At 47.3% G+C, this 243793-nt stretch overlaps 5 protein-coding genes and 45 non-coding genes across 51 annotated transcripts; 6 read left to right on the top strand and 44 right to left on the bottom strand.

The window, feature by feature from the left end:
* Positions 1 to 10090: 10090 nt before the first annotated feature.
* On the top strand, positions 10091 to 78753 carry DNAJC5B (DnaJ heat shock protein family (Hsp40) member C5 beta). The gene is made up of 4 exons (XM_050892464.1): positions 10091 to 10197; positions 68286 to 68499; positions 72888 to 73062; positions 78659 to 78753. Exons 1-4 carry the CDS (start codon positions 10091 to 10093, stop codon positions 78751 to 78753), a joined length of 591 nt encoding a protein of 196 aa, XP_050748421.1.
* Positions 12543 to 12615, bottom strand: TRNAA-AGC (transfer RNA alanine (anticodon AGC)). Its single transcript has one exon. It is a non-coding gene; the product is annotated as a tRNA-Ala (tRNA).
* On the bottom strand, positions 12947 to 13035 carry TRNAY-GUA (transfer RNA tyrosine (anticodon GUA)). The gene is given in 2 exon segments: positions 12947 to 12982; positions 12999 to 13035. It is a non-coding gene; the product is annotated as a tRNA-Tyr (tRNA).
* Positions 13780 to 13852, bottom strand: TRNAA-AGC (transfer RNA alanine (anticodon AGC)). Its single transcript has one exon. It is a non-coding gene; the product is annotated as a tRNA-Ala (tRNA).
* TRNAA-AGC (transfer RNA alanine (anticodon AGC)) lies at positions 15638 to 15711 on the bottom strand. Its single transcript has one exon. It is a non-coding gene; the product is annotated as a tRNA-Ala (tRNA).
* On the bottom strand, positions 16133 to 16221 carry TRNAY-GUA (transfer RNA tyrosine (anticodon GUA)). The gene is given in 2 exon segments: positions 16133 to 16168; positions 16185 to 16221. It is a non-coding gene; the product is annotated as a tRNA-Tyr (tRNA).
* Positions 16965 to 17037, bottom strand: TRNAA-AGC (transfer RNA alanine (anticodon AGC)). Its single transcript has one exon. It is a non-coding gene; the product is annotated as a tRNA-Ala (tRNA).
* TRNAA-AGC (transfer RNA alanine (anticodon AGC)) lies at positions 20044 to 20116 on the bottom strand. The gene has a single exon. It is a non-coding gene; the product is annotated as a tRNA-Ala (tRNA).
* TRNAY-GUA (transfer RNA tyrosine (anticodon GUA)) lies at positions 20442 to 20530 on the bottom strand. Its single transcript is given in 2 exon segments — positions 20442 to 20477; positions 20494 to 20530. It is a non-coding gene; the product is annotated as a tRNA-Tyr (tRNA).
* TRNAA-AGC (transfer RNA alanine (anticodon AGC)) lies at positions 23126 to 23198 on the bottom strand. Its single transcript has one exon. It is a non-coding gene; the product is annotated as a tRNA-Ala (tRNA).
* On the bottom strand, positions 23528 to 23616 carry TRNAY-GUA (transfer RNA tyrosine (anticodon GUA)). The gene is given in 2 exon segments: positions 23528 to 23563; positions 23580 to 23616. It is a non-coding gene; the product is annotated as a tRNA-Tyr (tRNA).
* Positions 24363 to 24435, bottom strand: TRNAA-AGC (transfer RNA alanine (anticodon AGC)). Its single transcript has one exon. It is a non-coding gene; the product is annotated as a tRNA-Ala (tRNA).
* Positions 26217 to 26289, bottom strand: TRNAA-AGC (transfer RNA alanine (anticodon AGC)). Its single transcript has one exon. It is a non-coding gene; the product is annotated as a tRNA-Ala (tRNA).
* TRNAY-GUA (transfer RNA tyrosine (anticodon GUA)) lies at positions 26711 to 26799 on the bottom strand. Its single transcript is given in 2 exon segments — positions 26711 to 26746; positions 26763 to 26799. It is a non-coding gene; the product is annotated as a tRNA-Tyr (tRNA).
* Positions 27543 to 27615, bottom strand: TRNAA-AGC (transfer RNA alanine (anticodon AGC)). Its single transcript has one exon. It is a non-coding gene; the product is annotated as a tRNA-Ala (tRNA).
* Positions 29389 to 29461, bottom strand: TRNAA-AGC (transfer RNA alanine (anticodon AGC)). Its single transcript has one exon. It is a non-coding gene; the product is annotated as a tRNA-Ala (tRNA).
* On the bottom strand, positions 29791 to 29879 carry TRNAY-GUA (transfer RNA tyrosine (anticodon GUA)). Its single transcript is given in 2 exon segments — positions 29791 to 29826; positions 29843 to 29879. It is a non-coding gene; the product is annotated as a tRNA-Tyr (tRNA).
* Positions 31027 to 31115, bottom strand: TRNAY-GUA (transfer RNA tyrosine (anticodon GUA)). The gene is given in 2 exon segments: positions 31027 to 31062; positions 31079 to 31115. It is a non-coding gene; the product is annotated as a tRNA-Tyr (tRNA).
* Positions 33698 to 33770, bottom strand: TRNAA-AGC (transfer RNA alanine (anticodon AGC)). Its single transcript has one exon. It is a non-coding gene; the product is annotated as a tRNA-Ala (tRNA).
* Positions 34101 to 34188, bottom strand: TRNAY-GUA (transfer RNA tyrosine (anticodon GUA)). The gene is given in 2 exon segments: positions 34101 to 34136; positions 34152 to 34188. It is a non-coding gene; the product is annotated as a tRNA-Tyr (tRNA).
* On the bottom strand, positions 36779 to 36851 carry TRNAA-AGC (transfer RNA alanine (anticodon AGC)). The gene has a single exon. It is a non-coding gene; the product is annotated as a tRNA-Ala (tRNA).
* TRNAY-GUA (transfer RNA tyrosine (anticodon GUA)) lies at positions 37182 to 37270 on the bottom strand. Its single transcript is given in 2 exon segments — positions 37182 to 37217; positions 37234 to 37270. It is a non-coding gene; the product is annotated as a tRNA-Tyr (tRNA).
* On the bottom strand, positions 38419 to 38507 carry TRNAY-GUA (transfer RNA tyrosine (anticodon GUA)). The gene is given in 2 exon segments: positions 38419 to 38454; positions 38471 to 38507. It is a non-coding gene; the product is annotated as a tRNA-Tyr (tRNA).
* On the bottom strand, positions 41100 to 41172 carry TRNAA-AGC (transfer RNA alanine (anticodon AGC)). Its single transcript has one exon. It is a non-coding gene; the product is annotated as a tRNA-Ala (tRNA).
* TRNAY-GUA (transfer RNA tyrosine (anticodon GUA)) lies at positions 41503 to 41591 on the bottom strand. The gene is given in 2 exon segments: positions 41503 to 41538; positions 41555 to 41591. It is a non-coding gene; the product is annotated as a tRNA-Tyr (tRNA).
* Positions 42740 to 42828, bottom strand: TRNAY-GUA (transfer RNA tyrosine (anticodon GUA)). Its single transcript is given in 2 exon segments — positions 42740 to 42775; positions 42792 to 42828. It is a non-coding gene; the product is annotated as a tRNA-Tyr (tRNA).
* On the bottom strand, positions 43975 to 44063 carry TRNAY-GUA (transfer RNA tyrosine (anticodon GUA)). Its single transcript is given in 2 exon segments — positions 43975 to 44010; positions 44027 to 44063. It is a non-coding gene; the product is annotated as a tRNA-Tyr (tRNA).
* On the bottom strand, positions 45211 to 45299 carry TRNAY-GUA (transfer RNA tyrosine (anticodon GUA)). Its single transcript is given in 2 exon segments — positions 45211 to 45246; positions 45263 to 45299. It is a non-coding gene; the product is annotated as a tRNA-Tyr (tRNA).
* Positions 47891 to 47963, bottom strand: TRNAA-AGC (transfer RNA alanine (anticodon AGC)). Its single transcript has one exon. It is a non-coding gene; the product is annotated as a tRNA-Ala (tRNA).
* TRNAY-GUA (transfer RNA tyrosine (anticodon GUA)) lies at positions 48294 to 48382 on the bottom strand. Its single transcript is given in 2 exon segments — positions 48294 to 48329; positions 48346 to 48382. It is a non-coding gene; the product is annotated as a tRNA-Tyr (tRNA).
* TRNAY-GUA (transfer RNA tyrosine (anticodon GUA)) lies at positions 49531 to 49619 on the bottom strand. Its single transcript is given in 2 exon segments — positions 49531 to 49566; positions 49583 to 49619. It is a non-coding gene; the product is annotated as a tRNA-Tyr (tRNA).
* TRNAA-AGC (transfer RNA alanine (anticodon AGC)) lies at positions 52211 to 52283 on the bottom strand. The gene has a single exon. It is a non-coding gene; the product is annotated as a tRNA-Ala (tRNA).
* TRNAY-GUA (transfer RNA tyrosine (anticodon GUA)) lies at positions 52614 to 52702 on the bottom strand. The gene is given in 2 exon segments: positions 52614 to 52649; positions 52666 to 52702. It is a non-coding gene; the product is annotated as a tRNA-Tyr (tRNA).
* On the bottom strand, positions 55293 to 55365 carry TRNAA-AGC (transfer RNA alanine (anticodon AGC)). The gene has a single exon. It is a non-coding gene; the product is annotated as a tRNA-Ala (tRNA).
* TRNAY-GUA (transfer RNA tyrosine (anticodon GUA)) lies at positions 55695 to 55783 on the bottom strand. Its single transcript is given in 2 exon segments — positions 55695 to 55730; positions 55747 to 55783. It is a non-coding gene; the product is annotated as a tRNA-Tyr (tRNA).
* TRNAA-AGC (transfer RNA alanine (anticodon AGC)) lies at positions 58377 to 58449 on the bottom strand. Its single transcript has one exon. It is a non-coding gene; the product is annotated as a tRNA-Ala (tRNA).
* On the bottom strand, positions 58780 to 58868 carry TRNAY-GUA (transfer RNA tyrosine (anticodon GUA)). The gene is given in 2 exon segments: positions 58780 to 58815; positions 58832 to 58868. It is a non-coding gene; the product is annotated as a tRNA-Tyr (tRNA).
* TRNAA-AGC (transfer RNA alanine (anticodon AGC)) lies at positions 61462 to 61534 on the bottom strand. Its single transcript has one exon. It is a non-coding gene; the product is annotated as a tRNA-Ala (tRNA).
* TRNAY-GUA (transfer RNA tyrosine (anticodon GUA)) lies at positions 61865 to 61953 on the bottom strand. The gene is given in 2 exon segments: positions 61865 to 61900; positions 61917 to 61953. It is a non-coding gene; the product is annotated as a tRNA-Tyr (tRNA).
* TRNAA-AGC (transfer RNA alanine (anticodon AGC)) lies at positions 64545 to 64617 on the bottom strand. The gene has a single exon. It is a non-coding gene; the product is annotated as a tRNA-Ala (tRNA).
* TRNAY-GUA (transfer RNA tyrosine (anticodon GUA)) lies at positions 64948 to 65036 on the bottom strand. Its single transcript is given in 2 exon segments — positions 64948 to 64983; positions 65000 to 65036. It is a non-coding gene; the product is annotated as a tRNA-Tyr (tRNA).
* A 5108-nt stretch (positions 78754 to 83861) lies between the features above and the next one.
* On the bottom strand, positions 83862 to 83951 carry TRNAY-GUA (transfer RNA tyrosine (anticodon GUA)). The gene is given in 2 exon segments: positions 83862 to 83897; positions 83915 to 83951. It is a non-coding gene; the product is annotated as a tRNA-Tyr (tRNA).
* A 306-nt stretch (positions 83952 to 84257) lies between these two features.
* On the top strand, positions 84258 to 84330 carry TRNAR-ACG (transfer RNA arginine (anticodon ACG)). The gene has a single exon. It is a non-coding gene; the product is annotated as a tRNA-Arg (tRNA).
* A 1730-nt stretch (positions 84331 to 86060) lies between these two features.
* TRNAR-ACG (transfer RNA arginine (anticodon ACG)) lies at positions 86061 to 86133 on the bottom strand. Its single transcript has one exon. It is a non-coding gene; the product is annotated as a tRNA-Arg (tRNA).
* A 199-nt stretch (positions 86134 to 86332) lies between these two features.
* On the top strand, positions 86333 to 86423 carry TRNAY-GUA (transfer RNA tyrosine (anticodon GUA)). Its single transcript is given in 2 exon segments — positions 86333 to 86369; positions 86388 to 86423. It is a non-coding gene; the product is annotated as a tRNA-Tyr (tRNA).
* Positions 86424 to 87649: 1226 nt separating this feature from the next.
* On the bottom strand, positions 87650 to 87722 carry TRNAR-ACG (transfer RNA arginine (anticodon ACG)). The gene has a single exon. It is a non-coding gene; the product is annotated as a tRNA-Arg (tRNA).
* A 13876-nt stretch (positions 87723 to 101598) lies between these two features.
* Positions 101599 to 140466, top strand: TRIM55 (tripartite motif containing 55). 2 transcript variants are annotated; one of them, XM_050891363.1, is made up of 10 exons: positions 101599 to 101787; positions 102207 to 102379; positions 110221 to 110386; positions 112723 to 112818; positions 116766 to 116999; positions 118026 to 118048; positions 118146 to 118270; positions 120452 to 120672; positions 122562 to 122849; positions 139895 to 140466. In XM_050891363.1, exons 1-10 carry the CDS (start codon positions 101599 to 101601, stop codon positions 140012 to 140014), a joined length of 1635 nt encoding a protein of 544 aa, XP_050747320.1. In that variant the 3' UTR covers positions 140015 to 140466. The 2 variants fall into 2 exon arrangements, with proteins under 2 accessions (XP_050747320.1, XP_050747321.1); XM_050891364.1 differs by lacking the exon at positions 122562 to 122849 and having other exon boundaries at positions 101620 to 101787.
* Positions 140467 to 142351: 1885 nt separating this feature from the next.
* Positions 142352 to 143215, bottom strand: CRH (corticotropin releasing hormone). Its single transcript, XM_050892231.1, has one exon. The coding sequence runs from the start codon at positions 143213 to 143215 to the stop codon at positions 142688 to 142690; it is 528 nt and encodes a 175-aa protein (XP_050748188.1). The 3' UTR covers positions 142352 to 142687.
* Positions 143216 to 217198: 73983 nt separating this feature from the next.
* On the top strand, positions 217199 to 218427 carry RRS1 (ribosome biogenesis regulator 1 homolog). Its single transcript, XM_050891067.1, has one exon. It carries the CDS (start codon positions 217214 to 217216, stop codon positions 218294 to 218296), a length of 1083 nt encoding a protein of 360 aa, XP_050747024.1. The 5' UTR covers positions 217199 to 217213; the 3' UTR covers positions 218297 to 218427.
* A 1773-nt stretch (positions 218428 to 220200) lies between these two features.
* On the top strand, positions 220201 to 238204 carry ADHFE1 (alcohol dehydrogenase iron containing 1). The gene is made up of 14 exons (XM_050891066.1): positions 220201 to 220256; positions 220817 to 220854; positions 223139 to 223182; positions 223354 to 223407; positions 224638 to 224792; positions 224955 to 225151; positions 225555 to 225632; positions 226777 to 226882; positions 228140 to 228292; positions 229451 to 229549; positions 230498 to 230576; positions 230718 to 230814; positions 233948 to 234105; positions 237830 to 238204. Exons 1-14 carry the CDS (start codon positions 220201 to 220203, stop codon positions 237911 to 237913), a joined length of 1398 nt encoding a protein of 465 aa, XP_050747023.1. The 3' UTR covers positions 237914 to 238204.
* Positions 238205 to 243793: the final 5589 nt, after the last annotated feature.

The raw sequence follows: 243793 nt of genomic DNA, 5'->3' as shown, positions 1-243793 counted from the left end.
TTCGTGCTATTTTCCACAGAATTTGCTTCTGCTTTGTACTTGTATGGTATTCTGGCCCCTAATACTTTTTAAGGTGCAGTTTTGTGGTGAGCTGAAGACAATGTAAGACTTCACTGCTGCTGAAAAGGTGTGATGACACCACTTCCATTGCATCAGCTCAGGTAATGATGCCAGTCACAAAGTGAGTCAGACTAGCAAGTTGATATAACTGAAAACTAAGAAAAAAAATACTAAGAAGAAAAAAAATCAGTGAAAGTTTGGACTGCTCCTTTGCTGGCAGCCGTCAGATTAACTTGAGCCAACTGTAAGCCCACGGGTTCAGACTTTGAGTTTCAGCTCTGAGTATTTTGCAGCTGAAAGGTCTTGTCATAATAAGGGGGGAAAAAAACACTAAGAACAGTTGTGATAAATGGTTAACAATGAAGCTACTAATTTACTGAAATGTTAGTGTGCTGAATTATTGGGAAATATTTCCAGTGGCTTTTTCTACAGCTAGTATGCATTCATGTTTATGTTTTTGCTTCTTTACTTTATTGGTGAAATATTTATGCTAATTAAACACATTTTAAGGAATTTTTACTTTCTCCCAGTAAGTGATATTCAGAAAAAAAATATATCTGAGACTTCTGTCTGCTCATCCATTAATCTGTAATTCCTCTACTCCTGGGACTGCATATTGCTTTAATTCTTTGATTTTTAACTCAACCACTGAACAGACATTCCTTTCTGGATCTAGATAAGATAGTTACTCATCAGCACTTTAGAAAGAGTTTACCTTTCTCAGCCATCAATTAAATGAGCATTTCTAAGACAGGGTAATAAATCCTATGTGAGGATTAATGAAGCTTTAAAAAGAAATGGCTACTCCCCTGCTGCATCCCCTCCCTCCTGGGAACTATGTAGGTAAGGAGTCAGCCTGTAGGAATTTGGGAGAGAATACTTGGGGGTAGGTGCAGGATGAAACTGAGGACTAAGTTGGGGATTTCAGGAAAGAGCTTGCTTAGACAAAGACTGCAGGACATGTCAAAGGGTGGCTGGTTAAGAAAACTGTGTGAAGGAGGAACAAGTGGAGAGAACTGTTAGGTGCTGGAGAAAGGTTGTACCTAGTCGCGAGGACTGAAAGCGGGTGTTGATTCCCAAGGAACAGGTACCAAGAAGATGTGGTACTGCTGTTTCCTGATCTGTTTCTGGTAAAATAACCTGAGAAATAGGTCAAAGCACTTATGTATACTGTTCAAGATAATCTTCCTTATTCTTAGCTGTAGCTGATTAGGCTGTGCTAAAATGAATAACCCTGCTACCAGAACTCTGAGTTTAACTTACGATAAGAAGTGGTAGAATGCTGCCTTAAAGTGCTACAGCTGTTTGCAAAATAAATTACCAAGGCACTGCCTAAATAAGGAATTAGGGGACTCTCTTTCTTACTTCACTTTTACTTGAAGTCCTAGATAACTCACCTCTGAGTTGGCAAAGCTATATAGACCAGGGACTTCCTATCCTTTGCTTTTCAGAAAGAAATTTAAATTAAAGCCAGAGTCTTAGTTATGGCTACCTCCATGACCCACTTTAAATTAGGGAGGATAGATGGAACTTTCTCACAAACCACAGATGAAAATAAAATTCCCAGTGTTCCACTGAGTATCTTGCTTAAAAGTATGTTACTGTTACTTAAAACATCATTTTTAAGCCTCTAATTTGATTTCTAGGGAAAAAAATTTTATATCGTGTCACTTAGGTAGTCCACCAAGCCTTTGAACTGGATTTACTGGAATGAGCTAGGAAGTTACAGTTCTGGATTGCTTCTCTGTGTCAAACTGACCACATAGAGGCATGAGCAATTTGGATATGCAACTGACTGTTCATTTAAGGTTCATACTTCTTGAGTTTGCTACTTTTTTCCAATACTGCAGTTGTTGAAAGATATTAAAAACCCAACATATATTTAAATTGAGATATTCTATGTGAATAGTAACAGAAGGTCACAATATGTTCAGAGAATTCAAATATATGAATGTTCTCTTATGAATACTTACTTGTATAGATGGAGTTGCAGATGGATTACCAGATGGAATACCTTCCTTCCAATACAGTTATATGTATTTAAAAATGGATGCAATGCAATCATATTATTTAAATCAATTCTGTTATTACTTTTGAAGCCATAATGACAGTAACTATTCTGTAACAGAGAAATGTGGCAAGCGGAATGTAATTTCTTGCTGTAGAGTTGTTGGGCTTGTCTGAGATCTAAAAAGGCTCACTGTGAAGAAAGGACCTTAAACCAATTCTCTCTTCTTCAGGAGATTGTTTGAATGTCTAACAGGTAGCATGCAATACGGTTCAGACAGGGCACTAGATGTCCAGGAGCATGTGAAGCAGAACTGCCTAAAAAGAAATGACAGGAAGAACATTTTGGGACATAGCTGCCTCAGAAGTACTCTTTCCTTCTTAACAAAAATCAGTCCCTGTGCCTGAGCCAGAGGCCCAGCACATCTTGGCAGAAGCATCCTTTTCTACTTGCTCGGTCTTTTGCCCTTTGATTAGCTTGCTCAGCTGGGTGTTACTAATGTTGACATCACCATAGCACAATATTAAAAAATAAAACAAAAGATAGATCCTGCCCAAAGAGTGAAAAAACAGTACACGCTACCGCTGTATACACCCTTTCTCAGTGTATGTATTATCTCATCAGCCTACCACACTTTACTCAGATCCTCATGCTTTACTTGTGTTGGGTCTTCTTTTTCAGACTGCCATTCATTCACCTGTGAAAAGTCATCAACTAGCAAGAGCTCTTGTTTCAGTCTTCTCACCTGCCTTCTTTCTCTTGTCACTTCTGGTCAGTCACCAATATAAATTCCGACATTCCTTGCTAATGTTCTTACCACTTTTGGCAGAACAAGGCACAGAAATTAGTGATAATAGTAATCACATTAGGGAAGTTTTGGGGAAAGGAAGCAGGGCCACCTAGAGCCAGTTGCCCAGGACCATGTCCAGGTGGCTTTTGAAGATCTCCAAGGATGGCAAATCTACAACCTCTCTGGGCAACCTGTGCCAGTGCTCAGGCACCCTCACAGTGAAAAAGTTTTTCCTGATGCCCAGAGGGAACCTCCTGTGTTTCAGTGTGTGCCCATTGCCTCCGGTCCTGTCACTGGGCACCACTGAAAAGAGCCTGGCTCCGTCCTCTTTGCACCCTCCCTTCAGGTATTTATATACATCGATGAGATCCCCCTGAGCCTTCTCTTCTCCAGGCTCAACAGTCCCAGCTCTCTCAGCCTTTCCTCATAGGGGAGATGCTCCAGTCCCTTCATCATCCTTGTGGCCCTTTGCTGGACTCTCTCCAGTATGTCCATGTCTCTCTTGTACTGGGGGGCCCTGATCTGGACCCAGCACTCCAGGTGTGGCCTCACTAGTGCTGGGTAGAGGAGAAGGATCACCTCCCTTAACCTGCTGGCTTTACTAAAGCACATCAGCAAGTTAATTTATTTCAGTCTCCAAATTCCTCTGAGTAAAATCAGAGGTTTTCTTTCTCTGTCACTATTGGAAGAAAGAGTCAGAAGCTGTAGGTTCTCCATGAAGGTCAGGAGTACTCTATCCGACCACTTGTATCTCCTACATGCTTTGATGATGTCAATATTAACACTGCCAGATTCAACAAACTAGGAAAACAAATCCGCTTTTAAAAATTGTCTTTCCTTGCCTTGGAAGCTAAAAATTCACACCACTGTTGAGCAATGATGCCAGTTCTTTCATGCATGTATGTCTTTCAGCTCCAGGCTCTTAGTTCCTGAACTTGCTGTGAGCCAGGAAAAGGAGGGAGCGGTAGGAGGAAGGACCAGAGTGACTCAGAGTTCTTCAACCCTTAGCTCTGGTTGTGTGTAACTGGAGGCTTCTGAAGCAACCCCGGACCTCCTGCTCTGTCTGGGCCATGTTTCAAGTTTTTTATAGGCTGATATGCATTTCCAGACATGTTCTGATTTGTCTGGATGAATGAATGCAACATATTGAAATGCATGCAACATGTAAATGAAAGGTGTAAGTAAGGCTTTTTAGATGTAAGGTCCTTTGGGACTAGGACTGTCTTTTAGTTTTGCATTGCCTGCCACAGTGGTGTTGTGGTGCACTATTAGGTGCTGTCATGGTTTAACCCCAGCCAGGAGCTAAGCACCATGCAGCTGCTCCCTCACTCCCCCCACCTCCCACTCCCAGTGGGATGGGGAGGAGAATTGGGAAAGAAGGTAAAACTCCTGGGTTGAGATAAGAACGGTTTAATAACTAAAGTAAAATATAATACTAACAATAATAATAATGAAATATAATAATAATAATAATAATGAGAAGGAATATAACAAAAAAAAGCAGAGGGAAAAAAAAACCAGTGATGCACAATGCAGTTGCTCACCACCCGCTGACCGATGCCCCAGCAGCGATCCGCCCCTCCCGGCCAACTCCCCCCTGTTTATATACTGGGCATGACGTTCTAGGGTATGAAATACCCCTTTGGCTAGTTCGGGTCAGCTGCCCTGGCTCTGCTCCCTCCCAGCTTCTTGCACACCTGCTTGCTGGCAGAGCATGGGAAACTGAAAATCCTTAACTTAAGATAAACGCTACTTAGCAACAACTAAAACATCAGTGTGTTATCAACATTATTCTCACACTAAATCCAAAACACAGCACTCTACCAGCTACTAAGAAGAAAATTAACTCTGTCCCAGCCAAAACCAGGACAGGTGTTATGATACAAAAAATAAAAATTAATGAGAAGAGTGAACAGGTATTAAATTATATGTTTTATTCTTCTAAATTATATGGCTGATCTGACAAAAGACTTATGACAATTCATTAAAGTTTGAGTCTTTTAAAGATTCATTAGAATGTGCTTAGGATATAGAATCCCCAAAGGAAAAAACTAGATTTGCAGAGATTGTATTCATTTCCTTCAAGAGTGCTTATAAGAAAAGCAGCACAGGTTACAGAGCAGTGTTAGCTCAGCACACCAGAGGGAGCTGTATTCACACAGAATTGTAGGTCTAGGTATGTGACAGGATTGCAGAACAGTGATGTTTTTCTTGATAGTAGGATGTATGTAAGTACAGAGGATTTGGGTAACCTCAAAGTGATTTGATTTTCTTCCTTTTAAATTTTTCCCCTTAATTTCCTCTTACCATTAAAAAGTGTACTTTTTGTTTTGTTTTGTCTTGGTTTATTTTGTTTTGTTTTGCAAGAATGATAAAGTCATTTCAAAGACTGAGATCAAGCAAGCTGATTGAATAATCTGGTTTATTGTGTTCATACAACGTAATAGAATTAGCTGTACCTACTCTGTTGTTAATGTCCTGGAAAAGATATTTTGACTGTGCTATTTTGACTTATCATAACTATGAAAAACACTCACATTTTAGGTTGAAATGTGCCTTGCCTTGTCCCCATCCAAAGCTGAAATTTGAGGGAATGTTTGAAATTAAAGAGTATACCTAAGAACAAGAGAAATGTTGAAATCACATGCTTCACATTAAAAAGCATCCACTTTTAACAATTTTTTTTTATCAGCTGTCACACTATTGCTTCCTTTGTCATAAATAGTGTTTTTATATGATCATAATTAATTCTGGTTTGTTTTTTTTTTTAAAATACTGATTTATAGTTCCAGTCTTGCAGTAGAATCCAAGCACAAACTCACTGACTCTTGCCAAAGCAGACTTTACTAGGTTATGGGGCTCCGTGAATCCATTTGCAGGACTTTAGTCTACATAAAACGGTACTGGGTGTCCGTGACAAGATTTAGGTAGCGGGGTGCTGTAGGGAGGCCCCTGTGGGAAGAGGTCGGGAACTAGATACAACTGGCTCCACAACAGACCCACCGCAGGACACAGATAAGCCCATCAGCCAAGCTGGTGACACCTCTGGGAAAACACATTTAAGAAAGAGCAAAACACTGCACGGCAGTGAGGAGTGAGGAAAAAGTGTGAGAAACAGCCCTGTGAACACCAAGGTCGGAGAAGAAGAAGGAGGAGGAGGAGGTGCTCCAGGTGCCAGAGCAGAGATTCCCCTGCAGCCTGTGGAGAGGACCATGGTGGAGCAGGTATTTCCATTCAGCCTGTGGAGAGGACCATGGTGGAGCAGATATTTTGCTGCAGCCCATCCACCCCATGCCAGAGAAGGTAGATATTTCCTGAGGGATCAGTGGTCCATGGATAGGAGCCCACGCAGGAGCAGGTTCCCCTGACAGGAATCGTGGCCTATGGAGGACTCCCACTGGAGCAGTTCATGAGGGACTGCAGCCTGTGAGAAGGACCCATGCTGGAGCAGGAGAAAAGTGTGAGGAGGAAGGAGCAGCAGAGAGGAGCTGTTATGAACTCACCACAACCCACCGTTCCCCATCCACCCTGTGCCGCTCAGGGGTGGGGGGTAGAGGAGTTGGGAATGAAGGAGTGAATTTGAGCCTGGAAACAGAGTGGTGAGGGGAAGACGTTGTTTTGGTTTTTGTTTTTGTTTCTCACCATCCAAATCTATTTTAATTGGCAATAAATTAAATTAATTTTCTCCAAGTTGAGTCTGTGTTGCCCATGACAGTAGTTGGTAAGTGATCACTCTATCTTGATCTATAAGCTTTTCATTTTATTTTCTCCTCCTGTTCTGTTGAGGAGGAGAAGTGAGAGAGTGGCTGTCTGGTAGCCAGCCAAGGTCAACCCACTACAAAAACATATCATTTGGAATTGGGTGATCTGGGAAATTAACTTTTTGAGTTCAAAGGATGAACTATTTGGTTCCAAGGGTGACATACCAAGAGCAATTGTTTTTTTAAGTCTCTGGCATTTACAGTCTTCTCTATTCCAAATGGAAAGGAGTGGCTCTCCAGACTTTTGCATGTTACAAGTTAGAGGAGAAGCTCCATCAGAATAAGAGAAGACACTTTACATCTTCTGTTTTCATAGAAAAAATTACAAGAACTCAGGAGGAGTCCTAAAGGGACTTCTTCAGTTAATCCTGTTCTGAAAGAGACTACATAGTAAACCTAAGCCATGGCTGGTCTCAAAGAAGTGAACTTTAGAGCAAGACCATTGTGTCTTTAAACAAATTTAATACATTTGCATGGGAAAAAAGACAACTCAAGACCCCATCAAGAGTAAAGCACAGAAGAGCAACTAACTAAATACAGTGTCGTCCCATATTTTTTGGTGTCATTAACTCTCAGATATATCAGCCTTTAGGCTCATGAATGTTTTATTTGTTCTTTCATAGATCTTCCTGAGAGATAACCAATTGGATACTGGACAAACAAACAAAAGGAGTAATCAGACTCCACTGACCTGTTTAACCTTGATTGTGAAGGATGAAAAGCAGCAGCTGCTTTCTGTGGAACAGGGCTTCTGGTGGCACTTGCTTCTTTCCTTTTGGATTATATTGGCATAAAGACATCAAGATATTGAACTGATAATGTTGTGAGTTTATACATGCCAGACTCTGTTCCATCGCTTTTTGAAGCAGGTATGTTATTTGAATCACGTTGCCTTATTTTTCAGCACAAATCCAAATGAATTATGGGTATTGTAGACAAAAAGCATATTATTACAGTCCCCGTATAAGATAGTTAATCCTGGGTTGTATAAAATTTGTACAGAAACAGCTGAAGTTAACTGGGGTCCCATCCTCCTAGGAGATGTGGAATTGTTATCAGAATTTGGATTGTCTTTTAATAAATTTTATTGTCATTCAAGGAAGGAAACAATATTTTCTTGATTCTGTTCTACTGGAACAAAAATACATAGCTTGAAAATAGGATTCTAATGTAGTTTCAGCCATCAGGAATGTATCTAGTACTAAAATTGTAACTGTTATCTCTTCCTTAATACAGAGAGCATAACTTTTTCTAGAAACGTGTCATGTCATTGTACTTTTAGTATTTTATAGGACTGCTTTAAATAAGTAAGAAATAATTTTGAGTAGCTAGATCTTCAAGGTGATTAATCACTAGAAGACTGAATAGGCTAGTGAGTTTAAATTTCCATAGCTGACTAGGTTATTAAAATTATTTTATGAGAAAGTACAAATTACATGACTTTTTAGTTCTTCAGAATAAAATCCATCGTAACTTTAATTTTGTTTTATGCTTCAGGGTTGCCATGTAGCTAATCAGCATTGTGTAACAGAATTTTTAAATAATGCTGTATATCTGTGACTTCACAAGGTTGCCCACCATTATCTTGTGCATTAACAGGCTTGATGTGCCTTGCATGATTCCAGTATGATCAGGATAGATCCCAGGATTATGTTAAATATGCGCTAGACATACCATTATGAACAAGTAGCATTGTAACTACTACAGGTGGTAAAGTAATATCTAGATGCTCATATATAATTTCATTCTTAATTGTTAATTTTAAAACAAAAGTTCAGTCCATTTAGTTGATGGTTTGTGTATGACACTTAAAAGTAGAAAGGAATTTTTTTTCAGCAGATCACAAGACCCTAAATTGTGTGTTAGCTTATTAGAAAAAGAAAACATCAAAATAAATATGAATAAATGTAGGTCTTTTACTAAATCAGATACTATGTGCCAGAATTACTCACTGGATTATCTTTCTGTGTCTACTGACATGGTATTTGATGGTATTGAACAAAGCTGAAGAGCTTAAAAGTGTTACATGGCTGGTTCTGAACCAAAATGTGGCCTAGTAAATAATATATGAATAATGGCAAGACAGTGTTTCTAGCTCAGCAATGAGAATGGTGAAATAGCAGAGTGGCTAGTCTTATCTAACAAAACAGGTTCTCAGAAATTTTTTCTTATGACTGGGGTTATAGCTCACTTTTAGGCTTTTTCTGTGATCACTTCTCAACATTTGGAGAAGGGTGCAACATACAAAGAAGTAAAGAGGTGAGAGTTTTTTTATGGCAAGTCTGCCATCAAAAAGCTGCAGCTTTCTCTTATGAATGATAGATATCTATATCTGATGTTTTAAATTATGGTTTGTATGAGTTTCTTCATGTCATTGCCTAGCATTAGCTACATCTGGTTTAAAAATGTTTCGTTCTTCAGATCCAGAAGGATGAACTATGAACTGTAAGGAGATAGCAGAGCCACTCAGTGGAGAATCGCTTGTTTGTCTGCTTTGCTTCTGTGATGAAAGAAGGAATAAATGATAGATCTGAAGTGGACTAAATCTGTCAGTCTGTGCTTAGCCTTTATTTTGCACTATACTGTCAGGGCACCTTGTTAAATTTATCACAAGCTCATGAATTCAGCCCAAAGTCTTGTATCTCAAATAAGATAGGACCCCGATTGATGTCAGTATTTCCCATGCATAAGTTTGCAATAAACGGTTACATTTATAATACTGAGGTCAATTCTTGGTATCTAGTCTCATTGCCTGGGTCCAGATTCACTCCACCTGTCTTCAGGTACATGAGTTGGCAATGCAGTTATCGTGAGCACGCTGTAGAGGTAATAGGGAGAAAGTGCTTGGTCAGTTGTCCTCTGAGTATGTATCTCTGTCTGTTGACAATATAAGAAGTCTAGTTTGACTAAGCTTCAAACTTAATCACTCAACTTAGGCACCTAAAATTGGTTAGGCTGAATCTGAGTCCTTGTGTTGAGAAAGCAAAAATACACCACTATGTTGCATTGGGGTGTACTCAGAGGTATAAAGTTCTTACCCTGCTGCAAGAAGCCAATAGCCTTAACAAATAGTAGGATTATTCTTCTAAGACTTAGAAAACATAGATGTAAACAAACACAAATAAAATTAGGTGGAAATACTATGTGCAGGCATTAATGCTGTAGAAAATTTAGCCATTCATTTCAATGAGAGCAATATCAAGCTTTTAATATGAACAGTGATATGTAACACAAGAGCTTCTGTTCTTTGTTTTTTGCTTTTCCATTTTCTCAAATAATTGTAAAATATCTTAAGGGACAGAGGATAGTTTAGAGAAGTTATTCTAGTTTCACTTTCATGTATGTTTAATCTTTACTACCTGATTAAAATCTATTTAAATGAACAATAAGAAATACTATCCATATATACTTGCAATCCCTGCTATTTTAAATTCTGTTCTACATTAGCAGCTTTGGTAATGCACTGCTAACATGGCTGAACAAAGGCAACGTGCTTTGTCAACGTCAGGGGAAGCGTTATATGAAATCCTGGCCCTAGAGAAGGGAGCAACACGTGATGAGATTAAGAAGTCCTACAGGTATGTAAAATGTGCTTTGCAACATGTCTAAAAATGCTTGTGTGTCTGGCATGATTATGATGATAAAACCTTTTGAGTTACCTGCACTGTAGATATTCATTGTTACAATTTTTTTTTTTGCATCGTGAGCCTGAAAAGAATCAGAGATGAATCAATGTGAATCTATTGGTTTCATCCCACAAGCAATCTGTGTGCTTCATCTAAAATGTTTTAATCTGGCTGAATGAGAGGTCAGACTGTTAGGATAAAATAACGCAGACTATCCTTGTGAAGCGCAGTCTTTGAATACTGCACCCAGTTCTTGTGTTAACATCTTTTCCTGAAGTACGTTGAAAAGTAAAGCCAATGCAGAAAAGTGCTATAACAACAACTCAAGAACTAGAGTAAGAGACATAAGGAGTTTGATCAGTTTATCTTGTCATAAAGAAGACAACCGATAGATTGTTTGATTATAGTATGTAATATCTTTGAAGAGGAAGAATGCTAGGTGTGAGAGGGTTCTTCACTTTATGAAGGCAGGCATAACCAAAACCCGTGCTTGGAATCTAAAAGCAATTTGAGCTGAAAAAGAGGTACATGGTTTTAACAGTGAGCGTAACCAACCACTGAAACGTACTGGCACAGGAAATGGTAGGTTGTCTATTGAAAAAGAAGAGAGGACTTTAAGTTTTTCTCAAACACAAGCTATCAAAATGGTGAAAAGTATTTTATTGTTGAAATGTAACAAGACCTAGAAGTAAGACTAGAAGATTTTATGGATCATTTTGCTCTTGAATCTGTTCTGCTGCTATTGAAAGAGAAAGAACTTGAGGCGTCATGGGTGAAACAGATGTTCTTGACATCGAAATATGCCAGACATGTACTTGCAGGTTTAATAAATACAGTAAAACTTTTATTACAGCATCATTCTGGGTGTTGTTGGTTGCGCTGTATTACCAGTCAAACTTTAACACAGCTTGCTTTTCCTATCAAATGTAAGAATATATTTGAACTGAAAAGGGAGTTATGAAATAGATCTACTTGCATCATTGTTTAGCTTGAATTTTGCTGGGACTCTGTCCTCTGTGTTTTTGAACAAATTGCATCTCTGCCACTTTCTGTTCCTAAAGGCATATATTCAATGGAGGCAGGGGAAGTAGTGAATGTCCAAACTCTTCACACAATGGAAAGAAAACTGTTGACATCTCATGGTTTTGTTGTCTTGCATAACTATACCACGGGGGGATAAACTTACTACAGTATCAAATTCACTCATGACTTGCAACTTCTGTATCCCTGTAGTATAGTGTGGCTGCAGAAACCATCTTCTGTATCAAACCTCATGTTTTCCTGTTGCATTTATATTTAATTTTCTGGAAAGCAGGCCTTCTTTAATCCCCAAAGCAGAGAGTTGTCATGGAAGAATGTAGAATGGAATTAACTTTATTTAATGCTGAACATGAATACGGATTATTTACACAGAGATCTATGGTAAAACTGACAGTGGTGCTTTATCCATCTTTATTAGTAATTATAGCAAAAAAAAGGCTGCTTCTGACTAAAGTGGAAATGTCAGAGGGATTCACTTTTAATGGAGTAGCTGAAAATATTTGCAAGATAAAATGATGAGTCAGTCTCATAGATTTGCTTTAATTATCTTTTAATTTATGCTAATCCAAAAATCTGCTGCTGCACTGCTATTCTTTAGTACAAGGTATAAAACCAGCAATACCTGATTCTGAGTTTCCTGCCATTATTAATTAAGTCAGTATTAATCATACTACCACAGCCCAGGGCAAAATTTACTTTTTAATAAACATGACAGAGGTACCTCTCTGTGCATTTATTTGGAGTTTGGCACAATCTAATTTATCAAGGAGTAAAGCTAACAGGCTTCTAATCAGAAGAATTTCAAAGGAGATCTGTTTATCTTCAATACCCTACAAAAATAATCTTTAGAAACTTTTATTGGCATAATACCTTAAACTGTACTTTGAATTCTGCTTCCCAGTCTGACAGTGAAGCAACATGTAGAGATACCATATTTCTTATCTTTCCTTCAGAAGTGTGAAAATATCATATTTGATACACTATTTCCAAAAACATAACTACATCGACACATCTGTGAGAGGAAAACATTGGTGATTTAGAATTTTATTAGAAAATGTGTACACTATGAATGCCATTTAATGGCTAAGAAAGAGGAATAATCACTTACCTATGCCTATGCTAATGGCCAGTGCTACTCATGATACAACCCCTGGATGCTCTCATCCTGTAGGCACACAAAAGGCTCCACACAGACCCCAGGGGAACCGAACCCCAGCCAAAGGGCCCTGTGTCCAGGCAAGGGGAACGAAAAGCATTGGAGAATGCGGGCATCGATCCCGCTGCCTCTCGCATGCTAAGCGAGCGCTCTACCACTTGAGCTAATTCCCCAGCCCACAGCCTCTGCCTGAGGTCCTCTCCCCTCCCAGGCACCCACCCCTGACCCAGGCTGCCCTTGCACCCGAAGCCTGGGCCTCCCAGCGGCCTCGCTCTCACACCCCCACCAGCTCACCCACTCGCTTTCCTGCTGGAGCTGACCCCTGACAACCCCAGTGCTCAGGACCACCGTCCCCTGCCCAGGGTTCACCTGAAACCGCCTTGGCTGGTCGTCTCCGCCACCTGCGGCAAGAGGTCAAGGCCGGGCAGCCCCTGAAGAGGAGCCACCCGGGCAGGGCCAAAAGGCAAAGGTGCCGCAGGGTCTGGGCCAGAGCCAAAAGGGCACTCCTTCGAGCCGGAGTTGAACCAGCGACCTAAGGATGGCCGTGCAAGGGAGCCTACAGTCCTCCGCTCTACCAGCTGAGCTATCGAAGGAATCATGGGGCCCTGCCCAGTACCTCGCCCGTCACACACTCATCCAACCCTTCCCTATCCACAGCGCAGCCTGATGCCTCTATTCCAACATCCTGCTTCAAACAGACTCAGCTCCAACATCACACCGCCTTGCTCAACCCTTTAGCCCGGCAAATCCTGCAAACCCACAAAGAGAAAATCTCCACAACCTCCTTGGACGTCATCTTCTACAGCTGGACTCTCCTCAGGGCCAAAGAGAGCTTACCCACATCCTGCTGCCACTTCCCTTGATTCAATTTCACTGTCCTGTCTTTTGCCCTCTGGTCAAGCACCCGACAAATGGACGGCCTTTCCTCTACTCGGTAACCTACCCTACCAGCTGGAAGGTCATGCGTAAGCCCTCTGATGCTCTCTTTCTCCAAGCTCAACATGCCCACTGTCCTCAGCCCATCCTCAAAGAGAAAGCCCTCCGTTCCCTGAGCTTTTTGGTGGCCCTGCACTGGGGTTGCTCCGTTTCATCGATGCCTTTCCTCTACGGGGGAGCTCAAAGCTGGATGCAGTACTGGCGATGACATTTGATGGCTGTCAAGCAAAGAGGGAGAAAATCGATTTGTCTCTTGAAACTGCGCGTACTGCTCTTGGTACAGCCCCGGATGTCGGCCGCCTCTGTAAAGCCTGGGCACACCATGATCTCCCTGCGGCCCCCAGGAGACAGAGGGCCCCCGGCAAAGGGCCCTGTGTCCAGGCAAGGGGAACGAAAAGCGTTGGAGAATGCAGGCATCGATCCTGCTGCCTCTCGCATGCTAAGCGAGCGCTCTACCACTTGAGCTAATTCCCCAGCCCACAGCCTCTGCCTGAGGTCCTCTCCCCTCCCAGGCACCCACCCCTGACCCAGGCTGCCCTGCACCCGAAGCCTGGGCCTCCCAGCGGCCTCGCTCTCACACCCCCACCAGCTCACCCACTCGCTTTCCTGCTGGAGCTGACCCCTGACAACCCCAGTGCTCAGGACCACCGTCCCCTGCCCAGGGTTCACCCGAAACCGCCTTGGCTGGTCGTCTCCGCCACCTCCGGCAAGAGGTCAAGGCCGGGCGGCCCTTGAGGGGGAGCCACCCGGGCAGGGCCAAAAGGCAAAGGTGCCGCAGGGTCTGGGCCAGAGCCGAAGGGCACTCCTTCGAGCCGGAGTTGAACCAGCAACCTAAGGATGGCCGTGCAAGGGAGCCTACAGTCCTCCGCTCTGCCAGCTGAGCTATCGAAGCTATCGTGGGACCTTGACACCTCACGCCTTCATCCCACACTCATCCAACCATTCAGCTCTCACACCACTCCTGCATGCCCGCATGACTCTCCTCAGCAGGAAAAAAGAAAGCCTTGTCTTAGACCCACATTGTCCACAACCCCTCAGGCCCACAACCCCTGCCCAGGGCAGACCCAGCCATCGTGGCTCACTCCAAGCGAGCGTCCAGAACAGAAGGTGCTATCGTCACCGTGAGGCAGGCACAACTGCATGCCAGGAGGTCACTGCACAGGACCTCCTGTGCAGCGGGACGATCACGTCCAGTGAGCGCCAGGCAGGTCCAGACTGTCAAGCCAGGGATGAGGTCAAGACACAACATCTCTCTGCACGTCAGCGTCTGGATGGAGGGTCGCTGTGGCTGGACATCTCCATGGCCGGGGCCATGGCTGAGCTAGAGGCCAGGACTCCTACTGTATAGCTCAGAAAGAGAGTGAAGGCCCAGAGCTGAACGCAAATGGAGCTGCTGGAGCCATGGGTGGAGGTGGACGCCCCATGTGAGGCTGGTCAGGGCCGTTCAGGCCTGTTAGGGCACTCAGGGCCCGGATGAGACGTAATGGTAGCCGTGCGAGGGAGCCTGCAGTCCTCCGCTCCACCAGCAGAGGTATCGATGGACCGGCAGGGCCCTCTCCCAGCTCTGCCTCCGTGACAGAGCTGTCAAAGAAATCAGCTTGGATGAGACCTCAGCACGTGTCTGTTCCAGCATCCTCCTCCCAGCACCCCCAGCTCAGAGACCGCAGCAGCTTGCTCAAGGCTTCAGCCAGTCAGCTCATGCCAACCTCCAAGCATGGAGAGTGCAGAGCCCTCCGGGACACCCCGCTTCTCCTGCCTGGCTGTCCCGAGGGGAGAAGAAATTGAACCTGTCCTGCTTCAGCTGTGGCCTGTTGTTTCTCATTCCTCCGCCAGTCACCACAGTAAAAGGCCTAACTGTTGAATCAATAACCTCCTGATGATAGGCATTTGAAAGCTGCTGCTTATCTCCCCCAAAGCCCTCTCTTCTCCAGGCTCTGGACAAGCCCACATTCACTGGCACCGCCTCACAGGGCAAGTGCGCCTGCTCCCAACCGTCCTGGTGGCCTTGCTCTGGGGTCGCTGCACTTGGCCAACATTTGTCTTCTACACAGAGGCCCAAAGCTGGGCACATTACTCTAGATGCCATCGATGAGATGCCGAGCAAATGTGGAGAATGCCTTCCCTCGATCCAGAGCCCGTGCTGCTCTTGGTGCAGCCCTGGATGCTGTCCTCTACTGTGCAGCCCAGGTACATCCGTGAGCTCCCCACAGCCCCCAGGGGCAAAGGGCCCTGTGTCCAGGCAAGGGGAACGAAAAGCGTTGGAGAATGCGGGCATCGATCCCGCTGCCTCTCGCATGCTAAGCGAGCGCTCTAACCACTTGAGCTAATTCCCCAGCCCACAGCCTCTGCCTGAGGTCCTCTCCCCTCCCAGGCACCCACCCCTGACCCAGGCTGCCCTGCACCCGAAGCCTGGGCCTCCCAGCTAGCCCACAGCCTCTGCCTGAGGTCCTCTCCCCTCCCAGGCACCCACCCCTGACCCAGGCTGCCCTGCACCCGAAGCCTGGGCCTCCCAGCGGCCTCGCTCTCACACCCCCACCAGCTCACCCACTCGCTTTCCTGCTGGAGCTGACCCCTGACAACCCCAGTGCTCAGGACCACCGTCCCCTGCCCAGGGTTCACCTGAAACCGCCTTGGCTGGTCGTCTCCGCCACCTGCGGCAAGAGGTCAAGGCCGGGCAGCCCCTGAAGAGGAGCCACCCGGGCAGGGCCAAAAGGCAAAGGTGCCGCAGGGTCTGGGCCAGAGCCAAAAGGGCACTCCTTCGAGCCGGAGTTGAACCAGCGACCTAAGGATGGCCGTGCAAGGGAGCCTACAGTCCTCCGCTCTACCAGCTGAGCTATCGAAGGAATCATGGGGCCCTGCCCAGTACCTCGCCCGTCACACACTCATCCAACCCTTCCCTATCCACAGCGCAGCCTGATGCCTCTATTCCAACATCCTGCTTCAAACAGACTCAGCTCCAACATCACACCGCCTTGCTCAACCCTTTAGCCCGGCAAATCCTGCAAACCCACAAAGAGAAAATCTCCACAACCTCCTTGGACGTCATCTTCTACAGCTGGACTCTCCTCAGGGCCAAAGAGAGCTTACCCACATCCTGCTGCCACTTCCCTTGATTCAATTTCACTGTCCTGTCTTTTGCCCTCTGGTCAAGCACCCGACAAATGGACGGCCTTTCCTCTACTCGGTAACCTACCCCTACCAGCTGGAAGGTCATGCGTAAGCCTCTGATGCTCTCTTTCTCCAAGCTCAACATGCCCACTGTCCTCAGCCCATCCTCAAAGAGAAAGCCCTCCGTTCTCTGAGCTTTTTGGTGGCCCTGCACTGGGGTTGCTCCGTTTCATCGATGCCTTTCCTCTACGGGGGAGCTCAAAGCTGGATGCAGTACTGGCGATGACATTTGATGGCTGTCAAGCAAAGAGGGAGAAAATCGATTTGTCTCTTGAAACTGCGCGTTCTGCTCTTGGTACAGCCCTGGATGTCGGCCGCCTCTGTAAAGCCTGGGCACACCATGATCTCCCTGCGGCCCCAGGAGACAGAGGGCCCCCGGCAAAGGGCCCTGTGTCCAGGCAAGGGGAATGAAAAGCGTTGGAGAATGCAGGCATCGATCCTGCTGCCTCTCGCATGCTAAGCGAGCGCTCTACCACTTGAGCTAATTCCCCAGCCCACAGCCTCTGCCTGAGGTCCTCTCCCCTCCCAGGCACCCACCCCTGACCCAGGCTGCCCTGCACCCGAAGCCTGGGCCTCCCAGCGGCCTCGCTCTCACACCCCCACCAACTCACCCACTCGCTTTCCTGCTGGAGCTGACCCCTGACAACCCCAGTGCTCAGGACCACCGTCCCCTGCCCAGGGTTCACCCGAAACCGCCTTGGCTGGTCGTCTCCGCCACCTCCGGCAAGAGGTCAAGGCCGGGCGGCCCTTGAGGGGGAGCCACCCGGGCAGGGCCAAAAGGCAAAGGTGCCGCAGGGTCTGGGCCAGAGCCGAAGGGCACTCCTTCGAGCCGGAGTTGAACCAGCAACCTAAGGATGGCCGTGCAAGGGAGCCTACAGTCCTCCGCTCTGCCAGCTGAGCTATCGAAGCTATCGTGGGACCTTGACACCTCACGCCTTCATCCCACACTCATCCAACCATTCAGCTCTCACACCACTCCTGCATGCCCGCATGACTCTCCTCAGCAGGAAAAAAGAAAGCCTTGTCTTAGACCCACATTGTCCACAACCCCTCAGGCCCACAACCCCTGCCCAGGGCAGACCCAGCCATCGTGGCTCACTCCAAGCGAGCGTCCAGAACAGAAGGTGCTATCGTCACCGTGAGGCAGGCACAACTGCATGCCAGGAGGTCACTGCACAGGTCAGCGGGACGATCACGTCCAGTGAGCGCCAGGCAGGTCCAGACTGTCAAGCCAGGGATGAGGTCAAGACACAACATCTCTCTGCACGTCAGCGTCTGGATGGAGGGTCGCTGTGGCTGGACACCTCCATGGCCGGGGCCATGGCTGAGCTAGAGGCCAGGACTCCTACTGTATAGCTCAGAAAGAGAGTGAAGGCCCAGAGCTGAACGCAAATGGAGCTGCTGGAGCCATGGGTGGAGGTGGACGCCCCGTGTGAGGCTGGTCAGGGCCGTTCAGGCCTGTTAGGGCACTCAGGGCCCGGATGAGACGTAATGGTAGCCGTGCGAGGGAGCCTGCAGTCCTCCGCTCCACCAGCAGAGGTATCGATGGACCGGCAGGGCCCTCTCCCAGCTCTGCCTCCGTGACAGAGCTGTCAAAGAAATCAGCTTGGATGAGACCTCAGCACGTGTCTGTTCCAGCATCCTCCTCCCAGCACCCCCAGCTCAGAGACCGCAGCAGCTTGCTCAGGCTTCAGCCAGTCAGCTCATGCAACCTCCAAGCATGGAGAGTGCAGAGCCTCCGGGACACCCCGCTTCTCCTGCCTGGCTGTCCCGAGGGGAGAAGAATTGAACCTGTCCTGCTTCAGCTGTGGCCTGTTGTTTCTCATTCCTCCGCCAGTCACCACAGTAAAAGGCCTAACTGTTGAATCAATAACCTCCTGATGATAGGCATTTGAAAGCTGCTGCTTATCTCCCCCAAAGCCCTCTCTTCTCCAGGCTCTGGACAAGCCCACATTCACTGGCACCGCCTCACAGGGCAAGTGCGCCTGCTCCCAACCGTCCTGGTGGCCTTGCTCTGGGTCGCTGCACTTGGCCAACATCTGTCTTCTACACAGAGGCCCAAAGCTGGGCACATTACTCTAGATGCCATCGATGAGATGCCGAGCAAATGTGGAGAATGCCTTCCTCGATCCAGAGCCCGTGCTGCTCTTGGTGCAGCCCTGGATGCTGTCCTCTACTGTGCAGCCCAGGTACATCCCGTGAGCTCCCACAGCCCCCAGCGGCAAAGGGCCCTGTGTCCAGGCAAGGGGAACGAAAAGCGTTGGAGAATGCGGGCATCGATCCGCTGCTCTCGCATGCTAAGCGAAGCGCTCTACCACTTGAGCTAATTCCCCAGCCCACAGCCTCTGCCTGAGGTCCTCTCCCTCCCAGGCACCCACCCCTGACCCAGGCTGCCCTGCACCCGAAGCCTGGGCCTCCCAGCGGCCTCGCTCTCACACCCCCACCAGCTCACCCACTCGCTTTCCTGCTGGAGCTGACCCCTGACAACCCCAGTGCTCAGGACCACCGTCCCTGCCCAGGGTTCACCTGAAACCGCCTTGGCTGGTCGTCTCCGCCACCTGCGGCAAGAGGTCAAGGCCGGGCAGCCCCTGAAGAGGAGCCACCCGGGCAGGGCCAAAAGGCAAAGGTGCCGCAGGGTCTGGGCCAGAGCCAAAAGGGCACTCCTTCGAGCCGGAGTTGAACCAGCGACCTATAGGATGGCCGTGCAAGGGAGCCTACAGTCCTCCGCTCTAACCAGCTGAGCTATCGAAGGAATCATGGGGCCCTGCCCAGTACACTCGCCCGTCACACACTCATCCAACCCTTCCCTATCCACAGCGCAGCCTGATGCCTCTATTCCAACATCCTGCTTCAAACAGACTCAGCTCCAACATCACAACCAGCCCTTGCTCAACCCTTTAGCCGGCAAATCCTGCAAACCCACAAAGAGAAAATCTCCACAACCTCCTTGGACGTCATCTTCTACAGCTGGACTCTCCTCAGGGCCAAAGAGAGCTTACCCACATCCTGCTGCCACTTCCCTTGATTCAATTTCACTGTCCTGTCTTTTGCCCTCTGGTCAAGCACGCCGACAAATGGACGGCCTTTCCTCTACTCGGTAACCTACCCTACCAGCTGGAAGGTCATGCGTAAGCCCTCTGATGCTCTCTTTCTCCAAGCTCAACATGCCCACTGTCCTCAGCCCATCCTCAAAGAGAAAGCCCTCCGTTCCCTGAGCTTTTTGGTGGCCCTGCACTGGGGTTGCTCCGTTTCATCGATGCCTTTCCTCTACGGGGGAGCTCAAAGCTGGATGCAGTACTGGCGATGACATTTGATGGCTGTCAAGCAAAGAGGAGAAAATCGATTTGTCTCTTGAAACTGCGCGTTCTGCTCTTGGTACAGCCCCGGATGTCGGCCGCCTCTGTAAAGCCTGGGCACACCATGATCTCCCTGCGGCCCCCAGGAGACAGAGGGCCCCGGCAAAGGGCCCTGTGTCAGGCAAGGGGAACGAAAAGCGTTGGAGAATGCAGGCATCGATCCTGCTGCCTCTCGCATGCTAAGCGAGCGCTCTACCACTTGAGCTAATTCCCCAGCCACAGCCTCTGCCTGAGGTCCTCTCCCCTCCCAGGCACCCACCCCTGACCCAGGCTGCCCTGCACCCGAAGCCTGGGCCTCCCAGCGGCCTCGCTCTCACACCCCCACCAACTCACCACTCGCTTTCCTGCTGGAGCTGACCCCTGACAACCCAGTGCTCAGGACCACCGTCCCTGCCAGGGTTCACCCGAAACCGCCTTGGCTGGTCGTCTCCGCCACCTCCGGCAAGAGGTCAAGGCCGGGCAGCCCCTGAAGAGGAGCCACCCGGGCAGGGCCAAAAGGCAAAGGTGCCGCAGGGTCTGGGCCAGAGCCAAAAGGGCACTCCTTCGAGCCGGAGTTGAACCAGCGACCTAAGGATGGCCGTGCAAGGGAGCCTACAGTCCTCCGCTCTACCAGCTGAGCTATCAAAGGAATCATGGGGCCCTGCCCAGTACCCCTCGCCCGTCACACACTCATCCAACCCTTCCCTTATCCACAGCGCAGCTGATGCCTCTATTCCAACATCCTGCTTCAAACAGACTCAGCTCCAACATCACACCGCCTTGCTCAACCTTTAGCCCGGCAAATCCTGCAAACCCACAAAGAGAAAATCTCCACAACCTCCTTGGACGTCATCTTCTACAGCTGGACTCTCCTCAGGGCCAAAGAGAGCTTACCCACATCCTGGCTGCCACTTCCCTTGATTCAATTTCACTGTCCTGTCTTTTGCCCTCGGTCAAGCACCCGACAAATGGACGGCCTTTCCTCTACTCGGTAACCTACCCCTACCAGCTGGAAGGTCATGCGTAAGCCTCTGATGCTCTCTTTCTCCAAGCTCAAACATGCCCACTGTCCTCAGCCCATCCTCAAAGAGAAAGCCCTCCGTTCCCTGAGCTTTTTGGTGGCCCTGCACTGGGGTTGCTCCGTTTCATCGATGCCTTTCCTCTACGGGGGAGCTCAAAGCTGGATGCAGTACTGGCGATGACATTTGATGGCTGTCAAGCAAAGAGGGAGAAAATCGATTTGTCTCTTGAAACTGCGCGTACTGCTCTTGGTACAGCCCTGGATGTCGGCCGCCTCTGTAAAGCCTGGGCACACCATGATCTCCCTGCGGCCCCAGGAGACAGAGGGCCCCGGCAAAGGCCCTGTGTCCAGGCAAGGGAACGAAAAAGCGTTGGAGAATGCAGGCATCGATCCTGCTGCCTCTCGCATGCTAAGCGAGCGCGTCTAACCACTTGAGCTAATTCCCCAGCCACAGCCTCTGCCTGAGGTCCTCTCCCCTCCCAGGCACCCACCCTGACCAGGCTGCCCTGACCCCGAAGCCTGGGCCTCCCAGCGGCCTCGCTCTCACACCCCACCAACTCACCCACTCGCTTTCCTGCTGGAGCTGACCCTGACAACCCCAGTGCTCAGGACCACCGTCCCCTGCCAGGGTTCACCCGAAACCGCCTTGGCTGGTCGTCTCCGCCAGCCTCCGGCAAGAGGTCAAGGCCGGGCGGCCCTTGAGGGGAGCCACCCGGCAGGGCCAAAAGGCAAAGGTGCCGCAGGGTCTGGGCCAGAGCCGAAGGGCACTCCTTTCGAGCCGGAGTTGAACCAGCAACCTAAGGATTGGCCGTGCAAGGGAGCCTACAGTTCCTCCGCTCTGCCAGCTGAGCTATCGAAGCTATCGTGGGACCTTGACACCTCACGCCTTCATCCCACACTCATCCAACCATTCAGCTCTCACACCACTCCTGCATGCCCGCATGACTCTCCTCAGCAGGAAAAAAGAAAGCCTTGTCTTAGACCCACATTGTCCACAACCCCTCAGGCCCACAACCCCTGCCCAGGGCAGACCCAGCCATCGTGGCTCACTCCAAGCGAGCGTCCAGAACAGAAGGTGCTATCGTCACCGTGAGGCAGGCACAACTGCATGCCAGGAGGTCACTGCACAGGTCAGCGGGACGATCACGTCCAGTGAGCGCCAGGCAGGTCCAGACTGTCAAGCCAGGGATGAGGTCAAGACACAACATCTCTCTGCACGTCCAGCGTCTGGATGGAGGGTCGCTGTGGCTGGACACCTCCATGGCCGGGCCATGGCTGGAGCTAGAGGCCAGGACTCCTACTGTATAGCTCAGAAAGAGAGTGAAGGCCCAGAGCTGAACGCAAATGGAGCTGCTGGAGCCATGGGTGGAGGTGGACGCCCCCGTGTGAGGCTGGTCAGGGCCGTTCAGGCTGTTAGGGCACTCAGGGCCCGGATGAGACGTAATGGTAGCCGTGCGAGGGAGCTGCAGTCCTCCGCTCCCCAGCAGAGGTATCGATGGACCGGCAGGGCCCTCTCCCAGCTCTGCCTCCGTGACAGAGCTGTCAAAGAAATCAGCTTGGATGAGACCCTCAGCACGTGTCTGTTCCAGCATCCTCCTCCCAGCACCCAGCTCAGAGACCGCAGCAGCTTGCTCAAGGCTTCAGCCAGTCAGCTCATGCCAACTCCAAGCATGGAGAGTGCAGAGCCTCGGGACACCCCGCTTCTCCTGCCTGGCTGTCCCGAGGGGAGAAGAAATTGAACCTGTCCTGTTCAGCTGTGGCCTGTTGTTTCTCATTCCTCCGCCAGTCACCACAGTAAAAGGCCTAACTGTTGATTCAATAACCTCCTGATGATAGGCATTTGAAAGCTGCTGCTTATCTCCCCCAAAGCCCTCTCTTCTCCAGGCTCTGGACAAGCCCACATTCAACTGGCACCGCTCACAGGGCAAAGTGCGCCTGCTCCCAACCGTCCTGGTGGCCTTGCTCTGGGGTCGCTGCACTTGGCCAACATCTGTCTTCTACACAGAGGCCCAAAGCTGGGCACATTACTGCTATGATGCCATCGATGAGATGCCGAGGGCAAATGTGGAGAATGCCTTCCCTCGATCCAGGAGCCCGTGCTGCTCTTGGTGCAGCCCTGGATGCTGTCCTCATACTGTGCAGCCAGGTACAATGCCCGTGAAGCTCCGCCACGCCCCCAGCGGCAAAGGGCCCTGTGTCCAGGCAAGGGGAACGAAAAGCGATTGGAGAATGCGGGCATCGATCCCGCTGCCTCTCGCATGCTAAGCGAGCGCTCTACCACTTGAGCTAATTCCCCAGCCCACAGCCTCTGCCTGAGGGTCCTCTCCCCTCCCAGGCACCCACCCCTGACCCAGGCTGCCCTGCACCCGAAGCCTGGGCCTCCCAGCGGCCTCGCTCTCACACCCCCACCAGCTCACCCACTCGCTTTCCTGCTGGAGCTGACCCCTGACAACCCAGTGCTCAGGACCACCGTCCCCTGCCAGGGTTCACCTGAAACCGCCTTGGCTGGTCGTCTCCGCCACCTGCGGCAAGAGGTCAAGGCCGGGCAGCCCCTGAAGAGGAGCCACCCGGGCAGGGCCAAAAGGCAAAGGTGCCGCAGGGTCTGGGCCAGAGCCAAAAGGGCACTCCTTCGAGCCGGAGTTGAACCAGCGACCTAAGGATGGCCGTGCAAGGGAGCCTACAGTCCTCCGCTCTACCAGCTGAGCTATCGAAGGAATCATGGGGCCCTGCCCAGTACCTCGCCCGTCACACACTCATCCAACCCTTCCCTATCCACAGCGCAGCCTGATGCCTCTATTCCAACATCCTGCTTCAAACAGACTCAGCTCCAACATCACACCGCCTTGCTCAACCCTTTAGCCCGGCAAATCCTGCAAACCCACAAAGAGAAAATCTCCACAACCTCCTTGGACGTCATCTTCTACAGCTGGACTCTCCTCAGGGCCAAAGAGAGCTTACCCACATCCTGCTGCCACTTCCCTTGATTCAATTTCACTGTCCTGTCTTTTGCCCTCTGGTCAAGCACCCGACAAAATGGACGGCCTTTCCTCTACTCGGTAACCTACCCCTACCAGCTGGAAGGTCATGCGTAAGCCCTCTGATGCTCTCTTTCTCCAAGCTCAACATGCCCACTGTCCTCAGCCCATCCTCAAAGAGAAAGCCCTCCGTTCCCTGAGCTTTTTGGTGGCCCTGCACTGGGGTTGCTCCGTTTCATCGATGCCTTTCCTCTACGGGGAGCTCAAAGCTGGATGCAGTACTGGCGATGACATTTGATGGCTGTCAAGCAAAGAGGGAGAAAATCGATTTGTCTCTTGAAACTGCGCGTTACTGCTCTTGGTACAGCCCCGGATGTCGGCCGCCTCTGTAAAGCCTGGGCACACCATGATCTCCCTGCGGCCCCCAGGAGACAGAGGGCCCCCGGCAAAGGGCCCTGTGTCCAGGCAAGGGGAACGAAAAGCGTTGGAGAATGCAGGCATCGATCCTGCTGCCTCTCGCATGCTAAGCGAGCGCTCTACCACTTGAGCTAATTCCCCAGCCCACAGCCTCTGCCTGAGGTCCTCTCCCTCCCAGGCACCCACCCCTGACCCAGGCTGCCCTGCACCCGAAGCCTGGGCCTCCCAGCGGCCTCGCTCTCACACCCCCACCAGCTCACCCACTCGCTTTCCTGCTGGAGCTGACCCCTGACAACCCCAGTGCTCAGGACCACCGTCCCCTGCCCAGGGTTCACCCGAAACCGCCTTGGCTGGTCGTCTCCGCCACCTCCGGCAAGAGGTCAAGGCCGGGCGGCCCTTGAGGGGGAGCCACCCGGGCAGGGCCAAAAGGCAAAGGTGCCGCAGGGTCTGGGCCAGAGCCGAAGGGCACTCCTTCGAGCCGGAGTTGAACCAGCAACCTAAGGATGGCCGTGCAAGGGAGCCTACAGTCCTCCGCTCTGCCAGCTGAGCTATCGAAGCTATCGTGGGACCTTGACACCTCACGCCTTCATCCCACACTCATCCAACCATTCAGCTCTCACACCACTCCTGCATGCCCGCATGACTCTCCTCAGCAGGAAAAAAGAAAGCCTTGTCTTAGACCCACATTGTCCACAACCCCTCAGGCCCACAACCCCTGCCCAGGGCAGACCCAGCCATCGTGGCTCACTCCAAGCGAGCGTCCAGAACAGAAGGTGCTATCGTCACCGTGAGGCAGGCACAACTGCATGCCAGGAGGTCACTGCACAGGACCTCCTGTGCAGCGGGACGATCACGTCCAGTGAGCGCCAGGCAGGTCCAGACTGTCAAGCCAGGGATGAGGTCAAGACACAACATCTCTCTGCACGTCAGCGTCTGGATGGAGGGTCGCTGTGGCTGGACATCTCCATGGCCGGGGCCATGGCTGAGCTAGAGGCCAGGACTCCTACTGTATAGCTCAGAAAGAGAGTGAAGGCCCAGAGCTGAACGCAAATGGAGCTGCTGGAGCCATGGGTGGAGGTGGACGCCCCATGTGAGGCTGGTCAGGGCCGTTCAGGCCTGTTAGGGCACTCAGGGCCCGGATGAGACGTAATGGTAGCCGTGCGAGGGAGCCTGCAGTCCTCCGCTCCACCAGCAGAGGTATCGATGGACCGGCAGGGCCCTCTCCCAGCTCTGCCTCCGTGACAGAGCTGTCAAAGAAATCAGCTTGGATGAGACCTCAGCACGTGTCTGTTCCAGCATCCTCCTCCCAGCACCCCCAGCTCAGAGACCGCAGCAGCTTGCTCAAGGCTTCAGCCAGTCAGCTCATGCCAACCTCCAAGCATGGAGAGTGCAGAGCCCTCCGGGACACCCCGCTTCTCCTGCCTGGCTGTCCCGAGGGGAGAAGAAATTGAACCTGTCCTGCTTCAGCTGTGGCCTGTTGTTTCTCATTCCTCCGCCAGTCACCACAGTAAAAGGCCTAACTGTTGAATCAATAACCTCCTGATGATAGGCATTTGAAAGCTGCTGCTTATCTCCCCCAAAGCCCTCTCTTCTCCAGGCTCTGGACAAGCCCACATTCACTGGCACCGCCTCACAGGGCAAGTGCGCCTGCTCCCAACCGTCCTGGTGGCCTTGCTCTGGGGTCGCTGCACTTGGCCAACATTGTCTTCTACACAGAGGCCCAAAGCTGGGCACATTACTCTAGATGCCATCGATGAGATGCCGAGCAAATGTGGAGAATGCCTTCCCTCGATCCAGAGCCCGTGCTGCTCTTGGTGCAGCCCTGGATGCTGTCCTCTACTGTGCAGCCCAGGTACACCGTGAGCTCCCCACAGCCCCCAGGGCAAAGGGCCCTGTGTCCAGGCAAGGGGAACGAAAAGCGTTGGAGAATGCGGGCATCGATCCCGCTGCCTCTCGCATGCTAAGCGAGCGCTCTACCACTTGAGCTAATTCCCCAGCCCACAGCCTCTGCCTGAGGTCCTCTCCCCTCCCAGGCACCCACCCCTGACCCAGGCTGCCCTGCACCCGAAGCCTGGGCCTCCCAGCTAGCCCACAGCCTCTGCCTGAGGTCCTCTCCCCTCCCAGGCACCCACCCCTGACCCAGGCTGCCCTGCACCCGAAGCCTGGGCCTCCCAGCGGCCTCGCTCTCACACCCCCACCAGCTCACCCACTCGCTTTCCTGCTGGAGCTGACCCCTGACAACCCCAGTGCTCAGGACCACCGTCCCCTGCCCAGGGTTCACCTGAAACCGCCTTGGCTGGTCGTCTCCGCCACCTGCGGCAAGAGGTCAAGGCCGGGCAGCCCCTGAAGAGGAGCCACCCGGGCAGGGCCAAAAGGCAAAGGTGCCGCAGGGTCTGGGCCAGAGCCAAAAGGGCACTCCTTCGAGCCGGAGTTGAACCAGCGACCTAAGGATGGCCGTGCAAGGGAGCCTACAGTCCTCCGCTCTACCAGCTGAGCTATCGAAGGAATCATGGGGCCCTGCCCAGTACCTCGCCCGTCACACACTCATCCAACCCTTCCCTATCCACAGCGCAGCCTGATGCCTCTATTCCAACATCCTGCTTCAAACAGACTCAGCTCCAACATCACACCGCCTTGCTCAACCCTTTAGCCCGGCAAATCCTGCAAACCCACAAAGAGAAAATCTCCACAACCTCCTTGGACGTCATCTTCTACAGCTGGACTCTCCTCAGGGCCAAAGAGAGCTTACCCACATCCTGCTGCCACTTCCCTTGATTCAATTTCACTGTCCTGTCTTTTGCCCTCTGGTCAAGCACCCGACAAATGGACGGCCTTTCCTCTACTCGGTAACCTACCCCTACCAGCTGGAAGGTCATGCGTAAGCCCTCTGATGCTCTCTTTCTCCAAGCTCAACATGCCCACTGTCCTCAGCCCATCCTCAAAGAGAAAGCCCTCCGTTCTCTGAGCTTTTTGGTGGCCCTGCACTGGGTTGCTCGGTTTCATCGATGCCTTTCCTCTACGGGGGAGCTCAAAGCTGGATGCAGTACTGGCGATGACATTTGATGGCTGTCAAGCAAAGAGGGAGAAAATCGATTTGTCTCTTGAAACTGCGCGTTCTGCTCTTGGTACAGCCCTGGATGTCGGCCGCCTCTGTAAAGCCTGGGCACACCATGATCTCCCTGCGGCCCCCAGGAGACAGAGGGCCCCGGCAAAGGGCCCTGTGTCCAGGCAAGGGGAATGAAAAGCGTTGGAGAATGCAGGCATCGATCCTGCTGCCTCTCGCATGCTAAGCGAGCGCTCTACCACTTGAGCTAATTCCCCAGCCCACAGCCTCTGCCTGAGGTCCTCTCCCCTCCCAGGCACCCACCCTGACCCAGGCTGCCCTGCACCCGAAGCCTGGGCCTCCCAGCGGCCTCGCTCTCACACCCCACCAACTCACCCACTCGCTTTCCTGCTGGAGCTGACCCCTGACAACCCCAGTGCTCAGGACCACCGTCCCCTGCCCAGGGTTCACCCGAAACCGCCTTGGCTGGTCGTCTCCGCCACCTCCGGCAAGAGGTCAAGGCCGGGCGGCCCTTGAGGGGGAGCCACCCGGGCAGGGCCAAAAGGCAAAGGTGCCGCAGGGTCTGGGCCAGAGCCGAAGGGCACTCCTTCGAGCCGGAGTTGAACCAGCAACCTAAGGATGGCCGTGCAAGGGAGCCTACAGTCCTCCGCTCTGCCAGCTGAGCTATCGAAGCTATCGTGGGACCTTGACACCTCACGCCTTCATCCCACACTCATCCAACCATTCAGCTCTCACACCACTCCTGCATGCCCGCATGACTCTCCTCAGCAGGAAAAAAGAAAGCCTTGTCTTAGACCCACATTGTCCACAACCCCTCAGGCCCACAACCCCTGCCCAGGGCAGACCCAGCCATCGTGGCTCACTCCAAGCGAGCGTCCAGAACAGAAGGTGCTATCGTCACCGTGAGGCAGGCACAACTGCATGCCAGGAGGTCACTGCACAGGTCAGCGGGACGATCACGTCCAGTGAGCGCCAGGCAGGTCCAGACTGTCAAGCCAGGGATGAGGTCAAGACACAACATCTCTCTGCACGTCAGCGTCTGGATGGAGGGTCGCTGTGGCTGGACACCTCCATGGCCGGGGCCATGGCTGAGCTAGAGGCCAGGACTCCTACTGTATAGCTCAGAAAGAGAGTGAAGGCCCAGAGCTGAACGCAAATGGAGCTGCTGGAGCCATGGGTGGAGGTGGACGCCCCGTGTGAGGCTGGTCAGGGCCGTTCAGGCCTGTTAGGGCACTCAGGGCCCGGATGAGACGTAATGGTAGCCGTGCGAGGGAGCCTGCAGTCCTCCGCTCCACCAGCAGAGGTATCGATGGACCGGCAGGGCCCTCTCCCAGCTCTGCCTCCGTGACAGAGCTGTCAAAGAAATCAGCTTGGATGAGACCTCAGCACGTGTCTGTTCCAGCATCCTCCTCCCAGCACCCCCAGCTCAGAGACCGCAGCAGCTTGCTCAAGGCTTCAGCCAGTCAGCTCATGCCAACCTCCAAGCATGGAGAGTGCAGAGCCCTCCGGGACACCCCGCTTCTCCTGCCTGGCTGTCCCGAGGGGAGAAGAAATTGAACCTGTCCTGCTTCAGCTGTGGCCTGTTGTTTCTCATTCCTCCGCCAGTCACCACAGTAAAAGGCCTAACTGTTGAATCAATAACCTCCTGATGATAGGCATTTGAAAGCTGCTGCTTATCTCCCCCAAAGCCCTCTCTTCTCCAGGCTCTGGACAAGCCCACATTCACTGGCACCGCCTCACAGGGCAAGTGCGCCTGCTCCCAACCGTCCTGGTGGCCTTGCTCTGGGGTCGCTGCACTTGGCCAACATCTGTCTTCTACACAGAGGCCCAAAGCTGGGCACATTACTCTAGATGCCATCGATGAGATGCCGAGCAAATGTGGAGAATGCCTTCCCTCGATCCAGAGCCCGTGCTGCTCTTGGTGCAGCCCTGGATGCTGTCCTCTACTGTGCAGCCCAGGTACACCGTGAGCTCCCCACAGCCCCCAGCGGCAAAGGGCCCTGTGTCCAGGCAAGGGGAACGAAAAGCGTTGGAGAATGCGGGCATCGATCCCGCTGCCTCTCGCATGCTAAGCGAGCGCTCTACCACTTGAGCTAATTCCCCAGCCCACAGCCTCTGCCTGAGGTCCTCTCCCCTCCCAGGCACCCACCCCTGACCCAGGCTGCCCTGCACCCGAAGCCTGGGCCTCCCAGCGGCCTCGCTCTCACACCCCCACCAGCTCACCCACTCGCTTTCCTGCTGGAGCTGACCCCTGACAACCCAGTGCTCAGGACCACCGTCCCCTGCCCAGGGTTCACCTGAAACCGCCTTGGCTGGTCGTCTCCGCCACCTGCGGCAAGAGGTCAAGGCCGGGCAGCCCCTGAAGAGGAGCCACCCGGGCAGGGCCAAAAGGCAAAGGTGCCGCAGGGTCTGGGCCAGAGCCAAAAGGGCACTCCTTCGAGCCGGAGTTGAACCAGCGACCTAAGGATGGCCGTGCAAGGGAGCCTACAGTCCTCCGCTCTACCAGCTGAGCTATCGAAGGAATCATGGGGCCCTGCCCAGTACCTCGCCCGTCACACACTCATCCAACCCTTCCCTATCCACAGCGCAGCCTGATGCCTCTATTCCAACATCCTGCTTCAAACAGACTCAGCTCCAACATCACACCGCCTTGCTCAACCCTTTAGCCCGGCAAATCCTGCAAACCCACAAAGAGAAAATCTCCACAACCTCCTTGGACGTCATCTTCTACAGCTGGACTCTCCTCAGGGCCAAAGAGAGCTTACCCACATCCTGCTGCCACTTCCCTTGATTCAATTTCACTGTCCTGTCTTTTGCCCTCTGGTCAAGCACCCGACAAATGGACGGCCTTTCCTCTACTCGGTAACCTACCCCTACCAGCTGGAAGGTCATGCGTAAGCCCTCTGATGCTCTCTTTCTCCAAGCTCAACATGCCCACTGTCCTCAGCCCATCCTCAAAGAGAAAGCCCTCCGTTCCCTGAGCTTTTTGGTGGCCCTGCACTGGGGTTGCTCCGTTTCATCGATGCCTTTCCTCTACGGGGGAGCTCAAAGCTGGATGCAGTACTGGCGATGACATTTGATGGCTGTCAAGCAAAGAGGGAGAAAATCGATTTGTCTCTTGAAACTGCGCGTTCTGCTCTTGGTACAGCCCCGGATGTCGGCCGCCTCTGTAAAGCCTGGGCACACCATGATCTCCCTGCGGCCCCCAGGAGACAGAGGGCCCCGGCAAAGGGCCCTGTGTCCAGGCAAGGGGAACGAAAAGCGTTGGAGAATGCAGGCATCGATCCTGCTGCCTCTCGCATGCTAAGCGAGCGCTCTACCACTTGAGCTAATTCCCCAGCCCACAGCCTCTGCCTGAGGTCCTCTCCCCTCCCAGGCACCCACCCCTGACCCAGGCTGCCCTGCACCCGAAGCCTGGGCCTCCCAGCGGCCTCGCTCTCACACCCCCACCAACTCACCCACTCGCTTTCCTGCTGGAGCTGACCCCTGACAACCCCAGTGCTCAGGACCACCGTCCCCTGCCCAGGGTTCACCCGAAACCGCCTTGGCTGGTCGTCTCCGCCACCTCCGGCAAGAGGTCAAGGCCGGGCAGCCCCTGAAGAGGAGCCACCCGGGCAGGGCCAAAAGGCAAAGGTGCCGCAGGGTCTGGGCCAGAGCCAAAAGGGCACTCCTTCGAGCCGGAGTTGAACCAGCGACCTAAGGATGGCCGTGCAAGGGAGCCTACAGTCCTCCGCTCTACCAGCTGAGCTATCAAAGGAATCATGGGGCCCTGCCCAGTACCTCGCCCGTCACACACTCATCCAACCCTTCCCTATCCACAGCGCAGCCTGATGCCTCTATTCCAACATCCTGCTTCAAACAGACTCAGCTCCAACATCACACCGCCTTGCTCAACCCTTTAGCCCGGCAAATCCTGCAAACCCACAAAGAGAAAATCTCCACAACCTCCTTGGACGTCATCTTCTACAGCTGGACTCTCCTCAGGGCCAAAGAGAGCTTACCACATCCTGCTGCCACTTCCCTTGATTCAATTTCACTGTCCTGTCTTTTGCCCTCTGGTCAAGCACCCGACAAATGGACGGCCTTTCCTCTACTCGGTAACCTACCCCTACCAGCTGGAAGGTCATGCGTAAGCCCTCTGATGCTCTCTTTCTCCAAGCTCAACATGCCCACTGTCCTCAGCCCATCCTCAAAGAGAAAGCCCTCCGTTCCCTGAGCTTTTTGGTGGCCCTGCACTGGGGTTGCTCCGTTTCATCGATGCCTTTCCTCTACGGGGGAGCTCAAAGCTGGATGCAGTACTGGCGATGACATTTGATGGCTGTCAAGCAAAGAGGGAGAAAATCGATTTGTCTCTTGAAACTGCGCGTACTGCTCTTGGTACAGCCCTGGATGTCGGCCGCCTCTGTAAAGCCTGGGCACACCATGATCTCCCTGCGGCCCCCAGGAGACAGAGGGCCCCCGGAAAGGCCTGTGTCCAGGCAAGGGGAACGAAAAGCGTTGGAGAATGCAGGCATCGATCCTGCTGCCTCTCGCATGCTAAGCGAGCGCTCTACCACTTGAGCTAATTCCCCAGCCCACAGCCTCTGCCTGAGGTCCTCTCCCCTCCCAGGCACCCACCCCTGACCCAGGCTGCCCTGCACCCGAAGCCTGGGCCTCCCAGCGGCCTCGCTCTCACACCCCCACCAACTCACCCACTCGCTTTCCTGCTGGAGCTGACCCCTGACAACCCCAGTGCTCAGGACCACCGTCCCCTGCCCAGGGTTCACCCGAAACCGCCTTGGCTGGTCGTCTCCGCCACCTCCGGCAAGAGGTCAAGGCCGGGCGGCCCTTGAGGGGGAGCCACCCGGGCAGGGCCAAAAGGCAAAGGTGCCGCAGGGTCTGGGCCAGAGCCGAAGGGCACTCCTTCGAGCCGGAGTTGAACCAGCAACCTAAGGATGGCCGTGCAAGGAGCCTACAGTCCTCCGCTCTGCCAGCTGAGCTATCGAAGCTATCGTGGGACCTTGACACCTCACGCCTTCATCCCACACTCATCCAACCATTCAGCTCTCACACCACTCCTGCATGCCCGCATGACTCTCCTCAGCAGGAAAAAAGAAAGCCTTGTCTTAGACCCACATTGTCCACAACCCCTCAGGCCCACAACCCCTGCCCAGGGCAGACCCAGCCATCGTGGCTCACTCCAAGCGAGCGTCCAGAACAGAAGGTGCTATCGTCACCGTGAGGCAGGCACAACTGCATGCCAGGAGGTCACTGCACAGGTCAGCGGGACGATCACGTCCAGTGAGCGCCAGGCAGGTCCAGACTGTCAAGCCAGGGATGAGGTCAAGACACAACATCTCTCTGCACGTCAGCGTCTGGATGGAGGGTCGCTGTGGCTGGACACCTCCATGGCCGGGCCATGGCTGAGCTAGAGGCCAGGACTCCTACTGTATAGCTCAGAAAGAGAGTGAAGCCCAGAGCGAACGCAAATGGAGCTGCTGGAGCCATGGGTGGAGGTGGACGCCCCGTGTGAGGCTGGTCAGGGCCGTTCAGGCCTGTTAGGGCACTCAGGGCCCGGATGAGACGTAATGGTAGCCGTGCGAGGGAGCCTGCAGTCCTCCGCTCCACCAGCAGAGGTATCGATGACCGGCAGGGCCCTCTCCCAGCTCTGCCTCCGTGACAGAGCTGTCAAAGAAATCAGCTTGGATGAGACCTCAGCACGTGTCTGTTCCAGCATCCTCCTCCCAGCACCCCCAGCTCAGAGACCGCAGCAGCTTGCTCAAGGCTTCAGCCAGTCAGCTCATGCCAACCTCCAAGCATGGAGAGTGCAGAGCCCTCCGGGACACCCCGCTTCTCCTGCCTGGCTGTCCCGAGGGAGAAGAAATTGAACCTGTCCTGCTTCAGCTGTGGCCTGTTGTTTCTCATTCCTCCGCCAGTCACCACAGTAAAAGGCCTAACTGTTTGAATCAATAACCTCCTGATGATAGGCATTTGAAAGCTGCTGCTTATCTCCCCCAAAGCCCTCTCTCTCCAGGCTCTGGACAAGCCCACATTCACTGGCACCGCCTCACAGGGCAAGTGCGCCTGCTCCCAACCGTCCTGGTGGCCTTGCTCTGGGGTCGCTGCACTTGGCCAACATCTGTCTTCTACACAGAGCCCAAAGCTGGGCACATTACTCTAGATGCCATCGATGAGATGCCGAGCAAATGTGGAGAATGCCTTCCCTCGATCCAGAGCCCGTGCTGCTCTTGGTGCAGCCCTGGATGCTGTCCTCTACTGTGCAGCCCAGGTACACCGTGAGCTCCCCACAGCCCCCAGCGGCAAAGGGCCCTGTGTCCAGGCAAGGGGAACGAAAAGCGTTGGAGAATGCGGGCATCGATCCCGCTGCCTCTCGCATGCTAAGCGAGCGCTCTACCACTTGAGCTAATTCCCCAGCCCACAGCCTCTGCCTGAGGTCCTCTCCCCTCCCAGGCACCCACCCCTGACCCAGGCTGCCCTGCACCCGAAGCCTGGGCCTCCCAGCGGCCTCGCTCTCACACCCCCACCAGCTCACCCACTCGCTTTCCTGCTGGAGCTGACCCCTGACAACCCCAGTGCTCAGGACCACCGTCCCCTGCCCAGGGTTCACCTGAAACCGCCTTGGCTGGTCGTCTCCGCCACCTGCGGCAAGAGGTCAAGGCCGGGCAGCCCCTGAAGAGGAGCCACCCGGGCAGGGCCAAAAGGCAAAGGTGCCGCAGGGTCTGGGCCAGAGCCAAAAGGGCACTCCTTCGAGCCGGAGTTGAACCAGCGACCTAAGGATGGCCGTGCAAGGAGCCTACAGTCCTCCGCTCTACCAGCTGAGCTATCGAAGGAATCATGGGGCCCTGCCCAGTACCTCGCCCGTCACACACTCATCCAACCCTTCCCTATCCACAGCGCAGCCTGATGCCTCTATTCCAACATCCTGCTTCAAACAGACTCAGCTCCAACATCACACCGCCTTGCTCAACCCTTTAGCCCGGCAAATCCTGCAAACCCACAAAGAGAAAATCTCCACAACCTCCTTGGACGTCATCTTCTACAGCTGGACTCTCCTCAGGGCCAAAGAGAGCTTACCCACATCCTGCTGCCACTTCCCTTGATTCAATTTCACTGTCCTGTCTTTTGCCCTCTGGTCAAGCACCCGACAAATGGACGGCCTTTCCTCTACTCGGTAACCTACCCCTACCAGCTGGAAGGTCATGCGTAAGCCCTCTGATGCTCTCTTTCTCCAAGCTCAACATGCCCACTGTCCTCAGCCCATCCTCAAAGAGAAAGCCCTCCGTTCTCTGAGCTTTTTGGTGGCCCTGCACTGGGGTTGCTCGGTTTCATCGATGCCTTTCCTCTACGGGGGAGCTCAAAGCTGGATGCAGTACTGGCGATGACATTTGATGGCTGTCAAGCAAAGAGGGAGAAAATCGATTTGTCTCTTGAAACTGCGCGTTCTGCTCTTGGTACAGCCCTGGATGTCGGCCGCCTCTGTAAAGCCTGGGCACACCATGATCTCCCTGCGGCCCCCAGGAGACAGAGGGCCCCCGGCAAAGGGCCCTGTGTCCAGGCAAGGGGAATGAAAAGCGTTGGAGAATGCAGGCATCGATCCTGCTGCCTCTCGCATGCTAAGCGAGCGCTCTACCACTTGAGCTAATTCCCCAGCCCACAGCCTCTGCCTGAGGTCCTCTCCCCTCCCAGGCACCCACCCCTGACCCAGGCTGCCCTGCACCCGAAGCCTGGGCCTCCCAGCGGCCTCGCTCTCACACCCCCACCAACTCACCCACTCGCTTTCCTGCTGGAGCTGACCCCTGACAACCCCAGTGCTCAGGACCACCGTCCCCTGCCCAGGGTTCACCCGAAACCGCCTTGGCTGGTCGTCTCCGCCACCTCCGGCAAGAGGTCAAGGCCGGCGGCCCTTGAGGGGAGCCACCCGGGCAGGGCCAAAAGGCAAAGGTGCCGCAGGGTCTGGGCCAGAGCCGAAGGGCACTCCTTCGAGCCGGAGTTGAACCAGCAACCTAAGGATGGCCGTGCAAGGGAGCCTACAGTCCTCCGCTCTGCCAGCTGAGCTATCGAAGCTATCGTGGGACCTTGACACCTCACGCCTTCATCCCACACTCATCCAACCATTCAGCTCTCACACCACTCCTGCATGCCCGCATGACTCTCCTCAGCAGGAAAAAAGAAAGCCTTGTCTTAGACCCACATTGTCCACAACCCCTCAGGCCCACAACCCCTGCCCAGGGCAGACCCAGCCATCGTGGCTCACTCCAAGCGAGCGTCCAGAACAGAAGGTGCTATCGTCACCGTGAGGCAGGCACAACTGCATGCCAGGAGGTCACTGCACAGGTCAGCGGGACGATCACGTCCAGTGAGCGCCAGGCAGGTCCAGACTGTCAAGCCAGGGATGAGGTCAAGACACAACATCTCTCTGCACGTCAGCGTCTGGATGAGGGTCGCTGTGGCTGGACACCTCCATGGCCGGGGCCATGGCTGAGCTAGAGGCCAGGACTCCTACTGTATAGCTCAGAAAGAGAGTGAAGGCCCAGAGCTGAACGCAAATGGAGCTGCTGGAGCCATGGGTGGAGGTGGACGCCCCGTGTGAGGCTGGTCAGGGCCGTTCAGGCCTGTTAGGGCACTCAGGGCCCGGATGAGACGTAATGGTAGCCGTGCGAGGGAGCCTGCAGTCCTCCGCTCCACCAGCAGAGGTATCGATGGACCGGCAGGGCCCTCTCCCAGCTCTGCCTCCGTGACAGAGCTGTCAAAGAAATCAGCTTGGATGAGACCTCAGCACGTGTCTGTTCCAGCATCCTCCTCCCAGCACCCCCAGCTCAGAGACCGCAGCAGCTTGCTCAAGGCTTCAGCCAGTCAGCTCATGCCAACCTCCAAGCATGGAGAGTGCAGAGCCCTCCGGGACACCCCGCTTCTCCTGCCTGGCTGTCCCGAGGGGAGAAGAAATTGAACCTGTCCTGCTTCAGCTGTGGCCTGTTGTTTCTCATTCCTCCGCCAGTCACCACAGTAAAAGGCCTAACTGTTGAATCAATAACCTCCTGATGATAGGCATTTGAAAGCTGCTGCTTATCTCCCCCAAAGCCCTCTCTTCTCCAGGCTCTGGACAAGCCCACATTCACTGGCACCGCCTCACAGGGCAAGTGCGCCTGCTCCCAACCGTCCTGGTGGCCTTGCTCTGGGGTCGCTGCACTTGGCCAACATCTGTCTTCTACACAGAGGCCCAAAGCTGGGCACATTACTCTAGATGCCATCGATGAGATGCCGAGCAAATGTGGAGAATGCCTTCCCTCGATCCAGAGCCCGTGCTGCTCTTGGTGCAGCCCTGGATGCTGTCCTCTACTGTGCAGCCCAGGTACACCGTGAGCTCCCCACAGCCCCCAGCGGCAAAGGGCCCTGTGTCCAGGCAAGGGGAACGAAAAGCGTTGGAGAATGCGGGCATCGATCCCGCTGCCTCTCGCATGCTAAGCGAGCGCTCTACCACTTGAGCTAATTCCCCAGCCCACAGCCTCTGCCTGAGGTCCTCTCCCCTCCCAGGCACCCACCCCTGACCCAGGCTGCCCTGCACCCGAAGCCTGGGCCTCCCAGCGGCCTCGCTCTCACACCCCCACCAGCTCACCCACTCGCTTTCCTGCTGGAGCTGACCCCTGACAACCCCAGTGCTCAGGACCACCGTCCCCTGCCCAGGGTTCACCTGAAACCGCCTTGGCTGGTCGTCTCCGCCACCTGCGGCAAGAGGTCAAGGCCGGGCAGCCCCTGAAGAGGAGCCACCCGGGCAGGGCCAAAAGGCAAAGGTGCCGCAGGGTCTGGGCCAGAGCCAAAAGGGCACTCCTTCGAGCCGGAGTTGAACCAGCGACCTAAGGATGGCCGTGCAAGGGAGCCTACAGTCCTCCGCTCTACCAGCTGAGCTATCGAAGGAATCATGGGGCCCTGCCCAGTACCTCGCCCGTCACACACTCATCCAACCCTTCCCTATCCACAGCGCAGCCTGATGCCTCTATTCCAACATCCTGCTTCAAACAGACTCAGCTCCAACATCACACCGCCTTGCTCAACCCTTTAGCCCGGCAAATCCTGCAAACCCACAAAGAGAAAATCTCCACAACCTCCTTGGACGTCATCTTCTACAGCTGGACTCTCCTCAGGGCCAAAGAGAGCTTACCCACATCCTGCTGCCACTTCCCTTGATTCAATTTCACTGTCCTGTCTTTTGCCCTCTGGTCAAGCACCCGACAAATGGACGGCCTTTCCTCTACTCGGTAACCTACCCCTACCAGCTGGAAGGTCATGCGTAAGCCCTCTGATGCTCTCTTTCTCCAAGCTCAACATGCCCACTGTCCTCAGCCCATCCTCAAAGAGAAAGCCCTCCGTTCCCTGAGCTTTTTGGTGGCCCTGCACTGGGGTTGCTCCGTTTCATCGATGCCTTTCCTCTACGGGGGAGCTCAAAGCTGGATGCAGTACTGGCGATGACATTTGATGGCTGTCAAGCAAAGAGGGAGAAAATCGATTTGTCTCTTGAAACTGCGCGTTCTGCTCTTGGTACAGCCCCGGATGTCGGCCGCCTCTGTAAAGCCTGGGCACACCATGATCTCCCTGCGGCCCCCAGGAGACAGAGGGCCCCCGGCAAAGGGCCCTGTGTCCAGGCAAGGGGAACGAAAAGCGTTGGAGAATGCAGGCATCGATCCTGCTGCCTCTCGCATGCTAAGCGAGCGCTCTACCACTTGAGCTAATTCCCCAGCCCACAGCCTCTGCCTGAGGTCCTCTCCCCTCCCAGGCACCCACCCCTGACCCAGGCTGCCCTGCACCCGAAGCCTGGGCCTCCCAGCGGCCTCGCTCTCACACCCCCACCAACTCACCCACTCGCTTTCCTGCTGGAGCTGACCCCTGACAACCCCAGTGCTCAGGACCACCGTCCCCTGCCCAGGGTTCACCCGAAACCGCCTTGGCTGGTCGTCTCCGCCACCTCCGGCAAGAGGTCAAGGCCGGGCAGCCCCTGAAGAGGAGCCACCCGGGCAGGGCCAAAAGGCAAAGGTGCCGCAGGGTCTGGGCCAGAGCCAAAAGGGCACTCCTTCGAGCCGGAGTTGAACCAGCGACCTAAGGATGGCCGTGCAAGGGAGCCTACAGTCCTCCGCTCTACCAGCTGAGCTATCAAAGGAATCATGGGGCCCTGCCCAGTACCTCGCCCGTCACACACTCATCCAACCCTTCCCTATCCACAGCGCAGCCTGATGCCTCTATTCCAACATCCTGCTTCAAACAGACTCAGCTCCAACATCACACCGCCTTGCTCAACCCTTTAGCCCGGCAAATCCTGCAAACCCACAAAGAGAAAATCTCCACAACCTCCTTGGACGTCATCTTCTACAGCTGGACTCTCCTCAGGGCCAAAGAGAGCTTACCCACATCCTGCTGCCACTTCCCTTGATTCAATTTCACTGTCCTGTCTTTTGCCCTCTGGTCAAGCACCCGACAAATGGACGGCCTTTCCTCTACTCGGTAACCTACCCCTACCAGCTGGAAGGTCATGCGTAAGCCCTCTGATGCTCTCTTTCTCCAAGCTCAACATGCCCACTGTCCTCAGCCCATCCTCAAAGAGAAAGCCCTCCGTTCCCTGAGCTTTTTGGTGGCCCTGCACTGGGGTTGCTCCGTTTCATCGATGCCTTTCCTCTACGGGGGAGCTCAAAGCTGGATGCAGTACTGGCGATGACATTTGACAGCTGTCAAGCAAAGAGGGAGAAAATCGATTTGTCTCTTGAAACTGCGCGTACTGCTCTTGGTACAGCCCTGGATGTCGGCCGCCTCTGTAAAGCCTGGGCACACCATGATCTCCCTGCGGCCCCCAGGAGACAGAGGGCCCCCGGCAAAGGGCCCTGTGTCCAGGCAAGGGGAACGAAAAGCGTTGGAGAATGCAGGCATCGATCCCGCTGCCTCTCGCATGCTAAGCGAGCGCTCTACCACTTGAGCTAATTCCCCAGCCCACAGCCTCTGCCTGAGGTCCTCTCCCCTCCCAGGCACCCACCCCTGACCCAGGCTGCCCTGCACCCGAAGCCTGGGCCTCCCAGCGGCCTCGCTCTCACACCCCCACCAACTCACCCACTCGCTTTCCTGCTGGAGCTGACCCCTGACAACCCCAGTGCTCAGGACCACCGTCCCCTGCCCAGGGTTCACCCGAAACCGCCTTGGCTGGTCGTCTCCGCCACCTCCGGCAAGAGGTCAAGGCCGGGCGGCCCTTGAGGGGGAGCCACCCGGGCAGGGCCAAAAGGCAAAGGTGCCGCAGGGTCTGGGCCAGAGCCGAAGGGCACTCCTTCGAGCCGGAGTTGAACCAGCAACCTAAGGATGGCCGTGCAAGGGAGCCTACAGTCCTCCGCTCTGCCAGCTGAGCTATCGAAGCTATCGTGGGACCTTGACACCTCACGCCTTCATCCCACACTCATCCAACCATTCAGCTCTCACACCACTCCTGCATGCCCGCATGACTCTCCTCAGCAGGAAAAAAGAAAGCCTTGTCTTAGACCCACATTGTCCACAACCCCTCAGGCCCACAACCCCTGCCCAGGGCAGACCCAGCCATCGTGGCTCACTCCAAGCGAGCGTCCAGAACAGAAGGTGCTATCGTCACCGTGAGGCAGGCACAACTGCATGCCAGGAGGTCACTGCACAGGTCAGCGGGACGATCACGTCCAGTGAGCGCCAGGCAGGTCCAGACTGTCAAGCCAGGGATGAGGTCAAGACACAACATCTCTCTGCACGTCAGCGTCTGGATGGAGGGTCGCTGTGGCTGGACACCTCCATGGCCGGGGCCATGGCTGAGCTAGAGGCCAGGACTCCTACTGTATAGCTCAGAAAGAGAGTGAAGGCCCAGAGCTGAACGCAAATGGAGCTGCTGGAGCCATGGGTGGAGGTGGACGCCCCGTGTGAGGCTGGTCAGGGCCGTTCAGGCCTGTTAGGGCACTCAGGGCCCGGATGAGACGTAATGGTAGCCGTGCGAGGAGCCTGCAGTCCTCCGCTCCACCAGCAGAGGTATCGATGGACCGGCAGGGCCCTCTCCCAGCTCTGCCTCCGTGACAGAGCTGTCAAAGAAATCAGCTTGGATGAGACCTCAGCACGTGTCTGTTCCAGCATCCTCCTCCCAGCACCCCCAGCTCAGAGACCGCAGCAGCTTGCTCAAGGCTTCAGCCAGTCAGCTCATGCCAACCTCCAAGCATGGAGAGTGCAGAGCCCTCCGGGACACCCCGCTTCTCCTGCCTGGCTGTCCCGAGGGGAGAAGAAATTGAACCTGTCCTGCTTCAGCTGTGGCCTGTTGTTTCTCATTCCTCCGCCAGTCACCACAGTAAAAGGCCTAACTGTTGAATCAATAACCTCCTGATGATAGGCATTTGAAAGCTGCTGCTTATCTCCCCCAAAGCCCTCTCTTCTCCAGGCTCTGGACAAGCCCACATTCACTGGCACCGCCTCACAGGGCAAGTGCGCCTGCTCCCAACCGTCCTGGTGGCCTTGCTCTGGGGTCGCTGCACTTGGCCAACATCTGTCTTCTACACAGAGGCCCAAAGCTGGGCACATTACTCTAGATGCCATCGATGAGATGCCGAGCAAATGTGGAGAATGCCTTCCCTCGATCCAGAGCCCGTGCTGCTCTTGGTGCAGCCCTGGATGCTGTCCTCTACTGTGCAGCCCAGGTACACCGTGAGCTCCCCACAGCCCCCAGCGGCAAAGGGCCCTGTGTCCAGGCAAGGGGAACGAAAAGCGTTGGAGAATGCGGGCATCGATCCCGCTGCCTCTCGCATGCTAAGCGAGCGCTCTACCACTTGAGCTAATTCCCCAGCCCACAGCCTCTGCCTGAGGTCCTCTCCCCTCCCAGGCACCCACCCCTGACCCAGGCTGCCCTGCACCCGAAGCCTGGGCCTCCCAGCGGCCTCGCTCTCACACCCCCACCAGCTCACCCACTCGCTTTCCTGCTGGAGCTGACCCCTGACAACCCCAGTGCTCAGGACCACCGTCCCCTGCCCAGGGTTCACCTGAAACCGCCTTGGCTGGTCGTCTCCGCCACCTGCGGCAAGAGGTCAAGGCCGGGCAGCCCCTGAAGAGGAGCCACCCGGGCAGGGCCAAAAGGCAAAGGTGCCGCAGGGTCTGGGCCAGAGCCAAAAGGGCACTCCTTCGAGCCGGAGTTGAACCAGCGACCTAAGGATGGCCGTGCAAGGGAGCCTACAGTCCTCCGCTCTACCAGCTGAGCTATCGAAGGAATCATGGGGCCCTGCCCAGTACCTCGCCCGTCACACACTCATCCAACCCTTCCCTATCCACAGCGCAGCCTGATGCCTCTATTCCAACATCCTGCTTCAAACAGACTCAGCTCCAACATCACACCGCCTTGCTCAACCCTTTAGCCCGGCAAATCCTGCAAACCCACAAAGAGAAAATCTCCACAACCTCCTTGGACGTCATCTTCTACAGCTGGACTCTCCTCAGGGCCAAAGAGAGCTTACCCACATCCTGCTGCCACTTCCCTTGATTCAATTTCACTGTCCTGTCTTTTGCCCTCTGGTCAAGCACCCGACAAATGGACGGCCTTTCCTCTACTCGGTAACCTACCCCTACCAGCTGGAAGGTCATGCGTAAGCCCTCTGATGCTCTCTTTCTCCAAGCTCAACATGCCCACTGTCCTCAGCCCATCCTCAAAGAGAAAGCCCTCCGTTCCCTGAGCTTTTTGGTGGCCCTGCACTGGGGTTGCTCCGTTTCATCGATGCCTTTCCTCTACGGGGGAGCTCAAAGCTGGATGCAGTACTGGCGATGACATTTGATGGCTGTCAAGCAAAGAGGGAGAAAATCGATTTGTCTCTTGAAACTGCGCGTTCTGCTCTTGGTACAGCCCCGGATGTCGGCCGCCTCTGTAAAGCCTGGGCACACCATGATCTCCCTGCGGCCCCCAGGAGACAGAGGGCCCCCGGCAAAGGGCCCTGTGTCCAGGCAAGGGGAACGAAAAGCGTTGGAGAATGCAGGCATCGATCCTGCTGCCTCTCGCATGCTAAGCGAGCGCTCTACCACTTGAGCTAATTCCCCAGCCCACAGCCTCTGCCTGAGGTCCTCTCCCCTCCCAGGCACCCACCCCTGACCCAGGCTGCCCTGCACCCGAAGCCTGGGCCTCCCAGCGGCCTCGCTCTCACACCCCCACCAACTCACCCACTCGCTTTCCTGCTGGAGCTGACCCCTGACAACCCCAGTGCTCAGGACCACCGTCCCCTGCCCAGGGTTCACCCGAAACCGCCTTGGCTGGTCGTCTCCGCCACCTCCGGCAAGAGGTCAAGGCCGGGCAGCCCCTGAAGAGGAGCCACCCGGGCAGGGCCAAAAGGCAAAGGTGCCGCAGGGTCTGGGCCAGAGCCAAAAGGGCACTCCTTCGAGCCGGAGTTGAACCAGCGACCTAAGGATGGCCGTGCAAGGGAGCCTACAGTCCTCCGCTCTACCAGCTGAGCTATCAAAGGAATCATGGGCCCTGCCCAGTACCTCGCCCGTCACACACTCATCCAACCCTTCCCTATCCACAGCGCAGCCTGATGCCTCTATTCCAACATCCTGCTTCAAACAGACTCAGCTCCAACATCACACCGCCTTGCTCAACCCTTTAGCCCGGCAAATCCTGCAAACCCACAAAGAGAAAATCTCCACAACCTCCTTGGACGTCATCTTCTACAGCTGGACTCTCCTCAGGGCCAAAGAGAGCTTACCCACATCCTGCTGCCACTTCCCTTGATTCAATTTCACTGTCCTGTCTTTTGCCCTCTGGTCAAGCACCCGACAAATGGACGGCCTTTCCTCTACTCGGTAACCTACCCCTACCAGCTGGAAGGTCATGCGTAAGCCCTCTGATGCTCTCTTTCTCCAAGCTCAACATGCCCACTGTCCTCAGCCCATCCTCAAAGAGAAAGCCCTCCGTTCCCTGAGCTTTTTGGTGGCCCTGCACTGGGGTTGCTCCGTTTCATCGATGCCTTTCCTCTACGGGGAGCTCAAAGCTGGATGCAGTACTGGCGATGACATTTGACAGCTGTCAAGCAAAGAGGGAGAAAATCGATTTGTCTCTTGAAACTGCGCGTACTGCTCTTGGTACAGCCCTGGATGTCGGCCGCCTCTGTAAAGCCTGGGCACACCATGATCTCCCTGCGGCCCCCAGGAGACAGAGGGCCCCCGGCAAAGGGCCCTGTGTCCAGGCAAGGGGAACGAAAAGCGTTGGAGAATGCAGGCATCGATCCCGCTGCCTCTCGCATGCTAAGCGAGCGCTCTACCACTTGAGCTAATTCCCCAGCCCACAGCCTCTGCCTGAGGTCCTCTCCCCTCCCAGGCACCCACCCCTGACCCAGGCTGCCCTGCACCCGAAGCCTGGGCCTCCCAGCGGCCTCGCTCTCACACCCCCACCAGCTCACCCACTCGCTTTCCTGCTGGAGCTGACCCCTGACAACCCCAGTGCTCAGGACCACCGTCCCCTGCCCAGGGTTCACCTGAAACCGCCTTGGCTGGTCGTCTCCGCCACCTGCGGCAAGAGGTCAAGGCCGGGCAGCCCCTGAAGAGGAGCCACCCGGGCAGGGCCAAAAGGCAAAGGTGCCGCAGGGTCTGGGCCAGAGCCAAAAGGGCACTCCTTCGAGCCGGAGTTGAACCAGCGACCTAAGGATGGCCGTGCAAGGGAGCCTACAGTCCTCCACTCTACCAGCTGAGCTATCAAAGGAATCATGGGGCCCTGCCCAGTACCTCGCCCGTCACACACTCATCCAACCCTTCCCTATCCACAGCGCAGCCTGATGCCTCTATTCCAACATCCTGCTTCAAACAGACTCAGCTCCAACATCACACCGCCTTGCTCAACCCTTTAGCCCGGCAAATCCTGCAAACCCACAAAGAGAAAATCTCCACAACCTCCTTGGACGTCATCTTCTACAGCTGGACTCTCCTCAGGGCCAAAGAGAGCTTACCCACATCCTGCTGCCCCTTCCCTTGATTCAATTTCACTGTCCTGTCTTTTGCCCTCTGGTCAAGCACCCGACAAATGGACGGCCTTTCCTCTACTCGGTAACCTACCCCTACCAGCTGGAAGGTCATGCGTAAGCCCTCTGATGCTCTCTTTCTCCAAGCTCAACATGCCCACTGTCTTCAGCCCATCCTCAAAGAGAAAGCCCTCCGTTCCCTGAGCTTTTTGGTGGCCCTGCACTGGGGTTGCTCGGTTTCATCGATGCCTTTCCTCTACGGGGAGCTCAAAGCTGGATGCAGTACTGGCGATGACATTTGATGGCTGTCAAGCAAAGAGGGAGAAAATCGATTTGTCTCTTGAAACTGCGCGTACTGCTCTTGGTACAGCCCTGGATGTCGGCCGCCTCTGTAAAGCCTGGGCACACCATGATCTCCCTGCGGCCCCCAGGAGACAGAGGGCCCCCGGCAAAGGGCCCTGTGTCCAGGCAAGGGGAACGAAAAGCGTTGGAGAATGCAGGCATCGATCCTGCTGCCTCTCGCATGCTAAGCGAGCGCTCTACCACTTGAGCTAATTCCCCAGCCCACAGCCTCTGCCTGAGGTCCTCTCCCCTCCCAGGCACCCACCCCTGACCCAGGCTGCCCTGCACCCGAAGCCTGGGCCTCCCAGCGGCCTCGCTCTCACACCCCCACCAGCTCACCCACTCGCTTTCCTGCTGGAGCTGACCCCTGACAACCCCAGTGCTCAGGACCACCGTCCCCTGCCCAGGGTTCACCTGAAACCGCCTTGGCTGGTCGTCTCCGCCACCTGCGGCAAGAGGTCAAGGCCGGGCAGCCCCTGAAGAGGAGCCACCCGGGCAGGGCCAAAAGGCAAAGGTGCCGCAGGGTCTGGGCCAGAGCCAAAAGGGCACTCCTTCGAGCCGGAGTTGAACCAGCGACCTAAGGATGGCCGTGCAAGGGAGCCTACAGTCCTCCGCTCTACCAGCTGAGCTATCGAAGGAATCATGGGGCCCTGCCCAGTACCTCGCCCGTCACACACTCATCCAACCCTTCCCTATCCACAGCGCAGCCTGATGCCTCTATTCCAACATCCTGCTTCAAACAGACTCAGCTCCAACATCACACCGCCTTGCTCAACCCTTTAGCCCGGCAAATCCTGCAAACCCACAAAGAGAAAATCTCCACAACCTCCTTGGACGTCATCTTCTACAGCTGGACTCTCCTCAGGGCCAAAGAGAGCTTACCCACATCCTGCTGCCACTTCCCTTGATTCAATTTCACTGTCCTGTCTTTTGCCCTCTGGTCAAGCACCCGACAAATGGACGGCCTTTCCTCTACTCGGTAACCTACCCCTACCAGCTGGAAGGTCATGCGTAAGCCCTCTGATGCTCTCTTTCTCCAAGCTCAACATGCCCACTGTCCTCAGCCCATCCTCAAAGAGAAAGCCCTCCGTTCCCTGAGCTTTTTGGTGGCCCTGCACTGGGGTTGCTCCGTTTCATCGATGCCTTTCCTCTACGGGGAGCTCAAAGCTGGATGCAGTACTGGCGATGACATTTGACGGCTGTCAAGCAAAGAGGGAGAAAATCGATTTGTCTCTTGAAACTGCGCGTACTGCTCTTGGTACAGCCCCGGATGTCGGCCGCCTCTGTAAAGCCTGGGCACACCATGATCTCCCTGCGGCCCCCAGGAGACAGAGGGCCCCCGGCAAAGGGCCCTGTGTCCAGGCAAGGGGAACGAAAAGCGTTGGAGAATGCAGGCATCGATCCTGCTGCCTCTCGCATGCTAAGCGAGCGCTCTACCACTTGAGCTAATTCCCCAGCCCACAGCCTCTGCCTGAGGTCCTCTCCCCTCCCAGGCACCCACCCCTGACCCAGGCTGCCCTGCACCCGAAGCCTGGGCCTCCCAGCGGCCTCGCTCTCACACCCCCACCAACTCACCCACTCGCTTTCCTGCTGGAGCTGACCCCTGACAACCCCAGTGCTCAGGACCACCGTCCCCTGCCCAGGGTTCACCCGAAACCGCCTTGGCTGGTCGTCTCCGCCACCTCCGGCAAGAGGTCAAGGCCGGGCGGCCCTTGAGGGGGAGCCACCCGGGCAGGGCCAAAAGGCAAAGGTGCCGCAGGGTCTGGGCCAGAGCCGAAGGGCACTCCTTCGAGCCGGAGTTGAACCAGCAACCTAAGGATGGCCGTGCAAGGGAGCCTACAGTCCTCCGCTCTGCCAGCTGAGCTATCGAAGCTATCGTGGGACCTTGACACCTCACGCCTTCATCCCACACTCATCCAACCATTCAGCTCTCACACCACTCCTGCATGCCCGCATGACTCTCCTCAGCAGGAAAAAAGAAAGCCTTGTCTTAGACCCACATTGTCCACAACCCCTCAGGCCCACAACCCCTGCCCAGGGCAGACCCAGCCATCGTGGCTCACTCCAAGCGAGCGTCCAGAACAGAAGGTGCTATCGTCACCGTGAGGCAGGCACAACTGCATGCCAGGAGGTCACTGCACAGGTCAGCAGGACGATCACGTCCAGTGAGCGCCAGGCAGGTCCAGACTGTCAAGCCAGGGATGAGGTCAAGACACAACATCTCTCTGCACGTCAGCGTCTGGATGGAGGGTCGCTGTGGCTGGACACCTCCATGGCCGGGGCCATGGCTGAGCTAGAGGCCAGGACTCCTACTGTATAGCTCAGAAAGAGAGTGAAGGCCCAGAGCTGAACGCAAATGGAGCTGCTGGAGCCATGGGTGGAGGTGGACGCCCCGTGTGAGGCTGGTCAGGGCCGTTCAGGCCTGTTAGGGCACTCAGGGCCCGGATGAGACGTAATGGTAGCCGTGCGAGGGAGCCTGCAGTCCTCCGCTCCACCAGCAGAGGTATCGATGGACCGGCAGGGCCCTCTCCCAGCTCTGCCTCCGTGACAGAGCTGTCAAAGAAATCAGCTTGGATGAGACCTCAGCACGTGTCTGTTCCAGCATCCTCCTCCCAGCACCCCCAGCTCAGAGACCGCAGCAGCTTGCTCAAGGCTTCAGCCAGTCAGCTCATGCCAACCTCCAAGCATGGAGAGTGCAGAGCCCTCCGGGACACCCCGCTTCTCCTGCCTGGCTGTCCCGAGGGGAGAAGAAATTGAACCTGTCCTGCTTCAGCTGTGGCCTGTTGTTTCTCATTCCTCCGCCAGTCACCACAGTAAAAGGCCTAACTGTTGAATCAATAACCTCCTGATGATAGGCATTTGAAAGCTGCTGCTTATCTCCCCCAAAGCCCTCTCTTCTCCAGGCTCTGGACAAGCCCACATTCACTGGCACCGCCTCACAGGGCAAGTGCGCCTGCTCCCAACCGTCCTGGTGGCCTTGCTCTGGGTCGCTGCACTTGGCCAACATCTGTCTTCTACACAGAGGCCCAAAGCTGGGCACATTACTCTAGATGCCATCGATGAGATGCCGAGCAAATGTGGAGAATGCCTTCCCTCGATCCAGAGCCCGTGCTGCTCTTGGTGCAGCCCTGGATGCTGTCCTCTACTGTGCAGCCCAGGTACACCGTGAGCTCCCCACAGCCCCCAGCGGCAAAGGGCCCTGTGTCCAGGCAAGGGGAACGAAAAGCGTTGGAGAATGCGGGCATCGATCCCGCTGCCTCTCGCATGCTAAGCGAGCGCTCTACCACTTGAGCTAATTCCCCAGCCCACAGCCTCTGCCTGAGGTCCTCTCCCCTCCCAGGCACCCACCCCTGACCCAGGCTGCCCTGCACCCGAAGCCTGGGCCTCCCAGCGGCCTCGCTCTCACACCCCCACCAGCTCACCCACTCGCTTTCCTGCTGGAGCTGACCCCTGACAACCCCAGTGCTCAGGACCACCGTCCCCTGCCCAGGGTTCACCTGAAACCGCCTTGGCTGGTCGTCTCCGCCACCTGCGGCAAGAGGTCAAGGCCGGGCAGCCCCTGAAGAGGAGCCACCCGGGCAGGGCCAAAAGGCAAAGGTGCCGCAGGGTCTGGGCCAGAGCCAAAAGGGCACTCCTTCGAGCCGGAGTTGAACCAGCGACCTAAGGATGGCCGTGCAAGGGAGCCTACAGTCCTCCGCTCTACCAGCTGAGCTATCGAAGGAATCATGGGGCCCTGCCCAGTACCTCGCCCGTCACACACTCATCCAACCCTTCCCTATCCACAGCGCAGCCTGATGCCTCTATTCCAACATCCTGCTTCAAACAGACTCAGCTCCAACATCACACCGCCTTGCTCAACCCTTTAGCCCGGCAAATCCTGCAAACCCACAAAGAGAAAATCTCCACAACCTCCTTGGACGTCATCTTCTACAGCTGGACTCTCCTCAGGGCCAAAGAGAGCTTACCCACATCCTGCTGCCACTTCCCTTGATTCAATTTCACTGTCCTGTCTTTTGCCCTCTGGTCAAGCACCCGACAAATGGACGGCCTTTCCTCTACTCGGTAACCTACCCCTACCAGCTGGAAGGTCATGCGTAAGCCCTCTGATGCTCTCTTTCTCCAAGCTCAACATGCCCACTGTCCTCAGCCCATCCTCAAAGAGAAAGCCCTCCGTTCCCTGAGCTTTTTGGTGGCCCTGCACTGGGGTTGCTCCGTTTCATCGATGCCTTTCCTCTACGGGGGAGCTCAAAGCTGGATGCAGTACTGGCGATGACATTTGATGGCTGTCAAGCAAAGAGGGAGAAAATCGATTTGTCTCTTGAAACTGCGCGTACTGCTCTTGGTACAGCCCTGGATGTCGGCCGCCTCTGTAAAGCCTGGGCACACCATGATCTCCCTGCGGCCCCCAGGAGACAGAGGGCCCCCGGCAAAGGGCCCTGTGTCCAGGCAAGGGGAACGAAAAGCGTTGGAGAATGCAGGCATCGATCCTGCTGCCTCTCGCATGCTAAGCGAGCGCTCTACCACTTGAGCTAATTCCCCAGCCCACAGCCTCTGCCTGAGGTCCTCTCCCCTCCCAGGCACCCACCCCTGACCCAGGCTGCCCTGCACCCGAAGCCTGGGCCTCCCAGCGGCCTCGCTCTCACACCCCCACCAACTCACCCACTCGCTTTCCTGCTGGAGCTGACCCCTGACAACCCCAGTGCTCAGGACCACCGTCCCCTGCCCAGGGTTCACCTGAAACCGCCTTGGCTGGTCGTCTCCGCCACCTGCGGCAAGAGGTCAAGGCCGGGCAGCCCCTGAAGAGGAGCCACCCGGGCAGGGCCAAAAGGCAAAGGTGCCGCAGGGTCTGGGCCAGAGCCAAAAGGGCACTCCTTCGAGCCGGAGTTGAACCAGCGACCTAAGGATGGCCGTGCAAGGGAGCCTACAGTCCTCCGCTCTACCAGCTGAGCTATCGAAGGAATCATGGGGCCCTGCCCAGTACCTCGCCCGTCACACACTCATCCAACCCTTCCCTATCCACAGCGCAGCCTGATGCCTCTATTCCAACATCCTGCTTCAAACAGACTCAGCTCCAACATCACACCGCCTTGCTCAACCCTTTAACCCGGCAAATCCTGCAAACCCACAAAGAGAAAATCTCCACAACCTCCTTGGACGTCATCTTCTACAGCTGGACTCTCCTCAGGGCCAAAGAGAGCTTACCCACATCCTGCTGCCACTTCCCTTGATTCAATTTCACTGTCCTGTCTTTTGCCCTCTGGTCAAGCACCCGACAAATGGACGGCCTTTCCTCTACTCGGTAACCTACCCCTACCAGCTGGAAGGTCATGCGTAAGCCCTCTGATGCTCTCTTTCTCCAAGCTCAACATGCCCACTGTCCTCAGCCCATCCTCAAAGAGAAAGCCCTCCGTTCCCTGAGCTTTTTGGTGGCCCTGCACTGGGGTTGCTCCGTTTCATCGATGCCTTTCCTCTACGGGGGAGCTCAAAGCTGGATGCAGTACTGGCGATGACATTTGACAGCTGTCAAGCAAAGAGGGAGAAAATCGATTTGTCTCTTGAAACTGCGCGTACTGCTCTTGGTACAGCCCTGGATGTCGGCCGCCTCTGTAAAGCCTGGGCACACCATGATCTCCCTGCGGCCCCCAGGAGACAGAGGGCCCCCGGCAAAGGGCCCTGTGTCCAGGCAAGGGGAACGAAAAGCGTTGGAGAATGCAGGCATCGATCCTGCTGCCTCTCGCATGCTAAGCGAGCGCTCTACCACTTGAGCTAATTCCCCAGCCCACAGCCTCTGCCTGAGGTCCTCTCCCCTCCCAGGCACCCACCCCTGACCCAGGCTGCCCTGCACCCGAAGCCTGGGCCTCCCAGCGGCCTCGCTCTCACACCCCCACCAACTCACCCACTCGCTTTCCTGCTGGAGCTGACCCTGACAACCCCAGTGCTCAGGACCACCGTCCCCTGCCCAGGGTTCACCCGAAACCGCCTTGGCTGGTCGTCTCCGCCACCTCCGGCAAGAGGTCAAGGCCGGGCGGCCCTTGAGGGGGAGCCACCCGGGCAGGGCCAAAAGGCAAAGGTGCCGCAGGGTCTGGGCCAGAGCCGAAGGGCACTCCTTCGAGCCGGAGTTGAACCAGCAACCTAAGGATGGCCGTGCAAGGGAGCCTACAGTCCTCCGCTCTGCCAGCTGAGCTATCGAAGCTATCGTGGGACCTTGACACCTCACGCCTTCATCCCACACTCATCCAACCATTCAGCTCTCACACCACTCCTGCATGCCCGCATGACTCTCCTCAGCAGGAAAAAAGAAAGCCTTGTCTTAGACCCACATTGTCCACAACCCCTCAGGCCCACAACCCCTGCCCAGGGCAGACCCAGCCATCGTGGCTCACTCCAAGCGAGCGTCCAGAACAGAAGGTGCTATCGTCACCATGAGGCAGGCACAACTGCATGCCAGGAGGTCACTGCACAGGTCAGCGGGACGATCACGTCCAGTGAGCGCCAGGCAGGTCCAGACTGTCATGCCAGGGATGAGGTCAAGACACAACATCTCTCTGCACGTCAGCGTCTGGATGGAGGGTCGCTGTGGCTGGACACCTCCATGGCCGGGGCCATGGCTGAGCTAGAGGCCAGGACTCCTACTGTATAGCTCAGAAAGAGAGTGAAGGCCCAGAGCTGAACGCAAATGGAGCTGCTGGAGCCATGGGTGGAGGTGGACGCCCCGTGTGAGGCTGGTCAGGGCCGTTCAGGCCTGTTAGGGCACTCAGGGCCCGGATGAGACGTAATGGTAGCCGTGCAAGGGAGCCTGCAGTCCTCCGCTCCACCAGCAGAGGTATCGATGGACCGGCAGGGCCCTCTCCCAGCTCTGCCTCCGTGACAGAGCTGTCAAAGAAATCAGCTTGGATGAGACCTCAGCACGTGTCTGTTCCAGCATCCTCCTCCCAGCACCCCCAGCTCAGAGACCGCAGCAGCTTGCTCAAGGCTTCAGCCAGTCAGCTCATGCCAACCTCCAAGCATGGAGAGTGCAGAGCCCTCCGGGACACCCCGCTTCTCCTGCCTGGCTGTCCCGAGGGGAGAAGAAATTGAACCTGTCCTGCTTCAGCTGTGGCCTGTTGTTTCTCATTCCTCCGCCAGTCACCACAGTAAAAGGCCTAACTGTTGAATCAATAACCTCCTGATGATAGGCATTTGAAAGCTGCTGCTTATCTCCCCCAAAGCCCTCTCTTCTCCAGGCTCTGGACAAGCCCACATTCACTGGCACCGCCTCACAGGGCAAGTGCGCCTGCTCCCAACCGTCCTGGTGGCCTTGCTCTGGGGTCGCTGCACTTGGCCAACATCTGTCTTCTACACAGAGGCCCAAAGCTGGGCACATTACTCTAGATGCCATCGATGAGATGCCGAGCAAATGTGGAGAATGCCTTCCCTCGATCCAGAGCCCGTGCTGCTCTTGGTGCAGCCCTGGATGCTGTCCTCTACTGTGCAGCCCAGGTACACCGTGAGCTCCCCACAGCCCCAGCGGCAAAGGGCCCTGTGTCCAGGCAAGGGGAACGAAAAGCGTTGGAGAATGCGGGCATCGATCCCGCTGCCTCTCGCATGCTAAGCGAGCGCTCTACCACTTGAGCTAATTCCCCAGCCCACAGCCTCTGCCTGAGGTCCTCTCCCCTCCCAGGCACCCACCCCTGACCCAGGCTGCCCTGCACCCGAAGCCTGGGCCTCCCAGCGGCCTCGCTCTCACACCCCCACCAACTCACCCACTCGCTTTCCTGCTGGAGCTGACCCCTGACAACCCCAGTGCTCAGGACCACCGTCCCCTGCCCAGGGTTCACCTGAAACCGCCTTGGCTGGTCGTCTCCGCCACCTGCGGCAAGAGGTCAAGGCCGGGCAGCCCCTGAAGAGGAGCCACCCGGGCAGGGCCAAAAGGCAAAGGTGCCGCAGGGTCTGGGCCAGAGCCAAAAGGGCACTCCTTCGAGCCGGAGTTGAACCAGCGACCTAAGGATGGCCGTGCAAGGGAGCCTACAGTCCTCCGCTCTACCAGCTGAGCTATCGAAGGAATCATGGGGCCCTGCCCAGTACCTCGCCCGTCACACACTCATCCAACCCTTCCCTATCCACAGCGCAGCCTGATGCCTCTATTCCAACATCCTGCTTCAAACAGACTCATCTCCAACATCAAACCGCCTTGCTCAACCCTTTAGCCCGGCAAATCCTGCAAACCCACAAAGAGAAAATCTCCACAACCTCCTTGGACGTCATCTTCTACAGCTGGACTCTCCTCAGGGCCAAAGAGAGCTTACCCACATCCTGCTGCCACTTCCCTTGATTCAATTTCACTGTCCTGTCTTTTGCCCTCTGGTCAAGCACCCGACAAATGGACGGCCTTTCCTCTACTCGGTAACCTACCCCTACCAGCTGGAAGGTCATGCGTAAGCCCTCTGATGCTCTCTTTCTCCAAGCTCAACATGCCCACTGTCCTCAGCCCATCCTCAAAGAGAAAGCCCTCCGTTCCCTGAGCTTTTTGGTGGCCCTGCACTGGGGTTGCTCCGTTTCATCGATGCCTTTCCTCTACGGGGGAGCTCAAAGCTGGATGCAGTACTGGCGATGACATTTGACAGCTGTCAAGCAAAGAGGGAGAAAATCGATTTGTCTCTTGAAACTGCGCGTACTGCTCTTGGTACAGCCCTGGATGTCGGCCGCCTCTGTAAAGCCTGGGCACACCATGATCTCCCTGCGGCCCCCAGGAGACAGAGGGCCCCCGGCAAAGGGCCCTGTGTCCAGGCAAGGGGAACGAAAAGCGTTGGAGAATGCAGGCATCGATCCTGCTGCCTCTCGCATGCTAAGCGAGCGCTCTACCACTTGAGCTAATTCCCCAGCCACAGCCTCTGCCTGAGGTCCTCTCCCCTCCCAGGCACCCACCCCTGACCCAGGCTGCCCTGCACCCGAAGCCTGGGCCTCCCAGCGGCCTCGCTCTCACACCCCCACCAACTCACCCACTCGCTTTCCTGCTGGAGCTGACCCCTGACAACCCCAGTGCTCAGGACCACCGTCCCCTGCCCAGGGTTCACCCGAAACCGCCTTGGCTGGTCGTCTCCGCCACCTCCGGCAAGAGGTCAAGGCGGGCGGCCCTTGAGGGGGAGCCACCCGGGCAGGGCCAAAAGGCAAAGGTGCCGCAGGGTCTGGGCCAGAGCCGAAGGGCACTCCTTCGAGCCGGAGTTGAACCAGCAACCTAAGGATGGCCGTGCAAGGGAGCCTACAGTCCTCCGCTCTGCCAGCTGAGCTATCGAAGCTATCGTGGGACCTTGACACCTCACGCCTTCATCCCACACTCATCCAACCATTCAGCTCTCACACCACTCCTGCATGCCCGCATGACTCTCCTCAGCAGGAAAAAAGAAAGCCTTGTCTTAGACCCACATTGTCCACAACCCCTCAGGCCCACAACCCCTGCCCAGGGCAGACCCAGCCATCGTGGCTCACTCCAAGCGAGCGTCCAGAACAGAAGGTGCTATCGTCACCATGAGGCAGGCACAACTGCATGCCAGGAGGTCACTGCACAGGTCAGCGGGACGATCACGTCCAGTGAGCGCCAGGCAGGTCCAGACTGTCATGCCAGGGATGAGGTCAAGACACAACATCTCTCTGCACGTCAGCGTCTGGATGGAGGGTCGCTGTGGCTGGACACCTCCATGGCCGGGCCATGGCTGAGCTAGAGGCCAGGACTCCTACTGTATAGCTCAGAAAGAGAGTGAAGGCCCAGAGCTGAACGCAAATGGAGCTGCTGGAGCCATGGGTGGAGGTGGACGCCCCGTGTGAGGCTGGTCAGGGCCGTTCAGGCCTGTTAGGGCACTCAGGGCCCGGATGAGACGTAATGGTAGCCGTGCAAGGGAGCCTGCAGTCCTCCGCTCCACCAGCAGAGGTATCGATGGACCGGCAGGGCCCTCTCCCAGCTCTGCCTCCGTGACAGAGCTGTCAAAGAAATCAGCTTGGATGAGACCTCAGCACGTGTCTGTTCCAGCATCCTCCTCCCAGCACCCCCAGCTCAGAGACCGCAGCAGCTTGCTCAAGGCTTCAGCCAGTCAGCTCATGCCAACCTCCAAGCATGGAGAGTGCAGAGCCCTCCGGGACACCCCGCTTCTCCTGCCTGGCTGTCCCGAGGGGAGAAGAAATTGAACCTGTCCTGCTTCAGCTGTGGCCTGTTGTTTCTCATTCCTCCGCCAGTCACCACAGTAAAAGGCCTAACTGTTGAATCAATAACCTCCTGATGATAGGCATTTGAAAGCTGCTGCTTATCTCCCCCAAAGCCCTCTCTTCTCCAGGCTCTGGACAAGCCCACATTCACTGGCACCGCCTCACAGGGCAAGTGCGCCTGCTCCCAACCGTCCTGGTGGCCTTGCTCTGGGGTCGCTGCACTTGGCCAACATCTGTCTTCTACACAGAGGCCCAAAGCTGGGCACATTACTCTAGATGCCATCGATGAGATGCCGAGCAAATGTGGAGAATGCCTTCCCTCGATCCAGAGCCCGTGCTGCTCTTGGTGCAGCCCTGGATGCTGTCCTCTACTGTGCAGCCCAGGTACACCGTGAGCTCCCCACAGCCCCCAGCGGCAAAGGGCCCTGTGTCCAGGCAAGGGGAACGAAAAGCGTTGGAGAATGCGGGCATCGATCCCGCTGCCTCTCGCATGCTAAGCGAGCGCTCTACCACTTGAGCTAATTCCCCAGCCCACAGCCTCTGCCTGAGGTCCTCTCCCTCCCAGGCACCCACCCCTGACCCAGGCTGCCCTGCACCCGAAGCCTGGGCCTCCCAGCGGCCTCGCTCTCACACCCCCACCAACTCACCCACTCGCTTTCCTGCTGGAGCTGACCCCTGACAACCCCAGTGCTCAGGACCACCGTCCCCTGCCCAGGGTTCACCTGAAACCGCCTTGGCTGGTCGTCTCCGCCACCTGCGGCAAGAGGTCAAGGCCGGGCAGCCCCTGAAGAGGAGCCACCCGGGCAGGGCCAAAAGGCAAAGGTGCCGCAGGGTCTGGGCCAGAGCCAAAAGGGCACTCCTTCGAGCCGGAGTTGAACCAGCGACCTAAGGATGGCCGTGCAAGGGAGCCTACAGTCCTCCGCTCTACCAGCTGAGCTATCGAAGGAATCATGGGGCCCTGCCCAGTACCTCGCCCGTCACACACTCATCCAACCCTTCCCTATCCACAGCGCAGCCTGATGCCTCTATTCCAACATCCTGCTTCAAACAGACTCATCTCCAACATCAAACCGCCTTGCTCAACCCTTTAGCCCGGCAAATCCTGCAAACCCACAAAGAGAAAATCTCCACAACCTCCTTGGACGTCATCTTCTACAGCTGGACTCTCCTCAGGGCCAAAGAGAGCTTACCCACATCCTGCTGCCACTTCCCTTGATTCAATTTCACTGTCCTGTCTTTTGCCCTCTGGTCAAGCACCCGACAAATGGACGGCCTTTCCTCTACTCGGTAACCTACCCCTACCAGCTGGAAGGTCATGCGTAAGCCCTCTGATGCTCTCTTTCTCCAAGCTCAACATGCCCACTGTCCTCAGCCCATCCTCAAAGAGAAAGCCCTCCGTTCCCTGAGCTTTTTGGTGGCCCTGCACTGGGGTTGCTCCGTTTCATCGATGCCTTTCCTCTACGGGGGAGCTCAAAGCTGGATGCAGTACTGGCGATGACATTTGACGGCTGTCAAGCAAAGAGGGAGAAAATCGATTTGTCTCTTGAAACTGCGCGTACTGCTCTTGGTACAGCCCTGGATGTCGGCCGCCTCTGTAAAGCCTGGGCACACCATGATCTCCCTGCGGCCCCCAGGAGACAGAGGGCCCCCGGCAAAGGGCCCTGTGTCCAGGCAAGGGGAACGAAAAGCGTTGGAGAATGCAGGCATCGATCCTGCTGCCTCTCGCATGCTAAGCGAGCGCTCTACCACTTGAGCTAATTCCCCAGCCCACAGCCTCTGCCTGAGGTCCTCTCCCCTCCCAGGCACCCACCCCTGACCCAGGCTGCCCTGCACCCGAAGCCTGGGCCTCCCAGCGGCCTCGCTCTCACACCCCCACCAACTCACCCACTCGCTTTCCTGCTGGAGCTGACCCCTGACAACCCCAGTGCTCAGGACCACCGTCCCCTGCCCAGGGTTCACCCGAAACCGCCTTGGCTGGTCGTCTCCGCCACCTCCGGCAAGAGGTCAAGGCCGGGCGGCCCTTGAGGGGGAGCCACCCGGGCAGGGCCAAAAGGCAAAGGTGCCGCAGGGTCTGGGCCAGAGCCGAAGGGCACTCCTTCGAGCCGGAGTTGAACCAGCAACCTAAGGATGGCCGTGCAAGGGAGCCTACAGTCCTCCGCTCTGCCAGCTGAGCTATCGAAGCTATCGTGGGACCTTGACACCTCACGCCTTCATCCCACACTCATCCAACCATTCAGCTCTCACACCACTCCTGCATGCCCGCATGACTCTCCTCAGCAGGAAAAAAGAAAGCCTTGTCTTAGACCCACATTGTCCATAACCCCTCAGGCCCACAACCCCTGCCCAGGGCAGACCCAGCCATCGTGGCTCACTCCAAGCGAGCGTCCAGAACAGAAGGTGCTATCGTCACCGTGAGGCAGGCACAACTGCATGCCAGGAGGTCACTGCACAGGTCAGCGGGACGATCACGTCCAGTGAGCGCCAGGCAGGTCCAGACTGTCAAGCCAGGGATGAGGTCAAGACACAACATCTCTCTGCACGTCAGCGTCTGGATGGAGGGTCGCTGTGGCTGGACACCTCCATGGCCGGGGCCATGGCTGAGCTAGAGGCCAGGACTCCTACTGTATAGCTCAGAAAGAGAGTGAAGGCCCAGAGCTGAACGCAAATGGAGCTGCTGGAGCCATGGGTGGAGGTGGACGCCCCGTGTGAGGCTGGTCAGGGCCGTTCAGGCCTGTTAGGGCACTCAGGGCCCGGATGAGACGTAATGGTAGCCGTGCGAGGGAGCCTGCAGTCCTCCGCTCCACCAGCAGAGGTATCGATGGACCGGCAGGGCCCTCTCCTAGCTCTGCCTCCGTGACAGAGCTGTCAAAGAAATCAGCTTGGATGAGACCTCAGCACGTGTCTGTTCCAGCATCCTCCTCCCAGCACCCCCAGCTCAGAGACCGCAGCAGCTTGCTCAAGGCTTCAGCCAGTCAGCTCATGCCAACCTCCAAGCATGGAGAGTGCAGAGCCCTCCGGGACACCCCGCTTCTCCTGCCTGGCTGTCCCGAGGGGAGAAGAAATTGAACCTGTCCTGCTTCAGCTGTGGCCTGTTGTTTCTCATTCCTCCGCCAGTCACCACAGTAAAAGGCCTAACTGTTGAATCAATAACCTCCTGATGATAGGCATTTGAAAGCTGCTGCTTATCTCCCCCAAAGCCCTCTCTTCTCCAGGCTCTGGACAAGCCCACATTCACTGGCACCGCCTCACAGGGCAAGTGCGCCTGCTCCCAACCGTCCTGGTGGCCTTGCTCTGGGGTCGCTGCACTTGGCCAACATCTGTCTTCTACACAGAGGCCCAAAGCTGGGCACATTACTCTAGATGCCATCGATGAGATGCCGAGCAAATGTGGAGAATGCCTTCCCTCGATCCAGAGCCCGTGCTGCTCTTGGTGCAGCCCTGGATGCTGTCCTCTACTGTGCAGCCCAGGTACACCGTGAGCTCCCCACAGCCCCCAGCGGCAAAGGGCCCTGTGTCCAGGCAAGGGGAACGAAAAGCGTTGGAGAATGCGGGCATCGATCCCGCTGCCTCTCGCATGCTAAGCGAGCGCTCTACCACTTGAGCTAATTCCCCAGCCCACAGCCTCTGCCTGAGGTCCTCTCCCCTCCCAGGCACCCACCCCTGACCCAGGCTGCCCTGCACCCGAAGCCTGGGCCTCCCAGCGGCCTCGCTCTCACACCCCCACCAGCTCACCCACTCGCTTTCCTGCTGGAGCTGACCCCTGACAACCCCAGTGCTCAGGACCACCGTCCCCTGCCCAGGGTTCACCTGAAACCGCCTTGGCTGGTCGTCTCCGCCACCTGCGGCAAGAGGTCAAGGCCGGGCAGCCCCTGAAGAGGAGCCACCCGGGCAGGGCCAAAAGGCAAAGGTGCCGCAGGGTCTGGGCCAGAGCCAGAAGGGCACTCCTTCGAGCCGGAGTTGAACCAGCGACCTAAGGATGGCCGTGCAAGGGAGCCTACAGTCCTCCGCTCTACCAGCTGAGCTATCGAAGGAATCATGGGGCCCTGCCCAGTACCTCGCCCGTCACACACTCATCCAACCCTTCCCTATCCACAGCGCAGCCTGATGCCTCTATTCCAACATCCTGCTTCAAACAGACTCATCTCCAACATCACACCGCCTTGCTCAACCCTTTAGCCCGGCAAATCCTGCAAACCCACAAAGAGAAAATCTCCACAACCTCCTTGGACGTCATCTTCTACAGCTGGACTCTCCTCAGGGCCAAAGAGAGCTTACCCACATCCTGCTGCCACTTCCCTTGATTCAATTTCACTGTCCTGTCTTTTGCCCTCTGGTCAAGCACCCGACAAATGGACGGCCTTTCCTCTACTCGGTAACCTACCCCTACCAGCTGGAAGGTCATGCGTAAGCCCTCTGATGCTCTCTTTCTCCAAGCTCAACATGCCCACTGTCCTCAGCCCATCCTCAAAGAGAAAGCCCTCCGTTCCCTGAGCTTTTTGGTGGCCCTGCACTGGGGTTGCTCCGTTTCATCGATGCCTTTCCTCTACGGGGGAGCTCAAAGCTGGATGCAGTACTGGCGATGACATTTGACGGCTGTCAAGCAAAGAGGGAGAAAATCGATTTGTCTCTTGAAACTGTGCGTACTGCTCTTGGTACAGCCCTGGATGTCGGCCGCCTCTGTAAAGCCTGGGCACACCATGATCTCCCTGCGGCCCCCAGGAGACAGAGGGCCCCCGGCAAAGGGCCCTGTGTCCAGGCAAGGGGAACGAAAAGCGTTGGAGAATGCAGGCATCGATCCTGCTGCCTCTCGCATGCTAAGCGAGCGCTCTACCACTTGAGCTAATTCCCCAGCCCACAGCCTCTGCCTGAGGTCCTCTCCCCTCCCAGGCACCCACCCCTGACCCAGGCTGCCCTGCACCCGAAGCCTGGGCCTCCCAGCGGCCTCGCTCTCACACCCCCACCAACTCACCCACTCGCTTTCCTGCTGGAGCTGACCCCTGACAACCCCAGTGCTCAGGACCACCGTCCCCTGCCCAGGGTTCACCCGAAACCGCCTTGGCTGGTCGTCTCCGCCACCTCCGGCAAGAGGTCAAGGCCGGGCGGCCCTTGAGGGGGAGCCACCCGGGCAGGGCCAAAAGGCAAAGGTGCCGCAGGGTCTGGGCCAGAGCCGAAGGGCACTCCTTCGAGCCGGAGTTGAACCAGCAACCTAAGGATGGCCGTGCAAGGGAGCCTACAGTCCTCCGCTCTGCCAGCTGAGCTATCAAAGCTATCGTGGGACCTTGACACCTCACGCCTTCATCCCACACTCATCCAACCATTCAGCTCTCACACCACTCCTGCATGCCCGCATGACTCTCCTCAGCAGGAAAAAAGAAAGCCTTGTCTTAGACCCACATTGTCCACAACCCCTCAGGCCCACAACCCCTGCCCAGGGCAGACCCAGCCATCGTGGCTCACTCCAAGCGAGCGTCCAGAACAGAAGGTGCTATCGTCACCGTGAGGCAGGCACAACTGCATGCCAGGAGGTCACTGCACAGGTCAGCGGGACGATCACGTCCAGTGAGCGCCAGGCAGGTCCAGACTGTCAAGCCAGGGATGAGGTCAAGACACAACATCTCTCTGCACGTCAGCGTCTGGATGGAGGGTCGCTGTGGCTGGACACCTCCATGGCCGGGGCCATGGCTGAGCTAGAGGCCAGGACTCCTACTGTATAGCTCAGAAAGAGAGTGAAGGCCCAGAGCTGAACGCAAATGGAGCTGCTGGAGCCATGGGTGGAGGTGGACGCCCCGTGTGAGGCTGGTCAGGGCCGTTCAGGCCTGTTAGGGCACTCAGGGCCCGGATGAGACGTAATGGTAGCCGTGCGAGGGAGCCTGCAGTCCTCCGCTCCACCAGCAGAGGTATCGATGGACCGGCAGGGCCCTCTCCCAGCTCTGCCTCCGTGACAGAGCTGTCAAAGAAATCAGCTTGGATGAGACCTCAGCACGTGTCTGTTCCAGCATCCTCCTCCCAGCACCCCCAGCTCAGAGACCGCAGCAGCTTGCTCAAGGCTTCAGCCAGTCAGCTCATGCCAACCTCCAAGCATGGAGAGTGCAGAGCCCTCCGGGACACCCCGCTTCTCCTGCCTGGCTGTCCCGAGGGGAGAAGAAATTGAACCTGTCCTGCTTCAGCTGTGGCCTGTTGTTTCTCGTTCCTCCGCCAGTCACCACAGTAAAAGGCCTAACTGTTGAATCAATAACCTCCTGATGATAGGCATTTGAAAGCTGCTGCTTATCTCCCCCAAAGCCCTCTCTTCTCCAGGCTCTGGACAAGCCCACATTCACTGGCACCGCCTCACAGGGCAAGTGCGCCTGCTCCCAACCGTCCTGGTGGCCTTGCTCTGGGGTCGCTGCACTTGGCCAACATCTGTCTTCTACACAGAGGCCCAAAGCTGGGCACATTACTCTAGATGCCATCGATGAGATGCCGAGCAAATGTGGAGAATGCCTTCCCTCGATCCAGAGCCCGTGCTGCTCTTGGTGCAGCCCTGGATGCTGTCCTCTACTGTGCAGCCCAGGTACACCGTGAGCTCCCCACAGCCCCCAGCGGCAAAGGGCCCTGTGTCCAGGCAAGGGGAACGAAAAGCGTTGGAGAATGCGGGCATCGATCCCGCTGCCTCTCGCATGCTAAGCGAGCGCTCTACCACTTGAGCTAATTCCCCAGCCCACAGCCTCTGCCTGAGGTCCTCTCCCCTCCCAGGCACCCACCCCTGACCCAGGCTGCCCTGCACCCGAAGCCTGGGCCTCCCAGCGGCCTCGCTCTCACACCCCCACCAGCTCACCCACTCGCTTTCCTGCTGGAGCTGACCCCTGACAACCCCAGTGCTCAGGACCACCGTCCCCTGCCCAGGGTTCACCTGAAACCGCCTTGGCTGGTCGTCTCCGCCACCTGCGGCAAGAGGTCAAGGCCGGGCAGCCCCTGAAGAGGAGCCACCCGGGCAGGGCCAAAAGGCAAAGGTGCCGCAGGGTCTGGGCCAGAGCCAAAAGGGCACTCCTTCGAGCCGGAGTTGAACCAGCGACCTAAGGATGGCCGTGCAAGGGAGCCTACAGTCCTCCGCTCTACCAGCTGAGCTATCGAAGGAATCATGGGGCCCTGCCCAGTACCTCGCCCGTCACACACTCATCCAACCCTTCCCTATCCACAGCGCAGCCTGATGCCTCTATTCCAACATCCTGCTTCAAACAGACTCATCTCCAACATCACACCGCCTTGCTCAACCCTTTAGCCCGGCAAATCCTGCAAACCCACAAAGAGAAAATCTCCACAACCTCCTTGGACGTCATCTTCTACAGCTGGACTCTCCTCAGGGCCAAAGAGAGCTTACCCACATCCTGCTGCCACTTCCCTTGATTCAATTTCACTGTCCTGTCTTTTGCCCTCTGGTCAAGCACCCGACAAATGGACGGCCTTTCCTCTACTCGGTAACCTACCCCTACCAGCTGGAAGGTCATGCGTAAGCCCTCTGATGCTCTCTTTCTCCAAGCTCAACATGCCCACTGTCCTCAGCCCATCCTCAAAGAGAAAGCCCTCCGTTCCCTGAGCTTTTTGGTGGCCCTGCACTGGGGTTGCTCGGTTTCATCGATGCCTTTCCTCTACGGGGGAGCTCAAAGCTGGATGCAGTACTGGCGATGACATTTGACGGCTGTCAAGCAAAGAGGGAGAAAATCGATTTGTCTCTTGAAACTGTGCGTACTGCTCTTGGTACAGCCCTGGATGTCGGCCGCCTCTGTAAAGCCTGGGCACACCATGATCTCCCTGCGGCCCCCAGGAGACAGAGGGCCCCCGGCAAAGGGCCCTGTGTCCAGGCAAGGGAACGAAAAGCGTTGGAGAATGCAGGCATCGATCCTGCTGCCTCTCGCATGCTAAGCGAGCGCTCTACCACTTGAGCTAATTCCCCAGCCCACAGCCTCTGCCTGAGGTCCTCTCCCCTCCCAGGCACCCACCCCTGACCCAGGCTGCCCTGCACCCGAAGCCTGGGCCTCCCAGCGGCCTCGCTCTCACACCCCCACCAACTCACCCACTCGCTTTCCTGCTGGAGCTGACCCCTGACAACCCCAGTGCTCAGGACCACCGTCCCTGCCCAGGGTTCACCCGAAACCGCCTTGGCTGGTCGTCTCCGCCACCTCCGGCAAGAGGTCAAGGCCGGGCGGCCCTTGAGGGGGAGCCACCCGGGCAGGGCCAAAAGGCAAAGGTGCCGCAGGGTCTGGGCCAGAGCCGAAGGGCACTCCTTCGAGCCGGAGTTGAACCAGCAACCTAAGGATGGCCGTGCAAGGGAGCCTACAGTCCTCCGCTCTGCCAGCTGAGCTATCAAAGCTATCGTGGGACCTTGACACCTCACGCCTTCATCCCACACTCATCCAACCATTCAGCTCTCACACCACTCCTGCATGCCCGCATGACTCTCCTCAGCAGGAAAAAAGAAAGCCTTGTCTTAGACCCACATTGTCCACAACCCCTCAGGCCCACAACCCCTGCCCAGGGCAGACCCAGCCATCGTGGCTCACTCCAAGCGAGCGTCCAGAACAGAAGGTGCTATCGTCACCGTGAGGCAGGCACAACTGCATGCCAGGAGGTCACTGCACAGGTCAGCGGGACGATCACGTCCAGTGAGCGCCAGGCAGGTCCAGACTGTCAAGCCAGGGATGAGGTCAAGACACAACATCTCTCTGCACGTCAGCGTCTGGATGGAGGGTCGCTGTGGCTGGACACCTCCATGGCCGGGGCCATGGCTGAGCTAGAGGCCAGGACTCCTACTGTATAGCTCAGAAAGAGAGTGAAGGCCCAGAGCTGAACGCAAATGGAGCTGCTGGAGCCATGGGTGGAGGTGGACGCCCCGTGTGAGGCTGGTCAGGGCCGTTCAGGCCTGTTAGGGCACTCAGGGCCCGGATGAGACGTAATGGTAGCCGTGCGAGGGAGCCTGCAGTCCTCCGCTCCACCAGCAGAGGTATCGATGGACCGGCAGGGCCCTCTCCCAGCTCTGCCTCCGTGACAGAGCTGTCAAAGAAATCAGCTTGGATGAGACCTCAGCACGTGTCTGTTCCAGCATCCTCCTCCCAGCACCCCCAGCTCAGAGACCGCAGCAGCTTGCTCAAGGCTTCAGCCAGTCAGCTCATGCCAACCTCCAAGCATGGAGAGTGCAGAGCCCTCCGGGACACCCCGCTTCTCCTGCCTGGCTGTCCCGAGGGGAGAAGAAATTGAACCTGTCCTGCTTCAGCTGTGGCCTGTTGTTTCTCGTTCCTCCGCCAGTCACCACAGTAAAAGGCCTAACTGTTGAATCAATAACCTCCTGATGATAGGCATTTGAAAGCTGCTGCTTATCTCCCCCAAAGCCCTCTCTTCTCCAGGCTCTGGACAAGCCCACATTCACTGGCACCGCCTCACAGGGCAAGTGCGCCTGCTCCCAACCGTCCTGGTGGCCTTGCTCTGGGGTCGCTGCACTTGGCCAACATCTGTCTTCTACACAGAGGCCCAAAGCTGGGCACATTACTCTAGATGCCATCGATGAGATGCCGAGCAAATGTGGAGAATGCCTTCCCTCGATCCAGAGCCCGTGCTGCTCTTGGTGCAGCCCTGGATGCTGTCCTCTACTGTGCAGCCCAGGTACACCGTGAGCTCCCCACAGCCCCCAGCGGCAAAGGGCCCTGTGTCCAGGCAAGGGGAACGAAAAGCGTTGGAGAATGCGGGCATCGATCCCGCTGCCTCTCGCATGCTAAGCGAGCGCTCTACCACTTGAGCTAATTCCCCAGCCCACAGCCTCTGCCTGAGGTCCTCTCCCCTCCCAGGCACCCACCCCTGACCCAGGCTGCCCTGCACCCGAAGCCTGGGCCTCCCAGCGGCCTCGCTCTCACACCCCCACCAGCTCACCCACTCGCTTTCCTGCTGGAGCTGACCCCTGACAACCCCAGTGCTCAGGACCACCGTCCCCTGCCCAGGGTTCACCTGAAACCGCCTTGGCTGGTCGTCTCCGCCACCTGCGGCAAGAGGTCAAGGCCGGGCAGCCCCTGAAGAGGAGCCACCCGGGCAGGGCCAAAAGGCAAAGGTGCCGCAGGGTCTGGGCCAGAGCCAAAAGGGCACTCCTTCGAGCCGGAGTTGAACCAGCGACCTAAGGATGGCCGTGCAAGGGAGCCTACAGTCCTCCGCTCTACCAGCTGAGCTATCGAAGGAATCATGGGGCCCTGCCCAGTACCTCGCCCGTCACACACTCATCCAACCCTTCCCTATCCACAGCGCAGCCTGATGCCTCTATTCCAACATCCTGCTTCAAACAGACTCAGCTCCAACATCACACCGCCTTGCTCAACCCTTTAGCCCGGCAAATCCTGCAAACCCACAAAGAGAAAATCTCCACAACCTCCTTGGACGTCATCTTCTACAGCTGGACTCTCCTCAGGGCCAAAGAGAGCTTACCCACATCCTGCTGCCACTTCCCTTGATTCAATTTCACTGTCCTGTCTTTTGCCCTCTGGTCAAGCACCCGACAAATGGATGGCCTTTCCTCTACTCGGTAACCTACCCCTACCAGCTGGAAGGTCATGCGTAAGCCCTCTGATGCTCTCTTTCTCCAAGCTCAACATGCCCACTGTCCTCAGCCCATCCTCAAAGAGAAAGCCCTCCGTTCCCTGAGCTTTTTGGTGGCCCTGCACTGGGGTTGCTCGGTTTCATCGATGCCTTTCCTCTACGGGGGAGCTCAAAGCTGGATGCAGTACTGGCGATGACATTTGACGGCTGTCAAGCAAAGAGGGAGAAAATCGATTTGTCTCTTGAAACTGCGCGTACTGCTCTTGGTACAGCCCTGGATGTCGGCCGCCTCTGTAAAGCCTGGGCACACCATGATCTCCCTGCGGCCCCCAGGGGACAGAGGGCCCCCGGCAAAGGGCCCTGTGTCCAGGCAAGGGGAATGAAAAGCGTTGGAGAATGCAGGCATCGATCCTGCTGCCTCTCGCATGCTAAGCGAGCGCTCTACCACATTGCTTGCTGGTGTGAAGTGCTGCAGTGGTCAGTGGTCTCAAGGTGGTGAAGGAGAGGACATTTATCATGAGCAAAATCTGAATGGACATAAGTCTATGTGTTTGGTATGGGAAGAAGCCAACAATCTCTTGCGTTTGCTTCACTCTCTTTTTTTTGGCTTCTTCCATTTTCTGTGTTCATAATTAACCACGATTGACACGTGACTAGGAATGTCCCTTTTCCAGGAACCCACAGGGAAGCTTCTATGTAGCTGATACTTCGTGTTATGTCACGTAGTTCTTGTCCTTACTTTTATTGTTTCTTGAGTTGGACCTAAGAGAGTTCTTTTTGTTACTCATATGAATTGCACTACCAGTATATAGAACTCTTTCCCATTACTAAATCATCTCCAATTAGTATATGTCATCTTGGTTTGCAGGGCATTGTTTTTTTAATGTACTATTTTTATTGAGGACAGTTTTCCCAAGATCAAAATAAGAACATATCTCATCTTTTGTTAACTGTACTATGTTGAAAGTAATTCTGTTAGTGTTCTAAAACAATACTAAGTAAAGTGAATGTCCACCTAATGTCTTTCACCTTTTCAAAACTACATTTTGTTCAAATTCTTACTTTTTATGAGATTGTTGGGGATACAGAGAGGGCAGAAGATGTCTTTGGGTCTGTAGGAGAAAAAAGAAAGGCTGGAGATTGATTGTCTGATGCATGGGTTTTGAAAGGAATACCTCTCCCATATTTTTTTTTAATTCTAATTGCTGGGTGTTGTTTTCAGCTAAAAAAAGGTATAGATTGCATAAGCTACTTAAATACTTGAATGGCACATAATGTCATTAGTCATGCAAGACTTAGCTTGTTTTTCCAGTTCTCCTATGTCATGTTTTATTATGGTTAAGGTACCACATGTTAAATATGACTGAAAATTTATGTTTAAGGTACTACATGCACCGTATATTAAATATGACTGAATGTGAACCCCTTCGTGCTATTAGAGACACGTTTAAGGAGTTAGTTATGATCTATGAGAAGATGACTTGAGTTCAGCATACAGAACTGAAGAGATCATTGGCAGAGGCTGTTCCCAGGCTCATATCAGTCTTGATATTGGCAGAATGTCTCCAAGGCAGGAACTGTCATCAGGAGCAAAGTAGTTACATTTTACTGGGGGAATAACCTGTCCTGGGACTTTAGTGGAAAGTCAAGCAGGACTCCACTCTGAGGACAAACTTGGTAGAGGAAGTGTGGGCACACTGCCTTCGCACCACAAATAATATTTGTGGGCAAGACGGTCATGGCTAGCTCCTGAAACACTTGGAGAGAATATTTACAAAATGCAACATAGCTTGACTGAAGTGAGAATCACAGTATTTAAAACACTACTAAATGACTTTTGATGCCACTAGAGGTCAGCACTAGTCATTAAATAAATGTTCTGGAAAAACTCTTATTGCCAGTTCTTCAAAGGGAGTGGAGATTTTTGAAAAGATACACTTCTGTCTATGCTTGTTTTGCAAGTACATGTGAGCTCACACTGCCAGTGCTTCAACATGGTTGGAAGCAAACCCTTTCTCCTTTAAGCTGTGCTTCCCCAGCACTGTCCGTGAGCCAACAGTCCCACACTGTTCCTTTCAAGCTGTACCTGTCCTCGAATGCCATAGCACTGAGTAGAATCAAGGGAAAAAGGCAGTACTGAGCCCTGTCCTAGCAGAGGCTTCCCACCAGCATAAACAGCCCAAACCAGTTGACAATCAGCTTCCACTGCTTTAAGGACTGTCTCAGAAGTGCAACAGTGGGGAATTAGGCCCAAAGACAGGCACTTGAAACTGGGGCTAACTCACTGTGCTTTTCCACTCTGGGCTTCAGAAAGATGCTTCCTTTCTATTGCAACTCCTAACTGTGTTTTCCACCATCACTGTCTGGGCTTCTGCAAACACAGACACTGTTTACAAAATTTTAATATAGCTACTATTGATAGGCAATCAAATGTGGAATTTCCTTTGCTATAAAGAAGATAATGATGGGATAAGCAGTGTCATCATCATATTTTTAAACAACCTTTAAAAATTCTTTATCTTTGTTGAAACCTGCTAAATGATGCAAATCATAATGTAACAAATGCCTGTGATTTATTATCATGCTACAATCTGTGCTTTCAGCATATATTATCACTGTCTCCTTTAACATGGTAGCTGACTACGTATCAATACACAAAGTTCATGCTCAGTGTAATAGGAACACCTATTTCACCAAAACTTTCACGTTCAGTTGCTTTGTGTCACTTTTCTTCCACTGAGTACATCAGAGCTAGAAAAAAGAAGGCTGAACACACTGTTCAGAATTATTATATCTCTGTTAAAATATTTTGTAATATTTTGTAAGTGTCTGTATACATGCACACATACAGATGACTTATTTTCCTTCTGGGTTGGTTTTTTTTCATGTTTAAGAAAACTGGCTCTGAAATATCATCCCGACAAGAATCCGGACAATCCAGAGGCTGCAGAAAAATTTAAAGAGATCAACAATGCTCATGCAACACTGACTGATCTGTCCAAGCGAAACATATATGACAAGTATGGATCATTAGGGCTCTATGTGGCAGAACAGTTTGGTGAGGAAAATGTTAACACCTACTTCATGCTCTCAAGCTGGTGGGCAAAGGTAAGCTGTTATTTTCTGTTGGAAATCAAATGTTACAATGCACACAGACAACTACATACACAGGGAACCCCCTGAAAAACATCGTCTTTCTACAGGCTTAACAAATAGTACTGAACCTAAGCCACTACTAAAAGCTTAATTAAACAACAATATTATCTGGAAAATCGACAGTGGCAGAATGTAACATAAGCTCAGAATAGTACTAATATAGAATGTTTTCTTTTTCTTTTTAACTTGGTAAAAAGTTAAATAGAGTGCATGTTTTGTAACACTTTCAGACATTAATTAGATTTGAATCTAGTGCTCCAGGTTAATTTTGACTTTCATTTCAGTAATGACAAAATAAAAATGACTCATTATTCAAAAACGAGAAGTCCCACTTATGTGACAACCAGTTAATAAGTTATTACAGTACAAATTTAGCTGTGTTCTTTGCTATATATAGCACACAGCTTAAGTAAGCAATAATAATACATAACACACTGTGATTATGGTGTCATATATGTGCCCTGGTGAGGGGGTGAGAGAAAGGAAGTGGAAGAAAAGGTGAGAAGGGTGGAGTGCTGGAAGAGAGTAGGAAAGGAAGAGAATGATACATCAAAAACTGGCATATTGCTCAAGGAAAAACACATCATGGGCTGTTCTAGTCATAAAAGAGTTGTGTTCATGTGCTCTCTTATGTCACTGGCATCCTCTGATGTTTGCATACGTCAAATTAGAGTGTTTCTGCAAACATTGAAATGTTACAGAAATGTAACAAACCAACAGAATTGCAAATGTGCAAAATCCATGCTGTCCCCACCTATTTCCAGCAACAGAAGCACAGGAAAGCAAGGACTCCGCTGGAATACATAGGAAAATTATCTGTACTATGTGAAGCAAGCACACTGTGACAGCTTTGATCTGAGAACTGTGGAACATGGATTCCTGTGCTCAGCACGGATCAGGCCAGTGCTGCACTGCCCCGCAGTCCCCTTTCAAACTGGGAAGTCACTTGGGCACTTCGTGGGTCTGAGAAGCCATAATTTGTCTGCTGAATCAGGATGAGATGGAAGCTGCTCAAATGCAGAACAGTGAATGAAACTAATGAATAAAATACTGGTGTTTAAATTACACTTGCAAAGGCGCCGTTGCACCCTCAGAAGCAGGCTGCAGGCTGCCTGCTTGCAGCTGCTGTAGCTGACTCCTGCTGCAGGCTGGGCTCCCCACCACAGCCGCTGTCTTCTCCTGCTGGATCATTCCCTCTTTTCTTTGCTGTCCACCCTCTCCTTTGGCCTCTGTCACAGTTCAGGTGCCAGGAAGCATTGCCTTAGAGCTGAGAGAGCAGCAGTATTGACTCCTTTAACAGTCTTGGTAAACAAGGTTTTCTTCACTGTTTGCTGCTTTTTTAGCTTTTATTTCCTCTTCTGCTTACTGATCTTTAATGGAGATTTTGTGAAGTATAAAATCCTCTGTGGTTAGAAAATCAGAAACGGAAATAACCGCTGTAGCTTTGACTCATAGGAGAGCAGTGGAGAGTACAGAGAGAAGCTGCTAAGTCCCTAACAACTAAGCTGAGCTCACTATTCCTTATCTCTTTTTAACTCATGCACAAATGCGGGGTCAGTTTCAGATTTTTATACTGGCCATCATAATACTATTTGAGTCTGAGGCATCACCTGCAGATGACCTCTGGACTCCTAATTTCTTCCATTCTGGTGGAAGACAGTAGGGACCACAGCTTTCGCTTGTAATCTTCCTCTTCAACTACGAACATTCCTGGTAAATCCTCTTCCCTAGCACACTCATACTCAGCAAATCTGACAATTGTGAGGAGGTGTATCATTAGAAGTAAGGAAACTCAAATGAAAGGAGAAATGCAAAGTGAAAATTACTTTTTTTCAGAGTGCCAGACTTCTTAGCATGCATATTAAACTGGGAACATACTGACATGGGTAATGTGAACTTTAAGTGCTTCTTCACTGGCAGGCATAGGGGTTGTTCGTTTAACTGTTTTAGCAAAAAGCAATTCTCCCTTTACCATGAAGACAGTTTATTGATCACATCAATAAATTGATTCTTGGTTTACCAACTATAATAATATAAGCACAAGAAATCTTGAAACATTTAAGGTATCATTGTCCTGGTTTTGGCTGGGATAGAGTTAATTTTCTTCTTAGTAGCTGGTACAGTGCTGTGTTTTGGATTTAGTGTGAGAATAATGTTGATAACATGCTGATGTTTTAGTTGTTGCTAAGTAGTGGACTTTTCAGTTTCCCATGCTCTGCCAGCAAGCATGTGTACAAGAAGCTGGGAGGAAGCATAGCCAGGGCAGCTGACCTCAACTAGCCAAAAGGATATTCCATACCCTAGAATGTCATGCTCAGTACATAAACTGGGGGGAGTTGGCCGGGAGGGCCGGATCGCTGCTCGGGCATCAGTTAGCGGGTGGTGAGCAGTTGCATTGTGCATCAGTTGTTTTTTCTTGGGTTTTATTTCTGTCTTTTTTTTGTTATATTCCTTTTCATTACAATTATTATTATTATTATATTTTTATTATTATTAGTTAGTATTATACTTTGTTTTACTTTAGTTATTTAACTGCTCTTATCTCAACCCACGAGTTTTACTTTTTTTTCCCCAATCCTCCTCCCCATCCTGCTGGGAGGGAGGAGCGGCTGCGTGGTGTTTAGTTGCTGGCTGGTGTTAAACCATGACAATCAGGAATAAATTCAAGTATTTTTTCCCTCTATACACTTTTATTCTGTCTTTTTTCATTCTATCCATTGTGGTGATGTATTCTCCATTATGGCATAAATGATAAACAGTCAGATAACTTATTTTAGGGGTTACAGAATTTAGAACAGTTTTGGGTGTCTGTTGGAAGGAAAACATTTTAAAACAAAAACTCTGAGTCCTTCTTTTCATTTAAAAACACCTTGCTCAGTCTTGATACATGCCTATATTAATATTAGGCATGTAAATAGTCTTACTACCTTCAAAGATGCTCCAGTCAGCCCCCACTAACATTGCCTGAGACATGCATACATAATTGAGTGTTATTTACATTTACATGTCAAAGTTTGACAATATCCTGACGTTTGTGCTTGCTTTCTGCCTCAGCGGCATGTTTTCTTATGAATATAACAAATGGTTAGTAAAGGGCAGACTGTATAACTATAATGCTAAAGCCTGGCTGTACCTCCAACCCATATATACCTGGTGGCCACAAAGCTGTGCTGGCTTTACATACACATTCCACATATCAGCTTTGATTCGCTTTTCAGGAATGTCACTGGCTTTCCTTTGCTTTTACACTGCTACGTCTATGAAGAGACATGGACGTCTCTCCCTTGCTACAAACATGTTGGTACAGGCCTGGATCTGCCCCGGGTCAGGAGCCAGGCTGCCGTCATGCCCCCATGGAGCACGGGGTGGCAATGCCAGCCTAGGGACTCCCCTCCTGCAACCCCCCATCCCTTTGCTGCAACGCAGCACGCAGCCCCCAATGCAAGCAGCTGTGGAGCTGTGCTCTGAACCCAGGCAGCGACCTGGTCTGGAGGAAGAAAAGCTCTGTAAATAAAGTTTTCTGGCTGTTGAATCTGGCTGAGATCTCTGATCTCAGCCCCAGGCAGGTGTGCTGGCTCTGCTGAAGCCTCCATGCTTTGTGCCACAGGGACAGGAGTGAGCAGAGGGTGATGCAGGTGGGAACTTCTTGCCGCCTGAGTCCCCAGATCAAGAAACCACAGCCCGAGGAGTCTAATTTAGGAGTTGTCACCTGTGTGCTCCTGAACAGGCTAATGGGGAGAGACACCACCGACGGGCAATTCAAATCCTCCTGGGGCTGAATCACCCTCTGGAAGGGCTTTTAACTTCCCATTGACTATGTGGGTAGCCCATGGGGGCTACAGTCCTAATTTGGATGCCTTAGTTCAGTGCCTGAAGTTATGTGGGATGCATCTGGGTCTTTGCTTCTTTTTCTCTCGGCTTCGTTATTGACAAGAACCTGCCAGTAAATAAGTGTTTGCAAAAACGATCTTGGGCAAATGAGTCATTTTTAAGATGGAAATGAGTCATTTTAAGGTGGGTGGGGTTTTGCATACTGCCTGGAAGTTTTTTCTGAGGGCCATCAGCTGAAGACATACTTTCAAAAGTTGAGCATGCGGGGACCTGTTGGTTGGTGTCTTTGTGGACATGGTCCTGAGTGGCAAGTAGGAGCTCATGGGTGAGGAGGACTTTGGAAGATCTGGCCCTTGTTTAGGCACTGGGCCAGCAGCTGGACTCCTGTGAGTGCCGAGCACTTGGGAACCCGAGTTCCTTTGACGATCTGCCTTCAGCTGTAAGAGGCTGCCACAAGTTTGAGGAAGGTCATTGCTCACAGGGTTTTCCTCCTGCTGTGTTTAACCCAGGGCCTGTTTGCAGTCTGTGGCCTGCTGACTGGCTGCTATCTCTGCTGCTGCCTCTGCTGCTGCTTCAACTGCTGCTGTGGAAAGTGCAAACCCAAAGCACCTGAAGGGGAAGAGCAGGAATTTTGTGTGTCTCCAGAAGATTTGGAAGAGCAAATTAAGAACGACATGGAAAGAGGTGTGTATTATAGGGGCTTACTGTGTGGCAAAGCTGTTCGAAACAATCTGTAGGCCAGATGTTCTGCTCACGATGCTGAGGCTGCTTCCAGACATTAGTGGAGACGTGCCAATTCACTCTAGCTAACACCACGACCTGATGAACTTCCCAAGTTGTGTGTTAATGAAAAACTAAACTTATGGCACTAACAATTGAATATCTCCTGTATCTCTTATGAGACACTTAAACATTAGAAGTCTCAGGGCTCACCTTAAGAGACGATGTTCACCCTCTAGCCCCCATGCCCACGTTGCTTCATATCCTAGATCCTGTACTTATACATTAGACTCTGCCTGGACTGGTGCTTGCCACATCTTATCTGCCTGAATAAGCTGTCATTCAGTTTTTATTCATGTAAAGTTTATCGCTGACTGTGAAGGGCCAACTGTACCCATTCAAGAAAAGGCTTCAAGAAAGATGCAGTTTCCAACAGTAAGGTTGCGCAGTAACCTAAGAGAGTTTGCATGGGAGCTGCCGCAATCCTGCCCCTCTCCCATCCAGCCCCCAAGCAGCCTGCTCTCTTCTGCACTGGCAGTACCAATTGTGCTGCTTTACGGGGAGCCAGATCTTGGATACGATCCAGGTGAAAACTAATCCTCTCAAAAATGTGTGTAGTTCCCTGCCCGTTTAACTCCCTGCCATGCTTTCACGGTGGGGTAGGCCAAGTGCTAATGCTGGCTCAAAGAAGGGAGCAAGAGCACCCAGCCGGGAATACGGGCCGGGGGCAGAAGGACACCCTTTGCAGCAGGTCACCCTCTTTTCTCGGCTTTGCTGCGTCCCCCCAGCTGCACACTCAGGTTTTGGCTATACCAAAGGATGACGGTGGTGATTTCCTAATTTGGCACTTGCATGGGTTACATATTTTGAACAAGAAGAGCCCTGTCCTAATCTGCTGAAGTGGGGCAGAGTTTTGCCTTCATCTTCAGGGGAAGCAGAAACGTCTCAAACTGGTTAGATTTGGAGACTTGCAGGACAGGCTGAGAGAGGCAATGATCCTTGCTGCAGTAATAAGAGGCCAAGGTATCAGGGTAAGACCTAGGCCACTTTTCAGTTGCAAATTTATATAAACTATGATTAGAATTACGCTTTTTTATGAGGAAGGACCTAAGCAGTCAGCTCACTCTTTTTCTCTTCCATTGTTATGGAAGGTCTTACACTGTTATATTCTTACATTTATTATGCTTAAATTAGCACTGCCAGATTGCAAATGTCATGTTCCCTTGGCAGGAAGAATTTTTTCCCCCCCAACTTTTCACACAAATTTACCCTTCCATAAATATGTAACAAAACACTTGTAGTAGTTGAAACAAATGCTATTTATATAACTGATATGCCAACGTGTGGTGGTGTTTTTAAATTGGTTTTGCCTAGAGGTATATCAAGGTAAATACAGTCAGCTTAAAAATTGATCATACTTGATCAGTCTCTGCAAAGGCAACAAAAACTTATTAGTGAAAACTTTAAAACCACAATGCATTATTTGAAATAAATGTAATACACTCTACGACATTAGGCACCTGAAAAGTGCAAATCTAAAATGGGTCTTGATATTTATGGGTCTGTGGCACCAAAGCCAAGTTTGAAACATGAAGATGGAACTTTGAAGGATAAGAGTTTTTTAATTCTGCCTTTTTTGTAATTTGGCAGGTATTTTGCTCTCTCTCAAAATCCAGCACAAAATTCCCCAGTGGCAGAAAAAAAAATTTTCCCTCCTTCCGGCACAGGTGGTATTTACTGGTATTCAGTAATTTTAGGCCACCTTCCCATCCCTTTACTCCCACCAAGTCTCACTGAGATATCAATTTTTAAAAATAGTTTAAAGTGTTTAGCAAAGTACCAGTCTGAAAAATTAACAGTATGTGGAATTACTTGTTTTAAGTATTTTGAAGACAATATTAAGTATATAGGTAAGGCCTGGAGAAAACTAGGTATTTCTACCTTTCCTACCCTTCTCTTCAGTCTTGCTACTTTTTCCTACCAATCAAAACCAGCTTGCCTCAGTAGAGTAGAATTCTCTATATTTTAAAATTAGATGAAAAGAGAGCAACATATCAGGAATAAAAGCAAAAACTTCATGACAGAGGATAATGTGAGCATCTTTTCTGCAGCTGAAAGGAAAATAGACACTGCGTTTAGAAAAATGAATGATAACCAGTTCAAACTGCCCTTCCTCCCTCCCTCCTCCCCCCCCAAATTTTAGGGATGCTGGCCAAAAAGATGCAGCTGACTTAGAATGGCAAAGATTGGGCTTTTCCACCAGACATTTTCAAATGTTGGGCCACAGAAATGAACACTCCTGCTTTCCCTTTATGTAAATAATAGAAATGTTCCTGTAGGTAATTCAGAAACAAACTGTAATCACTCTTGCAGCAGATTTCATTTTGGAAGAGGAAATCCTATTAGGATCCAAATTCTTTGCATGCCCTCTGCCACAGACCGAGCGTTCTAGCTGGTAATTAATTTCTTTGCTTCCTGCTGTCCCCAGTATCTATATTATTGCTAGCCAGAACTTTTTTGCTAAGGTCAAAATGTAGATTCTCAAGCTAAGGCCATACTTTAATTTATCCAAATATTTTGTAGTCAGTCATTGCTTTTCTGAGGAATGCAACATCGATAAAACATCACCATTCCTGATGCTAAAAACCTCTGAGGGCGAGTCTCCAGCAGTTGTTGCTGCGCTCAGCGGGAGCTGCTTCGAGCCAGCCGTACTGCGCAAAAGAGGCAATATGTGTGTTGTGGGAGTCGAGATTTAGACTTCATCTTTCGAACTGGCACAACAGTAATAATTTTCAGAGTCACTCACATTTCTCCTTAACAAAATCAAAATGTTTCAGAGTTTATTTCATTCCTCAAATTAACATACCATAAAACACATTTATTAAGGAAAAAGATATGTGAGGCCAAAAATTCAGTGATCCATTCCCTAAAATGTAAAAGTAAAGTGAGTTGTCCCTGAAATCAACACAAACATGTCAAAGGGTTAAATTCTGATGAAATGGCATGTTCCTCTAGAAGAAAGTTTTATTCAAATGTATTTGACTAGTTCCAGTACTCAGCCAGTTGTGTATCTGCTGTGAGAGATTCGTTTTACAGCATGTACTTCCATGGGTAGCATTACCATAAGAATTAAAGGAACTTAGGGATTTGCAAGACCTGGCCTGTACTTAGCTTACAGTGATTTCTTATGACTATTGATTTGTACCACAGAAGGACTATGGCCTAATGTACAATGATAGATCAAAAAATAAATCTTATATTTGGATTGTTACATTTTAAACATGACATTTTTTAGCGTTTCAGATCAAACATGACAGTAAAAAAGTGTGAAGTCGGGTAATCTGTGGTATCATGCCATGATGTTAGGGGTGACCTGCGAAAATACACTGGCAGAGGGAAGTATCACTCGCTCGTCTGCAGCACGGACGCATGCAATGGTTCATCACTTTCACTCACACACACAGGGCAGGTTGCCAGATTTTGCTTCCACTGAAGTCGATGGCAAACCTGTTGTTGACTTTTGTGGTCCCAGAGGAGGTGCCATTGGAGTTTGGATTGCCTTGGTACTTCAGGCTGTAATGATGTGCTCAAGCAGTTTGGCAGGCTTGTTCTCCTCTCCTGTTTGGTTATCATCATAAGAACAAAGCAAGACATTGCTAGACCAACTTTCATTTTACAGAAAATGAAAACTGAGAGGAAAAAAAAAAAAGAAAAAGAAAAAAAGAACCTGAGTAACAAAATACTTTCCCAACTCAGAAGCAATAAGTTTTTAGCACTTCATTGTCTCCTCCGCACTCCATATGATACCAATGTAGGCGAACAGTGAGCAAGAGCTATCTATAGAAAGCAGTTTAAACTGTGAATTCTGCCGCACCTCCATTCTGCAGCTCTCCATTAGCAGGCTATATTTGTACAGTTTATTATACCATGGGTCCCTGTTCTGATAAAAAACATCATAAATCTTAGAAGGGTGCGGGCAGCAAAATGCTTGGTGAAGGTGTCAGTTCAGAACTGTCTGCAGATCTGCTGGAAGCAATGCGACAGATTTGCAGTGGGTACTATTCTCTTGTTGCACATCTGGGTATCACAGCAAAAAAATGAACTGCTAGTCTCTGCCCTCCATCAATGATCTTCCAGAAAATGAACAACTTGGAGGCAGCAGAGGGTGGGAGGGAGTGCTGCTCAGAAATCTAGAAAATACACAGCAGCTTAAAAATGGATTGGAACTGCCAAACTAATCTGAGCCTGAGCTGAGCTCTAAGCATTAATTACTCATATAGTTTCAGAAGTTATGAAACACGTCTGTCTTTGACCTTGTGTCTAAATACAGAATTGCCCATACAAAGAAACTGCTTGGCATTTAATCATTCTTGCCTTTCACCTTGACAGAGTCAAAGTTGTTCTACCCCCACTGAGGGGAAGCCGTATGGCATGCAATTAGATTCCTGCTCTGGGTTAAGTTACTCCTGTACATTACATCTTTTGCCCATGATTCATCGCATCAACTGTCATGTAAACAGGAGGAAATGTCAGATGAGTTTTTTCCTGAATATTCGGTCATTTGGCAAAAAACAGTCATCATTTGTATGCAATTACTGTGAAGGCTGTGCTAGTATCAAGATATAGATAGTCCAAAATATTTCATATGAAAACACTTCACTGAGATGGCTGAACCTTTAAAAGTCAGTCTCTGAGTCTTGAGTCCCCTCCTCCCCCCAAAAAAACGGTGGGTTGGAAAGAGGCCCAGGAGAAGGGCAGCCAAACCTTGTTCATTATCAGAGGGAACACAACAGCCATCAGGGAACTCTTTAAGGGCTTCACTTTCCTCCACTCTACAACAAATAAATGCATTTTTTACAGATATATTGGGAAACCAAACACATAACAGCATGGAATGAGAAATTATAAAGCAGTAAGGATTTATATAGTGATAATATGAGGTTTTGGCAGTTCCAAACTGATTAAAACAGTAATTCTCAAAATCCTATTGTATATATATTACATAAGACTTCAAAATGCAATTTAACATTTTTATTTAACTAGCTCGCTTTCAGGATATATGTGATTTCTTCCCTCTCATGTATATTACTGCTCATGCATTTTTTTCCTTTTAACTCTCTTCTTTCTTCACTGTTAACTTTGCCTGCTTCAAGACTCATTTCTGGCCCATTCTCGCAAATGCTGTCAAGGTTAGTGCTTGCTGACTCACAACAGCACTCGTTACATTCTGGCATTTGCAGGAACAAGCACTTGCAATTGGAACAGGCAGGAACCCTTATCCTGCAATCTCTGCAAAGCACCAGGTACAGCTAATGTCCAGTTTAATAACAACAGCAATAGTCACCCAGAAATCTGCCATCACACGTGGAGAAGGAGGAAGTGCATTTGTAGACTTGGTGTGGGCATTGCCGCCTCTTCAGTATGCACACAGCTGTCTGTGAAGCCAAGGTTAAGCCATAGCCAGAACAGCAGATGACATGTTGTGGTGCTAACAAGAAATCTGACTTTGGTAGCAAGTGAAGGATTCTTAAAGTATTTTTTGTCCTCCTCCCCAATTTAGATGGAGAAACTCCTATTGTGCTTCAGCCGACTAACGCAACCGAGAAGACGCAGCTAATAGGGGACAGCCATCGGAGCTATCGCACAGACTCCTAGAGCAGGCCAACATGACCTGTTGGTGCTTCCCACTGAGAATCACAGCGAGAAAAAACACGTGATAAGCTCTGCAGCCTGTATTTGTAGTTGTCTTTAAGCTAATCAAGAGTAACCTGAGAGTAATTTCCTATCAAGGCAGAATCTCCCTCTAGGCCACTTCCAATAGGTTGATATCTGCGCTCTGCAAGGAGATACCTATGGCCAGTACAGACCTCTACAGACCAGCACGCTGGTCTCTCACGGCTTCAAACTGCCAGGCTCGGCGTGGTCTTTCCCTCTGATAATACTCCCTTTGGTATAGTTGCTCTCCTCCCTGCCCTCAGCTGTGGTTTCACCTCACAGACACAGTTCTGAGAGCCTTTCCGGACACACTGGCTCCATCTCTCCCTGCCCCGGGAACGCTCCTTGCATGCATAAGTTTTGCTGGATGTGAAGCATTCCTGTGAGGGAGCCCTGGAAATGCTCTTTAGCAGACCTCAGAGGGAAATTTGGTGGCAAGGCAGACAGGGCTGTCCTTCCCAGAAAGGAAACGCTCTTTGGAAAGCAGCTAGCAGCTTGCTGGGGCCCAGCCCCAGCAATTATAAACCTCAGCCAGGACAAAGCGCTCGGGGATTGTTCTGCTGGCAGTTACAACACAGGTCACTCCAAATCCAGGAGCCTCATCCAGCACCAGAAGCACACGTAGGCTCTGTGTCTTCCCCTGCACAAGTTGCAAACCCAGGAGACGGTGGGCAAACGCCCTGTGGAGGGGGAGGCTGGCCCTGGGCTGCCCTAGAGCCTCTCTCCTCTCCCCATAGCCGGTGACAGCCCCGTGGCAAAGCTCCCTCGATCCTGCCTGGACGGGCCTGCCGTCCATGCCGGGCGGCCCCAGCTTCTCCAGCTGCAGCTGCGATGTGCTGAAAATTGGTCCCCAGCCAACAGCTTTCTGCTGGCTTGCTTATTCCACCGTGCCCCTGGCTGCCAGCCCTGCTGCCCCACTGGCACTGGGCTGGGAGCCATCACGCTAGCGCTGGCACCAGGGCTGTGGGAACAGCAAGGACTTGGCAGGGCAGGCAAACAGCAGAGGAGCGACTGTCCTCCTCAGAGCCCAGCTCATTGGGACAAGCCTGGGTCCTCCCCTCTGCCCCAGGCACGGGGGCTTTAAGAGCACATGGTGTGATTTTAAATAAAGAGGTAGGGATGAGGTGTATGTTCAGGTGTACCACTGCACAAATCAGTGGAGATACGTGTGGGTATGGCTAAAGCAAGCATGAAGAAATTAGGCCCCTAATTTGTAAGAGCTAAAGAAATACCTCTTAGAACTTAAACTTGGCACTTCCCTGGTTTGACATAGTAGTTTAAGCCTTCGACACCTGAATTTCTCCTTATTGATCATGTTACATAAATCATTGTCAGTTCTGTGCATTTGCTGGTTTTGCTCCTCTAATCACAGTGCTGCAGTCCAAAGGGGGACGTAATGTACCACTAAATTATATAGACCAGTGAATATATAGCTAGTCAAAAGTGTTATTCCCTTCCTTAAAATTGGATTCTGCGGTTGTGAAACATTATTATCTTCCTTCTATTCTCACCTTTCACATCAAGTGTCATTCAGTGGCAGCTAAATATATGGGAAAAGAGTGTGTTTCATAGCACCAGCTATAACTCCAAAGTCAAGAAATACTACTTTCAACATTTCTTTAAAGTTCTCGTAACACATGGACATTTTAAAAGCCATTAATTCCAGTTCAGGTTATATATCTCTTCTCCAGGCGCAGGCACTGGGGCCAGCTAACGCTCACATTGCCCTCGGAAATAGCCCTATTTTTCTGCTTCAGAGAAGAAGGGAGGTCCTGGCATGGCTGGGGCTGTGCACAGGCACTCGCTCCCCTCCTACCCATGGGCTCCTCTTTGTCCTCAGTTGCGTGTTGCAAATAATTTTGGAGGCCACTCGTATGTACATAAATCCAGACCGCCGTCCTGCCTGCCCAGCAGTGCCGGGGGGATATGCCCATCCATCCTGGTAGTCCCAGGGGAGGGGGGTTGGTGACACCATCCTGCCGCTGAGGAGATGCGACCCCAGAAGGCACGTTCCCAGCGGTAGCCAAGTGCTGCACATCTTCCCGCTGGGTGGCCGGATCAGACAGCATGTGCATTGGGGTGCTAGTGCTGCGAGACGGGCAGAGCACAGCTCACTGGGTACGTGCTGGGGGACACCAGCACCCACTCGCCCTAGCGCACACACGCATCTTTTGGCTTTCTTCACTGTTCCCCTTCGCATGGTGTTTGCTCTGGTGTAAGATGTTATCACCAAACGAAGGAGTAGGGAGAGCACATAGTACATAATGAATCTGCAGGCAAAGTGATTTCCTAAGCTTCACTGTCTGGGAGAGAAATTTGCTGTGAAAGTGTGCAAGTGCTACGTAGTGACTATTTCCAGCAGAGAGTTGGAGAAGGCTTTGGGAGAAAAGTCTAGTGTAAAGCTACACGTTATACGTGGAATCCTTTCCTGTGTGAAGTCCCTCCTCCTGGTCCCGTGGAAGTCACTGAGAATTGCACCCTTCATTTCAACAACAGCTACAGAGCAGGCCTAAAGCCAGGGAGGGAAAGGTAAACCCCAGATTAGCAAAAAAAAAATTGGGGAATTTTTTCACATGCAACACCTTCGATGTCCCTCAGGACCCAACTCGATGGGCCAGAGCCAAAGTTTACTGAAATCAAGGAAATTATCTCCATGGGCTTGAGATGTACCGCAAGTCATGTGGTTCTAACTCGCTCTTTCTAAATGAGAGATTTTTCTTGGGCAAGATTTATGACTCGCTCTCGCAGTGTGATGCAAAGATGGACAAGCTGCTGCATGTTTGCAAAGCCCTTTTACAGACATGGGGATCTGTACAGAAGAGCCACAACGTATTATCTCAGTTAGTCAAAACCTCAGAACAAACCAGTGACCAAGCTTCTGAGGGGGTTCTCCAGGACTTGCAGCTTAAAAATCTGAGTGTCTGAACCCATGGTTTAATTCTAAAGAGGAAACTTAGTTTTCAGAGTACCAGGGCATTTGCCTCTTTCACTGCTGTCATGGTCGGCTATTCTGAGGACACATGGAGAAAGGATGAATAAGGATTTCAGGACTTAGCTCTTCAATGTGATTTTACTCATTTGTTTGCTTTTCAGAAAAGTTCCTAACGTGAACATAGCTATGCTTACATGATCTGTTTCTGTGTAAAGTTCAGTTGCACGCCCATTAATCTTCTCAAAATGTACAGATCCTCAGATTTTTGTTCTGTTTTGTTGCATTCATTTGTATGTAAAATACTATATATTCAAATCTACCTTTGCTGTCCACCACTCTGACTAATAAAGGTTGTATGTATGAATTGTAGCACTCCCTTTACTTTTCCACACTGTCAACAACTTCATTCCGGTAACAGCTAGAGAAGCTGTTGAGACAGCTGTCCAAAATTATAGCTTTGCACCCTGACAAGTGGCAAGCGGCAACTCAGGGTTTCCCCAAAGAGGAACTAGGTCTTGGATTGCAGCAAATGCGCCTACCTATGCAAAGCAGCCAGGACTATAGCCGCACGCTGCAAATCCTTTATATAACGCAGAATGCTTGTCTACATAAAAAAAGTCAGCAGTGTGATGAAGTGATGTAACAGTAGTTTTACTGGCATCAATTCCTGTACGGAACGATTTCCCCCAGCAAAGGGCGCGCGCAGAGAGTGAAACCGTGATGCAGCTGAGGACAATGGCAGACGTCCTGTGAACTTCCCTGGGGCCAGCGTCTCACTCGGGGGTTTTGCATCTGTCCAAGAGCCAGCGCAGAGTGCCAGATAATCTGGGCCTGCTACGAGACAGGAGTATTTCTCACTAGGATGGTATCCTGTCTCTGTCACCACAGAAGCCCAAGCATTTGAAAAATGGACAAGGGGCAACTGGTTTGGCTGGATGTATTCTCAAAGAGCTGTCCTTTTGCATGTTTAGATATTACCTCAATACCCAGATTCACGCAAAATACCAAATGGAAGAGGCATCGTAGAAGATTTAGGCCTACCATCAGCATAACCAGTTATTTAGGTAGTTTGTGCACTTTTCTCCCCACAAGAAGTTTGTGCAATAAACCACTCTGCTTAATCCAAAAAACATCAAACATAATTGTAAGTAATTTAATTTCATTACTTACCTTCCCTCAGAATGAATATCCAAAGTATGGGTATGATTTCACTCAAAAAGAACTACATTTCTGCCTCTCTTTAGAATAAAATCATTAAAGAAAAATGATGAAGCAAGCAAAACCGAGCACAGTTAAAATTACTGATTTTTTTCTATGCTATCATTTTTTATAGAAAAGAAAATGTTCATTGTGCTGTTACAAAGCAGAGAGAAAGACCACAGATTAAAGTAATTCCCTTCCTTCCCTCGACGAACTAAAGTCAGCTAAATCATCACATCCAGCATCTCATTTCACTTTGAGAAAGATGAACGGGTGCAGAGTTTCATACAGGAGGACTCAGTCCTTCGTGCCAGCGTCACCCGTCCCAGGGCTGGGAAGGCAATAACATGGGACAACTGCATGGGATCTGACACCTACAAGATAATAGAAAGACACTGGTGAAGACACGCAATTTCCCACTAGCGGAGAGAGTTAACACGTGCTAAGTGTCACCTGGCTCGATTTGAAAATGTATCCCTATTGTGGCAGTATGTAGATGTATAGATACTTCCTTATTCTGGAAAAATAGCATCTGGATATTTGAGGGAGGGGAGAGGAGGTTTGGAAAAAAGACCCTCAGAATTTCAACATCCTAATTAACTGCAAGGAGACGAAGGGATCTCAACAGGTACCCTCCTGCACTGACTTGCTTTGTGAGGGTTTGCGATAAATTGGAGTAAGAACAACATACATCTTGTTTTCCTTTAAAAATGAACGAGGTGTTGGCCATGCCGCAGGCACCGCGTCCTCCACTCCCGCAGCAATAGCTCCTCCTGAGAGTCAGCGAGTCACAGCAGAGAGGCTCTGCCCTGCAGCTGGATCTCTTAGAGAAAAACTATAACTGTATCTGCAACTGGTTAAAGGGAAGCTGTTCAAAAGCACTTTGCACGCCGGAGAAGACAAAAACATTTACGTCTCCTTCGAGCCGGAATCGAACCAGCGACCTAAGGATTCCCGCGGGCGGCGCCACTACAGTCCTCCGCTCTACCAGCTGAGCTATCGAAGGGACCTGCTCGCTCCTCCTCCGCCACGCGCCAAGAACCCAGCACGGCTCGCGTAGGCACGGCGCAGCGCATGCGCGGGGCGCACAGCCCTAGGGTGGGCGTGAGCCCTGGCCGGGGACGGGTGCGCGGCGGGGCAAGGTCTGCCGGGAGCGCCTCCTGCCGGCGGGGCGGGGCGGGGCGGGGCGGGGCGGGGCGCACTGTGCCGGGCGGGGTCGCGGGCGGGGGGCCCTGGGGCCGGGCGGGGCGCGGGGGCCCTGCGCTCGGGTGCTGGGGTATGCAGGAGAGCGAGGAAAGAGAGCTCGTGCGCGGGGCCAGTGGCGCAATGGATAACGCGTCTGACTACGGATCAGAAGATTGTAGGTTCGACTCCTGCCTGGCTCGCATACGTTTTTCGTTCCTCTCCCGTCGCCGTTAAACACCTTCACACACGGAGAGGGTTGCTTTTCGTCCGAGCTCATCATTTAACACCATTTATACGCCCGGCACATCATTGGATTGTTGTGTCGCCCAAAGCAAAACACCAGCTAGGCTTAAAGTTTCAAAACTATCTAAGTACGCGTCTCCTATTAACTGTGCCAACAAATGAACCCAATTAATGCACCAATAAATTACACAGCGAAAAATCCTTTAGGTCCTATGAGAGGAGCAGCGCGCTCATCATCAGCCTGACACAGTGCAGTTAGTCTTACAAATGTGTCCTGGTTTCGGCTGGGATAGAGTTAATTTTCTTCTTAGTAGCTGGTACAGTGCTGTGTTTCGGATTTAGTGTGAGAATAATGTTGATAACACGCTGATGTTTTAGTTGTTGCTAAGTAGCGCTTATCCTAAGTTAAGGACTTTTCAGTTTCCCATGCTCTGCCAGCAAGCAGGTGTGCAAGAAGCTGGGAGGGAGCAGAGCCGGGGCAGCTGACCTGAACTAGCCAAAGGGGTATTCCATACCATGGAACGTCATGCCCAGTATATAAACAGGGGGAAGTTGGCCGGGAGGGGTGGATCGCTGCTTGGGCATCGGTCAGCAGGTGGTGAGCAATTGCATTGTGCATCACTTGTCTTTTCTTGGGTTTTATTTCTTTTTTTTTAATATTAGTTTTCAATACTATTATTGTTATAATATTTTATTATTAATATTGTTAGTATTTTATTTTACTTTAGTTATTAAACTGTTCTTATTTCAACCCACGAGTTTTACTTTTTTTTGATTCTCCTCCCCATCCCACTGGGAGGGGGGAGGAGTGAGCGAGTGGCTGCATGGTGGTTAGTTGCTGGCTGGGGTTAAACCACGACAGAATGACATCACAGAAAATAACCATGAGGTCTCTGAAGGCAGCAAGCAACACTACTGTGATGAAGACTATTATTTTCATAGTGATTATCCATTAGTCTTGAGAAGTGCGAGAGCATGCTTGTTGTGCAGTTGAATGAAAAGTGTGTGATTTTCCAAAAACCTGTTTTTGATGTATATAAAGGCTATGCAGCACATAAAGAATAGCTTGCAACCAGGAGAGGCGAGGAAGGCATCCCCAATGTTTAGATTTGAGAATACTCCACAGCTTCAGAGTGGCCACAATCTGTGGATTCAGTACAAGTTTACTATAAAAAGTGGTTCATGTTGTTATGAATAAACAACCGAGGTAGCTCGTTAGTGCTTCTGATGTTTGGAATCGCCATCCTTTATTTTGCTATGTCTGTGAATGGCGCTGGTGGTGGTCACAATACAAGGGTGTGCAGACAGGCGAGAGGCAACACAAAGAAAGGGCACCCCCCATGTCATGCAAAGTCCTTGAGACCCTCATTTTTCTGCTTGTTGCTCACACTCATGTAACATAGTAATTGGGAGTCGCATCTGGCACACCTTCTGGTGAATACATAATGTGGGAGATGTCTGTTTAAAAGGAAAAAAAATAGCTTTTTTTGCAAAAGTGCAAGTCTAGGGGCTCTGTGCGCTGAAAGCTTCCGCGTAAGCACGAAGGGGTTTTGGTGCCGACCCCAGGGCGCCTGCTGGGGAGGGGAGAGATGCCAGGCCGGTGCGGTTTTCCTCTCTGCGGGCAAGCGAAAACGCGGCATGGCGAGGCAAGGCAAGGCAAACCAAACCGAGGCACTAAAAGCGCACCCGAGCCAGGCAGGAGTCGAACCTACAATCTTCTGATCCGTAGTCAGACGCGTTATCCATTGCGCCACTGGCCCCGCACGCGACACCCACCCCAGCCGCCGCCCACTCAGCCAACCCCCTCTCCCTCGGCATGCCCGCCCGGCGCATGCGCCGCTCCCCTCCTCCCCCACCCCCCGCGCCGCCCTCGCAAGGCGCATGCTCAAAAAAAAAAAAACCTCCGCGCGGGGGCGGGGCGGGCACCATGGGCGGCCGCTGGGGGGCGGCTGGCGGGTCCCTTCGATAGCTCAGCTGGTAGAGCGGAGGACTGTAGAGGCGGCGCCCCGCGGGAATCCTTAGGTCGCTGGTTCGATTCCGGCTCGAAGGAGACGCTGAAATTTTTTTTTTTTTTTTTTTCTGTTCCCCGCCCTCCTGAGAGAATTTGACTTTTTTGTCCCTTCGGTGATGGACGGGGGCGCGGCCGCCGCTCCCGCCCATCTACCGCCTCTCTCCCGGCCTGGCCCGTCGGGCCATTTCACTCTGATACACTGGGTCACCAGAGTGAGGCGGGCAGGCAAACAGATGGATCAGGTGTTGTTAAATGGCCTGACGGGTACGGGGGGGACACCTGCTCCAACAAAAAGAAATTTTCAGCTCCTGTGTTGTAAGAAAAGGTTCGTTTGCACTTCAAGCAAAAGCTGTTTCTTCTCCTGGAGAAAGGGGAAATAATAGAATAAATCTCAGGGGAGTTAGGAGTATAAGGATAAAAATTTTCAGACTGCCTGGAGGATTTCAAAGGAGAGATGGTGAAAATGTTCCTGCATGACGAGGTGCTGGCTGATGGATGCATTTTGAGATACGTGGCATGTGCACGGACAAGATGTCCTGCTGATCACACAGGTGGGAAAACATTGGAAATGAGAGAGCATCTTTCCTGATTTTGTTAGTATCTGAAACTTTATTATTTCTTGACTTAGGTACTCTTGTCAGTGTATCTATTTTGAATATTGTAAGCACACACTTCTGTTTGTGCCTACTCTTCACTTGGCTTGAGTTAAGTGGGATTTCAGGGTCACCAGATCTATCCAGTTATCACTCAGCTAACAGCAGCTCTCTCAACTGATGTACTGGGCACTTAGACATAATTTTTAGCTCCCCAGGATGTTCCCCAGAGCAGCCAAACCAGCCCCGTTTCAGCAGCAGGAGCCAGATGAGCGAGCATCCTCTGGGTCAGTTGAGCTGGAGCGTGACAGTGGAAAACTGGAAGATGCTGGGAATAGACTTGCGTGCTGGAGGTTCCCAGTAGGGCTGGGAAAGCTCCATGTAATTAGCAAGATTTTTTTAAAATAAATCTCTTTGGAGATGGAGTTGACCCAGTTGAAAGCTCCTAAGGATGCTGAGCAGGATGTGCGGGTACCAACTTAATTAAAGGAATCCCCTAATGAGGCAATCCGCGTCTCCGGCTTTCCAATCGTTTGGGTTTTGGGGGGGGGGGGGGGGGGGTGTGTGTGTCCCCCAAGCTTCCCGCTTTTCCCTCCATCCATGCACGGTTGGGGGGAACCTCAAGGGAAACGCGGGCCGGGAAGGCGAAAAAAAATAAAAAAAAGAACTCAACGAGCCAGGCAGGAGTCGAACCTACAATCTTCTGATCCGTAGTCAGACGCGTTATCCATTGCGCCACTGGCCCCTAGCGGCGATAGCGGGCAGCGCGGGCGGTGTTGGGCGTCGGTCCCGACACCCCCCCTCCCCGGGGGGCTCGAGCCCCCCGGGGAGGGGGGTGTCGGGACCGACGCCCAACGCCGCCAAAACGTGGGGCTGCTGGGCAGGAGCGAAGTCCTGCACACCCTGGTCCCTAAATGTTGGGCCCCCGGTGCCGCTCCCGTCCCAAATCTTTGCTGCGCTGTTGTTCTTGGAAGGGGGGTTGGGGGGGAACCGAAATTCTCCGGCGGCGGGTGGAAGTTGTGCAGTGGAAATCCCATTTGCCCACCGGCATCCGGGTCCGAGCTCCGTCATCTGATGTTGCTCTACCGTGACGAAGAGCTTGGCAAGCTGGGAACAGGTCGTGTCGTGTCACCTGCTGCAATATGTATGCCGAAAGGAAAAAAAGGAAAACATCATAGTATCGTCCAGTTCCCTAATGCTGGGAGTTGTGTCATGCCCCTTCGCTTATAAAGTTTGTTCCCCCCACACCCAGCAGCCATTGGGGTCAGCAGAGCTTGCCTGCTCCCGTGGTGACTGGAGGAGGAATCCCAGCTAGTGGGAGGAGGAGGTGGGATCTGCCTCAGCTTCCACGACGCTGCAGCAGAAGAGCCTTGTAGCCTTCACCCCACGCTTGGTCCTGCCTCCACAGAAGGATGCCAGAGCAGACAGACAGGGCCTGCAGGGCTGGGACAGGCTGCGTGGTGCCATGCAGAGCTGATCTGTTCGGAGGGATAAGGGCAGCTCTGAAGGTAGCGAGATAGCATCAGCACCTTGTCTTCCAGGTAACCCCCGCTCCACTGTCACACCGATACCTCTCCCGTGACAACATGCTTGACTCATGTCTGCACGTTGGTTCCTGCCCCAACCTCTGAGTTACTCTTGGTCCGTACCCCATATTTTCTTCCTGCAGCTCAGCTGTCAGAGACAATGCTCCTTGGACTGTCAAGACAGGCTTTGCCTTTGCATCCGTACAAAGCACCATGTTGGTGCTTCAGGAAGGAGACCAGTGTCCCAGTGACTGTGGTCTTGGTCACTTGGTATGCTCCGCAAAGGCCACAACATCCCAGAACTTGTTTTCCAGTTTTTTCTTGTCAATCAGATGCAAAGTAAGTTTTGCTTTTCCAGGGAGAGCCAAGGAACACCTCACAGATTAGTAACATTTTGGATTCAGCCTCAGGACTTCTTGGTGACACTTGCTGCCTCCTTTTCTGAGCCCTTCGCTGACCTTACGGCAGCCAAACGTGTTGGCCCATCATTGATAACAACCTGGGTGTCAGTGAGCTGCTGGGTTCTTTCTGATGGTAGCCTTTGATTGCTGTTTTTCTGGCCTGACACTTATCCATTCAGGCTTTCATAAACAGGGCTGTGCCGGAGAGAGCCCGGCTACTGAAAACAAACTCTGCATATTTAGCCCTAGCTTCATTAGGCAAACAAAAAAACCCAGTTAGCCAGTATTGGACATTAGGGAGCATGAAAAAACACGAACGGGTCTTTTTTCCATTCCTTAGGAGCAGGATGGGATTCATGTAACCTGCTGCCAGGGAAAATGCCGGGAGCTGTTGGAGACAGACGTTAATCACCGCAACCCTATCTGAACACGCATTGCTACTGTACCTCCCTCAGCAGCAGTGATTTTGCCAGACTACTGTGATAAATGATGGCTTTTGGCTTGACTTGCTTGTGAGCGCTCCTTCAAGTCATGGACCATCTTGTGGGGTACTGAAGGTATTACGTTCTGGATAACAATGAGGATGTTGAGGGTGAAGTTTGAAAGGAGGATGGGCCAGTTTAGCAGCTCCTTGCTCCAAAGTAACAAGGTCTCACTTCTCCCCTCTTCCGTGCTGCGCTCAGCTACGCAACTTGCCTTGTCCTTGCTCTGGTGGTCTGTGGTCACTCCAGGCACCTGAGTCAACTTGATAATTCAGCAAAATAGTGGGTGATTTTCTAACGGTCAGTGAGGCAAATCAGCTCAGCTGGTGCAAATGAGGGGACTGGACCTTGCAGCCAGGGCCAGCATGAGGAAGGCAAGAGGCACAGGCTGCCCCATCCTGCTGGCCAGAGCGGCTCAGCTGCCTGCAGTTGCTTGTCAAACTGCAGCCCGAAGGAGGAGTGTCGTGCTGAGACAACGAAGCAGAAGACATGGAGTGGGAGCAAGGTGTGAGAAATGGAGAAGGTATCCAGTAGGTGAGAGGTAGAGCCGCCATCTGCCTCCGCAGACACCTCACTTCCGATCTGTTATTTCCATCCTCTCTTCATTTTCTTTCTTGCTCTCGTTATTTTTTGCAGGTGCTGGTTAGGTGGGCGGTGAAGATGAGGCCAAATTCCTCCTGATTGCCCCAGGCCAGTGCAGAGGGGTAAGCACTGAGGAGAGCAGCTCCTTCATAAGCAGAGACTTGCAAAGAACTCCTCTTTACAGATGGGTTTTGGTTTTTTCCCCTGAATTAATCATGAAAAACCACAAAGTGAATGAAAGAGGGTGAGCATGTCCAAATGGCTGGTGGGCATATAACAACAGGAAGAATGTAATTGCAAACAGGAGTTCGCAGGGGTGGTGGTAGCGCCTTTTTCTAGTTGGGCAGCTTGGACTTGCACATATTCCTGCAGTTGGCAGCCAGAGAGATGATCCACCACATGCCTGGGCCAGGCAGGATAGAGGGCTCCCAGGTATTTGCTCAGAGATCCCAGGGATGTTACCCCTGCTGCGATGATGGGACAAAGGATGGTGTTAAAAAAGGCTAGTTTCTCAGATTTCCATGCACTTCTAACAGAATTGCTCTGAGCAAACAAGGCCACTCAGTTTTGCCTAACGGGGCACGTACTGCGTGCAAGAACAGCTGTGTTGTGGCGCCCTGCAATTCGGAAAGCAGGTCCCAGTGAGACGGGCCCTGCTCAAACCCAGGAGAGGGCTGCAGCCAAGGATAATGATTTGGGGTGAAACCTTGGTCAAGCAGGGAACCATCCTCATGCCTGGAGGAAGCTGGAGCCAGAGCTGGGAAATCAGGCTAGTGGCCCAGGGAGGGAGTGAATACAGGTAAGAGCTGGAAACAAGAAGGGGTGATACATCTCTAGAAGACACTTCTCCTCTCCTGGCTATTGCCTGTCCAGGGGGGGCCCTGCAGCTGAAAGAAGGCACATTCAGTAATGCTTTGGATATTACGGAGAACAAGCTGGCAACCGAGAGTGCTTGTAAGGTGCCCCAAGCTCTACGTGGAGATTTACCACATCCTTTGGCAAGGAACGAGTCATTAGTATCCAATTACACTGAAATCATACTTAATTCAAGACAGGTTAAGACAAAAAGCAAATAAAAACATTTACTCACAGCTGCCAAGATAGATAAACTTATAAAAGAGGTAGGCGGAGAAATGAGAGAAGCCTAGGCTTCAGTTACTGGCTTTGAAGATTAAATCAGCAAGGCCATTCCCTCATATCCAGGCATTTTGCCACAGGCTCTCCTGACACAGTGAGGAGCAGAGAGCCTATCTTCCTCCACACCTTACACCTCAGGCTGTGTTGACCAAGAAGTATTTCCTCATGGGGGAACAAAGCACCTCTCATGTCTAATTTCCTCCTAAAAACCCAAATTCTTCCCTTCCAGGGAGGTCCACCACTTTAGTATGGAGCTCCTCCTATTTCTTCCCTATCCAGGAGACACGCTGGCCTTTCCTCTTGGCAAAAATAAGATTTCATTCCTTTAGCATTACCTGGCTAGTTAACAATACCTTGGCTCAAGTGCTAAGCCAGAGTGCTGTCATGGGAAAGGCACTGGCTCGACGCCTGAATGCCACCATTTTTTTCTTTTTTTTCTTTTTTTTTTCTCTAATGATGTAAACATCTCTTCTTTGCCCTGCCTGCTATCGTTATTCTGGTGGGCATACGGCAAAGTGTGTGCGCCTAGTCAGCCTTGGTTTGGAGGGGACGTCTTGCTTCAAGCTAGTGCGGGGATCAGGAGCGAGGGGAGCGGTTTCTGCCTGCTCAAGCGGAGGGTGCTCTTTGGTTGACGGGACTTGTCTTTTCAGGGAGAAGGTGAGACAGTCCACTCCCTTCATGGAAAAGGATAAAGGAGCTGAAGGTTGATGTGGGAAGGATGAAAAGCAGGTTACTGTGGGGCTGCGAAGTAGAAGAGGAGGTGGGGGAGTTGTGCTGGGCTTGAGGAATCACTTCAAAGGGCTTGTTCAATGCAGATGACATCCTGGGACTTACTGCTGTGCATGCACACACGGTCTCCTTTCTTACCCTGTTATCATGTCTTTTTCCCTTTGCATCTTCCACTTGCCTCTGAAAACTTTCTCCTTCCAGTTTTACAAAGTGGCCTCACACAGGGACCACACAGAGATACCCGTTAGCCAGCTGGCAGCACAGTTTCCTCCCTAAACTGGGAGGAAATGGCCCAGCGCTTTTCTGCCCCCCTGCACAGCTCCTGCAGCACGTGGGGACGAGGGAGGAATGGGGACACCACCAGCCCAGGGCTGGAGAGCAGAGGCACTGATCCCACTGCCTCCCACACGCTGAACGGGCACGCCTCCCTCAGAAACGCTCCCCAGCTGTAAAGTGAGGGAAAGGATGAAAATGGGATCCCCAAGATGGAAAAAAGTGGAGCTCCCTGCTCTACACGTTGGCCCCTTCAGGTGCTTTATTTCTCAACTTCCAGCTTGGTGCAACCTGTGAGGGTCAGGTGTAAAGAGCATTTCACATGGGAACACGTTAAGAAATCACCAGAGAAAGGATGGGAGAGTTGTCACCTTCTTCATGCCTGACTGGGTGACACCTGGCTTGTTAAAGAGACATTTATACTTCCCTGGAAGTGAAAGATGGCTGACTTCAGTCCCTGGGAATCAGCAGCCAGTCTGGACACATTTCAGACTAATATCTGCCAGGAGCCGAAGGAATTGGCTATGAGACCTGACATATCAGGAGCACCTAATGAATGCAACATGAGCCATGACATGCAGAGGAAGCTTTTAAGGAAGCACTGTACCTTCTCAGGGCAATCACCTGCACACCAGCTGGTGACGGGTGAGAGGTCTTGCCAGTTTAGACGAGTAAGGGTAGGAGTCTGTTTAGCTTTTTTAAGTATTCCATAAATATAATCTATTTTGGATGGATAATAATGGATTTTTCATGGATAAATTATTTTATTTGCTTTTTTGCTTCATCTCTTCTGGATTAAGTGGGATTTCACTGTTACTGGTTGCCCACTGGCATTGCTTGCTGAAGGTTACAGTGAACTGTTACCCTGTGGCCACCTAACTCATGTCAGGCTCCATGGCATGTTCTCCAGAGTGCTAAAGGATAGTGATAGCCATACCTCCCCATTTTGGCTGCAGGAGTGAGTACTTCTGGTGGAGGTCAGTGATGGCAGAGATACCGTCTGCTGGCAGAGGTAACTGGGGACACTGTTTGGTGTGGAATGAGAGATCGGCCCCAGCCTTGACTCCTGAGGTTCCTCAGGGTGTCTGTCAGGGGTCCAATAAGAAGCCCAGTGATGAGCAGAAACCTTCCTCCCCACCCCAAAACCCCCTCTCTTTTGAGCTGGAATTGGAACCAGTGACTAAGGATTACTCTGAAAGCACCACAGCCCTCCACACTGGGAGCTGAGCTATCAAAGGATGAGAGATGCGGTCCCGAGAGAGACTCCCGGCAGGATCCCGCAGCAGCTCCAGTCCTGGCAGCGTGATGGCAAGTGGCAGATGCATCAGTCTGGAATATGGGGAACCAAGGCCTAAAAGGCACCTTGAATACAAATTTCTGCACAATGCGATGCTGCTGCAAAGCTGTTGCCTCACTGTGAAGTGCTTCATAGCAATGATTAGGGATGGAAATAGCACCAAGGCCATACTACGTAGGTAACTGGAAGAGATGTGATTTGTAGTCTACCCATACATAAATCTATTATCATCCCTCTCATGTTTGCATTACAGTCTTTGGGATTATCAGAAGCAGCAGAAACACGCTGTGTACTGCTCCAGCTTGTCACCTCCTAAGGTTTCCCTGAAGTAAGATTCCCTGCACACTTGCAATGGGGCAGAGATGAGGGAGATCTGACCCTACGGCATTAGAAAAACAGCAACACAAGTGACACGAGGAGGCGAAACTCGCAACAAGCAAATCCATCAGAGGACTGACTTTGTCTGCGCCAGAGCAGCCTCCCTCCCCACTGATGGCTGGGTCGCCCTCCAGGCTGGGGACAGGCTGTACTTGGCTGTGTGAGGTGGAGGCCGGGGGAGAAAGGGGGTAGAGGGGGGAGAGAAAGCCCCAAACTCTTTGTCTTCTCCCCAGATCGTGGTATCAGATTATTATGATGCAGTTTGCTGTCATGAACTACTCTTTCATATTGCCCAACCCTGACTGCAGGGGTATAGGACTTCACGGTGAGATATGTGCATCCTCAGGCAGCCCATGCAAAACACAGATTTTACTGCAAAGCTGCTCCTTCTGTGGCAAGGTCAAAGCCTTTGAAGAAGCACCTGAAATCTGATTTGTTCTGTGGCCAAAGGACTTGCTGTTCGCCCTTTCTTCCCTTGCATTCCCTAAACTCAGCCAGAATCAGAAAGGCTGACTCCTAGGGAACAGCCTGATGGGAGAGGGGGACGCAACACCGCGTGTGCGGACATGGGCCAGCGTGCTTGAGATGCTTCCTGAAGTGATAATTCAAAAGGACGTTAATCTAATAGACTGCTGCTTGGTACAATGAACACAATGTCGCAGTGGATGACATCCCTGATCATGGCTTAAAGTGCATTCATTCAACTCCTGCCCAGCTTGAAGGCATTTCCAGCTGTTGTTGTCCTTGCAACCACCTGCATCTCTCTCTCATGCATTGTGCTCCCCTATGCTCACGTGAATCTCATGTGAGGGAGTGGGGGAAAGAATTTGGCTGGAAAATGGCCAAAAGGCAAACTTGCTCTTCTAATCTGACTTTCAAAAGAAAAAAAGGCATTGGCACTCAGAAATGAATAGTCATGCTGGTTTTGCTGTATGCCTAAAGAGCATTTACAGGACAAAGGAATACATGAAAGGAAAACAGAAGAGTTTGAAAAAAAAAGCTGAAGAACAGAGGTACCACCTCCGTCACCAGTCACCGCTTGACCAGTTCAGGTAATGCCTTGCTGTGTGAAAACCTTCCTGCCCCCACACACAGTATTTTTGTTTAGCTGTAATACCATAAAGTTCAATCCTTTATCTTCCAGCACTGAATCTCTATTCTGTCCTGGAGGATGACCCTCAAGATGGGGATGGATGAAAAGGTAACCTAGACCAGCCTAGGGAGCTGGGACAAAGTCTCAGCAGGGCTCTGATGTGGTGTAAAGTCATGTGCTGAGTATAACCTTAAAACCAGTCTCTCCTTTGAGAGACCTCAGCATTGTCCTGGAGAAAAAAAATACCTGCACTCCTCTGCTCTGCCAGCTAAGCTATGGAGAGCACATACTGAAATAGCATCAAGAGTGGCTTATATTGAGCAGACCAAGCCTGGGGAGAAACCTGACACTGGGACAGGGCTGTATCTCTGCGAAGTGATGAGCTGACGCCAGCTGGGAAGCCTGAGCTGGAACTGTGCTGTGAAACGCAAGTTGCTTCTCTATTGAACATCACTCTCCTTTCCTAACAACAGAGCTGGGGTTGCAGCAGCGGGGTTTAAAGAGGAGTGCTACGGCCTGCTAAGGGCAGAGCAGAAATCAAATCTGTCCCCCAGTCAAAATTCCTACTGTTAAAACTCTGCAATCACCTTTTTCTTAAATTCTTGTATGCTCAGGAGGCCCCCTAGCACTGCCCGGGCTGTGCCACCTGGGTCCAGCCCCGCTGTCACAGCACCGACTCCTCTGCTGCTAACCCAGCACCTAACACCCATGTTATTCCATAAAATGCAGGAACTTGGGGAGGAGCCGTCACTCCTTCCTCTCTGCTAGCAGGGGAGACATGTAGTGATGATTTACGAACAGGGTCCCATGGGATGCTGTGATAACAAAGTAGAGGAGAAAGGGTCAGGGCTGCATTTGAAAAGCGGGGGACTGTTAAAACAGTAAAGCACTTGGTCTCTTACTCTCCAACAGGAAGTGGGATTCTCCCACTTTTCTAACTGGTGTGTTCTCCCATTTTTCTAACTGGTTTTGTTTTATTTATATCCTTTCTTCCTTCACATCTCAGTCTCACTGCAGGGCATATTTGGGGGTGTGGAAAAGCAAGCCTGTGCCTGTTATCTGTGAAACTTGTCCCTAGCCCTGGAGAGGACCTATTTTTAGGTAGGCAGTAGTGCGGCACTCTTTCTTCCCCACATGCAGTACTTCCTCCATGCAGTGCTTTGGACATAGTTTTATGCCTTGCCTGTGAAATGTAGATCTCTTTCTAGCAGTAACGTGTTGAGGGGATGAGGGTTTGGGAACCTCTGGGCTTGTAAAGTTGTGTATGGCTCGGGAGGATGCTAAACCGCTAATCTCATGTTTGTTATTCCACAGCACCGGCAGCCTGGCTTTTCAGGCTCACTGATTTTGAGACTTTAGAGAACACAGATAATTGCAGGGAAGATGATGATAAACGCTTCGTCTTAATCACCGCTCAGGGTCTCCCTGCCTCCCTGAAGGGTATGGCCCAACCACCATTTCTCATCCTGGTCTCAAAGACTGTGAGGAAACCAGGACTTTCTGTTGAAAGGGCTTTCTGTTTCCCTGTGGCCCCTAAGGCTGGGTGACACTCGGTCCACACTGGCCTGCTGGCATTGCTGGAGGGCAGCAGGAAGCCACAGGACCCTCCTCCTCCCAGGCAGGCAGCCGGGAGCAGCGACCCCATGGCTTGGTGTCCTGCCGGTGGCAGAGCCATGACGCGTGGGAGTGACTCCCCAATGGAGTTCGTCCACGGACTCTCCCTGTTTCAGGGTCTTTTAATCCAAATCTCTGAGGTTTGTCTGCTATAATTTATGTTGGTACTGCTGATGAATCTGGAATAGAAATTATAATCTAGTTCATCTGCCCTTTTATCCCATGTTTCTGTCTGCTGCAAACCGTGGAAGCTCCTTGAGCATGGATAAGCCCAGAGAAGGCTGCTTTCGAGCACGATTCAGCTCAGGTCAGTGTCCATCCCCTATTCAAAAGACAAGGGCGGACATCATCCCTCTGACTGGTCTTTGTAGCTTGTCCCTGAAATCCTGTGCTCCTGCACATTTGATGTGCTCCCAGTGACTCACCCTTAGAAATGCTTTGAGCTTGCCCCGGCTGCTGTGATTTTGTATGTGCAAAAGGAAATTTCGAAAGATGTCGTTATCTCCTGTGCTGGTCCTTGTTTTTCTGGAGATCTGAAACCGTCTCTCAAGATTGTTTTTAGAAGGTCTCCAAATACTGACCACATGTGGCCTATCATCACCCATGAGGTAGACAAAGACAAATATCTATGTTGAGTGGAAAAATGTTAATCTCAAAAGGCAACTGTTTTTGAAAGCACTTGTCTCTGTTGCAGAGGCTCTCTTTGACTGCATAAATTGAGTCACGTACAAGGGTAGTTTCGGTATTTATCGTGGGATGTTTAGTGATCACAGTAAAATCATGAAATGCAAGATACTGTTTGCAGTTTGCGCTTGTATAGGTAGGAGGGCTTCATCTTATAGCTGGTTCATTGACTTAGTAAGTTGTTGCAAATGTAAGTGAAATTTGAGTTTCTGCAACATGCCAGCTGTAGGTGGGAATGCTGGTGCTCACCATCCGCTGCTGAGGAACTGCTCGCTGCAGGGTAAATGGGCACAGACGAAAGGTGAGAAGGATGGAGAGCCTCCCCCCTCCCTCCCCGAGGGATGCTTGGCTAAAAATGCAAATATTTTCAGTCAAAACAACAAGCAGAGTTAGCAGGATGGAGAGAGGGGAAGGCCACATTGCCATTTTACTCTAAATCTCACATTTGGGTAGGCAGCAATGGAGGCAGCAGCCTCATTTTTATTAGGATATTGTATTGCTCACGCAGCCAGGACTTCTCGCCAGAGGTGAGCAAGGCAGGGCAAAGCTGGGGGGCAGATGGGCAGGTGGGTCCGGGGGTCCCCCCGTGCGACGGTGGTGGCTGCTCCCCTCTCTTGCCCTGCAAGGACACCCACCAGCCCTGTCCTATTCCAGCAGCTGAGCTCTCGCGCAAAGCCCTGAGGTGAGCCCCACCAGCCTCGGGAGTGCGGGGAGCTGCTGGAGGCAGCGGGGTGGGGGCGGGTGTCGACCCCTGCCCAGGGGACGATGGGCAGCTGCCCACCTGCTTTAGGCAGCTGCCGGTGGAGGGATCTGCCCGCCCCTGGGCTGGGTGGCAGGGGTGGCAGGGTGCTCGCTTATCCCCGAGGACAGGCAGGAGGTGGGGTGGCGGCAGGCCAGGGCACCGTCGCCCCGTGGACCGGGATGCTCCACGCCACCCACCATGTCCGGGTGAGGATGCCTAGGCAAGGAGCCTGGTGCTTGCAGAGCAGGCTTTGTCTCTGTTGGGCTCGGTGGGGAGGTGAGTCACGTGGGAGTTATCCTCTGGCAAAAATACACTTTTCCTCTTTGTTTTCCAGTCATGAAAGAGAGCCATAGGGCAGATTTTCTGTGACTGACACACGAGAGCTTCACAGCACTGGTACAAGATAAGAGGTTGCAGAGGGGAATTCTGTGAATGCAAAACCCAGGGATCATTATGGCATTGAAACCTGAACCTGGACATCGCTCAACCTCTCCTTCCTCCTCCAAATCCCTCTCCTAAACCCGCTGCTTTGCAGCCAGCCTTCCAGGCTCTCCTGGCCGTCAGTCCACAGCCCGCAAGCTGTTATTCGGCCGCAAAAATAGAGGAGTTAGAAGCAATGTCTGTAAAAGAAAGCATATCTCTAGGAACTAGTGTTCTGGTTGTGTCAACAAAGCCAACTAACATTCCTGGGCAAGCAATACTGAAAAACAAAAAATCATAGAAAAATGATATTTTCTTCTTGGTGATGGCTGGCAGACATCCAGAGTTTCTGTCCAGGAGTGGGGTTAAAGCAGGTCCTCTTGCCCTTTGTTAGTCCCTTGAGAGATGGCTTGGTTTGGTGACTCTTTGGAGGTGGGCAGCTGCGCATGCTGGTGGTCTTCCCTTGCGGGTGTGGAAGGGGAGGAAGAGGAGGGTGACAGGGCTGCCAGGGAGAGACAAGAGTGTGCTGGGCTCTTTCTCAGTGCAAGTCCTTCGAAGCCCAGCCTAAGCAATCCCTTCTGAAGACCGGCTGCAGGACTATCCCGTGGCTTCGCAGCCTCTTGCGCTTTGCTCTTCTCTCCCTCCTTGTTGCAGCATGGTCGTACAACACGTGGCTTTCCTGGCGCTTCTCGTCCAGCCTTTGCAAGCGTGGCCGAGCCTTTACGTTTCTTTACCTAGCAATCACTGCTGTGGTTTGTAATACTTTGACAGAAAAACCTGTACTAATTTTTTGCATGTCTGAACTACATATTCCTGCCAGAAAAATATTTCAGCTTAGGCCTGGCCACAGAAGGTGGGTTTATCTTTGTTTTGTCGGCTCCTTTTTGTGGTTGTGCTGTTTATTATCTGTTCCGTGTTAGCGTGCTTCAGCACACAAAAAGGGGAAAACCAGCAGTAGACTGTCCCTCACTTTGTTGCCATCAGATGTCCTCTGCAGATGCATCAGGTGTCACGCTCAGCCTGTTAACAGAAAGCTTTTGTGGGCTACCACAGTTAAGTATAAATTCACCAGAATTACATCCCAGAGGCACGCTGCACCCTGAGAGGTGCCTCAGTTCGTTGTCCAAAGGGCCGGTGCAGCGGCATGATCCCCCAGCTTTTTTCCATGCCGTGAACACCCCCTTCCCTACATCACCATATGCAGGTGTTTCTGTGCACTGATATTTCTAACTCTCAGCTTTTCCTCCCAGAATTTCTCTGTTTCTGCCTGTGCAGCGAGGTGGAAGTGCCTGCCTCACCAGGCAAGGACAGCTTTCCTCATCTAATTCAAAGCCCCTTATTAAAGCAGGTTTTGATGCTCAAGGGGCAGCTGACTCAGAGTTAGGAGGGTAGGAATGAGGCATTCAAATTCCTCCAGACGTGAAAGTCACCTCTGACCCGGCCACAGAGGGGAGGGGAAGAAGAGAAATACCTTCTCACTGCTGCCAGGAAAGACTCCCCACCGGCCCTGCCAAAGCCCCAGCTGTCTGCGGCTCAGCTGCTGGAGCAGCTTCTCCCACTTGGCTCCGGGCTCTTGTCTGCACCAGGCAGTCAAAGCAAAGGTGTGATTTCAGACGGGTTTAACTAAGCTACCACAAATTTCCCATGAATGCAAGACTTCAGAAAAATCTGATTTTTTTTATGTGACTGCTGACAAATGTGTATGTTTATGTAGGGGAAATTCCAGCTCGGTGGGCTGTGAATGGGTACAGGATTTCGCCCAAACATGTGTGAGGCATTGAAAATAAAATAGTCAATAATACACTTAATTTAATGTGATTCACTGCCATTGCATGCAGATAATATTATTCATTTTCATGCGGAAATCAATGAAAACCTTCACTTTTATATTTCCCTGAAGTGCACAGTTTCCAGACTAGTGTTGCATGCAGATAAAGGGCCCCGCTTTGGAGTCGGGGTCTGCCCCTGGATGCGTAGGGTACTCTCTCAGCCGCCTTATAGCATATTTCAGATGCAAGCCCTATATAGTCATGAGGTAGAATAAACATGAGAGCTTTCTACAAGACACTTAACGGAGGAAGTATTGTAGTAATTGATTAAAAGAGAAGACAATATTCTGATTACATGTACAGTACAGTGGCAAAGTGATTTTATACAGTACATGCAGGGACTTTGGCTTAAATTTGAGGATGAGATATTTATTGCTTGTACAGTTGTGTGATAAATTATTGGCAAGTAGAAGCACAGATGGCTTTCCCTTAAGATCAGGCATCACATGCCACAAATTATCTGGGAAATTGTCATTTTAAAAATAACTCTGGAACAAGTGCCAAGCTGAGAGGGATATCAGTGTCTAATAAACAGATATAAACACAGCAGTGCCCAAAACTAAAATATATTTTAATTAAACTATGCGGAGAGAGACCATATACAATTAGTACCTATTCTCTAGCAGTACAAATGAAAGCTTTTCATACTGTATTTCTTCTGTCTCTTTCTCATCAGGAAATTCAATGTTTTTGGTGCATATTTAAGCCGCTGTGGAGTTAATGGCTTTAATAGTCGCGTTAGATTCTTATGTTACAGCTCCTAAAAAAAAAAAATCATACCGGAAGAAACTTAAGCACAGTTATAGGCAGGCAATTTTTTTTAACTGGTTTTCAAGGTGGTGACATGTTTACGCCCTGAAGTGTCTGAGCTCCAGCGCAGCCATCGCTCCTATTGTCTTCTCCAGCAACTGCGTGTGCTTCACACCTTGGAAAGGCAAGATCCCGGAGCCTGTCGAAACACACGGGCAAAATTACATCCTGCATCTCATGGCCACAGCTGCTTGCTCAAAACAGTATTTATTAGGCTGCAATGTGTGGCTGGGCAGATTGGGGCAGCCCTACGCTCTCCGCCGCCGCGCAGAGATAAGAGGGGGAGCGGATTGCGTTTGCTTATCTCTCGCCCTCCTCCTCAAGGGGTGAAGGCCGCCATGTGCGAGTGAGGAGAGCCAGGGCCCCGCTGGCTGCCCCCCCGTCCCCCCGCCAGCTGTCACCTGTCCCAGCCTGTCCTCCTCTCACGCGCTTATATGGGCACGGCAGGATGGCATCTTGTGACGCCGCGCTGCTAAAAACAGTCCCGGCTCCCTTCGGCCCCTCGTTTAAACAATGTCCTCCGGCCAGAGCAACCCAGAGAGCCTCTGATCGCAGCTCAGCCTTGGACTTATTTCAAGGGAAATTAACCCGGAAACCCCTCCGCGAGGCCGTGATCCTGAGCGTATGCCCCTGGAAAAGCTAGGGATGAGCACCTCCCTGAACTACAAGTCCTTCTCCAAAGAGCAGCAAACCATGGATAACCTGGAGAAACAGCTGATTTGCCCCATCTGCTTGGAGATGTTCACCAAGCCTGTGGTCATCCTGCCCTGCCAGCACAACCTCTGTCGGAAATGCGCCAGCGACATTTTCCAGGTAGGTTTCTTCCCGCAGAAAGCTCTGCTTCCCAAGCAGCACTGGCTGAAATGAATGGAAAAGCAGATTTTTTACGTGTTTTGGTTGATTGCTTTTAAAAGTCTGTAAGACGGGGTGGGGGGGGAGTGATTTAAAGTAGAAGTTGAGTGTCCCCAGGGGCCGGGGCTGAGCTCACAGCAGATTAAATTGTCACCTGTTAGCTGCGGGGACATGGCCATGTGTGTGGGCTGAGGAACCAGCCCCTCACGCTGCAGTCGCCGGGCGCTTTCCTGGGGGTGGCTTGTTGGAGCTACCCTCTCCTTGGGCATATTGACAAACGGATTCCTACAAGCGTGTTTTCGCCCCGGTGCTTTTGAAAGAGGTTTTTGTGGTTTTGCATGGCCTTATTCACCTCTCCTTGTGCTGCTTGGCAAGAGCAGGCCTCCAACCCCTACCTGCCGACCAGGGGAGGCACAACTATGGCATCGGGAGGCCGCTTTCGCTGCCCCTCCTGCAGGCACGAAGTGGTCCTCGACCGGCATGGCGTATACGGGCTGCAGAGGAACCTGCTGGTGGAGAACATCATTGACATCTACAAGCAGGAGTCCACAAGGTAATGAGTGAATGTGTGCCCTTCAGAGGAGGTTTGCCACAAAAGCAGACATGGCTTAGGAGACTGGTGGCCTTTGGTCTTTCCGTTTGGCGCACGTGAGGTTGATTTAGTTGTTTTCTCTCTTGGAAATGCGGAAAGGGATCATGCTGCCATGCATGCCTGTCTGTTTTCTGTGCAATGAAGTCAGCTCTCACTGAGCACAGAAAACCGTATCCAAATAGATGCTGGATTTCCCTGCTTCTACTTATAGCAGAGGATTGTGCCATGCTCATTCACATGAGCAACACTTACCTGTGCAAGCAAAGCCCTTGAGGTCAGCATGGCTACTCACATGAATAAGGGAAAAGTAGCTAGGTTCACATCGTTTATTTTAAAAACAGTTCAGACAATTCTTATTCATCTTTAACCTGTGTGTTCTCATGCTAAAGAAGGGAAAGAAATTTCAAATCTTGTTAGAAAATCCTGAGGGACAGACAGTGCAAACAAGAAGAAAACTGAATTTCACACAGAAGATATCCTGCATCATCAAGTCAGATCAAAACTCAATAAAAAAAAATCTCCATTCCTGTCAGCTTGGGATGTGAACTCATGAAATCAAGTCTTGTTTAGGACTCCATAAAAGAGAAGGAATAGCCAGAAATAATACGTATCAGTGCTGTGTGGCTGTGCACAAGAATCAGGACCTCAGGGCAGAGGAATGGGTTAATCCTAAAAAGTAAGATTACTCCTGAATGTTAATTGCCCGTATCGGATGTGTAATGGATCCAGCAATAGAAAAATGTTGCGTTCTCATCTCTCTTTCCCTGGGATGGGTCGGATGCATGGTACCACCATGGGGAACTTAGTAGGGGGAAGCTAAGCCTGGCCCCAGGCCACCAAGCAAGCCACTGTCACCCAGGGAAGCTGCCTTTTGTCACCAGCATGGATCCGTAGGGCCAGTATTGTATGGCAAGATGTTTTGTACACCTGAAGGAAGGTGTAATCCTGGCCGTGCTCCCTGATAGTCTTCCCATCCCACCCCAACACGGAGCTGGGTTTCACAGGGACAATGAGACGGTATCGCTGGAGTAGGTGGACACAACCATCAGAGCCCAGTGCCTGGGATGGCTTAGGGCACTTCTAACCTCTTTTGGCAGAGGAGGACAGTCACTGGCAGAGAGAACGTTCCGGAGCCCCATGGTGGCCTTGGCTATTCTTGGCTGTTTGAATCCCTTCGGGGACTGTTGTAACTGGGCATAGGTTGGAGCTCCAAAGCGTCAGAGAGCACAAAGTTGGCTTAAAATTGTCCTTTCTGTTGCCCTTCACACTTAGTGCCAAGGGAGAGTCAGCTACCCTTGTGTGTGTCATTGATACCCAAATATTATTTTAGTCAGGAAAATCTCGGAGGAAATGAATCAGCAAAGCCATGGTGGTGGACTTTGCTTTTGGCCAAATAAGCTGGACATATGTGGCCTCATGTCTTTCTTGGCTTTGGGGTTTTTTCAGCTCACAGTTGTATTTAACTTAACTTAAAAAATAAAGAAATGCAGCTCCTTTTCTCAAGTAGTTCGTGGGCAATTAGAACAAAATTCAATTAAACAGAAATGTAAAAGATTTAGTAGGGTTTTTTTAAAATCCATGGAAGTAAAACACATGATGAATAAAAAGGGAGAATAGGAAAAAATACAAATATGAACATATATTTGCTTAGATATTTGTCCAAAAGGTTCGTTTATTTAATCTGTTAAGGTGCTTATTTAACCTTCATGTACGTCCTTAGAATGAAAGTCATCGTCAGAGTTACGTAGCAGCGGCAATGCATAGCAGCATTATCTAAACTATTTGGCACTTTGTAGTCCTCAGCTGCTTATCTCCCTCCACCTAACGTTCCTCAGGCTCCCATGAGAGTGTGAGCAAGATCTGCCATGGCTTTACGCTGTGCTGTCCCACTGAAACAAAAAAGTCAAGGGAAATCAAGTCTTCTCCACTTCTTCCTTTTGTACCAGTCTGTTCCAAACTGAAGGCTGGGATCTGGCAGAGGTACATAAGAGGAAGGGTGAGATGTGACCTTTGCCTCCTTGTTTCTTCCCAAGACAACCCTTCAAACTGGCAGCACCTGTGATTTCCAGACAGGAGCCTCTTCCCCTCGAGTCCTCATGTGGGTATAATTCACCATAACTGCGTGTGCCAGAACGATGCCAGCTCCCAGCTGCATTTCGCATGAACTTAGGAGAGTGAGGGGAATTCAGCTAGGGAGCAAGCTTTGTCTCCTGCTTAGGCAAAAATAATTTATTTTAAAAATATTTTTTAAAGTTTGAATTTCTATTTGAATTAAGGAATTGGGTTTTTTAAAATAAAAGCTGAGGCAGGAGCTGGGCAATGGGTTTGGGAGGGTCTGCCCAAGCTCTCACACACAGCCTCTCCTATTACTAAAAATCACATCATATGGTCTTTTATCCCATTGCTCATCGAATTCCAGCTGATGGCAGCGTAGCCTGTTGCCCAATTTAGAATCTATCAGCAACAGAAGGAAAGAAATCTTCAAGCAGGACGTGGCTCCTACAAAGCTTTAAAGGACGTCAAAGGACTGAACCCAGTGGAAATAGAGTTGGCTAAAATATTAAACCAATCTTTGAAAGTCCATAGGCCACTGATTACCTGAACTGTCTGAGGAACATCAGGGTGCCTGCTTGCCACCAGGAAGGGGTAGCAACAGGAGGCTGTGACTTCTCACAAGCTCTGGCAGCCTCTAACGAGCCTGGCCGGCTATTCCTGATCAAAAGGTACTTTGGGCTTTGTTACCAGCTGAATCCTGATCAGGGAGGGTCGAGCGCTCTTTCTGCCTTGCACCTACCAGGGAAAGCCCTAGGTACAGGCTGTCCCTGCAGCCCAGAGCACAGATGAAGCAGTGCGTGCAGCAGCATGCACAGCAGGGACCAGGCGCTGTGCTGAGAGCAGCGTGTGTGGGCCCTGCCACGGTGGTGACATGCTGCAGGACAGGGTAGCCAGCACCACCAGGAGCAGCTATCCCTGGCACCAGAGGCCTCAGCCAGAGCTCCCAAGGGAGGACGTGGCTCTCCAGGACGGGCTGCAGGGATGCCTGGGGATCTCAGATGGGCTGGGGCAAGGAGATGGGTCACCAAGCAAGGGAGCTGCAGGAGGAGCCCTGCAGACTGTGCAGCAAAAGATATGAGGAGAGAGATCACCTGGATCTTCTCCAACTCCTCACAGAGACAAGTCCCAAGCTTACCTGTGCCAATGGTTTTCTTGGGCCAGGCATTCACGATAGTACTAGTGTAATGGAGCTGCAGGAATCCCTACGTCCATATGAACTTTTTTGGTCTTCTCATTTTTCAAGCCCCATTTCTACCCTGGATGTTGATGGGCTTTTCACTGCTTTTGGGAGTCCATCATTGTGGTTGATTTTCAAGGACCACCTCCTCCAAGCTCAAGAATGGTCTAGCCCCATATACAGGAACTCAAGCAATGGTGGCAGGATACCTGCATTGATTAACAGGGAGCTCCTGATAAAAATAAAACATTAAAAAAGAAGCAAAAAGAAGGTGGACAGGTGACTCAGAAATATTTTGAGACACTGTCCAAGCATGTACAGATGGAGTTAGGAAAGCCAAAGCCCACCTGGAACTGAATCTGGCGAGGGACATGAAGGCTAAAGGAAGATTAGGGAAACTGTGGGTCCACTGCTAAATGGAGCAGGGGCTCCTGTGACAAAGGACATCATAGAAAAGGCCAAGGTACTCAATGCCTTCTTCACCTTGGTCTTTACTGGTAAGATCAGTCTTCAGGAATCCCAGGCCCCTGAGACCAGCAGGAAAGTCTAGAGCAAGGAAGACTTACCCTCGGTGGAGGGAGATCAGGTTAGGGAATATTGAAAAAAACTGGACATCCTGATGGGAGGCACCCATGAGTGGTGAGGGAGCTGGCTGATGTCATTGCAAGGCCACTCTCAATAATCTTTGAAAGGTTGTGGTAATCAGGATAGGTTGCTGAGGACTGGACTGGAAGAAAGCAAATGTTACTCTAATCTTCAAGAAGTGCAAGGAGGAGAATCCAGGGAACTACAGGCTGGTCATCCTCACACTGGTCCCTGGAAAGTTGTTCGAGCAAACCCTCCTGGAAACCATTTTCAAACATATAAAAGATAAGAAGGTGATTAGAAATAGTCAGCATGGATTTATGAAGGGGAAATCAGCCTGACCAACCTGATAGCCTTTTATAGTGAGATGAGTAACTCAGTGAATGAGAGGAGAGCAGTGGATGTTGTTTATCTAGACTTTCGACGCTGTCTCCCGTAATATCTTTATTGACAAACTGATGAAATAAGGTCTGGAGTGGACAGTGGACAGTGAAGTGGACTGAAAACTAGCTGAGCTGCCAGACTCAAAGGGTCATGGTGAGCACCATGAAGTCAGGTGGAGGCCAGTCATTAGTGGTGTATGCCCGAGACTGATACTGGGGCCAACACAGTTTAGTATCTTCACTAATGACCTGACTGTGCCTCATACAGTCATGCAGATTCTCTCCATCCCCTGACCAGGTGCAGGCACTAGGTGATGTGATGGTACCGGAAGGGCTACAGCTATCTTAAGGTCCCCAGTAAAAACACTATCAAAGTTGGATTCAGGATTCCAGTAGAGACGTTTTTGTATTTGTAAAAATCCTAAGGAAAACATGCCTTCTAACTAAACAGCAGTTTTCCTAAGGTCTTACTATGTCCTTAATTAAAGCGTCCTCCTTTATGTGCCCAGCAACTTTGCATTTCCGCACCAAATCACAAAATCACAGAATGGCTGAGATTGGACAGGACCTCTGCAGGTCATCTGGTCCAACCCCCCTGCTCAAGCAGGGCAACCCAGAGCCAGTTGCCTAGGACCGCGTCCAGATGGCTTTTGAGTATCTCCAAAGATGGAGACCTCACAACCTCCCTGGGCAACCTGTGCCAGTGCTCAGTCACGCTCACAGTGAAAAAGTGTTTCCTGATGCTCAGAGGGAACCTCCTGTGTTTCAGTTTGTGCCCATTGCCTCTGGTCCTGTCACTGGGCACCACTGAAAAGAGCCTGGCTCCATCGTCATTACACCCTCTGTTCAGGTATTTAGATACCTGAAGGTATTGATAAGATCAAGGTCATTGTTAGGAACCCCTTGAACCTTCTCTTATCCAGGCTGAAAGTCCCAGCTCTCTCAGCCTTTCCTCACAGGAGAGATGCTCTAGACCCTTAATAATCTTCAGGGCCCTTTGCTGGGCTCTCTCCAGTATGGCCATCTCTCTCATGTACTGGGGAGCCCAGAACTGGACCCAGTACTCCAGGTGTGGCCTTACCAGTGCTGAGAATCCTCCTCTCCATAAAACATGCACAACACTCCACACATTAAAGTCCAAACCCAATTTTAATGGAAAAGAATAAGCCTGTAGCAGTCAAACACAGGCTTAGCATCTCAAAGAGCAGAGTCAGAGAACAAGAGCACAAAGCTATTAGGCCATTTCAGCAATATCTGCCGCTTCTTTGGTCACAAGCACATCTGTGATGAATTTTTTCTTCTACTAAAGTCATGCTGTCATTTTCCTATCAACTACTCTTTAATCTCCTGTTTCAGGAGCAGCCACCATTTTAAACTTAGAGGTTGTGTTTTGGCCTTTGCTACACCAACATAGACCTAGAGGATCACCTCTGAAGTCAGGGAATGTTGTGCTAAAAATCTCTCCTTTTGCACAGCCTTGGAAGGAGACTGTAGGTCTGTTTACTTCTAGTCTTCTGTCACTGTCTTCAGGGCCCCACTAGTTCAGGGAGTTCTGCCAGGTTTCTTCCAGCTCTTTGCGGCACCTTTGAAGGTTGGCTACTTCTGGCTGAACTTGCTTGACACCGTCACCTTTTTGCCCTGTGCAATGTGTCTTTCATGCTAGTGGCACCATTCCAGTGTCAAATAACATTCTAGTAGTTTCTGGTTCTGGTCTTGTAAATATTTGCAGGAAGAACATCTATTTCAGGCTTAACTAATCACTTTGAAATTCATTGTCTGTTATTGCCTTCACATGCGGGCCCTCCCACTGGTGCACTACAACATGAATATATTAGGGGCTGTTTGCAGTCATCTGCAAACAATGTAAAGCATTTTTTATAGTGGAGACACACCTCTTTTGGCTAGCATTGAAATGATGCTGGATTTGACACACTGAGTACCTTATGTAAATGTATGCTGGAAATCTAACTCAAATAATACAGGCTTCCTTCAGAAGCGTCCATCTTATTTTATTCTGGTATATCATGTTATATTGCAGATTACAGATTTTCCTTATCAACCCTTTAAATTCCAGTGCCCTCCTGAAATTAAAAAATATGAATGCATGAGATTTTCTTTGTTGCTTGATCTTTTTTTAAACGCATCTGATTGATCACATTCCATTCCCTTCAGAAGAGAAAACCTGTCCTTTGTCGTTAAAAAATAAATGCCATGTCTGCTCTACCAAACTGTATGGAAAAACTCTACTGTAATATGATCTAAAATAATGATATTTCCATACATTTTTAAACTTGAATAGAATGACTGGTTGCCTCCTTGCTACAGAGCTCTGTAGAATGGCTTTTAAAAAAATGTTTCCATGTAATTCCATTAAATTCTAGAGTTTTGAAAATATTTTCTATCTAATGATAAAAAGATATATTTCTATGATGCCATTGCTCCACTTGCTACAGGTAAGTCATAGTTCTCCTTTCAAATGGCAGCAGAAGGGGATAATGGCTTATGTTGGAAATATTTAACGTTGCTACAGTAGAAGTGGCAACCTTTGGAGGCTTGAACCCCCAGGCACACTGCCTCCATCAATCTACTGACCCTGTCCTCTGGTACCACATCCTCACACACTCACGTGCTTGCCACAGCTGTGCTCAGGGTGCTAAGCCTGGAGCGTGGGCTCAGAAAAGCATCAGCCTGCCCACGCGGACTGGACCAGAGCTTTCACTTACACTGGGAATATCAGTTAAGCGGTTTATTTAAAGGAAGCTACAACTAAATTAGTTCCTAAAATAGCAGGGATCGACTTGTGTGTATATGGCTAAATCATTTTGGTGAAGAGAAGATCAGGACTGAGCTATAGTCTGGTCACAGTTCCTGTCTTAGCACAGGAGAGGAACGCTTCTTTTGTAACCCATGCCCTTGGTGACGGGTACAATCGAGTTACCTACTCTTAAAAAGTTCGATGCTGTACAAGCTAGACACGTGCCACCCAGCTAAAATTAATTTGTGTGAGACCTTATTTTGGTTACTGGCCTAGAGTAAAGGCCGTAAGGACCCAGTCCTGTTTGATATTGACAGTCCTGACCTGGGCCTCACAAAGCTCATCAGCAGAGATATAGAGTTAAGGGCATAAAGGTCTATCAATACCTATAACTCTTGCTTCAGATTAGTTCCCTGCATAAGAGCTTTGCTGCATTAAGGCCAAGTGCCCAACATTTTGCATCATGAACCCAAAAGAAATTACATGTTTCATATTTCAGACAGATGTTAGATAACATGCTAATTAAAGTACACGAGTAGTCTGAGATCAGTCTTAGTGAGGTTATTTACATTTTTAAATATGAGCAAGGGTTCAGTCACACTCCCAGCTGGAATCCTCATATGAAGTCATGTTGCTATATTGTCATCACATCCTGTTGTGTCAGGACATTAAACTGCACCACTGTCTATTTAGTTATCCCATGTGGCAGGTTTAAGTCTACACTGAGTGTTCAAGTCAGCCTTGGACACTGCTATATGAATGTACAGTATTTCATGCTGATACCTTAAGTGTTGTCATCAGAAACTCATGAGCAGCAAGTTTGTTTTAAACTTGTTTTCTTTTACAGACCTGAAAGGAAGTGTGACCAGCCAATGTGTGAAGAGCACGAAGATGAGAGAATTAATATCTATTGTTTGAACTGTGAAATGCCCACCTGCTCCTTGTGCAAAGTCTTTGGTGCCCACAAAGACTGTCAAGTTGCTCCTCTCACAAACGTTTACCAGCGACAGAAGGTAAATATCTTTTTGTATCTCATAGTCCTCCCAGCAACTGACAGGGCCATCAACAGGAAAGTATTCCCATGGGCTTCCTGCAAGTCTCCAAAGGGGCCTGGGGGTGCCTTTGCCATTCCTGTGTGTGAGTGAAAGGCTCACACAAATCTGTAGGAACTGTTTAGAAACACAGGAAAATAAATTTATGAGAGATCACACAGAAAGATATTACAGCGTCCCAATTTTTGTCAGTATAGCGAGTAAACATTTTAGATGGCAATTTGGTGTGAAGCTGAGGATCTCTCTTTCAAGGTTCCTAATCTCTTTTTTTCAGTGCTTTTAGATCAGAAAAACAAGTGGGATTTCCAACACATTAACAGGAAAGAGAACAGAGCATAACAAATAAAATAGTTATCTATCAGGCACTGTCATAGTTTAACCCCAGCCAGCAACTAAGCACCATGCAGCCACTCGCTCACTCTTCCCCACTCCCAGTGGGATGGGAAGGAGAATCGAAAAAAAGTAAAACTCATGGGTTGAAATAAGAACAGTTTAATAACTAAAGTAAAATAAAATATAATACTAACAATAATAATAATAAAATATAATAATAATAGTAGTATTGAAAAGGAATATTAAAAAAAAAAAAGAAATAAACCCCAAGAAAAGACAAGTGATGCACAATGCAATTGCTCACTGCCTGCTGACTGATGCCCCAGCAGCGATCCACCCCTCCCAGCCAACTCCCCCCCCAGTTTATATACTGGGCATGATGTTCTATGGTATGGAATATCCCTTTGGCTAGTTGGGGTCAGCTGCCCTGGCTATGCTCCCTCCCAGCTTCTTGTACACATGCTTGCTAGCAGAGCACGGGAAACTGAAAAGTCCTTAACTTAGGATAAACGCTACTTAGCAACAACCGAAAACATCAGCGTGTTATCAACATCATTCTCACACTAAATCCAAAACACAGCACTGTACCAGCTACTAAGAAGAAAATTAACTCTATCCCAGCCGAAACCAGGACAGGCACTTTTGCCTTTAAGCATCCCATTTTTAAGAAAAGTTAAGTGAAAAACCTCCTCCTGCAAGTGAATGCAGGAATATTCAATAGTTGGCAGCACAGAATGTACCTAACATCTTCTGCCCTTGCTGTCACCAGTAAAAGACTTGTTTATTTTTAATACAGTATTAATTTAAAACCTGACTCACTGGGTTATCCTCCTGAGATAAACAGCTCATTTTTCTGGAGGGCTCCAGTGGGGCAAGCAATCAGACAGGCCAAGTTTGCAATCCCAGCGTTCAACTTTGTCACACAGATGCTTGTGTGTGGAAACTACAAATGAGAAGTCGCTTTAGGAAAGTAGTTACAAACATCCTTTTCAATCAAAAAAGGAGGGAGAAGGGGGAGAAGTTTCTTGGACTGAATCCATGCCCTCAATCGCTCCCTTTGCATGGAGATTTGCAAGCAGTGGTTTCCTTCCCAGAGTGCCTGTGGAAAGGGGCTCTCATGCCCAAGACTGGAGGCGTAACCCGGAGGCTGCAGGATGCGTGCTTCAAAGGATCCTTTACAAAGCTGTGGAGGCCACGGACATGGTTGCCTCTGTCACTACAGCAGTGTGCCAAGGGCCCCTCGCCCTCTCCAGCACCCTCACCAAGTTTCCTAAGGACTAGCTTCTCTGTCTCTCCTCTTCTAAGGATACCTCACAGCCATCCCCATCCCCACACTCAGGCCATTTCCTTGTTCCACTTGTTTCCCTCGTGCCAGTGGCTCAGCCTCCACCTTCTCCTCCTTCTTTTCTCCCTTCCTCTCTCACCACGGCCCCAGCCCCACTGCCCTCATGCCAGGGGCTCTGTAGCGCCCTAGTGCCTCCAGGTCCATGGGTCACCTCTTCTCCTCTTCAGGGCCAAGAGCTACAGTCCTCAGGGAAATACCACGGTGGCGTGGCTAGACCCAGACACTAAAAAAACCAACCCCTCAAAAGACAAAGTCTTTTCTCTCAACAAACCCAAAGGGAATATTTTGGGGCTGTTGAAACATAGTGCTCCAGACAAAAGCATCTAGAAGAGCCTCCTAGAACAAAAAGTGCTTCCTCCTTTCCAAATCACAGTTTCTTCCCCATGAAAAGTGTCAAAATGTCAACGTTTTCATAGTGTTTTGGGAGAGGAAACAAACGTCAAAGTACTAGCCGGTAACTTGTGGGCAGGTAAAGCTCCAATTTTCCTTGGTTCTGGTGGAAAGAAGAGCTAATACCCTGGTATGGCTCATTTGTCTCCCGCTCCCCACTGTTAGATGTGCCACCCTGAAGCGGGGCAGCGTCTAACACCCTTCTGCTTGCTCTCCCCTTACTGCCTAGTCTGAGCTGAGTGATGGCATTGCAGTGCTGGTGGGGAGCAACGACAGAGTGCAAGGGATAGTCACGCAGCTGGAGGAGACCTGCAAGACAGTTGAGGTAGGTATGACCTCTTTAAATGCAGTTATTTCAGTGTGAAGTCACATCTTTTAAACTGCTGGTAACAATCATTCTTTAACAGACCTCACTTTACCCAAATGCATTCCCACATTGTTTCACTAAGCCATTACCTGTGGCTTTGTACATTATCAGCTGTACTGCCTCAACCAAAGAATACGTTCTGCTACCACATTGGCCATGTGGCAGAGGACAAAGAGTAAGGATAATCCATATCAGCACATCTTGCTCAGCATTCTTAGTGGCATAGGACATCACTGAAGTTAAAAGCAGATCCAACAAAATGCCATCAACTCCCAGCTCATTTAACATCTAAGATCAGGTTCTAGAGCTGTAAAAGACCGGTGTTAGTCTAAAGCCTGACTGGTCCTGTGAACAGAGCCTTAGTCTCAGCCACAGAGTAGCCACAGCATAGCTCCCAAATATGTCAGTGAGCTCTTTATTTGGTTGTTTTGCCTTCTGTGCAAAGTAGTTTTTTAATATACTTATGTTGTCCTTTAAGGAGTCTTGTTTGTTGCTCATGGGAGGGAAGAGTTTGAGTTCTTACTGGATTTTCTGGTAAAGGTCTTACTCTGGCAGAGCTGGAATTAGTTTTGTGTCATTCAATAGCAGAAGTGGCTTTCATTTCCTCCAAGAGGTTTGCACCAGCAAAGCAAATATAAATATCAGCTCTGACCAATTTGAGCATCACAGAGCAATAGGTTGAAATGAGCTCATATGAATTGATTTTATGATCAGAGTTTGATGAAGCATCTAGTGAAGGAGTCGCATCCCTCTCAGCCCAATTAGAATTATATTGACTCTTCAGAGCTGGAGCAGAAAAGAGAAATGACAGAGAAAAAGAAGTTAATCTAAGATGTATAGATTCTAATAGGTAAGAAAAATTCATTCCACAATCTACGTACACAATTGCCCAAGGCTCCTATTTCCTCAGAGCGAGGAAGAACAGAAAATGTCCAAGTTTGGTTCAAAGAACATCAAACCATTAGCCCAAGTAAATGAGAGAGCGCATTAGCGGCAGTCAGAACTTTGTAGTCAGGAAGCCTTCACGTTGCAAGGATGAAGTTGGCTGCTATCAGGACTTTGCAGACAGAAACAAGCCTTTCAAGTAGCTTAACTGCAGAAATTTGAATGATACAAAAGCAAAAGCTTATACTCATTTAAGTTGAACTAGCTGAACCAGAAACAAAACTTCAAACATCTAGTCTGAAGTATGGAGAAAACGCTATACTAAAAATACCTTAATAAACACTACAGTTTCTGAAACTAGCTTCCTCAGAGTCATCCACTCAGTTTAAAGTCTAACCTTTAAACTCAAAGCCCAAAGAAAGTGCAGCCATTTTACCTTCAGATGTTTTAACAGGCTTTTCACGTTTAAAGTCAAAGATTGCAGAAAATAGATCTTAGAGCTTACCTTGGCACTTCCATGTTACATTTCAAGCAAAGCACATTTCCTACCATACAAGAGCTTTGTCTGAATTGACATCAGTTTGTCCTTGAAGATGAAAAGCTACAGCTGGAGCTGAGAAAAGTGCACACATGGAAATAACGCTTATAATCCAGGATTGTCTCTTCTCTCTGCTTAACACTTTGCAGAGAACAATACATATCTATTTTAGCAGAAAATACATGATCATTTTACTTTTAGATGGAGTAAGCAATAGCCTACAGTTCTATATTTAGCTATTGCTCCTACCCAATCCTAAAAACCAGAAAAACAAACAAAAAATTGATTAATAGTTGTATAGCTTTTAACTGGTTGAAAGGTAGACCAAATTCACATATTACACTGAAAATAAAAAAAGGGGATATAAAATGCTAAATACTGGAAAACAATAATAAATAATTAAGTACTGTTTAGCCCTGTAAACAATATGAGTCAAATAATGAAGGAAAAATTACAGTGTTTCTTTCAAATGCTAATAGCGTAGGCCAGTCAATACAGATACTTCAGAACAAGAAGTGCAACTCATGCTCAGTGGCAAGGACTCCTTTCTTTTTGCTGTAGCTGTGCTTTAAACAACAAAAAGGCTGAGAACTTTTTAGAATGGAAAGTCATGTATTTGTTAACCTTTTTCATTACTCAGAATCTGATTAGGATAATTCCATCAAGCAGAGACTTCGTATGGGAATATTTTATACATAAAGAATATTTCAGAAATATTTCAGCATTTGCAGTTAGGAACCTGTTTTGCACTCTCACTCTTGAGGTTCACAACTCTGTAATATCTGCTGGCAGGAAATATTATATATTAGAGCTTAGAGATAGGGAAGGATCTCTCAGGGCACCCTGCTATCACTCTCTTGCTCTTCTTCCCCTAACACTTGTCCTGTGTCAAATGGCAAAGATAGCACACATCTGTCTTGAAATTAAGATTGTTTTACAAGTGATCTGAATGACATTTCAGAGGACCTCATTGTAGACTAAACCGAAGAGGCGTGTGGAGCAAGCAGAAGTGCAGGCAACACAGGGAGAAAGTCAGGAGAGGAGTGAAAGAGGAGAGGAAGATTATTTGAGGTCTGAACAACAGAATGATGTGCAGGAACCGTGACTCACTTGGTTCGAAAACTTCCTTATCCCCACCCTATAGTTCACTAATCAGGAATTTCTGGGAAGTGGCAAGGATCTCCAGAAGGGCAGAACAAGCCTGCCCCCCACAAGGAGTTTTAAATTAGGAGCACCTGTTTAGCCTAGTCTTCCTTATTGGGAAGCAGAGGTGGATACTTGGGTCAATGCAACAAGATCTGTATTCGTTCCCCACCCCTCAATGTAGACAGTGATTTTTGGCCACACATCCATCTTTGAAAGGCTTTCTCCTTTGAATGATACAGAGCAGACTATCACCACTCATAGGAAATAGCTCTGGCTGAAAGTCAAGAAAAAAGTGAGATTCTCTCTGGCCAAGTCCTATGAATAATCAGTCTTATCACTTCCAAAAGTACTGTGGGACTGTTGATAATCCTGTGCTGCCAGGATCTCGGCTTTATGCCTCAAGGGACGAAGATGAGGAATTGATTCAGCCTCAGTTCCTAGCAAAGAGATTTAAATAATCACCACCATCTGCAACCAGATATAACCACAATAAGGTTGTGCCCATCTGTGTGCCCTGGGGCACACAGATGACTCAAGTACTTCTATTTGGTAGACCTCAGACATTATAGATAACCTGTCTCCGATTTCCTCCCCGTAAATCCTCCCTTGCAAGTGCAGTGTGTTCTTGTTAGAGAGCGCTCAATGAAGCAGTCATCAAACCCATCCTCCTTACTCCATGAAATATGCTATGTTGTCTGGTTGGAAGGACAATAGAAGTGTCTCAAAAAATGATGTGAAAATCAGTGCCTGAAGGTAGGGTTGGAACCTGATTCCTCCTTCGTGTCTTTGTGCTTTTGTCATGCACCATTTTCTTCGTGGTACCTCTACCTCCTTCAGGGCACAGTAAATGGAATATAATGGACACATATTGTCAAAATACAGTCTAAGAGGACGTATCTGAAAATCAAGCCCAGCCAGGATAGTTCCAGGTTCTCTGGTAGAAAAAGAAAATTCTCCAGAGCTGATCTGAGATTATTGCTCCTTTAGAAACATTCCAGCTGCTACTATGGTGGGATTTTTTACTTTTTCTGCAGACTTTGATGTATCACTACAGGCATCATAAATACCTTTCACAATTCTTCAGCAGACTGACAAGTTATACAATAACCTGTTTGGGGGCTTTCAGGGGCTTGAAACACAGAGTTTGAGAACAGTTTTAAAACTTTTGTTCCAATAGCGTGGACTTCAAAAATCATAAAAGTCTCTGGGGCCATTCAGAATCCTTTGCACTGTTCAGAAAGAGGAATTTCTTTGATGAAAATGCTTCCAAGTAACTGTAAAAATAGAAACTCTTTTAAGAACATAACATGTTTAACATAAACCAAATGATTCACAGGAATGCTGCAGACGACAGAAAGAGCAGCTGTGTGAAAAATTTGATTATCTCTATTCTGTACTGGAAGAAAGAAAAAATGAGATGACACAAATAATCACTAGAACCCAAGAGGAGAAACTGGAACACGTCCGCTCCCTGATGAAGAAGTATGCGGATCATCTGGAAGCTGTGTCAAAGCTGGTTGAATCAGGAATCCAGTTCATGGAAGAACCAGAAATGGCTGTGTTTTTGCAGGTATAAAGTCTATAAACAGAGATAGAAAAAGAATGATGGGTTTAACAAAATACTATTTAAGCATTTCTCAATTTTAGGCACATTCAGAGTTTGGTCATCTTTGAGTGAACATTTATACAAACTCATTTTTTAAACACTTGCATCAGCACAGACAAATGACTAGTCTTCTTGTGAATAGTATCCAAAACAAGAACGTGAGTATTTGCTATTTGCACCAAAATATACTATCCTGTGTATGAATTTCTGGTCCCCAAAGATGAAACAGGAATTTTAACATTTTCCAACATGTCTTTATTGTCCTACCACTATAATATACGCGTATATGAACTTCTGTGAGTTATAGGTTTCATTTGCATATTGACAGAGTGATTAACTTTCCAAGAATTAAATATTTATGTTGTAAGTCACATTTTTATGCCTTGACTTCTTTTTTTTTTCTTCTGTTTTCTTACTATAAACTTAGGAGAGCTGATTAGGAATCCATTAGCAGCCTGTCCACTGAATTCATTGGTGTAGAATTTCTGTCCTGCAAGTTTACAATTCCTCTATATTAAAGGCTGGAAGGGTGTTTTCTACAAAAAAACCCACTTATTTTCATCAAAGAATTGCCTTTGAAGAGTATAATATTCTTTCCAGACAAATAAAATCTCGTGGCTCCAGAAGTATGCCCTTATAGATAGTCAAAGAAATAGTTACCGTGACTAAAGGTGGTAACGAAACAATTGCTTTTCACCACAAATACACAAAAAGAGCAAAAATATTTCCATTTCATTTTTGTAGAAATTGTACATATTTCCCATCATATTCAGATTTTAATTAAAAAGTCTTCAATGAACTAAAAGGTTTACTCAGCTGTATACTAATTACCATCCAAATTTGATCTCATTCATAGATCTCATGGCTGTCATTTATGAGATCCATAGTGCGTTTAGAAGCAGCCAGTGTAAGAATTAGATCTCAATGCATAAAATCTCTGAAAAAATGGAACCATTTAAGAAGTCAGTTATTTCCTTTTTGTTTTCACAGAATGCCAAAACATTGCTACAAAAGTAAGTATTTAAACTTGAGTATCTTGATCTTTATAATGAATTACAAATCACAAATTTATCTGTAAATCCAAATGCCAATAACCAATCTCTGTTTTAGAATTACTGAAGCATCTAAAGGATTTCAAATGGAAAAAATAGAGGATGGGTATGAAAATATGAACCAATTCACAGTGAACCTCAGTAGAGAAGAAAAGATAATACGAGAAATTGATTTTGACAGAGGTATGTCATTTATTTCACCTAAATTGCTTTCTTAAATTGCAGCTGTGTGTGATTTACATGATGATACTGAGTAGGAAAACTTGAATCAGATATTTCTCTCCATCCCAAAGTGTAACTAGACCATTTTGTATCAATTATAATCAAAAGCAAAAATCCATCACAGTTAAAAAATCACATAACCTGTTGACACCATTAATCTTACCTTTTATGTGACCTCAACACTTTCCTAAGCGCATGATCTTTACTGACTCCTCATGTGAAGGGACCACAAAATTAAGCTTTTATCTTATTCTGTACAGTCCTTTTTCCCTAAAAGGTGTCATTATTGTATGACCTGTCTGCTCTAAAAAGTCATTAAAGAAACAGAGTGTTTATTACTGAAAAAGTACTTATGAAAGATACTTTTTTTTAACTCTTCTTTTATAATAATTGAGAAATGTAACAGAAATAATCAAAATTCAAGATCACAGAGTTATAGAGGGAAGCAAAAATTGTCATCATCTTTGACGCATTTAACATTGTGTCATGTCATTTGTCCTGACATCATGACTAAACGTGTTTAATATGTCTATATTATAATGCAAAGTTGTAATTCTACATTTACCAAAGTAGCCTGAAATCTAGACTCACCTATGCTTTACCTTACAGAGTAAGCCACAAGAAGTTAATGGAGATGAATGTTTCAAATAAGCAGATCTCTCCTATTAAAAGGCAGCAGTAATAGTCATCTGGATATCTCTGATTTGCTTGCTAGCACTGGATTCTGCTAGTACATTTACATTTACCTTTATCAGCCCAGTTCAGTCTCTTGCAGATGCCACGCATTGCTTACTCCCCTGCCACGACTTATACTAACTTCAGAGTGCATGGCTGCTCCCTGTGAGGGACCTTGCATGCCTGCTGTGCAGATCTTGGTCTGTAGATTGGGATCTGTGGACTAGCTGTACTTGGCACAGGGGCCCAGGTAGTGGGACAGCAGTTGTGGCACCAGTCAGCAGCAGAGGAGCAGGTGCCATCTCGCAGGGCCGTGAACCTCCAGGGATTTGTCCTGGGAGGGACAATCCCTAGTCACAGCCTCATGCCCAGTTCGTCCCTCTGATCAGCCACAGCTGCCACATCCCTGCCACACACGTGCACCTGCCAAGATTGTGACCTCCTGCTCTGGGCACACACCCCCACCATGTGATGGGAAATGTGACACCCACCTCTTGGGGACAAGGCGTTAGCAAGGGCTTTGGCAACCAGGAGTTCAGTCCTACATTTGAAACTCCTGCTACAGTCAATGAGGTCCTCCGCAGCCAGGGGACATGGAAGCAGAGATTCACCTCTCTGCTTACAGGAGTGTTGTCTGAAGAAACGTTTCTCCATTACGAGGGCGTTACTTAATTTGCAGATCTACATTCCTTCTACATACTCAGGCAGAACCATAACCTGTGCAAAAAGTGCAGCCAGTTTGGAGCTTGGGTTAATGCATCCATCTAAGTTTATTTCTCTGAAGTGCTAGGATGGCCCTGAACAACATCCGATGTTTGGGAGGATGAATAGCGTGATTATGCAAAAGAAAATGCATTGTTAGAGGGCTCCCTCTGGAAACGAGCTGAGCCACAAATGCTGACAGAGGATGTGTCAGATGACGCAAAAGCGATGGTTTGACCAAGTTTGACAGTCTGGTTTTAGGGAGGTTGGTATCCCAAACCTCTAGTCATGTACTGCAAAGCACTGACCTGGTAAAGATTTATTATGATGGCTTCAATGGTGTTTAAAACAAACATATACCTGATATTGCAAGAGGGACTTTCTTCCTGGCAGGTTGTGCCAAACCAGGCGTCCTATCCCCAAAAAGTGCAGGGCTGTGCTGCACATCCCTCATGAGGATAACTGCGTTGGCAGGACTTTCTGTTCTCCTTCCCATGGAAAGGGCCAGTTTAACATTTTAACAAGCGTGTGTGTTCTATGTCCTTACTGCTGCGAAGCGCCTGCTGGCAGCTCCATGGCAGTGCCCAGTCCACGCTGGCGGGAGCAGGCTTCTCACCAATGCCCTCTCCCCAACCTATGTCCTCTGCCAGGCAGCAGATTATCAGTAGCTTTGCAATGCAATTGTAAATGGCTTTTTAATTACATAAAGACTGTAGCCTTCTTCACGTGGTGCTCAGCCCTGTCCTTTTACGCGTGTCCAATCAGAGGAGGAGGGAGAAGAGGAAGAGGAGGAGACGGTGGATGGTGAAGATTTGGATGAAGTCCGCACAGAGTCATCAGGAGAGGAGGAGGTGGAAGAGGTGGAGGAGGAAGGGGCTGAGAGAGCATCACAGCCACTTCAGCAGGACCCCGAACCGCAGAGCGCAGCGGGAGAGCCCCCGGCCGAACCCGCTCCGGTGCCGCTGCCCGCTGCCCCGGCTGGTCAGGTAAGTGCCCCCGGTGCCCCACTGCCCTGCCAGCTATGCTGAATGCGCCCTGGCAGAGCAAGAAGACGCTCCCCTGTGGCCTGTAGGCACCGTACGTCAGGAGCACGGCTAAGGGAGTCGATGCACTGGAGAGCAAAATTGTTTATTGCCCTTGTACACATATACACAACTGTACCCTGTCCTCTCAACCTGCGTATAGATCGCTTGATAGGCAAAAACTTCCGCTGCTAGATAAATTGAGAAATATATGGGATACATAAGATATAAATAAAAGAGATTCAGTTTGGGGGTTAAGTGCATTACAATGGATATTCTGCTTGCTGTGATTTAACTCAGACTAACTATTATAAATGAAATGGTTGTTAAAATATTTACATGAAGAGAACTTGGCATTCCCTCTGGATTTAGTGAGCTTTCCACCATCGATTTTTAGATCATATATTCTAATCTGTTTTCTGTAAATGGTGTTTGTCGCCCTCTGCTCTGGTCATCCTAGGGATATGGTCTAGGTGGATGCAGGGATATCATACACCAAACAGGAGAGGAAACTGCCTCTGACAGCCTAGCAGCAAACAGATTCAGGGTGTGAATAATTTAGGCCAGCACTTTTTCTTAAGGAATGCAATTAGAATGAGACCATGATTGCCACATATTCTAAAAGACCTACATAAAAAAATATACTTCATGTGCTACTTTAGCTGGCCTTACATACAATTAACTTAGCAAATTCTCCTCTTATGCAATTTACCCAGTGAAGTTGCTGAGCGGGTAAAGGCTGCTGTGAAGATATTTGAGGAGACCAGTGTGAAAACGAGAGCATGTAAAGAATCTTTGATTGTAACAAGCTCCCCACATAAAACAAGGGAAAATAAATATTACAGATTCATTCTTGCTTTGATTTGAAAACATACATGAGTTTGCACCAGTCGTGTGAAGATGCTCTTAAATCAGGCTTTACTGATTTAACCAAAGTTTGTCTTTTGAGGATCTGCACTGACTTAACTAAACTTATGTCGCCTAACTGATGTAGATTTTTATGCAAACAAGAACTAGACATAAGCAATTCCGCCCACTAACATGAAGTCCCTCACTTCTAAGGCTAAAATGGGAAAGGTACGGCATGCTGCTGTAGCAATTGTAAAATGCCATTAGGAGATGGTCAGACATGGAGTCAGACATGGCATGTGGGTGTTGCGGTGTGTGGGATACATGTATTTCAGCTTTTGCCTTCTGGTGTAAGGAAGGCAAAGCAGAAATGCTGTGGTGATAGCAGGTACCGTGTGGGTGAGCCCCAAGAGCTTGATGCAGGTAGAGAGGTGCAGTTCAGCTGGCTGCTCCTCCTCCTGGCAGAGCAACTGTGCTTGGCTTATACCATTGATGGCAAGGCTGGTGGGCAAATGTTTCTCTCCAGTGTCTTTGTATTGCCCTTATTCTGACCACTCATATCAACTGACTCATTGGCAAAAGTGTTGTTCTTAACCCAAAACCCAACAAGCCATTCGAAGGTACCTATACCTGTCGTTCATGGCTGGTACTGGTTCGTGAGGCTCTTATGCAGAATTTCTTGTATTTTTAGGATTGAATTGGGTGTTTATCTGAACTAAGGAACCGCTTGCTCACTCCTTTCTCAGTCAGCATCCCCTTCCCAGCTAATTCTACCCTCCTATTCTATTTTTTTGGTAACTTACTTTCTTTCCCATATCTGTGCTATTCAAATGATAGTTGCTTTTGCTTTGCGTTTTGATTGTAATTCTTTCGGACCATATATTAGGACAAATCTATTCCTTGCAGTGAGATATAACAAACACGGCATGCAGAGCAACATGGCTACATCAGGAAGGTAACATGGTGCACTCTGCTTGTTCTTCTCTTTATCTGTCCTGATTAAGGATGAGGTTGTGACACCAAGCAGTTCTCAACAGACCCCAGAGTCTGACACTCAAGTGCCGGCCACAACAGAAACCGTCGATCCCTTGTTTTACCCTAGCTGGTATAAGGCTCAGTCGCGGCAATCAAGCAGTCCGAGCTCAACCCCGGTGAGCGGGTTGGGGAAAGTAGGGCCTCCTGTTTCTCTGGAAACAAGTGCAAAGAAGGCAGAAGCCCCGGCAGCGGCAGCGACCAAGGAGAGTGCACCAGGGAGTGGTAAGGAAAGTAATGCCACTGCAGCGACGTCCAAGGTCAGTGCTACCAAAGTCACCCCAGAGGGCTCTGATGCGCAGCAAGGCGGGAACGGCAGTTGTTAAGGAAAATGTGACTTAATTTTCCTCTGCATGCTAAAGAATAAGAATAATTTCAGAAATATGGAAACAGCATAAATTGTCGTTTCAGCAAATCTACTGGATTTACAGATGGTTTCAATATGTGACAGGCTGACTTTTCAGATTCAGAGTAGCATGCCGATGGTTGCTTGTGCTTAACAGCCAGTGCACCTCGCTTGTGCAAGCTGTTATCCGAGTTGCTCACGCACACGCTCAAGAGCTGTTGGAGAGGCTGGCGACGTCTCTATGCATCAGATATTTGCATGTGTTAGTAGCAGACAAATCCTGTGCATGAGATTATTCTTGTCACCTGTTGAAAGCCTATGTATATCACATGCCATCCTACCACCGCTGGTTGAGCAGCTGTGGCTCGGCTTTGCCTTCTGCAGCTCTGTGGCTGCACCTGGAGCGTACGGCTTCCCTATGTGAACACGAACCTATGCAAATACCCAGAGCCTTCTTGTGTGTCTGATTGCCTCTCAGTAAGCAGTGTGATTTCCTGGGTTCAGATCTGTTGCAGAGAGTTTCCTCCAAGGATTCTTGGAACTTGATTAAAGGAGAGCGTGAAGATAATATATTCCAGTTCTGTGTTAGATTACCAGCAGCATGATAGGATAACAGAGACTGATGTGTTGGGTACGGGAGGGTGTTTTCCTTAAAATTACAATGTTAGAGTTGGTATAACCTGAATTTGAATATTCCTTCTTCTGCATAGCGTACAAACTCCACATGGGTCAAAGATCCAAGGAACAGAGCTGAGGGAGCTGTGTGTGAAGGATTTGCACACTACACTAGCTCCTGCTCTAGTGCCTGGCTACCAGCCCATGAGCAGCACTCTCTAAATTAAACTATCCTGATTTACAGGCTTAAGCCATATGTTTTAACAAAGCAATTACCTGTATGTGTGCAACAAGAGGAGATTATGTGTGTGTGTGTGTGAAAGCACAAGTGCGTAGTAATTATTTCATGCTGTTTCCTTTAAAGTTGGAGTCAACCATTTAGCATACATAAGCAGCTCTACCATGATAAACCATCACGTGGCGGGCAAAAAGTTAGAAGGAGAAGGAGTTCATATAGATACGATAAAAGGGGCACTTATCTTTTAGCTGGAGGCTTTAGTCAGTGACACTTGAATTTGGTGGTGGAAGGATTCTCGCTGACTTCAGTCTTAACAAAAGCAACATTTGACCCCCAAATTTCAGTAGCTATTTTTCAAGTCAGGGTTTGATTTGAGAATATTTGAGTGGAATAAAAAAAAAGAGTATTTTAAAATTACCAAATCTGCTATGACCTTGTCTTCTTAAGTATATTCCAAATGAGCTGGCAAAAGCAGGTAAATTCACAGTGAAATTAATTGCTGCTGTTTCTTCATATCAGCTCCACTAATGACTGGGCAGCCAAACCTCATCATAGGCAGGTAAAATCCTTACTGGCTAAATTCCCTGGGAGCTTGCCTGACTGTGGTCTGCTTCCCTGGGTCCTAATTTACCAGCAGCAAGTAAAGGAGGAAAATTAAGGTTTGATGTGGCCAACTGCCTGAAAAAACAGTGGCAGTGGTTTTCAGTCACACGGAAGCAGCAATCTGGTACCCAGCTCTCTTCATCATTGGGTACTGGGAATAAAAACAGGCGCATGGGAAAGATGCCAATTCCCGTTGGCGTGTGAATTTGGGGGTGCTGGGTTTCGATATTTTCCTGGATCATGAGTGACACTGACATTTTGGGAGGAGGAGGATGTTGAGAAGAGTAGCACGGGGGGGAGGGAAGGAGGATGGGGATGCAGCTGAGGATGGGGTTGCCCCTGGGCTGGAGACAGAGGAAGGGATACGAAAGCTCAGGAAGCAGAAAGGTGCAGAGTGTGCTGAAGAACAGAAAAAGCAGAGTGACCAAGCTAGGAAGGGTGATGCCACGAGATGATGCCATGGTCAGGTTTGCGCATCTGAGCTGAAATGTGTCTATGTCACGAGCAAAATGGCCTCTGTCGTGTGGCAGTGATCATTTTAAAGTATGTGAACTTCAACTTTGGTTTTTTTCCTGCATGTGATTTTTACACAACCCACTCTGAAATGCCATATTTGTTTATTTTTTTAAAACCCCGGCTGATGTTTCTCACACCACTGTTTTTACTCCCTTCCTCCAATTAAAGGATATAATGGAAAAATGCTGTGGAAACAGAGCTTTTTCACTGAAAGTAGTGATAATGACTAGTTTGTGTCATGACAACACTGGTGAAGCACTCTTCTTATTTTCTCACAGGAGTTAGCATTCTGCATATCACTTTTGGCATTTCTTATCATACTACATCATCTTTGGAATCTGACTCAATACATGATTTGTACTTTCATGGGTAGGAAATATTTTGTTTTACCATTAACTAACAGTTAAAATAGTGTCTCTGGTGATGTTCCTACATGGTTGTAAAGGATTTTTTCCCTTTCTTCCCATCCAAAAACATCATGCCAGTTCACAATACAAGCTGCCTAAAACATTTCTTCCTCACACCTTCAAAACGCCACCCTTCAGCTTACTCCTGCATGGTTAAACGTTGCATCTCCCTGGTTCAAAATGAAAAGAGACGTTTACTCCCTCAGATATACGGGCTTATATTTCAGTTGCTGTTCAGATGACCATCAGGATGGAGAACCTGTGGGTTGACAGGAGATGTGAAGAGCCCCGAGCTTGTTCAGTCCAACAAATGGGGGAGGAAGATCTGGAGAGTAATGGTTGTCATCAGAGGGGTAAACGTCAGGAAGAAAAATCCACTGAATAATCCTCCTGCCGGGATTCCCACCGTGAGCAAATAATCAGTGCTCCCTCGGGGGGATGGCTCGAGCCCTGCTCCCCGGAGGTCCCCATGGAGAGAGTCCCCTCACACCCCAGCCCACACAGCACACCCCACACGTTGGGGACTCCGTTTCAGGTCCTTTTCCCACCAAAGGCATCCAAAGCCATCTCTCCCACATTCCCAGTGAGCGTGGAGTACCAAACATGGCCCTGAAATTGATCCCCATGCAGCTGGGGGGATCCCAACCCTTTAGACACTCAAGGCTGTGTGTGTGCTTTTAAATATCCATGCTTAAAAAATGTTTTTTTTTCTGTAGGCTAAGGCTTTTTTTCCTTAGGTCACACTAATTAAGAGCTGAAATATCTACAAGTTCAAGGACTAAGAACTTCACTACCCAGTGAAGTTGTCCTGAATGCAAATACTGTAAATTAAACCTTAACTATTCCGTAACATCTCTCCTGGAGTAGCTCCTTTTTGGTAGACACTGTACATGATTTAGTTCTTCCAGCTCCAAGTTCACACCCCTCTTAAGTAAGACATATGTGTATATTGAATTTCCAAAGTGATATGGCTGATCTGCAGAGAATTCTGTGTTACCACTGGGGCATTTAATCTTATTTACTGAAGACCAAAGACCTCTGACATAAAACGACTGTAGTTACCTTTGGGTATTTGCTGTAATGACAAAAGAATTCAATTTTGGTCTATTCTTCCAGACAAAAATGCTTGTTTTTCCCTGCTCACTTTCTGTACTGCACTCTAAGCACTGTACAACATGATATGGTGCATCTATGAAAAATGCTATATTATTATTCAGCTTTTATGTGCAAAAATTCCAGCACTATGACTGAAGTATATCTCTCCATAAAAAAAAGGGAGAGGGGAGAAGCTTTAGCTGCATAAGTTACGCAAAAAGATGCACTGTCTGGCGGTAATTTGAATTTGAAAAGCATTGGACACTGTGAATCTCAATTAAATTTATGGATCATAGTTTAATTTTTGTTTATTTGTGTTTGTTTTTGAAAATTCATTGTATTATTACAAGAGGACATAGAGCTTGTTTGTACTTGTGGGAAATCAGGCATGCGAATAGCATTATGCTCTTTTTTCTCTCTCTTTCTTTTTTGATTCAAAATACATTTTGAAATTAAAAATAGACAAATGCAGAAAGCTCTCATTTCTACCATTTGAGACCTCTTTCTATGTGGTCTCTAGTGACAGCTTTATGATTTCTTTAATCATGAAATAGAAAGGAGGTGAGGGAGAAAGGCATTTTGGTCTCAGACTCTATTTGCATAAAAATGATTTTCTTCTCCATGTGTAGTGAGGTGGCTGTTTAGACAGTTTACGTGTCTTTATCTTTCATGTGAGATATCAGGTCACTGCCCTTTTTTCTTTTTGTGTGATAAGACCCTGAAAGCCAAATAACAAAATTACTTGAAATAACTGTAATAATAATTTATAATAATAATATAAATCTGCATGACTGTCATCATAAAAGCAGCATATAATTTATTTTCCGCCTATTTTAATAGAATGCACTGATAGAGATTTCCTTGGTTTTCAGCCGCAAAAAGAGGTCAGTTCCACCTATTAATCCCCAAAACTTACTTTATTTAAGGGCCGCTTCACTCTAAGAAATTGTATCGATGCATCAAGAAATTTCCTCCAGAGTGCAGGAGGGCATATCAGCAGGGATACGGCAACAGGAGGTGCAGCCCACAGGTGTACAGATTGCTTGGTCTAAGAAGGGATGGCAGGAGATGATTCAGCACGAACGAAATAGGAAACTCCGCACTAGAGATGCATCCCACTTCAGGGAGTGCCTAAGTCAGAAGTATAGTCACCGCAGGCTGCTTCTGCATCTGACGGAGGACGAGAGGCATCTGCAGTAAGAGAGACAGTTCACCAACTGCTGCTGGTTGACACTTGGCACCTCTTCACATCTGCCTGCTGAGTGTAAGGTGACATCGCTCTTAACCCAGGTGCCTCTGCTCAGTGTCTAAAGTTGGGGGGGGGGCTCTTTTGAAGTGAATCTGAGCCTCTGCAGATGACAACCGGGAGTGAATGATTAAAACACAGGGAACAGGAATAGCATCAATGAGCTGCCTTGCCACCATGGGGAGTAATGTATTAGTGGAGGGTGGCAAAGACATTAACAAGCAGCTCTTTCCAGTGCATGGGAGAAATAGAACTTGGAGTCCAAACCAAAAACTTAGAGAGCTTAGAGACAGTCTGTGTGATGGGTTACAGAAGGAGGTGAAGCAACCCTTCACCGAGTCTTAAGTTGTCTTCTTGTGTTTGGTCTCAGAAGACAGGCTAAGTGAGCTAGGAAGAATACATGTTTTGTGCATTAGACTTCAGAAACTCATTCACCCGTTTGGCATTTCAGGACTCAGGCATGTGGTTTTGTGCTCTTTATACCTGAAGGATGCTACCAATGGCGTACAGGTGTGGAGCTTTAGGCATATGAAGAATGATGTGTGTGTTTTGTAAATGCTCGTGGCATCTAACTGTTGGACTGGCACACCTGAAGGGGCATATGGCCCTTCAGGCTTTTGGAAATCTGACTTCTAAATATGCACTGAGTCATCTGTAGTAGTAAGATTAGTTTGCAGGAATGCTGAATATCTATCACTTCTAACAGTGCAAATGCTCAATACTCTCAGCTAACAAGCCAGGTATGTAAGCCCCTCTTGCTGCCCAGCTTTAAGCAACCAAACAAGAAAAGCTGGCCCTAAGTTCTGCTCTTCAGTTCCCTTGTGCAGACCTCTGATAGCTACAGAAAGCCATGCACATCAAGAACAGTAAAACAACTTTCCAGGATTGTGTAGTCCTTAAAAATGTCTTCATATGCAGAACCACTCTATCCCTTGGTTTGTAATAGAGGGATCCCAAAAATCAGCAGTGACAGGTATTTTATAATAAAACTTACTTGTGTTCTCACTGGAAGAAGGCAGATCCCAAAATACCTTATATGTGCTCAAATTATTTCAGTCTGGTTAAAATACAGAGGGCAATGGATGCATAAGGAAAAGTTTGATCATTTTTTTCCCTAATCAGATTTTTGTAGGCAACATCTCTCATGCAGTGACACCATATAAATTTGTGAGAGTTTATGAAAGTCTTATATTCACCTGGGTCTCTGGTTATCCAGTTTATTTCACCTAAGATGAAGTACTGGACCCTATATTCTGTTGCTCAGATTCCCCATTAGAGAAGTGGCTGTCTGTGGCTCCGAAGGACTCAAGCGCATACATTTAGTTTGAAAGGAAATGCAAGTTAATCATCCACAAACAGTATTCTGATCTAATTTCCCTTTGCTGCCAGTAAGTACAGTGCTTTAATTCCATCAGGATATAAAATATAATCAGGACTGAGCTGTTTGGGAGGAGAAATACTAATGGAGTGGCCTATGTTAATCTTGTTTCATTAGTTTTAAAATTTTCTATTACTTGCTTGCAACCTTATGCCATCTGCCAGAATTACCATAGGGACGGTCCTCTCTGTATTCATGTACTGTAGTTCTCTTTGCCCTGCTGCTGAATACTTCAATTTCAGCTGGTGATCCTTCAAATATTTTTCCATGAGACAGCCTTAAATCACGTCAGAGAGGTCAGTACTTAGCTAAGTTTTAGCCGATTGGTTGTCATGTCAATATGCAGACAACACAGACAAAGTAAGATCATTTAAAACCAAAATAAGCCCGAGAGAGATCACACTGTGCTCGTTGCCCATGTACCTCTGCTTTTCCACCGCTCCATAAAAGGTATGGTCCCACATTTTAGCGCAGCGCTGCTCTGGAATGATTGCACGAGCATGGCAGTGGTACGCAAATAATAATTTCCTTTCTCTTCTCCGAATTGGAAACTCAGTCTTGCCAATCTGCTCAGGTAAGGAAGCTAAGTCCCCCCTTCAAGCCAACTGCTCCAAGAGAGGAGATTGCTTGCTCAAGAGAAGGCAGTCTTGCAAGGCTGGATCTTGCGGAAACGATGTTAAGCGAGGGTCTCCCTCCCCTCTGGCCCACCCACAGCCTCCCCACAGTTTGCCCCCAGAGTGGGAAAAGAAGTTTGTTAGCATCAGCAGCAGGCGCAGCCCAGGCAGCTCTCTCCCAGGAAGCCAGCCGCTGCTCCGAAAGCTCTCTGCTCCCTGCAACAACTGTGTTTAATGCTAATGAAGGATCTGGGAATGCGGAGAGCAAAAGTCAATTTGATATTTGCCATCTAGGTCTTGATATACTTGTACTGTATCTTTTCTTAGGTAGAAAACTGGATGGGTTTATTTCTGTAGTGTTAAAAAATCTGCAGGGTTTGACTGAATGAAAAATGGGTCATCAATCCTCTGTGAAGTTGAGCCTTTTGTAGGAGACCCATGAATCAGCTAGTATACAAGCCCAAATTAAATTCTGTTTGAAGCTTCCTCCTAAACGCCTCTTAAATTTCACTTGGGAAAAAAAAAGTGTTCAGCCTGTAGCTGAAATACAGGGCAACTACTAGATGCAAGAAACTCAGTTACCAGTCCAAAAATTCTGCCTTTGCTTCTCTGTAATTTGACTTGGTGAGTTGGGACTCGGTTATAGTGGCTGGGTCTAAGGCCGCTCAGGCTGATGTTCAGTTGGTGGCAAATTCTGCCTGTAAATTTCCATTTTGCATCTTGACTTTGTGCTTCAGGTGAGATTTTTTTTTTTCCCCTCAGTTTAGCAAATACATGCAGAGAAAATCTGGAAAGTCTTGATTGTTCCTCTTTTAACACCTCTCTCTCCCTTGCTTCTGAGAATTATCTGGGTGATTCAGAGGCAGCAGTGATGAGTCGTGAGGGCAATGCATTAAGACCAGCTTTCAGACAACAGTTTCTCGTAATTAATATGAGTGGCAAATACTTCACCTGAAGTTTTACCTCGAATAGTCTGCTCTGTGATTTGTCTGGTGAGTCACAGATACCACCTGATTTATGTATATTTCATTTTTTTCAGTCCATTACTAGCAAAAGGACCTCCATAATGACAGCGTGGACAAAATTATTTCTCCTATTCAAATTAATACAAAGCCAGGCTCACCTAGATATTGTCTTCCTGCAACTAGCTCATTTAAATACTGAATTGTACTTCCACTCGACCTCCTCCTCCAAGTATTGCTTGTTCTGCTCATTGTTAAGGCGTTCGGAAAGGAAAATAAAGTGTAAACAAAATATATTTCTTAATCACTCATGAACTGTTGCTGTTTTACATCACATTATGGTAGATTTATGTCACAACAACACAAGCCATCTGTTTGTGAACTATTTGGTTAGTTGTCATTCTACTGCCTTGAGACAGTTCAGGCTTTCAGTGTAGCCATACACTTGTCTATGGAAAGCAGCTCTTGTAGTCCTGTAACCATTAGAGATGGATCAATATTTAAATACCCGCCTATCTGACTGAAAATCCCACTGGCGGTAATTAGTAAACTGGGCCTGAGTCCTTGTGTTTGGATATTGTATCATGCCACTTCCAGGCTTCCCTGACTTGTGAGCAGGCGAGGGGCTGGACCGCAGCACTCTGCAGGATTCGGTGCCCAGCTACCTGGCATTTGAAATGGAGAGAAAGGTTGGGGGGCTGCATGTACAGCCAAAATGAAATGGAAAAAAAGGAGAGGGACATATCTAACAGCATTGATTCAGTCTTAGATCCCTTTTCAGGTGATACACATTCCCGACATCTTTACAATAATCTTCAGGTCATTAAGTAAGAAAGAGACCAGTGACTAATTCAGAAAACCTGTTATCCCAGGCTACCGGCCAATGGAGATGGATAGGTGCCACGATGTTCAAACCATGCTACAGAGGTCCAACATAGATGTCACGCCTTTGACTGAGTAGAGAATGAGGATCTTACAATCCTGGAGAATAAGTGATCTGAATTTGTCATTGCTCTTTTTAATTTAGAGAGCACCGGTATAAAATTCGCCTGAGTCCATCTCAACCACCAAAGGTGGTGATCGAAATACAGACCCAGTCTCTTAGAACACTCCTGGCTCAGCACTTCTGCACACAGGAGAAGTGGCTTTTTTTCATGATGAAACACTTGCTGTATGACTTGCTCTATTACAAAATGCCTTACTGAGGAAAGGTAGCTGTCGTTTCCCCCATCAGTGCTGGTAAGCCTTTTCAACATCTGGCACCAGATTTATTTTTTTTAATACATTCATTTTTATATTTATGCACAATTTCATAACTTAATTTTGTAAAATAAATAGATTCCTTTTTTTAAAAAATGGAACTGGTGCCTGCCCAGATGCAGGTCAATTCCAAGCTTGTCTCTGGTGACAGTTGCCTGTGATCTGTGCTCTATACTCTGTAAGAACCTGGTCAATAACTGTGATTGAATCCAAGGCTTTAAAAGCAGCATTTATCACAGCTTCCTTGGGACACTGGAAACAGTGCAAGATGGGCAGAAGGAAGCTTGATTTAATATCTTGCACATCAGTTGGCTGGGTGCTGTGCAAGCAAGCCAGCATTGCTAATGGGCGAGCAGAGATTACAATATGAGATGTGACACGACAGACGTCTGTCCGGGAAGTCATGGTGCTGCTCACTGAGCAATGTATTGTTGGACTTGAGTCATTTCTTGACTACCAGCTTCAGTTGCTGTGGTTGTAGTAAGGAGAAGATTCAGGCAACTGAAGACATGGAAAAACAAGCACACAAAGGAAAAGGGGCAGCAGCAACAGGGAAAAAATGTCTTAACTGTGGCCAAGACTTTCTTTTTCTGTTATATGGTGGCTTTAAAGAATGGCAACTGGTTGCTTTAGCTGACATTCCAGCTTTTCTTCCTGCATCTCCATCAGTGTGGTTTTGTCTCTCAGAGAAGGTGGGCTGAGTCCACAGCTCACGTATACCACCCCCCGCATACTTACAACAGCCCAAGTCAGTCAGTCACTCACGATGTGAGCAGTGCTCCAACATCCAAAGCATGGTATGTGTCTACACACCTCGTAGCTATGCTGGCCCTGTTATCTGATCCCATGAATGGAGCTCCGGGGTGAGTCACAGTCTGAACTGGCACTCTGTCTCATTCACTGGATTTACAAAAATACCATTTGCAGAGGAAGAAAAAGCTTTAATTTACAAAAGTCCATATTACTCAAAGGAAAGACTACCTGACAGAGACAGACGTGACGTTAAACCGTTACTAGGTCTGCTACTTCTCTCTGAAAGCTAATAGCGAAGTTTGTCTGACAGATTAGACAGGTTACTGCCACAGAGAAGTTCTTGGAAGGTCTTTACGTCACGTTTAACTTGTTGATCTGAAGTCATATCTACTTGTCTGATGAAGCAGCAGTAGGAGGAAGAGGGGAGAACTGATAGCCGTGAGTTGCTTTCTGGCACTGGTAGCCAGCGCATACCACTTACTCCTACAGCCTCTCAGGATGATCCTTCCTTTGCTAGACAGTTCTTTAGCAGGGCTGGAAGGGAGCAGAAACGATAGATGGCTGATTGATCAGGAGGTCCTCAAAAATTTCACTCTGAGAGAAACGAAGAATGATGTGTGGATAGATCCAGGAAAGACTGTTCTGATCATGCAGCCTTAACATTCAAGTGTTTGTAAGACTCTTCTCTTGGGTTTCCTTCATTTTCCTGGACAGTGGCAGGACTAGGTTTTATACAAATCTGTAGTTAATCACTCTTAACAAAAAGTAATGCCAGTGAGGTGCAGCAATGGGTGAAATATTATGCGAGTATGTTATTTCCGGCTTTTTTGTTTGAGTCATGAAAAAGATAGGTGACATAAATAAGGGAATTGTATTTCCTTTGTCCCAAGTAACAGTTAGAAGAAAGCTGCTCTTTCACACCGTTCTCTAAAACTGTTTCCACCACTAGTTCAGGTGTATGGACCTCCATATCCCATGGGACATGTGTAGATCCTATACCAAAATAAACTAGCCAGGCTGTTTTCCTCTGAAATATATTTGGTCTCTTTAAGGTCATTATGTAAGAGACATTGCATTAGACATTATCCACATACTGTTAATTGTAATATAATGAAAAAGTATTGAAGAAAGGCATTTCCTCCCAATGGACTTTTAAAATTCATTACTGACCACTATTAAGAGAGTGAAATATCTAGTACTGTGACTGATGGAGCTTGTCTGTGCCTATTATTTTGTCTGCTACCATATGTATTTCTGTGGCAGGTAATCATAACAATTATTTTAGAGAATATTCTGTTGGTTCCCACTAATAAAAAAGAAAAGATCCATACAAAATAAGCAGCCTCTTAGCTTGAAACAATATTGTTGTGATATATGTGACAGCTGCCAGGTGTTATGCTGAAGGAGCTAGACTGCATAAAAATATGAAAACAAAGTGCTTGAACTAAAGTTTAAACTATTTAAAAATAACCTGTTGTGCTCCCTTTGTTTCCGCTGCCTGGAAGTGTTGAGTGCCAGAAGTGTAACACTTGACATTTGAGGCAGACAAACATAGCCTACAGATTCTGTGATTGCTTTGCGACCAGCTAGCATTTTTTAATCATGCCTGTTCTTGTCAACACTGGGGGTTGTTTCTAAACAAGCCAGCTAAAATATGGGAATTAACTTTAATTTCTCACTCATTTTCTGAGGCTACAGAAACCGTAGAAGGAAGAAGCTTGTGTTTTCACTGCTTCTCTCTCCAAGATCTAAATTTTCTAACAAATTCACACTCTTGCTCTCCTGCTGGATCCAGAGGAGGCAGCGAAGGCATTGGGTACTTCACATGCCTCTAAGGCTGTAGATTCATTTTTGTCTCTGGCAGCAAAGGTGATTTAGGAGTCTCTTGCCAAATGGCCCCGCTTCTTCTTCCTGCCCAGATGCCACCACTCACATGGCATTTGTGCTGAGGCAGCTGTTTGTTGGGCTGTGTTGGAATCAAATCTTTCAAATGGTCCAGGTTTAAAAATACTTTCCTTCACCTCAAAAAACAACAAAAAATTGATGTCATTCCAGTGACATTCCCATTCTTAGCACAGCCCTGCCCACAGCTGCAGCAATGCAAATGGACAGTGAACCATGGAGGCAAAGCAGGAAGAGGTGGATGGGTAGCCAAGGGGCAGGACCTGCTTTGGTTAGCAAGGTTGCTCCAGAAAACATTCGCATAGCTGCACAAGAGGGCTATTTGTAACCAACCATCGCATCCATCTGCATAGTTGTAAGAAATAACCCCCTATCCTAGGGCATACTGACTTCTAATAAGCCACGTGCATTTTTTTCTCACTTATTTCACTGTAAATCTAGAACTTTCTCGCTAATTCGGTCAAAACGGAGACCATAACTCCACAAGATGGTAAATATAGTTTTGGAGAATTCAGCAATAGGTCAGAAATAACATACTCAGGTGACACAAAGTGTTCAACTACTACAAATTCACTAGGTAGAACCGTATTTGTTCAAAAAATGTGAGGAGGTCATTTTTGCTTTGCCAACAAAGACATAACCTATTCCTCTGTGGCTGGCATAAAACCAGCAATTATTTTTGTTTTCTGATTAATTACAAAAACCTGTGTTCATTTAGTTATGCTCAATCCAGGTAAAATATACTGCTGGGTGATCTACAGCCCTGGAGGAAATAACCATTTCAGCCCTCATTTCTCTTATTTCTCACATCTCCTTGCAAGCTGGTGTGATATAACCTCTGAGAGGAACATTATAACAACAGTTTCTCCAGATCCTACCTTATCAGAAGTCATCAAAAATAAGCAAAAAATTGCCAAAACAAAAAAACAAAGACGACTATGAAGACCCTTCACCTTTCCTCCCCACTTCCTAAATTTAGGAGTTACTGATCTTGTAAAAGTAGTAGTGCAATCAAAGTTCTCGATTCCTATCAAGCAGTTTTCTGATATCCTGAAGTATTTGGCTGGAATCTGTCTTGTGTAATTACTTAAAAACCAGATCTAGTCTAACCCAGTCACCAAGAGTGTCTCCAGAGTCAGCAGAAAGAAACAGGTACTTCCAGAGGGCAATCCACCCTATAGACACTTCTTTTAGGATGGGACAAATCATCCTCTGGTTGTGCCTTTCTCTCATCACTCCCATTAGAGGGGATGATGCTTGAGTGGATCTCTCATTTCTGGGTGACTCAAGTTTGGTAATATGGATCCCAGTCTTTGTACTCAAAGGCTATGGAGATTAGTGGTGGTAAAGCAGAAAACAATGTGTAGACTTCATTGTGTTTCAAATATCTAGAAGGCCTAGACTGCCTGTTTTTCCCCAGCATAAATAGGATAACTGCTGGGCCCTAATAAATGAAAGTGTTATGACAAAGCCATCCCACTCATCCCCTTCCTCCCCTCCACACCCTTTACAAGAACCTTATACAGATTTAAGTAGTGCTTTCCTTAAGGAAGCAAATGCTGAAAGATGCTGAATACCTGCAACTTTGATACGACTCATCAGGTTGAACTCTGAGATCCTTATACTGTTTATTCATGCAAATTCTAGTGTGCCAGATGCTGAGGAGTGCTGAATGGCTGCCCAGTGGGAGTTGTGGTTGCTCAGCACCTCCAAAGAATTGGCATGTAAACTCCAGCCTGGACTTTGCTTATGGGAAAAACCAATCCCACCATCAGTCATGCATGGTGTGCTTCCCTCCCTGCTTCATGAGCTGGCCTGGTGAAAATTCCTGGTGCTTATTGAAAGCATCATCTGATATCACTCGGCACCACAGGGGAAAATATAAATCAAAATGTAAGTATTCAGCACTCTCTCAGCATTGGCCTAATGTGATTAATGTAATCTGAGGTAAACACTTTAGTTATTCCTTATTACTGTTAGGGACCCAAATCAAGGGTTGGACTTGTTATTCTAGGTAATGTGAAAAACAAGCCCTACCCATGAGATCCGCAAGACTAAGATAAAGCTCAGGTAGAAGCTTGACAACAGTTACCTAATAGCAATGGACAGACACAATGAAGTGTTGAATCTGAACCGTCTGAAAGGCATGTGGCAAGGGCTGTGCCATGCTCAGCAGAAAGCTTTTCTCTGGCAGCAGAGTAGGGCTGCGGTAACAGGGAGAGCGAGGTGATCTGGGACGAGATTGCAAGGACCTACAGGAGTCAGATGCCCAAATCCCATTGACACTGAGGAGGTCTGCTTCTGCTTTCTACCTTTCAGAATCACCTCCTGGTTCAAAAAAGTTGTTTTCTGTAAAAGCCTACAGCTGAAATCCTTGTCTCAGACAATCCCAGCACACTGTATAACTCTGAGTTGTGTGGGCTGCCATTGGAAGGGGGGAACGGACTTAATAACGTGGACAGAGTTGCTCCTGGCACCTTTTGATGGTCTCTTGCCTCACATGAGGATAGCGTACCTCAGTCACTGTATGACTCAGAGCACAAATACTGAAGTGTCACAGGTGTGAAAACACAAGTCTAAAAGCCAAGGAACGGCCCTATTGTCAGTTTTGTGCTTGCTTCACTCCCGGCTGGGAGTGATGGCAAACGATTGCTCTTGGAAAGGCACATCGAGGTATTGCAGCCTGGCAGCCTGCTGAGTCCAGCAAGGTGCAGGGAGTAAATGCTTCATCCAGCCAAATCCAGTGGGAATATGTTGGAGCTCCAACATTGTTTTGCTGACACAGGAAGATGTCATCACAGCAGAATATGAAGGAGTTAACACATTATGAAACACAGTTTTGGCAGTGATGCAGACAAAGATTGTTTTGTTTGAAATGCAGTACCAGCAGTGTTGGTTAACAAGGTAATGCAGTCACCTTGCCAGTCTAAGTCATTACATTGTGCTTTGTTTCTTCTAACACGTTAGGTCCAAATTCTATGAAACAAGCTGCTTAACTTCAAGCCCATAGATAGTTCTTTGCTTCAAAGTTAACCTTAGTTTAATGTATATTTCTGGATAGTGGCTGGTTGGAATAGCAAGTGGAAGTGCTAAAGGAAGCCTGTCTTGCACAGGAAGAGAAATGACAAAGTACCAGTGTGGTTTTAAGCAAAAAAGAATAAAAATGCAGGAAATTATTTTGTAAACCTCTTGCCAGTCCTATTCCTTTGCAGGGTGAGAAGTGAGGAGGGCTGTCCCATGCCTGCTTACACACACTACTGAGGGCTCGGTGCACAAAATTACACAACCAATTTCAAAATTACTCTTAGCTAGTCCAGGCACTCCATCTGTCCTTCCAAAAATAAAAGGCAAAATTTTCAACATCACAGAGGACTAATAAACCACCTACGCTCCTCCATCTACCGAGATCAAGAGAGCGCAGAATCCCTTACGACTCAGAAAGTCTAGCCATGTATTTACTGCTGATACCTGACTTTTGTAATCGGATTGAAAGGTTTGCACTCAGCACTTTCCAGGGCTGAGAGGCAGATCTTCTATAATCGGGACTCAATTAGCTACCTGCCTTTTCAGCCGAAGATCTGGCCCCATGGGCCCGATTCTTTACAATACTTTTGCGTAAGCCTGGGAGACGACCCTTCTCACCAGCATTGCTGAAAATGGACTTTTGTATTCAAGTAGGCAGCTGTTTCTCCCAGATTTTTCACCATGCTTGTGCTCTCATTAAAGTACATGATAAAGTCAGCAAGCAAAGGCTATATTCTTCTGCAAGATCCTTGTCCATAAAAACCCTTTCTGAGCCCTGTATTTTGCAGTGAGTAGCAGTGAGTGCCTTGCTTTGAAAATATGAATCTAAGTCAAAGATCAGTCCACATTTCAAATATTAAAACAGATGCCCAGATAGTATTTCATTGGAACAAGTAGGGCTAGTCCAGTCTAGAGCAACTGAGGATCTGGGTCTAAAAAAGGAGCTATGAACTCTAATTAGATATAAATAAAGAAATAGGGAGCTACTTTTTTCATACCTCCATGCTATCTTGTTTGTTGGTGTCACGACACTTAAATAGGTAGTAACTGGAATGAAGCCCAGTAGCCAATTTACACTTAACATACCATTAGTTCTTACTAATTCCTGTGGTACACTTTAACACTAAGCACTTACAAAAATGCTTAGGAAAATCATCCATCGCATGCTTCAGTTCCTCACAAGCACCCCTGCTTCATTGTTTGTTCCTGGATGTGTCTGTTAGCATCACTGCTTTGGTAACTTTCCCTTTTAGGACAATATTAAAAGTGATTGAGACGTGTTAAAATTCAAAGGACACTACTCTGTCATTTTCCCTCTATCGAGTAGTATCTTGACATCAAATAGCTCTCCTGACATCATGCTGAAATTCCCAAAGTAAGGTGAAACCCTGCACAGAGAAGGCTGGCAGTATGGCTATTTTAATTTTAAGAATGTACAACAATGTATGTGCATACCTAGGAATATAGAGGGAAAAAAAATCCTGTATATTGCAAGTTAAATTGTGGTTTTAATGATGAAGACACAAGGCATCCCTTAGCTACCAAATCATCCATTTTTATCTATTTTATCTTTAATAGGATTTCTGATACTATCACAAAGCCATTCTTCATTCTCTGCCAAAGGGATCTGAAAACACTGGAACTAGTAAAATATTTCTGCATATTATACTGGTCTGTTAAATATTCAGCTAATTTTAAAAACAGTAACAATTCTTGTGATTAGCAGCTACAGCATATCATGTCCAGATTCTTTTTTTTTTGCTGTAAGCGTAGGATACCTGTGCAAACAAAAGCAGAATTTGGCCTGGGATATAAGCAGAAGCTTATATCTCTGTATTATTTATTTCCTGTTCTTGGGCTGAGTGAAATTGAAGTGAAATAAATATTAAAAGTCTTTAAAGAAAAAAAAACACATCCAAGGCAGATTTCATGACAGCAGAACAAGTATCATTTTGAGTGGCAATGCACTGACAATAACTTTTGGCTTCAGTCCACATCAATCTGGAGGCCCAGCTACACAAGCCAAGCTGGCTCAGGATCACTTCTAAACAGACAGTTGTCACCTTCGGTGCAATAATATTCCAGAGGTCCAAATCAGGACTAAGCCCTTTGCACAGGTGCGACACGCTCACCCAGCGTAATCCTTCCTCTGCTGTTGTCCGTGGCAAAAGTCCCTCCGACTTCTCTGGCGTTAGAAGTCTGGCTGGCCTCCCCAAATTTTCATGCTCCCTGCCTTTTCCCCTCTTTCCCACTTCATTCTGTTTTTCTGCGTGTTGTGAAATCTTAAGGATTTTAATGCAATCCATCTTTTCCTCTTCCATTTGTCAACCTTTCCTTCCTTTACAGACTGGTTCTGAACTGTCCCCTCAAGGACGAGTGGAGGAAACTCCCGTGAGCAATGAGAGGGGTGACGAGCCGGCTCGTCATGTCTTCTCCTTCTCCTGGTTGAACTCACTGAATGAATGATGACTCACTCCGGCTGGCTTCTGGTGTGCTTCTCCTCAGAGGGACCGTGAGCGCAGGCAGCCTGGCTGCAATCAACAAAGAAACTGGCCTGGAAAGGGACATCCGAGCAGGTTTCGTTCCCAGGAACTCAGTTGACCTCCACATTGTACCCAGCCCTGGAGATAACAGTCCTGAGAGGGATGGGAGCATGGGGACAAATTACTATACTGTATTGTAGTCAGAGTGTTTTCCAATAATTTCTTGTTTCCAAGGGGAAAATAGCATCACTACAGCTGTAGGCTGAGCACTGCTAGAGTTTTGTTACTCACTTTTTGGCACATCCCCGTGTAGGTGTAAATGCTTCACCAATGTTGTTAGCTAAAATGCTGGTATGCTATTCACTAGTAGCATCCTTTGCCAAAACAGCGTTTCTCCTCAGTACCCTCCTGCATCCCTGCTCATCGGTGCTGGTGGCTTCAGTGACACTATCACACCCTTGGCAGTCCCATGTCAGGGTTGTGTCTAAGCACCTCCCTGCAGTCACTTGTAGTCCCCGCGGTCCCGGTGCCTCCCCGGCTGCGGAGGCTGAGCACGGGAGGGGAGAAGGAAGCTGCCATTTCTCCCTTTGCACTGGCTCTTGCTGCTGAGCCACAACAGACGACGCTGACATAAAGAAGTTATTTGTAGGGAAGGTGCCCAGCGGCAGGGATGAGGAGGATGCACATGCCGAAAGCACTGGCCAAGCCCCTGCACATGGATGCGGGACACAGCTCTGAGCATGTGGGGCAGACACTAGAGTGCTGCCCACGTCTGTCCAGCCGTAATCTGTGTCTACATCTTCTCAGTCATCCGTGTGTGTAGGAAAAGGGGCATGTTCTTGCATGAAACCAGAATGCGGTGAGGTGGTCACAGGTATTCATTCAAGGTTTAATTTGAAGGCCCCACGGTGCGCTGTAGAAAAGGCGAATGCCAAATGTCCCATTCCGTGTGCGTGGCAGATGTTGAGCCGTCTCAACATGAAATCAAATTCGTGTTTTAAAAGAAGCTCTACAAGCTGTACTGAAGGTGACACTCTGCAAGTCTTGTCACTGGGGACAGGGTGTCAGCACTCAGTGGTGTTTAAGAGAGATTGGCACGTTGCCGGGAGTGCTTGGTGCCACAGGGGACCAGGTGTCAAGCTCTGCACTAGGGTTAAGTGTGGATCTTTCCAGAAGCCCCGAGCCAAGCCCTAAACACACCATTTTGGCAGGGGACTGTGTCGGGCCATAGGGCTGCACCGCGCCCCAGCAGGACTGGTGAGCTGGCAGTGCAGACGCAACGCAGCGCCTGGTTAGCAGGCTGTGAGGGGTCAGCCCCAGTCCTGGCCATCCCTCGCTACAGGGCTGAGTCACATCAACCCCCTTTTGTAGCTGTTTCCCCTGGAAAAGGCTCCTGCGAGAGAAGTTTTGGAGGGCTGCACAGGCGAGCTCTGTGCAAAACTTTGAGACTCGCACTGTCCAGAATGAGCGCCGCTCCGCACCACCACCGCCACCGCATCGCCTCCGGCTGCTGGATTTGGTTTGGGGGTGAGGGATTTCCTATTTTCTCCTCCGTCCTCCTGGAGGATTCCCCCCAGTTCCTCCCGGGAAGTTTCTCTGCACGCACCGCCACCTCCCCAGCGCCCCTGGGAGGGACCCGGCTTGGGCACCGCCGCCAGGACAGGGGGAGCCGAAGCGGAGAGGAACCTGCCCTTTTGGGGTGCAGGGAGGACGAGCAGAGCTAGAAAGAAAACACAAAAGAGATGCGGGAGCGCCTCACCGGTTTCCCATCGCTGCGCTCTGGCGGGAGGAGGCTGCCCGGCCCCGGCCGCAGCGGCAGGAGCCGGGGAACCCCCTCGGGGGGCTGCTGAGGTGGGAGTCGGCAGGGCTAGGGGCGACCGACCGGCCTCCGACCCCCCGCCCCGTCCCCGGGAGCCGCCCGCGCCGAGGGCGGCGGCGTGGGGCAGCCCTTGCCCGGCGCCCGGGGCCGGCCGCACGTCGGGGCGCGCCTTTGGGAGAGCCCGCAGGGACGGGGGCTCCCCGGGGCGGGGAGGGGAAAAACATCCCCGGGGGTGATTTAGGGCTCCCTGCGGCTCTGGGTGTCCGCGGCCGTGGGTGCCCCCCGCCCGCCCCGGTAAGCGCCGAGGGAGGCGGAGCAGCCCTCAGGCGTCTAGGCAAGAAAGTCTATCAAGCCATCTTTACTTTGCAGCTTTTATTAAAAATATAAATATTAAACATTCTCTTACACAACAAAATCGACCGAGCGCTGAAAAGATGTTTTATTGTGAAAATGTTTACAGGAAAAAAGTGGCTTTAAAGTAGCTTACAGAGATTCCCCCTCCCACCTCCCTGCCCCCAGCAGAAAAGTTATCTGTCTTCTTGGCACCATTTCTTCCAATGCTCACACATCCCTACGTAGCGATGGCACTAGAATAACTGGGAAATGGAGAAATAAATAAAGGTAGGGGAGGTTACGAACGACACTCGTGTTTCTGCACTTGGTACACGGTTGTGCATGCTAGTCAAGGGACAGAGGCTGTTCGGAGTACACCCTTCTAGGTTTAAAGCTATATAAAAATAAAGAGATGACATCAGAGCAGCACTATGGTACATCGGACGGTGTAATTATTCTTGTGCTAACTGCGGAATCTCTTTGGCAAGGCGGGGAGGGGCCGTCTCACTTCCCGATTATCTCCATCAGTTTCCTGTTGCTGTGAGCTTGCTGCGCTAACTGCTCGGCTCGGGCCATCTCCAAGACTTCTCGCAGGAGGTGGAAAGTCAGATCCAGAGAAATAGGGGGCTCCTCGGATCGCTTCTCCCTCTCCACGGCCTCACCCTCGGCTTCGCCCTCCTCGGGGCTCCCCAGCGAGCGCTCGGGCAGCTGCTGCAGCTGTTGCACCGCCGCCCGGAAAAAGTTGCTGGCGGAGGCTTCGGGCTGTAGGTGGCTGGTGCTGCTGGAAGAGGCGGAGAAAGAGCCAACGGGTCTCTTGTTGAGGTTGCCCAGGCGCAGGAAATACTCTTCTCCCATGCGGAGCAGGACGGGCAGAGTTTGCTGCTGCTGCTGCTGCTGCTGCTGCTGGAAGAAATCTGGCTGGTGCAGAGCCCCGTGGGCGGCTACCGGGCTCTTGCTGAGAGCTCTGCACTCCTGGCAGGGCAGGAGGGAGACCAGCAGGATTCCCGTAGAGACCAGCAGCGGGATCTTCATGGTCGGGGCCCAAACCTGCGGGGGCAGACGGGGGACGGGAGGGAGGGGGGTTACACAGCCGAGCCGCGGCGGCGGGGAGGGCAGCGCGGGGCCGGGGAGGGGCGACCCCCGCCGCCGCTGTCCCGGTGCTGAAACGCGCCGTTCCGCGTCCCTCCGCGCCCCTCCGCGTCCCCCACACCGCGGCCCGGCCGCGCTCAGCCCCGGCCCGGCCAGCCCCCGCCGTCGAGGCGGCCGCCCCCCGGCGCAACAGCCCCGCGGGGCGGCTCCGGGCTGCGCCGGCAGCGGCTCCCGCGGACGGGGCTGGGCTGAGCCCCTGCGGAGACAGTCCACGCGTGTGCGCGGACCCGCGCCTCTTCACCCACCCGGGGGGTGGGAGGGTGCGTGGGGTGCCTGCGGCGGGGCGGCTGTCCCCAAGAGCTGCGGGGTGCGAGCGCTCGGCTCCCCCGCACCTCCTCGCTCCCTGCCCGGCCGGGGGAGCTCCCCGCCTCCCGCGGGACGCCGCGCTCAGCCCCCCGCAGCGCAGCGCAGGGCAGCGCAGGGCAGCGCAGCGCAGCGCAGCGCAGCCCGCTCCGCGCCCGGGCGCGGCCCCGCACCTACCTGGGGCGGCGGCGGCAGGGCAGGGCAGGGCAGGCGGCGGCGGGGCTCGGCGGTGCCCGGCGTCCCTTCCTCTCGCTCTCCCTCGGAGCCGGCTCCTGGCGAACTTGGGATCAGATTTGGTCCTAATCAGAGCCGGGGCGCGGGATTTTTATAGCTTAGACCCTCTCCTGGAATCACGCAGAACTTGCCTAATAAGCTGACGCTCTCCTGACAGCCCGATTGCGTGCCCCGATCCACTGCTGAATAAATCATGGGGGCCCGTCGGAGCGGCGATGGGCCGAGTTTCGCTATCGCAACCCCAAATCTCACGTCCAATTATATCAACAGATATTTATTGCCTCTGCAGTGACGTCAGCCGGGCCGGGGGCCGGGGAGCAGGGTGCCCCCCCCCACCCCATTGACAAAAATACTTGAATGAGATTTCCTAGCGGGCGCGTACTATGAGAGGTCACTCCGGGGAAACTTTCCACTCGCGGGCCGGCCCGCGGGAAGGGACCCGACCGGCCCGGGACCAGGGCTGCTACCCCGGGCGGTGTCCTTCCCCCATCCCCGGCGCTCCCCGGCCCCCCGCCCCCCGCCGCCTCCGGGCCCGCCCGCACGGGGCGGCTGCGGTCGGCCGGCGCGGGAGGCTCCGCGGGGCGCGAGTTTTGCGTGGATCCCGTCGTTGCTCCGCCCCGGGGCCAGCCCGGGCCGGGGCAGTGCTTCCCCCTGCAAAGCGGGCAGGAGCGCAGCCGAGCCCCGCGGGGCAGGGCAGGTGCCGGTGCCGGTGCCGGTGCCGGTGCCGGTGCCGGTGCCGGTGCCGGGACGGACCCGCGGCACCGCTGACACCGCCACCTCGCACGGGCAGCCCGGGGCCCCGCCGCCGGGAGAGGGGGCGGAAAGCCCTCGGCGAGCCCCCGCGGGGGCGGGGGTGGCGGGGAGGGCCGGGGGTGCCGCAGCCGGGGCCGCCCCGGGAGCATCTGCCGGGGCAGGGACCGCAGCCCAGGCACCGCTCCGCCCGCTCCTCCTCCCCTGCCACCTCCGGCACCGCCGCCTGCTCGTCCCGGCCCTGCCTCCGCGCTGCCAGCTCCCACTCCCTCGTTCTGGCCCTTGCTTCTCTCCATTGTCTTCCCACTTCTTGCGTGGAGGTAACAACTGCTGTTTTTTCCTTCCTTCCCCCCCCCCCCCCAGCTGATCTTCCCCACTTCTTCGCCCCCGTGGCCGTGTGTTTCCCTGTTTGCCCTCCTCAGCTAAGGCCCTACCCTCCAGGGTGTCCTAATCCCATGTTGAGCTCCCTTTGAAGCGCTCTCCCGTCTCCATTACATCTGCAGGCTCCAGACCATATTCCACCAATGTCTCCAGCTGGGTTGCTTACCCTCAGATCTCCTCTTCCAGGAGGTAGCGCTGCCTATAGAAATAACTTCCACCCAACGCCCATTCCATGCGTAATGTGCATTCTTCAGTTTTTGCATCCCATCAGCCTTGCCGCTGCACCTCAGTCCTGCTTCTCCACTGCCTCGGTTGCAACATTAATCATGTCCTTCCCTTTAAATTGGAAAATGGTACAGACAACCTACTGGTTTTATCCTGCCTAGACTGTAAATGCTTGGGGTCATGCACTTGCATGTCTCCCACCACAGTGAGGAGTTTCAACAGACCACGGAAGGTGGTCGTATGCTATCAATGCTAAATCAGTGATAAATCTGAAATCCATTTCCTTAATAAATAACAAAGTTCAAGCAACTTAATATATGAGGTTGGCCACAGCCCAATTCTGAGCATCTCCTTAGGGATGCTATACACTTTAATTTTTGTTATACCTGCCTCCAGCCTCGGACGCTGTTGGTGAAGTGCCAAAGAATCAGATCTTGTGCATCATAAAGAAACAAATTGAAAAACAAGTAGTAATACCAGAGATTTATCTCCGCATTACCTCTGTTAGCTCAGGCATTCATGAACTGAAATGCGTATTACAACGAAAACAGAATGGAATATATTGTGTAGACAGTCGCAGCAGAAGCTATTTGTATGCTTTTAAAGCATGTCAGCACAGCTTTCAGTGAGAACAAGAGGTTCAAAGAAACAGGAGCTAAGTTCAATCAGTTGATGGAAAATGCAAGAAGCACTTATTAAACTCAAGCCCTCCAGATGTACTCTGGGGTGGGTTTTATCACAGTGTCTCCATTTTTAGGTTTAATATAACTTTTAAAGACATGAAACCTCTTAAAATAATGTGATCATAAATGTAAAGAAGGAAGCATTTTGATCCAAATACTTTTTTTTAGTGTCGTGGGTGAGATCTGAATGACATAGAGCTGCATCTCTCCAAAAAGATTGATGACAGTGAGAATTGGCTCAGATTATTTTATGTTTTTCATCATTTACAATATTATTTAGGTCCCTTTAGGCAGACAGTTTCATTCCTTGAAGAAATCCAGGGATAGCAAATACAGCATAGGAGTGGGCTAGGAGAGCTCCTGCAATTTTCACAAGAGCTGTACAACCTGCCAGGTTCTTCTCCCTTTTTTCCTGACCCCTGGCTCTGAGCAGGGTCTGCAGTGTCTCACACATACTTGTTTCTAATCCACCATGGTCATATTACCCCACTTTCCCCATAGATCCTGAGTGATGTGTGAGAGGGCTTGCAACAATTTAGGTGCAGGAAAGACTGTGAGACATTTGGATGCCTTGATAACGAGGAATATAAAATATCACAGATAGATACACAAACCAAAAAGTACTGCCCTCAGCACTTCAAACGCAGAACTGACTGCCTAGGAACATAGAAGCCCTTTCTCCAGAGTCACCAGCTTCTGAGTGAAATCTCAGCTGTTACTCCTGAAGGAGACTACAACAGAAGAAATCCTGGGTTCTCATCGGGGGGGTGAAAGAGAGACAAGGCAGATATCAGGTATATCTGGATTAGAGTTTTATGTTTAGTGATATAGTTTAAGATTAGCGTACCCTTCATAAGAAAAGTATTCATATTTGACTCATTCTGCAAACATCAGGGGCAAACAGAATTTTTGCAGTGAATCACAAAATAACATTATCTAGAAATAAAAAGTGCTAGCGAGGCCCATCTCCTCTCTGCTGACTTGGATTGGGTGCACCTGCCCTTTAGCCTTAGTGATCTCAAACTCAGGCACCTACTGAAAGGCATTTATAGCTACTCTGAGGTAGCTAATGGAAAGCAAAAGCATGCCCAGAGTATGATACTTCCCATCGCAAAATAGTACCTTCAGGCTTCTGGAGAAGCTCACCTCGTTCCCTTGTCTATAAAGGGAGTGCAGAGAACTACATTAGCCCAGTCACTGAATTTTTAGATAGCTAATGTGAGGCGAGAAGAATCCCCTCCTCAATGATTGACCATAGCAGAGAGATCACACAGTTCTAAAAATAGCAATACAGAAGGGATGATGTTAAACTGAGGGCATGGCTCTTACCCCAGGTATTTTTGAAGATGTCCAACTACAAACATGGAAGAACACACACTAGAGGTATATCAGCTTTCTACGATGGTGCAATATTTCATTACCACTCCAGCTTTTGTCAGAAGGTGCTAAGAATTTCTGGTACTGTTGCATTCAGCAAACATTTCCGTGTCGTCTCGCATAACCACTTCATGTGATCACCATCGTTACTCAGTCCCTGTGGTCAGCTCTCTAACATGCGATCTTAACATTCTGTGACTGTTTCAGGTGAACTCAGTGCGTCTCACCCACTCTGAGGTGCCAGCAATCATACTCTGGCACATCTATACATTACATTTCCATTTCACCTTTGGTACTCCTGATACTAAGAAATGTAAATCTGATGGTCATACACGTTATGGATTCTAGGGCAATCTAGAGAACAAGAAAAAATATTCAAGGTATCTTACTATGCCTGAAGGTGATAAGTCATTTTAAGAACAATATACATTTGCCTATTATTCCTCAGGAGACTGAATTTGCTAGAACCTCAATTAAACTGAATTATAAAAATCAATTTAATACAAAAGAGTATGTTCTAGGTCAGGAGGAAGAACAAAACTGATAAGGAGCTCAGCTATCTGCCCTCTCTTCTGACCCCAGAAGTCTTCAAAGTTCTCTCATTCAGTTTTAATTTCTCTTTCAATTTTTCAGTGACCTCACTCCAGGAAGGGAATCATGTGCTCATGTCACAGGGATTTTCTGTGGTATGTCTCACCATCATATCAGAGCTCCACCTGTAACTTATAACAGGTTTTTCTACAGTCCTGTGAGAGAGAGGAAAGCACCTTAATTTCCCAAACTTTCCAGTGGGGAAAAACAACATGAAAGGATGAAGAGATTTACCCAGTGTCCCTCAAGGATTTGTGTACGAGGCAGGAGTGAATCTTGCATTTTCCAAGACCAAGTTCATAAGCTCAACCAGAGGATTATTTTCATTCATGACTTAACATTCATACTCTTGATCCCAGACGGCTGCCCACAAGACACACTTTTATGGTCTCGGGGTCCCAAAGGAAGGAAAAATTCCTTGAGAATATCCTCTCGGTTCCACCGTGTCTGGGGAGAACACAGCCGTTCACAGCGGCTCACACACGGGTGGATTTGCAGGGATGGTTTTCCTCCCAAAGCCTGACCCCCAGCTGAGCAGAAGCCAGCACACGCCGCTCAGGAATCTCAAGCATGGACCTTCTGCCCCAGCAAGTGCCTTCCCTGTGCCCAAAGCCCCGCACGCCCGGCGGGGGTATTCCCACCAGCGTGTGTAACACGGAGATGAGCTGCACCCGTACCCTCTTGGACATCACCAAAAAGCACTTTTGGAGGCCTCACGGCCTCACTCTCTCCTTCTGAGCAGTGAAGGGAAGTTGCAGATGCAGGCTGGGAGAAGCATGCAGGCGGCGAGGGCTGCGCCTCTCTGCTCCTGACAGCCCTCATCCAGGGAGGCAACAGCTGACCTTTATATTTACCTCACAAGACTTGTCAGTTGCTATTCTTGCTCTCAAATAAGGGCTGGAGAAGGCTGCACGGGTACGTGTGCGAGCCCTCTATGCCATTAATGATAATGCTGCAGGAACTAATCTCAAAATTATTGGTAGCAACAAGGAAATCCATCAAACAAGTACTCCCTGAGAGCGCTGAGCAATCGGTATTGCTGGTTGCCTTGGTGTCTGGGTACATTTGGCCATGAGAGAAATTTTGCTGGTTAGCTGAGCGTCTGATCTGTCTGTCTGTCTTTGGCACAGACCGGGGCAAGGACAAGGGTTTGGGTTTGCATCTTGCACGCATCTGGAACAACCCACTGAAATCACCAGGTTCACCCTAGTTTGCAGTGACAGAGAAAAGGACACACACAACCTGTACGGGCAGCAGGGTACAGGCTCCAGTGAGCGGGAGGGGGGATGCTCAACCAGAGGAGGGCAGGCATCAGGCACACGGGCCAAGCTGCCGGCCAAGGGGAGGTAGGGGAGACCAGGATGGGCCTGCAGGGAAGGGCAGGTGGGAATACCCACATTGCCTCTCCCCAGGCACGTCCCTGCCCCTGGGAGGTTAGAGCCCAGAGCCGTCCCTTTATTCGACACTGGGAGAGGGGCACAGAGGGGAGCCCACAACACTCTGACCGTATTGCTGATGGCTGCTTGCGGGCTTGCTGCAGGGAGTCTGCGAGGAACCATCCACCGAAGGCCAGGAGTAGATGAGAGCCTGTCTGTCCAGCTAGGACATCCCGATGGAAAGGGCCCCTGAGCCAGTGATGGCTTCAGCCATCAAACACACCACTGACACCAGGGACCCTGCCTTGCTCTCATCACATGCAGCACCAAGCCTGCCATCAGGCGTCAGCAGCAATATTTAGTTCATTCATCTCTAAAGTCATAGCCATGTCACAAGCATGGGGAAACCATGCTGCCAGGGTGATGGATCTGGGCGTCACTACCAAAATCAAGAGAAACATCTGAGCACAGCTGGGCTGGTGTGGCAATTTCCGGCATCCAGGCAGAAGCAATTTGAGCCAACTGCTGGGGCTATGTTTCTTCAGAGGCCAACCCACTGTTGTCCCGCTGAAGGAGAAGATAATGGGAGAAATGTTGGAGTTGGAATTTGCAGAAAGTGAAACCCTCACTCAATGGCAAAACATCCACCGTCTGTGTTTGTTGCGAATGAGGATTGCCTTTGTAATGTGAGATACATGATACATTCACATGTAAGAGCATACACAACATGAGAATGAGACTGAGAAATGACAAACTGAGTAGAGAGGGAGAATGATCAGTGCAATTTAAAGGAGGTTCGTGGTACCAAGGGCAACTCCTGCTCCTGGAATCCTGTTACAATCTCAACTGTTGCTAAAAACAAAAAGTAAGTTTAGCCTTCAAGCTTAAAAACATCACCCAGCTATACCGTCAAGGCTGAGAATCCCCAAATAAAGCTGAGAATGTCACCTGCTTTAAAAATCTCATGATTCTGAAAACAATCTCAGTATCTGGGGAAGAAGGAGATGGGGGCAGCACAGTTTTGGAATACTTGAGAATAGAGATGTTGCAATTGCCTTCTCACTCCTTTCAACTGAGGAAATATGGGAAGAAATACAAACACACTATCTGTCTTGAATGGCTGGGCAACGGGCTATATATAGAATCTGCTCTGTCCTACTTAAGTTATGACTAATGCTAAACAATTAGAAATTCAGATGTCTGCATATTTGAAGGAGCAAACATCTCTAATGCACCATTTGTTGTTCATTAAAAAATGGAAGAATCAAAGCCTCTCTAAGCTCCGGCTAGGCTGCACTTATCAACAGGTACGTGTTGCTGGAAGTGGAGCCCCATGAGACTAATTGCAAGGGATAATGAACAAGATGAGGCGTTTCTTGGAAAAAAAGATTATTATCTTTATAATGACCATACTCATGCCAAAGACTGCAAATTCTTTAGGGAAGGGACTTTCTTTTTTGTTCCACGCCTGCCTGGTGTCTAGCACAGCGGCGCCCTAGTCTGTGACTAGGAATCCTAAGTGCTACTGCAATTCAAGCAGTACATTATAGTAAATAGTAGTATTAAATTAGCTGGGAACATGAAGGTGGTTTTCATCAGCATCTCTGATGTACAGGGTCAACAAACATTTCTCTAAGCCAGAGGCCAATGGAGTTTTATTTGAAAACACTTCATTTTTATGAGGAGAAGACAATGCTAATAAAAAACTACAGTTCACTCTCAGGAATTTGGCAGGACTTTTTGTCTGGTTCCTCTCATTCAGAGCTGCAGTGTCTGGAAGCACTGGAGTAGGTTTTGATATAGCCAAGACTGGGTGAAGGAATCAAAGTACAGAACAAAAACACAAATCATGCCAGCCAATAAATCGAAGGAATGATCAGTCTCCACCAGACAAAATCTCCAGATTTCTCAACCGTTCCTATTCTCACTGTGGGTTACTGTTATTGCAAAGCATATACTTAATGAATTTACTCACTGGATGGTTTCCTTCATCTCTCTTCTGCTTTGTCATCATTATGGATGTAATGACAGGGGCTACGGATGGCACTGCCACACACACATCATCATATATTATTCTTTTAGCAACAGAGGAAGATTTTAGTCTGGAGGAAAATACTGGCTTTATTCTTAACTCCTGATGCTGGGAGAGCAAAGGTGAGTAGCAATGGAGGTATTGTAGCTGCTTCTCTACAACTAGGATCTCCCAGTGAACTTAGAAGCAGGTATATCTTCGACCTGAGGATGTAATTAAAAAACCCTCTATTTCAGGCTAGTGGATATGAAAATCAAGTGAGATGGACTATCAATATTTCTAGGTGCTAAGTTTTTGATTTCTCCTTCACCAGGAAACAGCAGTGCCAGTGGCCTGACATCAGGCCACTTGATAAGAAGCAGATCTTGAACTGCTTTGCAAATATTACCACTGAAGTTAATGAAGTTAATGAATAGCCATCTATAACCAATTTTGTTTAGCACTGAAATGCATTCTGTACTGAGATAGTCCAACACCACCCAGAATCAAGGCCCACAGACTGGGCTAAAACTAGCACCAGGACATGTGTATGGATACTGCATGCGAGCAAGGCTGCAGGATGGGGGTGTTACAGGCAAGCCTACCTCATGTAATGGGCGCAGAGATGCTTGGACTACCCAAGCTTGCATCATACCGCTCTGGCAATGCAATGCCGCATCTCATGTAAGAGTCTTGCTAAGGGCTGGTGGCTCCTCGCTTTTCTTTGCAAGAGCAGGCACATGGGTTTGGAGCAGCAGTAGCTCAGCGCTCTCTCACTGTGCTCTGCTGTACATGCCCTTGGATCGACAGTTAAACTGAAACTTGGCTAAAACCATCTGGGTAAATGCCAAGAGCTCTTCAGCACCCATCTCTGACGTAACCTGGCTCATCCGGATGAAGTTTTTACTAAATGACAGAGGAAGGATGAGATTTTAGGAGTGAATAACTAAAGCAGAGAGCCATAGGGTGGCCTCAAAGACATTAGGAGCTACAAGTTCATAGCTCCTCCTAGGATGCTTTCAAACGGGAGAAGACAGCTGCTACCAGAGGGGCCAAAGCTTTTTTTAAACTTAAAAAATAACATCAGAACTGTAATCAGTAAATAAAGTCTAATTTTAAGCAATACTTGAGTTAATAGTGTCTCTTTTGAGGCAGCCACATATATGGGCATACAAAGGTTGGCAATGTCCCTATAAGGCTTTTTCAGTTCCCTTAGTGAAGGCTGTGTGAAAAATAATTTCAGAACAGCCAAATTTAAGGTGTTAACAGTGAGTGCCATTGACCTTTGGGTGTTGCTGTAAGACAGCAGCGTGAATAATAATAAAATCCCTGAGGTTGCCTCTCTTCAGTTTTCTACAAGTATCTTGTGCTCAGGGAAGATTTTAAAAAACCTTGGCTCAACCAGACAGCTCATCTGAACCTCCAAGGAAGTCTGCTCAGCAATGCCTTTACCATGAGAGACAGATTCAGAGGAACCTGGAAACACATCTAGTAAAAGGGTTGACATAAAAGCACTCAGAGCTTAGTCAGAATTGCTCTTAGGCTTGAGAGTGAGAAAGGTCTCTCCCTTTGCTAGTAGGAGAAGGAAGAGGGTCCCTGGGTGTAATGTGGGGAGTACATCTCAGTCCCTCACTTGTCCTACCTGTATTAATGATCCTGAGGGGGAAAAGGTACTGGTTTCGACTCAGAGGAGATGAAATTGTGCCTTCTGAAATCCAGGGTTTTGACACTGACTGTAATTAAACTTGTTTTGGCCCCAAACTGAAAAGCACACGCTTTCCTCCTATTTGTCTTGGCAGAGCTTTTGGCAGAGCTGTGTGATGGAGGCTGGCTGACAGTTGCAGAACAGGAATGGAAAGGAGATGCCAATAACAGGAAACTGGTGAACTGGAAAAGAAGGGCAGCGGTAAATGAACTGGCTTCTACATGGCAAAAGGTGATTGAACTGCACCGTCATGTCTTTATCATGTCAGCAAGAACAATGACAGTAGGTACGTATGTGTGACTCAAGATACCCTCCAATTTCACTGCTACAGTGACTGTGCCTAAGAAGTGGAATTTCTCTCTGGATCCTTTTGCTATTTCTATTAACAAACAAACCTCGGATTAAAGAAATGAGCAAGAAGGAATACTGTGCATTTCACAACCAACATTTCCAGCCTAGCTCTATCTAGACTCAGGAAATACTCAAGTAGGCCCTTCAGTGAGCAAGGAAAGGAGGTATTAATCCATTCTGAGAGTGAAGGAATTGTGGCACACATTTTTTTGTTGTTGCTGGGAACTGTCTCTCTTGCCACAGGCACAGGACTATCCTCCCTCCTTCAGCTGCTTAGTGACATGTGAGGACAAACTTCTAATAAACAACACGTCCTAGATACCTATCTAAGGGGCATATATCCCAGTTTTGGCCCCTCAGAACAGGTCTTGTTTCAAAAAATGAGCTACGTGACAATGCCTTCAAAAATCCATTAGAGTCAACACCAAGCAGAGTCAAAATTGGCTGATGGAAAACAAGGCGTTATTTGACTCTTCCTTTGTAGAGAATGAAAACAAAGTCCCAGTTTGGGATCAAGGCCAGATTTCAAATCTTGAACACCATCCTGAAGTGCAACCCTGTCTCTGCATGATTCTGCTTGAGATACTACACAGAGCTTGAGGCAGAGCCGCCTCATGCTCCAAAGAATGAATGCTGTAGCTTAAATATCTTTACATGCTATCTGTCATTATGACTGGAGCCACAAGGAATAAGTTTTCCATCTGCATGTATTTCCACCACAGTATCACAGAGATCCTATTCAGTTTGACTTTTGTCTTCTAAGAATTGGACATGAACGATGCCAACTGCAGAGGAGTCGCAGACAACAGTCTGGTGAATCTTTTCACACTCATTGACACCTACTGATAACCAATCTCTGTTCATTACCAAAACCAGATAGTCTACTTATCCTCCAGCCTTCAGTTACGGCTAGGATGTAGCTTGAGACAGACTAAGATGTTTTCAAGAATCTAAACTGAAGTAACTCTTCCAGTGACTTCTCTCTTCCGACAGTGAATGAACTGAGTTGTTGTGAACTCACGGCATGTATAACTCCTGGTGGTTTTGGAGAAAGAAAGTAATATTTTGATATTTTGCTAGCACAGTTTCAGAGGGGGCACATACAGATTTTATACTCTAAATAACCTGGCCTTCTCCAATTTGCCAAGCACAGCATCAGTATCATGCCACTACCCAGGATGCCCGTCTCAGACTGTATCTCCCCACTGCACTCATCCTGAGTTCATTTTCCCTCGCGAACTAACAGATGCCTCACTTATTAGACATCAACTAGCTGTGTCTTCAACTGTATTATCCTTCTGAGTGCTGAAGAAGTAACAACTGTTACAGTGCTTACCATACTTCACAAATACAGCGCAGATCTGTCATTCATTTGCCTGAGCCTTCAGTCAAACGGCGCTCTCTGCCCCCTGCTCCACGTGCTAGGGCCTGATCACAGGGGTCTGTGTGCAGGGGTTCTGATGGGAAGCGGTCTGCAGCTTAGGGGCTTTGTGATCCAGCGACAGGCTTTTTGTTTAATAGAATAGAATTTTAATAGAATAATATAGAATTTTCTTTCGTGAATCTGTCTGAACAAAGATTGATTGAGAAGTGCTCTGTCTGTGAATGACATCTGCATTAAAAATAAACAAGCCCCATAACAGATCCTAACATGTAACGTGACTCTCATAGGAAAAAGAGAACTTCAGCTATACAACCCATCCATAAAACTGGCAAGATCCTTCTTTTCCTAGGAAAGATATCTTTGCATCTGCCATTGCTGCCCTTACACTGGAAAAGGAAGGAATTGATTTTATAATTGATTGTAGAAGTCCTGATTCTTCCACAATATAAACAACGCAGATGATCACCCACAGCTCAGGCTTCCAATGGAAATACCAGAAATTCCAGCAGTGCTTTGTAAGGCTGGTAGATTGCTTACTTTGTGCCTCTAGCTGAGGAAATAACATCTCTATAAGAAGAAGAGAAGAATCGAATGATCTTTATTCGAAAGGGCTAAGCTTCCTGACTCCCCATCATTCATTTATTTAGCTTGAATCATCCCATACCTACAGGTGGGAGCCAAGAGGTGGTGCTAGAACTCAGCTATCTTGTACCCAGCAAACATCTATTCCATCTGGTTTTCAGGTGGAAAGCTGTAAAAGATGGCTGTTCTCACTATCCTTTGTAATATTTCCAACCTATGTTGTTTAGTCTTTCCCAGCTGTCTGTGCTGTTAGGAAGAGTATAACCTGTTTTGTAGTTTTAGGGGCTAGCTGTTCTGGAAAGCAATCATCCTCAATTCTTCCTGCTTGCTTCCTAGAGTTCTTGAAACTGTTCACTCCTCAGCTACATCCAGAAGCACTCATTATCAATATAATGAGAACAACTACCTCAGATGCAAATATTCATGAGTTAATCTCATCTCATTGTCCCTAAATCGAGCACTAGAGCAACATACTACCAAATATGCATGAGTCAAATCATGCTTAAAACTAACACCAGGCCTTTCGTCAGTGAAAAGTGTCCTACTTTGGGGACGAATTACCAGAAGCTCTTTCAGTGACAGTGAAGCACACTACATTTGGGATAGGAACTCACGTCATGTTTTTGATTGACCAGGGGCCTTGAGTAAGACAGCAGGAAGAACACCAGAGATACTTACAGCATCACTGACAGGAGCATCTGCAATAGCTGAGGCTTTTCTTGCCCTGCCGGTGTATGGCTGAACTGGGAAATCAGTCCCCTGGGAATTGTTCCCTCTATGCAGCCATCCTCAAAGGGAAATTTTGGTGCTGCCAGTGGAAATTTGAGCAATGTTAGGAAGAGCAGGTACGTCTCTGCTGAGAGAACGACATGGCGAGGTTTCAGTGGCAGTTTTGCAGTGTAGACCTTTCCAAATCAAACTGAGCAGAGACCACAACAAGAGCAGTGAATAATCATTTTTATTATCAGCTAACAGTACTCATCACTTGTTACCTGCACCACCCTTTAGCAACTGATTTTAAAAGGCACCCAAAAGAACCGTCCTCTTATAGTTTCTATATTTATTTTTTATAGTGTTTTCTATATTTATTTCCATTAAAATCTGGACAATTAAGCCTCCTTCATCATCTTAATTTATTTTAGGAAAACAGCCCAATAAACATTTTTACTTCAGAATTAACAAGCGGTAGCTAATAAATTGTAGCATCATGATCAACAGTTAGGGAATTTCTTGAAGAGCTCCTAAACAATTAGCTGATAGAGCACTTGAAGTGAAATTTTCGTAAGCTGCTCATGAATAAACCTGGTTTTATTTCATCATAAAAAAAGCATACTGAGATAACAAATTCAAATGCTAGGATATTACATAATTTGTCATTATTATATTCTTATATAATTTGTATAACATTGCATTGTTATGCACTAGACCAATTTTCTTTGGAACAAATTAATGTAACAGCCACCTTCCATTTTGGGATAAATGTAAGCATCAATTATAGTACTCTAGGGAATCAGACAATACGCTATACTATTCTCTGTCCCCAAAATGCACACACGTCACTAATAAAGCCATACATCAACATAACTAGCAGGGGAAGTTTATTGGATGTTGGTTTTGGAAGGCTATCCATCTGAAAGAAGCTGAGAAGACTAAAGCTGCTGAGAAAGAAAAGCAGAAAAGCTCATGACATGATCAGAGCAAGCTCTGGGCACACAGCTCCGAGTACTCAGTACTGCAAATCTGACCTGGCGCCTGCCAGTATTGGATCAAAAGTGCTGCAGCCACCTGGTGCAAAGTGCTGCTGGATCAAAATTCTTCAAAAGCAAGTTAATTTTGTACCAGCGGGATTTGTGCTGCTCTGGGTATCATCTGCTCCCCCTAAAGCTGGCACAGAAGATGGAGGCAGTATAAATACCACAGCACGTGATGTGAGTAATTTGACAGAAATGGGAGCATATATTCGTGCTCCAGCTGGATTGGTGGGTGATCTGGTGGTGAGCAGTTCTACCAGCAATGAATGTGGCACCACCACCAAAAAAAGAGAGGGGACTTTCAGGCTAAGAACTGACTGAAAAAGGAGTCCAAACTACGAACAATTATCCTTTGTCGCCTGATTCTTTCACCAAGGTTTTGACAAAGAAACACCATTTTGTCAGCTTTTATGTTTCAGTGGCTACAGACTCATGTCCAAATGGGGAACAATAGTACATTTAGACTACAACAGAATATTTTGCTTAAAATAGCCCATTTGGCAACATATACACGAGTTTCATAATAAAACAGCAATAGCGTAGTTATTTAGTATTTTTAATGAACTGAGAAGACCAATGCATTTCAAATAAGATACAAACCAGCAGATAAAGTGTTTTGAGCTCTCATGGTCCCTCTCTCTGCCAAAGAACACACGAATAAAACTAAGTCACAAGATTGGAGATTATTTCTTCCCTTTTTTTTTCCTAAATCACTTCTGTTACCGAGCTATGTCCTAAAGGCCTTATCCAGATATTACTTACTTCAGTAGAATGTCCTTCACCATTTAGGGTTTGCCCATGACTCAGTGGAGACAATTGGTGGATGTGTTTATCCCATAGGAAATACCTGGAGCCAGCATTTCCAGGTAGGTTCTTTCATTAGCAATTGATGAACGCTTGCTAATGCAGTATCACAAGAATTACCACCACCAGAAAGAGCACTTGGGGTGACCTACAGGCAATTTTGTAGTTCCTGGTATTTCCATAATTGTGTGCTCACCATTGTCTTTTTTGCAAAGTTTTATTTCTCACCTTTTTGTGGACAGCCACTTCCACCCTTGCGTAAGGAATAAGAACTAGAGTCAGGCTAAGACTTGGAAGACCAATGCTCACTTCCTTTCTCTGGTACTGTCGTCCTAGGTCACTTTGAGCAAGCCAGGTACTCTTTCAGTGCCTGACTTCCTTACGCCTGAAATATTCTTTCTGAAGATGCTTACAGTAAAGAACATAGGGTACACAGACGTTACTGTCCTGGAAGCCCTATGACCCCACGTGAGATACGCATCGCCCAGTAGCTTCCTAGGTCATCTCAACCGTGCCAGTCCCTCAGTGCTGTGATCTCTCCTCCCCTCCTACCAGATTTATTTCGGAGCTCACAGATGGATGTCTCAGTAGAATGCCTCTAATCAGGCACAATATTTTGCATGTAGTTAATCATTCATATGGGACTCTACATTTCAAACAGTTCAGATTTTCCTAATTAATGTTTTGCATCATGATCATATTTACAGTAATTGGGACTGATACTTGAAGTACAGTAAAAGCTGTCATCTCATTCCCTCCTAAAGAACCCAATTACCTTCATTTATTAGCAAATTCATACTAACATTTGGGTTTATTACACTTGACAACATAAAGCCAGCTCTTTCCGTGACACAGTTCAGCAAAGTACCATCAGCCCAGGCCTAAAAGAGGCTGCAGACCTAGTCTTGGAGGCTAGAGTTGAGAGTGCCTTCCTGACTTATATCCTGACAACGAAATCAATCAAAAAGTGTATCCAGGATAAGAATTTCCCTTGTGTCCATTTTCCCTTCAGCCCATCACTACTGAGGAAGATGACAGCTTTTGTAATCAGCCACTTCTCTGACGTTCACGTGCTACAGGAGACAGCCAAGAGGAAATATTAGGTACAGAAACTGGGGCAAAAGTCAGACCACATGAACCAAGGCATTAGTCTTTTCAGATTTTCACATCTCTGGATTATAGTCCTAAAGGACGGCTGCAGAGTGGCACATGTTACTCATGTCATTGAAAGCCACAGCTGCCATTGCATCCAAAAGTTAATTTCATGATCAGGTGTTAAAATGCACCTGTGTATATGGCTATGTCATATAGCCATACACGCCTCAGTGAGGTGTTTACAAGTATGCCATACAGGTGCTTCAGAGCGAGTCAGCCGTTCCACAGATGGGAAATAGGATGGAAGAGTGCCATACTTGTTTCTCATTCTAGGAAGTCCTATTTCAGCTACTGATTATTACCTAATAACCTAATCAACAGTAACAGCAATATTTGGCACTTAAAAACACTTTATATTCAAAGAGCTACACAAGCAGATTAGGTAGAAAATTAATCCCTAACTAATTAGCAAAGGAAGCAAGCAAAAACAATATTTTAGAATCAGAAAACAGAGCTACAGAAGCAAGGTCAGATCGTTAGAGCACGGTCATTCATTTGATGTGGCTTTCTGTAGGGAAACAGGTGTTTTTCAACAGGGAAATAAGGTAAACTATGATTTTAACAGATGTTAGTGGTCAAGGTCAGGCCTAGTGAGATACTTTGAGTTGCCTAATTAATAAACATTTAAACACTAAGAAAAAAAAAAATTTAGATCACACTCACCCCAGCTACAGCAGAGGTTTAAAATGGGCTTGTTACAGTGTGTTAGTGAGCACCAAAGACGCCTCCCTGCTGGGGGTAAGCAAGATGTGAATGAGAAACAGAAATCAGGAGGTCCCACCCTTCCCACCTACCTACTGAGAAAACCAAATTTGCCTCTGCATGAAATTTCATCACAAAGTTTTCCGACTGAAATCAGTTCAATGATTCAAGAGTTCAATAAGCAGAAACCTCTCTCTCTTCTTGGTAATTTTCCCAAGAGTTTCCTCCAACTATTTTAGCTCTTAATTTATATCTCTCTCTCTTTTCTTTTCTTTTCTTTTTTTTTTGCTACAAGCAACTTCTTCCCCAAGCACATATCTACAATTGAATCCTACTCTAAATTCATGTCAAGATCAGCTTATGTATTCATTGCTGAATGAATTTCAAATATGTGCTCCTTGTGTTCCTTTCCCAACAGGATAGAGAGGCCTCTTGAGTTGCTTTAAATGTCTCATTACAAATGCTTCATTAGAAACTACGTCACAGATTGTGTCAATCTGGTCCACACTTTCATGCCAAAAAGTAAAGACTTTCAAGCTGTGCCTTTCTTACCATTAAGTTTCCAATCTGTTTTTAGAATCTCAATCAGTTCTTTAAGGAATGCAAATGTTACTTCTCCCTTTAGTGCTGAAACTAGCCATTGGGAAATGCACATGCATAATGCTTTCCTGTTCCTGCATGTATTGAAACAATAATCAATGCTGGAAGGGCAGGCTACTTTCTATATATTTTCTGAAGGATGCACAGACCTTCTACGCTCATAGGGACAGACCGCCTCCTTCACATTGTGTGAACAGAAATAATTCAGTTGAAATCAATATTACATGTGACAAGAGTTTAATCAAAATCAGTGCGAGAAGCTTAAGTCTATTGGGGCTGAAGCTGATCTTATGATAGTGTAACATGAGTCAAGTTTCTTTGACCCTGTTTTTCCCCTCAGCCAGACCTGGCTTACACCACCATGAACGTACTTACTTCAAGGGACTACTCTTAACTGCTACTTTCTGCTTAGTGCAACTTGGCTCCATTATTGTCTCCTACATATTCAGGAGCCCTATCTGCTTTACAGACACTGTGAACCTCAGTTTTGTCAGTAATTCTTACTATGCTCTCTAATATCTGAATGGAAGAGGCCTTCTGCTTCTCTGGCTTCTGAACCATGTGGTGAAATATAGAAATTTTTTTTTTTTTTTTTTTTTTGCTACTAATTCAGCCTCAGAAGCTGTTAAAACCTCCTATTTGGTGTGAAGCGATAAAGAACTAGTACAGAAAAGTGTTCTCAAGCAGATGATCAGCAATTAAAATAGAGGCAACCAGTGAAAATGTGAGATGGAAAACCCAGCATCTTGGATATGGGAAGCTCAACCCAAGTGAAAATAGGAGGTAGAATATAAGAAATACACCACAAATTATTCCTTGTTGACTGTGGCGGAGCAGAAGGTGGATAGGACACCTATGCTGCTGGCAGCTGTGCATCCAGACGACCTCACCTGTCTGATGGTCCTGGCTGAGATACACCAGACCATTGTCTTGCCTCAAGGTAGGATCACAGAGACTCCACATCCTCTCATATCAATCTTTCCTTACCATTGCCAAGGTTTCCTAAGACCTAACCACAATATCAACATAGCCCATGAGTTTTCATCCTATCAAAACATTATTTGGAGACTGTGACTGTGTTTCACTCAGTCTTCTTTGTATTAATCCCTCTTGGTTGCTTTTGTCTATCCACGTACACTTTGTTTCCTAGGACTGCATCACCCATACTACTCTCCTCTAGACTCTACATCTATCTTGCAGGATGGTGGACACCAGACTGGACGCAAGACTAAAGTGAAGCCTTATCAGTAGTGAGTAAAGCACTCCTTGTCACACATCCTGGTGCAATATCTGTTTTTTTATCCAAACAATGTGACGTCATTGATGGAAGTTCAGTTGTGGTCTGCTGCAATTCATAGACTCCTTTCAGTAGATCTGTGTCTACTGAAGACTCTTATTTTAGGTTTGTGCATTTTTCTTCCTAATAATAGAATTTTGCTTTTTGTGCTGCAGCTTTTTAGCTCGGTAGGGTTTTCTTCAGTTTGTCAAGAACACTGAAGTCCTTTGCCATTTATGCTGCCCCTCCCAGATTGGTGTCATATGCAGGTTTAACAGGTATATTCTCTATTCCATCATCCAAACTATTAATGAAATACTGCATATCAAGCCCAGGTTATAACTCCTTGGACGCATCTCCTCAGTTGGAAAGGTAATCATAACTACTTTCTGAACAAGGTTTTTACAACCAGATTTGCACTGGCTGTGTTGCATTTTCATCTAGAGCAATCTTCAACCTTATTCAAGAACCACTCAACTCTTTTGGGAAAAAAAAAAAAATCCATGTACCATCTTGTGCAATGACACCACATGAGATTTAGGTGTGGTGAAAACTAGACAAAAGCTTATTTCTCCTCCCTCCTTGTTTTGCATTCCCAGCATGCATAGGAGTGTGCACACATTTCTTTTTAACTGTTGTTAGTAACCATTTTGCAACTCACCTCTGATATCTTACAAAAGACTAGAGGTCAGTCCACAGACTACCAGAAAGAAACTTGATCTAGACCAGGTTCCTCTATACTGCTTAAGACAAATACCCCTGAGACAGTGTCAAAAGTCTATTGGAGTCAAGTTTCATCTGTTGCTTCTTGATTAGCCCCCTCTCCAGGTTCTAGACAATTCTAGTTCATACATTTTGTGTTCCAACGTCACAGTACTTTGGCTAAGAGGCAGTAGGATCCTGACAACTATATGCTTTCTTAAGTTTATATGACCTCAGGGATTGTTAGGAAAAAACACAATAGCTCAAAGAATAGTGTTAGGGATTGCTAAATGCTGGTAACTGTTTGTAAGAAGGTGTTGTTCCCAAAGATGGGCACACTGTCCTGCATCGCTCTCCAGGGCAATCTCCTACAACATTCAAAGCTGAGGCACACCTCGCATTACTATGGCAATGGCTGTGCAAGTCCATCTCACTTTCAGAGATTAAGTTTATCGCAGATGCTCAGAGCCTCAAGCCTTCAGCAGACATATTGCCTTCTTTGGCTGGAAGAGCTAACCCTGATCTTGTGATCACAGATTACATATTATGTTATGCGCCATGCTGCCACAGATGTTTTAGCACTTTTGCATGCCTGACATGAGTAGGAGGATCCTCAAGGGAAGCTGTAACCACAAATATATTACAGTTAATCTTGGAGGAGAGGCCATGCAATGTCTAATTAGATTTTCCTCATTTCTTCCTCACATTTGGCCAGTTGGGATGTTATGAAGTTTCATAACATCTTAACTGAAAGCAAGGACTGTTTTCTGTTGGTGTTGTTTTCTTCCTAGCTGACTAAATGTCAATTAGGTAGTGGAAGAAATTTAATTGAGTTGTGCTGAGTTCTCCAATGACTAACAAGTCTGCTCCTGAGCTCTGGAAGAAAACATTATATCACCTGTGACATGTGTCATCCCAAGGATGAGGCAGCGGAGCTGAAGGAGCACTGGAACATGTACAGCTGGATTTCTTCTTTTCCAGATGAGGCCCAGGCAGTACAGTCCATGTATACACTGTCTTAAAGAGAACAGGGTAGTAAAGGCCTCCAAATCAACACATTCCTATCTCATCACAGAAACTACAGATGGCTAACATTTACAAGTCCAAAAGCCTGAGCGCAGGGTTTTGAACATACTGATTTAAATGCTTTGTTGAGGGTATGTAGACCCCTGGGATGGTGTTTACTGAGCTCGTTCGGGAGCCAGCAGCAGTCTGACTGCATTGGCTATGCACTACACCCACATCTGCTAACCTTGCTGAGAGGTGGGACTTAGCTCCTATAGAGGACACAAGCTAGTACTGCCTCACAGGACTGTCCTGTACATTGTGGAGATGCTAGTCAGGTCAGGGAACTTGACCGATGAATTTCTGCATTTTGTTCCTTTGCATAGCTTAGAGGTATCCTCCAAAAATGTCAGCTTGCATCTCAGTTATGGCCTCCTTTTGCTACTTTGACAATAAAAAGGTCCCTTTAAGTGAATGTAAAATAAAGTGTTATTCACTGTAAGGTACCTCTGCACTGCCACAGCAGCACCAAAGAACCTTTATGTTACTGAAAAGAGGCAATTTGACGGTACAGTCCGGACCTAGACATATTTTACAGTTGCTGTTAAGTTGTGGCTGAACCCTGCCCTTAGTCACAGGGTAGTGAGGGTGGAGAAGCAGCCTGCAGTCCGTGGAAGAACGTGGGCAGGGTGGAGAGCACACTGCTCTCTCTGAGGTACCAGATGCTAAAAAGCTGAATCACCTTTGCACAATTTCAGTTTTACAGCTGCGGAGGGTAATGCAGCCTCCTGGGAGCAGCAGAGCAGTCCTAGCCTATGGCACAGCCCTTGGTGCTCTAGCGAAGCTCCTCTCCTGGATCACCCGTACAGCTGGCGTTGTAATTAAGACATCTGATCCACTGAAAATGGTGTCTGCTGCTCTGATACATTGAGCTCTCTAATCTGGTGGGGAAACGCATAAGAAGATGTGGGCGCTGGAGGTAAACGTGGGCCACACAACTCCAAGTCAGAGCTGAGACGCACTGCTTTTATCGTGAAACAGGGTAACCATTGTCACAGACTGCCTAGTCAAGAGCTAGGCTCTCCAGTTCTTACGTGTTTTCAAAACAGGACTCGATGCCTTTCTGGGAGGTCTTTCATCAAACACGTTACTGAATTCAGCTTAGAGGTGATAATGACCTGCATGCATGTGATGCATGAAGGGTTTCAGGCTAGATGATCTAAAGATGCTTTCTGGCCTTAAATACCACCCATCTTCATACCTATTTTGTCCTTGATGGTACAGAACCAGCAGCAGGGATTGGGCTGGAGAAATACATCTACTGTCTCTCTTCTGATGTTAGCCTTTCTAGAAACTATTATATTTTTTTAAACTGACATCCTCTTCACCGTAAATGTTTTCTACCAAAGGCTCATAAGCAAGTATGTGCCCATTCACAGCCTTTTCAAACTCGCTGCCATTGTTAATTCATATTTTGTTTGTGTTTAAAAAATAATGTATTGATGCACTGAATTTTTGAATGACTCATCTAATTCTTTGAGTAGGTGGATTGTATGCCTTCACGCAGTAAAAGTATACTTTAATCTTAGCCACCTAATTCTTTTAATCTTCAAAGGCAGAACAACGCAATCCAGCAGTGCAGTTGACTGCTGTTTGAACTGATGAAGATCTCTGGTCCTGCACCTATGTCATAAAACAGACCTTCAGTTACCCTAGAGCTTACCAGCATGGCTTCACATTACTTCAGTTCACCTCTGGCTCCAAGAAACTGATTTAGACCATGGCATATTTCAAGCCAGTCTTGAATTCTGCTGGGCTCCATGTCCCTCTAAGGCTGCAGGAGCTGGTGAGGCCAATGGCTGTAGTATCATCTGCCCACGCTCCTCTTTTCCCTGGCTCAGACTCCAGGCTTCCCAGCATCGACTGGTTTGAATCTGACTCCACTTAATGGCACCAACTCAGAACAAGAGCTTGAGGTGCATGTGCACATGTAGCTACTACTGCCTTTGGACCATAAAGTTAGAGGCTGACATGCAGCAAAAGTCTATGGGTAGTCAAGAAATGCAAGGTTTCCTGCTTCCTAGGTATGGCCATCAGACAGTACAGACCTACAGGTAAAGAACAACTCAATGAGGTCTCATCTGTCTTTTTAAGAAGGGCAAAATAAGGAGATGGATGTTTCCTCCCCAATCCCACGTTGTGCACAATGGTAGCCTCTGCTATGTACTACTTAGAGCTTTCTACTACAATTGAATAAAATCCAGCCTCAGAAGGGGGTCATGAAACTTAACTCCTGTATTCAAGTTTCATTTGAGCTGCCTTGTCCAGCTAACCCACCAGCCGCTCTATGTGCCAACATACATGCCTGATGAAAAAAAAAAAAGCCTGCCATTAAATTTGCAGAGAAAACAGAGTAGATGGAATAGTTCCCTTTTCCCAGCCTATGTATCGTTAACGTCCCTTTGGCTGAGTGTCAGGCTGCCTAAGCACATTTCTTAAAGCGAGAGTGAAGGTGTTGTCTGAATCAGATTTGCTGGAGAGAGTCTTTAATAACTGTCCTTAATCTGGGATAAATTGCATACAATCAGCAACCCCAGCTTCAGAAAATAAATCAGAAGGAGTAAGAAAGTGGTATTAAATCAGCTAAATCAACTCAGCACAGGTAAATACAAGTCCTACATGCAGCTTTTGACTGATTTACAACTACTTAATTCCCTGAAATTAAAGAAAAATGAACTGCTTGATTGATCTTGTAATCCAGGGGCCACAAACTGCCCTTGTTAATAGAAGACCTGCTGGTTTGGATAATAGAGAGAATTGCTAATTTACTTGCTATTCACTATACTATAATTTTTCCTCTGAACTGAATTGTTAAAAATAAACAATTTCTTTTCCTTCCCAAATAAGAAAAAAGAGAGAATTTATTACCAAGAATGTTTTGTGGCTTTAGGGGGAGATTTAAATTTAGAACTTCGACTAGTTGCACAAAACGCTTTATAAATATTTTAAGGAGCTAGCTTCCACTTTCTTCTGAATATAGATAGGAGCAGGGAACAAACTGAAACAAGGGTTTGGGATGGAGTGTTATTCACGGAGCCTGATGTACCTCTGAAGATGAGGGAATGTATTTTGCTTGGGATTTAACCTTTCTTGACTCTGTACCTTGTCTCTATAAAATTGCAAAGCCCATGGTAGCCAGTCTGGTCAGACGGGAACCTGTTGGTGACTCAGTCTGTAGCCCGAGAACTCCCTGCCTCCTGCCCAGATGTGCCTTGCACTGGTCCTTCCTCACCTACAAATTGGGGTACAGCTCTGGCTGCTGCTCCCTGGGCATGGGCCCAGGTGCTTTCTCGCTAAGACTGTGGGGTATGAACATGTCTATTTGTTAGCACCTATTTAGTTTTAATTTAGCATGCCGCACTTGCTTTGCGATGCCCAGTAAGCAGAGGAGACTGGTCCCCACTGTCACCCCCACTCTCATTCTCAGCCTTGCCTACCAGCTGTGCCACGCTCTGCTGGTCCCTGTGCCTCTGCAGCGCCTGGCTTTCCCTTTCTGCACCTTTTCTGATTTAGCTGGACCAAACCTGGGTGTCATTACAGTGAAAGAGAGCCAGAACACCTCCTCCTCGTCTCAGCAAGCAGGAGGCAACTGGGAGCTAAGTAAAGCCAGTCACCTCCCATGGGAAATGCATGCCTGCCCAAGTTCATCCTGGGGCACAGCAGACACAGGCTCAGGCTGAGGTAGCTGATGGGCAGACGACAGGTTCTCTCACGAGCTAGTCCTTCAAGTGGCTCTATTTAAGGGGGTATTAAGGACTCTGGGACACGTTCCTATAACTCCTTAGCACCAAACTCTCTCTGAACTGATGCACCAGAATAGAAGTAAAGACACGTGCGTGGATTGTATGCAATACAAAACAAAAACTTGGCCAGACCAGAGGTTTGGATCTGAGCCTGGATCTGGGATCTGGGCACACTTTGCAGTGTATATACAGTATATGTCAAGAGTGACATTTTAGAAGAGCTTAGGAGAAGAAGAAATGATGACTTGCATCTCCCTGAACATAACTCCAATGGCAGTACTAGAAAAGAGCAATCAGCCCTTTTTAACCACACTTGTTCTCACAGAAGAGTCAGGAAATTAAAGATTTTTTTTAGGCAAAGAGATCAAATTAATTTTGGTCCCACACTTCAAAAAGCCTGGCACTTTCACCCAACCAATGAACATTTTCAATAGGAAAGGACAATTAATTACTCCAAAGAGGTTGCTAAATGTTAATAAGCACAGAACATAGAGATAATTTTCATCTGACAACTATTCCCATTAACAGTTGCTGTGTTAAGGAATATTTAGAAACCCTGACTGAAATTTTTAAATATAAAGACAGTAATGCAGTATAGATCTATTGTTTGATAGACTCACGGCATGGACACAGTACATAATTTTCATTGCCATAGTGCAGGTAAAAAGGAAAAAACATTGCACCAATGCAACAAAACTGAGAGAAAAAAGAGCTGCAATGGTTTATAGATGAGTAATTAGAAACAGTTAATTACCACATACAGAAACTGATCTGTAGCATGCATCAGGGCAGGCCTGGACAAATGTTGTCCAGACTTTTGAGCAGATCTGGTCAAAGATTTATCAGAATGTGATATTGTAAAATGGATTTCTCTCTTTTGTAAGAGACTTTGGGATTAAATATTAAGCATAAACTCTCATCAAGATGATGACTGTGACAACTTCCAGAAAAGATATTATAGAGAACTATGTGCCTATGTTCAGAAGAATAAAACTCAAATTTTTATTAATTCATTAAATGCATGTATATACATGTGTTCATGGCTTCAGATGGAGAATAATTTAAATATTGTAATTGTCAGTCTATTTTAATCAAAACCTCTTTCTTGTCACCGGTGCTACTGTGTACAAAATCAACCTGAGAGCAGACAAACACATTACTCTAAGCACTTGGGAAGCCACAGTAATAGGTATTTAACTGACCCAAGCATCGCATAGGGCTGGTTGTCATCAAAGAGAGCGTAAACCCCCCCCCAAAAAAAGTGTCTTTAGTCGTGGACTCAGGATATGTTTGTAGCCGTGAGTCAATGTACTGCTTGCTGCTGATTTCACAGAATCACGGAATGGTCGAGGTTGGAAGGGACCTCTGGAGAGCATCTGGTCCAAGCCCCCTGCTCAGTGAGGGCCACCTAGAGTCAGTTGCCCAGGAATATGTCCAGACAGCTTTTGAACATCTCCAGGGAGAGAGATTCATAGGTGGTACCTTTTTTTTCATGTTATTACTGAAGCAAAACTCTAGGCACGACAGTACCACATCAAGTGAAATCAAAACCATAAACCTAAGTGTCTCACTATCTCACAAGATTTTATTTTTTAGCCTAAATCTAGGTAGGTCACTAAAATAAAGACATTCAATTTCAGTCATTATTTCTTAAGGAAAATAATTTTGAAAAAAAGATCCTGTTAAACCATAAAATTATTTTTTGTTCGAGAGCTGGTCACATTTCTGGATTAAAGGTGCTACAGAAAAGCATAAGATTTAATACTATTAACATCATGAGACAGCTTAATCTAGCACTTTGCTGTTTGTCCTTAGATTTTAAGTGAATTTGAGAACTGTTTCTGTCACATTTCAGGCATGACCTCTCATGTGCTCTGACACATCGCACTGGGCCACGTATGTGACATCATATTTTCCTTAAAGAAGGAAGTGTGATGTGACCTATACAACTCCTTGCCATGAGTCACAGCATGATGTATTGGGCAGAAAATTTAAAAAGACACTTTTGCAAAATCCACCATTAAAAGAGTTAATTTTTCATCCTGGGAAACAAAAATGTTAAAAAAAAAAAAAATACTTCTAAAAATGCCAAATTCTTCTTCATACATTGTTTAGGTCTGGATTGATGGTTGTAATATATGATTCTCTTTTAAAGATTTAAATTAACAGATAGATAGATAAATAGCGATAGAAATGTTCTTTTCAAGTTGTTTTTCTTCTTGCTAAAAGACATCCTCAGTACGTTTTTATTCTCTAGATAAGGTAAAGGTGAAATGAGCAAACTATGCAATATGCAATGAGACAATGAATGCTCCTCCTTATCCTGAAACTGCAAAGAGAACAGATCTGTGCTGGGTCTTTTGAGCTGTATTGTTATCACTTCCATGACGATAGCTGGTTGAATTTCAAACTCACATCACTTATTGAGCTGTTACCTTCATAGCAGGATTTTATCTTCTGTCTGAACTCTGTTGGGTCCCCTGAGCTCACAGCAGAGCCTGAGCAGCACGGAGTACACAGCTGTTTCATCTAGCAGTTGGGTGTTGTGGAGCATCTTGGCACCTTTGAATCACAAGCAGCTGGATTTTGGTCCCAGTTCAATGTGTCCCCTGAAGTCAGACACAAATGAAAGATATGTCATGCTCTTAGAATAAGACCCTGGACCCTTCCAACCTACCATGAAGTATCTTTACAGAGCTGCAGCCCTCCTCTGACAAGAAGCACAGCGTGTCTGGGGCGGGGGGGGCATGCTGGAGCCGCAGACACAAGCTAGTTTATTGCTGCCCACTGAGCCGCTTGTATGAGCTAGGTCAATTTAAGCAGACTAATTTTAACAGTAGATTCGGATTTATTTTGCTCATTTTCACTGAGGTGGGTTTGGGAGCACTCGTACACGTAGTTGAGTGAGCAGATCAGAGTAGCAATAGCCCCTAAGAGTGGGTAGCACTGAAAAGCTGGGGCAATACATCTTCTACTGGCAGAGCCACATCCAGGAGAGATTGCCTACAGCCTGTTTTACTCTGAGTGCCATACTGCTGTACCTAGGCTTTTCTGGGAGTAGAACTAGCTCATTTAAAACTTCCTCAGGTCTCTCCAGGTTACGTCGCACCCTGTGAAGAGCAGACACCTCCACAAACAAAATCCTTCTCCACACCCAGGACAGTCATGGCTGCGTTAGCCCCTGGATTGCCTTTGTCTTTGCCTTTGCAATGTGAGGTAGTTTGATGCAAGGAAAGAAAAGTTAGCACCAGCTCATACATTGTGAATAACCCTCCATGCTGATGGAGCAAGGTGGCATGCCTGAGGGCCAAAAGTGCCAGTTGAAAAACCTTGCTATAAATCCAGGATGTAGCAGATTCTGTCCATTGCCAGTCAGAGTTCAGTCCAGTAAAAGTCTTTTGGGGGTGAGCTTGCACTGAATAACCTTAGCCACTTAAGCTGGACATGTAAAATTAAATGCTGCGAATACTCACACCCTCCTCTGTGTTTCATCCTCCTGATTTTTGCTGGGATGATGGAATATTGTCCTGGATATATATTTCCCTAGCTTCCTTCCTCCCCTGCTCCACATAGTGTTAAACAAGGAAGAGTGTCTCTCCTCCCCAAAGCTCTCGCCCCGCTCCACCTCCCTGAGAGCTCGGTGGCGGCTAAAGATTATCCTTCAGGTAGAGACTCTCCTCTGACTCTCTGGGGATCAGCACTGCTAATTCACTTTTTCCTTGCTGCTGCCTGCAATAGTCCTCTCAGATCAGCCTGCTCCAGAAGGAATGTGTTCAAGAGAACTGAATATCAGCAGCAATTAAATTTGTGATGGTTTCTAAGCAAATATCCTCACTTGGTAATTTTGGTTCGTTTGTTTTGCTCAGGCAGCATCTATAGTCAACTTTCCATGAAGTTTTTTGACTTAACAATGAGCCAGAGCCATGAAAATAATACATTCACTTAAACACATTCAAATTCCAGTTATAAAAATATAACTGCTGACAGGTGGGCAGCTGGATTTAATGCATACATGCTTGTGAACAAATAAATTTATATATGTATCTGTAATGCTGCCTCTATCAGCTTTGCACCTTATTTTTACACTGGCAGTGATTTTCTGAAAAGGAATAAAATAAATCTGTCCGGTAATTAAACTCCAGTGTAAGAAAGCTTTTAGATATACTATAAAATAAAGTGAATCGGTCTGCTCACAGTTCTCTACATTTTGATTCAAGTTCAAAGTACAAAATTATCTTCTACTGTGCAATTACACATCTGCACATGGAATAGTATGCCCCTCATTCAGCCACCTCCTTATATTAGCTGCATATGTTAGTCATACCTTGTCATAAATTGTACCTCTCCATAAGGGATCCATAAAGCAGATAGTAATAGAATGGCATTCCCATTCATATTTACCTACTCTAAGCCTGCATTAAGCAAGTATTTCCTTGAACACTAATTTAAAAATCGATTGGATATTATGTTTGAAAATCTCATAGCATAATATAGCTGACTGGAATCATTAACTTGTGCATAACATTAAAGTAAAATTTATTTGGAATCTTCTGCTTAAGGGGAAGGCAAAATGCAGTTTGTTTACAGCAATAATGATGGAAGATATTCTCAAGATGTTCATAGGAAGTGCATATAATTAGAAGAAGGGAATTTGAGTTTCTGCAAAAGCAAACACACTGGAAGAGAAAATTCAACCCAAAACATTTTTTCTGAGACCTCAGTGGACAAAGGAGCCATCTTCCATACCTCTGGTTTCAGGGCTGGAGGTGTGCCCTCTGTAATGACAGCAGGGGAAGAAACGTTCAGGTAACAGCTTAGTGATTTATATCTGGTGGTTTCTAGAAAGACTGAGCCAAACTTTGAAAACAAATGGAGTAACTCTCAGCTTTACACTGTTGTAACTTAAAGCAGAATTTGCTTGTTGGTAGTAGAGGAGATAGAAGGCTTATAACTATGGCACAAAAGTCCTTTGTAAGATAGACTTGATGTGATTTTTTTCAATAGGTATAATGTAAGTACTTAGCAGAGTGTCTTTCTCTGGCCCCTTGACATTTAAACAGGAATCTATTAGTCAACTGATGTCATTAGCTAAAGTACATTCTTTCTAAGGATGACACTGATGATCTAATCGATCATCATTATTAAGCTAACATCAATCAACTGCAGGTAGACTACAGCAGCTGCCTGATAGATAAAGTTCCTCTACTAAAGTTGGAGACAACGGACTTTTTTTCAATTCCTTGCTGTTTTTAAAACTCACAAAATGTCGACGGGCCAAATTCTGCCACTGATTTCAATGGTGGTATTATTTTAGATTTATGCTGCTGTAAGAAAATAAGAGGAAACGATGTTTCCTTGTTTCAGCAATGGGAAGACCATAAAAGTGTCACGGTTGTGGTACAGCAGTTCAGAAGAATAAGTAACATAGTTGCCTGTTAGGTACCAAAGGCAAATTTTAATAACAAGTCTCAGCTTTAGATAGCATCAGTCTAATACAGTGAAATAAACTGTTAGAAATTCCTAGTCCTTTTCACAGCAAGTTTTAGCAAAAATGAAAGGACATCCTAGAAATAAGATGAATGGTGATCTGAGCATTCATTCATCCACTACTGACTGTATTCACTGTGCTCGCTTGGTTTGTTGAAGCTATTTTATAGACAATTTTATACAGATGTTGAGCAAAGTTAGGAACTATTATAATCATATTAATTATGTTCAGGGAACAGGATATCACCAGCTTCTGAGCTGATTCTTTTCTCCATTTGCTGATGGGAAGGGAGTGAATCACCATAGAGTGGGTGTGGATGAACGATGACCTCCACCAAGGTGATGACTTCCAGCAGTAAACAAGTGTGAGGAAAGAGGTGAGCTTTGCCAGGAAAAGGGTAGGCAGACATTATCCTCTTCAAGGAGTGAAAAAGAAGCAGAGTTTAAAACACTTCTTTAGTCACTATTTGGTTATTCATCTTCTTCCCTGATAATGTAGGACTGACTTCTATAGGGCTAACCAGCTCATAGACTGCATGTTCCTCATGGCAGAGATCTGGCACCCAGCTTGGTCTGGAAGGATCGTCGCACTCTGGAGCTGCTAAATACACACGGCTGCGGCAATCCATATTACCAAGCCCATATTCAGGAAGGATTCACCACTGCTGAGCTTTTAAAGGGTACCCCGATAGAAAAGTCCCTGACTATGAGGAAACAGAATGTGCACATGCCCTGTCTGAAATGAGTTTCTGCTCTCTGAGAAATTACTTGCCCATTTCAAAGACCCATGCCCTGTCGGCTGCCATCAGGACAGCAGCAAGGTCGTGAAGTCATCCCATAAAGGCACATTTCCCTCCAGTGGCAGTGAGACTGGGGCAGGCAGAGCCTGTGCGGTAGGGAGGAGATGTCGTACCAGCCTCTGAAAGACAGGAACGAAAGGGAGAGGAGAAGCAAGCCAAGATGGGGGAGCCTGTCAGGTCTGCCTTATCCCTGTCAGATGTCAGCTGCCTCCACTGTTTCTAACTATAAATGTGACAGATAGGTGCCTCATGCCAATGAGTGCTTATAATCATGCATGATGAAAGGATCTGAGATTATGGTGCTGTCAGTGGATTCTGTGTCAAACTGGAAATTTATATTTAGTGTTTACCTCACTTGAAGTCACTTAAGTTATTACAGCAGTTCTTAGCCAATTCTGGGCCCTGCTCCCTCCACCCTTACATGTGACTGAGAGGTTATGGAAGTGATATTCAAAAGACCCCGTAGGAGGCAGATGTCCAATCTTTAAAGAAATTCAGTAGGATTCGGGTTCTCAAAGCTCCTTCAGAACCTGTGCCCACTGAGTGCCAAGTAAATGGAAAGCACTTTAACTTGACCCAATCCCTCAGCACAGCTTTAAGTGATGGCACAAGGTGCCAAAGATTTGGGCAGACCGAAGAGGTCAGCAGCGAATTGTGGGACATCCATTAAGTGATGTAAATTACCCGGATGCAGGTTGGCCTTACTCAAGATACCTGGTCCAAGTGCAACCTGCTTCTGTTCCAGATTCAGAACAAACTCTCCAGGTATCTGCACTTCTCCATCAGCCCAACTGTAACTACGCTAGGATAATCTTGTCACTGTAACGCTACTGGGATGGCTCAAGAGCTACAGTTTTCTAAGGTGGATGAGTTCTCACCAGAATGAATCTTGTAGCAGAACAACTGCCTTTGAGTGGACTCTGATAGCACCTCTGGGCATCATTCATTCAGAGAGTGTATTAGTCTGAAGGAAAAAGAATGAAGTGACAAAGAGGAAATTCAGCTTTAATGAAATCAACTCCACTGAGACAAGAGGCAGATCATCAAACAGTCAAATATGCCTGCATGGATTTCTGCAGGCAGAGATGAGCTTGTTTTGCTCTTCTTCCAGTTAAAAGTCATAACCAGTCTAGTTCTTGGTTGGTCTTGGCATATCCTGATTATCAGCAAACCATAGAGTCTCTAGGGTCCATATTGCCAGAAAAGGTGTGTTTGAACGCAAAGCAAACAGAATAAAGCTGGATTCTCTGTCTCAACAATCCTGCCAGCGATAACAGCCCACTATTTTACTCCTTAATGGTGGACTATGACAGCAGACTATGGGGCCAGCACAGAGGCTCCAGCCAAGAGAAGCCAAATGAGAGACAACTTTGAACACAGTAAAATTTTGGTAAGATACATCAGTGGCAATATGTCCCTACTACTCTGATCCGTTAGCATTTTATATATATATTCTGTCTGATGTAAATATCTGCACAAGTGAGAGTTAGTTGGAATCTTTCACCCTATTCCTGAAATTATTCTTGGATTTGCAATAGACTCCACAGTTACCCAGCAAATGAGGTCTGATGTGCTCACAACCTACTGGAGCCTGGCTGTAAATTATGTGCCTGACAGATTTTAAATTTGACCTTAAATACCATATGTATTTAGCATAGATATCTAGTTAACACCAACCAGCTCACAACACTCAGTTTTGTAAGCTGTGTACAAAATTTCTTAATCTATACATGAAAAAGCACTTATTATAGGTTTCCAGATACACTTCTCTTGAACTGATTTTTCTACTTCTGTATCACATTCTCATAAATTTTGTATCTGCATATACCAAATTGTGGGCACATTTCCCGTTTACCATTTCAATATCACTCATTATTTTTAATGTTACAAAATGGCAGTACTGGAATTATGACTTTAAATAATCAGAGTAACCATTGACATACAAAGTACTCCATTCTTCATGAATTATGCTAATAAATGTTTATCTAGGCAACGGCAGAAGTAAAAAATCTCTTCCAACTACACCAAACTGACTATATCCTGCACTGTTAATTCTTAATTTGCATGGCTCCATCTGAATAAAAAAAATTCTTAGTTGTTTCACGTTCATTTACTGGTGGAAAAATAAATGTAACCACAGTAAGTAATCCTATTATGTTCTCAACTTAAAATGGTTTATAGCGCTGGTTTATCATCAGACAGCTCTTGTCTAACGGCCTGGCTCAACATATCTTAAAACACCTGAAAGACTGAGAATTTTCCTGTAAGAAAAATTTTCTGTTTACATCTGAAAATAGTCTGCTCAAAGTCTAGGTGTAACTTTGCAGAATGAGTCTTAATAGAAACCTTTTTGTGTCTTGGCTTCTTTCAAGAAGAGGAGCTGCTGCTTGCTCTGACCTTTCTCAGAATGATGCACCATACCTGTACCTGAAAGGCTCAAGTTGACTTTTGCAATACCTACTTCTGGAAGAGAAGGTGCTCAGTACCCAACAGAAATAAATCAAATCAGTGACCTTTACTTTAAATAAATCTGTAACATCTTCCAGTGATCTAATGGTTTTCTCTTTCCCATCTAGGGTTGGAGGTGTGAAGAACTGACCTATCTGTTGCAGTCTGTGTGAGTCCTTACTGTTTTTCTCCCAACGCAAAGTTTCCCAGATTCTTTGGGCACATTCAGCACTAATCTGCCTTTTAAGATACTGGGGAGACTTTGTTCTCACTTATACCCACAGAAATTCTGAGTAAATCAAGCAGGTGACTCTGTGAGTCCTGAAGTTAATAAATCCTCTAGGACTCCCTCCTGAGTTGACTCCTTATTCAGATCCAGTTTCACATTTCTCACATAGCGTCATGATGTTCAGGAACGCTTCCTGATATTTGAACAACAGTATTTTATTTACAAACTCCCAACACACAGAGCTTTACAAAAAATAAATCTGCAACTTGTTCAGATTGTTGTTTGCTCCCTGGTCAGTGTAAAGACATGCAATGGATAGGAAAACTTTTGCCTCATTGAACATCAGAGCCTAACTGCTTTGCTCACAGGGGCTAGTTTCTGCTCATGTGTGAAATGTTATCAGAATGCTGAATTAAAATTATTCCGAACACCGGGATTTTTCAAAGCTTGCAAAAGAAATGACAGGAAATTGGGCTTTGCAAAGAAAGCCAGTATCGAGACTTTGGTTGCCATTTAGAAACTGCAAGTCAATGTACAGCTCTTAAGATCATATTTCTTGACCTCTCATCAGGAATCCTCACTTATCCTGCTAGCATTTCTGAGTCACATCAAGTTGAAGCTTCCTGCAATCCTATTTGCCCAGATCTTTTAGCATGCCTATTAACTCATCACTACTACCCTCCTTAAATTTGTCCTTACAGACTATTACTCCAATAATGCCTACAAAATTCAAACCAAGTCCCCTGTTGCCCTGAGGCTGAGCATACAGACTTTTGATGATGCTGCCTGTCAGTTCCAAGATGCTGAGTCTTAAAATGCCCGCATCTTCTGGGGTTCTCACTCTAAAACACTGTATTTGGAGACCATTATGGAAAAAAGAGACTGAATCGTGGAGGGAAAGCAAGGAGAAGGAAAACAAAGACAGCAACAACAAAGTAATGGAAAGTAGATTTAGGCCAGCAGCACCAAGACTGTTTTAGAAGCATTTCACTACTTTGCTTTTTAAAAAAAGGACTTCTACATTTGCATTTGGCAAGATACTGAAATATACTGATAAATATTTACAATTTCTTTTTTATTTAAGCAAATGTAAGTAAAATGTTATGGCTTATGACTTGTCTGTTCTGATGCTCCTGAATATACAGTAGAAACGTAAAACAGAAAGATAACCTGAAAAAAGGTAACAAAAATATCAGACTAGGATATGATGAAAAAGGAAAACAAATGGGTTTATCCTTAAAAGATAATGGCAATTTTATTGTTTTTAAAAAAATTATACTAGCATTATGTGTATTAAATATTAATTGCCAGAAGAGTTTATATCATCAAATTTTTATGCATCTAAGATATAGAAATGATAACAGATTTATTCAATTTTTTCTCCAGGGCTTCTTCTGAAGGATGTTTGAATGCAAGTGACTTATTAATTAAAGACGAGTAGAACTTCTGTGCCACTGTTAAAATAAAGCATGCCGGTTTTGTCCTCAGCTAATATAAATCAGTCCATAAGGCTCATTCTTCCTTCTTTTGCATCAGTGAGGTACGTGTATAGTACCAGTGATATCACTAGGCTTATAACCAGCAAGAATTTATGCTAACAGAGAAGAAAATCAGGCCCATTAAATTCAGTATACTTTTCACGCTGTATAACAACCAGGGTTTAAGCATGTTTCTTTCAGGCATAAAGCAAGTGGGGAAATGTTCATAAATGTGACAAATGAACATCACTTTTCATGAAGCTTGATCCAAGATCCATTGAAACAGATGGAAAGACTCTCTTGAACTCAAGGTCTATTGGATTTCTCCCCTTTCATACTATGGCGTGGTGCTCTGTTCTAGATCTTTGGGCAGAAGCCTACGTGACCTCTCAGGCAGCAGGCAACACAGTGAAGGCTGGCTTTTCTGAGAAGGGAAAGGTCAATGATCCCAACATTTTTTAAATTAAAATTATTAATAGTGCTTGCACACTAGTCTTTAATCAATTAGACTGGGATCTCTAAAGGAGATTCTTCTTTCTCTGGATACGGAAGACCTGACGGCAGTTATCTCCTTTGTCTGACGGAAGGTGAATCCAGAGGGTGTCCTAAATATCAGGCTTCATTTGAAAGGAATAGAGGATGGGGAAGGCAAGAAAAGTCCTAGTGACTTAATTGCTTAGTATTACATTTTTTTGAGGGGGAAAAAAGTCCTACAATTTTCACCTTCCTAATGAGCCTAAACATGAGGCACATTAGTCGCTTTCTGCATATGTTTGCTCGGTGTCCTATACAGCTCCCAGCTGGGATCGTACCACCTGAGAGCAGTCTACTGGAGGTAGCTGGGGTGCCCACTGGGAGAGAGGGGAGCTTTGCTTGAAATCCCCACCCTGAATAAGGCCACTGGTGGATATGAACGTCCTTCAGCTGCACTCTTCTTGGATGTCCTAAAAAGTAGGCAAGGGGTATCCGCACAGTTTTTCCTTTTCAGGCTGGTCTATTTTGCAGTAAGTGTTTAGAGAAACAGAGACCGCGTAGCAGCCTGATTGCCAAGAAACTTCCATGGTGGGCAGTCAAGTGACAGGTTGTCCCAACAGGGTGACAGGTCATCTGCATTTTCCTCCTGCTTGCGTGGGTATTTCATTATTTGTATACAGCAGGATAATAGGAACAGGAGTGACTGAGAACCTTTTCTTTTCCCACCTTCTCCTGCCTGCCCCTCCACCTTACAAAATCCATGGATTAAAACACTCTCTGAGACACTGACAAATGTGGGCTTCAAAACTGCTTTGCAGGGGTTAAAGCTGACCCAGCATCTCCCATACTGTGGTAGTGAGTGCTCTTGGCCCTGAGTTACTGATCAAAACAGGAGCTACTGCCACCAAGATGTTTAGGATTTACAGTTCAGTGAAAAGAAAAGGAGGACAATTACACATGGTTCAACATGAACACAATTTGTTCCCCCTTTTGCCAGCCATCAATTAGTCATGCAGCCCTAATTTTGAACATTAGCAAACGCCTCTATTTTTAGAGTGTCCTTATTCAAGAACCCTGAGTCCACAGAAGATAATAAAGACATTTAGAAGCAAGAAAATAGGAAAAATATTTATCCAGTGTCACCTTTGATATTGCTTTATACAGTGTGCTAGAAGCATTAACTGTTACAAAGGTTTGCTTGTTCAGAGTGTTGTGTTAATATTAACTTAGTAAAACTAGTCATGATTTATAACTAACTAAACAGCAGCAGAATCCTGGTATAGAAAAAAGTGCATAAACTCACTATTCGATGGATAAACTTACTGCCTCTTTGGTGTTCTACACAGGCCAAAGCTAAGAGGATAAACCCTACAGTCAGAAAATTACAGAAGTCAGAATTTTACAGAAGGTAAAATTCACGTATTTGCTCTGACCTTTGACACCTCACTACTACCAGCTGCTAAACTGTATAAGAAAAAATTGCCAAGAAGAAAAAGGCCATGGTGTCAACATAAGAAGGACTTTCAGTATAACAGAAGAAAAAGGTAGTGGGCAGAATGATGTGAAGACTGTCTTTTGCCACTGCAGGAAAAACAAAGCAAGGGCCCCAGGGGAAGCTCTCCTCCAAAAGCCATGTAATCCCTCCCAGGAGTACACTAAGGTCTGTCAAACATCCACCTGGATGGATCGTCTCGTTGAAGGCTGCTCCTGACCTTTTCCCTCAGCCAGTCAGAACTCCCCTTCCAGACCAAACATATTTACTAGCAGCTATGTTTACCTTGTTCCTGCAATTCGGCAAAAATTGCCCTGTCCACAGAGCATTCAGCAACTGATGTGGCTACTGATGTGGCTGGGCTCTGCTCCTGCACCCGGATCTGCAGAAGGGGACTGGGTAGCTGGCAGGCAGCTAACAGCAGAACTTGGAGCCACTACTGGTAGAAAGTGTCTTTACTGAAGAGAGAAGTTTGCCTTATTTATTTATTTAAGTATTTTGATTTGATGTGCAAAAATGCCTCTAAGCACTCTGACAGTAATTAAATTTACAATCCCCACAGGACTATTCTGTGAATGATGCCAATGTAGGTATTGACAAGGTGCCCGTAAAACCACACTGTTCCAGCACACAAAATGAACATGTGTCACGCTGAAGGAGCTGTACTGTTGCTGGTGTACGCTCACCTCCCACATGAAATGCCATCATACCTGTTAAATGACACTTGAAAATGTGTTAGCACTTAAGCAGAAATATTTTCAAAATAACACTTGAACATAAGAACCCTTAACTGCTGGAAACTTTCCCCTAATTTCCTGCTAACATTTACTTGCTGAAGAAGCTCACTTCCCAAACAGATTGCAAGAAAAAATTAGGAGACTCACCGGCTGAGCTGAATGCCCAGACTATGAATGCTTTTTAATAAGATCTTGACATTTCTCATTCTGACCCTGCTTAACACAATGTTCTTCAATTCTGCTTCCTGAAAATATGTTTTATTGAAAAGAGAGAGAGAAACAAAAAGTGCAAAAGCTTCTTGCAAATATCTATAGGTCACCCACACCGTGTTAAAGACAAACTGCTGAGAACATTAATGTTGCACAGGCAAGCACTTAAGAAAATGCTTGAATTAAAGTTGCCTGTGGAGAAAGTCGTGTATGACTGTGGAACTGAAGACAGTCATAGGGCAAACAAGGCGGGTGTGATAATCCCCTGTACGGGGATCATAGAGGCAACCTAATCATGTCATTTTGTATCTTTCAGTGCTTGAAGCTTTCAACCACAGTATTCTTCTCAGTTGTTTTATGTGTAATTTCCTAGCTCTGCTTTTTTTTTTTTTTTTTAAGCAAATGGAAATGCTCTAGCATTTTTTCACAGTGACACTCACCATCAGCAGGACCACAGCCTCTACAAGTCACCAGAAAAGACAGGAACAAACTTGATTTCTAGAAACCTCATATCCAGACCCACCTTAGCTGCACCTTCTGGTCAAGCTGCGATTTGGCCCTGCAACAGGAAGCAGGAGAGCTGAAGGTGAACCAGAATCTCAGTCCAAGTATTTCACAAGCAAGCACTGGTATGAAATTGTATTGGATCTGGCTGGGATGGAGTTAGCTTTCTTCATAGCAGCTCACATGGTGCTGTGGTTTGGATTTGTGACTAAAACAGTGTTGGTGACATACCAATCTTTTAGCTATTGCGGAACAGTGCTTGCACAGCATCAAGGCTTTCTCTGTTCCTCACTCTGCCCCCCAGGGAGCAGGCTAGGGCTGGGCAAGATGCTGGGAGGGGACACAGCTAAGACAGCTGACTCAAATTACCCGAAGGGATATTCCACACCATATAACATCACGCTCAGCAATAAAACCTGGAAAGACCAGTTTTCAAATGGCTACTTTCCAAACTAGCCATTGCTCGGAGAGTGGCTGGGCATCATGGGAATGATTGCCTTTGCATCACTTGTTTTTTTCCTCTCTTCCCTTCACTTATTAAACTGTATTTATCTCAACCCAGCAGTTTTCTCACTTTTGCTCTCCGATTCTCTCCCCGATCCCACTGAGGGGAGGGAGTGAGCGAGCAGCTGGGTGGGGGCTTAGTTGCTAGCCAATATCAACCCACCACAGATCCTAAGCTCGATTTTCCTAGTTTTGGCAGTGGTTAGTGTGTGCCAGTGCTGGATACAAGGACGTCATTCATGATGTGCACCACAACAACGATAGCACCAAGAAAAATGACACTGTTAGTGCTGCAAAGCCAGCGGGGAGAATCCACCTTGCTGGCTTTTACTCAAACAAGTTGCTGAATCTGATCAGGACACTTCTCTGGCTAGTACAGAAGAACAAATGGCCCTGTGCTACCTGAATCTAGGAGTTTGAGTAACCAGAAAATATGTGGTAGAATAGATGCTAGTCACCAGCTAAAGAAAATATTGCTGCTCTCTTCAAACCTGCAACTTTGATTCAAGGTTTAAATGTCAGTGCTTGTCACATCCGCTTTTGTCCGCCACAGGCTAGTCCTACGATAGAAAGGTCTTCATATTCTTCTGTGCTTAGAAATGATTTTGAGTGGACCTGACATTTTCCTGACCACAGACTGTGATGACTAATGACGGTATATATGTCATGTTCTAACTTGCAGTTTGACAACAGTCAAAAAATTCAAGAACCGCTGTGCTTCAAAATGCAAGAAGTCCTGAGCCATGATAGAAATTCTTAGTCACACCATTACCCTAGGACATGAGTTTCCACCAGGATTAGAAGGTGATTTGATTTGTTTCCTTCCAATAATGTTATTAAAGCTCCTGAGTTACTTGAAATAGCTCATCATTTGGTCTCTGTTTGTTTTGCAATTTACTTTAAATTTCAAAACAGTTAATTAAAGGGTTCTGTAAAGAGCTCCCATAGCCAAAAGCAGTGGCCTATGGTGACAATTCAACAACAGAGCGTGATATCTACACCACCACAAGCATGTAGCAGGCATCACTCTCAGACTGTCTCCCATCTGATGACCTCATGATATAGGCATTGGTACAAACTGCAACCAACATTGCTAATTACCAATGTAGCAACAAAAATGAAGTAACTGTAGAAGTTTACTGAAGCTGTACAGAATTCTGAATGATCTAAAAATATGCTACTAGCCCTGCCTTATTCTTTGTAAGAGTGTCATAGTCTGTCATTTTCTGAAGTTGGGTAGATTTTTTTATTAGTATTAATATGCACAAAAATTAGCCCTCTTTTAATATGCGCAAAAAATACCCAAGAAGTAGCCTCCTTTTGAAGGTCTGGGGCATTTTGAATATGATTTAATGGCAAGTGTGAAAAACAAATGAGTGTCATAAGTAGTCCCCAGAGATTTCCAAATGCCATAAGCAGACAGAGAGTTATTGATTGTTGCTTAACATGCCTGTAGAAAATAATGGGGTAACAGCATCTGTGCTGTAGCAAATAAAGTTATTCCTTCTGTTGTGCCACCACCAATATTTGGACATGTCCAGAGCTGAAGCCTCATTATTTGTAATGCCAGCTCCACTGTAACCAGAAGGGATAGCAAGCGCGCTCCTGAGCCCTTGTGCTTTTGCTGTCTCGCACCAAAATGGTGAAGTGGTTCGAGGAAGAAAAGGCAAATCAATAAGTAATTATTTTACAGCCCTTACCACTCTTCGCCCATGTCAACTAATTGAACTAATAAATAATTCATGCCTTTCTTGCTACCTCGCTGAGTTTCCTCAAATGTGTCATCACTGTTGATAAAGAGGTGACAGGGATGATCTTTCCCCATCTCCTTTCGGTCACAAGTGGCCTCGTGAATTTGACAGTGGAAGTTCAGGGTCTCTCTTCCAAGCTGAGCAGGCCTGGCAGGGGAAGAGGGAGGCCCGGGGTGCCCAGGCTGCCTAATAATAGGGTGCCACTTGTATTCAGTCTCCTCCTAACAACACAAGTGGGCCAGGAGGCTCATGTACATGGTCCTCACTCCTGCGTATCTCTGATGTAGCTCATACAAGATACACCAGCTGGGGAGTGCCCGGGCACTGCAGGGGCTGAGGGCTTCCTGGGGAGTGGTGGGGGCCCCCCGAGGCAGCAGGGCAGGGCCTGGCAGCCCATCCTGTCCCACCCCAGCCAGAAGCAGGGCAGTTGGATAGCACTGGGGCAGCCCCAGCCCCGGGCATTGGGCACCTCCCCGGGCACGGGCTGAGGCTAGGATGGGATGTCAGCCCACGGGTGGGGGTCAGGATCAGGCCTGGTGAGGGTAAACAGGGTCAGACATGCCCAGGATGGTCAGTCTCAGTTCTGGCCACATCATCCCCATGACCACGGGGCCAGGGGCCACCCTCAGCTGCACCGGCACTGAGCTGCCCCAAGCCTGGCAGCCGGCGCCCAGAGCAGGGGATGCGCTTGGGGCCCTGACAGGCAGGAAAGCTAAAACTCTCATGAGATGAGCTCATGAGAGCTGGAGAAAGCAGTCAACCTGTTGGGACACAGCCCTTCCACAGGTCTTCATCCACCACAACAAGACTACACAATTCATAAGGCAACATACAGTTTAAAATAACCTGGTGGGATTTCTACAGTCTTAGTTGATATTTATTAACATTGATTATTTCGAGGCTAACTACAAGCACCACCATTTTATGTTATTTCTGTTTTTTTAAATATAACACTGCATGCTCCATGATTCCTTTTCCTTTGCCCACCAACAAAGAAGGGCCATTTTGGATGACTGGGCAGCCTGATGCAGTCTGATTTGACTTCTTCTTTAATTTCTTCAATGGGAGGGTATTTCTCACCAGCTTTCAAAAAACTGCACGCATCACCTTCCACATCCAAGTCTTCATGTGTGAACTTTTGGACATACCAATATTACAGGCTTTAAAATACATATGAGGGAGCTGAAAGGTAAGTTAGAAAAGTAGTAATGTACTTTTTGATCGTGGAGTGCCATGTTACACTGTGAACATCAATAGGAAGTTCAGACTCTGAACAGAGACATCTGATGGGGTGATTTCCAGAGGATGTTTCCCAGAAATCTCTTTTAAGACCTTATAAGTGCTTACCTCTTTAGCAGACTTCACTATTTGACTCATATTTTCCATAGGTATCATCTGCTTTACACTGCTAATTTTTCCTAAATTCAGTGGATATGTTTTGGGTGTTCATGAGAATAATCTTAGGGAAAAGTTATTGCTTTGAAATAACATTTCAAGTTGAAAGAAATCTCACACTGAGAAACTCAAGAGCCCTGGCCTGGAGCAGAAATTTTGTCCTCATATCAGAGATGCTTCTCTGATGCATTTACATATTCTGAAGAATCTTTATTCACACGTGCCCAGTAAAGATTTGTTAGTATTTGGTACCAAAGTTCTCTAAAGATGTTGTGGCACCAGGTACCTCCAGCTCAGGCTGGAGGCTGAGCGCATTTTTTCCTGTAGTAGGTTTTCTGGACTGTCAGGGATCAATGTGTTGTCACTGTCGGAGATATCTTCCTTCCTTCCCTGAATCACCATAGGTTCATCTACTAGTGTTTGGATGAGGAGCGCACTCTTGCAGCAAATCCCGTCTGTCCACCACTTATCATGCTTTGCTTCATTTTGTAGAGTGGTCTTACAGTGCATGGGTCCCACTCCTGCAAAGCGAAATTATTAAGGGGAGATGAGGTTCTAATGTAAAGAAGGGTCCTGCCCATGAAAAGTTGTCCCAAGTGAAATCCCCTGAAATGCTTATGGGGTGGACACTGGGTCCTGAACATATACCATTTCACTCCAAAGGTCTGCTCCCATTGGGCCACAGTATTTGCTAATGCAGGCTTAGCCTCTCTGTAGTGTAAAGGAGCAGGAATTTCCTGCCTGAGATGCAGAGGACAAGGACCAGACCAGGGGAAATGAAGGTGTAAGGAACCTGTTTGGATATAAAAATGTGGGTTTTTTAGTAGGTGTTATGAAGTTATTTAGACCTACAGACAGTGAGTCTCAAACTGGGATGAGGGAGCTATGGCAAGAGAAACTGGAGCCAACTGTACGTGGAAGTGGGAATGGAACAAATAGCTGGGAGGAGAGCAGCAGAACAATGGCTGGCAGCATCCAAACTGTAATTCAACGAATAGGTCTTGAGTGAAACCCACAGCAGTTTTGCCATTGACTTCACCCTAGAACTCCAAACTGCTTTAGGTCCGTCAGCATGAGCAGGGTGTAATTTTAGGGCTGTTACAAATGCATTTGAACTTTCAAACAAAAAAATGCCTCTGGCCCCCACTAACACCTCACTTCCTACTCTCTTCTCATGTTGTGCTTGTGCCTGTAGCTGTAAGCTAAGCATGGACAGCCACGCAGCAGGAATAAGCTGTCATTGATCTACTGGCTTAAATAGCAGTTGCTTAGATTTATACCTGCCTGAGATCCTACTCTTGGAATTTGGCAGTTAGATGAAGAAAGAGCTAATTCTGAAATCTTGTATATTTTAAAATGAAAATGTCTTTGTATTCTAAATCTAAGTATGTATTATTAAGCTTATTACCAGCTGTAGTTTACTAGCAAGGCAATAGGACACATGAAAAGGAAGAACAGGATGCAATTCAGGTAAATCAGAAATCAGTTCAGGCTTAGTAATATTCAGGACTTTCACCTCCTGCAGTAGTATGTAATAGCAAGTTGGTTAATCAGCAGAGGAAATGCACAGGATCTCTACAAATTATTTAATTCAGAAGTGACAGGAAAAGATTATTAATGAGAGACACTATGATATAATGCCCTCATGCTGAGACCACCTGTTGTTTAATGAATTAACATTGTTACAAGGACCCTTGCTTAGGACTTATACTTTTAATTTGATTGTGTTAAACATGCAACTTATTTATCTTTATTAATGGGATTTCTATTTTTAGATATTGGTCTCAACATGAGCAATGGGACAATATAATCAAAAGTGGCTTCCATGATATATACTCTCTACGGGAAGATTGCAGTGTTTCTCTGTGCATTCCCTCCACTCTCTAATTTTTCATCTGTTCTTGCTGCAACTACAAGCATAAGCCATGACAGAGTCAGCATCTAAAGAGCAGGAGATTATAGAGACTAATTAGGTCATGCAGGAGGCACAGTCCTATCAAGCAGCTTTTACTTTAACTTCAGGTAATATTTTTTATTACAGCCAGTGAAATGTTATATTTAAATCTGAGCCCTGCTCTGTGCACAGCTACATCTCTCTTCTACCTACAGTTCATCCCCTGCTTGTAGTCACACAGCAATATTGTCCCTTTCATTTCACTAGTCTGACTTCTTCCTAGTCTGTTCCATCCACTCAGACAGTTCTGTCCCTCCTTCAAAAAGATTATAGTACAACTGCAAAGCATACAGAAGCCAAGGTGGGAAGGGACCTCTGGAGATCACCTGGTCCAACTGCCCTTTGAAAGCAGGGCCTCAAATTAGGTTATCAAGGGCTTTGCCAAGCCAAAGCTTGAGTGCCTCACTTGTAGTGAGGGAGATGCCACCACTTCTTTGGGCAGCCTCTTCCAATGTTTAACCGTTCTCGTGGTGAAAAATTTTCTTCTTGTATCCACACAGAATTTCCCCTGAAATAACTTGTGTCCATTGTGTCTTGTCCTGTCGCCGTGCATACCTTTTTCCAGTTTACAGGTCACCAGATTATCAAGTACTGTAAATCAGCACAGTTCTGCTAACTCTAACCATCTGCAAAGGCAATTCACTAGCATTAGGTATCTATGCTTTCTCTACCCTCACGTGACATCAGAACAAGTTTCCTTGGGCGTCTCAACATGAAAGGCTGCAATCAGGGACCAGGGGCTATGAAGACAGGTATCAAACTGCCTGCCTAACTGACCTTCTGAGCATCTCTGCAGATGATGTCTAGCAGGGGCACTTGACCTAGAGTCTTTGGGTTAGAGCCAGCCAACCTGAACACTAATCTGTCTTCTGCAAAAGACCCGGAAACATTGGTGGGGGCAGGTTGGGAGCCAGAGAAGTTGTCCTAGCAGTCTGTTACCTGCTGCCTCCTTTTCCTAAAGTACTGCAGCCCCTTCCTGTTACATCCAATCTCATGACCTGTTGCACATACAGGCTCTTGTCAATTTTGTTCATGTGACAGAGCATGTTGGATTACATGGCAGAGAAATGGCCACTGCATAGAGCCCACAAGACCTTCCACACAGCACCTCTGTTCAAAGCCAGCATGTATTTCACCCAGCCCCTACTTTCTCTTAACATTCCCCTAGCCTATGTGACTGTTTAAATAGGTTTCCTGCTTTGGGTTTGGGGGTTTGGGGGTTTGGGGGGGTTTGGGGGGGGTGGTTCTTGATTGTTTGAATAGTTAAAGCTTGGGTTAGGAATAAATGTCTTTCTGATTATTGATCAAATTCCAGCCAAATACAGCAAGACAAGTAGAAAGGTCTTTTAGCACAGCAAAAGAAGGAGGATTTTTCCACATGCAGAGAATATAGAGAAGGAATCGGGAGGCAAAGGAGCTGTCAGAGCAATGAATGGCCACACTGTCAGTAGTGCCTCAAAGGTTGTGCTCGAACTGCAGAAGAAGAAAACTGGAAATCAAGAAATGAAAAGGCTAGAAAAACTCATTTTGAAGACTCACCCATAAGTAATACCCTCCTTCCACACCCTCCCACCCTAGACAAAGTAATTACATGTGAAGTGTAAAAGAGAACTGGATATAGATTGCTGTTTTATTGAAAAGATGTGGCATGGATCTGATTCTCTTTGCTCTAGAGATGTGGAAACAAATGAGTTCAACCTAGGCAATAGGAAGAGCAAGCACATAAAACTATACTTAAGGCTAGTTAGAGAAAATTCAATTTGAGTTAAACCTAGATAGCATGACCGAACATGACTGCTACATATCAGTGCGAAGCACACCATGAAAATCAACTTTTTAAAAAGGTAGCCTATACCAACAAAGAGGAAACACCATGCTTAGCAAGTGATAAATTCTCATTTACCTGAAATTGTAGGTAGCAATCTCTGGTCTCCCCAGACTTTCTGGCACCAATTATTACTTTTTTGAAATTTCAAAAACGTGAGCTCTCACTGTCTGCCACATCCTCCCGAAGTGGGAGGTGGAACTGAGGTCACAGCATCGGTTGGGGCCACTCCCCATTTGTGGGCTTCCTGGGGGAAACGCTGGCCAGACGCTGGCTAAGTAACCCATGTTCTGATCTCCTCTACCCTTACTTCCCCCACATGGCCATCATTCCAAAAGTTGAGGGCTTGCCCTTCTTTTCCTTGACTCTAACACTTCATGCATTTCACTTACTGCCATCTCGCAAATCCTTTCTTATAACCTGGTGCAAGACCTTATTGAAAATGTGGAGCCAATCAAGTCTAAATGAAGACTCACACCCAAACTGGAGAGAGTATCAACTTGGAAAAGTTCTATTTAAACTAGCAATTATGAAAAAAAAAAAAAAAGAATCAAAAATGGTCTCTTCCACGACTCCCCAGCAGAAAACATTAACTAATGTAGACCACTTTTGAAGACCAATTTTGATGCAATTAGAGTCAAATAAGTTCAAAAGATACTGCACTATCTTCAATATGGAAAATTCTGTAAAAACTACTAAAAAAACCCAGGAAAAATCCTAGCACAGTTGAATCATTTACTCAAAAATCCATTCATTAGGAAAAGAAAAGTTAGCTATGAAAGTTTTTATCACTTTCTCTGCTGACCTAAAACCACAAAAATGACCTTATCCTTCTTACGAAATTGGCTGTTACCATAACTGCCCTATTTGAAAGAGAGCTAAAGGCCAGGTTACCTTTCAGAATCTACATCTTGAAGGAAAACTGAAAGACACTACATTACAAATACAGCTTGAGGTTTATAAACCTACATAAAATATTGAAATGATCTACTGTCCAAATACCCAAATATTTCGATTCATTTTTCTTATTTCTTGAATTATATTGAAGAATTCCTTTATTTTCCGTTCCAGAAGCAGAAGGATAGTAGGATCCTGAGATAGAGAAAATGTTTTAATAAAAAAGCAAAAGCAACATTTTGCTCCACGGACAAGAATGAGAAAATGACCCACTCATGGGCGAGCAAGTGCCTTTTGTGGGTGTCCTGATAATTTCCTCAATGCCATTATCTTGTCTATAATATAAGACCATAACAAAAATTAAGCATGGAAGCTGTATCTTAAACACATTTTAGAATAGTTATGTTCTTGCAAATAATTAACAAAGTTCCCACTACACTAATTAGATATTCAAATTCACCTAGTTGCTTTGTTGACACCTCCTACACATCCCCTGATACAGCTGTGGATAAGATGCAGGATCCATACAGTTATTTTAGGAACATCTTCATACAGAGAACTGTTGCAAAACCTCACTAATGATGCAGAAATATACAATAGGAAATTATGCAGTCTGATGGTGGGTTTTGCACTCCTTTTGCATATAAAACCAAAAATCATCATGCAGCAGAATTCAGATTTTATGCACTGCTTTACACACATACAGAGCATAAAATAATTACATGCCCTTATAACATACTGTCCTGGTTTCGGCTGGGATAGAGTTAATTTTCTTCTTAGTAGCTGGTACAGTGCTGTGTTTTGGATTTAATGTGAGAATAATGTTGATAACATGCTGATGTTTTAGTTGTTGCTAAGTAGCACATCCTAAGTTAAGGACTTTTCGGTTTCCCATGCTCTGCCAGCAAGCAGGTGTGCAAGAAGCTGGGAGGGAGCAGAGCCGGGGCAGCTGACCCGAACTAGCCAAAGGGATATTCCATACCATGGAATGTCATGCTCAGTATATAAAGAGGGTGGAGTTGGCCGGGAGGTGTGGATCGCTGCTGGGCCATCGGTCAGCGGGTGGTGAGCAACTGCATTGTGCATCACTGTTTTTTTCTTTTTTTTTCTTTTTTTCCCTCTTCTTTTTTTTTGTTATATTCCTTTTCATTACTATTATTATTATTATATTTCATTGTTTTTATTGTTAGTATTATATTTTACTTTAGTTATTAAACCGTTCTTATCTCTCCTCAAGAGACGAGATAGAAGGTACACACCACGGGGTACCCTGTGGTCTTACCTGCGTGAGCACGGAGAGGATGTGATGAAGTGGGATGGAAAACCTGCCTCAGTCCTAGAAGCATGGGTACGTGAATTGCAAGGAAAAACAATCATAAATGAGGGTTCTTCCAGGAAAATTGCTGCTCCAGTCTCTGGTGGGCAGTGTGAGCAATGTGCCAGACAGAGTGGAAGAGCTGATCTTACTCCTGATCCTATGAGAAGGAATTCTAATCCATTTTTACCAAAAGTGAGTGGAGAATCCTATGACCAGGACTAGAGGGGCCCTGCTTCCAGCCAGGCGGAGGAGAGGGACAACCGGGTTTACGGGACCGTGTGGATCCGATGGCCTGGCACATCAGACCCACAGAGGTATAAGGCTCTAGTAGACTCCGGTGCACAGTGTACCCTAGTGCCATCAAGCTATAAAGGGGTAGAACCCATTTGTATTTCTGGGGTGACAGGGGGATCCCAACAGTATTGCAGGCTGAAATAAGCCTAACTGGGAATGAGTGGCAAAAACACCCCATTGTGACTGGCCCAGAGGCTCCATGCATCCTTGGCATAGATTATCTCGGGAGAGGGAACAAAAAAGAAAAAAAAGGAAAAAAAAAAAAACAGTGATGCACAATGCAATTGCTCACCACCTGCTGACTGATGGCCCAGCAGCAATCAGCCCCTCCCAGCCAGCTCCTCCCAGTTTATATACTGGGCATGATGTTCTAGGGTATGGAATATCCCTTTGGCTAGTTCGGGTCAGCTGTTCTGGTTGTGGTCCCTCCCAGCTTCTTGTACATCTGCTTGCTGGCAGAGCATGGGAAACCGAAAAGTCCTTGGCTTAAGATAAGCGCTACTTAGCAACAACTAAAACATCAGAGTGTTATCAACATTATTCTCACACTAAATCCAAAACACAGCACTGTACCAGCTACTAAGAAGAAAATTAACTCTATCCCAGCCAAAACAAGGACACATAGTGTCATTTATGTCAATAACAACAAAACATATCTGAAATAAGTTTATCATTTGAGAAAGCAGATTCTATGAATTTGCTCTGATCTTTACTGAATTCAAAAGGAGCAGCAGGTGCATTTTAGAGGCAGAAATTTGCTCCTCGGATGTTTTAAAGGGAGCAGTGGGCACACACTGGTGGTTGGGAAAGGAGCTGTAGAGCTACAAGGAGCCACAGTGACAGCAGCAGGGCCCCAAGTACATCCCCTGCTCTGGGCACTGGCCATCAGGCTCAAGGCAGCTCAGCTCCAGCACAGCTGAGGGCATCCCCCATCCCTGTGCCCGCAGGAGGACATGGCCAGAACCAAACCTGGCCATCCTGGGCCATGTCTGACCCTGGTTCCCCTCAGCGGGCCTGATCCTGATCCTGATCCCCACCCATGGGCTGACATCCCATCCCAACCTCAACCCATCCCCAAGGATGCGCCTGATGCCCAGGGCTGCCCCAGTGCCCCCCAGCTGCCCTGCTTCTGGCTGGGACGGTGGGTCCCTGGCTGGTTCCCCACTGCTTGGCCCCACACAGTCATTCTGACTCTGACCCGCAGCAGGGTGTGCAACGGCACTTTATGTTGTTTGTATAGAAAAACATACAGGTTCAAGGCAAAAGAACATCAGGCCCTTTGTGGGAGATTCACCTCAACTGATTTTAAGGGCAGAATCCGGCTGCCTGAATGTGAGCACCTGGTGCCACATGAGGTCCCTTAGGCTCTGCCACCCGGCCTCCAGCGCTCCTCCAGCAAGACACAGATTTCCCACCGCTCCTGCAGTATATCCTCCAGCCTTGCCATGGGGTGGGGCACCTCTGAACGCCTGTGCCAGGGAAACTGGACTGAGCCCTGACTGTCTATATGGTAAAAGTGAAATTTCTCTTTGGTTTAAAAGACACCTAAATTTAGCGATGACAGATGTTGCCATGGGAGACAAGTGTCTAAGCGCCCATCATCGTCAGTGGAGCTCTAATCAATACAGTCAGGGGAGGTAAAGAGCTGCCCAGCCAGAAGCTGCTTACTTCTTGGTGCACTAAATCACTACCTCGAGTGTCAGAGAGCAGCAAGAGTGGGTCTGCTTTGGAAGGGGAGCTGGGAGCCGAGGGTGGCAGCAGGGCAGGCAGGGCGGTGGCCTTGCGGACACTGGGCACTTTCCTAGAGCATCCGGGCAAGAAGAGCTGAGCAGACGTGGCAATGGGAACCAGCGTTAGCCAAGAGCCCTGTGATCCCCCAGCAAGTCTGCAGTGCCAAGGCAGACCTGAGGCCAGGCCAGAAAGGCAAGTCAGGGAGCCAGTGTCAGGCTCAGGGAGCTGCAAGATCAGGCAGGGGCACCCCTGCACTGCAGCTCTGTTAGAGACCAAGGGAAAGAGCTCCCAAGTGAAGGAGGAGCAGGACCTTGCTGAGGATCTTCAGGGCCAGACAGCTGCACCACATCTAAGCTGGTCTTGAGCCCAGGCTGCCAAACCCCCAGGATTCAGAGGGATTTGCACAGGTCCCTGACAGCAAGCTTCACTGTCTGCACTGAACAGGGATTTGATTCCTCTGTCCAAGGATAGGCATCTCGTCCCTTTGGGATGTCCTAGTGTACTCCTCCTGACCTCCAGCTGCTGCTTCAGAAGGGCTAGTGTCTCCTGTAGGTCCTACGGCATATCTGCCTGCCCTGAGTAAGTGCATTAGATTCTCTGAGGGATTTCAAGTGGCTATATACAGGAGCTTAGACACCAGTCCACACCACGGAGAGTCCTGCTTGTAGACACCTAGTTGTAATCTGCAGCTAAATCCCACTCCAGGTGTCCTGCCTCAGCTAACTGCTTGCACTCTCTCTGCCAGCAGCTGTGAGAGAGAAGCAGCTCCAGAGGAAGTTCAGCTCATTTTAGGTAAGTAAGTTGGACAAATCTCTCTTTAGAGTTGCCTTCCTCTCTTTGTGTAGAGGAACCTAGGTGACCGATTAGATGAGATAGCTATCTAATAACCAGCTAAAGTTGAATGAGATGTGTCCCACCCTTTGTTTTTAGAGATGTGGCTGTGCAAGAGATACTGACTGAAGACTACAGCCCATGATCCTAGTGCAAGTTCCTAGTGCAAGGACTCACTAACACTGAGGGCAGCTACACTGCACGTGCACCTACACTGTAAAATTCTGCACCTGGGTCTTCTCAGAAGTACCCCAGCCCTGGCAACATTAACTCCTATCTCCTTGGCTCCTGTCTGCATCCTCTCAGGATCTACAAACTGAAAGCTCTCTGTGCTGTCTGCAGCACTTCAATCACTGAAGAAGCAAAGCTGTGTGTGCCCCAATACATCAAGGACCACACAAAAACAGCAAGAAGGGGCAATTTCCTCATTTTAATCCAGTAACTTAGTTGAAGCAACACTCAGTCAGCAGGTGGGAGACCTGGGCTCAGTGACCTGCTCTCAGCCCTACATACCACTCACCAGAGCCCTCTCCGAAAGCAGACAGAAGAAACTGTAGACAGAAAGAATACATGAGAGCATCTAATCAGATGTGTAGAGCACTCATCTGAGAGAGGAGAAATCAGCGCTTCAGTTTCTGCATCAGCTATTATTTATTTCATCAAATGGCTGCCTGATATAAACCACAAACATTAATTGGCACAGAGAGTTGTGGTATCACAGTTCTTTGTTCTTGTTCTTATACCCCAAGTAACTATGGATTCCAGTGAAAAATGAGTAAAAATTACATAATTCATTTGCCTCTTTATACATCAACTCATCAAAGGCCTATTGAAATATTTCTTCCTGCTCCCTGCATCATACACCCCCACTAGTCAGGCCTGGAAGTTTGTTAAGGTAATTAATACAGCAACATAGTCTTTTGGCACAGAGTGATGTAAAGGTGGAGGGTGTAACGAGGACAGAGCCAGGCTCTTTTCCAGGGTGCCCAGTGACAGGACCAGAGGCAATGGGCACACACTGAAACACAGGAGGTTCCCTCTGAACACCAGGAAACACTTCTTCACTGTGAGGGTGACCGAGCACTGGCACAGGTTGCCCAGGGAGGCTGTGGAGTCTTCTTCCTTGCAGGTATTCAAAAGCTGTCTGGACATGGTCCTGGGCAAGCAGCTCTAGGTGGCCCTGCTTGACCAGAGGCGTTGGACCAGATGCCCTCCAGAGGTCCCTTCCCACCTCAGCTGTTCCGTGAGCCTGTGCTTATTTCACTCACTGAGTCTGGTGGAGTTGCTTTGTGTCAGTACAGTTATCCAAGTGCTTCAAGGCTGTCTCACGAGCTGTGACCAGCAGAACTCAGGCACCAAAGTTTGGAGACTGCTGAAAACCCCCGCAGAAGAGAGAACCTTGTAAAAAGAAAATAGATTACTTGGGCACATGACACATTCTGCTTTGCCCCAGGGAAAACTACTGGAAAAGGTCACTGATTCAATTTATTTTTGACCCACTTTAAACTTTGTATAAAGGACATGATTCGGTGAGCTCATTTACACTGGGCTGAACAGCACAGTTAATATGCCTTCGGTGCTAATCATTTCAATTAACAAAAACTAATAATTTTGACTGAAAAATGTAAGCAGACTCATATTCTCCCTCACAGCCAAATGCACAGGGGCTCTATTAATTTCTGTCAATCCATAAAGTGCAGTTAGGATTGTCTCCTCTCTTTGAGGCCAAATTCAATATTTGGCTGCAACCTGCCCACTTACAAAGTCTCACCTGTCACTCAGTGGGAAATCCACAATGCTGGTAAGTTGTTTCAGGACATAGTTCGTCCTTCCAACAAAGGGCATCCTGTTTTAATTTGTTAGCTGGTCTTCCTTTCCTCAACAACAACAACAAAAGCCTTACATAATTAAAACTGTAGCTCTGTTTTAAGGTGTTTTTAAAGACAGTCTGAAGGAATGTGTTAACAGCAATGCACATAGCAATGTGAGCATAAAATTGTACACAGATTCTCCCTTAAACAGTGAGAAATGGTGAGAAACAAATTGTTGTGCTATGAAAACTGACTGTGCATCAGAAGCAAATTAAAACAACCATTCAGAGGGCAAAATGTGATTTTTCTGGAAAATTAGAAATATAATCAATGGCATAAGTGTTAGAAACAGTTAATAGCAGAACTCTAAAAGGTTTGCAGCCTTATTTTTCTGTAGCTCCCTCTAGCTTGGTAGCTGGATCAAAATATTTCTAAGTTTAGACCCATGAAGATGCAGATTAAATATAGGATCTAAAACAACACTTTATGAAAACAAAAATCCAAAATTTTCAGCTGTGGGTGTCTTTGGTAAGAGGTTCACTCTTACGTGACTGGATGCAGTTCTTACTCATTTCAGTGGGAGTTGTGGGACTAGGCATTTCTGAGCTCAAGGACATTTTTATCCAGCTGTGTCAATGTACATGAAGGAGTTTTGAACCTGCTCTTCATTTTCCCAAACCATTTCTTTTCAGCTTCCTTCTTCTCTCTGCTTCCCTATCTAAATCTTTTTTTTCCCTGCTCTTATCTAGCAAAGACAGACATCACTCTCTTGAATTCCACACATCTCCAGTCTGGAGACTGGCTCTCCTTGCTATACCATCAAACTTCCTAACTTTGATGAGACCAGGAGGAATGATATTCCCCTCCGGTAATAGCAGGAAATACCACAAGATGTTGCTCAGTGAAGTATTGACTTTTTTCATTTCATGTCATCTTTCCGTAACATATGGAATGTAAATTCACAAGTTGTAATGACAAAACAGGAGGGAACAAGCACTGCAGAGACAGACTCCTTCAAAAAGTTGGGGAAGTTACCACACTGCTCTGCCATCACAAGCCCCCCAGCAGGCGAAGGGCCAGCCGAGCTATTACGAGGTATGGTCTGCACGTCTTTGAAGATATTCCCCTTCTCCAGCTTCAGCAGCTAAGCACATCCTGCAGAATTTAAATGTCATTATTGGGGAGAGTCTGGTTAATGTTATCTAGTAAGGAGAAAGACACTTCTTTTCAGTATATGCATGAAGAACAAAACTCCAATAAGATTAATTGGGATCATTTTACCGTCATGGCCAAAGTCAACCTTAAGTGCAGAAAGTAACAGTAATCACAGAATAAGCGTCAGGCAACAATATTGTTTCTGGCTCAAATCAAGAAAATTCATTTCAAAGTTGGAGCGGTTACTCTTTTCCATCTAAACTGTAACACTTCTTCGATGAAACTTTACCCTCTGGAAGCAGAATAAGAGCTATCCTCCTTTAAGAAAACAACATATGACTACTCTTTCCTCCTATCTATGACTAACACCAATTAGAATTTACTCTTTTTATAAATATTCAGGCATCATTTGACGCACTGTTGAAGGAAGATAAATCTGAAACCATTTCTGGATGAGGAAGAATCACAAAGATCATTCACAGGAGGCAAATGCACTCATCTGTGAGAAATGGGAAGTGAAAGCTCTACAAGAATGGAGCACTCTCAAACTATCTGAAGCACTTGATGGATCTTTTCCCACCCACTGTGATTAATAGAATGCATAAGCTATTCAATCTCCAAGCATTTTGCTTGAGGAAGCTTTGATTTGAAAAATGAGACAAGTGCTTCCAATGCTGTCATTGATAGGAAATTAGGTGATAAAAGAGAGCACATTTAAGCAGCTCTTAAATATTCATAATTAGAGCTGTCAAACCGCTATACTATCCCCTCTCTCTTCTTGCATTTACCCAAACTTTCTGTCAGGAGTAATGAAAACAGCAAAGCCAGGGGGATGTGACAGTACTGAAGTGCTGCAGAAATAATCACAGGAGGACAAACAGGTACAGGGATAATCATCAAGTCAGATGTACCTAATAGTTAATTTGCTATGTTGTGAGGTTTTGAGTTGCTTTTCTTTTAATGAATAATACCAGCAGAGGTTTCTCCTTCTGCTATTTCCCCTCTATTTAGTATAGTAACAGAGCATGTGACTTACCAACTTTTGATTGTTTTCCTAGAAATACCTTCCAGGATGATTTTTCTCATGACTCTGAAAAAAAGAGAAAGTTATCTAATGCAAATTTATAATAATAAACAAAAAATAGCTAATTTATTTTAATATTATTAAATATATATATATTTATACAAATCTTTAGTTTCTAAAGCCCCATACTGACAGAAGGGGCTCTCAAACCAGGCTATCCCAAATATGAAAGTAGATATACTCAAAAAATGAGGGATTCAAATTGTTCTGAACTTCATTAACTTCTGTTCTAGCACTCTATTAATTTAGAAGAACTCCAACTTGGGTCTGCTTTTTCGGTCAATTTTGTGCACAGTGTGGCAAGAAACTGCAGAACTTCACCAGCAGCCGCGAGACATGCTTGAACAGGCAGTTGCACAAGCAAAGCAACACTATGCATTTCAGGTTGCTCCTGACTGGACCAAATCTCTGCCACAAATGTTTCCAGAAGAGCAGTATCTGCTCGGGGTGCGAATTCTCACCATTTGGTTCATCACTACAAAAACATCTCCTGTGAGCACAGCTGCTCCTACAGAAGATAATCTTTGCTTCATTTGTGTTTTTCCATACAGCTTCTAAAGGTATGAGTTTGTCCTGTGCTGGGAGGTCATGCAAGCAAGCTATAGCTGCAGGAGCTCCGGTGCAGCCAAGGCCTTCACCTGATGTAAAGCACACTGCAGTGACTTCCAGCTGCCTTCAGCATCCATTAGGTTGGCCCTTAAGGACCAGCAAGGGCAAATTACAATTTGTCACCTAGCATGTATAACTACTTCTGGGACCATTTCTAAATTGGAACAGAGTTATAAGGTTGACTTGAAACCCACCTGAGAGGTAGAGAGCAGTACAAGGCAGTAATTGGTACACAGTAACGTTGGCCTCTGGTTTTGGTACAGGAAACAAAGACAAATGGCTTTTGCAATTGACACTTCAGGAGGATGTATGTGTGAAGAATGGAATTACTTCCAAAGACTTTTGGATAGGTCCATATCCCTATGCTACTGAAACGAGACTAGCTTGTAAAAATTAAAGGGATTGGCATCTCAGTTTCATGTCTCTTCTGAGAGGTATCACACGGTTAGGGCTAGGGAAAAATAACTGATTCACAAAACATATTGATCATATGGAAATTGATTTTATAATAGTAAGGAATGAAAAATCCCAAATGTATGCAATTCTCCAGAAAGGGAACGGAGTCCAGGACAGACTGTCTTGGTGGTGGATGCTGAATGCCCTGGCGGTGAATGCTGAATGCCCTGGCGTGTCTGGCTCCGACATTGCCTGAATGGCAGACCGGCTCACAGCTGCACGTCCCAGACACATGTAATGGAAAATCTGGCAGACTAAAAGAAAGTGGCCCCCACTAGGGAACCAAGTCCCTGGATCTTTATCCCTAAATGTGTGCACCCAGATCATGTCAGAAACTGGGCAGACAGAATGGAGCTTTGCAATGAAAGACAGGATGGGCTGAATGCATAGTCTATGTTCATCCATATCTGCAAACAGGTTGATTGAATGTGCACGTAGGTTTTGTTACAATGTATAAGAAATTTACTGTTTAAGGTGACAAGTATCATAAATCCACTTCTGCAAAGTTTTTGTGCTCAATCCACCATCCCAAAAGCCTTTCTTTAGAGTCAGAGGGAGGCAGGAACCACAGTGTTTTCCCTTCAAACTGGACTGACTGGCACCACCTTGCATCCTCCTTTACAACTGTAGGAAAAACCAAGCATTTTGACTTGCAAAACTGTAAAGGGCTCTAAGGAGAACTGGACTTTATGGCTTGTTAGGATGGATCACTATGATAGTCCTTCTGGAACAAGATACTATTCTTTATTTCCTTGTGCAAGTGGTGGGTGGATACTGAAACATTTCTGCTGTCACTTTTTGATTTTATGTTATGTGGCTTCATGTTGAGCCTTAATTTGCTGCTTTTTATAGCTCAAGTGTAAGGAATACAGTTGAACAAATGTTACTACTCCCCCCCCCCCCCAAAAAAAAAACTGCTATGAATATTGATTTGCATTTTTGAACAAATTCACCGGGATTACGCTCCTAGTTCATCTCCAACAAGTAATCTGGTGAATGCTCTAATGAGAAGCAACCGCAACTGTGAGCAGGGAGCACTGTGCTTCGAGCGTGGGGCAGGCTCAGGTCTACCGGGGAGCAGTGAAGGGGCTTTGGCCAACCACCTTAATACTGGTCATCCCTTCTCACGTAACAGGACCCAGCTATGGCTATGAGGACAAGGACACAATGTGGCTTCCACCTTCACGCAGGTCAGCCCAGTACTTGTCCTCACACCTCAGTAGCACAACAGCACTCAGGGAGGCCACATTGAATTTCTGCCTCAAAGGTTGCAAGAGGAGGAAGCAAAAGATATTGCAGACCTTTTTTTTTTTCTCATTCCCTTCATGGCTGGATGCACAGAGCTGACCTACAGATGTTTTGGGAATCACTCCTGAATTTCAATAGCGCGAGCAGGAGCGGAGTGCAGAGTGGTGTAACAACAGTACATAAAGCACAGCTGTATAAGTGCTTTCCAGTGCAGGGAGCCCCCTGGTTTTAATGTTGCACTGAAATATTTAAAATATCTTTGTCTTTGACCATGCAGAGTAAGTAGGAGAATATTGACAGCACTACAGAAACACAGCAGCGAGTAAACAGAGTTAAATCCTGAGCCACTGAAGCCAACAGGAAATTTCTGAGGGAGCTGGACTGGATCATTGTGTACCACCTCTTCACAGACATTTTAAAGACGTATATACTGCTTTTATACTGTACCTCAGAGCACAGTGCTGCTGTACTGGAAAGCCTGCAGTTTCAAAGAGAACAAAGAACAGAAATCTCCACCTCTCCTCTTTCCCTCACGAGAAAAACTCGTTCATTTTTAATGTGATTTTCTGCTGGTCGATCCCCTGAGCTGACTCCCTCCGAGGTCAGGCAAGCGCCGATGGCATGTGGGAAGTGGCAGGGTTCCACGGCCAGGGAGGCAGGGGCAGAAAATGGCACCACCACCCTCTTTTGGCAGCACCCAGCCCCTAAACCAGTTAGCTGTATGGTCACTGCACCCTGAACGTCCCAGTGCATGAGACTCCTGGCATTGGATGAAATACTTGAAGCCATCATGAGGGGCTCCAGGCAGGACAGAAGATTGCTTGGAGTAGCCTCTGTGAGCACAGGGTCCACTGGATAACACCCGTGTCACTGCCGTGCACAACCCCTTCTCCAGATTACAGGTCAGATGACCGGCTGCATCTGGTACCTCAGGTCAAGGACTGAAAGTGGGTGAGACACAGGTGGGGCAAGAAGGGAACGCTCGGCAGGGGCGGTCAAATGAGTCTGTCCAGTTGACTGGCCTGCTTTCCACCTTTAGCCCTCATGAGATGAGTAAAGATTTTCAAGGAATTCCTTAAGTAGTTTGATTGCCAAACCCATTTATATAGAATCATCATAGTCTCAAAGCACTAAAGTGTAGAAGAAAAATAGACCATGAGTAAAAATGTAAGCCCGGGAAGAAAAGAAACAGGAAAGGAGTGTGGAGAAAACATAGCTTCTTCAGGGGAGATAAAAAGAAGGAAACAAGAAGAAAAAAAGACTCTGGATAGGGAATATATACATAGTACCTTGAATGGTCTCTACCTGTCAAGGTCCCACAGAAGAAAGATAGGATCATCTCACCTACCTGTGACACCTACATAATGAGAGCTATACTTGAGTTACTCAAATTGCCACTAAGCTTACTGAAGAGAAACAAGCACTTCTAGGGCAAGCTTTGTCTTGTCTCAAAGAAGTTATCCAGAATATCTCAGTATTTCTTGTTTCTCTCCACTGGCTCTAAAAGGAGCCTCAACAACCAGCTCTATGTGGATGCCTATAGTGTAGACACCTAAAGCTAGTTGAGGTTAATACCACAGTAACGTTCCCCACACTCCTGCATGGTCTCTTCTGCTTCTTGATTATCTGGGACTCTTGAGCTCCGTGTTTCCCACTTCTCAGAGAGAGGTGCCCATCACAGACAAAAGCTGTCACACTGCCAAGCTGGAGATCAGCTGAATGCTTGGGAAAGCAAGACCTGGCACACCACAACACACAAGACAAGTAGGCTGAGATGTCTCAGGGCATCACTGACATGCACTGCCAGTTTCTATCCATAAAGCCAATGCCTGGCCAGGTAGCAACCAGCGTATTCCTCCCACTGTGAAGACTTTGATAAATCATGTAGAAACAGCAACTATGTCCACTTCAAGTTTGTCAAATAAAACTGCCTGTGGTAATCTGTCCTTCACAGGCCGGGTTCAGCTCTTGTGTAAATCCATTGAAGTCAGGGAGAAGTCATAACAGGAACAGAGCAGAAGTCCTAGTAGAATAACAATAGCAGACATATTCAGTAGCATACTAATTCAGTTCACTAAATTGGGCATTTTCCCACTTTATTTAAATAATTATAGTGAAAGAGACATTTATAGAATGAAAAGTTTGGAACAAAGTTTGATTTAAACAAAACTGAATGAAATAAAAAGGTACATTTTCAGTTGGCAGAAAGAAATAGACTATATTTGGATTTTGGTCAGAAATTCAAGGACTGTTTTTATCGCCTCTAAATATGGCAGCAGAATTCTGAGGTCCCTGGTACTGGAAGTGATTCTGGAGGCACATCCTCTTTGGAAGAAGATTAGGGTAATTTTCCACACATTTATATTTATTAATAGAGGGGGGAAGAAATATTTAACTATCATCTCAGAATTGATGGAACCTTGTAAAAGCCTCAGTGCTGGGAAAAGCTTCTGTCCAGAGCTTGTACTTGTCGCTCTGACAGGCATCTTACATCAAAGCATTGCTGCCTTCAGTCATCCACCTCTTCATCCCAAGAGAAGTTGAAAAGTTACCAGGAATTCCTGATGCATTCGAGAATGTACTTTTGAATCTGTCTTCAGGCAGGTATTAAAGTAAAATGACGCTGAGTTCAATTCACACCAATGAGCTAGGCCACGAACGGTGATGGTCCCAGTTTACATCCATGGTGGCCTTCGAAAGGGTGCTAGCAGAATATGCACACCCTTGCTGAACAATGACATGGCTTAGCTATTTCCTTTTTTGGGGGCTGCCAGCCTGACTAATTGCTGGCTTTCAGTATTTTTGGATGGATTTGGGCCACCAGCCAAGTGACCTTGAGCTCATCATGTTCTGTCAGCTGCTCTGTGATGCTGTCTGCCTACTTCTCACCTCCCTCCCCATTCTCACCTGCAGAGCGCAGGGGTGTCAGCTCATCCCAACAGGACAACTTCCCTTGCCCCCTTCTACCCAGCAGAGAACGGTCTTCAGACAGACAAGGCCACATTTCTCAAACTTGTTGACTTCAGTGGAATAACTTCAGGTTTTGCCTGCAAAACAGACAGAGTGGGGATGTGCAGTGAGGACCACCGACGTACTAGCGGGGAGCTCTAGGGTGACGTAGCTCTTTCAACACTTTTGTGCAATCTTGTGCCCTCCACACCACCTCCGACCTGCGGTTTCAGCAGGAGACACTTGCCAGGGCTGAAGAAGCAGTGGAAATGGGAACATTGCCATGATCCAGAGGCGTGACTGCAGCTCTTCTAGGCACACTTGAGTCACCTTCAGCTGCCAGCTCCGGTGCTGACAGCAAGCATTTCTGCGCAGACTGTGCAACTCTGCCCAGGACCCTGGGTGAGCACTTGGCTGCGGATGTCCTCAACGTCACAGCTCCCTTGTTATCTGTACCCGAGCCAGAAAATTTCAGGTGAGCTCAGGATAGAAAGGCAAGCCACAGTCTGCCCCTTGAACTGCACAACAGCGAAGGTGTAAACCGAAATGCTGAGTACATGGGACCTCTTGGTACTTTGGAAATGCAAGTGCAGCTGTCGGCATGCTGGATGGAACGGATGTAAGCAGACTACACATCCCTCCTGAAAACCTCCCGTATATCTACACATGCACCAATCTCCCTGTGAAACAGCATCAGGTTAACTACATGCATTCATAGAATCATAGAATCATTCAGAGGCTTTTAAACTTTATGATCTTACTGGAAGAGGAAAGCTGAAAGCAGGGCACTTATTTATAATGAAGGCATTTACAGAAGCAAGACTCTTTTATCTGTTTACCGTGTGGTACCGAATAGAGGATTCTGTGAGCATGTGCATCAGATAATTGTGAAAAATGTATCTGCATTATCTTTGTTAAATATCTCACTAATGTGAAAGAAAGACTAAAGGTCATCTGTCAAATGTAGTTGTGAGGCAGGAAAAAAATCTCTCATGTTGGATATCTTGAAACCTTTAGGCTCATGATATTTTTGTTGAACAGAGAAAATGTGATCAATGAATCATTAGGAGTCCTGTGCCTGATAATGGAGGTCAAGAGTGCCTTTTGATGATGAGTTTAAGATGCTTTTATTAACCTGTCTGAAGATGGCTGATGGCTTTCTAATGTGATGAGACCCTCTCCAGCACTTGAATTTTAAATATTTAGAGATCTTCATTGTCAAATGCTTCTCAATAATGCTTCACAATAAATGAATTATTGTGCAAATGAAACTCAAGGTAGTTTTTAATAAAATCGGAGAGATTTCAGTATTCTGTAAAGACTAATCATATTTTTAAAAGTACTTGCTAAAATAAAGGTAACTAATAGGAAGACACCTGGAAACGAATGAGGAACTAGGTGGATCTCATTTTCTTTTCACACTAAGTTTCTGAGTACGTAAATACACTAATTTCTAATTCTAACTGCCTCCAGTTAAATTCTGGCTCATTATAACACTGCATATGTGAGAAGAAATGAATTCATCTACGCACAGGTCCTAAGAAGCAAAGCCATTTTCAGCCTTGATGCTTTCTGATACAAAATCTATTTTGTAGATTACATCCTATAGAATGGCTATATAGATTACATTCACGTTTCTTCACAATTCTGTGACACAGTTAGAGAAGTGCAACGTGACATCTGACTAAATGAGAATCAGGCCGTCACACATAAATTTACACTCCTGTTTCAGGATCCCAATTCCCATTTCATTTACACCAAAGTGAATCACAAGTAAATCCATTTAAATCCACCGGACTGTACGAATGGAAAACAGAGTAAGGAAGATCTTAATTAGAGCAGATGAGCAGCACTGTTCCATATTTAAATGGCTGCATGCTTTGTAGAGTTAGAATATATAGGATCTTGTTCACGCACTCTTTTTAAAACTCTGACAGCTTAGGCCTTCTTCTTGAAAGACAGTTCCAGTATCAGTTCCCAATTTATAAAAAGGAGCAGAGCACAGTTTTTCATTAGGTCCTGCCAGCCCCAACTATTCATGGTAGATGAGTTTCCTGTACTCTGTTTTCACCTGGTGATATGTTAGAAGACAAATTATTAAGTCACTAATTAGGCTGGTAGCTATTCAAATTCATATAACTTCACTTTATTGTACAGCTACGTGACATAATGCTCAATTGTCTCATCTGCCATCTGCTTTGGTGTCAAGACGTGCTTTTTTCCAAGTGACATTCTGTTGTCAATTGCAGCATTCTTGACATTTCTAAATGTCTTTGTTGAGAAGTTTGTGGTCTACTTTGTGTTTCCACAAGAAAGTGTTGTTGATCACCACCAGTACTATGGGACTTGCTGTTTGTGGCAGCCAGAGGGATCGCTCACCCTGCCATTTCTAGGCACCACCCTAGCAAATTCTGAAGCTTTGCAGTCATTTCTCCCAGTTCCCTGCCAGTTTCACTTCTGAGTGAAGGATTCAGATGGCTTCACTTGCTCTGTTTGCTATTTTGCTCTTCACTTGCTCTACACGTTCAATATTCTTCTGACATTACATGCAAGTATGACATCAGAAAAATTAATGATGTTGGTCATGAGGCCTTAGTCACCTCATACAGGTCAGGACTGCAAAGAGTTAATATGTTATTGAGATGCTCAGCTTACTGTTCTCAATTTAATTTAATATGGACTGGCTGCATATTGTACTATATTATACTGTGTACTGTATTGTATTCTATAAGGGGGAACCTCTCATTAGGCAGCAGTTGTGCACAGAACAGTGTTATACTGGCTCATGAGCTGAATATGAATCAAGTGTGTGATGCTGAGAAAAAAAAAGCCAGTCTTGTTCTTTGAGGTACTAAAAGGAAGGCCATTGGCTAGACTTGGGAAGTATGTTACTGATTTTCATTTGGGGTATCAAAGCCTAAGAAAGATGTAGGCATATCTGAAAGCTTTCAGGGGACAGCAACAAAAATAAAAAGTCTGGAGAACCAACAACAGGCAAGGATGGGTTAGAGGCACAATTATCATCACTGCAATTTCTGGAGGTTCTTCCCATTTGCGGTGCTGCAAGTGTGTGATTTTTGAATTCTTGACTCAATCCTTCCAGACCACAAACACCAACATGTTCTCTTGGGAAAACTTTTAAAGGTCACAGGGAACTGTAGGGAATAGGTGGGAAAAGCTGCCTTGCTGAGGGCTCATTCACAGCGCCCGTGTGGGTATGTAACGCAAGTTACAAGGATGTTAATAATTGTCTGAGTATCTGCAAGATTTTTTTTCCCCTTACATACCCTTTTCAACAGCTTAGCCTAACTGTACCCTCTGAGGGTACCCAGCTGTATCTTGCAGATACTCAATTATTTACATCCTTGTACTGAACAAACTGTGCCCTAACTGTACCCTCAGAAACAAACACCACAGAGCAACTCTTTGGCCTGATGCAGTAAAGCTGTGGCCCTCTAATTAGTCCCACTGACAGTCTGTGCACAAAAGCGGGCTCGGATAGCTGGCAAAGCTGATGTAACCCAAGGCAATGCCAAGTCACACCTGTCAAGGATCAGGCTGTAGACCTGTACTGTAGGAATGAGAGAATTTGGTTCATAAAAGCTTTCAGGATCAGGCCCTGCATAGCTTTCGTAATACATTTAAATAACTTCTCTTAGACACTGCAAAAAAGTAGTTTGTACCATACAGAAAAAGGTCACAACAGCACTTACATTTCAACAAGAGGTAATTAACGTATTATTTGGCCTTTCATTTGTCAGTTCTTATAAAGTGATGCACATGGCCAGCAGTTACACAAGGACTTGGTTGTACTAATGTTAGCAGAGAAAAATTTCATTAAGAAACTCTAAAAGTTGCATGGAGGGGTTATTAAGTAACATAGAAGGTATTTGCACACTTCCACTTTTTTGCTTTAAGGTTCACGCTGACAACAAATAGACAAAGTTTCTTTGTGGGGCACTTGCCATAAGACACGTACGTTTAAACAAAATACACATCCAACAATCCATGTTCTATTGGCACATACGCTCCTTCATTTTGATACCACGGTGAGAATGCAGGGCCTTCCAATTTTTTGCTCAGTGAGATACACTATTGGAAGATCTTGCATTGAAAATCTGCAGTTAAATACATACCTCGCTTCAAACCCTGAAATCAGTAGGACTCTTCATGTGCCTGAATACCTTCCTGAATCAGGCTGCAAACAACAGTTTTCCCACCTAGTTTAGCTAAAGATGAAGCTGAGAGATGAAGCAAGGTAGCAGCCAACATATTTTGGTTTGTCTGAATAGCTTTCATCGAGCATTAGCTCTCATTGTCTTGGCAAGCCCCACTCACTGCCCACAACACATGGAAAACCTAGCTAAATTTTGCACTTCTCTATCCTAACGCAAACGGTAATGCAATGGCATGATTTTAGTGCTGCTACAGCAAAAGTTTACTAAGGATTTAAAGTTAAAATGTGTCTTCTGGACTCTGAAAGCTCTATCATCCCATTCGTTTTTAGACAGCAGCATAATCTGAAAGCAACTTTTCCTTAAAAATTGTCATGCTACCACCCTGAAAGACAGCAGAACAAAGAAGTATTTCAAGTGATTTCAGGGACTTGTACATCTGGGCATTTTGCAAAGAGCAAGTTTGCAACAACCATCTGTTGAATTTTCCAAAATTATAACGAAACCAACTCAGAATCATAGCCAGTGTCCTGTTTGATCACATCTCAGCAAAGCTGTATACAAAAAAATTGATGGGTTTCTAAAAGGAAGGGATCAAAGCTGTAGTTCACAAGGTTCTTAAATTCATGCTTAATTTTATCTGCCTGGGTTTAAACTTCAAAATCCAAACAAAGGAAAATGCAGGCAGTTAGCTTGCAAAACAAACGTACCTAGCTGAAGGTAAGTAGGAAGGCAGGTTTACAAGCATGTTTTATTTCTATATGTATGTAATGTTAAAATAGTGTAATTTACATGGAAAATGCAAACTCAAATGTGAAGGTATAAAAGCAAGATTAATTTTTTTTTCAAAGGACAGCAATCAATATTGCAAAGTGCATTTTTCCTATATGTAAAACAAAGATCTCATGCCACCTTGAAGACCACTGCTGAATCCATTGAGATGATGAACACAAATCTTTGAATTTCCGATCCAAAACCAGTGTTTTTAGCAACGAAGATCTTTGATAGAATCCATCTACTTTTCTTTTTGTTGAAATTGTTTGAGTTTAGAGGGTTTATTTAGAAGCCACAGGCTTAGTGTCAGATGTTTCCATCATAATAACTCATAGCCTGAACAAGAGCATCTCCCAAGATCTGTGAATATCCTCAGTCCAGTCCTAAACCATCTACAGGGTTTTTTTTCTTTCTCTAATCAGCGAAAACATAATGAGAATATGCTTTATCTAGAGCTGTTTTGCACAGCATGAGTAAATTGGAGTGAAGGAAAAGCTGCAATCATTCAAACCATTCATTTAAAGAGATGTTGCTCTCCTCCTTCTTCCCTACTGATCCTCTAATACTCATTTATGAAGTATTTTTCCACTTAGCTTTCCTCTTCTTTCCTCCAGTCTCTCCAGTTGTAGAGGTCTGTATTTTCATTGATGTAAGACACAAAGCCCAGGAAAGGCCTTACCAAGTGAGTGAAAAGCAATTTCTTTCCAATACATAACACTGCCCACACCACATGTACAGCTGGGATTTTCCATGATCCTCTAATTGACGGGTAACATCAATAAGGGTTGAGTCATAAGCTTAATTCACAACTCAACTATTTCTCAAACTTACCGTCAACTCTTTCTCAAACTTACCACCACCTGTTTCTCCCACCTACCACACCATTCAAACTTATCGCAGCATTTATATCAGTGCATTATAGGAAAGTTAAGCCTGGCTTACTCACGCTATTTAGTAGGTACTTTTTACAGGTCCCCAGGAGTGCTCCATAGACCTGCACGAGAAACACACGCTTTGACACACCTCGGCACAGCACACGGCTGTTCTGTCCACCGACAAACTAGTCCAGAGACAGGCTGCGGACTGGACCATGGTTGCCCCACAAATCAGGGGAAGTCAAGCTCAGTGCATCACAGAAATAATTGAAATACTGACGGACACAATCAGGGTAGAGCAAAGACTATGAAGAACAGCTTCAAATACAGGAGCAAGTGAGTAAACACAGCAGAAATAACAGGCCTTGGAGATGTAGCTGAGATGTCTGCATTAATGCAGTGAAGAAGGAGGAACGACGGAAGGGAATGAAAGGGATGAGAGGAAAACAAGGCTCCAGGTGACGGGATATGTGGAGCACCTCCGAGGCACTCTGGACGGGTCTGTAGGGAGCAAGGCAAGTGTTGGGAAGCCCAGAGAGGAGGCTGGTGCAGGCTCATCCTCAAGAGAAAAGGAAGGTGTCCTTTCTCAGAATTTAGGATATTTGGACAGCTTGAGAATACAAATGCCTGGCCCTGTAAATGCTATAGAGAAAGGAGCAACAGCACAGCACAGCAAACACTCCTATTTCCATGCAGCACCTCATGCTAACAGGTAGTCCCTGTAGCAAAGACTGAACATGAGTTGTATGAGACATCTGCAGGTTTTAAACCAAGAGTTAATAGCACTGTAGATTAAGCCATTCATGCATCCTTGGCTAAAGAAGCAAATCTTTTCTTTTGTCTCTTTCTTTTATTATGTGAAAATATGTATTTATTTTCATTTTATTGCTCCTAACTACTGCTACACACAGAATTGCCCTGCCCCTGCCTTAAAATTTCCTCAGTAACTGAGGAAAATTACAGGTTGAGCAGTTCCCACAGTGCCTGTAGAAGGATTCTGGAAACTGAAATCCTACCCCATTTTACAGGTTTGCCCCCTTTCCTGTAATGCAGCAGCTGATGAACAGAGGCACGCTGCAGAAAACTAAAAGAATAAGGATGCACTGTGCAGAGCAGCTGATTTGGTTTTGTGGTGGCACGAGGGAGGCTCTCAACAGCTCAGAGGATCTCATCCCCTCCAAGGACCCAAGAGCTCTGACTGCAGATTAGGACAGGGATTTCCTGCCCCAGCTCTGAGGGCTCTGATTCAGCAGCAGCAGGGAGGTTACCTTGTGACAGCCAACGTCGTTCCCGCTCCCAGTTATCCCCACCACCCCCCTCTGAGATGCTCCCAAACCTTTTGCAGGAATGCCTGAGCAACCTACGTAGCAACTGGTTTAGTTTATAGTATATTATAATAAGGTAACACCAAATAGCTGCCAGTTTCCCTTAATGCACCAGGCTATGAGCTCTGGTTGCTACAGGAGCAGTTATGGGAGACCTCTGCTGCTACATGAGCAGTTATGCCACCACAGACTTCTTCAAGAAGAGGTTTGGTAGGCTGCTGTAGGCATGAACCACGATTGCTCCTCCAAGGGAAGCCATCCCTGCTTGTGAGTCGTGTCTAATTCCCTCAGGGACAAAGCCAGTTTGAGAGATTGCTGTTCCCTCTCAAACGCCTAGCCACGCATTCACACTCCCACCCCACCCCAGAAGCTACCTCCCTCAGCTATGCTGATTCAGCTACCTTGTGAGCATGGTCTAAAACCTGTGAATTGACTGTGTTAATCTCTAGGACTTCTTTTTCAGTGCAAGAACTATTTTAACCAAATCTGTTGTCACTGGGTAATGACGTAGAGTCACAGCCTTAGGCTGCATGACATTCAAAATGAAAAAAATTTGTTTAACAGAAATTCTCCTGATTTACTCTGAACCACACCATACATCCTAGGTACAAGCTCATACAAGTTTGCAGATGATTCTTGTCTTACATGAGTCACCTGTGGTTACACGTAGTTGAAAACCTCCCTAACATCTTGGATTGAACCTATAAAGTGCCATATTCCTGTGTACAAAAAGGTCTAAACCAAGACTTTTTTCCCCTGTCATTGATAACTGTTAACTGAAAATGTATTAGCAAGACCTTGGCGTGACTGCAGCTGATGTAATTGAAACATCAAATTTGAAGCACAGCGCTTAGTATCTTTTACTTGGACACCTACAGCACACATTATCAAAGTAGCTTGTGGGAGGCATAGTTGCACACACAAACGCTTTTGCTGCTTCATGGCAGGACCTGCATGTACGTTCCGCACTCCTCATCACACCACCTTCAACGTGTACTTCATCACGGTGGTGTTAAAGGTAGCTTTAAGAACAAAATAGTCTGAAAACACATTGAGGACAAAATTCCATCCCGACTGATGAGCCTCGCTGATGAATGGAAATGTGGAGGATGAAAGGTTACAAACCAGGTTTGGGGAGCCTTTTCCTTGCTGACTGTCAAGTAGCGCCGAGGCTCTGAAGACACGTTTGGCAAGCAGCCCTTCAGCATACATCTCCATGTCACCCAGCAACAGTTGGGAGAAGATTCAGGCGGTTGTGGCACGTGAAATCATTGTGGTGTGTGTATGAAATGATGCTTGGATCTATGCCTAGCCTCAGGCTGAAAGTTCCCCAGTAAGACACTGAAGAATCATGGTCCTAAACACATTGCATTGTCTTCCTTTGAGATCAGGTCTCATCCTTCTTCCTTTAGCAAAAATCAACATTCAGATCTCCCTTGCACACGTGAATGCTGTTACCTGCATAGGTTTAATCACATGCATGCAATATTTCTACATGCACATAAAAGGCTGAGATTGTCTATTGAAAACATGTCCCAAGAAGCCTCTTCTAAGGCCACTGCTGGAAAATGGATTCTTTCTGACTCACAAAAGCATTAGAATATAGGAGCTGGCATGGCCACTGTCAGCAGACATACAGAGATTTACCCTACTCTCAGATTCACGGTATTGAACCTTTTGCTCCATTAGATTTGCCTTGTGTCCTTCTGTCAACAAAAATCAGTAGTGACTATGGCACGTCCTTTGTGGCGTGGATGAAGACTTACACGTTACATCTCACTCCCAATGTCGGAGACATTTCCAACCATGAACCCAACCCAAGAACAGAGAAACCATTTTTGTTCTGGTTGCAAGTGTAGGCTTAATCCAGGGCAAATCTCTGCGTGAGAGATTTCTTGTAAAAGAAGGAAATGTGTTCCATGGCTTTTTTTTAAACTTGTAGAAGTAATCTTATGACAAAAAGTAGGTCTACTCTAGACAGGTGATAAGAAAGACTGACCCTGGAAAACGAACATGTTACTACGTTGCCATTCTTTCCATCACTGTCTGATAAAGCTCACACTCTGTTCTTTAAATTCTCCTAAAAAACGCCTAACAAAACCAAGCCATGCCATTGCTGGTATTTCTACTATTAAGACCACGCAACAAGAAAACTTTCTCAAAGAAATCAGGTCATTGTAAAGCTCATAAAAAAGCAAACCACATCACAATCTGTTTTCAGCCTGATTCCCTACGGCATAGCAAGATAGGCATCTAGCATTTGGGAAGGCCTCAAATTAGCTCAGCTTTGTTTTGTTTACCCAAAATCAGTTCAGTGAAACCACACAGTCACAGACAGTCAACTGATCAAAATAGATTATGGTCTACCAATCACTTTCCACAATGCCTGCAGTCATCCAACTCTCCCTGCTATCTCACCAGCTATCTATGTTCTGGCTTCTGAACCAAAAATCAGGCTCTACTTAGTATCCACTTGTAACTGCCTTCCCAACTACCCAGCCTTAGGTTTTGGGACCAGGGCTACAGCCTCCTGAGTTGCATCTTCATGGTTTCTCCCAAATACAGCATTCTGCTAATATCACATTAAATCTTCAGACAGGAAATCTAATCCTGCTCATTTACAAACCAACCAGAAATGTTTTTAAGCATGTGAGCACAGATAATATCATCAACATCAATAGAACTTGCTTAGAATTAAGCATGTCCCTTAGCGTATTTCTAGTAAGGCCTTACGTTGGTGTAACCACGAGAAGGAACTACCCATTATCTGTAATCAGTAATTTAACTCTTTCTTGAATAGTAAAAACTGTGACTACCAGGCATATTTTTGTTATACTGCTGAAGTCAATCCTGATATTCGACAAAAGATGGTGGCTCAGGTCTTTGCAATTTTTTTATTCCTTACAGACAGTTTGTTCACATTATATGGACTAGTGAATAGGAAAGAGTCTTTGTTTAGCCAAATTTTCATGCCTATGCTTCATTATTTGGACTGCAAAAGCACTTACATGTCCCAGGAAATAAGATACATGCTGAAATACATTAAATACATTTTACAGGGGTAAAAAACGTATTGGGAAACAGAATTTGGTCCACAAACTGTTGTACTTAATTTAGCTTCAGTGAGCAAACAACTTCTCCCTTACAGGAAGAAATCCGACAACATAGATTTTTACTTCAAAGTGTACAGAACAAAGTCGGTGGCAAGGAATGATTTGGAGACAGTGTGGGTATTTTAAGGGCACTTTCTACCATTTGCAAAAATTACCAGCACTTTGGGTTTTCCTGATAAAAAGTGTTCTTCATAATGATCCTCACAGCAGGCTTATGAATTGGTTGAATCATCTTGTAACTACATCTACTGCCATCCAGAGGTAATTGGTAAAAGTTTGAAGAGTAAATCTAAGTTAATGGTATCGCTAACAGTGAGACATGAATACTGTACATTAGAGCAGTTCCTATCAAACACAAAGTTGTAGCCCAGCTGAACAGAAGCTACAAAAATAAAAGTTAAGTAAGATAATTCTTTATTCTTCTCCAACAGAAAAACAAAACCAACAGTATATCACATTGATGTTGTAGTTCTTTTGGTGCATCACATACCTCCTGCATTATGCTTTCTATTAATGTTTTGGACAAGTGTTTCTGCAAATTACACTCTGCCATTTTATGTTTTTCATGCAGGCCTCAACTGTGGTTAAAAAAAAAACAACCCAAAATCCCACAGCCTTCTTCATCCCAAAGAAAGACTGCACTTTGCCACAGCATCCAATTTCTGTCTGATCATCTCACAGTAAAGAAAGTAAGCAAACACTAAGGAATTAAGCACATACACATGCCGTGACATGTATTACTATCATTCATACTGAAGAAATAGAGAACCTCATGGAAAGAGAGAGTAATGATGAAATTGTTTAAGTATCTATGGATTGTGAGTGCCCACAGTTACGGATAACTGCTTTCAAGTCCTACGGCTGAGCACTCACAAATCCAGCCACAGGCAGTTCAAGAAATGCGGTATTTGAGATTCTAAAACTAGGAACCCAAAAGCAGAGACGGTCAAAATGAATAAGCATTTCTAAAAATTCATCCTTTAAAAAATTGCTGGAAAAGTCTATTAAGAAAGCTGGAGCACATATGAGATAATAAAAACATTCATTTCCTAACAGCTATTTCTATAATTCAACTTTGATATCAGCCTTTCATCTTTTCAAAAGCCCAAATTTTCAGCAGTACACACACACCTTTTCACTTAACAGAAGCTGTGTGCCTACTTGTAATTCTCAGCTCTAAACTGGGAGTTACAAGCTCGAAGCGTGGCTATGATTACTACAGTGGGCATCTCAGAAGCCACTTCTCACAATGGGATAGTTTCCCAAAATATCCATGACTCTATTTACAAATCTTGTTTGGTTTACAAATCCTTTCAAATATTCTTCCAGCTACCACCTTCCCAACCACACCATGAAATCACAAACTCAGAAATGTCCTGTCTGAATAACACACCATCGCTATGTACAGCAGTAACGATTTTGTAGTCAGGCTTCACTAACAGGCAACATTGAGCTGAGGACACTTGAAGCACAGTCGAATGAGGCTCCTTCTTCAGTTACACCCTGTGCTCACAGGACAAAAAGTTTGGCATTGCCAGTAAACTAAGCAGATAGTTCTTTCTTCTGCACAACAGGAGGAGGTCTAAACAAAGACTATAAAACTTCTGCTTGTAGTAAGTACGGCCTCACTCTGGCAAGGCCTACAGCAAAACCATCCAAGACTTCAGCTTGGTCAGGGTTTCTCCCATGTTCTTTGGAAGCCTGAATCCTTGAAAAGATGCAAGAAGCTTTTTCAGAATTATTCTCTAAACAGGTATTTAGATTATTTCTTTGTAAGTGTTTTTTGAAATAACTTTAAGAATGTGTGGTGACATCTACTTGTGACAAGTTTCAAAGACTTAATTTGCTGAAAGGGTGATTTTCATATACAGCAAAAAAACCCAATGCGAAAGCATTTACAGATTTCCTCTGTTGATTATAATTGTTACTGTTGAATCACGTATGTAGAGACTAAATACACAGGATCAATTTATTGCCTCCAGCAATGAAACGCACGACAAAGATCAGTAAAAGGAGAAAAAAGGCCATCAAAAAAATTCACCTTTGAACTCCATCTGAGACCAAGTACAGAATCTCTTGTCACTAATCTGTAATCGTAAGGGTGCCCCATTAGACTATTATCGCAAAGTAACACTGAAGCAATTGAGTAAAAGAACAGTCCTGTTTACTGCACTGGGACCACTCATACAGTACGTGACAATTTCTTAATACTTAAAAAGGCTGGAATTCAGTTCTACACAGCTGTTGCCAGAAAGTAATTTTTACCTTCTGAGATTCTTCTTTCCCTTCCTTGGCAGGTTCATGCTATCAGGTAAAACAAGAAGACCACTTCCCGGCATGCACTCCTTCTGCTATTCCAGTGATACACAGTAATCATTAACGTTTAAAGCAACTTTGGAAGTGCAACAGATACTACCAATTATGTCCTCTCAGTCCCAGAAATTTACCTGAAGGCTTCTGGGCTTTGTACAAATATAGACCAAAAGAACTCAAAGAGTTAGCTGCATAAGGATAAAACAGGAAGGTACAGGGATCAGTGTAAAGGTATTGACCAGACTGCCAAAACAGTGGACCTTGCAGTTCAAAAGTATAAATTTATGCCTAAATCTAAATCGAAATAGTGCATGTGCATCTCTTCAAGGAACTGTCTTTAGAGTTAATTTTATCTGTAATTCCAGATGAAAGTACGAGCTGCCCAAGACAGGGAACAAAATATTATCCAATGCAATGCCATCTTGTGGTAAACGGGAAAACTGTCTATGTCACCCGGCCTGGGTTTAAATGCACAGGGACTCTGCTGCGCCATAGTACACAAATCATGCTCAGAATTGCTGACTTGGGGGGGAGGGGGGGGAAGATTTTATCATAGTTAGACTTACAAAGTATAAGTTGTGATATGCTAGGCATTAGAATTTGAGAATCAGCTATTTGTCTTCATTTTACAAGGCTGGCATTTTATTTTCATTCCAGCAATACTGCTGTGGCATTACACTCAGAATTATTTCCATCACTCCAAACATAATGTAAAAGCAGAGATGTGATATAACAGTAGAGAATTGTATCTGGTATAAAAACTCCCATCACTTTCCTTGGCTACAGTTAAGTGCTATCACGAGCTTGTTTTTAGGGGACCAGGGATCAGCTCGAAATGTCATGGCCATACAAGCCAAATCACTGTATAGCTATAAAAGGATTCTCTCATAGCCCATTTGTTTAAAAATAGCACGGAGGTATCTTCGACCCAGCTGACCTTTGGGTGCACGCAGTATCACCCGATCACCTCACTTATCATTATGCCTGATGAGACATCTGCCAGGTGATACTGCTTTCCAAATGCGTTCCTCCCCTCCCTTCTCCGTGGGGAGACTCGCCCACAAGACCTGTGTCGGTCTCTGCGGAGCCGCAATACAGTACTTGAATTTTGGTCCTGCGATGACGACTTACGGGCATTGCTCTGCAGCAATGACTGTCCGACATAATGATATGCTACCAAAAAAAAAACCCCAAAACTCATGGAAAAAGTATTTTCCCGTTTCTCAGCCTCAGAGCTGCTCAGTGTTCGAACGCCACAGCGTGCCCCTTATGCCGGCAGCAGCAGGGGAAGCTGCGAGGCCCTGTTGGCCCCGCGCTTGGCAGAGCACGAGCAAGCTTTCGGCCTTTGCCTCCCCTCACGCACGGGCTCTTTCCACGCGCTTTTTCCGCCTCAGCACCACTCGTGGTGGTGGCGGGAGATGGGTTTGGGGCCGCCCCGGCCCCCGCACAGCCCCAGCCTGGGGGTCGCCGGGGATTTCATCGGCATCATTGGAAGCACCTGCCCGTAAGCCGCGGCCGCAGGCGTCCCCTGACGGGACCCGAGAGGAATTAACGCGCGGTGACACTCCTGCAGCCGGGAGAAGGCCCAGGGAGGGTCTGTCGGGGGTCACGGCCCTCCCTCGGGCGGGGGCTGCGGCTCCCCACACCCCCCGCTGCCTCCGGTCCCCACCCCGGGCCGGCGCAGACGGCACTACAGCTCCCGGCAGGCATTGCGCCGAGCCCGCCCCTGCGGGGCGGGGCCTCCCGGGCACCGCTGTTCCGGGCGCGGAGGCGTGCTTCCTGCGCCCTGACCCGGAAAGGCTTTGCTGCACTTCCGGGGGCGGCCGGCGGGAGCAGCCCGCACGTGTGGTGAGCGGCGCGGCTCGGCCCGGTCCGCCCGCCGCCATGGCGGCCGTGCGGGTGGAGGAGGTGCTGGCAGCCGCCGAGGAGCAGGAGGCGGAGAAGCGGCGGAGCGTCACGGTGGAGAAGGAGCTGGAACTGGAGTTCGACCTGGGCAACCTGCTGGCGCTGGACCGCAACCCGCCGGCGGCGGCGGGGCTGCGCGGGGCCGGCCCGCGGCGGGAGGCGCTGCTGCGGGCGCTGGCCCGCGACAACACGCAGCTGCTGGTGGCCCGGCTCTGGGAGCTGCCGGCCGAGCGCGCCGGCGGGGCCGGGGGGCCGCTGGTGGCGCGGCTGCCCGAGCCGGCCTTCCGCCTGCCGCGGGAGAAGCCGCCGCCGCGACCGCGGCCGCCGACGCGCTGGGAGCAGTTCGCCCGGCTGAAGGGCATCCGCCGGCGCAAGCGGACCTCGCTGGTGTGGGACGAGCAGGCCAAGGAGTGGCGGCGGCGCTGGGGCTACCGGCGGGCGGGCGGCGACCCGGCCCGCGCCTGGCTGGCGGAGGTGCCGGAGGGCGCCGACCCGGAGGAGGACCAGTTCGCCAGGCTGCGGCGGGAGAAGCGGGAGCGGGTGGCGCGCAACGAGCTCAACCGCCTGCGCAACCTGGCCCGCGCCCACCGGGCCGGGACCGCCGGCCCCGCCGCGCCCCTCCACCCCACCGGCCACCAGAGCCGGGAGGAGCTGGGCCACGTTGCCCGCGTCGCCCGTGTCTCCACCGCCTCGCTCGGCCGCTTCCAGCCCCGGCTGCCCAAGGAGCCGGCGGAGCCGCCGTCCCGCAGCGGCGGCAGGAAGCGCCACTTCGAGCCGCTGCTGGGCAACCTGGCGGCCGAGCGCAGCCGGCAGCTGGAGCTGCTGCGGGACATGGGCAGCAAGAAGCCGGTCCTCGACATCACCCGTGCTGTCAACAAGCAGCTGCGCCAGGAGGAAGCCGAGGCGGCCGCCGCCAAGGGCAAGAAGCAGTCGCAGCGGGGGAAGCGTGGCCGGCGGCAGCAGCGGCCTGGCCGCAGCGGCAAGAAGAGTGGAGCCCGGCGGCAGCAGCAGCAGCGGCCTGCGGGCAGCAGCACCAGCAGTGGCAGGAGAAAGAAGGCGTGAGGGACAGAGGGACTGCGTGCAGCACGGGGCTGGGGATGCCCGCCGAGGCGTGGGAAGGGACTGTCGCTGCCAGCCTCCTGCCTGGTGCTCTATTCTCACCCCTATTTGTCAATAAATACGCTCCGGCCTTTCTAAAATGTCCTGCGTTTGGCTCTTAGCTGGCAGTCAAGGGGGGCTGCGTTCTCCATCCAGGGGAAACTGGTGGTATATCGAGGGGGTCAGGAGCCCCGGTTCCCCCAGGCTGGGCATTTCACAGGGACAGCCACGTAATGTTGCTTCACGGCTGGCTGTGGCCGCGACATTTCTAGGCAGGACTGAAGCTGAGCAAAAGCTGTCCCTTGCTCAGGTAGCTGGGACTGGGGGTGGACTGCAGCTGTGACCTGTGTTTTGATCGAGTAACAGCGTGCTCAGACACAGATGCAGTGAAAGGATGTGGCTGCTGCTCTCTGCTCTGGGCAAGTGGCCTGACGGTGGAGCTCTTGCTCTGTAAGTCAACTTTGGCTGCTCAGCTCTCTGGTATTCGGGCTCAGTTACAAAAGGAACATGAAACACACACTGTAAGATTTATTGCAGGGCCCAAGAAATAGTACAGATTTCCTAGAGACTTCTGTTGATTAAAAAAAGAAGTCAAAGCTGGTGACCAGCCGTTGAATTCAACGGAAAAATGTTTGTATTGAACAGCAGGTTAAAACCTAAATTTCTCCCTGTATTAACAGTAATCCGTCACTTCATAGAAATAATTTCACAGTGTTTTTCTTTACCAAGCAGTTTGAGAGTGTATATTGGAAATGATCTCAGACTTCTGCTTATTACTCTCTTGAACTCCATAGTGCCTCCTGTACACTTGAAATAAAAAATACAATTTGCTGTCCCAATGTGTGGCTTAGCTACAGGAAGGATGCTGTTCCCTGGGGCCATTCCTGGTAAGAGGGGTAGTAAAACAAGTTCCACCAATCTCAAGTAAATTAAGTTCTCAAACTTTCAAGTAGTAAACTTGTGAGTGGTTAATGATAACGTAATATTTCGCTGCAAATGAGTTTTTGAAAAAGCTAGGTGACTCTGCAGCAGTTCTGTTGTCTCATTCTGTAGCAGTTCAGTAGGATGGCAGCTTGAGCACGATCAAAAAGCAAAACCTCTGTCTCTGTAAGGCGGCAGCCGAGGGCAGAAGGGGTACGTATGCCTTGGAGCTGAAGGGATTTGGGTGGCATTGACAGACTGACTATAGTGCTCAAGCTGTGGGCTTTGCATAAGATGTGTTCTTTGCCTCTTAAATGTTTCTCGCCACTGTGCTGAGCAGTCTGCACCGCTGCAGGCTGCTTCGGACTTGCCGGTGGCAGGAATGGCCTTGTGGACACAACCCACTGACACCAAGCCTTCAGCATCAGTAGCTAGGCAAAGCAGGGGCAAAAAACACTTGGACAATTGGAAGAAGTTGTTCGGAGGTAAGTTCCAGACCTCTGATCTTCCCGGCATTTCCACAGGGCACGTCTTGTACCTGCGCAACCAGAGAGCGTGGCTTTTTTTCCACACGTGCACACGCCCCGGTAAGTATTCTGCGCTGCTGACGACGTTATTGGCGAACTTTCTCCACTAAAATCCTGGGCAGTTTGTGCGTTTCCAGCAGCGATGAGGCAACCCGAGCAGAGGTGCAGGCGCTCCGGGCGTGCTGCCGCTTTCTGGCTCTCCCAAGCCGATAAAGGTTTCACAGCTTCAGGCAGGGGCCGTGGCAGGCCGTTAGGAGCTGAATGAGGACATTTCTTACGTCAACCGTGCAAAGTCCTTGGTTTCGGTCAACTGCGTGACTGAAACGGGGCTCGGGAAGCAGGTGGGAGCCCCAGGAGGAGGCGCTGCCGCTGGCTCGGCCCCCGGCCCGGACGGACCCCCACCCCTCCAGAGCCGCGGCGATGGCGGCCGGGCGGGAGCGGGCAGGCCGCCTCCTGCGGCAGCTGCAGCGGGCCGCGTGAGTGCGGGCGGGCGGGCCGGGGCGGCTGAGGGGAGCCGCCGCCTACAGCGGGGGGACGGCGGCGGGGGCCGGCCTCCTCGCCTGCGGCGGCCCCGGAGCCCGGCGGGGCCGCCGTGGGGCCGCTGGTTTTCCTCCCTTTATCGGCAGGTGCCGGCAGCGGGGCGGGGGGCGAGGCCGGGCGGCCGCCGCGCTTTAAACGTGAAAAGCAGCGACCGCTCCCTCCCGGGGGCCGCGGGGGTCTCCTAATGCCCCTTCCCTGGCGCTGACCCCACCACCACCTCCCGCCTCACACGGGCACCTGGCTGAGGGCCGGTTACCGGGACCCACCCGTGTGCTTCCGTAGGTGAGACCCCCCCCCAGCTGCCGGCCTGCCGCTCCCCTGGGCCGCGGGGGTGGGCCAGGCCTCCTCCACACCCAGGCTCTGCTGCCAGGCCTCTTTGGGGTAGGGCGCGATACACGGGTACATACAGGAGACTTTTAGGCAAGGACAGATTCGTTTTTCTGCTTTAGTTTTTCCTTTTAACCGTGCCTTTTTTTTTTTTTAACCTTTTAACTAGATGTCGGTGCCCAAGCCATTGCCACACTTATTCCCAAGGTAAGACTTTTTGTGTGTCTCCAAAGTAATTCTGTAGGAGATCATGACCTTGTAGAGCCATACATATCGGTGTAACCTGGGCAGAGGGTGCAGGTAACAGGTAGGAAAGAGAACGGTTCAAAGGATAAGGTAAGCAGGCTGTTATTTTGCAACTGTACAACAATAGCGGTTGTTGGAGAGATTCACTGTTTCCACATAAGCCACAGCTGATGCATCCTCTCCCTCCCTCCCCTTGCCGTGAGGCAAGTTGATCAGAAATTTGCTATGGCTGCTACTACTGCTGTCATCACCTGAGTCATCTCAACTTTAGATCTGCTTTCGAGGGGAAAAATATGCATCTGTTACATTAGAAAAGAAACAGGAAGTGATATGAATAAAAAGGAGCTATTCACAAAGGCCTGCTTTGGCTTGGGGAATGTAATCTCCATAGGCTTTTTATACAGTCAGTCCCAAGAACGCAGCTCACTGAGGCCAGGGTTGTGGAGTAAGAGCAGGTGAGCTGCGCCGAGTCACCCTGGGAGGAATTTCTGTTTGCATTGACTGCAGGGAGTCTATGGGAATAGCTAGCTGTCTGCTGGTCAGTCTCCAGATCCAATAAAAATTAGTATTTTGGACCATAATTTCACCAGTGTGTAATTCTGAGTGGCTTGGTTTCATGTGCTTTACTTAAGACGCTTTTTAAAGAATTACCATTGCCATTTTACATATGGAAAAGCTAATGTATGTTCAGATATTTGTTTTGCCCAAGACCATCCTACAGCAAGACAATAGCACAGCTGAGAAATAGAATCTCATTCTTCTGTTTGTGTGCTTGGTGACCTACTCAGTCAATTCAAACTAAGCCCTTGTTAAATAGATGTTTTAGTTAAGAATCCTCTCTGTAAGTTTTAGGCAGCAATTGAGTCTATAAGGTAGCAAGACGGTATCAGTTCAGTAAGTCTCTAAATAGTGGAAATTGATTTAACAGTGACTGTAGCAGAAAAAAAAAGTTCATTGTGTTTCTTGACAGTGTTCGAAGAAATAGTGCGATATTTGAACTCAGTAAAATTCTTCCTGCAAGTTAAATTTGGCTCAAGAATATAACAGCAGGGCACCTATTATACTATCAGGAAGCAAGAGAGTAAATGGCTTGGACATATTCTTAGCCTGTCAAATTAATGACTGAGAGTACAGCAGACTCAAACTCCAGGAGAGGTCAAACATGTACAGCCTGGCAAGAAATGGCAATGAAAGAGCTGATAGCAGCTGGCCTGGGCTTGAATAGAAAGTGCATAAAGGATTTTAATATATCTATCTGTTACTGTTGTGGGTCAGTGCTTCAGTGCACCCCAGAGTGTCTGTAAGACTCATTATCATGGCTTCACTCATTGGATCTGAATCCAAATTGCATATTTTCAATTAATATAACAGACAGAAGGCATGACTTCAGCAGGAAGAGCAGAATGCCTCATCTGATCTTTTCTTGGAGAAGAATGGGCTGTTTCAGTTGATGCAGTTTGCTTCACTTTGTGGCAAAATCAGGATATGCAAGAAATGGAGAGTTTTGTGGAAATCCATGCAAGAATTACATGGCAGAGAGAGGATGTGACTGAAATACTATCCTTATAAATATCTTCTCTCTCCTACTAAACAAAGTTGATAGTGAGACACTGATTCTTATTAAAACTCTGTTTATTATTAGCAATACATGCAGTTTCTTCATTTTGAAGCAAGCAATTCAGTTTCACCTGCAAGTTTAGGACTAGGCAGAAGTAAAAAGAAGTGTAAACACCTGTTAGTATTACTCTCACATGTACAAAAGATGTTCTCTGTCCGGGTGCATATGGAGGATGTCTCATGGATTTGTCTTTAAAAGTTGTTCTGAAGGTTATCGTGTAGCCCCTACACATTTGTAACACCTCTCAAACTGTATGTAGCAGCCTGTGTGCTCTGCAGATGCTCAGTTCTACTTACTATGTGCTGTTCTGGTCTTTGCAGACTGCAAACAAATTCTCACACAAACTTCCTGCTGACTTACTCAGTTTTTATAGCAAGGAATTAATTCTTGAAAGAAGGAGAAAACACACTTGTTTTGCTGAATCATATGAATCAAATTAAGTACTTGGATCATTTAATGTCACAAACAACAAGGGATGAGATGCGTAACTGTTACCCAGACAAGCCAAGATGACCTGTGCAAATGTATTCGTGATTTTAAAAGCAAAGGAATCTGTCAACTCTAGTATTGAGATACAGATTGAAGTCACTTTTTTTCCCTAATTTTACTGTTTCATTTCTATTCCAGTCCCTGAACGGCCTACCCTGGGAAATACAGACTATGCATTTGAGGTAGATTTAATAATAAAATATATTTGATTTAGAAGTAGTGTTTTGTATGCTTCCAAATATGGCATTTAACAAATACTTACATTAGTAAATATCTATGTTTCACTTTGACTGCTTGGGACTAGATGCCATTTCTCCATTTTCCAGAAAAAATATGTTCTTTTTTTTTTGTAGATGGCCATTTCGAACATCCGATATGGAGAAGGAGTTACTAAAGAGATTGGCATGGTAAGCTTCCATAGTGTAAGTCCATCACTGGTGAAAAGTTATTTTCTAAAAGGCTGATGGTGCTATGAATCCATTTTGTAAGGGAAAGCTTATATATGGTGTGTCTGAATCTCCACTGCTTTGCAGTATGTGTGGTCATATATACCAGTGTAAAAAGGTCAGAAAATACTGTTGGGTAAAGAACAGAAGCGTGTTACATCAATGTTGCTGTGATATAAGTGAGTACATGAAATGCAGCTTAGTGGGTAATTGGATCGTTGATGATTTGCCAGGATTATGCAACAATATTTTTCTCTGACAGGGAATTTAATTCAAAAAAGTTTTGAATCCTGGTGACTCACCAGGATTTTCTCAAGATCACTTTCGTCTCTTCTAGTGCTCATTAAAATGAATCAGAGACTTTCCATTAAATTAGGTGGATATTCGTTCAGCTCTGAGTTTGTACTGTGAAAGTGTAGAATTTTTGTTTCAGCAGTGTGAGATGATTCACCTGAGTACATTGTTCCAGTTTGCCTTTATCATTGGGTTTTTTCATTTATCATTTTTTCCTCTCTTTTTGGCATTTATGGCATTAACAGTTCTCTCTTTTATTTGCAAATTTGTAAAGTAAATTAGTAGTCAGATAGTAAATGAAGTTAGAACTTCTGTCTTTAAACAGCATTAGGATTATTTAGAATTGCATGCATTGTATAGCTATTGTGACAATTAATTTAGCAAAGGGTAGGATGTAGTATTATTTTTCTTTTTGCCACCTTTGATTTTTCATCAATAAATTAATATTCAATATTAAATTTTCAAGATTTTAATGCCATGCGTTGGTAGGCAGTTAGGGGAGACCTAACCTGTGGAAAAGCCTTTTTATGTCACAGGAATTGTGTAGGAAAAAAACATTTCAAAAAAAATTTTACTTTTTACGGTAGTCTTAAGTGGTTCCACGTGGTTTTCACTTGTTCACCATCTTTATTGTTAGTTTTCTTCTATCATAAGACTTCAACTCTATAATAGTTTGGCAGCTTTATACTTTATACTGTTTTCTGCATCCTGTATGTATGTGGTTAATCCTCTTTTACTTTAGCTGATACTATTTAAAAAATTTTACAATAACCGACTATTTTGAGGTTGAGGGTTTTATTATTATTAAATGGTTCAGTTGATTTGGATTAGTATTTAAATAGTTCAGTGTATGATTTTATACCAGTCGTTTGTTTTTTAATTTCATTGTTATTGTAGGACCTGCAGAATCTTGGTGCTAGAAGAGTTTGTTTGATGACAGATAAAAACCTCTCCCAACTCCCTCCTGTAAATGCAGTATTGAATTCCTTGGCAAAATACAGTATAAACTTTCAGATGTATGATAATGTCCGGGTGGAACCAACAGACCAAAGGTACTACTTCTGACAGTGCGCTTCTCAAAGTAGTGCCTAGGCTCTTACAGCATGCCATACAGCTATTTAAACACCTCCTTGTGACCTGTACGCTGGTCTTAATAGTTAGTTTCTCTATGTGCTGTTTTTCTCCTAATTAGAAAGCTTTTCTTGTTTTCCAAGTTTCCTGGATGCCATTAAATTTGCTAAAAAGGGAGAGTTTGATGCCTATGTTGCTGTTGGAGGTGGGTCTGTAATAGACACCTGTAAAGCTGCCAACCTGTATGCGTCCAGCCCTACATCAGACTTCTTGGATTATGTCAATGCTCCTATTGGGAAAGGGAAGGCTGTCACTGTGCCCCTCAAGCCACTCATTGCAGGTAAAGCAGGAGAGGGGTGCGTGGAGAGTGAGGGCTAGGAGGAGAGTCATTCTACACTCTGTATGATATTTCTACTGAAAACAGTTTACCACGACTGTTTCACCTTCCTGTGGGCTTACTTCTCATCTAGTTGTATTCAGCAGTAACTTTGCTGTTTAATTCAGTGGAAGTAAAATCACAGTTTTTGTCATTAGTTTGTCTTTAGCTGAGTTTGACTCCTTTTACTGAGAAAAGAGATCAAAGTAGCAGTTTCTCTTTGACCTGTTGGCTTTGCATCAGGGATAGCTCTGAGATTTCCTGGATCCTGTATTTTTGGTGGCGTTACTATTGTGTTTTTATTTATTTATTTTGCAATATTATGTATTACTTATTATTTGTTGTTATCCCCATTCTTCCTTTTAAGTTCCTACAACAGCTGGAACTGGAAGTGAAACCACTGGTGTTGCCATTTTTGACTTCAAAGAACTAAAAGTAAAAACCGGTGAGGTTTTTTTCTTTTTTTGTCTGCTATTCAAGACAATGGCTTTTCCAATGTCTTCATTATTTCCCTGCTTTGAAAGACAGGGATACTGCATGTCATTTCAGGTGTCATTTTGTTTGATTCAACTGCCACAGGCAAATTTGAAGAGCTTAAAGGTTTCCTCCTTGAATTAAATTTATAGCATATTAACATAATGAAATATCTATGTAATACAGTGGATTATAGTTTGAATGCAAACCAAGAAACTAAAATCTTTCAAGTCCTTAAATGGCAGAAAATGTTAATTGCAAAGGAAATTTCTACTTACATTCAGGGTCAACCAACTGTTCCTTATTTCCTCTGTATTTTTCTTTCTGCTTTTAAGACTTCTGTTTCTTTGTTGTGTAATTGCAACCAAATGTTCCTTTTCCTGACTTTTGAAACCTCAGTGCCTGAGGGGCACTGTCTTCCTTTGGCCTTTTCATCCCTGGCAAATAAAGATGAAGGCTAAAATGTCATCTTAAGCTTCATAGCTGTTTTGAGGTTATACTTCTAAATGTGTAGATTTTATGTGCCACACAGTCTACAGTACTTGGGACCCAAATGGGTGTGCTAAGGAGTTCCGACCATAGCTCAGAGTTTTCTAGTGTATATGTAGTCAGTCAGCCTCTTTGTGTCTGTCTGTCGCTCTCTCTCTTTCTCAAAGCTACATCTGTGCCCCCTTAACCAAAACATGAAGGCATGGTTATTACAGATGCTGAAGCAGCAATTAGCAATAGCAGTTGATTGTAAACACAAACCAGTCTTGCCCTCTGATTGTTCACAGAAGATACAAGTCTAAGAATACTGTTGCAGGTGCTGTTCAGCACAGACATTTTGCAAGTACAGGCTGCTCAGGGAGGGTTACAAATGGAGAGAGAACGTTGTCTGGTATAATTCACTTCAAGCAAAAGTCTCAAATCATATAACTCTCTTACAGGGACTTCATCGTCAGTAAGACTTGCATTCATAGATACTTCTTAGTCTCCCTTCTCTCTCTTTGCTTTTATCTTCGTAGTTTCAGATCATTTCCCTTCATTATTGTTATGTTTTGAACACTAAGCTTGTCTTGTCCTATTTTGTTGCAAAAAATTTTTAACTCATTTTCCTCACTTACATATTGCAGGTATTGCTTCAAGAGCCATTAAGCCAACATTAGGCATCATTGATCCTTTACACACACTGTCTATGCCTGAGCGAATAGTGGCCAACAGTGGCTTTGATGTGCTTTGGTGAGTTTTCTGTGTAGGCTGCTACTTGAATTTATTACAATTTTGTATTTTTACTGTGGTGATTGTAGAAAAAGTATATTTTAGGAGCAGAAAAGGATGATCTTTTTTTCTCTCTTTCCTGTTCTTGTTAAGGTGGTCTCCGTTATACTTTCCTCTTACTTAATTTCACTACCTCCCTCAGAATGTATGGAAACAAATCACTCATTTGCAGAAATCTTAATGTTTTTTCAGTGCACTGGAGAAACCGTTTGCTTCCAGGATGGTTGTTGTCAGGGAAGAGAGTCCAGGTGTCCCCTTTTAAGCGGTCATGTAGATGATTAATCACAACTGTGACAGCATTTAGCATGTCTCACAGACATGACAGGGAATAGAGAACAAGGATTTTCTAATAAAAGCCACAATGTGTCAACAAAAACTTGTGAAGGCTTGTGGGACGCTGGCAGGTCTTAGCCCAATTATGATCATCTTTGGAACCGCTCTCATAATTTGCTCTTCACTTGGCACAAAATTTTCTTCATCTTAAACCTACAGCTTTTAACTGCACAAAATGCATGGAAGTTTCTATTCGGAGGGCCGGAGCTTACTTTGCTTCTGGGTGCTGGGTATATTAAAGTAATAGATGTATAATGAAACTTTGATTTCTCAAGCTTGGTGAAGTATCCTGAACTGCAGTGTCTGTAATGGAATTGAGGCATTTGTTCATAAATGAAAATAGTTTGTCTGTAGTTTTGTACATCTAAATGTGGCAATGTAGCCAGTGCCCTTTCTTTATGTGGTCAGATTCACGAGTATCTGGGAGATGAGACTGTTGGCGGTTCCACTTAGCTTAAATATCATACTCCTAATTTTTTAAAGGTCAATACTTCTAAAAGAAAGGTAGCTTACAATGCTTCCAGTGCTAAAGCCTCTTACAGTTCCTGTCCTACAGAAAGGAAATGCACCCATTGCAGATGTACAGTGCTCTTCAGTGAAAAGCATTACAGCCCAAGATGCCAATTCATCCAACCGAGCTTTAAGCATGGTGTGAGCTGATAGATTGTGACTGTGTTTGGATTGCCTTCCGTGTGTTTGTTGGAGAGTAAAGCGCGCTGGAGGTGCATGCCCAGTATTCTGCCAGTTGTCTGTGAGATTGTATTTCTATTTTTGGCAACTGTTAAACACCAGAAGTAAATAAGAAGAACCTGCATTGAAAGGACAGCAGGGCAGTAAAATGGAGCTCTCCCACTTAAATAATTCATTTTTTAATCTTTCTTTTAGCCATGCTCTAGAATCATACACCGCTCTTCCTTACAACATGCGCAGTCCCTGCCCTTCAAATCCAATCAACCGACCAGCTTACCAAGGCAGCAACCCCATCAGTGATGTCTGGGCTCTTCATGCTCTGCGCATCGTGGCTAAATATTTGAAAAGGTAATACATTTAACAGCCACTTCCCTTGCAGTATGTTCAGTCTTCAGTGCCCAAAAGGGATGCTTGGAAGAACTTGAATTTTAGCCTAAAATTCAAGGCAAACTACTACGTTAAAGCTTCATTTTCTACCCTGGATTTCTCTTAAGTAAAGCAAAAAGTTTTCAAATAAAATTGAAAGTAAAATTAGGGTTACTAGGTTGTCTTGAGGAGGTAGCTTTTTAATGCCTCTGTGAATCTATTTTATAAGTCCTCAGTTAAAGCTATTTCAAGCTGCTCAGTTAATATGGGAGCAGCATTCACATATTTTTTCAAGAATCCTCTTTCTGTGACAATATAAGGGGAATATGTAACAAACTGAACGAAATACTGCTGGTGTAATTTCTGTGACCTTCAGTGTAAATTAAGATACTTATACATCCATCAAGAAGGTAACCACATGCACTTACAAATGTGCAAAATTATGCATTTGCTGAAAACTGGTTCATACTTAGAAGACCTTCAATTTAGATTAAGTTTTGACTTAACTGGGAGTCGGTTTTGATCCCTGCCAATAAAGTTTTAGCCTGTATATAGCTTTTGTATACCATGTGCACTTCTATTCAAGATCAATGTAGGTTTTTTTGTAGAAGACTTTTTACAGTACCTAGCTAGTCGAAGTAGTTGTTTATTGTTCCTGTGGAATCTATTCATGAGACTTTTTCTCCATGTTGTCAAACTACACGAGCAGTCTGATGCATAGGAAGGCAAGGAACCCTGTCCTCTTCCTGCACAGATAGGTGGTGGTCTGGACCCCACCAATGAGATGGTGAGACAGCTGGAGTGATCTTGGAGCCATACATAGGATTGCCAGAGCTCCTAAGTAGGATTGTTTAAACCACCACTGAGGTGAATATGGCTAAATTCACTCTATTTACTCACTGTTTGGAAGAGTGAAAGGAAACTTGCCCTTCACTGAACCAGTTTGATCTACTTACTGACCCAGAAGCAGGATTGTTCTCTGACTGAAGTGTGACTTGATCCTATTTCCAGCGTTTTTATCTCAGCTTATCTTAGAGGTTTTTGTGTATCTGTCTGTAAAGAAGCCCTCTTTCCCTTCTCCATCCTGAATTACCAACCTGTTTGTGAATTCACTGGTACCATTGTCTCCATGGTGCACAGAGCCATCAGAAATCCTGAAGACCGTGAAGCAAGAGCCAACATGCACCTAGCAAGTGCTTTTGCTGGTATTGGCTTTGGCAATGCTGGTGTTCATCTCTGGTGAGTACAGAAAAATATTAACCCCATCCGAGGTCAGCTTCTAGGTAGCGTTTGTTTCAGATTGTCAAAGACATCACTGCCTTTGTTGCTGAATACATAGTAAGACATTGTAGCCTGGCCTGTGATGCAGGGGGAGCCGTGTGTTGTCAGAAATTAATGGGCTCTTGGCATTTATTTGTATGAGGATTGTGTACTCTGGCTTCTGATACTCAAATCCAGTCATGTGAAAATTACAAAACATGGCCTTTACCTTCCTTGATAGTAAAAACCGTGGTTAGAAAAAAAAATCAATGGCACTTAAAATGTTGGATTTCATGCCAGCTGTTCTGCAGTGAGATAGCAATGAGGTACTGTTGTGCCATTCCTGAACTGATGCAATTGTCTGTAAGTTTGTCTGTGGGGTAGGCATTCAGCAGGCTGAAATGAGTTGTAGTTAATATTGCAAGGCAATGTAGTTTCATATGGTTGAAAATCTCAGAGAAGCAAAACACAAGCCTGAATTGTGTGGAGAAGTTATTAGCAGTCATTCTCTTCAGAGACCTTCCTTTCATTCCTTTTGTTTGAGTAAATCCACTGTTTAATTATACTTTAAAATTAATGTTTATTTTTCTCAGGCAGTGTGATCAGGTAGGGATGCAGATTATGCTATTTTTGGGATATCTGTATTACTTTAGTAACTGAGCATCTTTCAGTCCAGTCAGTGGAGTAATATAACTTCACACTTGCAAAGTAAGGAGGTACTGTTTTTTACAGCTAGGTCCCTAAGGTGCAGAGAGATGAGGATTGTCTGTACCTAATATCCATACCATACTTGTACCTAAATACCTTTTGAGTATCTGTACCCAAGAGACTTGCATACAGAAGACTGACTGCACAAGGAACTGAACACAAATTTTCCAAATACCAGGAGAGCTGCCCTAACCACTTTCTCTCTCCTCTCTGTTCCAGCCATGGAATGTCTTACCCTATTTCTGGTTTGGTGAAAACTTATAAACCAAAGGATTATAATGTGGATCACTCTTTAGTGGTAAAACTTGGTTTATCTTTGTTTTTGTATTATACATTTCAATTCTCTGTTATCTCACATTAATGAACATTAAAGCACATTGAAGTTGAAAGTACATGTCCTGTTGATGTGATTTTATTCTTTTTTCTTTTTTTTTCCCAGCCACACGGCCTTTCTGTGGTGCTGACATCCCCAGCAGTGTTTGCTTTCACGGCACAGATACGTCCTGAGCGGCACTTGGAAGCTGCAGAGATACTAGGTAGGAATCTCTATGGATAAAACTTACTCATACAAATGGAATTCTTTCCAAAATGTCTTTTTGGGAGGAAAAAAAATGTGTGCAAGCAATTGTAGTTGGTTGTTGCAGGGGTTTTAAGTTTGAAAAAGATGATTCTGGAGTCTGAGTTACACATAATGCAAACTTAGGTAGAACATTGCTAAATTTTGATATGTAGTTAGAGAAGCCAGCTGGAGAAATCTGCTTCTTGGCTAGATAACTGGACAGCTGAAATTAACTGTAGATCTGTTACAAATCAGGAGAGAGTAGCTGTGATTGGCATCTCTCTGAGTGCTTTATGGAGAGTAGTTACTTTAGAGTAGATACTGTAAAACAAACCAGTACTCAGGTGCATCCGTTAGCTAAATGGAAGCATTTTGCCTAACAAATTCCCTGCTGTGGCAATGAATTAGGACAGAGTGATGTTCTTCTTTTTCCGTGGCACACAAACAAGCCTAAGCTTGTTTGTAGGTGTTGGAATTTCTCAGTGGCCGATGTCAAGGGGAAGCATGGAGTAGCTATTCTGTGGACACATCTGTGATGGCTGAGAAGTGCGTTAATGAATAATGTGGACTTTTCTTCTTCTTAGCAGAATAAAAGTAAATGCTGTAAGCTGACAGCTCATTTAAAGGTTACCTTTTCATACAGTGCTTTGTTATCTGTGCAACCCATCACCAGAAGGTGTCCTAGAGAAAGGATACCTCTTCATTGCACCCCCAGCATGACTGTGTGTAATAAACTAGCTTTCAGTGATGTAATCTTGGAGCTGTTAGCAGTCTAGCTGTGACAGCATGGCTCTGCAGTGGGCTAATTTATTTGTATCTAAGGTCAGGTTTTTCTGTCTGCAGTAGGCTCTGTGTTGTAGCTAAACTGCTGCTAATACCCGTGCTCGCCAATGAGCAATCACAGTCACATGCGCAGGAGTGTAGGGAGTAGAGAGCAAGTGGTTAGGGCAACTCTCCTGGTGTTTGGAAAATGTGTGTTCAGTCGCTTGTATGGTTAGCCTTCTGTATGCCAGTCACAGCAATCCAGTCACATGTATGACTTCCTTCTATAAGTAATCTGAAAGCATTGTGGGTTTCAAGAAAGAGTGGGACTTTTATATAGACAATGAAAATATCACAGTATTTTAAAGAGGATGTAAAACAACATGGTCAGAAAAACTACACTGGGGGAAAATTCCATTTATTTTATAAATGTCGGCAATGAGGTTGTTCAGCCTTCCTCTGAAGTGTTCAGTCCTGCCTATGGTCAAAACCAGAACACAAACCTGGTTGGAATCATACACTAAGCTACAAAATGTCTGTGTTCCACACAACTCAAAGTAGACTAAGAAAATGTTTCTGGATAACTGGCCAGCACAGCATATCAGAGAATTTGAACTCTGGCTCCTTGATTTTAAAACAAGTGGTTGAAAAGCAGTTTCTTTAGGTTTTGTGGTATGAACTGCTGCCATAAATTCTGTCTCTAAAAGCTCTGTTAACTTTCTCAGTAGAAATTTAAACTACGTTATTGTCTGCCTTGCTGTAAAGGGACTCTGCTGAAAACATGTCACATGGAATTGAATTTGTTAATTCCCACCTGGGGTGTTTACTTCTGATTCCAGTCCAGAGTCCAACTGACTACAGTAGCTGATTCAAATCTGTCATGTTGCCAAATGCAATGACTAAGAAGGTATTTTATGACATGAAGCAGATTACTAAATAGTTAGGTTGTGTGTATGTACAGCTGTGAATTTGGGTACAGCCCAAAAAAGCTTAATACCTCCCTGGGTAGATTCTTAAACAGTGGAAATAGATGTGCGTGTGGCCAGAAATTTTCTAAGTGCAGTCAAAGACCGATGTATCCTTTAGGTTGAGCAAAAAGAAAGTACTAGAACTACAGCAATATTTTAAAACTGCCTTTCACATTTACTGTCCTTTTTTTTTCCCTCCTCCCTTTCCCTTTTACTTTATTATCTGAAGATACTGGATTTATGTCCCAGTTACTCCTCTACAGCAAAACCCAGGATAAACTCAGATTGCATGGCATATTCCCAATAGCACAAGACTGCGTAGAAGACTGTCATAGCTTATTTATCAATTTCTCCCAGACATTATCTACTACAGTACTGCCAGTCTTACTACCCAAATATCTGAGCTCCTCAAATGAGTTTGTTGGTCTCCTATTCACTTAACCCCCTTTGAATGTTACACTGAATTGCGTGAGGATCACAGAAAATATTTTTCCTGTAGCTATGTTGTGCTCTTACTCATCTCTCAGTATGGCACTCGGACCTAACATAGTTCTGGTGTAACATCATTGAGGTTACACAGAGAACAAATTTAGCTCAGCTTGCTTTGAAAAGAAATCATATGGAGGAACCTGTGTCTTCTATCTGGACATGTTTCTATTATTACTTTTAAGTAAGTCCTGACCGTACATTGAAGAAGAGGAAGCAAGCTATTCTGTGACAAATACTGGTAATGTTTCAGTTTATATTGATGCTTTCATTATTGTTCAGTAGATGTTTCAAAGATACCCATTCCTCCTCTTCAGTTCTATATTGTCCTACACAAGTCAGCACGTATTCAAATAGCATTAAGTTTAGGATTTACTTAACCCCTTGAAGACTGCCCTGCCATCTCCTGTCTTTCTCAGCCTACGTGCTCTACTCCTCCCTTTGAATGGGTAATTGAACAGAATAGTCAGTGGTTTCCATGTCCTCTAGATGTCAGCAAACTCAAGGCCTTAAAATAAAGTTAGCATTTGGCACCGTGTCCATAAAAATAAATACCATTGACGTTCATGCGTTAGCTTCTTTCCTCCCAGCAGTTAGTCAGACTGAAAAGTGCTTCTCCCTGTAAGCACAGAGGGAAAGGAAGTTAACCTCATGTGGCAGTTAGTCTTTCTGGCAGCAGTTACCTGCTTCTCCTGATCTTGTTTTATTTCACCTTTTACAAACTATTCCAACTGTAAAATGAAGACTGATTCCTCTTTTTACTTCATGTTGCTTTTAAGGCAGTGACTGTTATGTATGGATATGTATTCAGCTGATACTATGATTAAATTAAGTCCAGAACAGGCTTCCTCCACTCTCTCCACCCTACAGTCAAGGCATTATGTCTTATTTTAGGAGCTGACATCCGCACTGCCAGAATCAAAGATGCGGGGTTTATTTTGGCAGACACGCTCCGGAAATTCCTATTTGATCTGAATGTTGATGATGGCTTAGCTGCAATTGGTTATTCTAAAGCAGACATCCCTGCATTAGTCAAAGGCACTCTGCCTCAGGTAAGACAGAAAGCAAAACAGTTTTTCTTGTGAAATAAAATAGAACAGATTTTTGAAAACACAGAAGTGTTTCTTTTCAAGCAAATGTTATTTCTAGTCCTACATGAAAACAATTAAAATGGAGAAAATCATGGATAGTCAACTGTATTTTGTTTCTCTGCACAGTTTAGGTTTTTCTTTTCAGTGCGATGGACTGCATGCTGCAGTCTGTTCTTCGCGTGGATGCAGAAAGAATGGCTAGGTGTTTGGTTTATTTTTTTAAACATCACATGTTTAAAAAAGAGGATGTTTTTCATAGACCTTTGATCTTTGTGGAAGATACTGCTTTTTCATAACTATCTCTGTTAATTATGTATGCAGGATGGCTTACAGATAAAGCCTTAATACCAAGTGCTATCTGGTAAGAATGATCAAGCTCACTTTACATTAAACTTTTCCATATTGAGAACTTTTCTTCCCAGATGGCTTTTTTTGTTCCATTGACCCCCATCAGAATTTGAAATAAGGTCCCCTGGGATGATATAGATTAAACTTGTAATACCCTTTATTGTTTCAGTGCTCACAAAGACACTGCAAAAAGCCACACACCCCTCCAAAAAGCAAAATCCGGTGTCTTCCTTGTAAAAAGACAATTTGATTCATATGCTATGGACTGTTCTGTCTACTTAGGATTTATTTCCACCAAGTAGCAAGGGAAGTAAACACTACGGAGAAAATGAAAATTTTGTAGGCTGAAAGGTTATTTGCTTTTTACAGCAGTAACTCTTACCATGTCTAGTTCTTCTCATTCATAAATTTCAGAGTAACTTAGAGGGTAAATATTAATATTACTATTTTATACCTGAGAAAATGACACAAAAGTGCAACTATTTAGGATCACACACAACAGAGCAGTGGCAAAGCCAGGAAGAAAACTAAGGTCTCTGATCACCCATCAAATAGGTTATGCATGTAAATTGTTATGGGGCATTTGGGAGCGGTTTTTTAGATAAATATGTTCCTTTAAAACAATTGGGTTTAGGTCATCACAAGCGCATCTCACTGAAGGCATGTTTTGCATAGCTGGGGGAGGGGGAAGGTTCTTCACCAAAAGATGTTGAAGGGATTTTTTGTTTGTTTGTTAGCTTAGCTCAAATTGACTTTTAATTCGTTTAGTGTCGTCTCACGGCATTGATGATTAATTGCACTGTGTAAAATGAGATGACCTAATAGTTTCTCAAACCTTGTTTTTGTATATTAGATGTAACATGATGAAAATGTATTAGTGTTCCTTAATAGTCTATTATTACCCACAGAGGTAGTCCATACAGTTTAATCTTTGGTATATTTTTTCTTTTCAACTTGCAGTAGGTTTTCTTTGGAATACAGCCCTGACCCATTGATGTCAGCAAGGCAGTGTGGTGCAGTGGCACCAATAAGTGTGCAGAGTGTATTCCACACTGCGAAGTGCAGGCTGCAGGAAAACAAAACTGATCTACTCTAACTGCCGGGATTTGGGGTGGGAACTCTGTTGGGACAAACATATATGCCTGAAGTTAAAACAGAATTTTATTCTCCTTTCTAAGTGAGTCTATTGAAATTGATCCTATTGACAGACAGCAGTGAGTCTAGCAAAGAAGATGCTATCCCAAGGTCTAAGGTGGCCGGCCCTGTGATGGTGTTTGAGGGGAGGTGGGGAGGACCGAAAATGAGAGATGGCGGAAGGGCTGTTCTCTAGCCCACCCACCCCCTGCAGACATCCCAGAGGCAGCTATAATGGGGCTGAACCATTGATGAACCCGGAGCTGCTCATTTTTGGCACTAGACCAGAATGCACTGAGTCAGACTGAGGGAGCCGGGGCCTTGCTGTCTGGGCACCAGCAAATACCAGCAGGCTTGTGCAGAAGGAGTGCTGGTACCTCTGTGTCGAGGTGTACAGGAGGAGCATCCGTTTGCAGCCTTCTGTCGATATAGCTGGGAAATGCTACAGTCTGTCAGGGTGATCGACTCCTGTCACCTCATGTGACTTTACAGATAACTCTGTCCATCTCAGTGCACAGGGCTGCAAAACTAATTTGGCCCAGAGTGTCCTAATATAAGCCTGATGAATTTAGTGAGTACTTGAGCACTGAGTTGTTATATTTTGCATATTGTGAGTCTGAAAAAAACAACATACTTTTGCCCTAGTGCTGTTTGAATTTTCCATTTGGTTTCAAAAATGCATAGAAGAATCTTAGCCTTTTCTTTGGCTGGATCTGTGTGCGTAGCAGCGCTGGTCAGAGATGGGGGAAGAGGTATCATGTGATTGCTACTGCTGCACCAGCAAAGCTTCTCATGTAGGTAAAGTTATGCACACAAAGCTGCACTTTTCAGACTCATCACAAGCCATGCTAACCATGCTGATCATGATTATGAACTGTGAATATCTCACAGCTGACTTCCTCACCATGCTAGACCAATATTTCACGTGTTAGTTCACAGTGCAGTGGCCTCTCTTGCTATGTAACCACATCCAGCCTGTCCACAAATCGCAGCCCCACAGGTTGAGAGGGAAGTGGAGCGGCTGTAGCGTTGCACTGTGGCATTGCGCTGGGCAGCGGTGTGTGCTCTGCTCGGGAGAGCGTCTGAGCTGAGCCTCCCCACGAGGCAGGGGCCTGGAGGAGCCCCTTCCCCAGCATCCCACTTGGCACGTGAGGCAAGGTCCCTAGCAAATGACATCCACTGTCTCGCCTGTGAAAAAGGGGGGGGAAAAATTTAGAGCTTTTACTGGAGCAGCCTCTTCCACGAGGGAGATGTTGAAACAGGTTGTAGCAGAAGAAACTCCATCTTGCCAAAATACACCGCATTCATCTAAAGATAACGCCTTCCTAGTGTAGGCCTGGCCTCTGTTTTGCAGATGTTTGTAACTCCCCAATCTTTCAAGAAATGTTAAAATCATTGATTGTTGAAAGCATAAAAGTACTAATCATAACCAGTACAAGTACATTAATGTTAGGCCCTTTCAGCTGAGTGTTTCTGCAGTAACTGAGTACCTACACTAATACAGCTCCTCATCCTCAGTGGCATGGGGCTTTTCTGAAATGCCATCCCTGCCTTTGTCATTATTTTGTCAAGCAGAGCAATGAAGCATATACCTGAGTTTCATTTCAGTCAGTGGGACTTCAGCACCCGAAAATTCTGTTGAATCACCGTCCAAATGAAGACCAACCACAACTATTTTGTATTCTGATTCCAAGGTGTCGGGCTGTTTATTAAGCAGTTTCACTACTGTTCCTTGCTGCGTCTCTTTTTTGGAGTCTGAGTTGCAAGCACTGTTTACTCTCCCCATCTACAGCAGTTCCCGGGCTTAGAGAGATGTTGTATTTTGAAAATCTTGGTCCCTAAAAATTGAACTCGTAGTTCCAGTGCTGGCAAATGAATTTTAAGATGGGCTGTATTCCCAGGATAATATCCTCCAGTGTACCGACATCTGTGACTGACAAGACCGTGTTTGAAGTACTTGACTTTGCAACTGAACTGCATTCTAATCTTGCTTCTGTGTATTTAATTATAGGCAATTTTAACTAATATATTCTTAAAAGTACTGTACAGTCAATGATGCTTCAACCTTAATTACTTGATTACTTGTCTGTAAAACCTTGTCATTCTCTGTGAAGGACATTAGTATAAAGGCACATAGTTCAACTACTGTTTGATTAATTTTATTGGCAACCTTCTGTAATCCAGTTTTTCGTTAATCTTGCAGGAGAGAGTGACTAAACTATCACCACGTCCCCAAACAGAGGAAGACTTATCTGCCCTCTTCGAGGCTTCCATGAAGCTCTATTAGCTTAAACATTTTTTTCTGAAAAGTGTGCTCTATTCTAACACAAAGGTAATTTCTTATAGATATAGGGCTGAATTTGTTTAGAGAATGGAAGAACTTGGATACCTTTGACTTCTGTTCCATTGTACACTGCCAAAAGGTCGAGTAATTCATCTTTAACTAAATTGTGCTTTGAAGTGAAGGCTTGACTGTGTTTTTTTTTCTTGCTCAGTAGTCAGTGGTATTAACTTGCGTAAAAGTTGGAGCAGATTTCTCACTTTACTGAAGGATTTCTTGTGCTTTAGACGTGGTCAAAGGTGGAAAAATGTTTTAAGGGATATTCCAAACCATTTTGCAAATTATGGTTTTTATTTAAATTGTCCGTGATTTTGTTTTAAAAAAATCATGCTATTTAAGAAATAATTGAGGTCATTTTTAATTAGGGAGGTGGAGTTCCCCTGCAGAAAATGTCAGCTTACTGTATTCTGTTCTACTTTATCATCTTTTTACCATCTGGCTTCGCTAAGAAGGCTGTTGAACTGAGTACTTTTTTGTTGTTTGGTTAAGAAAAAACCTACACACTTCATAGTTGTTTGGAAAAGGCTTCCTGAAAGTTTGCTTTGGGTTAAAATTCTGACATGTATTGTCAGATATTTATCTTTCCTTTTAAAATCTATATGAAGCGTTCATAGGAGGAGCAAAACCAGAGTAAAGCATGGTCACACACTCAACAGGAACCACGTAACAGCAAGACATCATCCATCATGGTCATTTTGTCTCTGTGAAGGCAACAGCTCCCTTTTCCTGCTGCGTTCTGTGGAAAGAAGCTATCATCAACAGTATCTTGCTTCTCTGTGAAGCAATTGCTTCTGCTGAGCTCCTGCAGGTGCTGTCACTCTGAGTGCAGCCACCAGCTCAAGGAAGTGGCAGTGTGCTGTGGTTCAATATTAAAAAGTGGTGGTATAGTATATGGCTGCACAGTGCCCCGCTGGGAGCACTGGTTAAACGTGGGAATGAGCATGCACGTTCAGAGCAGTTACCCAGCTGGTTGACTGTCAACTGAGAAAGGGAAGTGGGAAAGGGAGAAATGAAACTAAAATTTTAATACTATTTTTCTTTTTTTAAAAAGTGCACATGGTTGTGTGTACAGTTCATTTAAATCAGATTCCACTTCATGTTGGACCCTTTCAGCATCTGATTCATGCAGCTACCATGCAGCACAGGACAAAAGCAAGAAGAACCCTATAACCTCTGGTGTGCTTATTTCTTTCTGCTAGGGAGGGAGCACTTTTCAGTCACCCTGTTGAAGTAGAAGGCTCTGTACTTACAGCTTTGCGTTCTTTGTTTGTCTGATAAAGCTAGTGCTGTCCTAGAATCTGAGGACAGATGTGTACTGGATATGGACACTGGATCTGTTTTAATGCTGTTAAAATAGGTGGATGGATACTGGTTGAAGACTGGAGATTTTGTTTTTAACCACAGAATGGGTTTAGTGGCTATAGGGACTGCACTGCCAGTATGCCTCAGCCTGTACTGGGATACACATTTGATTTCAGTGTCCTTCTGAATCTTGTCCTCTGCTGAAATTGCCCACAAGAACCTCTGTCATGAAGGCTGATGTTGTAATAGCAAGGGGTGAGGGATTCACTTTATGGTATTGTGCAAAGCTGCCATATTTGAAAAAAAACTTTTTGTCAAACCCTTTTGTATACAGTCTTTCGGCCTGTTTCATCTTTCCGCTCCTGTCTTTCTCCAGGCTGTGATAGCAGTACAGAGTCCTGAAGAGAGAATCTTTTTTCCAGGAGCCTAGTTCATGGCAGCCATGCTGTGTTTGGGGAGAATATACTTTCTGGGGAACTGAACAGCCCATGGGTTTCATCACTGCAGCAGAGCACTTTGATGGGCTAGTTAGGAAGGTAGGGTATTTCCTTCCAGCACACTTTTTATTTGCCGTTTATGCCAGTACGGCAGTTGTTAGGAGGCTGCATTTTCAACTGACAGAACCTCGCACTTAACTTCCTATACCAGGTAACCCAGAGCTCTTGCTAGTTTTTAAATTAAGCCTCACACACCCCTCTGATATAGTAGGTTTTATCCATATTTTATAGATGAGACAAAGGGTTTGATGTAATACCTAACCCAGCCTAAGCAGATGGTGCTGTAAGAAGGGCCATTTCTGTTTCCCACACCCCTTTGGCAGCATCAGGGTCTTCAACTGGCTTAAACTGGTTGTGAAATCTCACTCATGGACATCAGCTACACAAGTGTTCTACCATCACCTATTATTAGTTACTAATGGAAATTTTCTGAGGAAAAATCAAGGGCTTAAGTCGCCCCACAGTGCTGTCTTTCAAATAGCGATGGTGTGACGGGGAGTCACGCCCTGGCTCCCGGGCAATGGTAGTTTTATTCACAACTGAAGAGTTACTGGGGCTTTTCATGTATTATCTTACTCAGTTACTCTGTACTGAGACAACCTAGTTGGTCAAATAATACATCTGTATCTTTGAACATGCCTATTTTGTGCACGTGAGTCTGGCATTTGTATGGGGAGCTGGGGTGACACTGTAATTGTGAGTGCCTGGCGGTGGTTGGGCACGTGTGTGAAATCTGGGCGGCTTGTTCTTGTGGCTCCTGTTACTGCTCTGTTACTCAAGCCCTCTGTGATTGATCTGTTATTACCTTTGGATGAGACTGAAATGCAAATAACAAATATTGTACTTGCTATAAACACAAGCTTGTTTGAAAGTGAGAGCAGTGTTTAACTGTCATGTTAACTTCAATCCTATGAAGTAACTATGAACCAAAACCATTCAGAGAAAGTAGGCTTTCACTAGCTTCACAGACCATAACGATTCCTCCTGCAAAGTCGTTTGCCTGGTGAGCTTGGTGCTGTGCAGGCGAAACCATTGTATCGTGGGTGACAACCGAGAGCAATGGTAGAGGTGTTCCAGAAATAAAAGCATCCGAACTGCTGCACAGTATTTCTGTGACCGTTTAAGACAGTTTCTGCAGACCTCACTCTGCGTAATCAGTACATAGTTATAAGTATTATTACATATTTCATGACAACACTATCGATCCTTGTATGTCATACTTGTTAGCAGTAAGGCTTGATTGAGTCCCTCCTCTTCCTTGTGGAGTCAGAGACTGACTTTCTGCCTTAAACAGCTGTAACTATATAAAAGGATTTGTCAGTCTTTATATAAAGAAGAACAAATGCCCAGTTTATCTAGACCATGGTTTTTGAATAGGTTTTAAGTAAGCATAAATGGCAGCTATTCAGTCATGACAGAAGAATGGTTTGAAGAGGCTTTAGGGACACCTGTTAGAGTAGGAGTTACCACGTTCATGATTCTTGCTGTGAAAGTTGACCTGCTACTTCTCTCCCCTAGTCCTGTGTTCGCTGAATTCTGTGCAGACAAACACAAACCAAACCCTGGCCCGTCTGGTTACTCACTCAATCCATCTACAGTGATAAGGTTAGCTTTGGGGAGCAAGTATGAACAAGTGCACATGTAGTGCAGGTGAAAATAGTTTACCAGCGGGTATAGTTTTACCTGGAGTACAAAATGGAAAGCCCACTCCCCTCACAAGGTACTGGGAGTTCGCAGGGTTGCTGCTTGGCATCAATAGAAATGAGGGCAGCTGGTACAATAGTTTGTCCGGCCTGTCTTTACCCTTGCCTCTTCCCATTCCAGTGCTGATTTTCCCAGCAGTTAAAGCAAAAGGAGAACGAAGCGAAAAATATGTAACCAATGTGCCTAAATCTGCAGAAACTCTCACCATCATCCTGTGTGAATAAACTTGGAAGAAACCACAGGTAGGTTAGTGAGTATGCTCATTCCTCGTTGCACCGTCTTCACTTTGAGGCAATGTGCCAAGGCTGTCATCTTCTGTCTTGTGGTTGGCTCTCCATCCCCTTGAGACCTGAAAAAATGGATGAGAAAGAGTGATGGTTAGGAGACACAGCCAAGCTAAGTCTAGGCACTTTCCATAACCCCCGAGGAAATCTGCTTAAGCATCACAGTGCTCCAGGACATGTGCAGGATGCCTTGGGTTCAACAGCTCCAACCTAATAAATCCATCACTGCATTAAGCGTGTCTGTGCAGAAGGGACAAGGGCAACCTGATGCAACACATCAGGAGGCCTAAAGGTATGGTCTCTGGTTTTCCTTGGACCATCCCTGTGTGCTTCCTAAATAAAAAGGAACCTAATTTAAATTCAAACACCAGCTAGTGAATACAGAAGGTGATGTGACTGTTTTCCTGATCTCTCCACGAGCTGTAGCTCACGTGGCGGTACACAGACTGCTTGTCTGCCGCAGTGTCAGCCCTGGGCAGTGAGAACAGGGTCTTCCACACCTACTGAGCCCTGCTAATCCTGCCTCAAAACCTGGTTCCATCTTTGACGCGTCACCAGGCCACCTACAGAAGAAGAGGTTCCTCTCTGAGCAATGGTGTGGCGGGACTGTGAGTGACTGCATTTGCAGAGGTCTCAGCTCTCTCTGTGCGTGCCTTTTTTTTCCACACGCAGTTACCTTTGTACTTACCTGCAGTGCACATATGAGAAATCACACAGGCTCAGTTTGTTACAAAATGTTTAGTGCATATTTTTTATATGTAGTTGTCCATGAGAATAAGCAGAAGCTTCTACTGTTGCTCTGAATTTCTCAGTGAAACTGAGACAAAAAACCCCCAAAACCTGGGCTATCATTAGGAAGGCTGCAGTTCCCTTAGATGCAACATTTCTGAATACAGTTTTATATTTTGCCAGTTCTAGGCTCCCATTAAATAACCCACTAAAATGCCATTCATTTTCTTTTTTCCCCATTGTACTGAAACAGCTGCCACGAGTGAGTTGGTAGAAAACATTGTACAGCCAAATAATGACAATGAGAGGAAGAACCATTTGACACAGCTCAATGGAATGTTAATTAGGGTCTTAAGTTAACTACTTTCCTAGTAATAGGAGAGGGGATGAAAAAAATACTTTCAGTCTTCAGTTTCTTTTGAAAAATTATATGTACTTGGTTTTCAGAGAACTCTAAATACAACAAATAGCAGCAGATATTTTCCTTATTTCTCTGAACGTGGGAATTAAAGGGGGAAAAGTTAATGCACATCCATGAGGTGGCACAGTTCAGTGAAAGCAGAGGAAATATGACATGTATCCTTTGGAGAGCCGTGTTAATTCACATCACACTATAGAGCCACAGAGCTTGGTTCTGCGGCCGTGTACGCTGGCAGCACGTACGCCACCAAAGTCAACTGAGCGGCAACAGAATGATGGCTGTGCCCACACTGTAGTCTGAGCTCCTGTTAAATGTTTAATTTAATCTAATACTACTCTATCATGAAATATGTATATCGTAGCACAAACACTGGTTTATTGATGTGGAACTTCTCCTCTGTGTTCCCTGACTTGCAGTGACTTTGACCTACTTTAACAATGCACTTGTGCTTTTCCTGGGGTACCTATTTGGCTGTTTGACCATACAGCCTTAAATTAGCAACTTGACATTGAAATGCTGATTTACACCTGCAGTCAAATGGATAACACATGTTAAAGACTGATTGTCAGCAGCTCCAATACATTATCGCTTCATTCTGTGGCATTGTCGCTTGCCTTTTGGGGATTTAAGGACACCATTGTGTGGCATTGTTGGTATGGCTATGGACACAGCTGTGGGGGGCTGACACTGTGTGTGGACTTTGTCATCTATCTAAAAGCTGACATCACTTTCAAAAAATCACTGTGAAAGTTTGGATGTTTAAGTGTTGCTGTATATTTTAAGACAGCATTGGAAATAAAGAAGCTTTTTTGCTGGCATAAAAAACAGTTAACATTGAATAACTTGCTCTTCTGACCTTTTCACCTTAAGGAAGATTAATGGTCGTTTA

This window comes from Gymnogyps californianus, chromosome 2, assembly GCF_018139145.2.
Source record: "Gymnogyps californianus isolate 813 chromosome 2, ASM1813914v2, whole genome shotgun sequence".
Lineage (NCBI taxonomy): Eukaryota > Metazoa > Chordata > Aves > Accipitriformes > Cathartidae > Gymnogyps > Gymnogyps californianus.
This window is presented reverse-complemented; position numbering and strand designations above follow the sequence as displayed.

Coding starts and splice junctions, on each gene's coding strand:
- DNAJC5B (XM_050892464.1), top strand. CDS start 10,091: ATGGCTGAACAAAGGCAACGTGCTTTGTCAACGTCAGGGGAAGCGTTA. Junction 68,500..72,887: donor TCTCAAGCTGGTGGGCAAAG/GTAAGCTGTTAT, acceptor TGTTTAACCCAG/GGCCTGTTTGCAGTCTGTGG. Junction 73,063..78,658: donor TAAGAACGACATGGAAAGAG/GTGTGTATTATA, acceptor TCCCCAATTTAG/ATGGAGAAACTCCTATTGTG.
- TRIM55 (XM_050891363.1), top strand. CDS start 101,599: ATGCCCCTGGAAAAGCTAGGGATGAGCACCTCCCTGAACTACAAGTCC. Junction 118,049..118,145: donor GCCAAAACATTGCTACAAAA/GTAAGTATTTAA, acceptor TCTCTGTTTTAG/AATTACTGAAGCATCTAAAG. Junction 118,271..120,451: donor AGAAATTGATTTTGACAGAG/GTATGTCATTTA, acceptor GTGTCCAATCAG/AGGAGGAGGGAGAAGAGGAA.
- CRH (XM_050892231.1), bottom strand. CDS start 143,215: ATGAAGATCCCGCTGCTGGTCTCTACGGGAATCCTGCTGGTCTCCCTC.
- RRS1 (XM_050891067.1), top strand. CDS start 217,214: ATGGCGGCCGTGCGGGTGGAGGAGGTGCTGGCAGCCGCCGAGGAGCAG.
- ADHFE1 (XM_050891066.1), top strand. CDS start 220,201: ATGGCGGCCGGGCGGGAGCGGGCAGGCCGCCTCCTGCGGCAGCTGCAG. Junction 223,183..223,353: donor ATACAGACTATGCATTTGAG/GTAGATTTAATA, acceptor TTTTTTTTGTAG/ATGGCCATTTCGAACATCCG. Junction 230,577..230,717: donor ATGTGGATCACTCTTTAGTG/GTAAAACTTGGT, acceptor TTTTTTTCCCAG/CCACACGGCCTTTCTGTGGT.